Source organism: Mesoplodon mirus (genome assembly GCF_964341445.2).
Source record: "Mesoplodon mirus genome assembly, chromosome: 20".
Taxonomy (NCBI): Eukaryota; Metazoa; Chordata; class Mammalia; order Artiodactyla; family Ziphiidae; genus Mesoplodon; species Mesoplodon mirus.
Window position 1 is genome coordinate 17,858,360 of NC_138996.1, and position 288,358 is coordinate 18,146,717.

Here is a 288,358-nt window from a genome sequence, read left to right on the forward strand (position 1 = left end):
ACCAGGGAGGCCCTATCTGTGCTTGTTTTATGGTCTGTGGTGGCCCTTTGGGGTGATTGTTATGGTTCTCATATCACATTGTAGTAGATTATAAAAGCAAGGTTTGGTGTTCTCAAAGAAGGTATGATGATAGCCCGAAGCAGTAAGTACTTTGTGCAGATGACAAGGAGCCTTTTTGCTGTTTTAGTTTTTATCCTTTCTGTTTACTTCTCATCCATTTTCAGTGTCATCCTATTTCAGTGTCATCTTACCTCTTTCTTATATCCAAGCCCCAAAATATGGCATGAGAAGATGTAAAACTGAGACTCCTCAGGATAATTCAGAAAATGGGAAACTCAATCTGTCTTGCTTTGTAGAGGATTTTTGCTAGTAAGGAAGAGCTTTAATATTTTATGGCATAAATTAGTTCTCTTTTTTAAAAAAAAAAAATCTGGAGCTGGCTTATCTCCCAAGTATACCTACTTTTTCTGGTCTATACATACCCACCCCTGCCAGTTTTATTGAGATACAGTTGACATACAGCACTGTGTAAGTTTAAGATGCACAGCATAAGATTTGACTTACATACATCATAAATTGATTACCACAGTAAGTTTAATGTACCTCATTTCATATAGATACCAGAAACAAGTGATGAGAACTCCTTAGGATTTACTTTGAACAATTTTCACATGTATCATACAGCAGTGCTATCTGTAGTCCTTACATCCCTAGTGCTTATTTATCTTAACACTGGAAGTTTGTACCTTTTGACCACCTTTGTCCAATTTCCCCTCACCCTGGACCACACCTCTGGCAACCACAAATCTGATCTTTTTCTGTGAGGTTTTTTTTTTAAGAATCTACATATAAATGAGATCTTTTGGTATTTGCTTACTCTGTATGACTTATTCACTTAGGATAATGCCATTAAGGTCCATCCAGGTTGTTGCAAGTGACAGGATTTCCTCCTTTTTTATGGCTCAATAAGGTTCGTGTGTTTGTGTGTGTGTGTGTGTGTGTGTGTGTGTCTGCGTGTATGGGGAACACGTCTTGGTTATTGTAAATAATGCTGTGAACATGGGGGTTCAGATATCTCTTTTTTGACTTAGTGTTTTTGTTTCCTTTGGATATATTCCCAGAAGTAAAATTGCAATATCATATGGTAGTTTCTGTTAACTTTTGGAGGAACTTCTGCCCACAGTGGCTGTACCAGTTTACAACCCCATCAACAGTGCGCAAGGATTCCGTTTTCTCTACATCTTCACCAGCACTTGTTATCTCTTGTCTTTTTGATACTAGCCATTCTGACAGTTGTGAGGTGATAGCTTATTGTGCTTTTGATTTGCATCACTAATGATTAGTGATGTTGAGCATTTTTTTCAGGTACCTGTTGGTCATTTGTATATCTTACTTGGATGAAGGTCTATTCGGGTCCTTTGTCTATCTTTTAATTGGATTATTTATTATTTTTTTTTGTTATTGAGTTGTATGAGTTCTTTATATATTTTGGATAGTAACCCTCTTATCCTAAGATAAATGGTTTGCAAATATTTTCTCCAATTCCATAGATTGTCTTTTCATTTTATTGATTATTTCTTTTGAATATAGTCCTACTTGTCTACTTGCGATTTTGTTGCTTGTGCTTTAGTTGTATCCAAAAGTTTATTGTGAAGACTCATGTCAAGGAGCTTTTTTCCTGTGTTTTCTTCTAGGAGTTATATGCATTTTAGTCTTACATTTAAGTCTTTAATCCACTCTGATTTAATTTTTGTGAGTGGTGTAAGTTAGGGGTCTAGTTTCATACTTGTACATGTGAATGTCCAGTTTTCCCATCACCATTTAGCTGTGGGCTTATCATATATGTCCTTTATTATGTTAATATATGTTCCTTCTGTACCTAATTTGTTAAGAGTGTTTTATCATGAATGGATGTTGAATTTTTTGGAAAGGTTTTTCTGCATCTTTTGAGATGATCATATGATTTTTTTCTTTCATTCTATTAATGTGACATACCAAATTGATTTATGTATGTTGAACCATTCTTGCATCCCAAGGATAAATCTTACTTGATGATGGTGAATGATCTTTTTAATGTACTGCTGAATTCAGTTTGCTAGTATTTTATTGAGAAGTTTTGCATCTATATTCATCAGGGATACGGACCTTTAGTTTTCTCTTCTGGTAGTGTCCTTTTTTGGCTTTGATATTAGGGTAATGCTAGCCTTATAAAATGAGTTTAGGAATGTTCCCTCCTCTTCAGTTTTTTGGAAGAGTTTGAGAAGGATTGGCATGAACTCTTCTTCAAATGTTTGGTGAAGTTCCCCTGTGAAGCCATCTGGGCCTGGGCTTTTCTTGGAAGATTTTTTTTTTTAATTTATTTATTTGGCTACACCGGGTCTTAGTTGCAGTGTGTGGGATCTTTAATTGCAGCATGTGGGATCTAGTTCTCTGACCAGGGATCAAACCTGGGCCCCCTGCATTGGGAGCACAGAGTCTTAGCCACTGGACCACCAGGGAAGTCCCTGTTGGAAGATTTTTGATTACTGATTGTTTCTAGCAATTAGTATTTTCAGAATTTCTGTTTCTTCTGATTTGGTCTTGGTAGGTTATATGTTTAATAATTTTTCCATTTCTTCTAGGTTGTCTGGTTTGTTGTATATAGTTGTTCATAGTAGCTGTTTATGATTCTTTGTGTATCACTTGTAATGTCTCCTTTTTCGTTTATAGTTTTGTTGATTTGGATCCTCTCTTTTCCTTAGTGTAGCTAGAGGTTTATCAGTTTTGTTTATCTCTTCAAAAAACCAACTGTTAGTTTGGTTAATCCTTTCTACTGTTTTTCTGTTTTATTTATTTCTGTTCTAGTCTTTTTTATTTCCTTCCTTCTGCTAACTTTGGGCTCAGTTTGTTCTTTTTCTGTTTCCTAAAGGTGTAGAGTTAAGTTAAACAACGAGATTTTTCTTGTTTCCTAATGTAGGTGTTTATTGCTATGAACTTCCTTCTTTGAACTGCTTTTGCTGTATTCCATAAGTTTTGGTGTGTTGTGTTTCCATTTTCATTTGTCTCAAGATACTTTAAAATTTCTCCTTTAATTTCACTTTTGATCCACTGGTTGTTCAGATGAGCATTATTTAATTTTCATATGTTCAAGAATTTTCCAGTTTTCCTCCTTTTATTATTTCTAGTTTCATCCCATCTGGCTGGAGAAGATACTTGGTATGATTTCAGTCTTTTTGAATTTGCTAATAAGACTTGTTTTGTGGCCTGACATATGGTCTATCATAGAATATATTCCATGTGTGCTTGAGAAGAATGCCTATTCTGTTGTTGGTTAGAATGTTCTGTACAGTTGACCTTTGAAAAACATGGGGGATAGCGGTGTGGAAGCCCCACACAGTCAAAATTCTGCATGTAACTTTACAGTTGGCCCTTGTATCTGTGGTTTCAACCAACCATGAATTGTGTAGTACTGTAGTGTGTATTTATTGAAAAAAAAATCCACATATACGTGGACCCATGCAGTTCAAGAGTCAACTGTATATGTCTATTAGGTACATTTAGTCTCTAGTGTTGTTCAAATCCTGTTTCCTTACTGATCCTCTGTCTGGATGATCTGTCTATTGTAGAGAGTGGGATATTAAAGTCCCCAACTATTATTTTATTGCAGGTTATTTCTCCTTTTAGCTCTATTAGTTTTTGCTTATATATTTGGGTGCTCTGATTGGGTGCATAAATATTTACAATTGTTATGTATTCTTTTTTGTTGTTGTTTTTTGGCTGTGCCGCATGGCTTGCAGGATCTTAGGTCCCTGACCAGGGATTGAATCTGGGTCCTGGCAGTGAAAGCACCAGGTCCTAACCACAGGACTGCCAGGGAATTTCCAACAATTGTTATATATTCTTGATTGATTGATCCTTTTATCATTATATAATGACCTTCTTTGTCTCTTTTTACCATTCTTAAAGTCTATTTTGTCTTACGTAAGTATAGCTATGCCTGCTTTTCTGTTGAATACCATTTGCCTGAAATATCTTATTCCCTTGGCTCTCAGTCTGTGTCTTTAAAGCTAAAGTGAGTCTCCAGTAGGCAGCATATCATTGGATCTTGTTTTTTTAATCCATTCACCAGTTCTGGGTATTTTGATTGGAGGGTTTAATCCACTTATGTTTAAAGTAATTATTGTTAGGTGAGGACTTTACTGTTTCCATTTTGTTAATTGTTTTCTGGCTGTTTTGACATGTGGGGAGGGATATAGTCTTTGTGGAAAATTGTGATAGGAACCCAGTTGTGTTTGAGGGTTGTAATAAAAAGAAAGAAGTTCTTTACTAGTTCTTCTGGGCACCTAGAAATATATCCATCAGAAATTCAAGTTAAAGTCAAAGTCATGTTCTCACCTCTGCCTGTTTCTGCTGGGTCTGTGGCCTGTTTAACAGAAGGAAGTTGGAGTGGGCGTGTCTGGGTGTGTTAAAAGTTTAAGACGGTCTGTAGTGCATTTGATCTATAATTCATCACCATAAGCCGAGGCTTTTAGGGGATAGCTAAAAGAAATATATTTGAGCCCAAAAGTGTAAAAACTGACATTTGACTGTTGCTGTTACATCCTGTAAGTGTGGCGAGATGATGGTGGGACTCGGGGGACGGAGCAGTACTTGATACGTGTGGAGCAGTCTCAGCGAGAAGGCAGTGCAGCCACTTCCCGTTCCACTGTTCGTAGCAAGGGCACTGCAGACATGCAGCCCTTGGTTCTCTTGTGAGCTGACTGAAATCACTAGCAGAAAAAACGTTTTGGATGTGGGAATAGGGCATTTGGCTTTATGAGTTCCCCAGTTCATATCGGTTAATAATGGTTTTCTGAGGCATAGAAAATGAGACTTGGTTCCCCTCTTCCTCCTAGCTACTGCTTTTACTTGCAAAAATGATTTATTTATGGGGAAGATGATTTTGTTTTTTTTAAGGTTTTATTGACTGTTCTTAACAAGCTGGGTCCAGCACTGTTGCTGTGTAGCGAAGCTGGGGTGCTGTGTGTGGACAGTGTGATGACCTGTATCATGTGTTGCTGCCCTCGGGGCTTCACGTAGGACAGTCCATCCTCTCCTCGGGTGTATTTTTTGGGCTTGTTCTGAGAGACTAGATGTTCTGTGGGGAGCAGAGGGTGGGGGAGGCCCAAGGACCTCTTGGAAACCACTTCTCAGATGAACCGGACTTTGGAACCCCTGTCCCTGTCCTGTGAGCGTCAGGTTGAACGAGCACTTGGGAAACACAGCTAGAATAGGCCCTGGCATTGTGCTGTCGACCTTCCTCCTGGCCATAGTTCAGAAAGCAAAAGCATATTTTCCTTCACAATGGGATTTCCATTAGAGACATGCTGGTGCTCTCGGGCGAAGTGGCAAGGCTGCTGCCATGGGCCCTTTGGACAGTTAGGCCTGTAGCACTTGTCCAGCTCTCCTGGTTTGGAGATGGGCCAGCACGTTCCTGTGACTCAAACCATGTGATCTCAAGACCCTGTGAGAACCCAGTGACTTTCAGCCACCCAGAACTTTGCAGGGGTTAAAGGACGTTCAGTGCAGACTTACCTTAATTTTTTAAAAAAATAAGTGAAAACACGGAAGGACGCTAATAGGAGAGTCTGCTGTAAATCATAGCCTGACCTTGGCAGGATCAGCTTCAGAAACACCAAAGTCAGGTTTACCTTGCACTTGACTGTCACGAGATTTTGAACTTTCCTGTGCTCTAGTTTTAGGGAAAAAGTGCTCTTCTGTCCAGGTAAATATTTTAACCTGAGCATCATTTCCTGTTCCATGTAGGTGTATCCTTTTGCTCAGAAGAGAAGTTTGGGTTTAATTTAATCTAGCCTAATTAAATTTCTAATGTATTGTTAATTAGCATGGTGAGAGCGTTTCACTTCAAATGAGAGATCGGTGTGAGCAGTGGGGAGTGGAAGGCTTCCCTGGGTCTTGATTTATGGGCATGTTGTTACGGTTTGTGGGCACAGGGCCCTTTCCCCTCATAAAGCAGGGAAGTGTGGTTTGTACTGTGGAAGCCCTGGTGAAGCAGCACCTGAGGAAGGTGAGGAAGGTTTCTCACGGCATATTGGCATCTGGGGGCTTGGGGTGGTTAGAGCCAGGCCAGTCTAGGGGAGTTGGGTACCATCCGGGACGCTCTGCAGCAGCAGACAGAGCTTCACTGTGGCAGTTAAATGTTTTCCTGTTTAGAGGGCCGTATCAAGTTAGCTGACTCCGCATGGCTTTTCAGCATCACAGTCATGAGTTTTGGTGTAGGCGTTTTGAGGACCAACATTTCAGATAACACATCACTAGTAACACACTCTTCTGCCTTCTCAGAATGTTGTCGTTATTTGATGTCATGAGGAGGTGTGATAGAACAGGGATGACAGTGGAAGAGTGAGAGAGCGCCTGCGTGCTGAAAATTCTCTTCACACTGGGTAAGAATGCACTTTCCACCTAACAGTTGGACGTCCCAGTGATAGATGGGGGATACAGTAGGAAGTCTGCTTGTACTCCTTGAGCTAAGCATGCCTTGCCCAAAGCACTCAGAAATAACTAGTTGATTCCTATATGTCACCGTGACACAGACACCGAGAGTTCTTGGGGTGTCTAGCCATGCTTCCTCTCCTATGAAAGTAGGTCTGGACATATATTCAGGTACTGGGAATTTGAAGCCTTTATGTATGATTGTACTGTAACTTTCATTTTGCAAGTTTTAATTTGTAATTTTGTTATAGAGGTAGAAGGCATAGTACTTAATTTCAGTACTTAATGCCAGTTTTATGACATTAGTCCTGTGTTCTAAGCAGCACATCTCCCCTCCCAATGGAGGGTTTACTTGGTAACAACGGATGGCTTAGTTATCATCTTGCTGGATTCTGCAGACTGGGACGTTATGCACAGAAGTAAGAGGGAACAGACAGGCCTGCCCTTATCGCAAATTCCCATTCCAGTGTTTGTGCTCAGTGGAGTGACACAAGATGAAGCTCGTGTTCAAGTGGGGTTGTGTCTGGAGCTCACGCTAGACAGGTAGGTACTGTCCAGACTTGTCACTTGCACAGCGGTGGTGACCCAGGCACTCACTCATCCACCCCAAGGCCCCTTGTGCAAAAACCCATGGCAGTGACCGTGTTCAGCCCTTCCGGGGGAGGCGCCCTCAGTTTCTAGGCTGTGTGGCTCGTCTCTGGTGCCTTGGAGTTGGGAGGTCCCAGATGGGCCGAAGGCAAAGCACATCATCAAGCCTGTTCCAAAGCCATGATCCCAGAGCCACGTCAGATGTGGCCTGCAGAGCCCGGGCAGGGCGGCAGAGCTGTGTGGTCGTTTTCCGCCTTCATCCCTGGCTCCAGGGTACTGGAAGGCTGTGACTGCGACCCACGTTTGGTGGCTGGTCTTCTCAAAGGAACGTGAGATCCAAACCACAGAACCAATAACGTCAGTGCCCAGTGAGACTAATAGTTGCTCGTGGTGGTTGCTGTTAGTTGGAATTGAGTGCTATGGCCCCGTCCCCCTTTTGGGGGAAGAGGAGTTGGTGAGAATGTGTTTATATAAAGCACTTTATGGTCTTGGCTATCAAGGCCTGGCTTCTCACTTAATAGAATATATTTTCTTACTCTAGGTCCGTAGAAAACCACAAATACAGATTTCAGATAGGCCTGAGCTAAAGCTTTGTAGCCTGAGGAGGATGTGGGGTCTGCTGAGTGCAGTAAAAGGCATCAGGAAAAGTGTGTGAATCTCCCTGGCGACCCTCCTGTGGGTCGGGAGGCTCTGCTCAAGGCCGCTGCGTCTGTCAGTTAGCAGGCGCCCCCAGTAGAGCCTTTGCATGGGTGGTCCAGGCTCTCCCATCCCTGCCCCTTTCTTCTCTTAGCCCCTCTGTCCTGGGCTCAAGGGCCAATGCTTAGCTCTGTCCAGACCTGAAAATGGGAGCAAAAACGCCGCTCCCTGGTCTGCAGTGTGGAGGCGCTGGGTTGGTCTTACAAAAAGGAATATGGCAAGCAGTGGTGTGATAGCTGGAAGTAGCACTTTATTCTTAAAAATGACAATAGAAAAGTACCTTTAAACAGTTTATAAAAGCATAATAGACTGTGTGGAAGTTGCTGTTTTCCTTAGAAACAAGAGTACAGAACTGTCACCACGAACCAGGTGGCGATGAAGGCCTAAGCAGGGTGTGGCAGGGACGTTCCTTCCTGTCATTTATTGTGAGGGTGAGCGCCCCTCACCCCTGGCTCCTTTCGTTTTTTTTTTTTTTTGTGATGACCTTTTAAAAGCTTCTTGATCTCTTTACTTCTGATGGAAAATAATGAAACTAGAAAACCTGACACCAACAATGTATATAGTCATTAAAACATCGAAATCTTCAGCACAACGTGAGCAGATCAGTAAGAAAGCTTGTGGTCATGTTTAGCTATATCAGCAGTTAAAAATTCTTAGGTCAATATATTTTTACACCCGGCTTTTCTCCAAGGGGGAGAGTGAGCTGTCACAGACTCTGGAAGTGTCTGCTTACCACGCAAGACTGACCCGGGATTTGGCGTAGTCTTGAAGCAAGCTGACGAGTACTCATTCCAGACGCCACTGGTTGCGCACCTCTCCCTGGGCCGATGGGGCAGGTAGTGTCACGGTGAGCACACGGGGTTCAAGATCATGTTTTAAGTGGTGTGTCTGGCCTGCTGCTGCCAAGGCTCAGGAACACCAGCTCAGTTCAACCCATGTTTTTTGCAAAATCACTTGGGAGATGGGAGCTGCCCACTGCAGCCAGGTGGGCTGGGCAAAGGCAGCTGCCTGCTGGGCCAGGGCTGGCCTCCCCAGCCAAGGCTTCCCCTTAGACTCAGCACGTTCACTGGGGGAGTCGCGCGTCAGCTGGGTGCACACAGGAGCGTGCTGGAGAAAAACATAAGAATTTTGGCAAAACCCACCACTCGGCCCACAGTTTGTATGGTTACCTCGGGAGCTGCCGGGCTTTTCTAAGGGTGCACTCTGGTAAGGAATAGGCACCAAGTAAAGGCTGCTTTGCCCAGCTGGGAACCTGCCGCCGTTAAGATCGAATCTCCTGGAGGCTTTGATTGTCTTGCAGGGTGTCCTACTAGACCTGGGAGTAAACCCCGAGCACTGCGCTAGCGGTTTTAACATCTAATGCTGCGTTACACATGGACCCTGGACTCAGGCCAGGGAAACAGATTTCTATACATTCACCATATGATTCTGGAAATTCTGATAATATTTTAAAACATGCCTTAAACATGCAGCTTCTTTTAGAGGAAGAAAATAGATATTATAAATTACAAGCATTCAAAAGTCAAGCATAAAATCTGTGATCCAACCCAGTGTAAGATCATCCATCCTGTCATACTTAAAATGTTTGGTATAAAAATACTCACTCTTTTGATTTTATCGTTGACATCTTTTATGTTTCATTCGAAAATATCTCCAAACTGTACAGAAATGGCAGACCATGCGTTCACAAATAACACACTATTTCTTACAATTATACAGTGTAAAAGAGTAAAACATTTTTATTGTATTTTTTTCTTCGAGAAAAACAGATGTGTGATAGAGGCTGTGGCAGAGTCTTGAAGGGACCAAAACTGGGCGGGTTCCAGCCTGAAACAGAAAGAAAGCGTGTAAGGGCAGTGGGTCTCACAAGCGCGCGGTCCTCCTCTGAGCCGCGCGGCTGTCTGGGGACACCAGTGTGTAGAAGCCACGGCTCAGAGACTCCTGGTGATTCCCTACAACGGCGCATGTGTACACCTTTCTGTAAACACGGAATACCCTCACTGACCCTCCAGGTGAAGGCCACTCACAGACGCTCAGTGGTCTCGCTTTACAAACACGGGGAGTGAGTATTTAATTTCTGTTTATCTTTCTCTTACTAGAATCTTTTCAAGCCCTCCCTCCCCTGCAAGGAACACTCATATTTGTTTTGCTTCGTGGCAGAATAAAGGGCCTTCGGACGATCATCTAGACTTTGTCCCTGGCAGACCCCCGCCCTGGTGCCAGGAGTTTCTTAAACACGTCTCGGCTCCTTTGTGGTCTGGATTTACTCACTTACGTGAAGGCTGCATTGGAGGTGTTCTGCTCTTACTTTGTCACTCATTTTACTTTCATCTCTCCAACCCCTTGTTTTCTTGCCATCTTACCAACAGGTCAGACTCACATAAACCTGTGATTGCCGGAAAGGTAGACGTAATCAGCATATACTACTAGAATTTTGTAGGCGGGAGGAGGCCGTCCTTGCTGTTAACAACTCCTGTCCTGCCTTGAGTTAAACTCTCTCAGACACAGCTAATTGGACGATCCTCATGAACACTCCTCTCCCACCCAGATCCGTCCAGTGCCAGCTGGATCTAAACTATGTCCCAGTAAATATTGTCAGAGCCTAGTTTTTGGATGACAGTACAAATGGGTAAAACTAATGAGCCACAAGTCAGAAGACCAAATACAATAACCACAAACCTGTGGCTCATGGAAAACTCCATGGGGAGAAGCTAGGACGCTTCTGTCAGGCGTAGGGATCGGGACGTCCAGAACCTCTTCTCTGAAGTTAGGTTAACACTTACCTGTCTCTTCAGCTTGTTGTAACTATTAGTCCTCACCTATCATTTAGTTATGATTATAGAGAGGATAACGAGTGTCCCCTTCAGTTTAGAAATGTTCCCAACTCGAGCTCTGGGAGCCAGGTCCCCACGTCCTCCCTTCAGTTTCTCCGAGTTCTCTGCAACAGGATTTGTCCAGCAGGAGACGGTCACCTCCTTTAGGAAGATTCCTTTGCTTCCCCTGGTGCCCAGCACAGTAGCGGGGATCAGCGCCCCCCAGACTCACTCAGTGCCGGAGGAACCGAAGTGGGCCAGGACCCTTCACTCCCCATCTTTGGTGCGGGTCACATGTACTGTGACACCCAGCAGAAGGACCCCCCCCCCCGTCGTGAAAGCTACATCTCTTCTCCCGCCTGATTCCTACCCAGCAGGGGGTGGGGCACCAGGACCCCCGATCCAGCCCAGGTGTGCATGGCCTGAAGCAGGCCCGGGTGGGTGGCAGGAATGCACGTGCCCAGGGTTATGGGGGTCACAGGGCCAGGCCTGGTCTTTGGTGCTGTAGCAGCTGACGTTCTGTAATGAACTCACGAGCCTCAGTCCCCACGAGCGTCTGATCTGCGGCCCTCTGGCTGCCAAAGGGGCCTCCCCCACCTGCCAGTCTCTGTCCGTCCACGGAGGAGGGAAACAGGCTTTGGGGACCCGGGGACAAGGCCAGCTTCCTTTCTCCACAGTCTTGGCTTGTCAGGCCTGGAATGACAAGTCCCACGTCATTCCAAACTTGACTCCATGCCAGCAACCCAAGCCATGGATGCCGTCGATTCCAGGAAACCAGTGCCGAGGAACAGCAGTTCCCACTTCGGAACAACTCACAGGGGACAGCAGCGGGCAGCCCGTAGGCTCTGGGAACTTGAGGGGCCTCTCACAGAGCACAGGCTTGGAGAGGGCGGCCGATGGCCTTCAGGGACTGTGCGAGCAGGGGAACCTTCCAGGGGCGCCCACTAGTTTAGGAAGGACGAAGCCGCTGCAGTCTCTTACAGCCCCTGGCTCGGTGGGGCAGGGCCTGCCTGCCTCGTCTAGGTCTGCTCGCTTCTCGGGAGCTCAAAGGCCACCTTCAGGCAAGTGCACGTCGCCAGCTCTGGCCCCTTTCCAGTTCCACCGCCAGCTCCCGGGCAGTTCTCCCCACTCCCATCAGCTCTGCCCTGGGCGTTTCTGCCACGACCTCAAAGGCAACGCATCTCTACCGAGACTCACCACTTGGCCTTCACACGGCTGCGTCCCAGACACGCCCTGCTCTCTCAGGTCACTCTGACACCACCATCACCGGGACGTGTTTCCACTAGACTCTTCATTTTGCTTTGGGCAGTAAGGTGACAATTCCTAAAGCACCTCCCGCTACCTCGCTCAGATCTCCGCTGCCTCCCCAAGACCCTCAAAACCTCGATCAAAATCCATTTTCCACAAGACCACACAGTCATTCTTACGTCCCCCGCTTCTGTTACTGTATGTTCCGCATATACAAACCCTACTATCTTTCAAAAATCAGTTTAAGCACCACTTCCTCCAGCCTTTCCTGATCCCTTCAGGCTACAGGGCTTTCTCATCTCCTGGCTGGAGCTCTCACTGGCCAGGCCACTTACTTCCACAAGGATTACTTCCCTCCCTGAGACCATCTCCACCATCCTCTACGCCAGACACAGTCACTTGCATGTAGCAAAAATGCAGACACCTGGACTCCAGGACAAATGAAACGGGAACGATGGGCTATTAATGCCCAGGCTAGGCTGAGAGCCAGAACACTGTGCCTGGGGCCCACGTGGGGCTCCACACACCGGCCCTAACAGGGCCTCTACAGAAAGCTGACGCGGGGACTGGGAAGGCGCCCCCAGCTTTCCGAGGCGATAAGCAACACACCCGACTTCAGGGTCCCCTTCCTGGGCCCCTGAGCAGGAAGAAAGATGGACGGGGCTGGTTAATCTAAGGCTGCGTAGAAAGTCGGGTCTTTTGAAGTGAAAGAGAACAGGGAGGGAAGAAACAAAGAAAGGGGTGAGAGTCGATAATTTCCTGCGCTTTTCCGCTTTTCCATAACTGTGTTGGGTAAATGCAATTCTCACATGGGAAAAGAATGCGTCCGCATTGCCATAGATGTTCCAGACTGAATAGAAGGTCAAAATGTGGCTATTTCAATCCCTGTAAACAAGGAAAGGGGTTTAGCTAGGAACGGAGTTCAAACCTTGGAATGTATTAACAAGGACATTTTAAACAGAAAGCAAAGACATCCGGGAACACAGAGCACCATGGGGGGTGGGAGAGAGTCAGGCTCTGTTTACAGAGCAGACTCTCCTCACAGAACCTTTCCGGAAAGGGGGTCAACTATGACATGCATGTGATGGGATAAACAAGGGAAGAAAATGTATATAGAATCTTGTCTGAAGCGGGTCACAACTGTCTGAATTTGAAGACAATGGAGAATGTCTCCCTGTGTCTTAAGGAATATTACACAATTCTAAACCAGTTCGTTTCAGCTGTCCTTGATGGAGAAGATCACGGCGTGTCCCTCAGTGCTTGGGGACAGCTGCCGATGGGTATGGGTCATGGTGCCGGCTGCCCTGTGGGGCTGCGGGTGGCCAACGCCGAGACCCACAGGAGAGGCTGCTCTTCCCTGAGGCAGCTTGGCAGGTTGGTAAGTTAGTGTTGATCCAAGCGCCTTGTGAGTGTCTTCTCCCAGCAAGAAGAAAATCCTCTTTCTGTTTTCCCCCAATCCATTTGTATCTATACTTGACCTATTTACTAATGATTTCTTCCCCAAGAGTTTTTCTAACATTTATTCATTTTTACTAAAAGTCAGGTAAGAGGTATTCCCTTCCATACTAATCCCAACATCATATGACTAAGGTTTTTAATAAGAGTGGTTTAGTTTTCATTTTATACCTGTCAGCTTGACTTTTAAAAAATCAAATGCTGGTACTAATTTGTAACACAAAGACTAACATTTTAAAAGGTTCACAGTCTATAGAGTCTCCAGGGAACAGTCATCTGTGGTCAGAAACTCCTCCCTATTCTAAAGATACATGCCCTGCACCAGCGCACCACTGGCCATGGACACGAGCTCACGCTGGCTGCCCCCGCTGTGGCCCTGGGTGGACGCCAGCCCTCACCCTCAGGAGGCCCGCCCCTGGGGCCAGAGATCCTCCCTGCTCACAGGCCAGGCCTACGTCTGCAGCGCTGTCTGACTTCAGAGCCGGGGAGGGGAAAGCCTCCTCCACACACTTGTAACCGATGGTGGCCTGGGACTGGTAAGCCCCACTGTGAACACGGCTGGCGCTGAAGACGCTGTCCACGCGGGCCACCCAGCACCGAGCCCCGGTCCTCCTCCCCCTTGTCACCAGGCCCTTCTGCTGTCTGCAGAGTCACCACACGCTCCAGCTGCTGCTGCTGCTTCCTGACGGGGCTCATCTGCTTGTGCCCAAATTACTGAGATCTGGGCTGATTTACTGCACTAAAACAAATGAAAAAACAAAAAAAGCTAAACCTGCTTCTAAAAAAATTGTATGGGTGGCTTCTAATTGGTCCTTAAATTTCCCCAGAGGAAGAGAGAAAGCAAAGCAAGAGCTTGTCTTTTTAAACAGTTTTACTGAGTGGTAATATCCATAAGAATACTGTGGGCACTTCTGTTAAGGACCATGAGAAAAGGAAAACCTGATCGATTAGAAGACTGTAGAACTAGTGAGATATCTCTTGGCTGCCCTGTGTGATGTGGAAAACTCTCTACCTGTTGGTCAGTTTCGTTAGTGTGAGAAACAGACGTCAGTGGGAAAAAAAGACCCCAAGCACCTGATGCTGGCTTCCCAACCAGGCAGGGTGGGCAGGCTGCACGCGCCCACTACGCGCGCCTCGGGGGGGCACTGAGCACGAGATTACTTATGCCCCAAATGTGGTAATGACCTCCTAGGCCCAACTGCCTGGTTCTCTGCCCTTAGCAGGAATCTTGTTCTCTTTATGACTCATCTTTTCTTTATAGGCCCCTCGCAGGGATGAAATCTGCCACCTTATTTGGGCTGGGACATAACTGCTGCTGGCCTGCCCCTGGCATTCCTGCTGTTCTAGGTCAAGCTTTCCAAAGAGACTGGAAGCCCCACATGTGCCCAGCAGGCAGGTCGCCTCCTAGAACCCTGCTGCACAACTGTTCTGAGACCACACTTACTGCTAGAAGTGAAAGAACTGAGCAGTGACAGCTGGTAGCGACAGAGAAGACGGACACATCACCAAAATCTTCACCACTAGGAAAGCCCCGCAGTTTAGAGGAGTCCAGTTAGACTCCATTATAATTCAGTCATGCCCAGGGGCAGTCGCCCTGTTTCTGAAGAGGCTCATCAGAATGTCTCCAAGTCATCAAGAAAGGGCTGCACTATATATTCAGTGTAACTGGATTAATAGATCAAAAGGAATATACATACTACATCTGAAGATTTCCACCAAAATGGTTAATTAAAAAAGAAAAGGCTTAGAGCTTCAAGGGAAAAACTTCATTCATATATATGTTCCCTTTGATGGAATATCTCATACCCGTTTGCTGCTGGATGAGAGGTGTTGACAGCCTCACCCAGCAAGGCTGTGAGGACCCAGCTCCGGGTGACGCGCTCTGAGAGCCCGCAGAGCTCACCTGCTACCCTGGGACGACTTCCCCTCAGCAGGCGGCAGCTGGAGGAGACGAGTGCACGCCGATCCCGAGCACCCACGCCAGCAGGTCTCAACCCAGAGCGCCCAGCACAGCCCCCGGAGGGGCCCCACCCACAGGGGATGCTGGTGGGATGGTCCTGACCACACCACTCCACGCGGTCGTGCCCTGCCCAGGACACGCTGCTTCTTGAGAGGAACCGTTCAGCCTCTGAGCTTGGAACTCACCAGCGCGCTCCAGTTTTGTAGAACAGCTCGAGAACAGTAGCCACTTGAAGATTGCGTTAATACCCACAAGACACATTGCAGCCACCATCACACACCTGGAACCTGGGGTGGAGAAAGAGATCGGCCATTAACACCCACAGTGACAGCAAGCCCGGCTGCCGGCTTCCCCGGGCCTGTTCCGAGGGCCAAGAGCTGCGAGGCAAAGGCACCAGCACCCAAGGCCTCCACTGCTGAGCTTGAGGACAAGCTCCAACTAGGCGTGCCACGAAGAGCTCTCACTGGGACGTGGTGCAGCCAGTGGGAGGCGGCTCTCGGGGGCCGGGGTGCCCGGCAGCAGAGGGTGGCTCCCAGGGACTCCCTGGCAGCAAGCCCAGTGGGGAGGGCACCTGGAGAAAAGCGTGCGCCTTCAGGAGCACCAGGGCATAAGCCCCCCGGGGGCAGACAGGCAGGGCCTCTGCACACACGTCCCCCGGGACTAGACAGGAAAGGCACGGGATCTGAGGGCCCCCCAAGAGGAGCCCGAAACCTAACCAACTCCAGGGGCCGCCCCAGACCCCAGGGACAACTCTGGTCAGCCCAAGGCCACAGAAGCAACTCTCCAGGAGAACCCTGTGCTGTGATGTGCACCAATGAACTCGACTTTGCTCCGAGCACCTACTAGGAAACAAAAACCAAAAGCTAACGCTTGTGAACACACCCTGCTATTCCCAGTGTCTGAGAATTCTGAGACAGGAAGAGGCAGACACTCAGTGAGCAACACATTTTAAATATTCTTCCCGCAGGCATGGCTGCCTCCGAGCTGCCTGGTTTCATCAAGAATTCCTGGGGCTTCCCTGGTGGTGCAGTGGTTGAGAGTCCGCCTGCTGATGCAGGGGACACGGGTTCGTGCCCCTATCCCGGAAGATCCCACATGCCGCGCAGCGGCTGGGCCCGCGAGCCATGGCCGCGGAGCCTGTGTGTCTGGAGCCTGTGCTCCGCAACGGGAGAGGCCACGACAGTGAGAGGCCCACGTACCGCAAAAAAAAAAAAAAAAAAAAAAAGAATTCCTGGCGCTGAGGAAGGAAGGCCTTCGCCCAGCACATGGACACCGGTGCCCGATTCCCCGCTAACGTTCCTCAAGTCTTAAGCACCGCTCTCCTTCCCGGGACAGAGAGCCTGCTTCTGGCGCACAGGGCTTTGTGGACAGGCGCGCACGATGTGCTGTGGAAAGCTGCCCCGGGATGCTGCGGGGAGACCATGCCCTGCGCTCAGACGGCCTCCGGGGTGATGCGGCAGGCTGAAGGAAAAGATTGCCTTCCCAGGGCATCTCTCTTCCCAGAGTCAGGAAAAAAAAAAAAGTTTTCCCCAGAATTTCACTATAAAAACATTGAAAGATGAGTAGATGTGATTCTAGTCTCCTGGTAGAAGTTGGGTTGAGGACAGAAAAATAAATGTTCACCCCTGGAAACAAAGCCTATCATCTGACCCAAGTTTCCCCGGCCGTGTCCACACTTGCCGGGCACAGGCAAGGCGGGAGGGAGGGCCTGCCTGCAGACCCAGGGTGCCTCCCGGGGCGGCCAGACCAAGGCTGCCTTTTTAGGATGCCTGTCGTTTAGGAAATCACACTGATGACCAGATTCCCCTCAGCCTCTGGGCTGAAGCTAGCCGGGAGGACTGAGGACTGGTGGGTTAGGAGGCCTGGGACCCTGGCTTCTCGGCCCGGGTTCTGGGAGCCCAGGGATTTATCAGCAAAGCCGCTCTTTGCAGTTACTGTATCAACAACACTTGTCCGCACACCGGGCTCACCGGGTGGGCAGAGAGAACACGTGGGCCAGAGTCTGCTTTGCAGAGACCCCGGGAGAGGACTCCCCAAAGAACACAAAACACCAAGGGGAGCCCCAACGCGTTCACTTTAACTTTACAGCGAGCACGCCGGCCTTCTGAACCTCTCCTCTCAGCCACGCAGAGAGCTGATGGCAATGGACGGTTGGCTCCTGCAGGTGGCCCTGCCCTGCAGTCCCTGCCCTGCGACTGTGCAAATGCCAAGGCTCAATGTCCTGATCTTAACATGCGGCCGCGATCTGTGACCCTCCTCCAGGGGCCGGGCAGGCAGCTCCCTGGTGCACGTGCTCGGGGGCCTCCATGCCTCAGCCCGACTCGCAGAACAGACCGTGGGTGAGGGGGGGCCACAGCTGACTGCACTGGGCTTGTGGTACGGCAAGTGCTAGGAGGTGGTTAGCAGAAAGCTGGAAGGGACGCCACCACCCCAGTGCTCGGCAGGAGGCAGGTTCTCAGGCCCATCCCTACTTTCTGACTCACACAGGAAGCAAAACAGACCCCAGGGCTCAGGGTGAGGGAATCAGAAGCAGGGCACGCGGAGACCCCTCTCAGGGAAGGGCTCATCCACTCGGGCCGCCGGGCACCTTCTGCCAGCGCTGCCTTCAAGCCCCACCCAGCTCAAGCCTGTTCACTTGGATGTAGCAAAAGGGAGGCAAGAAGAAGAGGAACAGAGACGTTAACCTGTTCCCTAAGCTTGAGTAACGTGAGGTCTGTTCTGGAAAAAGAACCCCATATAAATCTGGGAGAGCTTTCATCTCTGCTCCCGTGTGTAAAGGAAGCCCCTGCTGACCCCTCGCATTTGCCCTCTTTCCTTGATTTGCGTTTTTCCATTAGCCCGTCTCACCACCTGGCCTCCTGTTTATTTTAGTATTTTATTACTCTTCTTTCTCCCTGTTACAGAATGTCAGCTCCACCAAGTCAAGGGTTTTGTCTGCTTCTGTCCACTGTTGCATATGCAACACCCAGAACAGTACCTTATATCCCGCAGATGGTCACTGAATCTGTATTGTGTCAACGGACTTACGTGTGACTGAAAGACCTTGGTTCACAGAAGAAAAGGGAAGGACCCTGGGGCCTCTTCTAGGCAGAAGGCAGAGGTGACCGCATGAAGCCACAGCAGCTGTCTGGGCTTCCATGAAGACTCTGCCCTTGCCTCCCTGCTAAGCTCTTAAGTTTTGCCTGGACATCCAGCAGCTGGGGCTCTCCGGATCGTGGCCGCATCCCCAAGGCACTTGTGCTCACAGCCAAAGACAGACTGGGCCATTCCTCCCCAAAACTAAACAAAAGGAACAAACAGGTTCAAATTCTTATCCCTTGCCATGTTCTCCTTTAATTCGGTGAGGTTGTACCTACATGTGCTTATAATTTCTGTGCTGTGGTCTTGATCCCCGGCCCAGGAAATGTCATGAGTTCTTTAAGCACACCCTCCCAGATCCACTCCAACTCTCATTCTTTCTCCCCTCTTTTTTCTGATTTAACTACATTTGGATACCCAACCAGGAAAACTGCATAACCCTTACTCCTTGTAAGGAGAGACTACAGAGTTGCTCATGCTTTTCTATCCTCAACCCATCTGGGAAATTGATCACTGCCGATCGTTATTGTGTTTTCTGGGGTTCTCGGCCACATGGCTGAACCATTAGCAAAACTCTGTAGTGATGTGCACACGTTGTAACCAGACTGAATGCCATCTGTCAAGCAAGATGCTGAACAAATTAAAACGTAACACCCACCCCTCTGAAGACCACCCTTCTGGTGGTCTTACTTATGCCGCTGATGGCAGTCCACACACACATCCACCTCCTTTGGAGCATCCTGGACAATAATTCTCCTTTCTCTTTAAAATGTGTGTCCATGGCTCTTGCCCCTTAGAACTGAAGCTCTTCGGGGGCACAGGCCTAGTTTCACACTTTTTTTTTGTGGTACGTGGGCCTCTCACTGTTGTGGCCTCCCCCGTTGCGGAGCACAGGCTCCAGACGCACAGGCTCAGTGGCCATGGTTCACGGGCCCAGCCGCTCCGCGGTGTGTGGGATCTTCCCAGACCGGGACACGAACCTGTGTCCCCTGCATCGGCAGGCGGACTCTCAACCACTGCGCCACCAGGGAAGCCCTCACATTTTTATGTCTACCATATAGTAGATAAATAACACATTTATTTAAAGAATAAGGAGCTTGTTTACTTTTCTAGTCACTGATTTCCCTTTAGAAACAAGCGCTCAGAGTGGGTCAATTAAAAATCCCTGAAGGCCCTCTGGGAGAACAGGCCTGGAATGTTCAGGATCCAGAAGGAGGCAGCCCTGACGTTCCACACATCAGAAGTGACGCCGGTCTGCATACAGGTCCTTATGTCTGTATACCAGATGTCACTCCTGCTCCTATTCTGGTGCCATCTTTCCAGGGGGGAAGAAAGCCCCTTCCAATGAGTACAGGAAGGCCATGTGGGCCAGTGGTTCCATTGGTGGCACGTACCCTTCACTTGCCCTTTTCTGGAGACTCATCTTGCTCTAAAGTGTTTGTTATTTCATCAGCACCACTGTTTTCAGTTCTAACTTACGTTTCCTTAAGATTACTCAGCCTGGATTATTAGCTGCCTTGGAAAGGACTTGATCCAAGAGACGAGAAGGAGCCTGGGTAATGGAGCCATACTGAGCTGGTCTAACTTCAGGCGGGATGGGAGACCGCAGTCCCGACCCCAAGTGCAGTGTAATGAGTTCAGTGATCAAACTACCTCCTCTCCCCCACTCCCTTCAGACCCCAAGGAAGGGGCCTGGCCCACGGCCCAAGTTTATCTCAGAACAGTGATGCACCCACAGGAGACATTACATCTTTACGCAGATCCTACAGTGTTTCAGAAGCCATACTTCCAGGGCAGTGGGGAGCCACTGCCGGCCCTTCTCTGGTAGCCACGCCGCCTCTAGATCTCTGGGGAATGGAGCTAGATCTCTTCGACTGCTTACCAATCCTGCCTTCTCTTTCCTTGGGCCCTAGGCCACCACCATCTTCTGCCAACAGGAACTGCCAAAATCTTACTCAGCTTTCCTACAGCATCGGACGCTGCAGACCAGGCAGCTCAACACTGCCCTCCCCGGGTGCCGTGCCGCCCGTCCCTGGTCACTCGTCACTCTCAACAAGCTGACCCCTTGCATCCAGGAGAGCCCCCAGGTTCTGTGTCCCACCGACCTCACCTCCGATTTCATTCATTTCCTCAACTATCAGCTTCTGCGAAAAACGCCAGATCTACATTTCACCCCATGAACTCTTTCATGAGCTTCAGAATTTCTGGTTTTCTTATCCTAGACACCTCTAGGTGAATACCCACCAGCCTCCGAAAATTAAGAGATAAACAGTGTCACAGAGAGGTACCTGGGAACAGTGCCTTTTGGAGCTGTATAACGTGACAGCGCTAGACCAGTGTCATCCAGTAACGGAGAAGGTTCCCACACAACAAATGCCTAAGGCTTTTCGGAACAAAGAAACAATGGCTGGGGATATATAAATTAAATTTAAAAAATAATTATGGGCATATGGATAAGGAGCATGGACTTAAAGGGACTCCAGAATATACCTCAAAAGCTTAAAATTTATATTTTCAGGGAGAAAAAAGTCACCCTTAAATAGCAAACTAAGATTTCACAAAATAGTAAAACATTTAAAGAACATTTTAGGTGTCTATCACGGACGGCTGACTTCATCCTTCTAAGAAAGGACATTTAAAACACAACTCACTAATATTACCATTTCATTTTAAAAGAGGAGAACAATTTCAGAATAAGGGACAAATACAAGTAGCTTTAAGGTGACTACTGGTCCAAGGGTTATACATATGGGTGCCCCTGGTTTAGGTTCTGGATTAGAGGTGAAGGCACGGTTTCCCAAGGTGTGTGCTATGTAAAACATTAGTCTCCTAAGATTGGGTGAGAAAAGGGTTTCCTGGTCTCAGATAAGTTTGAGAAATACTGCATCCTAGAGTTTCCTAATCTTCAAGATTCACGATGCTCATATTGTTATAAAGGCCCTGAGAATCGTTTGGTAAAAAATCTTTTTAACTCCGACCTGTAAGTCTCTGTCCACGGTTACAACCAAGGACAAGTGCTCTCTGACCACACTTAGAAATATGTCAGCTTAGGGGAAGAAAAGGTACAATCCTAACTTATTGAAGTTGATGTGTTTTTTTTTTTTTTTTGCTGTACGCGGGCCTCCCCCATTGCGGAGCACAGGCTCCGGACGCGCAGGCTCAGCGGCCATGGCTCACGGGCCCAGCCGCTCCATGGCATGTGGGATCTTCCCGGACCGGGGCACGAACCCGTGTCCCCTGCATCGGCAGGCGGACTCTCAACCAGTGCGCCACCAGGGAAGCCCTGAAGTTGATGTCTTAAAGCACAAAAGTGTCATCCCTTGACTTACTTATTGCCAGGGCCAGAGAAAGAATCCTGACTGGTCGGGGTGTGGGTTGACTGGCCCCTCCGGCGCTCCTGTGTGGGATTTCTGATACTCTGACACCCAACACTAACCCTTCTGTTTGGTAAGGCCCTTCCTTCTGACCTAGGACCGGAGCCCTCTGGAAGTGCTGACCTTTTACGGTGCTAAGGACTTCAGTAACTGAAATCTGCACTCAGCAGCTCCCCTGGTAATTGCAATGAAGGTGACATGAGCCACCAACTGAGCCTTCAGGTCAACAGGGCAACTTGCCTGTGCAAAGTAAACCCCGGAACTCTCTGGGCCACAGGGAGTTTGTCGGGTGACTGTTAACGAGCATGGACAAGCCCAGGAGGAGGCGCTGAGGCCGGATGACGGCCGCCCGGTTATCAAACGTCTGCTCTGGCCTGGGCTCGTCCAGGCACTGGACACAGTTCCCATTGAAACCAAGTACTTACATGGGATTCAGCAGAACTGACGGGACTTCCAGCCCTGAGAAGTAGCCTCGGAGGGAGGGAGCCAGCGCATCTGGAAAGACACGAGGGGAGAAGGTGTGAACCCGGGCTCCCCCCGCCCGCCCGTACGTCCACAGTCCTCACAGGGCGTCCTGCTGGGCTGCTGCCCCCTTCACTGTCCCCAGGCAGCACCCACTCCTCCTTGCCCACGGGCAGCTCTCCCCCCAGGGGCTGGAAAGCATCGAAGCCGCATCCTGAGAAATCCTCCACGGGACCAAGCTCTCACAGAGCAGACGGGGTCCAGCAGCTGCCCCGCTCCCAGCTTCCTTCTCAGCTAACAGCCACTGCTGGGCCAAAATCTGGCCCAGCAAGCCCCCTTGTCCATGCTCACTCAGCAGCACCTAGGCTGGGGGCCAGGCTGCCTCATGGCTTTCTGAGTAGCACGTGGCAACACGTATCAGCTTTGATAAGGAAGAGATGCTTCCCGACACCATCCACGCCAGCGGTCTGGCCAGGAAGCCTTTTGAGATTCTGCTCCTATTCTTTTAGAAAGGGTCCTGGCCTCTCGGCCCTGCGGGGTGTCTGGTACCCCGTACTGTCTCCTCACTCTGCTGAGCCCCACCTCCCCCATTAGGTTTCCAAAGTGAAAGGCCAGCCCCAAACACAAATGGCTGGTGATGCTCTGTGCACCAGCAGAATGTTCCCGTCCTGTAATGAGGAGAATGTGAAAAAACAAACCAAAGGGCGAGTGCACTGTGGCTCTGACAGATGTCCATCTACTGGCACCGTCAGTTTTGACCCTAAGCCTTTGGACAGAGGCGAGAGATGCCCGTTTACCGCTGCGTCTGTTTACACCGAGGAGGGACGACCTTCCCACCAGCCTGTGAGCAACACAGGAAGCAGTGCTGGGCGTGGTGGCGGGAGAGCAAATTACAGCGAAGAGGGAGGCTGCCGGCACAGGGAGGTGGCACACTCCCAAGCATGGCAGGAGGAAGACTGCTCTTTATTTGGGTCTGGCCCAAACCGGTTCACGTGAGAACATTTCTAGGGTGGAATGTGATGCTGGGAGGAATTTTACCCTGGCACATCAACTTCCGTAGTTTAATGAAATAAAATCTGCAGCAGAACCCCTTTTTCATATGGCATCGTATTCACATCTCCAAAGCATAAACAGATGAAGCAGCAATCTGGCTGACACACAGGTGCAGGGGGCCTAAGGCACTGATGGAGAACTTCTGCCTCATCTTACCTGACTTGTACAGGTGGGGAAATCAGCTGAGGCCTGGGTTTTCTGAATGATGTCCACCATGGTCACAGAGCCCAGTGGGCTCGGGGCTGGGTCAGAATCCAGGGCTCAGGCTCCACCAGCTCTAACTTGATTCCAAAACCTGGGCTGTCTAGGAACGGGCCCGAGGGAGCCCACGTAGTACCCCTGGCTTCTCCCCCTGGTCCACGTGCACAAGTGCGCAGAGTTCCCTTTGACCCCATGGGCCTCCTTCACAGAGTGGCTATTTCCCTCTGGCTGTCACGGCAGGGTGAGGGGCCACACTGGGGCACTCAGTCCCAGCTGGTAGTAGAGGTGTCTGGCCTCACTTACTCAGGGGGCTTCAAAGGACCAGTGTGCAGCTTCTGCCTACACGAGGACTCCATTTCGGGGAAACCGCTGGGCCGGCTGGGCCTTAGAGACCCGCCGGGGCAGCACATCGGATACGACTGGAAATCAGTTTACCAGCCAAAGTGGGCCCCCGCGATGGGAGAGGGCAGAGGTGTATTCCTTGGGGGCCACCAGCTGGTACTGAAGCTCACTTAAGACAGAGCCACAGTCCTTTCAACACTCATAGCAATTAAGGGGACGGGGACCAAAAACACTGCATGCAGGTGGGCGAAATACATGTCACGGGGGGAACTTAGGGGGTTAGGCAGGACAAAGGGAGAGAAAGAAAGGGGACGTGTGGAGGCAGGAGGCCGGGAAGGGAGGGAGGGTAGAGTACAGGGGAGGAGGGGGAGAGGAGATGGGAGGAAGAGACTCAAAGAAAAAACTCATACCTACCCATGGCTTACGGCTTTGGGCATCTGAATCCACTTGCTCACTAAGCAAAGGGCAGACAGAGGTGGAGCTGCCTTCCGAGACAGGTGGTAAAGGATGGGGTGGGGACTTGGAACCTAAGCACACACTGGAGGGGGCGGGTCCGTGCGCACCGGGGTCGGGGGAGCGCGGTGGTGACGGCTGGTGCTGTGCGGGGTCGGAGCGCTGAGCCCAAGGAGGCCAAGACGCGTTGGTGGTCCACGGAGGAGACACGGGACGGGGGCTGCCCGGGGAGGGGAGAGCCGCAGAGTGGCTGGCAGGAGCCTGGCTTCGATGCAGGTGAAGCCCCTCCCGCCCCTCCCGCCCGCTCCAGCCTCTCTGAGCGCCTCTGCACGCACACACGGCCTCGCACTCTCCCCCGCTGCGGGCGTCGGGCAGGCTGATGCTGAGCCCCGGGCTCCAGGGTAAGGTGCGCTCAGCCGAGCGGAGGTGACGTTGGCCCACTGGCTGATTCTCAGGGAGGGTGTGGCGGCCACGCAGTAGACGGGCCCCGAGATCCATCCCTCTTGTGCCCCACGGCTGGACACCACCGCGCCTGCCTGTGTCGGCTCTGTGAGGCCACTTCTTCAGAAGGCAGGTGGCCGAGCCCGCACTTCTCATCAGCACTGTCCCTGGGCCCGCAGAGCACAGAGCAGCAGAGCTCACCGGGCAAAACCCGAGCTCAGGCAGCCAGCCCCGGGGAACAAGCTGTTCTGTGCTAATCACCGCTGTCTGGGAAAACACAGTTCATCCTTACACCCACTCAGGCTGCTCTTCTGCTGTGGTTTTTGGCCCCAGGTCTCTCGTGGCCACTCCTGCCCATTGCCTAGGGGCTACTTAGATGTGTCACAAACACCGGGGAGACCCATGATTCCCCGACTCCAGCTCCAGGGACAATCCAGCAGGGATGAAGTCTACGCAGCTGACCATCCTTGTAAGGCAATGGTCTGTCTGCAGAAAAATGCACGTGTGCTCGATCACACAAACACAACTGCACGCTCACAACCTTGTATGCAATTCCAGGGGCCTCGGAAATCCCTGCAAGAGCCTCTAACATCATTCCTAGGATCCAAAAGCTAACACTGACCTTTACTCTGTGCCAGAGACTGCGAAGCACCTCACAGAAACGGTGACACATAAATGAATAAGCAACACAGAAGACGCTGGGACCCCTCCCCTGGAGCTTCATAACACTGACAGCTATGACCGTCACGATTCACTATCCAGGGCCCACACTGGGACGCCACCACGACACTTCTGCAAGAACGCTCCTCTCAAATGCAGTGGCCCCGCAAGGGTAACACTGAAGTCCCCATCACCTTAGCCTCGTACCAGCTCCTGTGACTGGGGACAGACAGGAGGGCACCCAGAAAAAGAAATGACTCGGAGCAAAGATAAAGTGGAGCGCTAGAGAGAGGAGAAGGAACCCATAGAGCTAATTTCCATCGTCTTCCATGTGTAGATGAGGAAACTAAGGCCTAGAGGATTAAAATACATCAACTTCACGTCCCCAGTAGTGTTGCCAAGGACAGAAAACCCTGACTGGGGTCCAGGGTGGGAGCCCTGCCTGATGCACTGGCTCCCGTACAGCAGTTTGTGGGGAGTACAGTGTAAAGTACCGAAAGGGTAATCACCTGCATTGTACTATCCCCGACTAGTGATGACTCCCATCATCCCGCGGGCCTTTAGAAACAGCCATGAGAAGTGCTTACCAGGCGGCTGGCTCAACTCACAGCAACTACCATTAACAGATACCCCTTGGTTTAGCAATGTTCTCTGTGGAATAAAGGGATAAGTCTAGACCAGTGGTTCGCAGAGTGTGGTCCCGACCACCAGCATCACCTGGGACATATATCAGAGATGCAGAAACTGCAGGGGTAGGGCCCAAGCACCTGCATTTAACAAGTCCTCCAGGAGATGACGATGCATATGTATGCTCCAGTTTGAGAGACACTGCTCATGAACAGGTTTCCAAAAGTGTGTCCAGAAGAAGTGAGACGCTCTGCAGTCAAGTACATTTGAGAGGAGAATGCACAGTCTCAGCAGATTCTAGATACACATGAGCACATTAAAGGCTCTGAGAAGTTGAAACAAACCTGTTTGACCTGATTTAACCCTGGGTTTCTCAAGTTTATCTGATAATGTAATCTTCTGAATTACACGGAAGTGTTGAGAAACGCTGGTCTGGAAGGCCCCCTTCCAGTGGTGACATATGGTGGATCCAGGAGGCTGAGGCATGCTGACACAGCATCCAAGTTCCCAGCTCTTAACAAAACTGATTAGGGCTGGAAGATCACCAGACCAGCTGGTACCCTGGATGTCTGATCTATCAGGAGCAGTGAAGATATTCTTACCTCTCCTAATGCAGGTGCTGTACCTGAATGCAGATTTCCCAGCACCACGGTCAGAACGAAGCTTCCTCTCCTTTTTAAGGCATGGATATTCTTAGGCCGGTTTCCACCACTGTCCCCAAGAAGGAGCCCTGAATGCCCTGCCAGGGCCTTCCCAGCACTGAGCCATTGGCCGCCAGCCACTCACACAGTTTAATTATAAGCAACTCTGCCCCACTGACTCCCAGCTCTAAGGATCCGCTCTTACGCAGCATCACCAAATAAAGCATGTCAGGGCCCACGGCAAACTTCGTTGCAGGCTGCCAGGCTGAGGAGAGGCTGCCAAGCCAGAAGCACACTCTGGTCCAAGCAACTCCAAACTCACCAAATAGACTGGAGTGGTAATTGCAATACAAAAAAGATGATCCTCTTTATGGGACTCATTATAGGGTTCTTTTAAATAGCAACCCTCCCCATTTCTAATAAAGCATTCACCCAAGCTGGAAGAACGCTCTCCAGGAATTCCCCTACTTCATGAAATGAGGCCCGGGAAGATCACCCTCTAAAGGAACATCCACACCCACCGGTCCCCTGTGCCCCCTCACACTCTTTCCCCTCAAGGAGGACAACCTAATACTCCTTGCCTAGGGCAATTAAACAAGTTGCCATCACCTAGACAAAATGTCAAGATTTACAGGAACCGGTTCAAAGGTTTAAGTTTGCCATCTGACCCACCCGGAGAGCTGGGGAGAAGGCCACGCCCCAGCCCAACCCCGTGACCCCGCCGGATCTCCCAGTCTGAATGGTGGGACGGTGCTGAGGTCTGAGCCCAGGCAGCGACAAGGTCTAGACCTCAAAAGCAAGGCCCTGGGCCTGTGAGTACCTCCTGCTAAGACCAATCAAGGCTGGGCTTAATTAAACATAAGCCTTCAGGGTTAATTTCCTCTCTTGGGCTTTTAGACTCTTTCCTCCATCTGCCCCAAGCACAAACCAGGCTCTTGCTTCCAAGCAGGCAGGTGAAATGTGCTCAGACATCCCAGAAATTCACTCAAGACGCCATTCAGGTCGAGGGCACCCAAGCATGTAACACCCTGTGTCAGATTAAGTCCACAGTGGTTGCTTGTCATCCATATTTAATTTTGTCAGACTGTTAATTTTTAACGATGTTTGCTATCAAGGGCCATTAGCGAGCCCCAGGAGCCGAGCTCGGCGAAGCGAGAAGCCCTTCGTGGCCGAGTGGATGAGTCTTGAAGTTGGGTTGTCCCACTTTGCCATCCTGTCACCGAGTTCTGGCCTTGCCCACTGGCAGCACACATCTTGCATAAAACATGATCCCATTTGGAGCTGATTTTCCTTTTTACCCCTGTCACAATTGGTTTTCTTCACGGAGTTCACTTTCTTTTTATGGAGGCTACATTTTACGTTTCCAAAGTTTCTTTGTGGCCTTGGTTTTGTTTCCGAAGCAGTTAGAATTCACGTGCTTTCAGATGGTATCTGGGTGACTACGCCCACCAAAGGAGGCCAGGCACCCTGGGTGGACGGCCAGCTGACCCCACCTGAGCCTCCCCTCAGCTCACACCACAGCGACAGGCTGCCCTCCTGGCCCGGCGCCAGCTGCTTCTCTTCTTTACCAAAGAGTAAATAAAGCCTGGATGCTTAGGTTTCTGCTGGCGGGGCACCAGTGCCGAGTCCCTGCAGCCTAACTGCTTCTTAAGCTACAAAGGTGCTCAGGAGCCTCTGGGCCACGGCTGAAGTTCTGACCCCCACCCCCAAAAAAAAGAAAAAGAAAAGAAAAAAAAATGAAAGAGCTATTTTAACAGTAATGACTACTCTATGCCAAGCGCTTTAGTCTTTCTCTCAAAAGAACCCCAGAGAACAAGTGTTCATTCTTCCTACTTATAGATGAGGAAACTGAGGCTCAAGGGAGGTTACAAACAAACAAACAAACAAACAAACTTGCCTAAAATCCCAAAGTTAGCAGAACGGATGGAAATTGTCATTAAAATTCGACCTGCTGGATTTTAAACACTGAGGGCCCGATTACATGCCAGGCCCTTGGCACATCCCGTTGTATGGGTGGACTGCTCAGCAGTTAAGAATCCCAAAGGGGAGGCAGGCTCACAAACAGCACTTACAGGGGAGACTCGCTGAGACTCGGGGACGGGCTCCCCCTGCTCATGAGGTCAGGGAGAACACACACAGAGCATCTAGGGAGCGTAGCTTCACAGAGGAGCAAGCGGCACACACTTAAGAAACCTGGAAAACACAGCTCACCAAATGAAGGCAATCCTGCTGCCGCCCCCCAGGCAGGAAAGCCGCCCAGTACGGGCAAGGCTGGGCCTCAGTGGCATAGAAGCAGCTCTGGCCAAAGGAACAACCTGACCCAACAACTCTGGAAGAATGGTTCTGGACTGCTTCTGAGAGGCCAGTGAGGACGGGGTCAAGGTTTGTGTCGCTGCTTTACTAAGAGGATCCTTAGTTCTTCAAGTACCAGACAGCAGAGGAGGGGAGGGGAGGGATGGACGGGACGGAGAGGGTAAAAAGGGACAGAGAATTTGCTTGGCCAGGAGTTGGCCCCCGTGGGGGTTGGTTCAGCCACAGGACTATGACGAGAATCATCTCCCCCCGAGGCACAAAACGTAACCCCATCGCCTGGAAATGAGGCTGGGCAGAACCCTAGAGGAAGGACGGTAGGAAGAATGAGCTAGAAAGCCCAGGGACGAACAGACCGGGTGACCAGCAGCTGAAGAGTTCAGGGGCAACAGCTCTGAGTGAAGCAACACACGAACCGCTCGGTCTCTCTGGGAATCCAGCTGTTTCCCACTCTTGATCTATTTCCTGTCAGGGACAGGTTTTCTTCCGACAGGCGTGTCCGGGCCTGGCTGTAGGGGCTTCCTCCGGGGGCCAAGTTCTCCCAGTGCTGGCACAAGCTGCAGAGACCACACACTGCTGGACGCAGGGCAGGTGCCGCCGCTCGGTGATGTCGGTGGCTCGATGCCTCCTCTCGCTCACCTATTCCTCATTCACTCCTTCCAGCCTCTGGCCTTTCACTTGGCTGCAGCCCTGAGGACCCTGCGGCCCCATGAGTGTCAAGACATGCTAGATGTCCTTAGTGTTTGAACTAGCACAGCTTCGTGGGTAGCCAGTCCTCGGCTTTCTTCTCCTTGAAGGTTCAAATGCTCCTTAAAAGGCTAACGCTTTCTAAGCCCTTACTGTGCGCCAGGCACCCTGTGAAGTGCTTTAACACGAGGGTCGATTGGCCCCACTTTAGGTTGAGGAGCTTGTTCAGGAGATCGCGTAAATGGCAGCGCCTGTGTCTGACCAGGTAGCCCCAGCAGAGGCCAGGCCTCGAGGGGCAGGCAGAGAAAGAGGCCCCCCTTGGGGGGAGGAGAGGGGCTGGGAGAAGAAAGGGGGGGCCCTGTGCTCCCTGGAGGCTGACGCTGGGAGCACCACGCCCGCCCCGCCTGCCTTCAGGCTCCTATGGGAGTTAGGCCAGATGCTCCTAGGTGACCAGAAAGCCAAACAAAACAGGGAACTAGACAAGGCTGGTGCACGCAGGAGACGGAACACCAAGCAGTGGTTTCTCCCCACCCGCTGACCTTCACGGAGCTGCAGGTTTAGAGAGAAAAGTAAATGTCAGAGGATTAATAGTTTCATTTATGGCTGAAAACAATTCAAAGCCTTGGAGCTGAACGGCCTCAAAGTCAGCGCCGCGGTCCTTCGAAGCTGTGGTCTCTGTGCCGGTCGCCAGCCCCGGGCTGCAGGCAGACGATACCCGTTTGGGAAGGCCGGGCCTCCAGAACGAGGACGTCCGGGTTGAGCGTGGATGCCGCGCGGGAGGCGCACAAGCGGGGCGCGCAACTCCTGCCCCCCGACGGGCCGGCCGTCTGGTGAGGGGCTCGAGCTGCCTCCCGCGGGCTCTGTTCACAGGCCCACCCCTGCAGCTCTGGCTACTGCCTTCTGAACAGGAGGGAGAAGCTGAGAAATCAAAGTCCTTCCCACACGCGCCTGGGTGGGAAGCACGGCCGCCCTGCCGCCGGGGCTGTGCTCCCCCGAGTCCGCACTCACGCCCGCCCTGTTCCCTGCGCCCTCGAGACGCCACCTCTCACCGGCTCCGTACTTAAATCAGACTGAAGCCGGCTGGGACCTCCTTCTTTTTCATCTCAGTATTCGCTATGGGACGCAGGGACAGAGGAGATGCCTAATGAGAGGTGCTTTAAAGACAAGTTCACAAACGCAGTTCTTAGACGCTGCACAGTGAACGCCCGGCCGGGGGCCCCGCACTCAGGCCACCCATACACCACCCTAGGCTTCTCTCTCCTCCACGATCTCGCTTCCCTATCTGCCTGTGTCTCCTCCCATGGTTCATTCTGGTATTTGTTTTAGATTTAGCCTTTAAATTTTTTCCAGTGTGTCACAAGGGACCTCCCTAGGGGTATGTCTTGCCCCGGGAAGTCCGTGGTATGATTTTAAAACCTTTTGTTTACGTGCAGGTGATGCGTGCCAGTCACAAGCTGCACAGCAGCCCTGGGAGAAGGTCTGCTGTTCCTCAGGGCCACTGAGGCCTCTGAGGAAGGAACAGGCAGTCAGGACTTGCTCTCTCGGTCCCACTTACCTGCAAAAGTTTCAGGCCCAACAGTATGATGCTGGTCAAGGGAAATAGTATTGTTCCTAGAGTGTCGTGAGGACAGTGCATTTTACTGGTTTCCTCTCAGCCCCAGCAGCAACAAGACTAAAAGCAAAAATGAACCCAGACTTAAAAGCTGAGATGTGTGACTATGAGGTGAGAGGAACTGTCTGGACGGTCTCTTCGGAGCATAACTTTCCTAAAAGTCGCGAATGAAACCTTCCTCTGCTGTTCACAGTGACTCACATAATATATTTAATCAACTTCGAATACCCATGACAGTGAAAGTGAGCAGGATGATCATTTCTTACAGTGTTAACCACCTTCTTAGAAATCGGATGCTCTTAGAAATAGATGTTCTTTCATCCCTACAAGTAAAAAGGCAGTACTGAAGCTTACAGGCCGATTACGTTATCCAATAATTCTTTAAAAAAATGGGATCTGATGTCACCTAAGCATCTTCAATTTAGAGATGGAGGCACACGACCACAGATGGAGGCTGGGCAGAAGTAGAAATACGACGCAACTCCTTTTCGATGACAATCTCTGTCTCTCCTAGGGCCTCCTTCTGGATCAGACAGACTGAAAACACTTCCACCCTTGTTGAAGCGAGATCTCCTGGCAGATGTGACACACGGATGCTAGAATGAGAATCTTCCAATACACAGCTCTTGAGGGTTCAGGAGCCCAAGAAGATATATGAGCAGCAGTGAGGCCTCGGCTCTGGACCAAGTCTCCCTGGGATGCTGAGTCCTTCTCGCATATAAGGTACACTGAGTGTCATGGGCCCAGCTCTCCCAAAATCTGAGATAACATCTTAGCGCCAAAATCGCATCAGCATGAAAACAAAACGCTGCAGTCTACTTGAGATCGTTTTTTCTCTCATTAAAATTTTTATTGAAATCTCAAATGTTACCAAGAAATAGTTTTTGCAAAAGGGGGAAGAAATAGCTAACAAGCATATTCAACATGGGAGCTCCCTCTGCTGGTCTGCAGTAGGTTGATATGTTACAAACACATTCCCAGAGACAAATCTAATTTGCTGGAGAAGTGGACAAAAGACAGGTGTGTTGGGCTTTGCCTCAGGAGAGAAACACTAGAAGAAAAAAAAAATCCACGTCTCAAAACAGGGCACAACATCACTAAGAAAAGCAAAATCATTTAAAAGCTGATCTCCAAAGACATCATACGATTTCCAGAACAAAAATGGAATGAGCCACTACAAGGACGCTCCATTTTGGTCTCCCTTCTGCGCTACCTCCAGTTAATAAAAATGCTCTCAGGCCCTGTGGGTGAAGGTTAAGTTCTGATTCCCTCGTCTCTGTCTCCAAGTCTCTTCTTACAGGCTTCTCATCTAGTTAGAGAAGAAAGATCCAAGGAGTCACTGGAGCAAGGCCTTTCCAAAATTCCATCAAAGAATTAAGTCTTTGGTGAGCCAGCAGTGAGGTGTGGAAAGAGCTGGGAGTCAGGTGACCTGGCTCTGGTCACGGCAGAGCCACTTGCGACTCTGGACAGCTCTCTCCTCTTCTCCGGTCTGCTTCCTCATCTGTAAAATGGGTCAGACCAGCTGATCGGTCAAGCCTCTCCCAGTTCATTCTAAGATCCACACTGGACAAAGACTTTTAAATGACCATAGCTGTTCATCAGTCTTTAGGATACGGTACCCAAGCTTGCACTGGGAATGACCCCAAACAAGAAGTGCGGTTGAGCACAAGGATCTCACTGGTATCAGAAGAGAGTCCCACCACCTGTAGGACTGATGTGGCAGTGCCAGGTGGACTCCTGGCTGGGAAAGCCTCAAGGTCAAGGAAGAGCTCACGGGGAAGGTGCCACCATGGGCGACACATCCCAGTAAAGCATTAACGGTTGAGTCCATGGAATCTTGGCACTCTCTCCCCTCATCCTTTCTCACAATGGCCTGGGCTTTCTGATCTCTTAAGACTTTTTACCTGCTTCTCCCACCGTATCCCCAGCATGACTTTTGATTTCATCCGTTATGTGAATGAAGCAAGGGCAAATTACCCAGACATCACGGCCCAAAGCCACCCTTCGCAGTCCTTTTTGGCCACTGTCAACTCCTGCTTTTCCGGGACAGTGGTGAAAGGCTTTGGTGCTGATTAACCAAAGCCATGGATATTTAGAAGACTAGGCAAACTTGGCACCATTTCATGGTATTATTAACATGTGCCTCAGTTGTCAATTGATCTGTATCTAGGCAGTCCAGGAAGAGGAAGAGGTGGATCACATATCCCTAGATGGCAGGGGTGGGCCACAAACAGAGGGGACTTTTTGAGTTGCTCCACGGAAATCTACAAAATAATCTAAGGTCACTACGAGCATTCTGGTAAATCAGCAGAAGGTATCAGCCCGTTTCCTTTCCCTCTGCCCTCCCCTGCTACCTGCCGTTGCACGGGTGACCAAGCACTGACACAGACAGAGGTGGAAAAAGCAACAGGGAAGGAAAAGCAGAAAGCACAGCGAATCCAGAAACTGGGTCGTCAGTCTCGGAAGAACCCCCGTTACTTTGTTTTCGGTGTCAAATACTCTCACCACCACCACCTTTTCCCTCACTACTTGTACTACTTTCTACCCCCTTCTTCCAACACAAAGGGTGACCACTTCCGAGGCCCAGGCACCAAGGCCTTCTCTTCGTAGTTTGCCTGCACGGTCCCTGGGAAGCTGGGTCGTCCATGCACATACGAAGCATCAACAACTCAGCTGAGAGAGAATGGAAGGAGGTCCAGCTAAGAACACTCCCGACCCCATGGCCTGCCTGGGAGACCCTCGCTGGGGCCTCTTGTAGGTGTCTTTCACAACACAGTAAGTTGTGTACAACCTAAGACTTTTAACTCAGAAGGGTTTTCTGGGAAGCTGTTCATTTCATCCAGCCTGGTACACAAACACTAAGCAAAACAAACAAAAACCCCACCTGTTCAGGCTGGTAATTTTTTTAAAAACAGGCTTTCCTGCTTTTAGAGGAGTTACACATGCAGTAAGACAAAGGAAAGCTATATTCTTTCTATCTTATTTGTTATTATTGATCATCACGCTGAATCCTAACCTTGATGACTACTACTTGTACTAAAAGCAAAGCTAAGACAAACATCGTTTCCAAGGGAAGAGAAAGCGTTGGTATGTAGACAGTAATCTTTGTGAAGAAACAGCGGAGTTTGTTTATAAAGCTCAGGCTATGCTTAACTAAGAAAGAAAGCTGGTCAGAAGAGATACCTCTACCTTGACCTATAATTACATTGAAGACACTATATTGTACCTCCTTTTCTACAGGGTCTCTTAAAAATGGAAAAAAGGAACCCTTAATCCCTTCTTTAACATGTGTATGATAGCACATAACCTTCCTCCTGGAAGCTCCCAGCTTGCTCCTTCGTCCCTAGAGCTCCCAGAACACAAGAGAAGAGATCTGAGCACACAGGAGCACACGCAGACAGGTAGCTCTTGTAACAAGCGCACGCCTTCCTCTGCAGCCCTTCCCCCCACGGCAAGGCACACACATCTCTGCTCTCGTGACACCCTCTAGCTGGCTGGGGAGGTGACCTGGGCCCAGTCTCTCGTGTGTGATATGAGGGTGAGATCATTCAGGAAGAGAGAGGTGTTGTTTGGGGCAAACATCAGGCAGTGGGTGATATGATTGCTGTCAGACGGTCCTCGGAAGTCCTGGAGGAGTGTCAGCTTGATTCAGAGGGGATCAGTAATCTCTTGAAGGCGGATCTGTTAGCTGGATAGGGGTTAGTTGTATGGTGTGCCCCGGGGAACCAGGTTTGAAAGGGCTGCTGGTGGAGTGCGGTCGTGGCCGATGGGTATGAATTACCTGGGCATGCAGTGAGGCGGGGTAGGTGAAAGCAGGAGGTAGGGCAGGCGCGAGCTCCGCTGGGTACAGAGGGTACGGGGCCCACACTTCAGGGCTACTGGGGTAAAGTGCAGGCACTGTGAGCTCATCTGCAAGAAAAGAATAAGGCAAGAGTTAGTGGTTACCAAACAGCTGGCTTCAAATCAGAAACAAAACACCCAGTGGAGCCCCGAGCCCCGATCAACGTCAGAAGTCAAGTCGCTCTCATTCTTTCAATAACCGGTTGGCTTCGGTCCCCCAAAACACTGAGCAGGAGAATGGTAAATACAAAATGGACCAAAAAAAAAAAAAAGATCAAGAAATCTGCTTCCTGTCTGGCCTGCTGAGATCTCAGGCCCGGGCTCCACCCTGGACACTCTGATGTCTTTCCAACTGTAGCTCGGGGGAACCCACGAACAGTGGGGACTTCCTGCACCAAACAGCAAGTGGGGTTCTCCGAGGAAAAGAAGGAAGAAAGAGAACTGGTAGGCGATCTCCCATGAAGACTCACTGCAGAGCCTTTGGGAGAACAGTGGCAGGACAGCGACAGACCAGAAGGACTGGAGGACTTTCCTGTGAATCAGCATAATTACTATTGACAAGTATCAGGATCATCAAGTATTTTCTGTTTAGAAGCACAAGGCCAGACACTGTGCCTATAGGGCATTTAAGGTGTTAAAACTTCAGAGAATGGAAGTGCAGAGCCTGGGGTATGCTGATCAAAGTTAAGCTCCACAAAGATCCAAATAAGGACGTTCACAATTGCTGTTTATGCGGATTTTATTTTCTAGGGGAAAAAAGATGAGTCATGTTGCCAACTGACTGGTCTAAATGGTCCTCGTGGACCTCCGATTCCACTCGGGTCAAGCTGCAGTTTGCCAGGTTGAAGGGTAAGTGCCGGGCCTCAGAATGGACCAGGAAGCAACCCATTAAAGTAACAGCAAACACACAAGGGAGCGTCTCGGCAAACGCAAAAATAACCTCAGTCAATAGTTCTGAATCTGGAACCTGTGAAGCAGCCATCTCAATACGTGCTTTTATCACCTGTCAAAGTCTGACATCAAGTAGGCCCGGGATGCTCCCCAGGGCCACCGAGGAAGTCAGGAAAAGGTGACCCGGTAAAGCCATCAGTGCCCGTGCCATTCAGGACGTCCCAAAAGTGTACAGTGCACGTGGCCCAAGGTCAAGAGAGTCCCTTCACTCCCTCCCACCATCTAAAGTCAGCACAGGGGGCTTCCCTGGTGGCGCAGTCGTTGAGTCCGCCTGCCGATGCAGGGGACGCGGGTTCGTGCCCCGGTCCGGGAAGGTCCCACATGCCGCGGAGCGGCTGGGCCCGTGAGCCATGGCCGCTGAGCCTGCACATCCGGAGCCTGTGCTCCGCAACAGGAGAGGCCGCAACAGTGAGAGGCCCGCGTACCGCAAAAAAATAAATAAATAAAAAAATAAAGTCAGCGCAGGCCTGCATTCTAGGTCTCCCCCATCTCCCCCAATTCTGACCCCGGGCAGGGTTTTCAGCGTGGGAAGGGGGTTAGACACACAAAACCGCTTTGCTGAGTGTGACGTGGGGACTGCTCTACAGAACCAGCGGAAGGCAGCTGAGGCCGTGTGCACGCCTGCGCCAGCGGGCAGGGTGTGCGCACGGCTCCTGTCGCCAGCCCGCGTGCAAGAGCTTCCAACAGGCTGAGAGACGGTCCAGAGCTGACCGATGAGGACGCGTCAGGGGGCGGCCGGGGATGCCCACAAGGTGGGGTTACACATGTGGCCGCCCCGACTCCCTCTCTCAACAAGGCAGTTGAAACGACCTCCTCAAGACATGGTGATGGGAACACAGATGGCCTGTGTATCGAGGCTGGGGAGCCTAGGCCAGAAGAGCAGACTAATAGTAATTGTCTGGAGAGGGAAATACAAGCATCATAGCCCTCTTTAAACTGATCAGGTCTACACCACCTGCTTCCAGCTCTAGGGTGTGCAGGTGTCTGCAGTTTCTGTAAGGAAACTCCTTACAGAGGGGTTAAGAGAACGCTTCACAGACCCCCGTGTTTCCTGTCGTGATGAGACCACATCATGTCCATAGAGCAACAACTCTTGGGAGAGCCCAGCTCGTGGAAACCAACGGCCGCCAGAACCAATGCCTCAGGTTTCATTTTAAACAAACAACCATTCTCAGGAATAGCAAGCCATTACTGTTGCTGTTATTTCAGCTACCACGCTATTTTAAGACACTGAGCCTTTTTTTTTTTTTTTTAAAGGCAAGCGTCTCAAGACCTAGCACACACTCATTTCTTAGCCCACGCTTGTCCAGCCCCACTGTGACGGCCGAAGACTATCAACAGCATCAGAGGGGCTGTGCTTGGCCTGCAGCCTGGCTGGCTAAAGGTGAGGCTGACTACAGGGCACCCTGGGGCTTCCTTTGGAAAGGCTTTAAAATGTGTGTCTTTTAAGATATCTGGTCCTAAAGAGACAGAGTCTGGGTTTCAATCTCAGCCTGATGGAATTTATGTTTTCCATACATTTCCACATTTTATCCGAAAGCATGACTTCACACCGGGCCTATACAGATGCTTGGAGACAACTCACTGATTGATATTTGCATAAAACCTAGCCCAGCTGAATGGGGGGCCTGCTTCCAAATCCTCTAAACCCAAAGCTGCAGAGTAATAGTATATAGTCAGGTAGTGAAGCAGAGGCCTAAAAGAGACGAGGGGAAACGCACACGGGATAAATCCCTTCTTCCATCTCCTCTCAGGATGGAATCTGGAGTTACGGTCCGGAGGAGGATGCACTCAAAATATGTCAGTGGTGATGCTCTGTGTTGCTGAGAACTGGGAGAGGACGGCAGGGAGGGGGTTACCGACGACACATTCTGCGGGCAGGAGCCAGGTCTTACTCAAGTCTGCACCCCTGGGCCTGCTCTGACCCTGGCATTTAGCCTGCAGTAATGCTTGTTGTACTGAATAGTCGCCGACAGAAAATTCTACAAGTGTTTAAAGATACACCACTGTTTTCTTTGTTAAAGAAACTGAGGGAATATTCATAGGAACTAGATCTAAGATTTCTCAATCCTTGCAGTATTTGTCATATCCACCAAAAAAAAAAGGAGCAAAGGCAGGCTCAAACAAGAGCAAGTGTTTTTGAGCAAGAATCTTCAAAGTGAAAAATAAAAGCGATGGAACTTTTCTTCAAACGTGTTTCCCAGAAACTCCTGTTTACTAAAAGTGCAGCGGTTTGGTTTGACTTGCTGGTGGTCATGAGGATGGCTGGAGGACCTCCACCCGTTGAGTCCCCAAAAAGTACACCAGGGTTGGGGCTTCCCTGGTGGCGCAGTGGTTGAGAGTCCACCTGCCGATGCAGGGGACACGGGTTCGTGCCCCGGTCCGGGAAGATCCCACATGCCGCGGAGCGGCTGGGCCCGTGAGCCATGGCCGCTGAGCCTGCGCGTCCGGAGCCTGTGCTCCGCAACAGGAGAGGCCACAGCAGTGAGAGGCCCGCATACCGCAAAAAAAAAAAAAGTGCACCAGGGTTCCTGAGAAAACAGCTTGAAAACAGCTCCTAAAGCCGCTCTCACCCAGGGACCGGTTTTTAAAGTAAGCTCCTCTTCAAAATCTCGAAGTCTGAATTCATTCCTGTAGGTCCTGGAAACCCAGCTGAGAGAGGACGGGCAGGTGGGCAATGAGTAGCCAGAGCGGGGTGGGGAAGAAAGAAGGAACAAGGAAACACCTGGGAGGGAACGAAATAGGCTCTCTTGACCAACTTCAGTGGCCAAGGTACCCTGAGCTCCTGGAGGGCCCAGCGGGAACTTGAGAGAGCTTTAATGGCCTTGCAAACTGAGGTGTTGATAAATCTGACCCAAGCAATACAGCAGGTAAAATAACAGGAAGAAAGGTAAACAACCCAGGTGGAGCTATTCACTCCCTCCCCCAGGTTCCCAAGCCACAGCTTCCCATCAGCACTGCAGCACCCACACGTGCTCCCTGGACCAGCAGAGTCAGCAGCGGCTGGGGGCCGGGGGGAAATGCAAATTCTCGGCTCACCCCAGACCTACTCAACCAGAAATTCTGCCCTCCAGGTGATTCCGATGCATGCCTAAGTCTGAGAACCACTGTTATCTTCCTACTTGTCTTTCCTATTCTATTATTAGCTGCTTGAGTAAAGTGTTAGTAAAGTTTTGCTTTCAAAGTGCTCAGTATAGTACCTGTTACATAGTTATCTGTTGAATAAATGAATGAAACACTCCAGGAGAGAAAATGCAAATGACGGCGATAATCCTGGACTTGTTTTGTGAGTGAAACTGGAGGGTTAAAGCAGACCCAGCCTGACATCCCTTGCTTGGCTCAGGGCCACCCACGAGTGACAGAACCGCACAGGCACAGCAGAGGCAGCCGGCCCCGGTCAGGATCACACCGGTGGGAAAGCAGCCCTCACGGACGCCTGCATTTCACCCCGAGGCTGCAGACTCCCCGAAATGGCACACACTCTCCTTTGATGGAAGAGGGTAGTGAGCTGCATAAGCTTTTTGCATCTGTATGCTGTTTTTTGTTGCTAATGTGGTCTTGAGAAAATTACAGCAGCTAGAGACAGGTTTTCCACAGCACAAGCCTTTTGTACGACTCCCCAGTGGAAGGAGAGGCGCCAGCGCCGCTCAGGTGGGCTTCACCTTCTGGAGTCACTGCGCAGCCTGCTCTGACTTAATAGGATGGGAAGGCTGAAAAAAGAAGAGAAAGTTTGCCGCCCTAGGTCCATTGGGATGAACTGGAGTCAGGGAGGGGGTTAAGGTCCCCTAACAAAAGAGGCTCTTGACCACCCAGAGTGAGCCAGGCCCCAGCGAGCAGAAAGAGATCAGAAGGCCAGGGCTTTTGTCTGGGCCTAATCTGACCCTCCTGAGAGGCTGGGTCAATCCCTTTCCCTTGGCGCCAGATCTGGCTACATGCTTTTCTCCTTTTGCACCTCTGAGGGTAATGTTGTTGAGGGCTCACAATATACATCTGAATAGGCCTTTTTCTTAGCATAAGAGTATGCAACCAGGAGAGTTCAAACTGAATTCTAACCAACAAAGACTAGAAACTTCCCCAATTCCAACCTCCAATCCCTTTGAAAAGAAAGAATTGCAAAGTCTGATGAATGTTTAAACCAAAAGAGCTCATGAAGCTCACCTAGTCTGCCTTTTCATCTGGATGAGGAAACAAAGATGCAGACAGGCGGGGCTTCCAGTCTAAGGTCACATTGAAACAGATAAAGATGAATGACCCTTAGAAACCACTGAGATAAAGAGGAACAAGGAGAATCTTTAATGGACGTAACCTTTAGGATAGCTGCGAACACAAGGTCCAAGAACTTTTAAGTCAGTATTTACTTTGTCTCTTGGCTATTTCTATTTGGCAATATTCCACAGCGATCTCACGCTCAACATGACCGAAATGAAACACTCCCTCCAACGGCCTGTCTTCCTTGGTTCCAGATTTCAGTACAAGATGCTGCTTAGTTGCCCAAGCCAGGGTGACCTGGAAGTCACCCCACCTTCCCTCACATTGTCTTTCCCCAAGGTCCTATTGAATCTATCCTATCATCACTTTGATCCTAACTCCCATCACTGGATGACCGAAAAGGTCCTCCTGGCCGCCACACTGCACCTGGGTCAACTTTTAAAATACACAATTTAGGGCTTCCCTGGTGGCGCAGTCATTGAGAGTCCTCCTGCCAATGTAGGAGACACGGGTTCGTGCCCTGGTCCGGGAAGATCCCACATGCCGCGGAGCGGCTGGGCCCGTGAGCCATGGCCGCTGAGCCTGCGGGTCCAGAGCCTGTGCTCCACAATGGGAGAGGCCACAGCAGTGAGAGGCCCGCGTACCGCAAAAAACAAAAAAATAAAAATACACAATTTAGTAATGTCCCTCTCCTGCTTAAATCACCTTTCTCTGATTTCTCTTTGCTCTCTGGACAGGATGTGACCACGGCCTAGAAGACCCCGCATGACCTTGCCATCACCGCCCACCTCTCCAGCCCGGCTCTCACCTGGTTTTCCCTCCCGGTCTACGATCCATCAGCCATTGTCCTGGCTTGACCATACATGGTTCCCTTCCCACTTCTAGGTCTAGTACACTTTTTCCCTCTGCTGGGAGTGTTCTTTCCTTTCACCTGGCTTAACTCTTATTCATTCTTCAAAGGATTCCACTTAGATGTCACTTCCCTGGGGGTGGAGGGGAGGTGATGCTGGACTTCTTGGGAGCAATCAGTACCCTCCGTGTTCTGCTGCGTTCTGCACCTCCCGTCACCGTCGTTACTTCCAGGGCTCTAAGTGCTCACTCTTTGCTTACCCTGGTGCCTACCACCAGAAAGTAACAATTCTTGTCAACCATTTGCTCATACTTGATAAAATGAATGGAGAAAAAAAAATACCTTGCCCTTAAGGAGGAAATGAACAAATTCTATGTTAATTCAATTCCGTGTGGGAGAGAAATAGGTACTGAAAGAGGATGAATGTGAGACCATGTCAATGCTACTTTTTTTTTTTTTTTTTTTTTTTTTTGCGGTACGCGGGCCTCTCACCGTTGTGGCCTCTCCCATCGCAGAGCACAGGCTCCGGACGTGCAGGCTCAGTGGCCATGGCTCACGGGCCCAGCTGGTCCGCGGCATGCGGGATCTTCCCGGACTGGGGCACGAACCCGTGTCCCCTGCATCGGCAGGCGGACTCTCAACCACTGCGCCACCAGGGAGGCCCCTCAATCCTGTTTTAATAACGCCTATTTTCATACTTTTTATATACAGCTGCTGAGAGCTTGTACGTCATTATTCCGGATCCTCATTAAAATCTCTGGAGAAAGGGGCAGGAATGGGTGTCTCATTTTAATGATGAGAAAAGATCTATCCAAGGTCTCATAGCTAACTCATAGTGTCTGAACTGGGATTAGAATCCAGGTCTCATGTCTCATGGTTCAGGCTCCCTGTCACATACCATCCTGTCCTCCCTGACATAAGGATGTCCCCGCTACTGGTGGTGGGGACAGGCCCCTGGAGAGCAGGTGGTCTTCATCTCTAGCTTTTAGCATACTCAGTTTACTAGAACAAACTCAGGGACAGAGTCCTCCAGGAGAGCTTGCCTGAGAGACGAAGAATTTGGCCAGAAAAAACAGCAGCCATGACACAGAAGACTCAAGATTGATGAAAAATTCCAAAGAAAAATAAATCAAGGATTCTGTTAAGCAATCAACTCCTACTCACATACCTCTGCAAGTAGTTGATCCAAACATCGTTAAGTAAACCCTTGAAAAACCAGCCTTAAGAGGCCCACTCTTTGGAGGACTATCCCATTAGGACATGCTCTTCTGGTGTGAGGGCTAAGAATATAGCCCATTCCCCGTTTCTGTGCCAGAGCAAAGTGCACACAGCTCCTGCAGAGGTTTGAACAGTGTCCCCCCTAAAATTCACATCTGCCCAGAACCTCAGAATGTAACTTTCTGAAAACAGAAATTTTGGAAATGTAATTATTTAAGGATCTCAAGATGAAATCATCCTAGATTGGGGGGTCGGGTAAATCCAATGACTGATGTCCCTATAAGAAGAGGAGAGGGGAATTCTCTGGTGGTCCAGTGGTTAGGACTCTGCACTTTTACTGCCAAGGGCCCGGGTTCGATCCTTGGTCGGGGAACTAAGATCCCACAAGCCACGCAACGGGGGAAGAAGAGGAGAGGACATAGGGAAGAAGGTGAGGTGAAGATGGAGACAGAGGTTGGAGTGATACATCCACAAGCCAAGGAACGCCAAGGACTGCCGGCACCACCAGAGCTTAGGAGAGAGGCATGGGACGGTTTCTCTCTCAGAGCCTCTATAAGGAACCAACGCTGCGGATGCCTTGATTTCAGACTCCTGTCCTCCTAGACTGTGAGAGAATACATTTCTGTTGTTTTCAGCCACCCAATTGCTGGGAATTTGTTGTCACAGCCCTAGAAAACTTTCGGTTCCCACAAAAGGTCACATACTTCATTAGCTCTCCAAGAAGGTAAGTGTAGGGGGAAGAATCAAAAGATTTGGTGAACGCAGAGAATGGACTTGAGGACACGGGGAGGGGGAAGGGTAAGCTGGGACGAAGTGAGAGAGTGGCATGGACATATATACACTACCAAATGTAAAACAGATAGCTAGTGGGAAGCATCCGCATAGCATAGGGAGATCAGCTTGGTGCTTTGTGACCACCTAGAGGGGTGGGATAGGGAGGGTGGGAGGAAGGGAGATGCAAGAGGGAGGGGATATGGGGACATATATATAACTGATTCACTTTGTTATAAAGCAGAAACTAACACACCATTGTAAAGCAATTACACTCCAATAAAGATGTTTTTAAAAAAAGATTCGGTGAAAATCTCAAAGGATGTGTTCAGGACCACTCAGCACAAATCACGACTGTAGTTTTTGTGTCCTGCACCGGGAACCAACCGTACTAAGTGCGGGAGACACCAGGAGGAATCAAGTCTGTGTTCAGTCCTCTTCCACACTACCTGTTCTTTAATCCCATCCTTGGCCACTTTCTTTGCTTCAATTACTAATTCTGTTTAGGATAATTCATAAATCTACAGCTTTGATTTCCACTCCAACGCAGACATCCTAAATACATCCAAGTCAACGCATACAAAAATGCACTCACGGACTTCCCTGGTGGCGCAGTGGTTGAGAGTCCGCCTGCCGATGCAGGGGACACGGGTTCGTGCCCCGGTCCGGGAGGATCCCACATGCCGCAGAACGGCTGGGCCCGTGAGCCATGGCCGCTGAGCCTTTGTGTCCGGAGCCTGTGCTCCGCAACGGGAGAGGCCACAACAGTGAGAGGCCCGCGTACCGCAAAAAACAAACAAACAAACAAAAAAATGCACTCACAGATCAATTCCTCTTCTTACCTGCCCACATCCCTTTATCCCATTCATTCAGGTCCAAAGCCTCCTTCATTTCCCATATCCAAACCACTGCTAAGTGCTAACACAATAAAGGATAACAGGAGTAGTAAAGTAGCTAATGTTTACGGAGCACATCTCATATGTCACACACAGTGCTCGTGCCCCTTGTGGAAGATACTAACACCAGCCCCTTTACATCCTGAGGAAAGAGATGCACACAGGTTCAACACCGAGCCCACTGGCTCACGGCAACCGACAGACCCAGGGCGTGGATCCAAGTCGTCTCGGTCCAGGATCCAGACCCTGCACTTCTCTGCCTCTCCACACTGACTACATTCCCTCTGTGCCTTTCTCACTATCTCTTCCCTTCCAACCCTACCTTCTACCACCCAAATGCGTGTTCCCACCTGGACTTCTAAACTGCCTTCCTAATCACTTCCGCTATCTCTCCACTCACATTTTTCTCTCGTAACACACATTCCTAGAGCAACCCTTGAAACCTGCCGGCAAACCCAGACCAACAAAATATGCCAAGGAAATTCCAGGAGCAAGCTGGTCTTTATTCAGCTGGCCCGGAGTCCCCTCCCCCCCAGTTAATGCTATTCTGCCATGCCTCGGAGCGGTCACTGCTCTCAAGGTCCTGTTCCTGCCTCACTGTGCAGCTGGCCCCATGCCAAAATACCTTCCAACCCGCGGTTTTAAAAGGATCTGACTCTTGATCTGAGAGTTGAAGGGAACCCAGAGAATAATAAGCTGGAAGAAAACTGCTCCTCTGGAGACTTGACTGAAGTCACCACGATTATCTACTCTTGCTCATCACAATGGGGCATTTTCATAGCTCTTCCTTCCTGAGACCTGCAACTGCAGGGTTGAGGGTCAACCCAGAGCTTCCCCAGGCAATTCCCTTCCCAGACACGGCAACTGAACTTTGAGGGTATCTCTCTGAAAGCCGGTCGTTAAGAAATTGACTGCAATCAAACCTGGATGTTTCACAGGAGCTCTATTTCCAGGAAACATTGGTTTCCTATTATATAAACCACATAAAAACACTCACCCAGCTCCACTCTGCTAGAGACCTAGGTAAGCTTCATGAGGGTAGAATACTCTCATGTATTCCCTACTAGTGAACACTACTAGCTATATTCACTAATGTGCCCTTTCACACTGTCTGGAGCAAAGGAGACACTCAGTAAATATTCCCTGAAGGAATAAACCCTCCCCTTTACACAGCACACCCCCGTCTTCCTCTTTTCTAGTCCAGAACTGCACTGTCAGTTAAAATGCTTCTTCTGCCTCTTTTGCTGCCCAAAGAGCCTTTTCCATCTGTGGTAGGTAATTTAATTATAAAGGGATTTCAGAATTGTACATAAGAGTGGCTGTGTGGCCATCTATGGGACTAGTCACATAACAAATGGTCATAATAAGGATATTTGTACAGTGCATACTTCGTGCAAAATACTTCTCAGACTTTAACCTATTTATTCGCCAGAACATCCTTATGAGGTACTGCTAGTCTACTACTCTAGTCACAAAAGCAGGATGCTACCTAAGGGCTTGGAGGTGAAGTGACAGGCCCAAGGCCACGCAGCTGGGGGGACTGGAGCCATGATCTGAACACAAGCAGTGTGGCTCCAGAGCTCATGCTCTTACCCACTGTTAAGATGGTGGTTTTTCTACCCAAACATCTTCTCCACAAACCGTAAAGGTTAACTTTCTAAGTTAGAAAAGACAGGTCACCACCTTCAAAAACAAAAAAGAAACAAAACACTACTTTAGGGCAGATGAATAACACAAGAGGTTATTTTGAGAACATGACGATTCTGGTCTGCTTCTCTGGCACTGATGATATGTAATGAATACTTAATTTGGTAAATTTATAATAAAAAGAAAAGCATATCCATAAGGTAATTTTGACATGAGTTTTACAAAACTAGTTAGGAGACATACTATGTATATATAAACACTAAGTAAGGGCAAAAGAAGACACGAGAAATTACAGGTTTGGATCACAGAGATGGCAGATGAGAAATGTCAACAACTTGTGCTTGACTGAGAATACTGGCGGGAGTAGAAAGAAAGGAAAATAAATTTCTTCCTCCATTTAAAAAACATTTAAGGGGCTTCCCTGGTGGCGCAGTGGTTGAGAGTCCGCCTGCCGATGCAGGGGACACGGGTTCGTGCCCCGGTCTGGAAGGATCCCACATGCCGCGGAGCGGCTGGGCCCGTGAGCCATGGCCGCTGAGCCTGCATGTCCGGAGCCTGTGCTCCGCAACGGGAGAGGCCACAACAGTGAGAGGCCCGCGTACCGCAAAATAAAATAAAATAAAATAAAATAAAAAACATTTAAGGAAAAAAAACATTTAGTGGGAATTCCCTGGTTGTCCAGTGGTTAGGACTCTGTGCTTTCACTGCAGAGGGCTCGGGTTTGATCCCCGGTTGGGAAACTAAGATCCCACAAGCTGTGCTGCGCGGCCAAAAAAAAAGATATTTTAGCATAACATCCACTTGCCACTCACCTTTTTGGGGGCATACGTGTATTATCTGTTGAGGGAAGAAAGTGAGGAAGGGAGAGGTATGTTTACGAGAACACAGCCAGGCATAGGTGTCTTTTTAATGAAACTGCTGCTTGGATACATCTCTATTTAGTCTATAAAAATAATCTACAGAACTATTTTATTAAACGATAAGCTCCTTGAGTGCAGGGCCTGTGTCTGTTTTGCTCACCGTGGTATCGCCAGTGGCTAGTCTAGTACATTTATCTAGCAGACCATCATTTTTGATAAATGCTGTGTTAGGCATAAATCTTTGCAAACGTTGATTTTCTTTAAGATAAATCCTAAGAGTGGAACAACTATGTCTAAGGTGATGGGCATTTTTAAAGACCTTGATACATCTTGCTGTGCTGAAATGTTTCAATATACATTCCCAATAGATACAGAAACATTTTCACCAACTTTTAATATGACAGTATAGGGAGTTATTATTAAAAACAAAACTAAATAAAAAAAGGCAATTTTATAAACAAAAACATCTCTCTATTATTTTAATGTACACTTCACTGACAGTTAGTAATGCTGAACTAACGTACTTCCAGATTCTTATTTGGAGCAGGTACTGCCAAGAGAAGTCTCCATTAAGGCATGCTGCTCTCTTAAGCCAGGACGGGGACTTCCCTGGTGGCACAGTGGATAACGCTCTGTGCTCCCAACACAGGGGCCCTGGGTTCGATCCCTGGTCAGGGAACTAGATCCCACATGCATGCCACAACTGAGTTCACAGGCCACAACTAAGGAGCCCACGTGCTGCAACTAAGGAGCTGGTGAGCTGCAACTAAGACCTGGTGCAACCAAATAAATAAATAAACAATATTAAAAAAAAAATCCAGGATGGACCAAATACCCTTCCCCACCCCTCCCATAACAGCATTTGTACCTGATTACTGCACCTGTCACTTACATTGAAAATGATCTATTTCTGTAGCTTTCTCCTTCCCCAAGTTGTAATCTCCTTCTCCCAGCACTTATGTCTGGCACACACAAGACATTCATTCAAAGTTTGTTAAATTTAATTGATATTTCCAAGTGCCTGCAACTTATTAGCTATCAAGAGCATGTAGGGACTTCCCTGGGGTCTAGTGGCTAAGACTCTGCACTCCCAACACAGGGGGCCCGGGTTCTATCCTTGGTCAGGGAACTAGATGCCACATGCCGCAGCTAAGAGTTCGCCTGCTGCAACTAAAAAGATTCTGCATGCCGCAACTAAAAGAGCCGGTGTGCCACAAACTAAGACCCAGCCACATAAATAAATAAATAAATATTGATATTAAAAATAAATTAAAGGACTTCCCTGATGGTTCAGTGATTAAGAATCTGCCTGCCAACGCAGGGGACATGGGTTCGAGCCCTGGTCCGGGAAGATCCCACATGCCGTGGAGCAACTAAGCCCACGTGCCACAACTACGGAGCCCGAGTGCCACAACTACTGAAGCCCATGCACCTACAGCCCGCGCTCCGCAACAAGAGAAGCCACCACAATGAGAAGCCCGTGCACTGCAAGGAAGAGTAGCCCCCGCTCGCCACAACTAGAGAAAGCCCAGGCGCAGCAACAGAGACCCGATGCAGCCAAAAATAAATAAATATATTAAAAATAAAAGTTAAAAAATAATAAATAAATTTTACAACAGAGCATTTAAAATTGAGAAATAACCCAAATGGTTTAAAATTTAGCACATTCCCTCGACTTTTAAGAAAATATCAGTCTAACTCTGCACAGGCTCCGCTCCCGGGCAAAAAGGTAGAAACTTTAATAACTTGTCAGTTTTCAAGAGACTGCAGCTGACTTAGGGAACTGATAAAGCAGAACCTCAAAATATACCTTAAAGTACAGATAACACAAATCCACACACATACAATAGCACGCTGGCTTCTGGGCCGCGTAAGGAATTTCTGAATGAAGCTGTGTGTCTGAGCTGAGCTCCTGCTCTCATCCGTTCCTGCTCCATGAGCTCAGCAGCCCTACCCGGCCCCCACCCACCCTTTTGGTTCCCCATCTATGTTCATGGGCTGACCCTGGGCTATTTGCCCTTGATTTATCCACAGGGAATGTTGAGAATATTCACAAGCCATGGGCAGAGCATGATATCCTGGCTGCACAGATGAGAGGTGGGTGTGGGCCACACTGGTAAAACCTATGTCACCCCTGCTTCCTCCTTCTCTGGTTTTCTCTCATGTCAGATCAATCCTAGTCTGTAGTTTGCTATCTTGAAAATAATTCTGAGTTAAATATGCATGGCTATGTCAAAAGTTCCAAGCATACTTCCTAGAACTCAAGAAAATATATCCAATCTTTTGGGAAAAAAATATGGCACTAGCTTATGCTAACATGGTGTTTCTCAAGGGGCCTTTCCGATCACTGGCAAGGTACAGCCCAAAGACTAAAACAGAAATGATAAAGACCTACTGAAGTAAAATGGCATCATCTCTAGAGATAAACAGATAGAAATTTTATAGTTTCTCAGGTGATACTATAATCTGGGCTCCTAGAAATTCAAGTTCAAATTGCAATTATAAAATTGAACACATTGATTGCCTTAGAGGGAGCTGTGTGTATCATTTATCACCTTCCTGACTGAGGTGGCTTGGGCACTCGACTACTACCCCCTCCTGACTGTCAAAGCCCAGGGGCTATGGTAGCGGAATCGCAGGTGTGGTAAATGCCATAAAAGCCCCTACGTGGGGCCTCCCTGGTGGCGCAGTGGTTGAGAGTCCGCCTGCCGATGCAGGGGATACGGGTTCGTGCCCCGGTCTGGGAGGATCCCATATGCCGCGGAGCGGCTGGGCCCGTGAGCCATGGCCGCTGGGCCTGCGCATCCGGAGCCTGTGCTCCGCAACGGGAGAGGCCACAACAGTGAGAGGCCCGCATATCGCAAAAAGAAAAAAAAAAAAAAAAAAAAAAAAAAGCCCCTACGTGAACATACTTTCCCAAACTATTCCTGCTCCAGCCTCTGAATGGTACTTGGAAAATAAGGAGGAAGACACAAAGGAGTAAGGACATCTATCCCTCGTGGCACTGTGGTGGTCATCACTTCACAGTATTAAAAAGTGAACGGAATGCCTGAAATACCACTATCACTGTCTTTACTTAGTATCGGTATCTCAGCACCACAATGCTGATGGATATGGCCAAGGCTCCTTCAACATTTCTCTGTGCTGAGGTGTTTTAACATTTCTTCCAGGAGGCTAGAAATCAATCACTTAAACATGAAAAGCCTCATACCGCCAATTACTGTGAACTGTGAAAAACCTATTGGAACAAAGCCATCAGGACACTCAGAACTTCTGGTCCATGGGTAACAAAGTTGATAGCACACAGAAAACTCAGAAAGTTGCGTTCCTGTTCCGTCTTCTCTAAACTTGCCTTCCTTGATTCATCCAGCTTTTTTTTTTTTTTTTTTTTTTTTTTTTTTTTTGCTGTACGCGGGCCTCTCACTGTTGTGGCCTCTCCCCCTGCGGAGCACAGGCTCCGGACGCACAGGCTCAGCGGCCATGGCTCACGGGCCCAGCCGCTCCGCGGCATATGGGATCCTCCCAGACCGGGGCACGAACCCGTATCCCCTGCATCGGCAGGCGGACTCTCAACCACTGCGCCACCAGGGAGGCCCTCATCCAGCTTTATAATCTAGTGACCTCAGAGTAAAACTTGTGTCAACAGAACTCTCCTTCTAGAAACTTTTGTTGCAAGAACTGCTTTCCTTGGTCCCTCTGTGCTCTCAGAGGTGACACAGGTCCCACATTACCACTGAAGGACAATTCCACTTGCACACTCTAGGATGGCACTGAGTAAAATCTTTTCTAAGAGGGTTGAACCATGAGGCCACAAGCTGGATGAAATAATTGAGCAGCGTCCAGTTAATAACAACAGCAAGAGACTAAACTAGTTTTTTGTTTGTCTGTTTCTTCTGGTACGCGGGCCTCTCACTGTTGTAGCCTCTCCCGTTGCGGAGCACAGGCTCTGGACGCGCAGGTTCAGTGGCCATGGCTCACGGACCAAGCCGCTCCGCGGCATGTGGGATCTTCCTGGACCGGGGTATGAACCCGTGTCCCCTGCATCGGCAGGTGGACTCTCAACCACTGCGCCACCAGGGAAGCCCTAAACTAGTTCTTAAATACAGTTCAGGGCCAGCATGAATGAATAAAGCCCACAGGATGCAAAAATGTCAATTTAGTCAGGGCTACTTTCTCTCAAATTTTATCACATCTCTGTCAATGTCTTCAACAAATATTTTCTAAGTACCTAACTGTGGGCCAGATGCTAGGTGAATGCCATCATTTGAGATTTCTCCAGCCCAAATTTGGGACAGTAATGCTGAGCCCCAGGGGGAGGCCTCATTATCTATCAACGTGAAGGGTAATTCCTATTTAATTGAATGTATCTTGGTGATCCTGGGTGGGGAGAAGCATGCACTCGAAAACAACTCTTTGGAAATGGAAGTCCTTATTAATTTCAAGATGGCAGGCTGTTAGGAGGATGCGATTTGTCATCTGGAAAGTGCTGGAAGAGCTGTAAACTCTCCGGGGAGTCCGCAAATGGTGACTGAAAAGGACCGGACAAGAGAAGAACAAATGACCTTCTTGGATCAGTATTACACATGATGTAATTCCAGAAATGCGGTGAGAGGTGACTCAATACGTTCCACCTGAAAGTCAAACTAGCGTTTCTCCTCTTTAAGTCTTAGCTGTAAACGTTCCTAGCTGTGCAATCTTGGGACAGTTTATCTAATTTCTCGGAGCCTCCGTTTCCTCAGAGAAAAATACAGGCTATCACATAGGTTCATTAGAAAAAGGAACTGAGGGCTCGAGACGCGTATAGTAAGTGCGCTGCATCGCGCACAGTGTGACGTAACAACAGCAACGACTGACGCTGATATGGGACAGGAGGTGAGGACACAAGCTGGGGGTGTAAGCAATGTGTCTGCTATAGGAACTCTATCCTATTTACAAGAAAATTCCTTGGTTCGTCAAATTGCCTGGGGCCGTAGCTGCTGGGAGGAGGCAGTGGTGCACTGGAATGCGTGCCCTCAGCCACTTTTCATGTGTCTTCCTCATTCTTTTGTGCCCCATACTACCGTTCAGCTCTTTTTACCAGGAATACGTTGATGACCGCTAGAGGATAAAGCTTTGTTAACTACATGGCGTTCACTCGTTTATTTCTGAAACAACAGTGCTCGTTCTTAAATAGCACAAGGCTTCCTTTAAAAGAAGTCTCACTGCCCTTCAGCTTCTCTGAGAGAATCTGATCTGCTCAAAGGTCCACTTAATCTCATAAATAAGAGTGGCCAAGTACCTTTGGAAACTGTGATCTACAGCCCCCCGGTCACCCAGTTCCACCGGCTACAACAGGACTAAGTTACGACAGCAGCTCTAGGAGTCGATGCTCCTCAGCCCCTGACTGGCCAGACTGTATTTCCCCTTTTTTCTCCATCTCTCTGCCTCATAAAAATCAGAAAGATTTAAGCACAAAGTTTAAGAACAACCATAACAAAAAGCCTAGATCTTAATTGTTAACCGTCACACTGTTGACTTTGCAGTAAGACAAACAGTAAAAACTTGGCAAGCCCTACTGTATACTATCCCCCCTCCTCCACTCATTCCTGAAGACTGTACTCATTCTTGGGATGTGAATGACAGGAAGAGTTCATCTGAGAGAACAGGGCATCCTAACCTGGTGAGAAGCCCTGAAATACCAAGAGAGAACTGGAGGGGTTAGGCTAACTGAGCTTCTTCATTTGAGGGAAAAAGTAACTCTATCTCCTGAGGATCTCAGGTCTGTGATGACCAGATTACCTTCAAACTCTGAAAGGTTGCTTGTTAGTGTTAAGCCTTTTGCAGTTTTACGCTGATACACAAAACCAGGGAAACATGAGAGGGTCAGCAGGAAGGCTGGCTGGCTGGCTACGGCATGACTCCTGAGCCTTGGTGCGCAATCCACACAGCGGGAGCTGGGGAGTTTGCGGGCTTGCTTCACCTCTTCAGAGTCAGGTACCAGAGCACCTTAACAGTGGAAAGGACGCGCCCGAAGCCATCCCAGTGCCAGTGAGATCGTTCACAAATCTAGAACTGGCAGCTGGTTGAGCATTATGAAGCAGGTCATATGAGGTTTGTTTTGCTTCTCTGTAATTGAGGGGGAGGACCTTAATGTTCAAATCTAGAGTCTGGTTAAATAACCATAAAACGGCATATTATTATAGCCACTGAAAACGATGTGATAAATCTGCGTTTATAAATACGGAAAAATGTTAACAAAACACTCAGTGAAAAAGAAAACAGGGTACAGAACAACATGGATAGTATAATCTCCTTAATAACGCACACATACATGCTTTGCATGAGGGATTGGCACAGTTCTTCGGTTAGCGGTCCAGGATTTGAGCTACTTATTAGCTATGTGACCTGGGGTAAGTTAGTTACTTCTTTAAGGCCAAACTTCCTCATCTGAAAATTATTAAAGAGAAAGACGGGGAAGAGAAGCAGGGCGAGCACCTGTTCTCATAGGCTATCAGGAGAATTGAATGAGATATGTAAAGGATTTAGAAAACTCCTTGTGAATATAACACATATTCATTGATATTATTGTGATTATCTCTGGATAGTGGATTTTACATATTCTTAATTTTATACTTGTTAAATTTTATACAGAAGAAAAATATCTAAACCCCAGCAAATGACCCATTTAAAAAACTACTAAAAAAATAAAGAGGGGATATATGTATAACTGATTCACTTTGCTGTACACCTGAAACGAACACAGCCTTGTAAATCAACTATACATCAATAAAAATTAAAAACAAACAAACAAGCAAACACAGCTACTAGGTATTATGTGTCTTAAAATAACCTTGAAGGGCAGGTATTACTGCTTCTACCTTAGAGACTGAGAAAACTCAGGCGAAGAGAAGCTGAGTAACTGGTCCTTGTTCCCACAGCTGACACGTGACAGACCTGTAGTTCAGAAACCAAATCTGCCTGACTCTTGTAAATACTACTAGAAAAAGCTGGTGCAATGCAGAGTTCGCTGCAACAAGGTGTGACGCCCAGGGCTGAAGACAGGAGATTCCACCCTGGGGTGATCCTCAGCTTAGGCTGTAATGTATACATGCCAGTTAAAACTTGGGCTCTGCACAACAACCAAAAGGTGGAAACAACTCTAGGGTCCGTCGACTGATGAATGGCTAAACAAAATGTGGTATATGCATACAATGGCATATTATTCAGCCATTAAAAAGGAATGAAATTCTAACACATGCTACAACATGAACGAACTTTGAAACATTAAGAGAAAGTGGCCAGACATCAATGGCAAACATTACATGATTCCACTTACATGAATGATCTAGAATAGGCAAATTCAGAGACAGAAAGATTAGAGACTCCTGGGGGGCTGTGGGGACGGGGGAATAAGGAGTTACTGCTTTATGGTTAGTTTCTGTTTTGGGTGATAAAAAAGTTTCAGAAACAGATATTGGTAATGGTTGCAAAACACTGTGAATACAATTACTACTACCGAATTGTACACTTAAAAATGGTTAGGGCTTCCCTGGTGGCGCAGTGGTTGACAGTCCGCCTGCCAATGCAGGGGACACGGGTTCGTGCCCCGGTCTGGGAGGATCCCACATGCTGTGGAGCGGCTGGGCCCGTGAGCCATGGCCGCTGAGCCTGCGCGGACGTCTGGAGCCTGTGCTCCGCAACGGGAGAGGCCACAAACAGTGAGAGGCCCACGTACCGCAGGAAAAAAAAAAAAAAGAACAACCAAAAAAAGGTTAAAACGGCAAATTTTATGTCCTATATATTTTACCACAACTTAAAAAATTAGTAATATACAAAAAACACATTGAATTGTACACTTTAAATGGGTGAATTGTATGGTATGCAAATTGTATATCAATAAAGCTGTTTAAATAAACACAAATACCTTGTGCTCTGTAGCCCGCCAGACCTGGTTTTGAACCCCAGACGGGCAGTCTGCCAACTGTGACACCTTGGACATATTTCTAAAACTCTCTTGAGTTTGATTCCTCATTTGAGGATAACAACTGTATTTGTGTGACAGGTTGTTGTGAAGAGTAAATGAAATAAGGAATATAAAGAGCTTAACAAAATGCCTTGAGTAACAATGCCTGTTATTATAATCGCTATTCTTCTCAAACTTCTCCCACCTGAAGATTCCCAAAGGTCACACGCGCTCCACCTACTGACTCCAGGTTTTAACAGCTCTCACAACTGTGCAAGACCTAAGACCCACCTCGACAGTAAGGAAAGATAATGCCCAAGCTCTCCACAACCGGAGTTCATTAGGCCAACAGGCTCGCAGGAGCTCCACCCTTCCTCATGCAACCATCAGCTCACCTCTCTTCGCCACCAAAATTTCGTAGCAGATCAGAGGAGGGACAGGAACACAGGCAGCTTAAGATCCCATTGAAGAGTCTGTGTGGGCAGCTCAGACCACTTTGTCCTAAGTAATGTAACATTCTATATAAAGAGTCCATCACTAAACAAGGAATACAATTTTTTTTTTTTTTTTTTTTTTTTTGCGGTACGTGGGCCTCTCACCGCTGTGGCCTCTCCCGTTGCGGAGCACAGGCTCCGGAAGCACAGGCCCAGCGGCCATGGCTCACGGGCCCAGCTGCTCCGCGGCACGTGGGATCTTCCCGGACTGGGGCACGAACGCGTGTCCCCTGCATCGGCCGGCGGACTCTCAACCACTGCGCCACCAGGGAAGCCCAAGGAATACACTTTTTTAAAGTACCTTTATGGACAGTATTGTAACTATGATGAAAATGAAGCAAGCAAAGGGACTGCTGACTATTCTTTCTCAACCTCTCTCTCTAACTCCTTCTCAGAGCGAAACCCACCCAGTTCCTTCATCGTTTTCACTTAGCAACTCCTCTTTCCAATCTTTCAATCATTTGCTTTGTGCTGGATCCCCTCCAAGTTTTTCTCTTCTCAAACAGTGCTGAGGTCCAGCGTGGGATGCAGAGGCTGGGAACAAACTGGTAAACAAATCATAAAGCCCACGGCACATACTGTGCGGGACTTGGATGGTAGAATATGAAAAGACTAGGCTGTGAATGTAACCAATGGCCGCAGGCCAGCTAGTGGGTGACAGGACAGTAGTTTACAAACGTTTCACAGACAGAAAAGGACTGTTTGAAGAGTTGTCTCTGGACCTTTCGTGAGAATTGATGAAAAGAGAAGAGAATGGGAAGTTTAGCTCAGAGACCTGTAGAATTAGTGGTTGGGGGAACAACCTCATCCAGAGTGAGGCTGGGAGCCCCAGAAGAGGCCTCTTAGGGCAGCTGTGAGATCACGGCTAGGGCCAGGCTTCCATGGTGTGGAGACTTCACACCAGCTCGCAGAACCGTTCCATCTGTTAATTCCTCTGTCCTTGCTGCAAACATAGAGCGAGAAGCTGGCCTGAGGGTTTACAATAATTTATCTCAAGGTTCTGTTGGAAAAGTTACTTTTTCCCACACTCGGAATATCTTTAGATGAGAATCAGGTCCAAAGGGGAAAATGGTGCTGGAAATAAATAGAGGTGGGGGGAGCACTGGGAAAGTTTCTTGAGAGCATGTGTCAGAAAAACAGGCTAACATGCCCTTTTTAGGATGGAGCCACAGAGCATTATCTGAATCATCACCCTGGCACTTTTGATGATGCATTTTAAATCATTATGCTTAATCTGGGGAGATGAGAAAGTACCTAAAACAAAGCTACCTCCTTCAAAACCTAATGCTGAGTAATTACCCTTTTTACACATTTCCAATAGCTCCCAATTCTTTTTTTTTTTTTTTTTTTTTTTGCCGTACGCGGGCCTCTCGCTGTTGTGGCCTCTCCCATTGCTGAGCACAGGCTCCAGACACGCAGGCTCGGTGGCCATGGCTCACGGGCCCAGCCGCTCTGTGGCATGTGGGATCTTCCCGGACCGGGGCACGAACCCGTGTCCCCTGCATAGGCAGGCGGACTCTCAACCACTGCGCCACCAGGGAAGCCCTCCCAATTCCTTTTGAATCAAAGGTAACTAACTCCGAACTGTAGTAAGGATTTCCCTTTGCTCCTTCCTTCCCTCTTCCCATGCCCCCCACACAACTCACCTCTAGCTGGGCAAAGTTAGTTATGATTTCTTGAAAAAAGTTATTCTTGTCACTGAACTTTAAAACCAGTTGTTCCTCTTGCCGGGAATGTAATTCGTCTAAATCGGGGGTAGCCACCCAGCTCAGAATGGATTGCCCAAGGCTGTGTGTGCTTCCAGAGCCAACTTCAGGGCTTCCCAGTTATTAAAATAAAATTGAGCTTGAAAATTTGATCTCAGTGGAACGTCTTTGCTTTTAAGAACTTATACCTATCATCCAACTTAAATGTAGTCAGTATTTACACGATCACCTTTGTCTTCCTTCCTTCATTAGAAGGAAAACTCTAAGATCTTTGCTTACGCTTCTTCAGAAGGAAAGCCAGACTTTAGTCTCCTCCCAGTGACAGCTCTTCTACAAGCAAGGAAGTATGTTCTGCTCATGTACAAGAAATCACTCTTTCTGGAATATCTCATTCTTTCTGGAGAACCATCTGCCAGAAATCTAGACTCTGAAGGACTATCATGTAAAAAAGTGGGATTAGACTTGTACCATGAAGCCCAGGGGTTAAAAATAGGTTGCTGGGTGGAAGTTTCAAGGTATACAAATTTTGGCCAGTTAGAAGCAGAACTGGAGCAAGAATTAATTTAGCAAGTATTTATTAAATACTACTGCATCTACCACAACATCCAGTCTTATTACTCAAGAAACTTCGAGACTACAGATGGGGAGATGGAGAGAAATCAGTGATTTCAATACATTATACAGTATTGAAAATAGTATGACGAGTTTTCTCTGAAGGAATAAACACAGTTCTATAGCAGCGACTAATCTAGTAGGGCAGTTAATCCAGAAGGACAGTTAATTCCTCCTTTGAATAGTCAGACAGGCTTTCCAGAGGAGGAGACTGTTAAGGTGACTTCTACAGGACAAGTAGCTAATGTGCAAAAGGACTGAATTTATGGCCGGGAATGGGCGCTCTAAGCAAAGAGCCCAGAGGCAAAGAGGGGACATGATTTGCCAGTGCAGACTCCCAGAGGCTGTGTATTGCTGAGGCACAGATCACAAAGGGCTGGGGCACCGTGGTAAAGAGGTGAGACTCTACCCAGAGGGCAATGGAGCTCTTCTCAGATCACTACAGAGATCTATTAAAAACAGCTTTCCATCAAAAAGCTATTTTAACTGCTAACATAACTGCTGCTAGGGACTTCCCTGGTGGCGCAGTGGTTAAGAATCCGCCTGCCAATGCAGGGGACACGGGTTCCAGCCCTGGTCCGGGTAGATCCCACGTGCCATGGAGCACCTAAGCCTGTGCACCACAACTACTGAGCCTGAGCTCTACAGCCCGCGAGCCACAACTACTGAAGCCCAAGCGCCTAGAGCCTGTGCTCCACAACAAGTAGAAGCCACCGCAATGAGAAGCCCGCGCACCTCAACAAAGAGTAGCCCCAAGCCCGCGCGCAGCAACAAAGACCCAACACAGCAAAAAAATAATAATAATAAACAAAATTAAAAAAAATAAAATAACTGCTGCTAATCTGGGATCTAAATACATCAAATATTTTAAACAAATCAATACATTTCACCTGAGGGTTGAGGAACTCTGACACACTGTATGGTATTCAGGACAGAATTCAACGGAGAAGTAGCGAGAGGCTGGGAAGGCCAGCTAGAGGGGCGGTCACCAGTGGCAGAGGTGGAAGCTCTATTTGGCTTCATCCTGAGATCAGCAACCTACCTACTCTTAGAAGGGTCTGTGCGCCAAATACCTTCCTCTGTACCAGGATGTACCTACCTACAGTCTACTCAGGGAGCGTCCATTCTCTGGAACTAAAATCTCATTACTCATTTGCTTAAAGGAGTAACACAATCCCTTCTAGAAACTGAAAAAAAAAAAAATGCTTCTGTGGTTCCACTTAACCATTTTAAGGCACTTAATATTTCCCAAAACTCTCACACTTTTATCTGATGGTTTGTATTATGGCTGCAGAATTTTAGATGACTTCAGAGGGGAAGCCAGTGAACTATGAAAGGACATCATTTACATTTGTTTGCCATATCAGGTGGCACTTAAAATATATAAATAGGGAGATGTGGGGAAGAAAAACAAAAAGATTTCTAAAGTTTCCACAGATTTACTGTAGATCCTTTTTATTTGGGGGTGAGGTGGGGGTCAAGTGGAAAAATGATTATATGATTTAAAACATTTAAAAAAAGAATCACATAGTTTCCTGTTTGCACGTCTCTTTTGGCATTTGTTAATATCAGAGTCTAGGTCTTCAGAGAGGCCCGTATATTTTAGACTTTTAAAAGTTCACTTAGATTTGAACTAGAAGTGGAAGACTGCTAATTTCTAAATTTAGCTTCTATGCAAAATCCCTACATTCAAAACTCAGCTCAACCTCTGAGGAGTAAGTGTTTGCCAGAAGTCAAATTAAATTGCTATTTTAGTAAAAGAACTTAAGTGGAACAAGTTTAAGAAACATTTACTATATAACAAAATGGCTTTTGAAATACCTTTAAATGACAAGGTTTATTCTTGTTTATTAAATTTCCTCATGAATATATCTAGATTAAATTACTTCGTAAATACACCCACTGATAAACTAAGAGAGAAGTGTTAGGAAAAGTGGTATGTTAAGGTGAAATGATGGACTAAACTTGTCATGTTCCCATAGGATTCCAGCTTTGGTATTTATTATCGTGTTAAGAATGGTCTTTAAAGGGCGTGGGAAAAGGTGCTACAAAAATGTAGTTTTTCTGGCAAAGTTTAAGATTCTAAAGCCACTAATGTTTGGTTAAATGTATATTTTGAAACATACACAGGATCAGGCAATAAATGAGACCTAAGTAATGACAATCAATGGCCGGATAAGCAACAGAGAGTCAAAATGACAGGATAAATGGGGGAAGGCTCTGGAAGTCAGTTTTGTATCTTTAACTCTCCTGTGTTAACTGTTCAGTTCCTTTCTATTAATCTCTCACCTTACCTTCTTTATCCTTTCCATCATTTCTCCTAAATGAAGATGAGCTGTGGTTAAAGAAGAGAAGAAGGAAGCTGGCGCGTCATGTATGAGACTGAGGCAAGACCCATATGTTGAACCCTCGATACCATACTTTGTGACCCTGGGGAAAACTGTAACTCCCTTAAGCCTTAGATACATCATCTATAAAGAGAATTAAAGTTTATGTATTCTGATACATGGCTGTACACTACGTAAATGTTTATAATCTTTATACAGGGCTATCTGGCAAATACAAAAAATGTTTTTAAAATTTCATGAAATACATTAAAATAACCAAGGTAAGTAAATAATTAAATATAAAAGGAATGGGCTATTAGGTAAAGTTCATCAATGGCTGTTAACATTACAAAAAAGAGATCAGGATACAACTAATCATTAGGTACAAGTACAAACTGCTAGTACGTATAAGGTATTCTTGCCCTCCTACTACAAATTCAAACCTTAATCTGATCAAGCCTTCCATAACTAAACTACTAATTTACGGAAAATTCAGAAATAGGAACATCCTAAACCATAACACAGAGATGCAATCAGCAACATCCATGCTATAGGAAATTATGGGACAAATTATCTGAGTTCTTCAGTAACTACACCGTGAGGAAAAAGGAGAATGAGAAAGGAACAGAGATTACCACATTGGAAGTGATTTCAGAGACCAACCCAATGTAAAGATTGTATAGATTTGTATCTTGATTTAAACTGTTAAAAACATCAAAACATTATATGCAAACAATTTCTCTACTTTTGTGTATGTTTGAAAATTTCCATAACAAAAAGTTAAAAATAAAAAACTAGGAGATTGCCATTAAAAATGGTGACCCTGAAAGCAAGATAACAATTTGTAGATGTAAACTCTTTCTTGTCTATCCTCTGGGTTATTTGATTATTCCCCCAGTCACCAGAGTGTAACATACCAAGAGACCATTATAATAACACAATTTGTGTCTATATTAAGTATAATGAAACTTAGGGACTTTGTAAGAGCCCAGGAATTAAGAAAAAGGTATTTCTAGAGGAACTAACTGCATTCTAAATGACACTGTGTTTAAGCCGAGTTTCAGGTCCTCCTGGTGAAGCAGTACCCTTTGCAATGTGCCATTATGTAGTGCTTAATATATCTCAAAGCACATTATCTCATTTTATCCCCACTATAGCTCAGTGAGGCCAACCAGAACACGGAGTTCATCGCTACTTTAAGGGGAAACCACTAGCTGTGATGGGTGCTCATGTTATCATTTTTTCTGAGGGAAGAAAAAAGAAAACACAAAACTACCAGCTTCTTCTTCAACCAAATGATAAAGAAATTATCCACTGAAAATCAACCACACTAGTGAAGAAAGCACTGTTTTTCTAACATAGACATCAGTAAGGGAAACAAGGAACAGATAAATAGAAAAATACCACTCTTAAATTAAATGGCCAATGAGCGTATGACAAGATATTAAGTTTATTAATAAACAATTAAATGCCATGTCATTTTGGCCTATCAGACAGAATGGATCAGTTTATATACGATAATAGCCCCAGTTGAGGGGCACAGTCAGGGAACTATGCATTTTTAAACCAAGTGCCTACTAAGTTTCCATCTTTGTGCCAGGAACCATATTTGTTGATGGAATCAATCTACTATTCATAAACATAAAATGAAAAATCAAGTAAGTTCAACCTCAGACGCAAGTGTCTAGTCTTTCTGGGGGAAAAGTCAGTGAACCCAAACAGATCATTATGGAATGACAGATCTACACTGACTTGATTCTAGAAAGCCACCAAATTTTCAATGGTACTAAAGAGAGTGCAAAGAAACAACTAAAGGGCTTATACAAACAAAGAGAAAATGTCAAACAAACCCAACCACATCACTGAGTGTCTTCCCGTCTATACATTCCATTTCAGAGACCAAGGTCAGGTGTTAAAACAAGCAGAGAAGACATGTTCCAGGAATACTCCATCAATGGCACACTGCTACAAAGCTAACATTTCACACTAATCTAAATATTTAACTTTTTGCCCCCAAGCTTATTTTAAAGTATCTAGTCAATATCATTGCTCAGTCTGTTTTACGTTTATTTTACATGCATAATTCAAAGACACTCTTTTTATGAGATACATTTCATTTCTTTTTGAGGATGATTCTGGCTGTTAAATGCCCCACGTTTCCATTTTTAGTTTAATTTCATGGGGGAAAATGGAAAACTACTTTTCATTACTCTTCTGCTCACATATTTTTTAAATTAAGAAGAAAATAACCAATCCTATATAATGACTAGTAATCCCAGCGCTCTACTGCAGTTCCTAATTAAGTAATCTGAAGAATTTAAAAAACAACAATCTCTTTTTCTAAAAATCTTATCTTCAGTGAGGTCGTATAAGTGGCCTTTTTTTGTGTGGATTAAAAAAACTGACTTGACCAAATACATGACCAAAGAAACTCTTTATACTCCAACAATGACAGGTCCTACTGAGCACTTGGGGAAGTATATGAACAAAAGTGCACTGTTCCATTCCTGAACCACCAGGCAGGGAGAGCCCATCGCTCTCAAGAATAATGGACATACCAAAGCTCTGCACAGTGAGGCAGTCTTGGAATTTCTTTCCATCAAAAAGATGCTGCCCCACACTGAAAACAATCTTGAGAAAGAAGAATGGAGCTCGAAGAATCAGGCTCCCTGACTTCAGACCATACTACAGTATAGACAAAGCTACAGTAATCAAAACAGTATGGTACCGGCACAAAAACTGACATAGAGATCAATGCAACATGACAGAAAGCCCAGAAATAAACCCACACATTTATGGTCAATTAATCTACAACAAAGGAGACAAGAATATACAATGGAGAAAGACAGTTTCTTCAATACGTGGCCCATGGACAGCTACATGTATAAAAATGAAATTAGAACATTCTCTAATGCTGTATATAAAAATGAACTCAAAATGGATTAACAACCTAAATGTAAGACCAGATACTATAAAACTCCTAAAAGAAAACAAAAGCAGAACACTGTTTGACATAAATTGCAGCAATATTTTTTTGGATCGGCTCCTAGAGTAATGGAAATAAAAACAAAAATAAACAAATGGGACCTAATTAAAAGCTTCTGCACAGCAAAGGAAAGCATTAACAAAATGAAAAGACAACCTATGGACTGGGAGAAAATATTTGCAAACAATGCTACCGACAAGGGATAAATCGCAAAAATATACAAACAGATCATGCAGCTTAATGTCAAAAAACAAACAACCCAATCAAAAAACAGGCAGGAAATCTAAATAAATATTTCTCCAAAGAAGAATACAGATGGTCAAGAGGCACATAAAAAGATGTTCAATATCACAAATTATTAGAGAAATGCAAATCAGAACTACAATGAGGTATCAACTCATACCAGTCAGAATGGCCATTGCTTAAAAGTCTACGAATAATAAATGCTGGAGAGGGTGTGGAGAAAAGGGAACCCTCTGACACTGCTGGTGGGAAGGTAAACTGATATAGCCACTATGGAGAACACGATGGCGGTTCCTTAAAAACTAAAAACAGAGCTCCTGGAGGCAGAGTCAAGATGGCGGTGTGGGAAGACGCGGAGTTAGCACCTCCCCACAGCTAGAGCACCTGCCAGCCGCTGGTGGGGTACACGGATGCCCAAGGAGACAGGAGGAACCCCAAAGTGAACCGGCAGGACGTAGGGGAGCTGAGAGGGGGAGGAGAAGTGGAGGCCAGACAGGATCGGCGTCCCTGAGGCTGGGGAGATCAGGAGAGGCAGGCAGGAGGGACCCTCCAGGAGGAGCAGGAGAGGAGTGGAGGGTGGATCGCCTGGCCCACTCGGGCCCAGGGAGGCTGCTGAGCTCCCAGGCTGGTCCCCTGCCCTCCAAAGCCCCCTCCACGCCACATGGCTCCTTGGGGACATAGGAGGGAGGCCTCAGATCAGGAGAGGCAGGCAGGAGGGGCCCTCCCAGACCAGAGAAGCAGGAGAGGAGTGGAGAGCATTTGCCCTGCCCACTTGAGCCCAGGAAGCCTGCTGGGCTCCCAGGTGAGGTCCCCCGCCCTCTGAGACCAGGGGTGGGGGGCACGCCTGGGCCCCTTCTGTTCCTTGAGCCTAAGCCCCACCCCCGACAGTCCCCAGGGCCTTTTCCAGCCCTGTGGGTCCTAAGCATAGGCCCCACCCACCACCCAAACCACACCCTTGCTTAGGCCCCGCCCTCCACAGCCAAGGCCTTTCCCCCCACCACCACCCAAACCGCACCCTTGCTTAGGCCCCGCCCTCCACAGCCAAGGCCTTTCCCACTACCACCAGCCCCCTGCCTTTTCTTCTTTTCCCTCCCCCTCTTTTTCACTATTGTGTTACTGATGTACCTTCAAGTTGTTGAGTCATCTATATTTTTATTTTTGTATTCTTTCCAACATATCTCTTAGTTTTCTAGTCTAATTTTATTTTTTACTTTGTTATTGTTTTTTTCTCTTTTTTTGCCACCCCACGTGGCTTGTGGGATCTTGGTTCACAAGCCAGAGGTTGGGCCAAAGCTGCTGCGGTGGGAGCTCCAAGTTCGAACCACTGGACTAACAGAGAACCTCAGACCCCAGGGAATATTCATCAGAATGAGGTCTCACGGACTTCCTTATTTCAGCACCATGACCCAGCTCTACCCAATAGCCTACAAAACTTTCAGTGTTGGAAGCCTCAGGCCAAACAACCAATAAGACAGGAACACAATCGCACTCATTAAAAAAAAAACGAGAGACAGCAAAAAAAATATGTCACAGATGAAGAAGCAAGGTAAAAACCTACAAGCCCAAATAAATGAAAGGAAATAGGCAATCTAGCTGAAAAAGAATTCAGAGTAATGATAGTAAAGATGATCTAGAGTCTCGGAAATAGAATGGAGGCATGGAATGAGAAAATACAAGAAATGTTTAACAAAGATCAAGAAGAACTAAAGAACAAACAAACAAAGATGAACAACACAATAACTGAAATGATAAATACACTACTAGGAATCAGTAACAGAATAACTGAGGCAGAAGAACGAACAAGTGAGCTGGAAGACAAAAGGGTGGATATAACTGCTGAGGAGCAGAATAAAGAAAAAAGAATGAAAAGAATTGAAGACAATCTCAGAGACCACTGGGACAACACTAAACGCACCAGCATTTGAATAGGGGTCCCAGAAGAAGAAAATAAAAAGTCTGAGAAAATATTTAAAGAGATTATAGTCAAAAACTTTGCTAACATGGGAAAGGAAATAGTCACCCAAGTACAGGAAGCACAGAGAGTCCCATACGATACAGGACAAACCCTAGGAAAAACACACCAAGACACATATTAATCAAACTAACATAAATTAAATTCAAAGAAAATATATTAAAAGCAGCAAGGAAAAAAAAATAACATACAAAGGAATCCCCATAAGGTTATAAGCTGATTTTTCAGCAGGAACTCTGCAGGCCAGAAAGGAGTGGCAGGATATACTTAAAGTGATGAAAGAGAAAAACCTACAACCAAGATTACTCTACCCAGCAAGGATCTCATTCAGATTCCATGGAGAAGTCAAAAGCTTTTCAGACAAGCAAAAGCTAAGAGAATTCAGCTCCACCAAACCAGCTTTACAACAAATGCTAAAGAAACTTTTCTAGGTGGGAAACACAAGAGAAGAAAAAGACCCAGAAAAACCAACCCAAAACAATTAAGAAAATGATAATAGGAACATACATATTGATAATAACTTTGAATGTAAATGCATTAAATGCCCCAACCAAAAGACACAGACTGGCTGAATGGATAGAAAAACAAAACTCATATATATGCTGTCTAAAAGAGACCCACTTCAGACCTAGAGACACATACAGACTGAAAGTGAAGGGACGGAAAAAGATATTCCATGCAAACGGAAATCAAAAGAAAGCTGGAGTAGCTATACTCATAGCAGATAAAATAGACTTTAAAATAAAGAATGTTACAAGAGACAAGGAAGGACATTACATAATGATCAAGGGATAAATCCGAGAAGAAGATATAACAATTATAAATGTTTAGGCACCCAACATAGGAGCACCTCAATACATAAGGCAAATGGTAACAACCACGAAAGGAGAAATCAACAGTAACACAATAATAGTAGGGGACTTTAACACCCCACTTACACCAATGGACAGATCATCCAAACAGAAAATAAATAAGGAAAGAGAAGCTTTAAATGATACAACAAGAGCAGATAGATTTAGTTGACATTTATAGGACATTCTACCCAAACGTGGCAGAATACACTTTCTTCTTAAGTGCACACGGAACACACTCCAGGATAGATCACATCTTGAGTCACAAATCAAGCCTCGGAAAATTTAAGAAAACTGAAATCATATCAAGCATCTTTTCTGACCACAACGCTATGAGACAGGAAATCAATTACAGGAAAAAAAAAAACTGTAAAAAAAACCCACAAACACATGGAGTCTAAACAGTGTGCTACTAAATAACCAAGAGATCACTGAAGAAATCAAAGAAGAAATAAAAAAATACATAGAAAAAATGACAATGAAAACATGATGACGGAAAACCTATGGTATGCAGCAAAAGCAGTTCTAGGAGGGAAGTTTATAGCAATTCAATCTCACCTCAAGAAACAAGAAAAATCTCAAATAAACAATCTAACCCTACACTTAAAACAAGTAGAGAAAGAAGAACAAAGAAAACCCAAAGTCAGTAGAAGGACAGAAATCATATATATCAGAGAAGAAGTAAATGAAATACCAATGAAGAAAACAATAGCAAAGATCAATAAAACTAAAAGCTGGTTCTTTGAGAAGATAAACAAAATTGATAAACCCTTAGCCAGACTCCAAGAAAAAAAGGGAGAGGGTGCAAATCAAAAAAATTAGAAATGAAAAAGGAGAAATCACAACTGACACTGCAGAAATACAAAGGATTATAAGAGACTACTACAAACAACTATATGCCAATAAAATGGACAACCACGAAAAAATGGACAAATTCTTGGACAGGGACAATTTTCCAAGAATGAACCAGGAAGAATTAGAAAATATAAGCAGACCTATCACCAGTAATGAAATTGAAACCGTAATTAAAAATCTTCCAACAAACAAAAGTCCAGGACTAGATGGCTTCACAGGCGAATTCTATCAAACATTTAGAGAAGAGCTAACACCAATTCCTCTCAAACTCTTCCAAAAAATTGCAGAGGGAGAAACACTCCCAAATTCATTCTACGAAGCCACCATCACCCTGATACCAAAACCAGAAAAAGATATCACAAAAAAAGAAAATTATAGACCATCATCACTGATGAAAATAGATGCAAAAATTCTGAACAAAATACTAGCAAACAGAATCCAACAGCACATTAAAAGGATCATACACCATGATCAAGTGGGATTTATCCCAGGGATGCAAGGATTCTTCAATGTATGCAAATCAATCAACGTGATACACCACATTAACAAATTAAGGAGTAAAAACCATATGATCATCTCAATAGATGCAGAAAAAGCTTTTGACAAAATTCAACACCTTATGATAAAAACTCTCCAGAAAGCGGGCATAGAGGGAACCTACCTCAACATAATAAAGGCCATATATGACAAACTCACAGCAAGCATCATTCTCAGTAGTGAAAAACTGAAAGCATTTCCACTAAGATCAGTAACAAGACAAGGATGTCCACTCTCTTATTCAACAGTTTTGGAAGTCCTAGCCACAGCAGTCAGAGAAGAAAAGAAATAAAAGGAATACAAACTGGAAAAGAAGAAGTAAAACTGTCACTGTTTGCCGATGACATGATACTATACATAGAAAATCCTAAAGGTGCCACCAGAAGACTACTAGAACTAATCAATGAATTTGGTAAGGTTGCAGGATACAAAATTAATGCACAGAAATCTCGGCATTCCAATACACCAACAACGAAAAATCAGAAAGAGAAATTAAGGAAACACTCCCATTTGCCGCTGCAACAAAAAGAATAAAATACCTTTGTTCCTTAGGCAGGAACAAACCTGCCTAAGGAGGCGAAAGACTTGTACTCAGAAAACTACAAAACACTGATGAAAGAAATCAAAGATGACATAAACAGATGGAAAAATATACCATGTTCTTGGATTGGAAGAATCAATATTGTGAAAATGACTACACTACCCAAAGCAATCTACAGATTCAATGCAATCCCTATCAAACTACCAATGGCATTCTTCACAGAATTAGAACAAAAAATTTTACAATTTGTATGGAAACACAAAAGACCCCGAATAGCCAAAGCAATCTTGAGGGAGAAAAACGGAGTTGGAGAAATCAGGCTCCCCAACTTCAAACTATACCACAAAGCTACAGTAATCAAGACTGTATGGTACTGGCACAAAAAGAGAAATAGAGATCAATGGAACAAGATAGAAAGCCCAGAGATAAACCCATGCATATATGGTAACCTTATCTTTGATAAAGGAGGCAAGAACATACAATGGAGAAAGGACAGCCTCTTCAATAAGTGGTGCTGGGGAAACTGGACAGTTACATGTCAAAGAATAAAATTAGAACACTACCTAATACCATACACAAAAATAAACTCCAAATGGATTAAAGACTTAAAGGTAAGACCAGACACTATAAAACTCTTAGAGGAAAACATAGGAAAAACACACTTTGACATAAACCACAGCAAGATTCTTTTTTGAACCACCTCCTAGAGGAACAGAAATAAAAACAAAAATAAACAAATGAGACTTAATTAAACTTAAAAGCTTTTGCACAGCAAAGGAAACCATAAACAAGACAAAAAGACAACCCTAAGAATGGGAGAAAATATTTGGAAATGAAACAACAGACAAAGGATTAATCTCCAAAATATACAAACAGCTCATGGAGCTCAATATTAAAAAAACACACAATCCAGTTAAAAAACGGGTGGAAGACCTAAATAGACATTTATCCAAGGAAGACATACTGGTGGCCAAGAGGTACATGAAAAGATGCTCAACATCACTAATTATTAGAGAAATGCAATTCAAAACTACAATGAGGTATCATGTCATGCTGTTCAGAATGGCCATTATCAAAAAATCTAGAAACAGTAAGTGCTAGAAAGGGTGTGGAGAAAAGGGAACCCTCTTGCCCTGTTGGTGGGAATGTAAATTGATGTAGCCACTATGGAGAACAGTACGGAAGTTCCTTTAAAAACTAAAAACAGAACTACCATATGACCCAGCAATCCCACTACTGGGCATATACCCTGAGAAAACCATAATTCAAACAGAGTCATGTACCACAATGTTCACTGCAGCTCTATTTACAACAGCCAGGACATGGAACCAACCTAAATGTCCATCGACAGATGAATGGATAAAGAAGATGTGCCACATATATACAATGGAATATTACCCAGCCATAAAAAGAAACGAAGTTTGAGTTATCTGTAGCGAGGTGGATGGACCTGGAGTCTGTCATAGAGTGAATAAGTCAGAAAGAGAAAAACAAATACCATATGATAATGCACATATATGGAATCTAAAAAGAAAAAAGGTACTGATAAACCTAGTTGCAGGGCAGGTATAAAGAGGTAGACATAGAGAAAGGACTTGAGGACATGGGTGGGAGGGGGAAGCTGGGGCAAAGTGAGAGTGGCATCGACATATATACACTACTGAATGTCAAATAGTAGGATGGTGGGAAGCAGCTGCATAGCACAGGGAGATCGGCTCGGTGCTTTGCGATGACCTAGAGGGGTGGGATAGGGAGGGTTAAGAGGGAGGGGATATGGGGACATGTGTATGAATATGGCCGATTCGCTTTGTTGTGCAACAGAAACTAACACAGTATTGTGAAGCAATTAACCTCTAATAAAGATTAAAAAAAAAAATTATAGACTTTCCATCAGAACTTGGAAATGACCTGGCAAATTTTCGTGTAGTGTACAATAAAAAATGTTCTTCTAATCCTCGGAATGAGCTTCCCCCAAGGGCGATCCAGTGAAGTGTTCTGCATGCAGAGTATCTCATTGCCTGACACAAACAAGTAGGGTACAGCTGACGTCAGTGTTTAGTGGTCCTAGGAAATAAACTGCTGTTTCTGGTAAAAAAATAAAATAAAATAAAATAAAAATAGAGCTATCATATGATCCTGCAATCCCATTCCTGGGCATGTATCTGGAGAAAACTCTAACTCAAAAAGATACATACACCCCAATGTTCATAGCAGCACTATTTACAATAGCCAAGGCATGGAAGCAACCTCGGTGTCCACTGACAGATGACAGATAAAGAAGATGTGGTATGTAATATATACAATGGAATATTACTCAGCCATAAAAAAAGAACAAAATAATTCCATTGGCAGCAACATGGATGGACCTAGAGATTAACATATTAAGTGAAGTAAGTCAAAGAAAGACAAATATCATGATACCACTTATACGTGGAATCTAAAAACGACATAAATGAATTTATTTATAAAACAGAAATAGACTTACAGACATAGAAATCAAACTTATGGTTACCAAAGGGGATGGGGGGGTGGATAAATTAGGAGTTTGGAATTAACATATACACACTACTATATATAAAATCGATAAACAACAAGAACTTACTGTATAGAATAGCTAACTATATTCAATATCTTGAAATAACCTATAATGGAAAAGAATCTAAAAAATAATATATAACTGACTCACTTTGCTGTACACCTGAAACTAACACAACAATGTAAATTAACTATACTTCAATTAAAAAAAATTTTTTTAAAAAGATGCTGCCCCTTTGCTGCCCTCAGGTATCAGAATTACTGAAATAAACTGCAACACCTTGAAAATATAAAAACATGAGTTCATTATGATGCTGAAAAATATGGAAAGTGAAAGGAAAAAAAAGTGACAAAACCCCCCTCAAAACAGTGATCATCAATACAGACAACCAGGTACCAATCTCTTAGGCTCAAAATTGGCAATGAAAGGGAAATAATCCACATTTATTCTGCATTTTTTCTGCCTTGGATGAACTAACTGTATTTCACAGTAAACATATATAATTAGTAAACTCACCATTTTTCAACCCCGAATGAAGTAGTGAGGTAAAGATCAGTACATGAAACCAGAGAAATGAAGTTGAGAGACCTTTACAATGAATAGATTATGCCACTGCTACCCAAATTCACAGGTCCATCTTAGCATCACCAAATGCAGAACAGCCCATGTTAGTTACTTCATAACGCAATGCCATATGAAGCACACGGCACCACCTATGATGGTGACACTTGACAAAAAAAGGTGAACATGGGGGCTTCCCTGGTGGCACAGTGGTTAAGAATCCGCCTGCCAATGCAGGGGACACAGGTTCGAGCCCTGGTCCGGGAAGATCCCACATGCCGTGGAGCAACTAAGCTTGTGCGCCACAACTACTGAGCCTGTGCTCTAGAGCCCGTGAGCCACAACTACTGAGCCCGCATGCCTGGAGCCCGTGCTCCGCAGCAAGAGAAGCCACCGCAATAAGAAGCCCGCGCACCGCACCCAAGAGTAGCCCCCGCCCACCGCAACTAGAGAAAGCCGGCGCACAGCAATGAAGACCCAACACAGCCAAAAATAAATAGAAGAAATAAGTTAAAAAAAAAAAAAAAAAAAGGTGAACCTGAATTTAACCATACCTTTCAAATCTAATGAAGCCTTTCAGTTTGCAGCAAGTAGAAGGAACAGAGGAAAAAGTAAAAGTACACAAAGAAATAAAGAGAAAAGCCCAGCAGGATGGTTTTTTCTCAGGAAGGCTGACACTTTTTTCAACAAGTTAATGGCATAAAAAAGAGAGTGGGGTCTTTTCATCTATAGCTTTAAAACAATATTACTGCACCAGCAATTTTCATGTGCTGTGATAGGCAGGATGCTTAGGGAATAAGCCCTCCTGTGATTTCTGCTCTGGCAGAAGGATCTAGAAGAATGAGCTATTGGCCTGGGTTACATCATCAAGCTTTCTGATTGTGAACATTAATAATAATTATAAACATCTTAGATTGTTGTTGGATAATTTAAGAATACATAAGTACTGGAATACTGAGTCTCTGTCTTGACTGTTTCTTGAGAATACTTATGTCATTGTTGGTGATTCATGTTTATTATTAACTAGGTAATAAAAAATTAAAAGCATTTTATAATAAAAAAAAAGAGAGAGTGGGGTAAGGGGACTGTTCTAGATTAAAAGACACTTAAGAGACTTAACTATGCAAAATACATTGACCTGGTATGAACACTTCAACTGTAAAAAGACTTGATTTACATATTTTAACATCTGTGATGAAAAGCCATACAAATATACACATATTGATATAAATGGGATTATCTATTACATGATGCTCTGATACCTGCTTTCATTCTCAGCTCTAGGCCTCACTTCTGCATATCAATAAATATACAGCTGATCTGTAACAATGGATTACCATGTATCAAGGCTCTTTTCCTTGGGGAAAAAACTAGAAGTGGTGGGTGCTTGGAGCGTAAATGAAATGAAAAACGTCAGGCGCAAAGTGTAACGTAGTCCGTGCTTTGTCATCCTCCCCTCATTCCACACTGTGTGCAGCGACGAGGATTTTAGCTGTCCTGAGAAGCAACAGAGCTGGAGCCAGAAGAATCTTCTCTACTTGAACAGAACAATCTAATCAGTGGCTGAGGGTGGAGAAGTGTCTTTCTGTCTTTTAATTAAGTATCTCTCAGGAGGTCAAGGAGCTCACCCTGGCCAAACATTAACAGCTCTGTGCAGGAAATTATGGTGTGTTCCTGTGCCGATTTTCTCACTTGAGTTGAGCAAACATTTGAGGGGAGGTGAGATAAAAAGTGGAATAAGGTCCAGTTCTGCTCTTGAGATGTTTACACTTTAGCAGGAGCAACAGGCCTGTAAGTGACTGAGATAGAAAGAAGGTAGAGCAAAACTGAATGTATGAAGCTGAGCATTATGCATCGAATGCAGAAAAGACCTCCTGGAAGCCGGCTGACCTAGTAGATGAAGGTGAGAAAGATTTCAGGAAGCAGAAAATGTGCACAGCGATCTAAAGACTGAAGGGGTGGTTGACGTGATGATGAAGACGGTGAAGGAACAGTATGGCAGGAATCACAGAGGAGCTCGAGACCTGCTGAGGAAGAAGAGAGCACAGAAGAAAACAGAGGGCGACAACGCTGGACGGGGGTTTGGGCCAATTCAAGGAAATCCAGATGAAAGGTTTTGTTCTGTGAACAGGAAGAAACCGTTTTAGGTTTTTTTTTTTTTTTTTTTAAAAACTCCATCACAGAATACATCTCTCCAGCATCTCAGATAAGCGTTTACAGAAAAAGCAAACTGATAAAGAAGTATGGATTAGGGGACTGAGGTTTAAAACCCCATTTCACAGATTCTATCGGTCAGAATTTCAAGCGCAGGTCCTCTGCCTCTGGTCTCACAAGCCTGAGATAAATGTGTTGAGTGAGCTGTCATCTCCATGCCCACACATTTGTGGTAGATTTAAGGATCTAGAGGTGTAGGCAACCGAGTATGACTTTTTTTAAAGCTCTCATTTAATTGAGCCACTACCATGTGCCCAATACAGGCAAATAAGTACACAATCACTGACCTTTCATCACAACTGTGCATGTCACTATTATCCCCATTTGATAGATGGAGAAAAGGGTGCAGAGATAAGTAGAATACTGTTTTGTTTTGTTTTTTTCTTCCTGATAAGCAGAGGAAGATTCTCTCTGGTGGTTCTGCCTACCTTTTGTCCATTATCCAGAAGCCTGAATTTAACTGGAAATGAAAGCTTTATTAAAAAGTCTCATTACCCACAAACAAAGAAAACAAACTGATGGTTACCAAAGGGGAAAGGGGGTGGGGGAGGGATAAATTAGGAGTTTGGGATTAGCAGATACACATGACTATATGTAAAGTAGATAAACAACAAGAACCTATCTTGTAATAACCTATAATGAAAAAGAATATATATATGCCTATACATATGTGTATATATGTATACACATACATATACACACACCCCCAATCACTTTGCTGTACACCAGAAACTAATAAAACGTTGTAAATTAACTATACCTCCCTCCCCTCCCCCACACCCCACCAAAGTCTCATTACCCTGTGACTCGAAGGACTGGGGTGAGGCATGTTTGTATAAAGAAAACGCTGTGATGAAAACATTCTCTGGATAATTTAAATCACCTGCAGCTTAGGAACCCACCTCACAGGGTTAGTGTCTCCTTGGCAATTTTACAAAAGAGATAATTTGCTGCATTTAATTTCTAAGATATACAGATAGTATGTTAAATAAAAATAGTTATATTAGTAAAAACCAATGAACATGAGGAAAATACATGTATATTTTTAAAGCTGTTAAAATGCCTTGAGCCTTTGTACTTAAAAATTTTGTAAAGTTGTATGTTAAAAAATACAAAGGAGGGCTTCCCTGGTGATGCAGTGGTTGAGAGTTCGCCTGCCGATGCAGGGGACATGGGTTCATGCCCCAGTCTGGGAAGATCCCACATGCCACGGAGTGGCTGGGCCCGTGGGCCATGGCCGCTGAGCCTGCACGTCTGGAGCCCGTGCTCCACAGCGGGAGAGTCCACAACAGTGAGAGGCCCATGTACCGCAAAAAAAAAAAAAAAAAAAAGGAAATATAGAAGAGTTTAATAGCATGTATCTTTAGGTTTAGGAACTCAAAAACATTAACTTTTAAAAACTCCCTTTCTATCTTTTACAAGTTTCTTGAAATGAGCTTGTATTGCATTTGGTAAAGAGAGTCTGCAGGGGGAGGAATAAGCATTTCTGAAAGGTACTCAGTCCAGGCCCAGGCCTGTATGAGGTTCTCTGAGAATGAATGGGTGGCATATCATCCAGCTGTTCAAACTACCACTTAACGCAGTTATTCTTGGGCTGGTCTCTAGACAATAAGCAGCAGAAGTAGAAGGTCCTCTCACAGCTGAGGCTGGCATAGGAGCCTGCAAGGTCCCAGGCACTGCAGGGGCAATGTTTCCCTCCAGTCTAGCTCTGAATGGCTTTAGCTGCTGAAGCCAAACAATCACCTGCCCCAAATCTACAAGAGTCTTCTGGTAACTGCAGCTCTCCATGCCCACTCTATCCAATCAGGAATAAAATATTAACTTTAAATGTTTAAGACCAGTGTTTTCTAAACTTTAGCTTCAATACCCCTTTACGCTGGTAAAAACTACTGAAGACACCAAAGAACTTTTGTTGCTGTGGGTTATATCAATTGATATTCACGATACTAAAAATTAAAACTTAAAAAAAATAAAACCAAACCATTACATATTAAAATAAATAAGATATATTTTGTGAAAAACATATTTCAAAACAAACAAGGAAAAACTTAAATTCTACATTTTTGCAAACCTCTTTAGTATCTGGTTTAGTAGAAGACAATTTGCAGATAACATGATGCTATACATAGAAAATCATAAAGATGCTACCAGAAAACTATTAGAGCTCACCAGTGAACTCGGTAAAGTTGCAGGATACAAAATAAATACACAGAAATCTGTTGCATTTCTATACACTAACAACAAAAGACCAGAGAGAGAAATCAAGGAAACAATCCCATTTACCACTGCATCAAAAAGAGTAAAATACGTAGGAATAAACCTACCTAAGGAGGCAAAAGACCTGTACTCCGGAAACTATAGGATGCTGATGAAAGAAATCGAAGATGACACAAACAGATGGAAAAATATACCATATTCTTGGATTGGAAGAATCAATATTGTCAAAATCACTATACCACCCAAGGCAATCTACAGATTCAATGCAATCTCTATCGAACTACCAATGGCATTTTTCACAAAACTAGAACAAAAAAATCTTAAAATTTGTATGGAGACACAAAAGACCCCGAATAGCCAAAGCAATCTTGAGAAAGAAAAATGGAGGACTTCCCTGGTGGCACAGTGGTTAAGAATCTACCTGCCAATGCAGGGGACATGGGTTTGAGCCCTGGTCCGGGAAGATCTCACATGCCATGGAGCAACTAAGCCCGCGAGCCACAGCTACTGAGCCCGCGAGCCACAACTACTGAAGCCTGCGCACCTAGAGCCTGTGCTCCGCAACAAGAGAAGCCACCGCAATGACAAGCCCGCGCATGGTAACAAAGAGTAGCCCCCCCCTAACCGCAACTAGAGAAAGCCCGCACGCAGCAACGAAGACCCAACACAGCCAAAAATAAAATGTAAATAAATAAATAAATTTATTAAAAAGTGCAGAATACAGTGATTTCTGGTACAGTTTGGTGCCACTGTCTTGACATGTACTAAGGTGCCAGTAGTTGTGTCTACCACTACACAGTGAGAAAAACAAACTCTTCTCATGAGAATAGTTTAGACCTTGTGAACTCCCTGAATGGGTCTTGGAGACCAACCAGGGGTTGGCAGGCCAATACTTTTGAGAATTGTTGTACAGGAAAAAGTGTCTCTGTATTTGAGGATTACAAGTGTATGAAAAAGCAGAAGAGAGAAACAGGGAGCCTGCATCAAACTTTAACGAAGAAAGAGATGCCTTCCTTTTAATGAGCAGGTAAAGAGGGTACGGGGCCTTGAAAGAATGAAGTCTGTGGTGTCTGTTTCTTCTGGACTGTACCAGTAAGTTAACTCCCTTTATTCTCTCATTTCTCTGCAGAGGTAATATATGAGTTTACAAAACACTAAAGTTGGGTCAGTTATTTGCATTATGAAAGAATTCTGTGGTTTCCAAGGAGATGTGACTTCCTGAGTTCTTAAGGCATTTGTTTATAGCTGATCAATGAACAGATAAACGAGAAACAGGAATTCAAAGCAAAATCTTAGCCACTGCTAATCAAAGATAGGCTCTTCATTAAATCATAATGTAAATAAACTGGATCAAATTAGCTGATCTACTGATATTGTAATTAAATACCTCCCATATAAGATAAGATATATCTATATGGAAACCACTCTTACCAAATCCATTGCCTGATATTTTAATGTTACTGTTACATTTAATTATTAAAATTATTGCAGTTATACACGTTAAACAAAAACTAGGAATATGTGCAGGTCTGAAGAGAAGAAAGAGATGGAAGTGGGCTGTAAATCTTGGTGTGGCTCAGTAAGTGTTTGACTCTTCTTTTTAAAAGGAAAACAATACTTTTGCTTTTTCAGAGTGGGACATGCGTGGAAATAAATATTAGTTTAGGTCTCTGGTTTCTAAGAGTACTTTGCTGTCCTTATTCACTGTAGTTTTGTTCCATGGTTTTATTTCTCAGAATGTCCAGGGGCCTAGGTGCTCTTATATATCCTGACAGCCGAATACATGTCCTGACTCATAACAACCGGGAGTACAAACATGCCTGCTGGTACTGTCGGGGGGAGGCTGTTCAGAGAGCGCTCAGTGGGTTACTCCAACAGTGTGGAGTCTCAGTACACAGGATGGAAGTCACTGGCATGTTTCATTGAACGTCACCTCTGACAGCTTCAGACTGGTCCAGAGCAAGGACAGAAAGCCTTGATGGTCCCCACTGCAGAGCTGCCTCAGAGGCAATGGGTGCTTGAGTCAAGTAAGCACAGTCCTGCAAGCTCAGCTTCTATACTCTGACGTCCTCACCTCCTCTCCTCTCAGCAGCCGCTGCCTCCCGTTTCCTCCCTGTGTCCATCTCCTGACCTTTACTACTTTCCTTTACTGCTACTTCCCGACGCCTCCGACTGCCCAAAGACTTCTCACTACTGCTGTCTTTCTCCAGAACTTCCTCTTCACCCTCGGGCTCCCGCCCATCAAAACCCTTACCAGCAAGGACTGGGTTAAGCAAAACAGACGGAACAATGATTTGTGTCCTCACCATCACCAATTCCTCTTCCGTAATCTTGGTGGAAGGGCTGAATGGACAGGAGCACGGCTTCAGTCCTAAACACGCCACCTCCCTAAGGTGTTTCCAGTGGCATTCTGAGTCAAATGTGGCAAAAATCGGGGCAAGTGCCTCCTTCCCACTACCCATTTTCCTTCTCTACATAAAAGATTTTATGGCGTTCTGCTCCCTTTCCTGTCTTCCCAATGCAGCTTCCTAGAGCTTAAAGAAGGAGAGTCTGCCTTGGTCAAGTGTGAGAGTGTTGTGTTCAATAATCTCCATTCTCTCCCTACAAGTTAATTTAGAAAAAACTCCTTAGCCTGGCACTAAAGGCCCTCACCACCACGCCCATACCCTTCACTTACAAAGAGTCTTTAAAAATAATGCTCTGGTTTTACAATCCTGGATGGAAGGATGTTAGGAGGTAAGTGAGAAATGATAAAGACAGCATGATCATAGGTTGTAACCAAACGAAACCAAACAACAACAACCTGCCACACTCCGTATTTTTTTATGCATATATATAGAGAGAAATGTATATAGAAAGATACACAACAAAATGTTAACAGTGGTTATTTCTGGGCGGGAGGAACATCTACAATTTTAACCCTTCAAATTTCATTTATGGTCTCCTTACTTTTATAACGAATAACAAAATGGGTCAGGCATTATCATTTTACAAAATGAAATAAAAACACAATTTTATAAGTTTAAGTGTAACGAGAAGATTCAAGAAAAAAGGATGGGCCGATTTCTCAAATGCAGATGGGCTCAGATTGTTATCATACGATCATCATACTTCTGTCTCCAGGGATGGTCCCTAAAATAGACTGAAACCTTTGATCTCCCCAAATAACAGATCCAATATCCAGCTAGACAGTCCCTCAGTTCTGTGTTAGTTTTACTTTAAAAAAAATACTGCAGGACTGGGTCTCTCACTTTTATCTTTTACATAAAGAGCAGGCAAGGTTTCTTGCTGATCTGTTCAATCGCTTTGAAAATTAAAAGTGAAAAATTTCCTGCAGATTGTGTATCAGCCTCTTGGAACTTTACAAAGAGGCACCACCTATAGAGCACACTATCTACTTAACCATAAACCGGTGAGTATTTATGCTGGTTTCGTACTATCAGTTTGAAGGAGTGGGCAGGTGAAGTCTTAGGACCCCAGACAATGTAAATAAAACAGGGCTGTATCACACGCCTTTCCACCCATGCTCTTTGCCATCTCTATCTGAATGATCTGAAAAACCTCCTAAGCGACCTGTGTGCATGTCCTCCACGTATAAACAAAGAAGTCAAATATCCTGGCTGATGATGCCATTATTTATTGAACTAAAATACATAAACTGTTAAAAGTGGTCACTCTTATTTTCTGAAATAATGACTTAGAATTAACTACACCAAAACTAAATAAAACTGTCCAGTAGTTCAAGTTGGTCAACTACTTAAGAATACATTTTAGAGTTAATGGACCCTGGCCATCCAAATCTGATACTTTAAAGAGTTACAGTGAAGCCTGATTTTCACTAAGTAGTGACCTGCCCTGAAATCTTGATGCGGGCCTCTGGGGTCTTTAATAGACCTTCAGAGGTTTGATTTTAAAGTACCTCCTAAGGAATATCTTAACAACAGTGATAGCCAAAAGCACCTGTGGGCCGTAAGTTAGGTAGTATGGTATGGTGAGACCAGCAGTGGATTTAGAGCCAATTAGGTTAAAAATGAGCCATGTGACTTTGGGAAGGAAAGTTAAGTATTTTACACACAGTTCTTAAGGGAATAGCATAGTTGCTCAATAAATGTTTGTTTCCTCTCTTCCCATGCATTTAATAAAAGCCTATGGATCATTCAATCAACCACCTGAATTCCAGCAGCTCAGGAGCTTGCTGGACTCACTTGAGACCTCAGATAGTTAAGAAAGACAGCCCAATAGACATGTCTACCACCACTCCTCTGGTTTCTAGCAAGGTATCTGTGCCACCTGAATACATAGCGCCCTCCATTAAGTGCAACACAGAGAGACCGTGTGAAGGGTTGTGAGAGCCAGATATTACTTCTGCCCGTTCAATCTCAGTGGGCATCAGAACTTTGTCCCAAAGACAAAGAGGTGAATGAACGATTCTGAAATTCAAAAATCAGAGATACACTTTCATTCTATGCATGCTAAAGTCATGGAAGGATAGACACCAAAACGTTCACGGTGATTGTCTTGGGGTGGTAGAATTTTAGTGACTTATTTTCTTCTTTATATTTTCCTGGACTGCCTAAAAATGTTTTTCCTCTCAGAAGCATGTACTTTTACCATCAGAAAAAACTACAACTATTTGCATCATGAAACATAAAACACAAAAATGCAAGGGAGCTGCTTTTCGGAGGAAAAACAAGTCTTGCCCTCCTCCCCATAGAACACCCGCAACTTTGTCTTTCCCTTGCCTCCCTCTGCCCAGCTTGGTTAGGTCTTCCTCAGGCCCAGTCGCCATCTTTCTAGATGACCCCGCTCGAGGACAGCAGGTGTGGGATACACAGCCCCCGGTCCTGGTGGCACTCAGTGCACTTTCAGAGCAGGGGCGGGGACTATAAAGACACCCTTGGTTTTCCAAGCAGTACATGCTGTGCACGCTACCCTGGAAAATGCAGGCATGCTGGCTCTGTTCCCTGGGCACAGGGAGCTTCAGTCCAGGCCCTGGAAGGCCCCTATGCCACAGAGGTGATGGCTAAGAGATTTCATATTTGCTGAGTGTTGTCCCTGGGAGGGCACTTGCCAGGTACTTTAAAGGCTTATCTGAACTTTCACAGGATCTCTTCAGACGTAAGTCAGAAAGTTCACTTCCCGAAGGCTGGGGTCAGTACTGGGCAAATGGGAAATTCCAGTGGTGTGGCAGGAAAACTAGGAAGTGGTCTGATGATTCACCAAAGGCTTATGTGCTTACTAGGTGTTTAAAAGTATCACTCTTATAAAATTTAAAAAAAAAAGAAGCCATTAAGACAATCCAAATATAAAAAATAAAAAGTATCATCGTAGAGAGCACTGGCTTTCTTTGCGGGGAGGAGATGCGTGTGAGGCTAGGGTCAGGGAGGAGAGTGAGTCGTAAGGAGAACTTAACTTTACAATTCCTTGCTCTGCTGGTGATTCTCAAAAATGACTGCGTATCAGAATCACCCAAAGAGCTTTTAAAAATACAGAGTGTAAGTCCTAGAACGGACCCACAGAATCAGAATCCTCAAGGCTGGACTACAGGAATCTGAATTCTGCGAAGTTCTATAGAGCCTTTTGATATTTGCTCCGTAAATCTGAATTGAAAGGGGAGGATCTGTCTGACCTAAGGGCTCTGTTAAGCATTGGCTGCTTCCACCTTCTAATGGCATTAGAATATGGGATGCTGCAATGTAAACAGATCAAGAGCATTTAATTAAATTCAACATTATGACAAAACTTACCAAATTAGACACCTGAAGTATGTGCATTTTATCATATCCCAATCCTACTAATGAATGCTGTGAATTTTAAAAGTTCCAAATTTAAAAGCAGAAAATGAAATCTGTGGCATCTTAAAAAATTCCACGTATTTTTCTAGGTGCTAGGATATCGAGTATACAAAAAGCAGAAAAACTATAGGTCTCACAACAAGAGACAAACATACATTCTTCTATGCACATAGTAACAATCACTGAGTACTCACTATGTGGCCCCTCTTCCAACTTTTACATGTCAATTAATTAATCCTCACAACCGTACGGGTATGTTCAATTATTGCCATTTTATAGTTGAGAAAATTAAGGCACAGAGAGGTTAAGTCATTAGACCAAAGTTACAAAACTAGTAAGTGACTGGTCAGAATTTATTAAATCCAGGCTCTATCGCTTGATGCATTAGACTGCTCAGGCTGCTGTAACAAAATACCACAGACTGGGTGGCTTAAACAATAGAAATTAATTTCCTCATAGTTCTTGAGACTAGAAGGCCAAGGTCAAGGTGTTGGTAGGTTTGGCTTCTCCTGAGGCCTCTGTCCTTGGCTTGCACTGTCCTCACATGGGCCTTTCCTCTGTGTGAGCACACCCCTTATGTCTCTTTTTCTTCTTATAAGGTCACCAGTCATATGATTAGGGTCCCCCCTAATGGGCTCATTTTAATTTAATCACCTCTTTAAAGACCTTATTTCCTAATATGGTTACATTTGGAGGCAACGCCCAACTGGGGGGTTGGGACTTCAACACATGAATTTGGGTGGGAGGGACACAATTCAACCCCAAACACCTGATGACTGTGAAACCTCAAGAAAGTTACTGAAACTTCCTAGGCCTCAGCTTCTTCACCTGTAAAACAGTGCTACTGAGAATCAAAGGAGAGAATTCATGTAAAATGCTTATTAGCAGAGTGGTCTGACACACAGTATCATCATTTTAAAGATGAAGAAAACGAAACTCAGAGACGGTGACTTGCCCTGCGTTCATCTCTAAAGCGGAGTTCTTATACTTCAGCACACTATTTTCCTGTATAACCAAATGTATAATCCAGCACAATTTTATATAATTTATAAATTTTATACATCGCTTAACGTCCTGCTTTTTGACAGTATTTTTCTTTATTACATAAAAGGGAGTAAGAGAAGGAGAAGTTCAAATTAATAAGAATTCAGTTAGGGAGGTATACTACTTTCATGGGATTGTATATGAATGTCATTCATCTTTTCTCCTAATTTGTAAAGACAACTGGCTATAGCCACCCAGTGATGACACCTCAGAAGATCAAACCCTACTTTTAACTATCAGGAATGAAAAGCAACTCAGTTTTTTGTAAAAAATTAAGATTGTCCTTCACATTTGCCTAGTACTCTACGTATATTAACCCCCATTTAATCTTCAACACAATCTTATAATATCGTATCTAGCTCTCATAACAATCATGTGAGGAAGGTATTATTCCCATTTTTCAGCAAGGGAACAAGAGCACAGCAAGGTCAAAGGTTTTTCTTTAAGTTGCAATATCTGGTTTCCTCACTTTTCATGCTTGGCACAGAGCAGGTGTTCAGCAAATAAGGCAGACGGCTTGCGGCAATCTAGACTAAGCTGCAAGGCATCTCTTTTATATCCTTTATATGGGCCAAGTTTGAGAAGTGAGTTCAAGTAAATATTTGTTTGTATAATAGACTCCTAGCACATCCCTCCTTTAGTGATGGCAATGAGTACTTTTCAGTCACCATGATATAAAAAACATCAACAAAAAGAAGCATTTATAAAACCTCTCTCTCATGGCCTGAAACAGAGAAGCCTACAGGCCTTTTCCAACCCCCAAATCCTATGATTCCATCACAGTCTACTCCTGATAGGTAGTTAAACTCACCACCTCTAGTACCAATTATGGGCACAATGCAATTGGATTCACCAGTACTGAACCACTACAATGTTCTTTCTTAGTTTGTGGTGTGCTTCAGGGAAAACAACAATTTTGCATATGTGACAGAAAAGTTCACCATTTCCAGAGGTAATTGTAATGGATGATAAGGTCGATCTCAGTGGATGGTGTAATTGCTGTCCGTCAAGGTCCCTATGTCATAAAAAGGAGCTATATTAAGAGAAACCAGGCCAACTTATTTTCTCAGGAATACACTGGTGTTTGCGTTTTTTTTTTTTTAAACCTTCAAAGTCTGTTTGGCCATGAGCAGTCAGGCAAGTTTTGACCCTGACATGGAAACTATCTGACCACTTCTGAGCGGTTCAGTACACAGGGAAGGGTGGTAGGCGGAGCCGGCCAGAGCAGTGCTCTAAACTCTGCTCGAAGCTCTCCTGCAACTTCAGGGACTTGTGGGTGTCCAGTTTGTTCATCTATCTTGCTTTCATGTACCCTACTGTGAACTGGCCATCACCTCTCTGGCTAACTACTTCACAGAGCTGTTGTAGCAAATTTAGGGGGGAAAAAAAAAAACAAACCCAAACTCTCAGAAAAGAATTCAATAAAAAACTGAAAGGATACAAGTATTGCATTACACTTCCTGTCTGAATTAATTTTTTCAAAATACTCTTGAGATGTGAAGCAGGCAAATTCACTAAGTAAAGAGTTACTCTAGGTTGTCTTTTCTAAGTGAAAGTATCCTACAAGTACTATTTTCTGATGCCTTAAAGAGAGAAGAAATTTCAGAAAGAAATGAAGAGGCATACAAATGGCATAATTCTGCACATAGCCAAATTAAAATACTCAATTTATCGACTTATCATCACTAATAAATATTTACTAAATATATGCAATGTACACAGCACTGGGCTAGATGCTGTTTAGAATACAGAATTAGTAAGAAATGTCCATACATCCTCCTGTAGTACAACTGTACCATAAGATGAAACTTTTGTTTAGATTTCCCAAATAAACAAAGGTTTTAAGTTTCCCTAGGAAGAACAAAATTTTTTTTTTCTCTATTATGATTTCCTGGCTTCATAGAAAAACTATAGAACACACCGAGGGAGAAACTCTTCTTTTATTTATTAGTTTCCACTGATAAGCAACAGCTTTTCAAGAGTGACTGAGCTAGAGAATGACTGTAATTTCCACAACAACCCAATTAAATCTGACACGCACATGACACGGGGGAGAAAGGAACCCATGTGCCCTTCGATTTCAATAAGAAAAGTTGAAGCATATTGTCAGGGAAAGCAGGAGGAAGATCAAGATCATGTGGCTTAGAAAGAAGATCAAGAATGATAGGACGGAAATATTCCAAGTAACAGCAAGGCACTTGGGATTCCTTGAATGCCCTGCCGTATTCAATCACATACGGCCATGCACTGAAGGAAAAGCTAGAGCCTATCTCACGCCTCACTTCTGCTGCTGACTGAGCTTGAGAAAGAAAATTAAGACAACATTTTCAAGTTACTCAGTCAAAGGCAGAAATTGTAGCCTGGACATTTAAGGGAATAAGCTCATTAGGTGGGGTAAAAGACTTGTTTTGCAATTAGTCAGTGTCTTTACCCAATTAATTTAAAACGGGAAGCCCCGAATTTTCTTAAAGCTTTACTGGTATTAGTTTGTTAGAACTGACCGTTCTACTATATAAATTCTTTGTGTATGTTTACTTTCCCTCCTAGATTTATGGCCAAACTGTTCTCAAAAACAGAACAAACTTCTTGTTATCTGCTTCTTTCATATTTAATATTCTATTTCCCTGAAGCCACAGAACTGATATTCTTCAACAGATGAAGTCAAGTGAATGCTGAGAACCAGCACTCATGGTCCAAGGATGGGGAAACGAATAAGGATTTAAACCCCAAGGCAAACAGGGCACACTCACGATAAGGTCAAGATCACATTAAGGAAATCTACAGCACTTAAAACGAAATCTTGTAGTTATAGTTCTGATCAAGCTGAACCATCTTTTGGGACAGCCAATCATGAACAAGATTGCTGTATTTGGAATTCAGACAGCAAGAAAAGGCAGTCTCTTCTCAGAAATGGAAAATGACACTCAGCCAGCTCTATGTCCCATGGTGTAATCTCACATAAAGTACTTGAACAATTCTTAGTTATTATTTTTTTTTCCCAAAATGAAAAGTAGATCAACTTACATGGCTCTCTGGCAATGAACTGAGGTACAGTGTTGGGCAGAGGAGTACTAGGGTTTGGAGTCCCTACTAGTTTGTTCTTGGCCATCTTCGTGTTTGCCTTAGCAAACTCTAGTCGTAGTGTTTGTGGAATTTCAGGATCGAAGCGGATGCCCTTTGGAAATAAAGAACAAATGGAAGATGTTTTCATTTCCTTAGAGTCAAACCGGAATGGTGACAAAATAAACACACCAGTAAACCCGGCCAATCAGAAAAAAAAAGTTAGTAAGAGCTCTCATTCTCACTACTCACACAGAATACACGAAAACCCATAACACAGCATGTCCACCAAGTCAAGGAGATTTAGTCTACTGTATTAAAAATTTAGTTGCATGGTTTTTCATCTATTCCTTTTCTTTTTGGACTAAAACTTTCGGGTTCAAATTTTAAATGTGGACCAGCAAATGCCTAGCATAGTTAAAAACGAATTAATGGCTACCAATAAGAATGAATTAACGTAAAGCCCTGTGTAATACTGAAAAACTAATTAATGGCTACCAATAAGAATGAATTAACATAAAGCCCTGTGTAATACTGGAAAAGTCTAACACCTGAAATCGTAAGAGGCAAGGCTTTGGCCAGGGTTTAAAACAATGTTAATTCTTCAATGCCTTAGTTTCATCACCTCTAGAGGGGGAAAATTCCCATCCCTTTCTAACTGGAGAGCTTTCATACTGGTGATACACGTACTCTGAGTTACTAAGTAGACAGGAACTAAACAGTTTTAAGATTTCAATATAACTAGTATTACTTAACTCCAGTTAGCTTATAAATTTATAGGAATGTCTTGATGTGGTATGGTCCTGATTTTGATTATAGCTGGCTTACTAGATACATGGAGAGACAGACAACAGATTATATGGGCCAAAGAGAGGGTAGTAATTTCAATTACCTTTAACCCTATTATTGCAGTTTACCTAAACCAAATATATTCAATAAAATAAATCACAAACACTATAAAATACAACATTTAGGGCAAGATAAATGTATTCTGAAACCCTCCCACCATTTAAGAATGCCTCTATTACTGAGCATAATGAATAATCTCATGATATTTATGTCCAATGCTATGATTCTGGACCCCAACAATAGTATCAAAGACACCCCAGTATAATAGTATGGTGCATAAATGTGCATTCAGAACAGACTTAGGTACCATGTTTGTTTGTATGGCGTGTTCTGAAAAAGGAGTGAAGTTCTGAAAATGAGGATCTTAAGAACACAGGTTCTCAGTTTAGCACCCACATGGGCCTGGGCGCCCCAAGCCCCTTTCTTCTTTTTATTAGCTTGAAGACAAGAGCAATTTCTACAAGAAATTAGTAAGAGTCTCTGACTCTGTAGACCATGATGAACAACTCTGAACTTCTCAGGCTCAACTCCAAGGATGGGAGGAAGAGCCTGTGACTTGATGGGAGCAGCAATAAGAGAAATAAGGGGGTTGGGGGCGGGGAGCGCAAGGAAAGCGAGGCCCTCAGGGAGGCACAACTACAGCCACGGAGCCGTGACCCACAGATGTCCTGGAGTGGGTGAAATTTCCAACTGAAGGTGCAAACAGGTGCGGGTGGACAAGAAGAAAAGGAATCCTCTCGTGCAGCCCTAACCAATGACGAAAAGTGAAAAGGGGGCGCCAGCTATATGAAATATAAAAAGAAATTCTTTCTTTAACTGGTCTCAGTTTTCGTTTTAATTTGAGAAACCTCAGTATTATCTTGAGATCAATGTACATAAGGGGAAAAAGACAAAGCAGCGTCCTGAAGCAGTGTTTGCTTCCATTCTCTTCCACTACGAGCATTTCACTCTACCTAAGCTGACAGCAACAACAGAGTAAATATTTCCAAATACGGATCTGAAGAGCTGTGGCCTTTGCTGGGAGACGAGCACAGTCCCCACTGTCATTTAAAGGTCTGCTGTGGAAGGGCTTGCATATTCTTGTCACACCCCATCCAACTACACATAGAAGCAACTTGCCATCCATTTCCAAGTGTCCTCCTTGGCACTTAACTCCCCCATCCTTCCTGTGAAGCAGCAGCTTTCCTAATAACCCTGAGCCCCCATCCACGTGAGCAGCATGGGTAACATGAGAAGAGCATCCTGGGACCTGTCAGGGGTCCTCTGGAGTTTCTAGTCTCAGAGAATGGGGCTGGACATCTGCATTCTATGCCTCAGCTCTTTCACTGACGTGCCAGAGCTGTTCACCGAGGCTCCATACAATGTGCCGGCCTCTTACACAACCTGGTCTCGTGACTCAGGTCCTAAAACATGCTTAACTGAGTCTCCCCTACTCCCCATCCCCGTCTTCATACCCCTCCTCCCTGTGTGAGCTAAAATAACACCACCATCATGTTCCAAATCAAAGTTCCAGCTCTTTATTAAAAAAAAAAAAAAGCTCAGAAGTTAAAGTGACCTAATTTGTTTGGCAGCTTATTCAGAGGCCGGAGGCTTAGAACACAAGTCACATTCCTCTAACATCTTTAGCAGCAACACCATATTTGGTAATCAATATCCTGCTCAGCTCAGTTTCTATCCAGAGGGACTAGCCAAGCCAAAAACATTTTAAATGTTAAAGGATGAAGAAGAGGAGGCAGAGTGGGGCAGGGGTAGGGACAACATGGAAGTGAAGAGGAAGAATGAGGGGGGAAAGAGGAAAAAGAGGAAGACAGATAGGAAGGAGACAGGAAAACAAAACAAACAAATCCCCTTGTGCTTTTAATTAAAGCCCAATAAGATTATTCTCCGGCCACAGTGACTTCTCATTAAATGCTGTCAGGATAAGAGTACTACTAAATCCAAGGGGGAATCTGCGCCTTTCAAAATCAACTTTTTCCTCTCTTGCCTATAATGCACCAAAACCCTTCTGATAAGTGAATAAAAACGTTTCTCTTCCAATTGCAAATGGTGTCTTATTTCCTTGGTGTCCAAAAAGGTCAGTTTCTAGATATCAGTATGATATCAGTTTGAGAAGTTACTTAGAAGCAGCCCAATCTGACTGGCTATAGGAACAGCCAATAGTCTCTCCAAGATGGCCTAGAACACTGTGACCAAAGCAACACAGGTTTACTGTGACCTACAAAGGCTAAACTCCCTACCCAGGGCAAACTCTGGGAGATAGAAAGTATCCTCAGTAGCCTACTATACCTAAGAGTATATCAGGGCAGTAGCAAACCCATATGCCTATGTGTCATAGACTGAATGTTGGTGTCCTCCCCAAATCCATGCTGAAACCCTAACTCTCAATGTGATGGCATTCGGAGGTAGGGCCCCTACAAAGGGGGATTAGTGCCCTTGGGAGAAGAGGAAGGGACTCTAGAGACCTCTCTCTCCAGGAGCACACACCAAGGAAAGGCCACGTGAGAACACAGTGAGAAGGTGGAATCTGCACAAACCAGAAAGAGGGTCCTCAACCAGATACTGAATCTGCTGGCAACTTGATCTTGGACTTTCTAGCCTCCAGAACTGAGAGAATTAATGTTGTTGACGCCACTCTATCTGCGGTATTTTGTTATGGCAGCCAGAGCTGAGATACCTTAATAACACGGTTTTCTTTCCTGAACCGTAGTTCCTAAAATACCTCACAGTACCTCTTTCTGAACTTTCTACGGTCTCATCAGGTAACTCTCCTCTTCCCCACCAGCCTCATCCCCAGCCCCACCTTTTCCCTAACTGCAAGTGACTCAGCCCATAGGAACACTTTTCTTCAACCACCTTGGTTGATACATGTGATTACTGGAAGTCCTAACAGTTCAATCTCAAAAGCTACAGAGAGCAATTGGAGGCTTGAAGGACAATTCAAACCCTGCATTTGCATACTGTAATGCTCTAAACTCAAACAGAGTATATTACTGCATTTAGGACTCTGTTGAGGGAATTTTTAAAAACCCTCTTTTTTCCTCCTCCTCTGTCTCCTAAAATTAAAGCTTAAGAACTCTCTGTAAATAGAAAATCTTGAAAAAGAGAAATTTCTGAATTGTAGACCTAGACCCCTCAATGCAAATTTGTGCTTCCTATTTAAATTGAATTAAGATTCTCAGCAAGTTACAGAGCTTTAAAATGCCATTTTACTGCTCTACAAACTATATCAAAGGGCGGAGTCCCAGAAGGATAAGGGAAGAGCTAGTATATAATAAAACACAAGGAAATGGGCAAGGTAAGAGGAAATCACCAAATCCTGGAGACCCAAGCCTACAGGAATGTAGAGAGTCACTGTAAATGAACTGCAGCTCTTTCAGTGACTTTCTGGAAGACAAAATGGAGAAGCTATTAATTAAATGTGCTGCAAAGCTCAGATCCCAAGTAGCTCTCCTGTTTCTCTAGCTGTGGTGATACTGGCTTTTTATACACATAGGCTGTGTTGGAAAAGATTTATTGGCTGCAAATCGTGGATTTGGAGTCGTATGATTATTCTGAACATAAAGGCTCAACACCATTTCAACCCCTTAGTAGTGTCACTGGTATTAATGTCATGCCACAAGAGTGGGATAAATATTAGTCAGGAGTTTATTCATTGAATAATGGGGAAAAAAAGAGAGGGAAGGGCTATACTAGAATGATTAAAATACCCTTAGAGGCCTACCCTCATATGCAATGTGTGGTCCTTGATTGAACAACCAGATATAAAAGACCTCTCATGGGAAAGTGAAGAAAGCTGAATACAGAATGGGCATTAGGTGATATCTGGGAATTGTCCATTTTATTAGGTGTGATAAAATGGTAATGTAGGAAAATGTCTTTAGTTTTTGTACTGAAATACAAAGAAGATATAATGACAAAATGTCCTAACATCAGGTATTTACTTTAGAATACTTAGAAAAAATGGAAGCAAATGCAGCAATATGTTAAGTTGGTAAATTCTGATGGATTAATGGATGTTCATTACTATGCTCTCTACCTTTTGGTATGCTTGAAATTTCATAATAAAAAGTAAAAACAGAACAGATTCAACCAAGCACATAACGTTTGTCATGTACTAGAGACACAAGGATCAGTGAAAATAAGCCCCTGCCTTGAGGAGTTCAGATCTCAGGCTCTGGTGAGGGAGCTGTACAGGTAAACTGACGGTTAGATAAACAGACAAACGCAATGTCTAGGACTCCATGGGAAACAGAGCCATGGCCCTGAGTGACTGGGGACCAGGAAGGCAACACAGAGGAAGTGCCAAAAGAGCAGAAATTTACCAGGTGGTAGTCCAGGAAAGAGCTCAGCAAAGTTCTGTATGACAGGATGTGAAGAGGGTGTGGATGTGGAGATGTGTGGATGTGTGTGTGTGTGTGTGTGTGTGTAAAAGACTGCACAAGCACTGGGATGAGATCACGAGGAACTTTCAGGTCATGAGGACTCTGGAGTATCTGCATGGCTGAGCCGCTAACATTTTTTAAACTGGGGAAATATGATGATCAGATTTATGTAGTAGAGCGTGATCCTCAAATGTTAGCACGTATCAGAATCATCTGGAAGACTTCCTAGACACAGAGTACCGAACCCGCGCCTCCAGTTTCTGATTAAGGAGATCTGGGATGGGACTTGAGAATCTGCATTCGTAACAAGTTTCCAGGCTGATGCTGATACTGCTTGTGCGGGGACCACATCTGAGAATCACTGCAGTGGAGGGTAACTCTAGTGGGGGGGGGCAGCTGGACTTAAACGGAAGACTGGAACACACCAGACGCGAAGCCGTTCAAACAGCCCTGGAAAGAGGTTGACTGGGGTAACTGCTCTGCTGGCTCTTCTTCTCTGGGAAGCACCCAGAGGCCAACATCCAGGTTCTGTGCCCTCACGCCCCTAGTGACAGCTGCCTAGTTAAGGTACAGATAGATGCGGCCCACAGAGACCAAATGTGTTTTATCTTCCGAGGATTTCAACCTTGAGTATAAAAATACAGAAAATGGAGGTGGCTGGAGCTGAGTTACCCTAACAGTCTCCCACTAGAGAAAAGGCCTCTAAACTCCTGTCACTGAGGTCTTCAGCACTGTCCTAATGCCGGATGGAGTCTTGTTTATTTGGTACATCCTTCAAATCTGTGAGCTATAGCCCAGTGTCTTTACAAATGGTTCTACCATTAAAGTAAGTGGGTTTATCAGCCCTTGACAACTAGTTTTAGAGACAAAGGAAGCATTCATTTAGAGGGGGAAAAAAGGGAAAGAATGAGGCAAAATATATATATATTTACTGAGAAAGATGTCATGGCAATATGAGGTTTAAAAAAGAAAAAGATACTTAACAATGTTTAGTAGCCTTAGAAGGAGGGGCCTTTCTGTTTGTACGAGTGTGTGAACCCAGGAATGTTTATAATGGGACAACCACCCCGTTAACAGTGGTAACTTTGGTGGCAATGTCAGGGTGGGGAGGGGATTTCTAGTCTGTGTGATTTTGTATCGTTTGAATTTATTACAAATATGTATAATTTATAAAGTTATAATTTACAGGATCTGACACAGGTTAAAAGAAGAAAGAAGAGGGAGAGAGCGGGAATAAAAGGGCTCCTGTGGAGCGTTAGCAGAGCCAGAGCAGAACTAACAGTAACAGATATCCTGGCAGACAGCACTCAACCAGGTATGTTGGTGCTTGCTGCTTAGTTCTTAAAAACTACTTACTTTGAAATAATTTCAGATTTATGGAAAAGTCGCACACATGGTACAAAGAATTCCTGTGTACCCTTTGCCTAGATTTCCCCATACACCTTTGCCCTCCCTGAGCTGTTTAAGAATATGTTGAAAGCACGATACCCTTTACCCTTTACAGTTTGGCTTCCTAAAAGCAAGGACATCTCTGTGCTGCTGACCCAGGATCTAATCCAGAATCATACATGGCATTTAGCTGTCATCTCTTTAGCCTCCCAGAATATTTCCCTCAGTCCTTGTTTTCCGTGACCTTGACATTTTGGAAAAGTACAGGCTATTTTTTCTGTAGACTGTCCCTCAATTTGGGTTTATCTGATTTGTTTCTTGATTAGATTAAGGTTATAAATTTTTGGCAGGAATATCACAGAAGTGTCATTCTCAGTGCATCCTATCAGGAGACACATGATGTCGTTTTTGTCTCTTTACTCGTGATAATAACTTTGATCACTTGCCAAGTTTCTCCACTGTGAGGTTACTATTTTTTGTCTTTTTAACTAGTAAGTATCTCATAGGGAAATAACTTTGAGACTAAATATATTGTTTCTCAAATTTTAACATCTATTGATCTATTGTTTTAACATCTATTGATAATTCTTACCTGAGGCAATCTTCACTGTTGTGATGGCCAAATAGTGATTCTTCTAATCCTATCGTTCCTTTCATCTTCACTAGCCTTCTACTCTAAGGAAAAGCTTACCCTTTGGCCCTGTTTATTATTTATTCCTTTCTACATTCGTTTGTTCATTCACTCACACATCAGTACGATTCATACCTTATTTTATGATTTATAATTTATTACTATTATTTGTTTCGGTGCTCAAATTGTCCCAGATTTATACGGAAACACACACATGCTTTCACATCCATATCTATTTCTCCACATCTATTTAGATATATTAAAAACATAAATTAGTACTGATACCTCCAATTCCAATCCAACACCATTAGGTTAATCCTAGCCTTCCCTCTCCACATTTGTATCAATAACTCCGTCTCTGAATCCTAGCTCTGATTATCCACTATACATTTACTTATTCGCTCAACACGGGAATGAAGTCTCAGAATCGCTGAACAATATCAACATAAAAAGGAAACCTATTAACTACAGTTCAGTATATATAGTTCTTTTTGTCTTAGGCCTAAAAGTATATAGCCAATATGTACAGTCAAGAATTATTTGGGCGGGCTTCCCCACTGGCGCAGTGGTTGAGAGCCCGCCTGCCGATGCAGGGGACACGGGTTCGTGCCCCGGTCCGGGAAGATCCCACATGCCGTGGAGCGGCTGGGCCCGTGAGCCATGGCCGCTGAGCCTGCACGTCCGGAGCCTGTGCTCCACAACGGGAGAGACCACGACAGTGAGAGGCCCACGTACCGAAAAAAAAAAAAAAAAAAGAATTATTTGGGTCAGCTCTCTCCATTCTTCCCAACTTCACTGTGGTTGTATTATTCACTTGAAATAGATTCATTTGTTTGTGTCTGCATTGTTTGGAGTCCCCCGCATTCTGTTGTCTTTACTTTCTCTGTATATTCATAACAGGTAAAACTGTTTTACCACTTGAAAAGTTAAAGTTGATTCATCAACCCATTCATCTTTTACCCATTTCTGAATTTCTGGTTATGAATTTATGAATAATTTTACGTATGTTGACTGAAAAGCTGAGGACTCAGAATTTTAACATCCCCTCAACCTGCTGTGACTTCCTGAGACTCCTAATCTTTTGAAGGAAGTTTCTAAATAACCAAGGTTTTCGATATTGTTTATTGAACTTAATTTTTAAATTAATTTTCAATTTCTAATTGAAATATGTCGAAATGTTAAAAAAAGTGGGGGGGGGAAGGGGTAAAGACAATTGGGGCTAAAATTGCTGTAATAAATATTGCTATAAAGGTTCAGTTAAGTTCGAGGCCTGAATGAACCTGGGTTGATGCCCAGGCTTCTCCTGTTGAGTCCTGGGCCAAAAGCCTTTACAGTGTCCCGATATGCGCAAATTCAAATGTTTAGAATACTATTCCATTCGGGTGAACTACATGAAACTCTACTGGAAAGCAACAGGTTGCCCCTACTGTTCACTCCACCGCCAGTGGACTCTGCTCTCCTCTGAGACACAGCCGCAAGTGACCCATTTCTCCTAGAGCTAAGGTCATTTCCTATCAGAATCTCCTGGTGTTTCACACACACCCCATTCTGACCCAATAATCCAGTGGATCTGAGGCTTTGGTATTGAACCAGATAAAACTACCTTCTTGTGTGTAGAATAAAAATAGTAAAGTAGCAGCAATCTCATAAGAGTCAACTTAATATGATGGCTGAGATGCCTGGTTGATTCTAATAAGCTTCTTACTGCCCTTTTCTCTATACCCCACTCCAAACGAATATCCACTGCTGCTGTAAGGAATGTGGAACATCCAGAAAGCCCTGCCTAGCCAGGTGTCTATGCTGAAGGGGAGAAATAATGTTCCTCGTTCAGGTTATAGGTTTTAACCAATTCATTCGGACTTTCTAATACAGAATGAGAAGAATCTGTCACCAGAAATTGTATGCTGTATAATAATATCCTGGTGTAGGAAAATCCTAGTATTTCTTTTGTAATAATCTGCTCGGTTGTTCCCTAGCCTTCAGGACTTCCTTTAACCTTTACAGATGAGATTAATGAAACCCCCATCTTGTGTCCAGGAACTAAGGAGCTCAAATCAAGGTCAAACTTAGTACTAATACCTCTCTGATCTTGTAATAATCTCAGTACCTGGATCCTATCTCCCTGCTCCACACCACCCGCCTTATCTCGGTTTCTGGTACTAAAGCCCAGGTCATCTGAGGGCTGGAGTTCTGATATGCCTCTCCAGGTTTACTCAAACAGAGACCCCGGTAATAAATCTCCAGGGCTGCTTCAAAAACTGCTGTCAAAACCACCAAGACTCGGACCTCCACCAGGTGGTAGCTGATATACCTGGTGCCCACTGACCTTTCTATTACTGAGGCATGATTATCATCCTACAAGGCAGAAGAAATCAGAGAGCATAGTGGGATTAGGGGGTGGGGTGGTAAAGTGATTTCCTTCTAAATTATCAGAATTATCAAGCATTCAACAGAAAAGTTGAACCAACACTGCTGATTTCTGTAAACAGTAGTACATAAAACAAGATCCATAGGGAGGGAAGAACTAAATCAGTTCTCAGGAGTAACTAAAAGACATACTCTGCTGAGGTTGTGGGGATTTTGCAAAGCACTTATATTCCAACTCACTGAGATTATGACTTGGTTGAGCTTTAGTAAACAACTACCCAGTTTCTCAGCAACCAAGAAACCAAGATGGCATCCTCAATAAACTAACCCTTAGCGCTCCAACACCACCTCCCTCCACTTCAGTTGACTAGAACAAGCTAATAAATTACCTCCTTCCCCTACTGCTGACTAGAACAAGCTAATAAATAAATGAGAGAAAATGATTCTTATTACTTATTCTTGTATGCATTGTACTCAAAAGATTTCCAGTCCTAATAGTATGTGGGGGAGGATACAGGCAAGGTATTCAGAGGTTGGAGATGGCTTAATTACACTATGCTACATTCAAAAGATTTTTCATCCAAGCACAAAAATGTATTTAAGTCCTTTCTTGCTAAGTGACCAAACACTGAGGTCTCTTATTTATTATGACTTAAGTTTCTATTTAACGTTGACTTAACGAAAAATTCAGCGTTCTTATGTTTAAAGTTTCTGGAATCGTTTCTGCTATTATAGATATACTTCATACAGCTGTTACTAAAAATAGTTCACATACCATAAAATTCACTCTGTTGCATGAAATGTAATGATTTTTAGTACAGTCGCAGAGTTGTGCAACCATCACCACAACACATCTTTGGCACGTTCTCATCACCCCAAAAGGCAACTGCACCCATTCGCACTTAACCGCTCATTCCTCCCTCTCCCTCTCCACTCACTCCCCTCCCCCAACCACTAATCTACTTTCAGTCTCTGAGAAAGTACCTATTCATATTGGATATTTCCTATAAATGGAATCATACCACATGAGGTCTTTTGTCACACTGGTTTCTTTTAATCAGAATGTTTCCAAGGTTCATCCACTGTTTATTGCTGAATACTATTCTACTGTACAAACATTCCACATTGTGTTTATCCCTTCATCAGTTGGACATTGGGTTGTTATCACTTTTTTGGCTGCTATGAACACTGTGTACACGTATTTGTGTGGATATATGTTTTCAATTCTCTAGAAGAACTGCTGGAGCATATAGTAACTCTATGTTAACTTTTTTTTTTTTTTTTTTTTTTTTTTTTGCGGTACGCGGGCCTCTCACTGTTGTGGCCTCTCCCGCTGCGGAGCACAGGCTCTGGACGCGCAGGCTCAGCGGCCATGGCTCATGGGCCCAGCCGCTCCGCGGCATGTGGGATCTTCCCGGACCGGGGCATGAACCCGTGTCTCCTGCATCAGCAGGCGGACTCTCAACCACTGCGCCACCAGGGAGGCCCCTATGTTAACTTTTTTGAAGAACTGTGAAACTGCTTTCTGAAGTAGCCATACCATTTCAATCCGACTATCAATGTATGAAGATCCCAATTTTCTCACATCCTCACCAACGCCTGTTATTGCCTGTCTTTATCTTCGCCATCCTAGCAGGTGTGAAGTGGTGTCTCAACATGGCTTTGATATCCATTTTTCTATGCTTGTTAAATTTTAAAACATTTTGTAAAGAGGATTGAAACTAAAAGCCTTCTATTTTCAAACAGCATTTGGGTCACAAGGAAAGGAAATAACCTGGGGACCACAAATCATTCAACATATAAAAGGGAATGAAGCTGAAAGAATGAACATTTACCTTTTAGAGTTAAAAAGAAGTTGGAAATATTAACTGTTTTCTGAAAATTATTGATAGACATGTCACTCCCATCAGAAACTCAGAGGAGGTAAATACGTACTTCAGAGATATTCTGACATCTCAAGGGACCAAAAAATGTATTTACAGTTTTCTGAATACATTCAGCTTTCTCTTCTAAAGGCAGCATAAAACATTCAACAGAATTAGAAACAGACTCTAGGCGAGGTACATGCAGAAGTTTCCCCAGGATTCTGAAAACAATTGTTACATTCAGTCAGAGCCTTAAAATGGCTCAATGACAGGCCAAATAGAAACACACACCTGGGTAACCTGTTACTATGGAGTGGATGGGGCTCATTCAGAGACAACAGTGTGGAGGGAAGTTAAGGGAAGAGCTGTATGTTATACATAAAGAGAAGATGATTGAAGAAAAGGAAATTGGGGCGGGGGGGGGGGAGGATCAGTCCCACAATTTCAAAACTTTCTCCTAATTCAATACTGTTTCCGAAAATGAATGAGTAGAATTTTTCTACCATTTATAAAATGTCATTGTACTGCAAGTGGAAACTTGTGATGCCCAAACGTTAAAAAAAAAAAAAAAAAAAAAGGGCCTCCCTGGTGGCGCAGTGGTTGAGAGTCTGCCTGCCAAAGCGGGGGACATGGGTTCGAGCCCTGGTCTGGGAGGATCCCACATGCCGCAGAGCAACTAAGTCCTCGTGCACCACAACTGCTGAAGCCCATGAGCCTGGAGCCCGTGCTCCGCAACGGGAGAGGCCACTGTACTGAGAGGCCTGTGCACCGCAACAAAGAGCCCCCGCTCTCTGCAACTAGAGAAAGCCCGTGTGCAGCGACGGGGACTCAACACAGCCAAAAATAAAATAAATAAATTTATTTTTAAAAAAAATCTGAATAAAAGAGCACAGAAGGGGGGGAACTGGTGGCAAATTGGGTTAGGTTTTCTGATACTAAATATTGAGTACACAAAGCATGAAATTCACAGAATTCAGTATTACATTTTGGGTACCTTATAACCTAGGAGTTTTCAACCACGGGTAGTGTTCCTCACTGCACCTGTCTCCCACCCCCACTATCCTGCACACTCCTTAGGGATATTTGGAAATGTATGAGAGCATTCAGTGGGCAGAAAATCATAAGGATGTTAAACTCCTACAATGGGCAGGACAGTCCCATACAATATAAGGACTGCCTTATCCAAAGTGCCATACGCTCTCCAACATACATGAAGAAATGAACATGCAGAAGAGTCAAGTAATCTGCCTAAATTCCCAGTTAACTATTGGTAGAATAAAGATCGGAATTTAATTTTGATTCCTGTTGATTGTGTGCGTGTGTGTACATTACAGCTCTGTGAAGTTCCTTATATTCCAAAGACTACATTATTTTCACATAATAATGGAGGCTGCTGTTCAGTTTCCACTGTGCTAAAATTTAGATAGACGTGAGTTCCAACAGAAAATGAACAAGTGAGGAGAAGAATCCATCAGATGTAAACCATATTTCATGCTTCTCCTAAATAAGGGCATTGCTTGCAGAAATATCAGTACTGTTAATAAAACAGCTTGTGCTACTTACTGGGTCATTGTCCATTGAGAAACTATCAGACCAATTACGCCTTGTTCTTTTTCTTAATCCAACTACCTCAGAATGCTTGCCCTGGATTTACCTAGAATAATTTGATTCACTACTCACTCCTCCTCGCCTAAGCAGAGTCATTTGGAAAGAATGTGTCCCTCTCCATTGGTACATATCTAGATCACACTTTAACAAAGAGACCCCTTTCCAAAGGGCTCTCTGGGCTTATGTGGCTATGTGAGTTGGAGCTGGGCTATAAGTCCAGGTACAATTCCTGCTCCACTGACTAATTTAAAAGTCTTCCAATAAGTATTAGGTTTCTAGATGTCTTATAGCCCCTCGTTTTTAACCCCTTGAATTAAAAAAAAATTCATAGAATTTTGTTTTTAAACCAGATGTTCCATAAAATACAATGAAACTTTATCTTGTTTGGAAATTTTTAGTGAAAGGAATATCCACGTCTACCCTAAAATGTCTCCAGAGGCTTACCCTTGATTTGAAGCCTATGTAATTCCTCCTCCGATAATACTGTGGAACAAGCTCAGGTCTCTGAGTGTTATAATGGAATCAGCTTGGCTGTGATAGAGAAACCCATTCTCATTCCTCACTAGCCAACCTGAGACTGGAATAAAAGAATTTTTATATTTCTTAGTAACTCGGCCACTTTTAAAATACACTTCATCCTTGGCTTCATTTTCATGTGAACAAACTGTAGAACTCAAATTCATACCCTCGCAACACTAAACCACACTCTTAAGGTAAAACCTACAAAGTGGTTACCGTTAGGACAGATCTGACCCAAGAACAAAATGAGGGAAACTTTGTTTCTGACCACCCCACTCCCCTAATCCAGAAGGACTAGAAAAAAACAAAAAGAAAATGGTCTTGGTGGATCCCCTTCCAATTACTGGTGAAAGAAGCAAGAAAACAGGTTCTCCAGAGGTACCATCAGTGGCAGTGAATTATAGTGACAATTATAAAGGAGATATCCCACTCAAGGACACAACCAATTTTGGGTAGAACCTCTCCCCAAAAAAGAGGCTTAAAATGTGGCAATTGTGTGGGCATTCATATCTACCTCCACTACCGATCCTGGGTATGTTTATTTAATTAACCTTTTTCTGTGCCTCAGTTTCCTCATCTGTAAACTGGGAATAACAGTCCATACCTCATAGGGTTGATTGTAAGAAAAAATGGTTAGATTAACGCTGGCCTATGAAACACTCCTGTGGCCAACTAAAGAGCTATTCCTCCTAACATGGACTCATAGGGGTTTCTTCGCCTTTGGACTTTCTGGAAAGGTGCTTCTACCACTTGTAAAAGAGAAGGATGTGATTCATGCTCAACTATGAGATCTCCTCCAACTGCAGAAAGCGGGATACCTGAGCTGCTGCTTTGAGGAGATGGTGCTGTACAGGTTCAAAGAATTCTTTTCTTCTACCTGGTTTCATTTCCCCCACAGGGAACAGATGTGTGTCCTGCTTCTCTTGCCCATTTCTATTGGTTCTCACAGTCTGAGTAGCTCTTGGGAGACTGGCTGGTAACTCCAGAGACGGGATCCACTATGGAGGAGAATTAGGTAAAAGTACCTAATTCGGAGGTCTCCGTATCTGGTGACTTGACCATTCACCACAGCTCAATTTCTTTCTTTTCCACTAAAGCACACTTTTTGTTAGGCAGCCACCCCCTGTGTACATAACCATGCCCGGGAAGAATCTGCTTTGTATAGGACAACTATAAAGTCATGACAGGGCCTTTGAAGAAGCTATAAACTCAATCTTTAACATGTCAAGAGAATCAGAGTCAAACGGAGTTTATTTTCCACAGGGTCGAGAGGGCATGATCGTTTGAACTTCTGCCACTATGTTCTCAAACTGTCCTGAAAAGGATGACTGAGTGAGCTGGGCCCTGACAATGTTAGGAAGAGGATGTCTCCACTTCACGCACAGTCAGCTACCCGTTAAAGCAGTATTTTACAGCGACACTTTGAAATAGGTAATATTACACGGAAAGAAACATAGGCCAGAGTGCACATAGTATTCTTTCATTCAAGAATCCTGATGTTAACGCTTTTACCCTGAGGGCTCTGAAGGTAAACAGGGGGTCAACTGTTCTGGGAGGGACAAAGGCATCTCTTGGAATCCTTAATCCACAAAGGCCAAAAGTGACTTGTGCTGCCAGCAGTCCCTTTTATTGTCTAGTCCTCAAGCCTCTTTCTCTCCTACCTCATTGTTGGGACAGTGACTACAACCATGAGCATCTCCTCTTTCCCCTGGGGTTAAAGGTAAGAGCTGAATGACTGCCTTTTACTCCTGCTATCTGCCGAATGACAGCACTCAAACAGCACTCACAATGAAAGCTTAAAAGAAAGCAGATTCCAGGCAATGGTTTTCATTTAAGTGTCTGAGAAGATCTGGAGGTGATATGGGGCAAACCTACAGACAAACTTTTGATGGGCCACATCTGCTTAATGTTGGTCTGTGACATCTAGTCTGATGTCTATTGCCCGACTGAACACCAGAGGAACCTCAGAATTCTGAGGTTAACTTATTTGAGAAATCAACAAAGACGTTCTGCCTCAACCAAGTACTTCCCTGTACTTGTCCACAACCTTCTGGCTGTCACAGCAAAAATTTCAGGGATTAAAGAGACAGCCTAAAGAAATGTAAGGGATAAACCATGCTGCGCCGGTGTAAATGATTTCTAGGGTATGTAGTTTGTCTCTGTAAGGCCCAGATCGTGAGCTTAAATCAGCAAGTGTGGCACTGAAGAAAAAAGAAAACTAAACAATAAAACTAACAAAAGAAAGCACACCCTATTCCTAGCCATAGTCTATATTTCTACACCAGCCAGTCTGGAAAATATACACAGTTGGTCAGATAGTATATTTGATGAAAAAGCAAGGGTGTTTATGTTCAAATTCCTATCAATTACAACCATTAAAATAAAAGCTTAAATCTCTTTTCCTAGTGATGGCCATACATGTGTTCATACAGCTTGAGGAAATCACAAAACCCAGAATTAAACTGGGAAAGGATGTGTCTCTAAATGCTTACTAATTCCACATCCAATGTATCATTAATAGATGACTTAGTCCTTTAAAGATAAAAAGGTTACTGGTGTTGAGACCAGAGTTTAGTGGTAGTCTTAGCTCTTCAAGGCAAAGAATAAGCATACTAATTACACACTAATTTTCTAATTAATGAAAAGAAGGAAAACAACCTGCTTCTGCACCTAACACGTATTAGGTGCATGCCAGGAAAAATAAGACAGTGGATATATGTGTGTTTGTGTGTTATTAAAGTACTTTCTGAACTCTGAGATACCCTGGATGATTAACACTCTGCAAAGTAAACAGTCTCAGAATTAAAAAAACCCAACTATTTCTGTGCCTACGTAGAAAAGCATATGAAGAATAAGTCCTACTTGTGAGGTAGGCAGGAAAAGAGAATGTATTTAACACACTCTTCTTTCAGGTTCACCTAAAGTGTGTGTTAGATCATTTGAGCACCCACCTTAACTTTCTGTATATGCTTTAAGCATCATTCTGCAAAGTTTCCTTTGAGTCTTTATTAGTGGCTGGTGTAGGAGAAAAAGAGGGAAGAGGGGAGAACAGTGCTGATATAAACAAACCCTATAACTGAAAAAAGACAGTTGCCTAAACATTCCAAAATCATTTTGAAAAGACTTCCATTTAAAGATCAGACACAGGGCTTCCCTGGTGGTGCAGTGGTTAAGAATCCACCTGCTAATGCAGGGGACACGGGTTCAAGCCCTGTAAGTAAGATCCCACATGCCGTGAAGCAACTAAGCCCATGAGCCACAACTACTGAACCCGCACGCCTAGAGCCTGTGCTCCGAAACAAGAGAAGCCACTGCAATGAGAAGCCCATGCAACGCAACAAAGAGTAGCCCCTGCTCGCTGCAACTAGAGAAAGCCCCCGCAGCTACGAAGACCCAAAGCAGCCAAAAAAAAAAAAAAAAAATCAGACACAGCCCACAATAGACCCCAAGGATATTTTTACAGCCCTGTTTCTGCTTTCCAGTTTGTAGCAGTGAACATCCCTCATCCCAATAGGATCCAGAGGACTCTCCCACACTGCGAGTGTATAACCATATTTAGGGTAATCAAAGTTAAATACCGAGAGGAGGCAAAACATGTATGTACATCCTAGCTATTGATTTTTAAGCTACACATCAGGATAATGACAAGTCCTTAGAGAGGAAAGGTTTCATTATATTTAAAGATTAAAAGTATTTTAAAAAGTCAACGATGTTATATCCTCAACTTTACTGAGGATAAAAGTGAGTGCCAACTTTACCAATAAGTTACTTATTTGGTCCTCAAAGTCACTTATTAACACCATTACAGATAAATCGATCTGTGGGTGGGAAATCTGTTCTCTGATGTATATACAGCAAAAATATAGAAATTTTAAAAGGACGGTAGCATTTGCTCCTTAAACCTGTTTTTTAAAAATACTGTTGCTTAGATCATCAAATGGCTTGTAAACTCTTTCCAACCAAGAATTTGGGGGCTTAAGCAAGACTTGGTTGAAAAGAATGTAAACAGTGAAGTCCAAACTTCGGAAGTTCACTGCAAAGTACTTCCTGTGCTGCACGGGGATCCAAACTAAAGCGTCAAAACAGATCTCGCCTCTGAGCAACTTTAATCCGCACTCTTCCTCCGCTTTAATGCATCACCTCAAGGCCACTTACTGTTGATCTGGCAAGGCAGAGGCTGAATTTCTCCCTAATAGGCTGCCTAGACAAAAAAACTTTAAAGAATCTCACTGGCTGTTAAATAAATTAGTTTATACAGAACTGATGTGGGGTTCTTTGGTTTGCAATAGATTCAACTGGAACCGGAAATGGAGAAAGACATGCATGGTTAGCTTAATAGGATAAAAGGGAGATGAGAGTGTGCTTGTTGGGCTCATAATATTTTAAAGACTTGAGAACGTTAAGGACAACACTGTTACTCTGCACTCTGCTTCCCTAAAAAACCCCAAGGAAGGGGCTTCCCTGGTGGCGCAGTGGTTGAAAGTCCGCCTGCCGATGCAGGGGACACGGGTTCGTGCCCCGGTCTGGGAAGATCCCACATGCCGTGGAGCAGCTGGGCCCGTGAGCCATGGCCGCTGAGCCTGCGCGTCCGGAGCCTGTGCTCCGCAACGGGAGAGGCCACAGCAGTGAGAGGCCCGCGTACCGCAAAAAAAACCAAAAACAAAAAACTGCAAGGAAGGACTGATGAATCAACTTCATTAATCATACTATAATACAAATCGATGTTTAAAAGTACTCTGGGGCTTCCCTGGTGGCGCAGTGGTTGAGAGTCCACCTGCCGATGCAGGGCACACGGGTTCGTGCCCCGGTCTGGGAAGATCCCGTGTGCCGCGGAGCAGCTGGGCCCGTGAGCCATGGACACTGAGCCTGCGCGTCCGGAGCCTGTGTTCCGCAACGGGAGAGGCCACAACAGTGAGAGGCCCGCGTACCGCAAAAAAAAAAAAAAAAAGTACTCTGAACCCAGGAGAATTTGGGATTCCACAGAAATTATTTTTAAATCAGTCTGTAGAAAGGGGGACCTAAGGAATTAAAACCAGTTCCTTGTGTAAGTTATCATCACCATCAATTATCAGAATTTTTACCATTTACTGAGTTCTAGTGGCTTTAAAAATACCTATTTCATTTAATTTGATCCTCCCACCTTTTGTGATAGGTACTGTCAGCCATAACAGGAGAAAACAACTTTGGATTAGTAAGTGGCAAAGTCTGGATTTGAGCCAGCTCAGTCTGACACCTTTATTTATTATACTGCCTTTGACCAGAAAGCCCCTCAGACATGGTAAGTGGTTACCAAGAAGACACACTTTCCTTGCCCTCCTCTCAGCTGCAATTCAGAGATTCAGTACCTTTTCACAGGTATACACTTAATGTTATGCATAAATACAAAAAAACATCCTAATAAATCAAATTCACACCATACTTTTAATATCAGTGAATTAGAATTCATTCTTAGGGTTGTGTTAAGTATGTTTTTAAAATTTGGTGAAAGACCCCACAGATAAACCAAGAAGATAGAGTGGAGGTTGGCAAAAATCAACATCTTACCGTGGACTTTTCTAAGCCTATATAAAAGACTTTCCGTTTCTCCTTTATTCAGCATTCTAAGATGTGTAAAACAGGCAGATTCTCTTTCATAATGTGGCTGTTTGCTTTTTTCATTGAGGTGTATCTATGACCTGTAACCGTGAACAGTCTCTTTCCTCCTTCTATTCAATTTTCCTTTATTTGCACATTACATTGGCCTTCTAAATGAACACCAAAATTCTATGAAAAATTATAGTGTAGCAATCCCATTTACCGTCGCATCAAAAAAGAAAAAAAAAATATCTAGGAATAAACCTACCTAAGGAGGCAAAAGACCTGTACTCAGAAAACTGTAAGATACTGGTGAAAGAAATCAAAGATGACACAAAAAGATGGAGAGGTATACCATGTTCTTGGATTGGAAGAATCAATATTGTCAAAATGACCATAGCACCCAAGGCAATCTACAGATTCAATGCAATCCCTATCAAATTACCAATAGCATTTTCCACAAAATTAGAGCAAAAAATTTTACAATTTGTATGGAAACACAAAAGACCCTGAATAGCCAAAGCAATCTTAAGACAGAAAAATGGAGCTGGAGGAATCAGGCTCCCTGACTTCAGACTATACTACAAAGCTACAGTAGTCAAAACAGTATGGGACTGGCACAAAACCAGAAATATAGATCAATGGAACAGGATAGAAAGTCCAGAGATCAACCCATGCACCTATGGTCACCTAATCTATGACAAAGAAGGCAAGAATATACAATGGAGAAAAGACAGTCTCTTCAATAAGTGGTGCTGGGAAAACTGGACAGCTACACATAAACGAATGAAATTAGAACATTCTCTGACACCACACACAAAAATAAACTCAAAGTGGATTAAAGACCTAAATGTAAGACCAATACTATAAAATTCTTAGAGGAAAACATAGGCAGAACATTCTCTGACATAAACTGCAGCAAGATCTTTTTTGATCCACCTCCTGGAGTAATTAAAATAAAAACAAAAATAAACAAATGAGACCTAATGAAACTTAAAAGCTTTTGCACAGCAAAGGAAACCATAAACAAAAGGAAAAGACAACCCACAGAATGGGAGAAAATATTTGCAAACGAAGCAACCAACAAGGGATTAACCTCCAAAATATACAAAGAGCTCATGCAGCTCAATATCAAAAAAACAAACACCCCAATCAAAAAATGGGCGGAAGATCTAAACAGATATTTCTCCAAAGAAGACATACTGATGGCTGAGAGGCACATGAAAAGATGCTCAGCATCGCTAAGAATTAAAGAAATGAAAAACAAAACTACAATGAGGTATCACCTCACACTGGTCAGAAAGGCCATCGTCAAAAAAGTCTACAAACAATAAATGCAGGAGAGGGTGTGGAGAAAAGGGAACCCTCCTACACTATTGGTGGGAATGTACATTAGTACCAGCCACTATGGAGAACAGTATGGAGGTTCCTTAAAAAACTAAAAATAGAGCTACCATATGATCCAGCAATCCCACTCCTGGGCATATATCTGAATAAAACCATAATTTGAAAAGATACACGTACCCCAATGTTCACTGCAGCACTATTTATAATACCCAAGACATGGAGGCAAGCTAAATATCCAGCAACGGAGGAGTGGATAAAGAAGATGTGGTACATATAGACAATGGAATATTACTCAGCCATTAAAAAGAATGAAACAATGCTGTCTGCAATGACATGGATGGAACTAGAGATGGTCATACTGAGTGAAGTAAGTCAGACAAAGACAAGTATCATATGATATTGCTTATATGTGGAATCTTAAAAAATGGTACAAATGAACCTTTTTACAAAACAGAAATAGTCACAGATGTAGAGAACAAAGTTTTAGTTACCAGGGGGGAGGGGGGAGGGATAAATTGGGAGATTGGGGTTGACATGAACACTACGATATATAAAACAGATAACTAATAAGGACCTACTGTACAGCACAGGAAACTCTACTCAATACTCTGTAATGACCTATTTGGGAAAAGAATCAAAAAAAGAGTGGATATATGTATATGTGTAACTGATTCACTTTGCTTTACAGCAGAAACTAACACAACATTGTAAATCAACTATACTCCAATAAAAATTTAAAAATTATACTATAATAATGTGTGAATTCTAATTTTTATTCCTACTTTTGAAAGTGCAGAAATGCTTTTATACTTTGCCTGTTTTTGCTCCCTTGTTATAAACTTTCTGCTTGAGTGAATTCTTTTTCATCTAAACTTATTTTCATTTCCCATAATACATTTCTAACTTTACTCTTTAAGTTCTGTGTATTTATTCATCCATTCACTTTTGAGTGATATCTTGTGTCAGGCAAATAAAGAATAAAATAGATTAAAATGGTTTACACTAGGAATTTTCTACCCAACTGTATTTTCCAGGGAAATTAACTGGATCTTTTAATTTTAAAACATTAATCTTTAGGGACTTCCCTGGTGGTCCAGTGGGTAAGACTCTATGCTCCCAACGCAGGGGGCCCAGGTTCGATCCCCTGCCAGGGAACTAGATCCTGCACGCCACAACTAAAGATCCTGCAAGCCACAACTAAAGATCCCATGTGCTGCAACGAAGACCTGGTGTAGGTAGGTAGGTAGATAGATAGATAAACAAATAAATAAATAACTTGCCCACTATGGCTAGAAAACAAAAACTTACATCCTTTTATGCAATGTCTGGGTTACTCAAGGTACCCCTTAATTTTTTCAAATTGTTTTCTGCTGAAATGTATCACTACATTTTTAGAAGAGAAATTCTAGTCTTAAAAATATAGTTCATGGGATGGCGCATTTTCTTGCACCGAGTAACGCGGAGTTGCTGCCAGGTGAGGAGGGCTGAGAGTTCTATGGTGAAGTGAGGGGAGGGATTCATGCAGGCGTCCGGGGGAGCCTTGTTCTGACCTATAAGGTGGGAAGTTGATGCTGGGTACCGCTACTCCCGGACCCCCAGCATGAAAGTTGTGATATCATCCTCAAACCATCAGCTTTGAAATTAAAAAACAATGGAGAAGACTCAAGAAACAGACCGAAGAATTCTTCCAGAACCTTACAAGTACTTACTTCAGTTACCAGGTAAACAAGTGAAAACCAAACTTTCACAGGCGTTTAAAAAAAAAATCATTGGCTAAAAGTTCCAGAAGACATGCTACAGATTATCCCTGAAGTGACGGAAATGTTGCATAATGCCAGTTTACTCATCGATGATATTGAAGACAACTCAAAACTCCGACGTGGCTTTCCAGTGGCACACGGCATCTATGGAATTCCATCTGTCATCAATTCTGCCAATTATGTATATCTTCTTGGCTTAGAGAAAGTCTTAACCCTTGATCACCCAGATGCAGTAAAGCTTTTTACCCGCCGGCTTTTAGAACTCCATCAGGGACAAGGCCTAGATTTCTATTGGAGGGATGATTATACTTCTCCCACTGAAGAAGAATGTAAAGCAACGGTGCTGCAAGACAGGTGGACTATTTGGATTAGCAGTAGGTCTCATGCAGTTGTTCTCTGATTACAAAGAAGATTTAAAGCCACTACTGAATTCACTTGGGCTCTTTTTCCAAATCAGGGATGATTACACTCATCTACACTGCAAAGAATATAGTGAAAACAAAGCTTTTGTGAAGATCTAACAGAGGGAAAGTTCTCATTCCCTACTATTCATGCTATTTGTTCGAGGCTTGAAAAGCACCCAGGTGCACAGTATCTTGCGCCAGAGAACCGAAAACGTAGATCTTTAAAAATACTGTGTACGTTATCTTTCTCTGAGAACGAAGGTTCTTTTGATTACACTCGGAATACCCTTAAAGAGCTTGAATCTAAAGCCTATAAACAAACTGATGCATGTGGTGGGAACCCTGAGCTAGCAGGTCTAGTAAAACACTTCAGTAAAATGTTCAAAGAAGAGAATGAATAATATTAAGTCAGTCTTGATTAGGCCTGATAGGTTAGTTGACTTTTCTTTTTTTGTCTTTTAGCCTATTACCTTTTTTAAAATTTGGACCAAGCTGTTAGTCTCCAAAAACTGAGTGATAGTGGTGATGTGAGTGAGGCTGTTTCAATATAGAATCCCTGTGTACAGATAATCATCATAGTACCAAGTTGAAGGAATCAAAAGGAGCCACATTTAAATAAGTCTAATTTGAATGTTAGAATGTGCTGTGTCGGGACGTTGTGGCCAACTCTGCCATGCGTGTTCTGTTGATTCTGTCAATAAAGACTTCAGCTTCAGCGGGGGGGTGGGGGTGGTGTGTGTGTGTGTATATATGTATAGTTCATGGTTTATTTTTATAAATATTAGCCTTTTTAGACAGATTTTATTATTTTTAAGATTCTAGACTAGCCTAATGTTCACTAGAATTCTGTTTTATTTCTTATCCTATTCCCATGTTTATAATGCATTAGATATATTTTCCATATCCTAGAAGGATTTACTCTATTTCCTTGCCTCTTCTTATTTTTACGTACAAAAAAAAAATCCTTGACTATTTGTGGTTCTCTCATTTTAAAAAATGTTTCCATGTAATAAGTATTAAAGTCTACTGAAACAGCAAGAAAAGTTTGCATTTAATTAAAAAGAAAGAATTGCTGTATATATGTGTAAGGAAATAAGAATAGAATAATTAACGAATGCCCTGTCAAGATAACCTATTCCACTTTAAGGGGGTTAAGTCCTACCCTACTCCCCAAGGCTTTAAAATGTTCTAATGCATTCTAATTACAGAGTAAGACAAAGGGTTTCAGTTTTGTGGACCAATAGTTCAAATCTGTGTAGATAATCAGAAACATAAAAGCCAATGCTGAAGGGAGATCCATAGCCACTTGTCATTATGATGGTTTGATCATTCACTAAGGAGTACAAGAGTAACTTTACAACAAAGACAGTGATTTAAGGCACCAAAATGTGCTGCACTGCAGAACGATCAGTAATGTACACGGCCTAGGGAGTCAAGATCTTTGGTTCTAAAACTAGCTTGGCTTCCTTACGGACAGGAATCCTAGCAAAATAACTCATTCTTTGCACTTCAGGTTCCCCGAACACTAACTGTATTTTCTACTTTCATTGACAACAGGGGCAAATACCTTCTCAGCATTTCGAAATGCCTGAAGGACCATGGAGTAAGGGCAAGGTCAATACAAGATAGCATTTTAAAAAGAGAGTCTAGATAAGTTTGAACAAGCAGATCCTTGAAGAAAGGCCACAATGCAAAGTCTGAGGGCAGTTTCACACAGCCACATATCTGATGAACTATTTTACCTAGGGAAAAGCTGGCCAACTTGAGATCTCCACATATACTTGTCATTAGAATACAGACCGGTTTATGTGTGAGAACCTGTGCTTCTTCCCAAGAATTTCCTCGGGGAAAGGATGATGCTAACACTTCCAGCTACTTTTCCTTCTTCAAACTTCCTTAGGATTTCTTTTACCAGCATTTTATTTCCTACTTTCCTATGTGAATGTTTAATAGATCTAAATAACCTACTTTTCTTCAGGCAAAGACTCTAATTGGGAATTCGGCAAATTCCTCACGTTCACCTTCATTTGCTCTTTCAAAACCACTTTTAATTTATGTGCTGCACCATCCTAGAGAGATTTTATAACAACCCTAAATTGCAAGAAAGAGCAGAGTACAGCACTCCCTCCCCTGCAAAAAAAGGGGGCTATTTCAAATTTCTTGGAGGGGGGCTAGCCAGATGAAGCTGTCAAGCCCCAACGTGCACGCAGTCGTTGAGAAAAAGGGGAGAGTCCAACAACCCTGCATTATGGCGGCTCTAGACTGACACGGGCATAGTCCCCAACCCAGTGACATTAAATGGCTGCTTTAAAACTGCAAGTCAAGAGTAAGCAATTATAAACAGATTTAACAGATAAACACTAGATCAGACTCATGATCTCATCTGGCAGCCCTGCATATTTCCCATCCAGAAGTCCCAGCTGGGATCACAGTAATTGGGCCTCTTCAACCCCTTTGAGCTAAGAGAAATTTAGGGAGAAATTTTTAAAACTGATAAGAAACATATTGACATGGTGCCTGGTGAACAGGGAGCTGAGACAAGCCATCTGGATGCTTGTGTATGTGAAAAGTTTTGTTTAGTGGAAATAATTCATCTAATCCCACAAGCTGTACAAATATTACAATAAAAAGTCTTGACTTGCACAAACTGTCAGAAGAACCTGTGCTACAGGAACCAGAGACTGTAGTCCAGACTTCTGTTTCTGTGTGGCCAATACCTGTTCTCGAGTACCCTGGTATTCCTCTGTACTCAAGAGTTTGTACCAGGACTTTATGGCTACATCTTTTCACTGAGAAAGTATATTCATGGTATGGGTTCACATTTAGAACATTTGAAAGTGTTTTTCCTTGGTGATTTCCCTTTAACACTCTTGGGAGTAACACCCCTAATTTCACAGATGAGAAACCTGGTATAGGAATAATGAATTTATTATATACAAGTGTTTTAAAACTCAGTATTTGGAGAGGTCAAGCTAGTCAACAAAACAAATTATGCACAAGGCTGAATCACTGTGATATAAATAACTACACTGTTTATTTACTTCAATGCCAGGAATTTATGGAGATGGAGAAAACTATATTTTTCTAATTATGTTAGTTTTTTCAACATGTGACACTACCAAGTACCTTTTCAGCATGCTTTCTTACAAACTACTAAAGATTTTTTTTAAATTCTTTTTACCTCATACTATTGAATAAATCTCCTCAGTAACCAAGAAATAATTTAGTACTATATATCCTCAAGACCTCTTCATTTTCTGCTTATTAAGATGACTGCCACCTTTTTCCTCTTCAAAACCAAACTGCTTTTTTCTCTTTAATTCAAAGTATATTCAGACCTTAAGAAAACACCTTTCCTTCATGCCTGGCATAATGTATAAGAGAATACAAAGCCCAAGTCTTATCTTATTAAATCAATCATCCAAGGGTTGGGTTTTTCCCGCCTTTCTTTTATGAACAGGTAAACTATTTAAAGGTAACACAATTCTATTACACAGAACTGCCATCACAGAAAAGAAACGTTACTAATCCCCATTAAAAGAAACAATATTTTAAGTCATATGGGGTTTCAAGAGAAATCAGATCTACTACTGAAATTAGTCAAAAAGTATTTATCAAGAAACCAATTACCACTTCACACCTAGTAGGACTTCTATAATTTAAAACAACAAGTATTAGTGAGCACAGGGAAAACTGGAATTCCCATACATTGCTGGTGGGAATGTAAAATGGTACAGCCAATATGGAAAAGTTTGGAGGCTCCTCAGAAAGCTAAAAACATAAATACCGTATGACTTAGCAATTCCATTCCTAGCTTTATGCCCAAAGGAATTGAAAACCAGGGACTCACGCATATTTGTACACCAGTGTTCACTGAAGCATTATTCTCAACGGCCAAAAGGTGGAAACAACCCTAGTGCCCACCAATAAGATGAATAGATAAACAAAATGTGGAATATCCATACAATGGAATATTATTCAGCCATTAAAAGGAACGATGTTTTGATATCTGCTACAACATGGATTAATCATGAAAACATCATGCTAAGTGAAAGAAGCCAGACACAAAAGGACAAATATTTCAATAGCTAAAGTAGGCAAATTAATAGAGAGAGAATATAGATTAGAGGTTACCAGGGGTTAGAGGAAAGGAATAATAGGGAGGTATTGCTTAATGGTTACAAAGTTTCTGTTTGGATGATGAAAAAATAGAAATTGACAGTGGGGATGATTGCACAACATGGTAAATGTATTAATGCCACTGAAATGTATGTACACTTAAAAAAATCATTAAAATGACAAATTGTTGTATATATTTTATATACTCAAAAATAGCAATATACCCCAAATCATTGAATTAAATACCTTAAATGGGTGAGTTATAGCTCAATAAAGCTACTTATAAAAGAACCCAATAGGGCTTCCCTGGTGGCGCAGTAGTTGAGAGTCCGCCTAACGATGCAGGGGACATGGGTTCGTGCCCCGGTCCGGGAAGATCCCACATGCCGCGGAGCGGCTGGGCCCATGAGCCATGGCCGCTGAGCCTGCGCTCCGCAACGGGAGAGGCCACAACAGAGAGAGGCCCGAGTACCGCCAAAAAAAAACAAAAAACAAAAAAAAAGAACCCAATAGACTTGAGGGTGCCATGATAACTGGAGATCACTAACATCAGTGAGTCTAGATTGAGAGTAAAGCAAATTACTGTGACAGCCTAAGCAATGTTTAGTTGTGAAGGCAATTTGTAGTAATGCACATAGTTTGCATCAGACTTCTTTAGTTCTGATAAATTTATAATAAAGCCTATGATAAAACCTAGGCCAATAACAACTATTTAAAATTAGGGAAGGAGGCCTATCAATCAGAATGGCACATATACTCAAGAGGCCACACATAACCTTTTTAAATACTTTACATGAGTGAATCTCAAACACCAACGTAAGACAAAGCCTGCCATGGAAGTGTACACAATCAGGCCTGCAGATATCATGTGTTAACTACAGTCGTTCTTACTTATGAAAACACAATTTCAGCCACACAACAATGGCAACACTGGGGTTTTCATAGTTGGCAGGAAGAGCCAGAGATGGTTTATTCCCACCTCTGCTCAGGGTCCTTACTGCCAGGCCTGCTTTGCTTCCTGTGTGTGTTTCTTCTTAAAATTTCCACAAATCAAATTTTTACTAAACCAGACTATAACTGTCAATATCACTGTAACTTGATTTACATTCCAAAATTATAAACAAATCCTAAAAATAATTTGATAGTTGGGATTATCATCCCCCCCTTCCATTAGCATGGAGAATGGAAAACTACTGGTATAGAAATTATAACTGTGTGTGAAGGGTAAAGGATAGGTTAGATATTTTGCTGGCGGGTTAAAGAATGGATGGGGTTTCTAGTCATATGGATTAATGGGACCACAGATAACCTGAAGGGAAGTCTGGGTTTGGGTTATTTTTAGCTTAATTTGAGAGTTTTTGCTATAAAACCAAAATATACTGTATTTACTTTAGAAGATTTAACGAACACCCTGATAAAAGTTCAATGTTACCACTTAATTCAATCTGAGCATGTTTTTCCATAAAATTATCAAACTGACTAAAGCATACTCCAAAAATTGAAGAAAATAAATGGATTTAAAAATCATTTAAAGTCATTTTGGGAAAAGACTTAATACTAATAACTGAACCAGACAGGAACCAAGACAGGGAAACAATAAGAAGAGAAGCTCTAAACATGGACAAGTGGTTTATAACATTGTGAACTACTCTATATAAAGGAACTTACTGGATTGACGCTTACGTTTCTCAATAGTGGAACAAAACAAAACATTACAACATGGAACTTTCCCCCAAAGGAATGTGAGGAAAAGCTTTTAAGAGAAGCTGGACAAATGACACGAGGAAAAAATTTTGTAATGGCTATGAGCATCGGATGTTTTTAATTCACCAGGTTAGAAAAAATGATCGTGAAAAGAGCATGTCAGGTCACAGAGATGTGTCAGTTTCATGATTAAATGCATTACCCTGAATGGGCCCATTTTCTCTGCAGAGACAAGAAACCCTGCTCCACGGTCATGTACCAAACTTTACTGTGGGCATTTGTCCTAGACAATGTGATTTAAATAGTCTGTCATTGCAGCAACATTCCATGGAACAAGCAAACAGCAAGAAGTTACATAAAGTAGACAGAACTAAGACACAGGAGGCTTCCTTCTAGTTGTAGCTCTAAGGCTGTACTTTCTGACTGAGCCATCCATCCTCTCTGGTCTCAGTTCTCTTAACTGAAAGAGGACAGTTTCTAAGGTACAAAAACCTCTAATACTTTTATATAAAAGTTACAAATATCGAGAAAGAGATGACCCAGGACCTTAATAGATGCTCTAAACTCACAAGTCAACCTCTGAGCAGAAGAAAGCTCAGGTATAATATGCCACAGGTAAATCTTAAGAGTTACTCTTCTTAGGTCCACAGAATAGAAAAGAACGAGACCTGTTTCACTTGGAGTTCTTCCCAAGTTATTAATATATGAGCAACAAACACTGAGCCTAAAACCAGACCTTAGGACAAGAGAGCATAATGATCTGGGGCCAGTTGGCACAGGAATGGGCTTAAACACCTCTATCACAATGTTACTGCATGTCTCAATACCGGTTATGTGTAATGATACAACCCTCAGTACTAAGAAAAAGTGAAATGATATTAGCTATACTCTGCCTAGTAAGGCAAGGAAACACAGTTTGACTATGACCATTTAAACATCTAAAAAATAAACTTCTGTTAAAAAAGATCAAGCTATAAACAACCCACCGTAAAAACCTACTGTTTTTCAGACAGTGGGTCAGTGACATGTTTCTACACAGAGCAGAGACAATGAAAGGCAATGGAAAGCCCATTCTGTGAATAAGCTTCAGCTGTTGTTATTTCCTTTATAAGAACAAGAAAAAGAAGCTGGTGAAAACTTCAATTTGGAAGGACCCAGAATATTTCTGCATTTAGAAAGATGCCTCCTGGGGAAATGCAAATTGGTGCAGCCACTATGAAAAACAGTACGGAGGTTCCTCAAAAAACTAAAAACAGAGCTACCATATGACCCAGCAATCCCACTCCTGGGCATATATCTAGACAAAACTATAATTCAAAAAGATACATGTACCCCCATGTTCATAGAAGCGCTATTCATAATAGTCAAGACATGGAAATAACCTAAATGTCCACTGACAGATGAATGGATAAAAAGATGTGACACACATATACAACGGAATAGTACTCAGCTATAAAAAAGAATGAAATAATGCCATTTGCAGCAACATGGGTGGACCTAGAGAATATCATACTAAGTGAAGTAAGTCAAACAGAGAAAGACAAATATATGATACTGCTTATAAGCAGAACCTAAAAAAAATGAACCTACTTACAAAATGCTTACAAACCAAATACAGGTATCTCTATTCAATTATAGTTGACTATCTTTTATTATACCACAATGCAGAATGTCTTCTGGGAAAGCAGTATATGCAAGTTTTTAATCAATCAGAATAAAGACTACAACTGGTAAATTTGTTTGTTTTTTTAAGCCACATACCTTATACAAAAAACCTCATGTGTTAAGGAAAGCCAAGATTTTGATCTGTTCTTGACTTAGGCTTAGCCACTGAGAGTATAATGATGGCCAAACTAAACCGTACATCACCATGGGATGTGACTGGGCTGAATAAAGACCCACATCGTCAGGTATTTTGAGCATTACAGTCAAAGCTAGAGAAGAGCAAAGTGGTATTTAATAGTTTGCACATCTAACCACAATTTTAGGAAAAATCTCTTTAGAGGGCTAATTAATTAATCCCTTGCTATTAGATCGAGCAGTCATATTCCTTCCATTTGATTTCCTGTCCAAATAGGTTCTATTACTTCCTACCACCTCATAAGGAAGCCCCCAAAGATTAACATCATTAGTACTTACATTCAAAGCATTCTTTGCAGCTTCTGCTTCTGAGCGACTGTCAAAACTGACAAAACCTACGGGCTAAGGAAAGAAAAAGAAATATGAAAAAAACAGTATCAGGGGATGTCTATTTTTCTGGGTCAAAGGTGATATCAAACTGAAGAGCTAAGATACAGAAATCACCACAGGCAATGGGCAGAAACAAGAAAGCCAGTCCAGAAGAATCATGACTCAGTGGCTTAGCCAAATTTCTAACATGAATCAAAGGGATTGTGAGGGTGGTTCTTCAAGGGCACAGCTGGAGATTTAGAGAATCATAAAAAAAAAAATCTAGAAGGGGCTGGAAGGTGAGCAGCAGTGAACAAGGGAACAGAGGAAAACTTGGGTGGAAAGGTTCTACTTTCCTAAATTGAATTCACTGTACCTCAGTTTCTTCATCTTTTAAAATGGAAAGAGAACCGAATCACCTTTTGTTACACTGTAAGTGCAAGGAATATAATGACACAATGATAAAAGCCCTGTATTCTCACTGCATGATCAAAATTATATCGTGAACATTTTAATCTCAAATCCCAAGGGATGCCTTTACAAAGCTGTGTGTTTAATTAGGTGTATAAACCATACTGTTCCAACTAAAGAGAGGGGTCACAATTCCTTTGGACTTAGTATCTTTCAGTTCAGAAGGATGGTTGCAACATAGCTTATTCTCTGACGAACCAGAGAATACCTTATTGAGAGATGAAAAGTGACCCAGAGGGAGGATGCTGGTTGCTCAGCATTTGGGGGGAAAAAAAAAAAAGCACATAGCTACAAATTTTCAAGACACTTGCAGAAACTATCAGGGTCATTGGTTACTACCTCCATTCTGTACCTTTTATGCTCCATTCTAGACCTGAGACTCTGCCTGTGGTTATTAAGGATTTAAGAGACAGGCTGATTCTTCGTCATCAAATTCCCATACCAATTGTGAATGAAAAGTTTGCCTGTTTAACTTTATTAAAACCAAAAAAACAAAAAAAAACACCCAGGAAAATATTGGCAATAAAAGTGAATTTGGATAATAATCAATAATTTCTTTTGAATATACGGATCAATCCCAATATAACTATGCTGGATGCATTATATTTACCTTCCTTGAGGATAGTCTCAGACACTCCAGCTGGAGGCTATGGAATTAGGAATCACTTTCCTGTGCTAATTCTTAATCAATCTCACCCTTAATTTTAGAGCAACAACAACAACAAAAAATAAAATCTTAATGGAAAAAAGGAAAAAAAAAGAATGTCGAGGGCTTCCCTGGTGGCGCAGTGGTTGAGAGTCCACCTGCCGATGCAGGGGACACTGGTTCGTGCCCCGGTCCAGGAGGATCTGGCATGCCGCGGAGCGGCTGTGCCCGTGAGCCATGGCCGCTGAGCCTGCGCGTCCAGAGCCTGTGCTCCGCGACGGGAGGGGCCACAACAGTGAGAGGCCCGCGTACCACAAAAAAAAAAAAAAAAAAAAAAAAGTCAAGCCCTAGTAACATTCCGGAAGAAAGCCAATCCAAACTTACTGGGGACGTGATCATTTATGTGCAAGTCTGAAATTCTTACCTGCTTAGATGTGAGCTTTATAAGAGAACCCTCGTAGCCCTGAAAATAAAGAACCAAATTTAGACCAGAAATAAAGAGTAATAGGAGAAAAGAGCAATTGTAATAGGATCCTGCTCAAGTGAAAATGAGTCCTTTATGACCACTGACCAACTCTTCTCACAAATGCCTGTTAACTGGGAAGACAAATTTTATACACACATGCACGCAGGATGTATACGCCAATCTTGGCATACTTGGGCCTAAAAGAAATCAAGCCCTGAAATTCATGCACTTATGTTTCTTATCTCTCTATATCTTCATGAAATTCAGAAAAGAAACATAAGTGCATGAATTCATGAAAATATATAGAGAAAAGAAACGTAAGTGCATGAATGCACTTATGCATAGGAAAATGGTGTCTATGTCAACAGCAGGTCTTTTTCATTTTATAGAACTAGGAGAGGGAAGGGGATAAATTAAGTTAGGAAGGTCTGAGTGTGTGACGACTTGGTCATATATTTGCTATAAAACAATAAAACATTAAGATCGTACTTGGTAGAACTTAATGAAAATTTCAAAACTTCCAGGAAAGGTTAAATAGGCAGTGATGCTAAAATCTGTGGAGTTCTTTTGCTTATTTATTGCCGCCATCAGTTTTCGCATTGGTATTCTGATTGGGAGATGCGAAAACTCCCTGTTGGGTTTTTACTCCAGCTCATCCTCAAGGAAGATGGAAACACTCCTTTCACTCCCTCCCTTAAGCCCTCCCGGCTCCCCAGGATAAGGATAACAAAGTCTGTTTATTTCTGAAAATAATCAATGACTGTTAGCTTGCACTGATGGATGACACAGGAGGGGAAAAAACAACACTTGACATGATTGACCACCACACGTATCACTGTAGAGACAGATCTGCAGACGAGGGTCACTCTGGGGACTTTAATTAAAAGAGGGTTAGCAGGAATGTACCAGGGTCCTGACTTCAGCGTTCGGGTTTCTGGGCAGGATGTTGGGATTGATTCATCCTCCTATTTTCCCAGCAGAGAACTATGTTACTAATTAGCTACTGTAAACATTTTACCTCAAAGGCCTTGAGCTCTTCTAGCCAGAGAGGCCGTGATTCACAACCCTGCCTCTTCCTTTTTCAAGGTGCTCTCACTCTCTGAAAATCCTGAAGGTTTAAACACCCCGAAGCCCTCAGAGGCAAAGGACAAATGGGTATTTCACTCAAGTAAAAGAGTAGGGATATACTGTCCTCTCGAGTCACAAAAAGAGAAGTAGTATCAAATAATAGGTCAGGGCTTCCCTGGTAGCGCAGTGGTTGAGAGTCCACCTGCCGATGCAGGGGACACAGGTTCGTGCCCCGGTCCGGGAAGATCCCACGTGCTACGGGGCGGCTGGGCCCGTGAGCCATGGCCACTGAGCCTGTGCGTCCGGAGCCTGTGCTCCGCAACGGGAGAGGCCACAACAGTGAGAGGCCCGCGTACAGAAAAAAAAAAAAAAAATAGGTCAGATGAGGGATGACGGCTTGGGTTTGAATCCTGGCCGTGCCATTTATGATGTGTGTAAACTCGAGCAAAATGTATTCAACTGCTCCAAGTTTCATTTTCCTTATTTGAAAAAAATGAGGCTAACCCACTTTAAAGGGCTGTGATGAGAATTAAATGAGGTAATTCTTAAGGGGCTTGTTGGCTCAATCTCTCTGTGTGTATACAAAAACATAACTATTGTGTCCTTTACGAGGATCCGTTAGCTTTAAAAAGTCCTCATCCTACAGAAGAGACAGACAGTAAAAACTACAACCCTGCAGAAGAAACTCGGGAAATTCTATAAAGCTGGCACTCTCCCCACAATACCTTCTCTTTCTTTCCCACTTCCCCTAGCTAACCTCATGGCTAACCTTTCTGCTTCCCTCTGTAATGTCATCATTACTGTTGCATTAAAAGCAGAGCTGTCAGAATGGAGTTATGTCCATTATTACAGGCCGCCTTTGGGGCACATAAACTAGACTGTTTTATCTTTGTTGGTTCTAACTGGCTGCCCACTCAACCGCCCTTCTCGTTCTACTACCCAACTGTTTTCAGCTGTCACATCCCACTCTCTGCCCCTAAGAAGCTAGATACTGTCCCTCAACCTGTCTTGCCTCTTGCTGGGGTCCTGCTTCAAATCAGGATGGATCTTTAACCATCAATCAAGATGGCCCATCACGTGATCCTAAGTGTGGCCCTGGCCAGGCACTGTCGCTGACATGTCCTCAGCTGACGTGACCAGGCCAGACACAGGCCCTGAATCTGTCATGACTTCCAGGTTCACTCCTTGAGAGCCAAGGCCTTTGGCTCACATCATGCCCAGTCCCAGCTGTCTTCTACCCTCCAAAGGCTAACCTTCAAGGTTTCTCCTTGGAGCATGGTTATTTCAGCTTTAGTTCAATTTCCTGTTAAATTTTCAATCCCAGCTACGTCAATTATCTCTAAAGTAGTTTTATCTTGATAGTCACAGTGGACAGACAACTTGCATTAAATATTTCACTTAGCAACAGGAAAGATTTCCCTCAACTCATACCAAGCAATTCTTTAAAATTTTGTTTTACTGTTTTTGCAACTTTGGACATTTTGCCCATGGAAAAAATAATGGTGTGAGGTTCCCAGTCTAGTTCATAAAAGCCTACTTAACCTATTATGTCTCCAAACAATAGTATTAACATCAGTATTTCAACTGATAAGGAACCTCCTAGGGATAGGGCTTGACTTTTACTGCATTTGAAATATAAATACAGAATAAGTCATTGATGGTATTTTTGGTGATCTGTACTCAGAAGAACACCCCTAACTGGCAAGAGGATAAACGGGGAGGACACTAAAGCTGTTCGGTAGAACAGAAACAGATGCATGTCCACGTCGGTCAGAGACTTCTCCAGATTAGCTACTGGGAGGACAAAAGGCAGTTTCAGTCTTTCCAAAGTGAAAATGTACATTAGGACGGAGTTGTCAAATCTCCTTTACTCACTAACCTTTTAAAAACAGTGGTTTCACAAACATTTCATTTCTTTCTCCAAAAAGCCCCATGAAGCTTATACACACACTCTTTGTCTCCTTTTACAATTTCTGACAGATAGAAAAGGTACCTTAAATGGTCTGAAAAGCAGATACAGCTCCCGAGGTTTGATATCCAGAGGGAGACCACTGACAAAGAGAGTCCGGACCTGGAAGATAAATACAAGAAGTGATCAAGGGAGTGGACAGTCATAGCACAGCTCACCCGAAATCCCCAAAACACATTTCTTCAAATATTCCTCAACTCCCACCTAATTCGTGCTCTCTCCATGACACAATGACTACTCTAATGTTAAGATGCCATTAAGCCAACTCTTGAGTAGCTCTGCGTGAATTATCAGAGTGAATCACTTCTAGCTGATTTAAATTTACAAACTGACTTCTCCTTTCCTAGCCATTGCCTGGTTCTAAAAATGTGAGGGGAAAAGAGGGTCCATAATTAAAACATTAGCTTAAGGAAAACAAAAATGTCACGAGGACAGTAAATCTACCACTCCCCTCCGCTCTAATCAAATGAACACAGAATGTGATTCAAAAATACAACTGAACCAATTTTTTTCTCCTACTTGTCTCGTCATTGCTTCCCTCATTGGTATTGATAATTACAGTAATTTTAATAAATGTAGAAGTTTATTAAACAATTGAAATGTGTCTAAATAGTAGCTAAATGCATAACCCTGTGTCTGTTCAGTTCTGAAACAGCAGGGCAGACTTGGCTGCACCGTTAAGGGCTACGGTACAAAATATGTACTTAATGTGTACTAAAATACAGAACACAGATGACATTTCCAGCTGGGAGGATCAGAGTAAACGTGTGGGCATCTGAATGGAAACTTCAAGGATAGGTAGGATTTTACCACATAGATATAAAAAGGTGAGGTGGGGACGAGGCACAGGCAGAAAAAAAAGCATTAACCAAGGCAATGATGAGGGGGATGAGAGTGCAGTGTATTCTGGGAGAAGGGGAGCCAAAAGTGAACAGGGAGCGGAGGATCAAACCGAGGGGGGATGACGTCATTGGCTCAGGAATATGGTCTTGATTCAATAGGCAAGGAGTAAACGCTGAACCATCATCACTACCACATTATTTTAGTGAGTCTTTAGTCAGACCCACCCACCCCCAGCTTTGAGATATAGTTGACACATAATATTAAGTTTCAAATGTACTTTTTGATCTCATAAACTTTTATGTACATTTCAAAATGATTACCGCTACAGCATTAGCTAACACCTCCAACATACCACAAAATTACCATTTCTCTTTTTGTGATGACAACATCTAAGACCTCTCTCAGCAACTTTCAAGTACATCTATATTACAGTACCTTAAATATACTCACAATACTGTGCATTAGATTCCCCAAAACTTGCTCAGCTTCTAACTGGAAGTCTGTATCCTTAGGTCAACATCTGCCCATTTTCCTCACCCTCCAGATCCAGGGAACTAACTATTCTACTCTGTTTTTATGAGTTCGGGTTCACCCCCACGTTTTCTATTCCTCTTCTGTACTCAAGCTGATACAACATGATCGAGTTCCTCACTAGAAATCACGTTACTACTCAAAGGGAAAAAAAAAAATCAATGCTCAGTTGTAAACCATGTATAATTATGGAAGATTTTTCCTTGGTGAGAAATACGGAGAATATTTTCTAGACTCCTAATACTTTCCATTGATTCTGGCTTGAAGAAGCACAAGCTTCTTGGCAAGCAAGACCCTTTGGTTGATCCAGCACAGTATATGGTAAAACGTCATGCCATTTGCATGTAGGTGTACAATAAACACTACGATCAAGTAAACAGCCCCAGAATCATGAGTGCCTTTCTATTATTTGCTTCTCTTTATATTTTAGACAGCTTTGTTGAGGTATAATTGACATATAAACTACATCTTGCTTTACAATAAGTTTTGACATATGTATAACCTGTGAAACCATCACAGCAATCAAGATAATGAACATATCCATCACTGCCCCCAAAAAGTTTCCTTATCTCCTGCTCCTTTAATCTTCCTTCTACCTTGTCCTACTATCCTCATCCCCACGCAATCACTCATCGGCATTCTGTCACTACAGATTAGTATGTATGTTCTAAAGTTTCATACAAATGGAGCCATAAAGTAGGTATCCTTTTTCGTCCGACTTCTTTCACTTTAGCATAATTATTTTGAGATTCATCCACGGTGCTGCATATAACAATAGTCTATTTTTATTTCTGAGTAGTATTCTGTGGTATGAACACTCACAGTTCATTTATCCATTCACTTGTTTATGAGACATCAGGGTTATCTCTCGTTTTGGGCTTTTACAAATAAAATGACTATGAACGTTCATGTATCGATTTGTACAGGTCTTTGTGTGGACATATGTTTTCTTTCTTCTCGGATAAATAGCTGAAAATGGAATAGCTGGAGGATATATGGTAGGTATATGCTTAAACTTTTAAAAATCTGCCCTTCAATTCCTTGTTTTATAGCCTAGAACATGATAAATGTTCTGTGTGTATGTAAAATAAATGTATATTCTGTTGCTGTTGGGTACAGTGTTTTATAAATTTCAATGAAGGTCAAGTTTGTTGTTCAGTATACCTTTTGCCTCCCCCCCATTCTCTCTCAACTTTGCCAGTGATAAACACTCTTTCCACAGAACTTTCTTTATCAAAGCTGCTAAGGCTGAATTACTGACAGCTGCCGAAGACATACACAAGGGACTTCTGCTATCCTGTGTGCCCTCTCTGCTATCCACATCCCTCTTCCCACATTCCAGAAGGTGAACACCATGTGTTCTACTTGGCTGCTCCGGCCACGACAACCTGGACAGAGAGGGAATCCCAGCTTCCACTCATTCAGATTCTGTTGAGTGCCCATTGTATCTGGCACTATGCCAGGGGCTGAATGGATTACACAGAGTTCCATGGAAATAGTGATAAGCAGATCCTGTGTTTTAATCACTGTAGTACCATTTGTCCAGCAGGGAAGCTTAGCCATGTGACAGGTATCAATTAGGATCTGGGGAGTTAACTCAGGAAATTAACTACCATTTATAGCACTATCCTAAAGAAAAAGGCTTTAGAAACTTGCAAGTCAAACAATTTATTTAAAAAAAAAGAAAACCCAGTAGAAATCTGGGAGTTAAACGAAAATTACTTGATATAAATTAAGGTTCATCTACATCCATAAAATGTATTATGCAACCAATAAAAATTATGTTCAAGGAAAAAGTACATTCAGTTTTATTCTATAAAACAAAAAGCCAACACATGTATGTATATGGAAAGGGGGAAAAATACGCTGTAGGATATATATGCCAAAAGGTTTATATCTACATTACTTAGTACTGAATGGTGGAATAATAAGTGATTTTTCTTTTTTTTTTTGGCTGTGCCGTGTGGCACGAGGGATCTTGGTTCCCCGACCAGGGATTGAACCCATGCCCCCTGCAATGCAAGCACAGAGTCTTAACCACTGGACCTCCAGCGAAGTCCTAATAAGTGATTCTGATGTTTTTTATTAGCTTATTTGTATTTTCTATCTTTCTATAATTGTTTTAGAGACTATAAATGTATTGTTAGGTTGAGAACAGCCTACATTTTTTTATTACTTTATTTAGGAAACCATAAATAATGTCAATATTTGTATCAATAAAAATTGTGAAGTTTATAGAGAAAACTTTTTTATATATTTCAGAATTAGAAGATTCTTATCTCAGTATCTCAACAAAAAAAAACTGTTAAACATTAAAAAAAAACAAAAACAAAACCCAAAAAAAACACTGAACTGATAGGCCTAAATTTGCCTCTCGCCCATGGATTAAAAAGAGACTCAAGGCCACTCTGTTTTGTTCATCAAATTAGAGGCAACTAAGATGTCTGACACTTTATTTATACATGGACATGAATTACATTTCTTAGACTCTAGTGAAGCCCATTATTGTCTCAGAAACCTGCCAAGACATCTTATCTCTCAATGAAGAGCTATTCTCTCCTCTGACAGAACAGATAGACTGGCTAGGAGAAACAACTCTTAAATACTTACATTATGAAGTTATGAGGACAACTAAAGGTCTCTGAAATCCAAATGCTTGGAATCTATGTGTTCTGAATCCTTTCTAGACCTCCTCAGACTGGGAAACTTCATTAAGTTAAAAAAAAAAATCACAGATAATGAATGGGAAAAAAAAAACCTCTTCCTGAATATCTAATTCATGCTTTTCTATGGTAACTGGGACCTAAAATCACGGGGATGTTTTAAAACATTTTAGTTTCCCTACTCTTCTCACCACCACTCGTTTTATCTGAGCCATTAAATAATAAAGCACTTCTGGGTTTTGCCTTTGCTATGTCTATGGAAATCGCAAAGGTTAGACATGATTTTTTTTTTTTTTTTTTTTTTTTGGCCTTGCCGTGCGGCATGGGGGACCTTAGTTTCCCAACCAGGAATCGAAACTGCGCCCCTGGCAGTGGAAGCGTGGAGTCCTAGCCACTGGACCACCAGGGAAGTCCCTAGACATGATTTTTTTTTTTTTGAGAATCGATTGTTTAATCCACATTGATTGGGCCTCCCTGGTGGCGCAGTGGTTGAGAGTCCGCCTGCCGATGCAGGGGATATGGGTTCGTGCCCCGGTCTGGGAGGATCCCATATGCCGCGGAGCGGCTGGGCCCGTGAGCCATGGCCGCTGGGCCTGCGCATCTGGAGCCTGTGCTCCGCAACGGGAGAGGCCACAACAGTGAGAGGCCCGCATACCGCAAAAAGAAAAAAAAAAAAAAAAAAAAAAAATCCACATTGATTGATAGTAAATCAAATAGATGAGAGGAAAAAGGCAATCTAATTCTGAATTTAATTGGCCATTCGGTTAGTCAAATACCATGTGACTGCACGTGTGGACATGTAAAAGACATCTGCTCTGTCTGCTGGATTCCCTGATTGCCAGCAGTGCCGGGCCAACAGCCTCTGCCTGAGGGCAGAAATACGTGCAAAGAGCCCCGAGTATATGCCCATCAACAGTGCAGGAGGGTTCCCTTTCCTAGACACGATTCTTGCTTGCAGGGAGCCTACTGTCACTGAAGGAATATGCAGCTTTCTGTGACAAGAGAAAGCTTAGCTCATTCACAGAGTAAACAATTAGAACCCAAACAATGAGATAAACGTTTAAGAGACATGTAAGACCCATGATCAAATACTCAGAAAAAAGCGCCCCAAAACAAATGAATGACGCCGAATGAACTTTGTCGCAGGTCAATCGTTTTCCAGGGCAACCCTTAATTTAACAGCATTGTCTATGGACACAGATGTGCCTGGCACTACGCCTTTAGCGTTGCAGATGTTTACTTTATCAGACACATGGGGAAACACATTTCTTAGTCAAGGACACAACATGCCTCATAGAAGTTCAAGATGTGAAGCTGCTGACAAGCTCTGTCCCAAAGGGACGCTAATGGATTCTGTGGATGTACCTCCAACTTCATTTCTACCCCAACAGGATTGAAAGAATAAATGCTAGGAGAAATCGTCCTGTGCGGGTCAGTTAGAGCAAAGGCCTTCTTGGCTCAGCCGTTATCAACCATTCCTGCAGAGGCCACAGTTACATTTTGGATAACACCAGCTGAGTGTTCTTAAATGGCAGTGCTAGCTCCCATGGGGAAAGACAAGCCACACTTCAGTGACTGACTTCTAAACTCTAATTCAGTAAGTAAAGTCACTGTGTCAGTCTTGGGCTTTCCTGGACAGAAAGGCCAAAACAGGCCCTGAAATGGAAACGCCCTCCCTTTAACAAAGAACATGCATGATCTTGTAGGTAATCTAGACATTAAAATAAAAACCAATAGACAAATGCTTGTTCATTTCAGTATACAGTAGAGAATAATCATGCACACTTTTCAGCAAGCAGCCAGATCCAGTAAACACACAGTGTCCCAAGACTATGGGCATTTTCTGTGGACATTTTAATCATTTATAAAAAGGTCTTAAACATCATCTCTAGCTGCTATGAGCTGACCTCTTGAGGTTCCTCTTAAATTCTAGGATTGGGAAAGGCAACTTCACATTTTCTAATGACTCAAGAATAACTGTATAATCATTTATTTGAAATATCCTAAAACCCATGGGGGCGCTTCTATGATCATCTATCCTCTGCAAACTTTCTCTCCACCTATCCACATTCTCACACATACACAATGTAGACTCCAAAAGCAGCTTTCAAATGCGTTGTATATCTAAATCATTCTTTTGGTGTAACTTTTTTTTGAAACATGCAAGTGGGTTCCCAGGTAAGACCTTGCAGTGGGCATTTTAGAGGGTGAAAGTGCTTTTCTGGGTAGCGTGTAGCACAGTCCTAAGCACACAGTATACAATTTTCCCTTGATTTTAGAAATCTACAGAGTAACATTGTATTCATGGGAAACAGTAAGTGTTTGCTTGTCAGCGCCTCTGGTGATGACACGGCAACAAAATGAGGTGATAATACTTCCCAGTCACAATCATATCAGTACCGTTACAACATCAAATGATAAACACCCATGTGACAAAAAGGCAGAAAAAATTAACGTTGTAAGAGGCAAATTTAGATGAAAAAGAGAAATGAGACAAAAAAACAACGAGAAAAATGAAAAACAGACGGAAATCGCATAAAAATCGCAGGCATAAAAAGTCATAAACGGACCACAGAAAATTCAGGACTGTGCACCTATGAACAAGGAGAGAACGATCAGTACATGGGAAACAGTAAAATCACTCACGTTTCTACTAATGACGACTGAAACATACTTTTTGTTTGCTTAAGTAAGTCCAATTTCAAAGGTAAATGAGTAACTCACAAAAAGTTTGAGAAAATGCTCAAACTCGTGCACATTTAAAATGGTGAGGAGAGGGCTTCCCTGGTGGCGCAGTGGTTGAGAGTCCGCCTGCTGGTGCAGGGGACACGGGTTCGTGCCCCAGTCTGAGAAGATCCCATATGCCACAGAGCGGCTGGGCCCGTGAGCCATGGCTGCTGAGCCTGTGCGTCCGGAGCCTGTGCTCCGCAACGGGAGAGGCCACAACAGTGAGAGGCCCGTGTACCGCAAAAAAAAAAAAAAAAAAACAAGAAAAATAAAATGGTGAGGAGATATCCTTATCTACTGATATGGAACATGGTTTCTGATTATTAAGTAAAAAAGCAAACACCAGAAATTGCCCATAATCCCACTAATTCTTTTAGTGTTTTTAAGTACATACGCAGGTAAAAAAGGTGCTAAAAGCATATATACCGCATTAACTATTAAGTTAATAGTGGGGAGGGAAGGTGGGATTACAAAGAACTTTCATTTTTATGTTTATGCCCTCTGGCATTTAAATATTTATAAGCACAAACTATTTCTTAAAAAAAAAAAAAAGAACAAACACAAGCCCAAATAGATCTCCTTTCTTTGAAAATATAAACCTTGGGTCCTTCCCATCCACTTTTGTCCTTAGAAATTCTCATCTTCTGCCTGTCCTTGCTCCAAAGGGACAAACTCGATTCTAGTAGAAATATACATTTACGTAACTTGCTTCACATTTCAATTCTGTCCATCAGTGAGTGTTTCTTTGTACTTACTCTAAAAATAAAATCTAACCCAAAAAAGGGCACTAGTGACTCTAAGCTAAGGCCCTAGGCGCAGGAGCATCCATCCTAGCTTCAGTCAAAGGGATGTTCTTGCTTTGTGATCAACCTACTTCTCACTAGGACAAGAACAGAGGAATCACTCACTTTCCAACATCCAAGAAGTGCCTTATCTCTTCTGAGACCATGAAATAAACGTGGTTTCAGGGGCAGAGAAGTTAAAAAGAGCTCCATGTATGTGCGGCAGTATAAGTCCCATAGAGCTGGGTTGTTTAAACACACGAGGCTGGGGCAGGGGATCTGTGTGTTCCAGAGCCCTGTAAGTTTTACGCTCTGATTAAATAATAATAACAATAAATTATTTTATTCTTTTTAAATAAAGTGTAAGTAGATTTAGTTCTTTGCTTATTCTATAAGTACCAGCTGAAAACCCAAACTGCAAGACTGAACCACGCTGAGGACTGCTGGTCCTCTCAGTTCCAAAGAAGGCTTTGCTGGCCTGCTATGATTTCCCATTCGTATCTTTTTTTAAAAAATACATTTATTTATTTTGTTTATTTTTGGCTGCGTTGGGTCTTCGTTGCTGTGCACGGGCTTTCTCTAGTTGCGGCAAGCAGGGTCTACTCTTCGTTGCGGTGCACAGGCTGCTCATTGCGGTGGCTTCTCTTGTTGCCACCGGGCTCTACGGGCTCTAGCGTGCGGGCTTCAGTAGTTGTGGCGCACGGGCTTAGCTGCTCAGCAGCATGTGGGATCTTCCTGGGCCAGGGCTCAAACCTGTGTCCCCTGCATTAGCGGGCAGATTCTTAACCACTGCGCTTACCAGGGAAGTCCTCCCATTCGTACCTTGCCACCACAGAAATGGATTACCACAATCATTAAAATGGCCTGCCAGGTATTTAATTCTGGTTGCAGCTCAGCAGAAACTGACCAGCCTTTGGTCAAGCTCCAGTTTCTTCTTGGCATTGGCTTCAAATTGAATAGATGGTCAAGCTCCTTTTTCCTGACAATGGCCACCTACTGGACCTAAAGACTTGCTCCTCTTCCAGCCCTGAGAAAGTATGTTTTGGTTCAGGAGGCCAGGTTGCTACAGACACCAAGGACCGACTAACCATAGGATTAAAGGGTCACTATGCTGTTGTTATGGACTCCCAGCTTTGTTTTAGCTTTAAATGGATAACTGTTCTATCCTTTCTAAAGAAAACAGCCACATACTTACCCACAATGCACGACTCCCCAGTTCTGAGGGATCCACTACTGTTTGCCCCGAGTGCTATTCAGGTGGATATCCTGTCTGTATGACCAAATTGATGGCTTTATTTAGGGCCCATGGGAACCAGGGTCCCTTTGCCACGGTGATCAGAAAGTTTCCACTAACTTATGAGGGAAAGGAGGAAGACTCAGGGGAGAACACAGTGAAGAAAGAGGAACACCACGTTTCATAAACTCGTAAGTACAGGGCTCAGAAAATGGACAGGGAACTGGGCCACAAGTTAGCACTAGGTACACCATGCTTCTACTTTCATTCTGGAGGAGCTTATCCCAGTCCAACCCAATATCAATTTAAAATCAGTTGGTCTCAAACTCTCACCTCGATAGGACTTCTTAAAACCAACGTCTAATCTAGGCCATTCCTCACATCTGTTATATATATATATATATATATTTTTTTTTTTTTTTTGCTGTACGCGGGCCTCTCACTGTTGTGGCCTCTCCCGTTGCGGAGCACAGGCTCCGGACGCGCAGGCCCAGCGGCCATGGCTCACGGGCCCAGCCGCTCCGCGGCATATGGGATCCTCCCAGACCGGGGCACGAACCCGCATCCCCTGCATCGGCAGGCGGACTCTCAACCACTGCGCCACCAGGGAGGCCCCGTTATATTTTTAAAAGGATAAGACAAATCAAGAATTTCTAGGGTTTGAAACTGCCCAAGTATAGGCAGATGTGTCTGTACACGTAAGTGCTTGACCTCATTAAGACATTTTCTTAGTGCTGTCAGACACAAAGAGAGGTGGGTACCAGAGACAAATTAGGAATTCAGGGTCTGAATTAGCCTAGATAGGAAACTAGATGTGTGTGTGTGTGTGTGTGTGTGTGTGTGTGTGTGTGTGTGTGTGTGTGTGTGTGTGTGTGTGTGTGTGTGTGTGTGTGTGTGCGCGCGCGCAAGTGAGAACTTAGCCACATTATTAAGAAATTCACTGAGTGCTGTCAAACACAATATGTGGTTGTTAAGTCCTTCGAGTTCAACAAGAAGTTCCTTATAAAGGCAGGAAGCTTTACCCTTTAGCACCCCATCATGCCTTCTCTAAGTTCCTTGAGTCAATTTTTTTTTTTTTTTTTTTTTTTTTTTTTGCAGTACGCGGGCCTCTCACTGTTGTGGCCTCTCCCGTTGTGGAGCACAGGCTCCGGACGCGCAGGCTCAGCGGCCATGGCTCACGGGCCTAGCTGCTCTGCGGTATGTGGGATCTTCCCGGACTGGGGCACGAACCCGTGTCCCCTGCATCGGCAGGCGGACTCTCAACCACTGTGCCACCAGGGAAGCCCTTGAGTCAATTTTTTGATGGCTTATTCTGTTTTAACCCTGGTTAACCCATGGAATCGTACTCTATCCAATTACACTGCACTGCATACACTGTTAAAATGAGAAGATTTTTAATTGGACACGTTATCCAGTACATTATAAACAGAAGTTTGCATTCTGATGCTGCAAAGTGCAGTTACCCTTAGGGTTTTTTAATCCTATAGTGTACCCTAAAATTGTATGTCAGAAAGATTCCTTGGGCTACCCATAATACAGACTATTCCATGGCCTAACAAAATGAAATATAAGACAAGAATATACAGAAATATTATCAAAATTCTAAGACCTCTCTCTCTTTCGGCATAGTTTGGGTGACTGTCATTTTACAAAGCAGATCTCTTGGGGGAAAAAAATTTTTTTACTTCATTTTACTCCTCCCAAACTGCAGAGGAAAACTATCCCAGATAGCGCAGGGTTCTTCATAGTCACTTAAAGTACTGGAAAAAAATTAGCAGGGGCAAGATTATGGTCCTAACACTGCCCAGGGGTCTAATGCATTTATTGCTTTTGATATCAGTAGTGGACAAACTTCATCTGAGGAAGCTGATCCCACTGTCAACTTTAGCTCACAGTGCATTCTAAATAACCACCAACAATGCACCATAGTTCTAACAACTACAGAAGGTGTGAGAACTACAAAACTAAAAGGCTATGGGAAAAATGTTTGCTTCCCAATGTTTAGTCATGGGAAACTACCCAATATACCCCTTGAAATTCTTTGCTGCTAGGTCAGTACACCTTCAAAATCAAAGTTCTTCCCCACACGACAGTGGTGAGCATCCCAGTACTTAGCAGTAGATGCTAAGTATCTACAGAATGAACTAAATGAGTGGATCTAAGTATTAAGTCACAGTACTAGGAGTGAGGCATAAAAGAGGCAAGTAACCCATAAATATCCAGATGTGAATGAGTATGAAGAAGTGTGTATATTTTTAATGTGTACTCAAGGCAGTAAAGCATATGTAGTAAAAACAAAATGAAACCAAAAAAAAAAAAAAAAGGACAAAGAAAAGGAGTCACATGGAGCCAGGCTGCTGAAATTTAAACCCTACTTCTCCAACTAGCTATGCACCTTGGACCAGTCACTTAACTTCTCCATTCACAAGTTTGCTCATCTGGAAAATCGAGACAATACTGGTAACCCAGGTGTGGCAGTTTTAAATTATGTCCACAAAATCTTTGACACTGCTCCATTCATAGCGTAGAACTTAATTCCTTTCCCCTTCAGCACGGGCTTCACTTAGTGACTCACTTCTAATGAACAGAATATGGCTGAAGTGACAGTGTGTGACTTCTAGCAACTGGGTAAAAAAAGGCACTGTGGGCTTCCCTGGTGGCGCAGTGGTTGAGAGTCTGCCTGCCAATGTAGGGGACACGGGTTCGAGCCCTGGTCTGGGAAGATCCCACATGCCGCGGAGCAACTAAGCCAGTGAGCCACAACTGCTGAGCCTGCGCGTCTGGAGCCTATGCTCTGCAACAAGAAAGGCCGCGACAGTGAGAGGCCCGTGCACCACGATGAAGAGTGGCCCCCGCTTGCCGCAACTAGAGAGAGCCCTCGCCCAGAGACGGGGACCCAACACAGCCAAAAATAAATATAAATAAAAAAAGGCACTGTGACTTCTTCAGTAGAAAACTCTCTTGAATCATTCACTATGGGTAAAGCCAGGTACCATGTCATGAGGATATCCAAGAAGCTCTATGGGGAGGGCTACATGATGATGGACCAAAAGCTACACAAGCAAGTCGTCTTGGAAGCAGATTTTCCAGCCCTAACCAAGTCTTCAGATAACTGCAGCCCCAGCTAATAATGTCTTGAAGTTTATCAATTTTGTTTATCTTTTCAAAGAACCAGCTTTTAGTTTCACTGCACTTTTCTATTGTTTCAAATCAATAAAATGAGAAATGAAAAAGGAGAAGTTACAATGGACACCACAGAAATACAAAGGATTATAAGAGACTACTACAAGCAACTATATGCGAATAAAATGGACTACCTAGAAGAAATGGACAAATTCTTAGGAAGGTACAATCTCCCAAGACTGAACCAGGAAGAACTAGAGAATATGAACAGACCAATCACAAATACTAAAATTGAAACTGTGATTGAAAAACTTCCAACAAACAAAAGTCCAGGACCTGATGGTTTCACAGGTGAATTCTATCAAACATTTAGAAAAGAGTTAACACCTATCCTTCTGGAACTCTTCCAAAAACTTGCAGAGGAAGGAACACTCCCAAACTCATTCTATGAGGCCACCATCACCCTGATACCAAAACCAGACAAAGATACCACAAAAAAAGAAAATTACAGGCCAACATCACTGATGAACACAGACCCAAGAATCCTCAACAAAATACTAGCAAACCGAATCCAACGCACACTAAAAGGAGCATACACCACGGTCAAGTAGGATTTATCCCAGTGGTGCAAGCATTTTTCACTGTCTGCAAATCAGTGTGATACACCACATCAACAAATTGAAGACTAAAAACTATATGATCATCTCAATAGATGCAGAAAAGGCTTCTGACAAAATTCAACACCCATTTATGATAAAAATTCTCCAGAAAGTGGGCACAGACGGAACATACCTCAACATAATAAAGGCCATATACGACAAACCCACAGCTAACATCATGCTCAACAGTGAAAAGCTGAAAGTATTTCCTCTAAGATCAGGAACAAGACAAGGATGTCCACTCTTGCCACTTCTATTCAACATAGTTTTGGGAAGTCCTAGCCATGGCAGTCAGAAAAGAAAAAGAAATACAAGGAATCCAAATTGGAAAAGAAGAAGTAAAACTGTCATTGTCTGCAGATGACATGATACTATACATAGAAAATTCTACAGATGCTACCAGAAAGCTACTAGAGCTCATCAATGAATTCAGTAAAGTTGCAGGATACAAAATTAATACACAGAAATCTACTGCATTTTTATATACTAACAATGAAAGTTCAGAAAGAGAAATTAAAGAAACAATTCCCTTTACCAGCACATCAAAAAGAATAAAATACCTAGGAATAAATTTACCTAAGGAGGCAAAAGACCTGTACACTGACAACTATAAGATGCTGATGAAAGAAACAGATGATGATACAAACAGATGGAAAGATATACCATGTTCTTGGATTCGAAGAATCAATATTGTCAAAACGACTATACTACCCAAGGCAATCTACAAAGTCAATGCAACCCCTATCAAATTACTATGGCAGGGCTTCCCTGGTGGCGCAGTGGTTGAGAGTCCGCCTGCCGATGCAGGGGACATGGGTTTGTGCCCCGGTCTGGGAGGATCCCACGTGCTGTGGAGCAGCTGGGCCCGTGAGCCATGGCCGCTGGGCCTGCGTGTCCGGAGCCTGTGCTCCGCAATGGGAGAGGCCACGAGAGTGAGAGGCCCGTGTACCGCAAAAAAAAAAAAAATTACTATGGCATTTTTTTTTTTAACAGAACTAGAACAAAAAAAATCTTAAAATTTGTAATGGAGATATAGAAGACCCCGATTAGGCAAAGCAATCTTGAGAAAGAAAAACGGAGCTGGAGTAATCAGGCTCCCTGACTGCAGACTATACTACAAGGCTACATTCATCAAAAGAGTATGGTACTGGCATAAAAACTGACATATATATCAGTGGAACAGGATAGAAAGCCCAGAAATAAACCCATGCACATAGGGTCAATTAATCTACAACAAAGGAGGCAAGATTATACAATGGAGAAAAGACAGTCTCTTCAATAAATGGTGTGGGAAAACTGGACAGCTACATGTAAAAGAATGAAATTAGAACATTTTTTAACAGCATACACAAAAATAAACTCAAAATGGATTAAAGACCTAAATGTAAGACCAGATCCTATAGAACTCTCAGAAGAAAACATAGGCAGAACGCTCTTTGACATAAATCACAACAAAATCTTTTTTGATCTGTCTCCTAGGGTAATGGAAATAAAGACAAAAATAAACAAATGGGACCTAATTAAACCCAAAAGCTTTTGCACAGCAAAGGAAACCATAAACAAAATGAAAAGACAATCCACAGAATGGGAGAAAATATTTGCAAAGGATGGGACTGACAAGGGATTAATATCAAAAATTTGCAAACAGCTCATGCAGCTCAATATCAAAAAACAAACAAACAAAAAAAGAACCCAATCAAAAAATGGGCAGAAGGCCTAAACAGACATTTCTCCAAAGAAGACATACAGATGGCCAGGAGGCAAGTGAAAAGATGCTCAACATCGCTACGTATTAGAGAAATGCAAATCAAAACTACAATGAGATACCACCTCACACCAGTCAGAATGGCCATCATCAAAAAGTCTACAAACAATAAATGCAGGAGATGCGGAGAAAAGGGAACCCTCCTACACTGTTGGTGGGAACGTAAATTGGTACAACCACTATGGAAACAGTATGGAGGTTCCTTAAAAAACTAAAAAGTGAGCTACCATATGATCCAGCAATCCCACTCCACAGTGTGTGTGTGTGTGTGTGTGTATACACACACACACACACACATATACATATATACATATATACACAGTATATATCCAGAGAAAACCATGGTTCAAAAGGATACATGCACCCCAATGTTCACTGTTCGCTGTTTACAATCACCAAGACATGGAGGCAACCTAAATGTCCGTCGACAGATGAATGGATAAAGAAGATGTGGTACGTATATACAATGGAATATTACTCAGCCATTAAAAAGAATGAAATAATGCCATTTGCAGCAACATGGATGGACCTGGAGATTATCATACTAAGCAAAGTAAGTCAGACAGAAAAAGACAAATATCATATGATACCACTTATATGCAGAACCTAAAAAAAATGATACAAATGAACTTACAAAGCAAACTCACAGACTTAGAGAACGAACTTATGGTTACCAGGGGGAAAGGGTGGTGGTGGTGGGGAATAGATTGGGAGTTTGGGACACATACACACTAGTATATTTAAAATAGATAACCGACAAGGACCTACTGTATAGCACAGGAAAAAAAAAATGTTTCGAGTCCACCCTCATGAGAGATCCTGAACTAGATGCACCTAGCTAAGCATCCTAAATTCCTAACCCTTAGAAACTGAAATAATTAATGTTCATTCTTTAAGCTGCTAAATTTCGGGGTAATTCTTTACACAGAGTTGTCACAATGATTAAATAAGCTAAAGAGTTCAGTGCCTGGTTCACAGTAAGGGCTCAGAAAATGTTACCTATATTAATTAAGGTGGCTTACAACAATCAAAAAGGAAATGTATTTTCATGCTCCAAAGGCAACTCTAAGAGAGGCTGCAACTGACAGTACTATCACACAACTGTTATACACAGGCTTAAAGTGGACAAGAGAGAAAATAAAAATACGTTTACAGAGCAAAAGGAACTAACAAGTTAAACTATAAGTACTGTCCAAATTATGAACCCCAAGAGTGTGGCTCAAAGTCCCTTCACTACCCTCTTTCTCCTCTTTAGAAGGCCATGAGTACATCCCATTCTGACCAGCAGCCCAGCCTCCTGCTATTAAGGCATCCTCCTAGACTCCTTTTCTCCTTCCTTTCTTTCTTTCTTAACTTTCATCACATCAGGAAGTTCTCTTTTCATTCTATTTCTGAGATTTAAAAAAATCAAGTCTGATAGGTTCAAGCATTCCTATCAAAGAAAAGTAGTAAGGAAATGGAAAAGTAATAAGGAAAAAGAATGTTAACAAATTGTGAAGTGGTATTAGGCAAATCATCGGTCTCTAAAATCTTTAAACTTGGACATAGTAACACCTGCCTTCTTCCTACTTACTTTAATGGTAAAAATAAAAGTAGGAGCTAACTTCTTGATTAAGTATTAATATTCAAAGTATATTAGAAGTACATTTTATTCAATTTCACAACATTTGATCTATTTAATTACTACTTTTTATTGGAGATAATGTTAGCTACCTTATACATTGATTAATGTCCATAACTCATTAAATTATCCATTTGATTAATATTCATATCAGACTGTATCATCTCATAGGACATAAAAATAATGACAATGTTGTGCTGGTGAGGATGTGGGGAAACCGAATCTCTCATTCTCACTGCTGGTGGGAATGTAAAAAGGTACAACCACCTTAGAAAATATTATCGTTTGGCAAGTTCTTTCCCAACTAAAGGTGCAATTACCATATAACCTAGTAATTGCATTCTTGGGCAATTATCCCAGAGAAAAACTTATGTTCACACAAAAAAACCTGTACACAAGCATTCATAGATGCTTTATTCATAATAGCCAAGAACTGGAAATAAGCCAGATGTCGTCCAATGGGGGAATGGTTAAACAAACTGTGGTTATACCAGTATCCATGGAATACCACTCAGCAATAAAAAAACTGTTAACACAAATAAGTTGGATGAAACTCAAGGGAATTATGTTTAGTAAAAAAAAAAAAAAAAAAAAAAAAAAAAAGCAATTCCTAAAGGTTACACACTACACAATCCCATTCATTTAACATTCTTGAAATGACAAAATTCTAGAGATGGAAAACCGATGAGTCTGTGGAAGTCAGAGACAAAGAGGGAGTGAGGGGTGAGGAGGAAGGTGTATATTACAAAGGCAATTACAGGGATCCATGTGGTGATGGGACTGTTCTGTATCTTAACTGTGGTGGTGGATACACAAACATATACGTGGGATAAAACTGCACAGAACAAAACACGTACATGTAAAACTGGGGAAATCTAAATAAAATGAGTGGATTGTATCACTGTCAATTTCTTGGTTGTGATATGGTGCTATAGTTTTGTAAGATGTTATAATTAGGGAAAACCAGGCAAAGGGCACACAGGATCTCTCTGTGTTACTTCTTAGAACTGTATGTGAACCTATAATTATCTAAAAGTAAGTTTAAACAAACTTAAGTGTATATTTTTTAAAACTCTGACATAAATTATAAAAACATCAGTCAAGAGACTTACATCAGTTGGTAAAACTAGCCAGTGAAACTATATGGTTATGGATTCACATGCATTTCTATTTTAAAGTATTATCAGAAGAAGACTGGTCTTTTTCCTATTAAATTTTTAATTGATAAGATTCTGTATTGTAAAAGACATTAAAATGAAACAAATGTGACTTTTTTAAAAAAGAGTGTATTTTACTCAATTTATAATGTTCCTGATTTGTTCAATCACTACCTTTTATTGTACTACATATCTTAGTTATATTCTATTTTATTATCCATACCTCATTTAAAATTCATCTCAAATGATATAGAAAATAAAAATTGCAAATATATAAATTTAAAATATTTTAAACTACTACCAGGTGAAAAACTTGAGAGGGTCACAGAGACTTCCACAGAGCACAGATATATATTATATGCAGGCTATATTTTGTATTAACAGGGCTTTAGGTGAACTTACTAAGAACCACCCACTTTTCTAAACCTATTTCTACATGAGAATTTCAGCCAATATTTGTTTGCATTTAAAATGCCACATGACTGAAATACAAATTTTTAAAATACAATCTATTTCAGGTTGGCTACCTCCTCTATTTTATAAACTAGTTAGTTTACTGAAAAGCCCAGTGCTTATAACACATTCTTCCAGTAAAAGACCAAACTTCAGTGTTCAAGTTTGGATCACCTCCTAGCTTTTCCAATGGTAGGAATTTTCAAGTCCAGAATACATTCTATATACTTAGGCTATGACTTATAATCTCCCAGCTTACTGCAGGAACTACCTCTCTAGTGATACATATTTGTTTGATTTGATAACCACCTATAATCATATCTATTTCCCATTTGTGCAGTCATTTCAATCAAGTCAATATTAAGCTTATATATTACTTATGTGTATGTATAATTATGTAAAGGGATGCCGGTCTCAGAACACTTGGCATGACTTACAAGCAGGTCTGTATGTGTTGGCTGGAAGTACTGAAAGATATAACAAATGTCAGAAGAGAAAAGATGAGGTTTGAGGTTGAGAAATAACTGAGATTAATAAAAGTATAATATATGCTTTCCAAATGGATCTAAAATGTTTCGAAGTTTATTAGATATTTTATCTGGGTTCTCAGAGCACTGTAACTTTTCAATTTCTATAATGGAAGGAAAAGACCACTAAATTGAGCCAAGTAATTTAAGTCACATTTCTGCTTCAGAACTAGCTGCTGAGGGCTTGGGCATGAACTCTCTGAGCCTCAGTTTGCTTATTTATAAAAGGAAGGTGTGGAATAGTTCATCTCCAGGTTCCATCCCAACTCCAAAGGTATAGTGAAAGGAAAAGAAAGGTTTTTGGTGAAAGCATACTGGGGTCAAAGGACATCAGTCAAGAAGACCTAGTTCTGGGCTTCCCTGGTGGTGCAGTAGTTGAGAGTCCACCTGCCGATGCAGGGGACACGGGTTCGTGCCCCGGTCCAGGAAGATCCCACATGCCGCGGAGCGGCTGGGCCCGTGAGCCATGGCCGCTGAGCCTGCGCGTCTGGAGCCTGTGCTCCGCAACGGGAGAGGCCACAACAGTGAGAGGCCCGCGTACCGCAAAAAAAAAAAAAAAAAAAAAAAGACCTAGTTCTTGCCACTGAGAACCTCTCAATCAAGCCCTTGGAATATATATTTCACTGTTTTTACAAGTATATTTTTTAAATTGTGTGTTTTCATTTACAGTAATAAAGGAGAATGTCATCTTAAGCCACACATTTAAAGAATTCAGCAGAATTGTTAGCACAAAACAAGGTAAATGGGCTCCCGAGTTACTGATAGATCAAAGAATCTGATGAACTGACAGCAAAACAGTCATGACTCAATCTATCTGTATTGGTTTTTTCCCTCCTGAGAAAGAGTGACTTAGTAGAGCACAGTGTTTAAGCCCACACACTCTGCAGGCAGGCTGCCTGAATTTGAACCCCAGCTGACACACCTATTAGCTAAATGGCCTTGGACAACACAGTAACTAATTGGAGCCTCAGTTTCCTCACTGGTAAAATGGGGGACAGAAAAAAACCTACTCCATAGGGTTGCGAAGAAGACTAAATACGTTAATATTTGTAAAACATATAGAAAAGCACCTGGCACAAAGTAAGCATTATATATGTTTTTGTTAAATAAGTAAATATAACCCTTCAACTGCTATCAGGTAATACTTTTTGCTGGCGGGGCAAAATGAACACTAAAGAATGAAATTATTCAAATCCAAAACTTAGGACTTCACTTAGCCAAAGATACTTAGAAAAATTACCCATAAAGCAGTTTTTCAACAATAGCTATTAAGAAAAAACACAACCACTGAACAAACTGCACACACCACTTAAGACACAAATATTCCATTATTAATACTGAATCTCCAGAGTGAAATGCTGTTGCTCACACTACCCTCACTCCCTTTCAGGAGCTGCTTATAGAGTTCCTTTTCAAGGTTTAATATGTGAATGAAAATATGCATTTATAATATGACATATTTGTAAAGAACACAAAACAGTATTCTTTCCAGAAACCAGCTCTATATTTTCAATTTTGTGAATTTCAAACAGCTCAGGCAGGTTCCAAAACTGTTCTTCTCCAACTGAGGAAGAATTCTCAAAATTGTCAGAACCTGGGGGCATGTGAAGGATCTTTCCTAGTGGACATGACTTGACGTGTCAGTGATCTCCCTGGAACCTGGTGTGCCGTCCAGGCTCTGGGTAGGACACAGGCTGAAATACGCACAGCCAAAACAGTTTTCGCCGTGGCAGAGTCTGTGTTCTAATAAGACCAAATAAAGATACAAGCAACTTTCCAGACTGTGCTGCCCTGTGGTGCCAAAACTTCTCACTCATTCTTCTAAACAGCCACATCTCAGTCATTAAAGGATAACTTATTTGGAACCTTGTGAAAGACACTCCTAATGTATACACTCTATTAAGTAGAATATAAAACGTCATCAGAAAGCTAAAAAACATTGAGCTACAATATGACAATGACTTAAAGCCCTTTCAGTGTAGTTACCACTACACATCACATGCAACGCACTTTTTTGCTAAGTGAAACGTGTCCCAGGTACTAGGAAACCAGGGAACCACATCTCTCTACCACTATCCAAGCATAAGCAGTACTTAGACAATTGGCCCGTAACTCTCAGATGACCCTGCAAGGCTGGCACAAGCATCATTTTTTTTCCTCCAAATGTCTTAATCTGCGCTAGAGAGTGTCCCATTCATCAGAACATAATAAAATTTAAAACTAACAGAAATTTAAAATTTTATTTGCAATGCCACCTTATGGCTCAAAGATGTTAAAAACAGAGTATCAGATACACATACACATGCACACACATTTGGTTTTGGAAATGAATAAAGACACAAACAAAATTACTGTTTTTCTAACCTCACAATCAGCACTGCTAATAACATGCATCAGTTTCTTCCAACTACATGAAAACAAAATTCCCAAGCCTCTGGCCTTCAAATATTCATAATTATGATTCCTTCCTTTTCTGCAACATTTCTTCCCTGGGCTCTACTAAGTCAGTCTTAACATCCATCATACCCTGCTTGTTCCTGACTAAAAGCCTCTTCTTCTTTTACAGTTATTCTTTACTTGGGTAGAAGGCTCACTTCTGGACTTAGAAGCCCAAATCAATCAAGTCTCCTTCCTTCTCCAAAGCAGTAGCATTCCGTGCCTGCTTCATTATTTCCTTCCTTCTTCACTGAACTCCTGCTGCACCGTTGGTAACAAGGTCATATGTCTTATTCTGTCTCAATTTGTTTCACAGGCTTTAGTTAAGTCCTTTCCAATTAAACTATAAATTCCTTGAGAGCAGGCACCTTACCTTATTCACCTATCACTATAGTCTTGAATTAGGGATCTAAATTTCCTAAGGTTAGGGATCAAAGTTTCCTTCTGGATCTGACATTTACAGATGACACACTCACTTGGGGAAAACCACAACTGGATAGTATTTAAATTATTTCACAGAAATGGTCAGGATCCCAACTGTAAGAGAAGAAGACTCCTTTTCTATCTACCCATCAAAAACAATCATTTAAACCCGTGAAGTGATTTATAAAGTATAAGAATTTGAGATCCCAAATTAAGTAACATTATCTAATAGTGGATTTACACAAACCAATAAATTCAGTGACTTCTAAGAGAGTACCATTAAGTATTTGATAATTTATTTTTGTTTTAATGCTCAAGACCCAGAATTACTCTAATCCTAAATTAGAGGTCAACACAATTTGTTCCTTTCCAAGAGGAAAGAACCAGCTTTCTTCTGCAAAATTCAGAAAGGATAGCACATGAACAATTTAATTACAAGAAAAAGAAAGCATAAGTCATTTCTCTAAATAATGTAGTAATAATAACAAAAGTTTATCTTAGGTTAAAGCACATTCAAGGGTTAAATGCAAAGGAGTTCTGAGATAAGAGATGACAAATCACATGTTTAAGCAAGCCCCATGCACACACATCTACCCCTCAAGTATTTTATGGTGCTTCATCATTTCACCATCTTAGATCTTCAGAACACTTGCCATTTTTATAACATTTGCAAAGGGACATAAGTAGTATGAAATAACGTTAATTTTTAAGTCCTTGAAAAACAGTATTATGCAGTACTTAGTTATACATATTTCAGTTCTAAACTGGCAACCCCGAGCTGCCTTCTTTACTGCTCTTGGGGCAATATATGTTCAAGAAAACATAAGGGACAACAAAAAATATAATCAGAAAGGTAATCTGCTGAGGGAAAGATCAGATAATTCAGTGTTTCTCAAATATGCCTGATTACAAAGATGTCCAGGGTGTCTTAAAAAATAGGTTGCTAGGATTCTCCCCCAGAAATTGATTCAGTGGATCGGGAATGAGGCTTAGGTGTCTGAACTTTTAAGAAGCAACACAGATGATTTTCCTGTTCAGACACATTTGGGAACCACTGATATAACACGTTACCACATCCACAGAAAGGTTTTCTAGTTTTAAAAGAACATATAAAGCAATATGCAATTATGCTTCCTCCCACTGAGATGAGGCTGTGGCCTTGAAAGCTCCTCACTGACAAGGGCCAAGGGGGCTGTTGGGAAGAGCTTCACTTGATCTGGCAGCAGAGGCCTCTGAGCCAGGCCCAGAGTGAATCTCACACACGCAGAGAATTAGACCCTTTCCTATGAGAAACAGATCTGTGACTATATCTTATGAGGTGCTTCTGCATTTATTTAGGAGGAGATCACTAAGTCTGGGCTTAAACTAGTGACACAGTGAACTCTCACTATAATTCTTTATTGAAAAGAATAGAATAATTCTCCTGAGACACTCCCTAAAATTTCTGGAAAGCTGAAAGTTGTGGCTGTTTTGTTTTAGAAAAGGAGAATATCTGAGAAGCAGATCGACGAACCAATAGGCAGTGATTAATTACTGAGAGCTTACTACCTGCAAGGAGTTGTAAAGCAGTGTGCTCAAACTGGAGTGTGCATATTATCTCATAGGAATTTATTACAATGTAGATTCTGATTCAGCTAACCTAGTGTAGGGTCGGAGAATCTGCATTTCTAACTAGTTGCCTGGTCCAGAGAACATACTAAAAAGGTTCTACAGGAACGACTGCCCAAACTTTTTTTTTTTTTTGCGGTACGCGGGCCTCTCACTGTTGCAGCCTCTCCTGTTGCAGAGCACAGGCTCCGGACGCGCAGGCCCAGCGGCCATGGCTCACGGGCCCAGCCGCTCCGCGGCATGTGGGATCCTCCCGGACGGGGGCACGAACCCGTGTCCCCTGCACCGGCAGGCGGACTCTCAACCACTGCGGCACCAGGGAAGCCCTGCCCAAACTTTAATGACCATGAGGCTCACAGGGAGGACATGACGGTTTTGTAAAATGAAGATTCTTGGTCTCCATTCCTGGATGTTCTGATTAATTAAGGCTGGGCCTCTGGAATGTGCGTTTTTTTTGTTTTTTTTTTTTGCGGTACGCGGGCCTCTCACTGTCGTGGCCTCTCCCGCCGCGGAGCACAGGCTCCGGACGCGCAGGCCCAGCGGCCACGGCTCACGGGCCCAGCCGCTCCGCGGCATGTGGGATCCTCCCGGACCGGGGCACGAACCCGTGTCCCCTGCATCGGCAAGTGGACTCTCAACCACTGCGCCACCAGGGAAGCCCTGGAATGTGCGTTTTTAAATAGGGTCCCAAATGATACTGATACAGGCAGCCCATAGAACACACACTGAGAAGTACTGCTATAGAGGTCACAAAGATGAATAAAGTTTGGTATGTCCTTCTGAGGAATGTACAGGGTATGGGAAAGAAGATTTCTGTGCCAGGTAGCCATACTTCAAAGCAGTATGAGATACTCGGTAAGAACAGAACTCACAATTTGCTCTAAAGTTCGTAGATATTGATATTTTAGAAAGGAAAAGGTTTTGAAGTTTTGACTAGCTAACAGAAACTATTAAGAATAGTTTTTAGACAAATAGCATAAATATACCTCATAGGACATAAACAAATGTCAGGAATCAGCTCCAAGTCTCTGATAAGAAACGGCTTGACAAATGTAAAACAGATAGCTAGTGGGAAGCAGCCGCACAGCACAGGGAGATCAGCTCGGTGCTCTGTGACCACCTAGAGGGGTGGGATAGGGAGGGTGGGAGGGAGACGCAAGAGGGAGGAGATATGGGGATATATGTATATGTATAGCTGATGCACTTTGTTATAAAGCAGAAACGAACACACCATTGTAAAGCAATTATACTCCAATAAAGATGTTTTTTTAAAAAAATGGTTTGATGCTGAAAGCAAGTTGTCCCAGTATATGTTCCATTACAGAAAATACTACAAACATCTCATTGATAGGCAGGAATTTGAGGCCTAAGAATCACTTGGTACTCTTCACCACCACCCAGGCATCATTACAGAGGTCAAAGATGATAGAACGACGGGTACTAAACCAAAAGAAATGAAAGAAGGACCAATCCTATACACTACAAGAAAAAAAAAATTCTCACGGGAGGGGCAGCAGAGGCGGAGAGAGCTAATCAATCTGGATGCAGCGATCTGTTCATCTAGTGTCTGAACAAATGCCAGTGTGGAATATCTAATTCCAACCTAATGGTTCTTCACCTCTCCTCCTCTAACATCTAACATTTTAAAATTACGGTTTGGAAGCCTTCTCTCTGGGTGGTGATGCCCGGTACAACCAACTCTGCACATCAAACATGAATTACTCATGCCCTCCTGCTTTCCTACAGGCTGGACTTGATGGACCTGGGTTTCTTGGCCACCTCTGAATAGAGATAGATAAAAGGCCGCTGGGATGCCCACATTTTTCATGATAACTAAGCAAAGATGACTGTAAAGTATATTTCTGATTACTGCCTTCCTCTTATTGAAGTTCAACTGACGCTGAACTCAGTGTAATACTACTTGTACCGATGATGTCTTAGAAACAGGAATGCAGCCTCGTTGAGGGAGCCCACAGAGGAGGAGGGCAGAGGGCTATGGAGGAAAAAGCACTTCAGGGAATTATGAGTCCTATATTCGAGTACTAAACACCTCTGACCACTGCTTCATCCCTCAAAATTGTTTTCTAGGGATGTGCCATCTTTGTGAGGGTGCTTGAAATGACACTGTAACTAAAATAATGATGGAGAAGAAACCTGGAAGCAGCCACTTTATAGTGGTTCCAGGCCAATATCAATTCCTGAAACAACACTGCACCTAGCTGCCAACTACTCTGCATTCCCTAGAAGATGGGAACAATTTGTAGTTAATTTGATTTTTAAAGACAAATGGGCTAAATGTCCCCATAAATGAAATCAGCCCCCAACTGCACAAAAATCTCGTTTCTCACTTGTTCTCCATTCTTATCAGTATATCCATCACTAACAGAATGTTTCTTGCTGTAAAACATCAGTAAAATGACAGTTTTCCCTGAGAAAAGGCACTAACCCCATTCATACTTCTAGAGATCCTGAAATAATGGGAGCTACTTCCAAAGAGAAAAAAACTGTTTGGGCGTCGGGGGAAATAATCCGTATCTATCAAAATCTCAACTTAGTTTCTGTGCAAAGCCTTCTTGTTTTGCTTGACAACCTTCACATGACCTATATGAAAACACCCACTAAATAATGAAAGACAGCTCGGTCTTGCCTAATCAACAAAGCCCCATGAGTACAGACCCTGTGTCAATAGCTGCAGTAATACCTGATATACATCATTTTATACAAGAAGTTTATTAGATATTAGCTTAGGGAGGTATGAAAATGAAATCTTCTGAGGCTTAGGGTACTGGGATGGCAGGTGTGAATCTAAAGACCTCAAAAGCCCAGGCCAGTGAAATGTGCTGGTCTGCCTACTTCTGCTACAGAGCAGGCTATGCAAAACAAAAGGACTCCTATATTGCAGCAGCCAGGGCCTGTTCAAGACCCCAGGACTGGAACATTTCAGGGCGTGCAAACGATTAAATATTCTACCTCCAGGGCTTTTAAAGCAGTCTACTTTTTTTTTTCTTTTTTTTTTTTGCAGTACGCGGGCCTCTCACTGCTGTGGCCTCTCCCGTTGCGGAGCACAGGCTCCAGACACGCAGGCTCAGCGGCCATGGCTCACGGGCCCAGCCGCTCCGCGGCATGTGGGATCTTCCCGGACCGGGGCACGAACCCGTGTCCCCTGCATCGGCAGGCGGACTCTCAACCACTGCGCCACCAGAGAAGCCCAAAGCAGTCTACTTTTAAAACAAATATTAAAATGCTGGCTAGTCACCATGCTCACTGTATGTTTTCTACTCATGTCAATATATGTGGTAGGATTTTTACTAAAGAAATACACCTGCCTTTCATCAGTGAGCATCATAAATTGCTAAGGAAAAATAATTTTACTCCAAAGTTTCTCTACTATTAAAGAATGTTCTCTTAAACTGAAGGAAAACCTAACTTTTATAGCTTTCAGTCCATGGGAAACCCAATAAAACCAAAAATGACCGATAAATGAATAGCTACGTTCACCCATGTTGCTATAGGAGACTATGCCAGCTTTCAGAATGCCAGTTATTTTTTCACAGTCATGCTGCTCTGGAAATATTATGCAGTATTTTATGTGCAGGAACTGACACTGAAAGCCTGAGCTGGGTGGAGGGAAACCGTCAAAAGCCGCCTATTAGCTCACCACTTGGGGTTCCCAGCCAACACCACAGGCATGGGCGGGGCGTTCTGCTCACACCCTTCCAGCCCCTACCAGAAGTGACCTCCCATGGTATGTCTGTCTTACCCTTCTCCTCAAAGTCTAGTTCTGGGTATAGGGAATAAAAGCAAACAAACCAGGTTGTAACCATCCAGAGTTTCCATCAGACTGAAAGGAAGTCTACTTGATAGACTTTCCAAAGTAGTCCATCTCCACGTCCATTTCATGCTGAACGGCTTAATTATTAATTCTTAGGAGCTAGCATGCAAGTGATTAAATATTCTACCTCCAGGGCTTTTAAAGCCATCTACTTTTTAAACAAATATTAGAATGTTGGCTAGTCATTGTGCTTCTCGATTGTAAAGTGACTAAACATAGCAATCTAAAGTTTCATCATTTTATTCCATTCTCCCACCCCTCATTTTTAAAGGAAAGTTATTTGGGAGAAGGAAACTATGCATTAATTTATTTTGATGTGGCAACCTGCCTTCCATCTGTGTCCCTTGTAATACCTCCATTTGTTTAAAAGAAAGATAAACTGTTCTTTAAAAAGGCTTGGAGCCCTGCTTCTAACAGGACATCCTAGTTGACTTGGAGTATAACTAAACGTAAAGTGTAATTTTTCACGATTTTCCGTTGAAACTAAACTCTGCCCATAAAACCGTAGACTCTGGTCCTGAAGGAGCGCTTTCCAAAACAATGGAAAAGTACTCTGAAAGACAAAATGCCTAAGAGACTCTCAGAGGGGCAGAAACCCCCTAGAATCTGGTCTCCAGCCTAAGCAGTGATGCTCCTGCAGTCAATCTCCCTGAGGCCCAGTCTCTCCCTGTGTGAGGTGCCGTGACAGTGCTGGCATCTGTCTCCTCCTGAGAGGAGGTGGTATGTGAGGACAGGCTTCGTGACCTGCGGAGAACTAAAGGTGGAGGGGAAAAGGGGACATGATTTAGGTTGCTTCAGGATATGAAAATATGAGACTAAGTCAGAAGAGGACAATCATGTTAGAGAATCCTAGTATTTTAACTAAAAATCCAAGTTTACAAATGCTATGCCTGTCACATTTTCCTTTCTCTTACTTTCTTTTCTTTCATTCAATGAGGCTCAGCAAAGCATTTAAGGAATAGATACCAGAGTGGCAAACTGTTCAAAAGTCTGAGAATGTGGAGTTAGCACTGACCTAAATGCTGTTTCCCCCGTAAAAGGTAACTATCATTCTTCTCCAGTGTTCCTAGCTGAGTGAACAAATATGCCAAACTCCCAGATTTCTAATCCTGACTTCAACTTCAGGGGCAGGGCAGGCTTGATAAACAGAATAGAGAAAAGCTGCTCCAGTGAATATGGCCTCACAAATCTTTGATGAATTGGATAAAGAAAAGAAATAAAGGATATACAGAGTTGTATAATACTTAAAAAATACTCCCAAGCATTTTACCACATGCAGAATTTAATCCCAACTCCAACCAGATCAACTAGGTCCTATTTCTGTCTCCATTTTATAGATGAGAAAACTGAGGCTCAGAAAGCTTAAGTAACTTGTAATAAAACTACAAGGTGATAGAGCCAAGACCTGATTCTCCTGAGTCCAAGGCCTCTAATCCATTATACCCATTTCTACCTACTGTTCTATGTACTTTTCCAAATTCTTACCAATTCCTACCAGTCACCCTTTCTTTTTCATGCACCGCTGCTTCCATTTCAAATAATTCTATACTTGATAGATAAGGTGTCTTGAATTTGAGAGGCAACACGGTAAAGACGGTAAAGAATGGAAAGGGAGCTGGTTTTAAGACTAGTACTGAACACAGTGGTAGAGCTAAGCCTCATGCCAATGGTAAAAGGGGCACAGGGGCCAAACACCAGGCGTGCACCACCTCACAAGTACCCTGCCATCTTCCACCAAGAACATTACACTGAACGTTTTTAAAAAACGCGCAAGTGACTTCACACATCCTTAACGTTACAGCACTAAGATAACGTGAAAAATACCAACTCTTCTAATACTTTACTGACATACAAGCTAATCCATTAATGTCTAATATTCTAATTAACATGAATTATACAAAAATGATCCAGAACTAGAAAACAGATTTTTTTAATGTTTCATTCTGAATTTAACAATGGACACTATAGTTGTAAAAACCATCTCAGGGCTTCCCTGGGGGCGCAGTGGTTGAGAGTCCGCCTGCTGATGCAGGGGACACGGGTTCGTGCCCCGGTCCGGGAAGATCCCACATGCCGCGGAGCGGCTGAGCCCGTGAGCCATGGCCGCTGAGCCTGCGCGTCCGGAGCCTGTGCTCCGCAACGGGAGAGGCCACGACAGTGAGAGGCCAGCGTACCGCCAAAAAAAAAAAAAAAAAAAAATCCCAATTTTTGTTTGTTTGCTTTTCATGCCAACACCCTCTTACTTCTAACAGCGTATGTATTCTCAGAGAAAATCAGGAACACTGAAAGACCAGGCTATAGATTTCTGAGGCAAGAACAAAACGAACTAAGAGGCTTTATAAGTCTACTGTTTTGATCAGGGAACTATCCATAATTAATCAACTAACAAAAAAATGTAATCACAAATGAAGTACATGACAGCTATATTAACAGCATTGTTTTAAAATTCCCTAAATAGATTAACAGATACACACTACTGTATATAAAATAAACAACAAGGACCTACTGTATAACACAGGGTACTATATATTCAATACCTTGTAAAAACCTATAATGGAAAAGAATCTGAAAAAGAATATATACGTATAACTGAATCACTTTGCTATATATCTGAAACTAACACTGTAAATCTCTAATTTAAAATCTTTTTAATTAAAAAAAAATCCCCAAATAAATGCTAAATAACATTTTTTAAAGGGAGGTAGATCTACATTGCTGATACAGAAAGATGTCGAACATACAAAAACATGATGCAGGTGCAATTTTGTATACTGACAAAATAAAGCTCTAAAAGTATTTATTTCAAAGCCAGTTAGATGAAGGACTTTTATACTTTCTAATCTTTACTGAATTTAGTTTTTAAACCATATGCTTTTTTTTTTAATAACAATTTGTCCTTACAAAGTCTTTCCTAAATTAAGAATTAGAGATCCTTCTCTACACGTGAAGATTTGTAAGGAAATGTTTTTCAGGGATACCCAAGACTGGTGATTTATAGATCCCAATGGCTGTATAACAGAGGTGGGTCTTCTTTTTCTTTTTTTGGCTTCGCTGTACGGGGATCTTACTTCCCTGACCTGGGATAGAACCCCGTGCCCTCTGGATCGCCAGGGAATTCCCGGGTCTTTTTTTCTTTTGGTAAATATTGATAATGACGGGTATTCAATGTTAACAAAACACTGCACTTAATATTACACACTTCAGTAGCAATGGCCGGTTTTCTACAGTATCTATTCTTCCCATTTTACAAAGTAATATATTTTTAAAATTTATTTATTTTTGGCTGCGTTGGGTCTTCGTTGCTGCACTCAGGCTTCCTCTGGTTGCGGCGAGCGGGGGCTACTCTTCGTTGCAGTGCTCGGGCTTCTCACTGCAGTGGCTTCTCTTGTTGCAGAGCATGGGCTCTAGAGCGCAGGCTTCAGGAATTGCAGCACACAGGCTCAGTAATTGTGGCTCACGGGCTCTAGAGCGCAGGCTCAGTAGGTGTGGTGCACAGGCTTAGCTGCTCTGCTACATGTGGAATCTTCCGAGACCAGGGCTCGAACTCGTGTCCCCTGCACTGTCAGGTGGATTTTTAACCACTGCGCCACCAGGGAAGTCCCAAAGTAATGTATTTTAGCTCGGTACACCATTTGCCAAACTCCCTTGCTGGTTAAGGTTGTATTTCTAAGGTCTGCGCATGGTGTGGGCAGAAGCAATGCCTGCAGGTTCTAAGTTGTGCCCATAAAGGGAGCATATCGTCCCTCTTTTCTGTTGCAGAGAAGGTATGATGGTGAGAACTGGAGCAGCCATCTTAGACCATAAGATAAAAGCTACCTGTTGAAGATGGCAGAACAACAAAATAGAGTCCCCGATGAATACGGACCAACCACACAGACCATGGACCACTTTTCAGGTTTTCATGTGAGAGAAATAAATGTCTATTATGTTCAAGCCACGTGACTCTGTTTTTCGTTGCTGCAATGTCATACTGTGTGCATGTGGGCATACACACACATCCACTCATGCTATAAATATCTCATGTTAAAAACAAACTTATTAAAAAATAATCTACCTGTGTTAAATCTTAAGATAGAAAACAGAAGCAGAAGAACCTAAGATATCTTGGTTTCTTCCTTAACCTCTTTGATTTTTGAGCAGCAAGTCTGAAACAGAACAGCCTCACCCTCAATGATTGCTGGTCTTGATTCCTACTTGTTAAAGGAGTAAAATATAAGATTTAAAATACTGAGACTACTAAAAATAAAACATACCAAGTGACCTAATGCACCTCACAGATTACACAAAGAAAAGTGAACTAGAAGGAATCACCAAACACAAACTATAAAATCATCTTTAAAATTAATATCCCACCTCACTATGATGTGAAGCAGCAACAGAGATAAATTTATACAAAGAAACAAGGCTTACTTCAAGGTGATTTCTGCCCGTTGAGATCTAACTTTCCAAGTTACTTGTAATGTGCCACATTGGTATGTCTTAAGGAGGCAATGAAATCAGTTAACAAAATCCTCACACAAATATATTTATAGACAGACTAAAAATAAATGATAAACGTTAGAGAAAAAGAAAAATCTAAAAACCCCAATATCAGCTTCACTTCTATAGAAATCAGTTATTTTTAGGAAGTAATGAACTACTGATTTATAAATGAGTAAAAATGAAATTTGTAGTTCTTCAGAGGACATACTTCAGGAAATTAATCTACAAATTATTCTCCTGAAGTGCTTAAATACCTATGTATATAGTTACTTTTGTCAATATGTCTGTTTCTTACAGACACAAGGATAGTAACATTTCCTCTAAAATTTTAAATTTGCCCTTCATAGAGTACATAGTTTCTGCGTACAGTATCTGTCTTATCGTTTCAAAAGCATACATTATTTTTTCAAACATTCCACATTCTCCTTTTGGTCAGGCTCTGACTGGCAAATATATGTACCAGGTGAAAAGAGGATGAAAATCTAGACATCTACTTATTTTCTACTATAAGCGTCAAGAGATTTTTCAATGGATTTTAACAGAATAAGACGTGCCAGACCGCTAGACTTTCAGGCCAATTGTAATACTAACCATGAATTCATACGAGACAACTAACCCCACAGTCCTAAGCTCAGGAGGCTCCCTTCTTCGTAAAAGAAAACTAAAATCTTAGGAACACTTAAGTTACTTAAAATTCAAGATTTTTCTACATCAGATATTCTAGAAATGACTCACTGGCAGCAAACCAGAGCAAAAGATTAAGATTTACAGGGTGGCTTTCTGTTCTTAACGTGTGTTTAACAGTAGAGGCAAGTGAAAGCAGAAGTCACAAACAAAAGAAAATATTTCAGAAATCTGAAATCTTTGAAAGAGATGTTCTTTTAAAAAAACTGTTCAGGGCTTCCCTGGTGGCGCAGTGGTTGAGAGTCCGCCTGCCGATGCAGGGGACACGGGTTCGTGCCCCGGTCCAGGAAGATCCCACATGCCGCGGAGCGGCTAGGCCCGTGAGCCATGGCCACTGAGCCTGCGTGTCTGGAGCCTGTGCTCCGCAACGGGAGAGGCCACAGCAGTGAGAGGCCCGTGTACGGGGGGGGGGACTGTTCAATGAGGAGTCAACTGGTAGGCAAGACAAGATGGCCGTTAAGAACATGGCTATGACCCAGCAATCCCACTCCTGGGCATATACCTGGAGCAAATCATAATTCAAAAATATACATGCACTCCAGGGCTTCCCTGGTGGCGCAGTGGTTACGAATCTGCCTGCCAATGCAGGGGACACGGGTTCGAGCCGTGGTCCGGGAAGATCCCACGTGCTGCAGAGCAACTAAGCCAGTGAGCCACAGCTACTGAGCCTGCACGCCTGGAGCCCACGAGCCACAGGAGAGGCCACGACAATGAGAAGCCCGCACACCGCGACGAAGAGTAGCCCCCGCTCGCCACAACTAGAGAAAGCCTGCACACAGAAACGAGGACCCAACGCAGCCAAAAATACATGGATAAATGGATAATTTTATAAAAAAAGATATATATATACATATAGGCAATCCAGTGTTCATAGCAGCACTATTTACAACAGCCAGGACATGGAAGCAACCTAAATGTCCATCAACAGAGGAGTGGATAAAGAAGATGTGGTGCATATATACAATGGAATATTACTTGGCAATAAAAAGGAACGAAATAGTGCCATTTGCAGAGAAGTGGATAGACCTAGAGACGTCATACAGAGTGAAGTCAGAAAGAGAAAAACAAATATCGTATAATATCGCTTATATGTGGAACCTAGAAAAGTGGGTACAAAGGGAGACACAGGTGTAGAGAACAAACTTATGGATACCAAGTGGGGAAGGTGGTGGGGGTGGGATGAATTGGGAGATTGGGACTGGCATATATACACTACTATGTATATGACAGATAACTAATGAGAACCTACTGTATAGCACAGGGAACTCTACTCAGTTTTCTGTGGTGACCTATATGGGAAGGAAACCTAAAAAAGAGGGGATATATGTATACATATAGCTGATTCACTTTGCTGTACAGCAGAAACTAACACAACATTGTAAAGCAACTATACTCCAATAAAAATTTTTTAAAAAAAGAACATGGCATGTTTCTGCTCCGCCTTGTCCTCTATCTTTCTTATTCTTTTACAATTGGAAAAAGGGGTAGACCTGAAACCCAAATGAAATAGTAATATGTGAAAAATACATATAATTATGCAACCCCCACCATATTCACTTTAAACCACAATGATTCAACTATTCTTATAGTGACAAACCAAAGGTCCTAAAGTATAGAAAGTTCTGCATATAACTAACATTAAAATGGTGCTTACAAATGGCTATGTAGGGATCCACAAACCCTAATCCAATTCCAAAGCCTAAAAGCTCAGAAGGCCTAAAGTTGTGTGCGATGGGGGGAGAAGGGTCGTATATGTAAATGCACTGGGTGGCAAACATGACCTGAAATGACTAATTTTCATTTCTCCCACTTAGTGTAACTATTTGTTTCACTGGAGAAATAGTAGTCTGCTTAATTACTAGGCTCTACCTTAGACCTCACTGGGGGTATTGTGTTCAGTGGGTTATACACTGTGTTATTTTTTTTTTTAACATTAATCCATTCATTTTATATTTAAGTTCACAAGTCACATCCACATTATGTCCCTAGTAAAAATTCTGAAAGGCCACAGTAAAAAGCAGGAAAGTGTCACCTCCATAGGGGTGTCTGTCTATGGGCCCATGTTTGCTTTCCAACCCCCAAAAGAAACACCTGACCCAGCACCCTCTGGGAAAATAGCCTTTGGTTCAAAGAGATGCTTGTTCAGTGATGATTATTACAGCCCTAGCCATACCATCAGCCCCTGGGGAAGTCTATAACGGAGGCAGGCAGCCAGGAGGAGAGAACCTTCCTCTCACCAGGAATTAACTAGCTCCAAGCAAGAGACAGGTGACTTGGTGCCAGGGGGAAAGACAATTTAGCCATTGTGTTCAGGATGAGCATTCCCATTCACTCGTGGAAGCCCTTCAGTGCCACCGGTGCCTGGAACCAAATGTAATCCTCCCAGGCTGTAGGTGGGATGGTGGGTTGGCCACAGGGTAGGGTCACAGCCAATCTGTGGCCCAGGCTGGGCACTCTGTAGTTGAGCTTGGGTCAAAACCAGTCTTCTCCACAGTCGCGGTGACCCTGTGCCATGACGATGGTGCCCATGAGTGGAGGAACCTGCAGCTCACTGAAGGCATCAGCCATGAAAATGGCTCGGAAGAGGCGGCACAAACAAGCTGCTGTGATCAGGCTCGGGTCCACGCTGTGGGGGACCAAGCGGGACAAGTCAAGTTCGTAGAACTCCTCGGGACTGAGGGCATTGCCCCCAAGGAGGATCAGCACCCGTGGTACTAGTGTCCGGGCAAAGAGACCCTCCAGGTGGCTGAGGACGCTCTCCAGTTCTGCCACGGTTTGCTGGCATTTCCTGCTGCTCGCCTCAGCAGTGGCCTGAGGTTTCTTCTCCACCACGTCCTCTGCCAGAGACTGTGGCCAGGGGCTGCACTTCCGGCTCCAGGGCCACCATCACGACCTCCTCCCCACTCTCCACGTGGTTTGAATCTGTGTTACCTTTTAAAAGCTAAAAGATTCTGAAGCACATCTGGTCCCAAGGATTTCAGAGAAGGAAGTGTGGACCTGTATCAACTCAATCATCCTTATCACAACCCTCTTGAGATAGGAGTTAATTTGCAAACGAGGTTAACTAAGGGTTAAGGAACCTACTCAAGGTCAAAAAGTTGGTAAGTGTTAAAGCTGAGATTTCAATTCAAGCCGCTCAGAGCCTGGACTCTTAACATTAATGCTATGCAGTCTTGTCTTTTCTCTTTTACAGCATCCAGATGAATGAGGTTTTGGATTTTCTAGTCATAATTACCAAAGTGATTCATGCAGGACACAAAAAAATCTTAAAAACCATATTGAGGCTTCAGGAAAAGAACAATAAGTACTGCATTTTAGGGAAAAGACTGGGCCTAGATTTATGCCTGTATTTCATAAACCACAGCCACACAGCGCACTGCTCCAGATCAGCGCTGTGGGTACAGGGCAGAGCTCGGACGGGCTGTCACAGCCATCCTCGGTTCTCAAGGAGCCATTGCCAGTGGGTGTGGAGGAAGCTGTCTAAGCACACGCTGTTTTCAATCGCCCCTACTGTCACAAGTGGATGTTTCAGGGGACATTAACATCGACACGATGATTAAAGAAAAATTATTATGGGGGGTTAAAAAAAAAAGGTCACCATTAAGAGTCATCGCATCAGTGGCGACAGCTAATGGCCAAGCTGTTTAGCCTTTCCCTGGACACCTTAATTCAGTGACTAATATCATCCCCAAAGCCATCCTGACCTTCCCTCTTCTCTCCGCAGGAAACGTAATAGTCTCTTACTTGGTGCCCTCCCACTCTTGACAGCACGCTTGGGCTCAGGCCCAGCCAGCGGCCCCGCTACCAAGATGGCAGCCGGAGGGGTGTCCCGCCTCCGGAAGTGCAGCTGCACACCCGACACAGCTTCCGGCGGTGAGGACTGCTCTCCGGTGCCGCATGCATCAGTCGAAGGAAGAGAAAGGCAGACGGCAAACCAAGGGCCTAAGGGGCACCGTCTTTAGCAAAACTGTAAGACTTCAGGGAAGACAGCAGGAGTAGGGAGAATGTAATTAAGATGAGAAGCCTGTGACCAGCCGGGAGGGTTTACAGAAACAAGATAAATGACTGGCCGGGAGGGTTTACGGAAACAACATACAGTGCCACCAAGGCTGCATTTGGGAGCTGCCAGAATCAGAGGAAGCGAGAAGAGGGAAGAAAACCTTCAAGGGACACAGGAGTGCTACACAACGAAGGGCAAAAGGGAAAAAAGCGATGAGGACCTGGAAGTGCAGAGAATGCGAAAACGGAGTGTGAAGAATCTCAAGTGTTTTGTTTCATTTTGGGGCTTAATTATTGCCTATATCACCAGAGGGAATATTTGGCATAGTAAAGGTCCAAAAAAGTATCGCTCAAAATTAAGTCACTACTTGCTCTTAGTTCAGTAACTTCCCACGTTTTTCTATCCAAGTTACTTGTTTCTCTAATATGTGTAGTCTATAGGAGGCTGATCATGTTGTTTCTGATATGATTGTTAAGAGGATACACGAATAAATAAACACTACAGTGGAAAAACTCCCAAAACATTAGATTTTTTTTCTATTTTTGGAGGGTTCATTTTTTCCACATTTAACAGCAAGGAAACAATCTTGATACTACCTAGCGTCTGTAACAGAAAAAGGACAGAAACTAGGCATTATGATGGAAAAAGTGAAATACACCTTATCCATCTTTCTAGACTGTTCAGTCTCTGGAACATTTCCATTAATGGGCAAGAAACATCCTAGTGCACTATATACACCTGTTATTTGTAAACTCTATGACACGAATCATGCTTTCCCCACAATCTGGTCTACTGAACTTGACTTTTTTTCTGTCAGCCTAATACCTGTGCCAAGTTTGAGGTCTGCAATTCTAGCTACACAATGTTCCACTGCTTTTTCTACCCTGGTTAAAAATTTCCCTACTGGTTTTGCTGAAAATCAAGAAGAAACAATATACCAGACCTATGAAAAGCAAGTTAAAGAACAATTTAAAACCCTAGCTTTTTAGACTACACCCGAATCTCCTATTTGTGTACACTCAGGCACTCAAAAATTATTTGATCATTATGGTTAGTGTGAAAAATTGATAATTACTATAGAAAACAAAACAAAACAAAATAACAAGCACTGCCGAAAATGTGAAGAAATTGGAACGCTTCTTCACAGTTAGTGCGAATGCAAATTGGTGTAGCTGCTATGGAAAACAGTATGGCAGTTCCTCAAAAAATTACACATAGAATCACCATATGATTCAACTATCCCACCTCGGGGTATATATCCAAAAGAATCGAAAACAGGATCTTGTAAAGATATTTGCACACCCATGTTCATAGCAGCATAATCCACAATATATCCAGGAGGTGGAAGCCATCCAAATGCCCATCAACAAATGAGTGAACAAGCAAAACAAAATGTGGTCTATACATACAATGGAATATAATTCAGCTTTAAAAAGGAAGGAAATCCTGTCACATGCTACAACATGGATGAACCTGAGGACATTATGCTCAGTGAAATAAGCCAGTCACAAAAAGACATACTGTATGACTCCACTTATACAGGATTACCTAAAGTAGATAAATACACAGAAACAGAAAGTAGAATGGTGGCTGCCAGGGGCTGGAGGGAGAGGGGAAATGGGGAGTTGTTTAACAGGTACAGAGTTTCAGCTTTGTAAGAAAAAAAGTTCTGGAGATCTGTTGCATAACAATGTGAATATACTTAACATTATTGAACTGTACATTTAAAAATGGTTAAGATGCCAAATTTTGTGTTTTAACCACAATTTTAAAAAATTTTAATTATATAAAAGAAGAAACAATTAGCAAGAGAGAAGCAAACTGAAGATTACCTCTACAGAAGAACTTTTTTCTTGTAACTTTCAGAATGTCAAAAGATTTCTAACAACATTCCTTTTTTGAGACGTTCACTGCAAGTCAGCCTATTTAAGGTTCTCTTAGGTTCTATTATAAAAGGTTCCTTGTAAACCATGAATCAGTGCCTCCACATCATTATGCTATCCTGAGAAAGGACTCTCAAAGGAGCAGATAATGCTTGATGAATTATCAAAACTACTTTTAACTTCTTAGAAATTGCCGATTCATGACTCCTCCAACTCGGCTGTAAGATTCGACAGGAAACATAGAAGAACACATCCTTTCCTTCTGGCTTTAGGATTAAAGTGATTTACTTTTAACTTACGCACCCATAAAGTTTATCCTCCAAACATTATTTCACATTAGTGACTGATCACAGCTCACATTAACTTCATCTAAAATTAGGTCAAAATAACCACTAGTATTACAGTATCAGAGTATGTTTGACACTTCCAAGTAAATTCAGATATTCCCCCTCTACAAACAGACATTTCAAATAAGACCGTATCTATTTCTAGCTCTGTATATAAATACAAACTTGACATAAACAGTGGCACATCTAGGCTATTTAATAATACATATCATTAATACAAAGGGAAAGAAAAACATAAAAAGGTAGAGTAGTATAGTCTGTACTTGAAATGCCTCTCCCTTCACCCCGCCATGTGTGTTAGGATAAAGAAGTAAATAATTTAATTCCAACTGCAGAAGTAAATGGTAATTCTTAATCCTCCATGAAAGGTAATCAGCTACACCTTTTTTTTTCCAGCCGCACCATGTGGCTTGTGGGATCTTAGTTCCCCAACCCGGGCCCTTGGCAGTGAGTGCAGAGGCCTAACCACTGGCCTGCCAGGGAATTCCAGTTATACCTTTGCTTGAATAAGTGTTTCCTCTACCAAGTCACTTAGAAGTTTCAGGTAAAATGGCGTTCTTGGCTGCTATCGTCTTCCCTACCCCTTGCAGTAATGACCACCATCAACTTCTGGTTCCACATATTGTCAGTCCACTTCACTGCACAGATAGGACAGATGAGGCAAATCTACTTAGTTATACTCTGTATCTGATAAAGGTTATAATGACCACCCTAAAACTTGGGAAGAAGGGTAAGACGAGCAGTTGGCTCAGAAATTTTACAATTATTTAGAGAACCCTGTTGATTAGTTTTTATTTTACTAAAAGCCACTAGGCTATTTATCGGCAAGGGAAGAGGAAGATGGGAATGAATACTAAGCAAATAAATATCTAAAATTGTGCTCTAAGATAAACTTCCATAATAGATAAATCATTTCCTAAGTAAAAACAACAGTTTTGTTTGTTTTTTTGTTAAAGCACTCAGAGTTCAACACAAAATTCTTCTGAAGTGAACTTGCTTATCCAAATGGCAGGCTTTGATAACATCAATTTTAACGTTTGACCTACAATCCCAACAACTCCAGGTCAAACAGCTACACATATCATGACCGTATAAAGGTTCATTATTTATTCAATTCAAATGTTCTTACTTATTCAAATGTTCAAGAAACCTTAAATCCCATGAGCAAGGATCTCTGCTAGTACAAAATCCAATCGTATGAATTCAACACAATGAATCCATCTTTCTTTTGAAAACAAAAACACAAGCAAACCATAACTGCAGGAAAAAATGTAAGGGCACCAGCAAGCTGTGGCAACCACATATCCCAGCCTTGGAGAAGCAGGGAAGCAGGATGACATGTGCTGAGAAAGCTAATGCAGTCCTAAGTGACAGTAATGTTAGATAAAGGAATGTAATGGTGCCAACATGTTCTGCATAGAAGGGCTGTACTCAGAGCACAAAATCCCATCTGGAGACTTCCCAGAGAAGAGCAATCAGGTCAGGAAATCAACTGGAAACTATGGCATATAAAAATGGTTGAACAAAGTAGAGATGTTTATCCTGAAGGGAAAAATACAAGGCTCAGGAGAAATTCGACAGCACATTTAAAATATTTACAGCTGCCCTGTACAAGGAGTAGGTTAATTATATGTTGTCATCCAACTAGGCAGGAATAGTACTGGGCATGGAAGTCACAGTTCTAGGAGTGTAGAACCACTGAAACTGTCCCTAGTGAAATGGGCTACCTTGGAGAATAGAAAGCTCCTGGCAGCAAGAAATGTTTAAAGTGTTCAGAAAAGTGAAAAGAAAACCTGGAGTAATTACTTCTCCAAACCTCTAAACATCTTCTGGTGCCAGGAGCTTTCTAGTCTCCAAGGTAGTCTGTTTTACTATGAACAGTTATTTTCTTCAAAAGAAAAATGGGGATAATTATTGGAAATAACTAAATTCCAAATAAGGACTTTAGGAAATGTCAGAAAAATTGCTGCTCCTTCCCTATATTTATCCATATTCCAAATGTTTTTTCTATCTTGAATCAATATATTGCTGACTTAAATAATCTAACCAAAGGTTGTTTTTCTCCCAGTCACCAACTTACCTTTGAAACCTCTTCAAGATTATTCCTGATATACAGTCTTCCCTAACGCATCACTCCACCACCACAAACACACAACCACACACACAGACTGTGCACATATCCCCATTGGCTGCTGTCTCTTTAATCTGTGTGTATCATCAACACAGTACTCATTGTCCCATAAGGATTACTGACATGAACAGAATTCCACGTTACAGCAAAGACTCTGAATTTAGAAAGTCATGTACCATAAAGTACTAGTACTACTCAATTAGAAAGGTCTATGAAATTTATGAAAGAATTAAGTAAATCAAAAAGTGATGCACCTTATATCCAGAGAAAACCATAATTCGAAAGGATACACGTGCCCTGCAGATACATGTTCACTGCAGCAGTATTTACAGAAGCCAAGACATGGAAGCAACCTAAATGTCCATCGACAGATGAATGGAAAGAGAAGATGTGGTACGTACACCTACACACACACACACACAAACACACGGATACTACTCAGCCATAAAAAAGAATGGAATAATGCCATTTGCAGCAACATGGATGGATCTAGAGATTATACTAAGTTAAGTTAGTCAGACAGAGAAAGACAAATATCATATGGTATCACTTATATGTGGAATCTAAAAAAAGATACAAATTAACTTATTTACAAAATGACTTACAGACATAGAAAACAAACTTACAGTTACCATAGGGGAAAGGTGGGGGGATGGATAAATTAGGAATTTGGGAGTAACATATACACGCTATTATATATAAAGCAGATAAACAAGGACCTACTATATAGCACAGGGAACTATACTCAATATTTTGCAATAACCTACACGGGGAAAGAATCTGAAAAAGAATACGTGTGTCTATATAATTATATGTATAAAACAATCACTGTGCTGTATACCTGAAGCTAACAGAACATTGCACATCGACTATACTTCAATAAAAAAATTATTTTTAAAAAAGCAATGCACCTAAAAAGACGGCCAGAGAGCATGTGTTCCAACTTGGCACCTTCACAAGGAGTTAGCAACCACTTGGATGGTATGGATATGTGTCTTCTTTGGACATGTGTCCTTTAGAAACATGTTTTAGGATCTTCTTCATTTTCAGCCTTGCTTAGATTGTAAATTCCTTAAGGACAGAGAGGTCTTCCTTTCCCTGTCCCACAAAAGCCCTCCTTAGGAGCTGGTTAAATGAAATTCCATAAACTGCTCACAAATAGAAAGCTTACACTTGGAGAACTAAATTGTGTGATAGTGTGTGTGTGTGTGTGTGTGTGTGTGTGGGTGTGTGTGTGAGAGATGAGGGAGTAATTTTTTTTTTTTTTTGAAAATCTGGTAGAATGAAACACAAAGTTCTTTTTTTCTGTTCTTAGTGGACAGAAGTCAACCACTGATAGTAACTCCCTTACCTCCAACTCTCAGGTAATAATCCCTGATACACCTAATTTCCTAAGAGTTGTGGAAACTAAAAGCTCCCAGACTTCTAGTACTGGGTTTAATACCAATCACAGAATTTCAGAGTTAGAAGGTAACTTAGAGACCGTCCAACGTAACTCCCTCATTTCACTGCTTAGAAAAGTGATGATGCAGGACTCTAAACAGTTTTTTCCCTTCTCCTTTTTAAACCACAAACAAAATATGGGCTCACTCACCTCACAGAAGTCACTGCATTGGTTTAGGACCACCTGAGACTCATGACTGCTCAGTTACTTTATTCTTGAAGTAACCCACACTTGGAGGTCATCTCTTAGATAACATGGGTACAATGACAAGTCTTACGTATACCATGGCAAAAATCAGAACACGGGAGAGCTCTAGGTCAAGTTGATAATTATAATAATAATGACTCCATTATAATAAGAATAGCTATCATTTCATAAACTCTGGCTATACTTAGTTGATTCAACCCTATGCATACAGTATCTCATGTACTCATCCCAATGATCCTGCTACGGCAGAGAGAATCACCCCTGATTTACCCATGAGGCTCCTTCTACTCCAAAGACAACACCTCAAAGTGCAGAGTCTGGATTTAAACCCAGGCCTGTCTGACTTCAAAGCCTGTGCACTCTCTGCTGTGCCACTTTAAGTACTGTCTTGCAGTTCCTCAGAGCTGTTCCAGTTCTCTAGGACGTTTCCACGTGTTCGGAAAGGCATACACAATAAAAAGTGGTCTGGTTCACTGCAGCAAGCAAGGGCTTAGAAGCCAGGCCCACCAGGCTTAAGAGTGCTGACACCATCACTCACTGGCTCTGAATAACCGGGGCACATAGAATAGAGAGGTATTATGAGAAGCTTAACAGGGCAAATTTTAAGAAATGAAGTCTTACTGAATTAAAGTTATTCATAAATCATCGCCCCTAAAATTCACAGGATTGGATGGAACCTGATAAATCATTCCAAACAATGTAGGACAACCTTAGAAAGAACTCCCCCCCACCAAAAAAAAAAAGATATTTTAAAATCCAAACGTAAGAGAACTCTGTAGTTTGCCTCCCTTGTGGGTGTTTATTTTGTTTCACAATTAAGTGGCCATTGGAAGAATAAGTTTTTTCAAAGTTCTGGAAAGTCATCTTAAATTAGGCCCCGGAAAGAAATGGAATCTCTTTTAGTAATGACTCTTGTTTTCTTTGAAAGTTCATGTTTGGGTCAGCCAAGTTTTAAACGGTAAAATTATATTGCTGGGTTGTTATTCAAGTTTGGGGGTTGGGTGGGGATGAGGCCGCTAGCTATTTGGATCACTGTAGGACAGCTTATCTGGTTTCTATACTGAAAGAAGGGTCTATTCTTAGGCAAAAGACATCATCATTTTAGAAGAGCAGAAGCGTGCACTGGATTTCTACTGAACAATCCGCAGGGCAAGACTCCAGAAAAGTCTCTCTCTCTCCAAATAAAAGCTGTCTTCAGGGCTTGTGTGATTTTTCTTGAGTCAATGGAATGTCCAAGCTAAAGGGTTCTTCTTTTGTTGTTTTCCTATGTTGCAATATAGCCAGATAGAAAACAATTGTGTAAGGATTTTTCCCCCCATTTATTTATTCTTTGCCTTGTTATAACAAGAATAAAGCCACGAATAGTAACAAATAACTGAAACTACCGCTATGTTACGAATGAGCCAGAAGCTGTATTTGTTTTTTTTTGTTTTGTTTTTTGCGGTACGCGGGCCTCTCACTGCTGGGGCCCCTCCCGCCGCGGAGCACAGGCTCCGGACGCGCAGGCTCCGCGGCATGTGGGGTCTTCCCGAACCGGGGCACGAACCCACGCCCCCCGCATCGGCAGGCGAAGCCTCAACCACTGCGCCACCAGGGAAGCCCTGTATTTGGTTTTATTACAACAGCTATTACCCTGAACTTAAACTGTTAGTCATATGACTAATATGCAAACCACACTCTCACGCTCTATTAACGAAGCCTGTCTGATTTTAATATTACCCTCTGCTTTTAATATAACTACCTTCATGGACGAAGTCATCGCAGTCATAGGAGCAAAGGAAGTGGTGTGGGTGATAGGAATGCAAAACAGGTAAGCGACACAAGTTAAGGCAACACTCCTCAATGGATAAAAAAACATTTCACTCCAAGGAGGGTTTAAGTAGCCCTTGGCACCAACATCCTCAAGGGACATCAAAAGAAGTCATGAGCACCTCTGTGGTCACTACTGTTGGCACCAGATCAGAGGTCCTGGTGAAGATTTCTTGCTTAAGGGTAAAAATTAATAATAATAATAATGCAAATGAGATGCACGGCTAACTTGTCTACAGTTTTTCATCTAACCAAAGACTCAGGACACCTCATCAAAGGGGTGAAAAATCATTACTTTTTTTTTTTTTTTTTTTTTTTTTTTTTTTTACGTTACGCGGGCCTCTCACTGTTGTGGCCTTCTCCCGTTGCGGAGCACAGGCTCCAGACGCCCAGGCTCAGCGGCCATGGCTCACGGGCCCAGCCGCTCCGCGGCATGTGGGATCTTCCCGGACCGGGGCACGAACCCGTGTCCCCTGCATCGGCAGGCGGACTCTCAACCACTGCGCCACCAGGGAAGCCCAAAAAAATCATTACTTTTTGACCAGAGAGTCAGTTTCAACAACTATAGGCTAATCTGTCAAATTAAAGATTGGTTCTAAAGAAAAGTGATCTTTGGAACATTAAATAAAAAATTTTTAAACTCTTTTCTTGACAATAGAACTGTATGATCAGTAATACGTATACTGATAAGCACCCTTATTGAATGAGAGAAGAGAGATGAGATGAATGGAGTAGGCCTTGCTCATTTTAAAACCACTTTCACTTATATATTAAAAGTAAATCATAGGGACTTCCCTGGTGGCACAGTGGATAAGACTCCACGCCCCCAATGCAGGGGGCCCGTGTACCATCCCTGGTCAGGGAACTAGATCCCAAATGCATGCCACAACTGAGGAGCCTGAGAGCTGCAACTGAGACCCAGTGCAACGGAAAAAAAAAAAAGTGTTCATTAAAAAAAGTAAATCACACCCACAAATAATTACTTTTCCTCCCGCATTGTCATCATCTGCTTTACTTTTCATCATTTTCACTAAGAAAATGGCCTTGTTTTTATTTGTCTTTAAATTTCAGCAGCTTGCACAGTGCCAAGCACATGGTAGACACTTACTATATCTTTTTGGAGTAAGTGAACTATAAGAGATAGGTATTTTTTAAATTCATAGCACTTTCACCCATATCTCAAGAAAAGTAAATGAAGATGAGGCAGAGGCTATAATTTTGGCCTTTAGGAGAAACTACTAAATAGGGTGTTAGTACGTGTCTCTCAAAGATACCCATATATTCTCAGACATGTATAAAAGGATTGTTGCATGATTATTCTAGCTTCTCCAATTAGTAACTGAGATAGCTACCAAGAACTCAAACACTAGTCTCTTCATGTAACACTTAACTACCACTAATTTTTTAAATGCTGTCATTTTGTAGCAGGAGATATTATGGTGATAGAACCGTTTTGTATTCTGACTGTGTTCATACATACCTACACATGTGATAAAATTTAGAAAACTAAATATAAACACACACGTATAACTGGTAAAATCTGAATAAGGTCAGTGGATTAGAGCAATGTCAGTTTTTTGGTTGAGATATTAGATTTCATACTACAGTTATGCAAGATGTATCACTGGGAGAAACTAGGTGTAGGGTACGTGGGGATCTCTCTGTATTATTTCTCACAAGTGCATGTGAATCTACCTAACAGTACATCATGTGCCTTGGAATAACCCTTATGAGGTAACAGTATCAGGCTGCAATCCCAGCATTCATTAATAGAAAAGGAATATCCAGAATAGCAATTTAACAATTGCAGTGAATTAATCCGTCCTTATTAAACTACATCTTGAATACAGTGTCTCCAGGAAAACCAGGAAAAAAAAAAACACAAAACACAAAAAACTTAAATCCATTAGTCAACGAAAAGTACCGCTTTGTTGCTCGTGTTGGGTACCAGAGCACATCAGTGGCGTTACTGTAAGGGCCAAGAATTAGGTCTTGCACCACTAATATGTGTACGGTAAATTATCCAACTGCTGTGTGCCTTGCTGGGCTGAGGTTGAACAGAGTCCCTCTACCTGCTCTTACCTTTATTGACCAAAAAATAAAAGAAAATACGGATTTCTGGTGCTTGGGAAACGTGAGGTGGTTTAAAAGAGTGGGAGAAAATACTGCGTGTGTGGATGGGAATCATTCTGTGTTTTTGTTGTGGTAGTGGTTGTTTCTTTGCTTTTAATTCATTACTTTAAGCTCTATTCAAATAAACTATATTTTTAAAAAATGCTGTCATTATTGCATTTCCGTTCATTGATATGACATACTTTGTAATGTACTTTGGGGGAATGGGTCAAAAGTTATTCAACAACTCACCAAAAGATTAGTTCTCTTTATAACATCTGAAAAATGTGCCAAACAAGTGCATTTCAGGGATATACACCATGAAGCCTCTTCTTTGTTTTCACCTCTCAAATGTCTTATTCCACATAAAACAGAGAATAATCAAGGCATGCAACTTGTTGTTTCTTATAGAAATACTACAGGTATAGAGCAATAAGTATGATTCTCTCTATACTGCCAACAGTGGCAAACGGACTTGTGCGATTTCGTATTTTTTAAATTTGCCGAGTTTATGTGTAGATTATATAACCAAACAGTTACAAACAAAAATACTGTTCTATGAATCGAGTTACTAGGGATAGGGCATTTAATTTACAAATTACTGTGATTCAATTTCTTCTAAAAGCACTTTCCCCTCCCCCTCTTTCACTTTAAAAATAGTTTAAAATTCACAAATTGACCTACATTTTGAAAAAGGAAACAATAGCAAATGTATACCACTTTTTAAAGCATGGAAACCTGGAGATAATAGTACCATTTATTGGGCTGCTAAGGTTAGAAACTATGTAGACACCAAGAAGCCAAAACATGAAGGAAAACAACTGCAAGAAATTAATGAAAGGGATCTTGCTGGGTAACCTGAGGCTCCAGTTGCTAAGGGTGTATTGAGACCAACTGTAATTGATTAAACTTTGACTACGAAATAAGATTATAAACTTTTTATATTTCACTACAAAAACTAGGGGACATGTATATCAATCACTGGATGATGTGGTTATGGCTTGCAACACTGTCATTAGCTTAATTGTTTTTGCTTTTTTAAAAGGGGAAACTAAATACCCTTCCAGGAGGCCTGGATTTCACAGCTTTTAATTTAGGCATAATTTAGTTTTGAAAGCACAGAGAAGATACTGCCTGGGGAGTCCAGGAAGGCTTTCTCGAAGCAAGCTGTGTGCTCGAAGGCAGAAAGGTGGTCCTGCACAGAGAGCATGGGCCCTCCAGCAGCCCCTCACCCCGTGCCAGCCACATGGCCATCCATGTGACTCCACGTGAGGGCTGATGGCATAGACCCATCCCACATCCAGACACAACGTCATATGGCAAATCAAGCCACTTTTCTGGACCTCAGTTTCCTTACTTGTGAAAGGAGAAAAGCCTAGACTAGCAACGTTCCTTCCAGTTCTGAAACAGGATTATTACATTTATGACTTTAGCATGATGTCTCTTCTCCATCCTGCCTACAAATAAAACACACACAGGAAGAAACTCCAATGACATTTTTTTCTCACCACCTTTGACCTGTTTTAGAAGCAGAAGCAAATGCTTTTGTGATTAAGTGTTACTTATGAATTCCCACAGGGCTGAATGTTACTGGTGGGGCTAAACATGGTGGCGACCCCCTCCATTTCCCAAAGCTTACTAGGGCTGCTCTGAAAGTGATGTGAAAAACACAAGGTTGTAACATTTAAACTATATATTAAAAGTGTGCATTTCCTTAAAAAAAAAAAAAGTCATATTCCCACAGTATCTTTTTTTTAATTTTTATTTTATACTGGAGTATAGTTGATTAACAATGATGTGTTCGTTGTAGGTGTACAGCAAAGTGACTCAGTTACACCCATACAAGTAACCATTCTTTTTCAAATTCTTTTCCCATTTAGGTTATTACAGAATATTGAGCCATGTTCCCTGTGCTATACAGTAGGTCCTTGTTGGTTATCTGTTTAAAATGTAGTAGTGTGTACATGTCAATCCCACACTCCCAGTCTATCCCTCCCTCCCCCGCTTTCCCCCTGGTAACCATAAGTTCGTTCTCCGAACTCTCCCACAGTACCTACTTCTAAGTGCTTTAAAGCCCTTTCAGAGATCACAGTTAACATTAATACAAAGAGATGGGTGGTAGACTGAAAGTACAGTGTCCTACCAAGCCTCCTGGGGTGGCCTACAAGTGTTAGATTGATTTATTTGATCTGTGCTGGTATTTAAACTTGGACAATACAGAATTGACTAAATTTCTTGAAATAATGTTATCTCCAATTCTGGCTGGATTACTTAGAGTTTTTCATTCACTCAACAATATTACTGCTTAATGTTATGATTAATCATGGTGTTTAGCACTTGCTGACTATTGTGTGCCAGACACAATACTCACTGATTCACGCCTTTCTGTCCACCCTCCCCCCAGAAGCCTACAGATGTGGAAACAGAGGCACAAAGAGACGGAAGTCATTTCCTCACAAGGTCACAAAGTCAGAATCTGAATTCCGGCATCCTAACCCCACAGCCTACCTGTTTAGACACTGGATGGTAAACATACCTAGCACCGAACACCGTTCGGGGTGATCAAGATAATTAAGACAAGTGCTTGGTTTACAGGCGGTGGAGCCTGCCAAACGTATAAAAAATAATTACAACCTGATATGTGTGCGCTGTAACCCAGGCCTTTAAAAATTGCTGTGGCAACACAGTGGAGAGAGGGGCCTGCTGGGGGAGTTCAGCAAGACTTCCACTTGAGCTGGGCCCTGAAAGATGAGCACGCATTCCAGGTGGAGAACATGTGCCAAGGTACATAAAGGTGAGTGAGCGCAGGGAATCCAGTGTGGCGTGAGGGGACAGGGGGCACGGCAGGAACGGGGAGAGCTTCCAGGCTCGCTCACTGAACCCCTTTCTGCCTCAGTTCCTACAGGGCTAAGGGCGGCTAGAACGCAGGGTCCACTTGACAGTTGTCTCCTACAGGGATAGTATCTGGTGGAGTTTGAAGGAATGCTTTTTCTTCCCTTCTGAGATGCACTTCCCAGAGACAGAAGACTTTAAAAAACAAATGGTCCTGGGGTGCAAGCAAGAATATATGTGTGATAAACTAACCAGTTAGCTGAATTTTAGAGCCAGGAAGGCAGAAGATGGCACACATAAGGGGAGGAGCGGTAAGTGGCTCCTGTGATGTATTTCCAGATACGGTCTGTGGCCTTTAAGGGGTTATGAACAAAGGGGTGTGTGTCTGTGTGTGTGTGTGTGTCTGTGTGTGTGTGTCTGTTTTCTGGGGAGAGTACCCACAGGTTTCACCAGATTCTCAAAGGGATCAATGACCCCCAAAATCAACAATCACTGCTTTCAAGCAGGCCAGACCTCCCTGCAACTTATAACACCTGGGGCAACCCTAAGACACCTAAGTTAAAAAAGAAAATCAGGGCTTCCCTGGTGGCGCAGTGGTTGAGAGTCCGCCTGCCGATGCAAGGGACACAGGTTCGGGACACAGGTTCATGCCCCGGTCCGGGAAGATCCCACATGCCATGGAGTGGTTGGGCCCGTGAGCCATGGCCGCTGAGCCTGCGCGTCCAGAGCCTGTGCTCCGCAACGGGAGAGGCCACAACAGTGAGAAGCCCGCGTACCACACACACACACAAAAAAATCAGTGCAAGCAAAATGAGAAAGTACCCCTGGCCTCTTGGGTCTTACTTGAAACGCTGACAAACACTTTAGCTTAAGGCTCTGTTCAAAAGGCCTTTAAGATCTGAGATAGTTATGTTTGCCTAACTTTATTCAGGTCCTATTATGCAAGCCTGCCACCTATTCAGGACCCCAAATGTTCATGATTTACCGATAAGGTAAAAACTCTCCAATTTGTAATCTAATTCTCCTAAGAAAACCTGCTCTCTGAAGAAATCCAAGAAGCTGGATTCACAGGCCAGGTACTTAATTAACTTCTCTAAACTAATATTTAAAAGAAAACTTAAAAATAAACCACACCTCAGTGAGACTTGCTCTTAATTTTCTACCACAAGATTAAAAGGATGACTGCCCCCTGAGGGATAATCATCACCAAGGAATCTGAACACAAGAAAGCTTATTTGCAGACTGGCGACTGGGTCCCCTGGTGGAACGTGAACATTGCTAACCCAGCGTGTGTCATCATGGTCACATCTTACATCACCAGCATTTCAACATATCACGATTCTTCCACTGTCAGCATTTTTTCTATTTCTGTTCAGCTCCATGCTGCTTTCTTTAAAGCAGTACACAGGCCAAGGGAGAATATAAGCAACTTTTCATGAAAGACACAGAAAGAGAGACACGCCTTTGGGCACTCAGATGCTGGGCAGCAAGGAGCAGAACGGTGGTTAAGAAGAGCGGTGCTGGAGTCAACAGCTCCCTGGGTTCGATGCCAGCCTTCTCACGAAGCTGTGCAAGCTCGGGCAAGTTACCTGCCCTCTCTGGGGTTTCTTCACCTATAAAATGGGGATCATAGTTGTATTTCCTCATAGGATTGTCATGAGAACTCAGTAAGTTAACGTCCGTAAGACGTTTAGAACAGCGTCTGGCAACTAGTGTTTGATGAATACGCTAAATCTTACCAAAATTCCTTGGTTAAGGAAACTAGCTGTTTCAACAAAACTGCGAAAGAAAAGCCATGTTTGGTAACATGCCAATATCCAGGTTGACGTGCCCACTGTTCACTGTGAAATAAAACACCAAGATAGGGGCCTCCCTGGTGGCGCAGTGGTTGAGAGTCCGCCTGCCGATGCAGGGGATACGGGTTCGTGCCCCGGTCTGGGAGGATCCCATATGCCGCGGAGCGGCTGGGCCCGTGAGCCATGGCCGCTGAGCCTGCACGTCCGGAGCCTGTGCTCCGCAATGGGAGAGGCCACAGCAGGGAGAGGCCCGCGTACCGCAAAAAAAAAAAAAAAAAACATACTTAAAAATCGGAAAATCAATCTAAGTTAGAGACACTTATTGAGCTACTACCACACGTTAATCACTGTGCTAGATGTTGGTGATAAAGAAATTAAAATTACTCTACATAGACGTCTTTAAATCCCAGGAGCAGAGACTACTGAGAGAGTAGGATTCATGCTTTTATCCACTGCAGTATGCTGAGGAGTAAGCCTTAACTTTTGAAGGAAAACAAATTTCTACCCAAGTAATAATAAAGTAGTAGTATTATTTAACACTACTTATTATTATTACTACTACTTATTATTATTAACACTTTAATAACGGGCTAATGCTCTTGTTGGGTATGTATGTTTTCTCCAGAAATATATTGCAGGAGTGTCAAAAATTTTGGAAACAACCATGTTTCCAGGGACAGAGAGTACGATGATGTAATTGTTACTGTAGCATTAACTGCTCTTTTACCTTAAAGTTTACTAAGAATTAAAAATAAGATCCTGGGCCTCCCTGGTGGCGCAGTGGTTGAGAGTCCGCCTGCCGATGCAGGGGATACGGGTTCGTGCCCCGGTCCGGGAAGATCCCATATGCCGCGGAGCGGCTGGGCCCGTGAGCCATGGCCGCTGAGCCTGCGCGTCCGGAGCCTGTGCTCCGCAACGGGAGAGGCCACAACAGTGAGAGGCCCGCATACTGCAAAAAGAAAAAAAAAAAAAAAAAAAAATAAGATCCTTTCTAGGACAAGCTCTGTGCCAGACACTCTGCCACGTTTTACACACAAGATCACCTTACAGTTCCATGAAGTAGATATTACCAGTATTTTCTTAAAAATAGATGAAGAAACTATGGTTTAGAAAGGTTAAAGGTCACCCAGCCAACAGGAGAAACACACCATGAACCTAGTTATGCATCTAACCTAACTGCACCCGAAGTAAGTGATTTTTAATGAAATTTTCTGTGTCACAAAAGCTGGGCTTATTGGCTGATTTCTCCATAACCTGTCCTCATCCCACTTCTCAATAACCCCCTTCCAAATAAATAATAATAGCAGCAGCTTTGAACTTGTTGAGCACATATTTACATTCTAATGAGGCGTACTCTCTATTACTATTGCTACAATTTGTATTATGCAACCCCATGGGGCAGATTTTGTTATTCCCAATTTACACAGGAAGACATAGCCTCAGAGAAATCAAGTAACTTGCCCAAGGTAACACAGCTAATAAGTGACGAGGCCAGGATAAGAAACGAGGATTCAAAACCTACACTGGCCCACTCCAAATCTCAAGGCACTCTGAAGAAGTGGAAAGCTCATCTAAATTTTCTGAATGTAGACCCAGAGTAAACCTCTCCACCAGGACGACCTTCCTCTCAACTGCCCCATGAGGCTGGTCTCTGAAGAGCGAAGATATTCTTCCAGGAAGTTCCCACCCCTCGACCCGATGGGCTCCGCAGATTCTTTGGTCCCGGTGAGCACCCGTGGGCCTGAGCTAGAAGCTGAAATGAAGAACTAAAAAGAGAAGAAAGAAATAGAGGGAAAGAGAGTAAAGAAGAAATGGAAGGGAAGTGGCTGTTTCCCAGCAATAGATTTTCCCTGGGCCCCTTGGAGCTCCGCCCACACTGGAAAACAAGCAGAGTGAGTCTAACTCAGACCTCTCCAGGCTTCCCCTTCCAGACCCTTCCTCACTCGGTCCTCCGAGGTAGCTAGGCAACCAGAACCTACATACACAAAGAGGAAAGCGATGCCCAGCCCTGCCACACAAGTCTTCCAACAAAAGCAGAACTGGTGACTTACAAATACCCGCAAGGTGACGGAAACACAGAACAAAAAGATAAGGGACAAACAGTACAGATGTTTGAGGGTCTGGATCTCTAGTCCGGGTAAGCATTTAAAAAGCCCTGGTAAGACACTGGTGGACAGAAAGTTGGAGCGCTCGGCTGGGACACCAGATAGCAAAGCCCATGGCGATTCAGTTCAAGAGCAAAGAGACTGGAAGTGAGGTTGAACAGCTCTGATATTAACACAGCAATGAAGCTCTGGGGCATGGACACTGTAATATACATTTATTTCAACTGCTCTGAGGCCTTTGGGCCAGGTCCTGGTTCTCATGCCTACTTTGGATAGTGGAAATCAATGGATACACGAACGCAGTCAAATGATTCCCTATTTAACGAGTTCCTCTAGCATAAAGAGTAGACACACAGAAATTGAAAATGGGATTTTGTTTCAGTAAAACACATCCATTCAATACCTCTAAGAATATGATCTTTCCACTTTAAGAAGGTGCATTTTTGATGTACTTCTTCTGCAACTTCTTGTGTGTTAGCTTACATAATAAAAAATTATGGCAATGAGCCCAAGTGGAAGGATTTCCAAATCTACCCTCAGATAGTCTAAATGTGTCAGAAACAGACATTTGGTTTTCTCTTGTACATTAAGTTCCTACAAAAGGAAGTGCCGTGGAACTCTCATGCCTCAACAAAGCCCAGGTTTGTGTATAAAATAACAGTAGATAATCCGACACATCCCAGCCCAAATGCTACTGCTTCTAAGCAGCTTTCCTCAATATCCTACCCAGTGATCACTCTTATCTGTTACGGCAATTAACCTTTTCTAACCTCGGTTTACTACTTTCCACCTAGTAGCCCACAAGCCACCCGAGGGCACTGCAATGCTTGGCACAGAGTAGGTACATAGAAAACTTCTAAAAATCATCTATTGATGTTGTATATTCAAATTTAAGAATACTAAATATAGTATTTGCATATGACATTTGTACTTTAAAGAGTTTCTAATGGGAAAGACATATATGCGCACACCAACGACAAAAACACCGTAGAGGATTCATGAAAACATCGCCAGAAAGAGGAAGCCAAGTAATGCCTACATGTGCTTGAAGAACTTTTACTTCAGTAATGATTACTGCAGATGTGCCTGTCCAGAACTAAAGTTAAATTAGCCTGGTAGCTGCTGCCTGGTGATAATTCTCTTAGTGTCAGGAAGTTGGTCAGTATGTGATTCAACATGATTCTGCTCTGAGCCCCACCCTAGATGCTATCAGTTCCATAAACGGAAGGTTCTGCAGCTGACCAGCCACACTCAAAAAAATAAAACAAAAAAACAAATCATGCCCAATTTTCATACAAGTAACTACAAATTCTAAACACCCCCTTCCCATCCATGCACCTTTTACTCGTCTTTACAGCTCAGCACACATTTAAAGCATAGGGCGGAATAAATTAATATCGGCCATTCTCATGACTCACAACAGATCAATATTTTAAATTTTTAACTTACAAGGTCAATAAAATACTAACCAGCCCATCAACGGATTCCAAGTTTCTAAACCATTCCTACTTCCTGTTCCTAGATATGCCCCAGGACTCTCCTCACCTTCCACCACCACCCTTCACCCCTAAACTATTCAGCCACGTCCACTGGGAAAAACACCAGAACATGAAACACACATGGACTTGGCTGGCATGTATGAGCATCTTCCTTTTCTAACCCCTATTCAAGCTTTGTGAAATGTCCAGCAAGTAGATTCTTTGAGTGCATATTTTCCTTAAAATACTTTTTTAAATGACAAAACAAGAAATCCCCAAATGGAGCTTTGCTCAAAGTTAGAACAGCATGCAATCAGTTCAAAAACTGAGAAATACTTTTAGACTTCATGAAAAAATGTCCCTAGCGACCGCTGTGACTTTTAGCTGGTCATTTCACCTTTCTGGACTTCAGTGTCCTCATTTAGTGATTTGTCTCTTTCAACTAAAATGCTGCACTATTTAAAGATTTTTTTTAAACCATTTTGAAATGGATTTTGACATCTGGTGAGGAAAATCCCCCTTCATAGTTCTTCTTTTTCAAAATTTTCTTGGCTGTCCATACATTTATAAGTCCAATTGAACTTTAGAACCAGTTTGTCAAATTGTTTTGAAATTTTTATTGGAATTGTATTTAATTTATAAATTAATTTGGAGGAAACTGGTAACTTTATGATACCCATTCAGGAATACAGTCTTTATCTCCATTTATTCAGGTTTTTATGTCCTTTAGAATACAGTATTCTTCAGGTAGTTCTTTCAAATTTGTTTTTACTGTTGCCAAGAATGTAGTTTTTAAATTTCGTTTTCTAGTTTGATTAGTACTGCTTTCCTATGCTGGTAGGTTAAAAAAAAAAGCCTTGCGATTTTGTGTTTATCTTGTCTGGCCAACTTATGGAAGTTTGTTATTCTAGGCTTTGTTTCAAATAATAACAGTTTGGGCCTATCCTTAAAAGACAAACAAAAAACTAGGGAAAATATTTCCAAAATACTTTAGAAAGTACATACATGAAACAATGTTTATGATATATAAAGAGTGCCTAGGAATCAATACCTTAATAGAAAAATTAAGAATATAAATACAATAGTCCCTGCATTATCTGCAGGGAATATGATCTATGCCCCCCAGTGGATGCCTGAAATCATGGATAATACTATGTATGTTTCTTCCTATCCTAACTGGTGGGTACATGTACAACATGGATATACTGGACAAAGGAATGATTCACATTCTGGGCAGGACAGAGTGGGATGGCACACGATTTCATCACACTACTCAGAACAGTGTGCGATTTAAAACTGATGAGTTGTTTATTTCTGGAATTTTCCATTTAACGTTTGGTCCACAGTTGACCGTAACAAACCACAGAAAGCAAAACCATGGATAAGAGAGGACTACTAACCAAGCTGTTTAAAAGCTGAAAACCAGTGAACATATGAAAATGTTCAACTTCATTAATAAAAATACAAATTAAAATGATGAAATGCCTTTTTCCCAGCCAATGATTGCAAAGGAAGAAAGTCAATTATCTGATGTTAGAAAAGAGGTGAAGAAACGAACAGTATATTAAAAAGTCTTTTTAGAGAGAAATTCAGCATTATCTATCAAAAAGATAAGTGCACATAACCTTTTCTTCCAGAAATTCCAATTCTAGTAATCTCTACATTATACTCGTGTTCCAGAGTTAATCTTTTTTTTTTTTTTTTTTTTTGCGGTACGCGGGCCTCTCCCGTTGCGGAGCACAGGCTCTGGACGCGCAGGCTCAGCGGCCATGGCTCACGGGCCCAGCCGCTCCGTGGCATGTGGGATATTCCCGGACCGGGGCACGAACCCGTGTCCCCTGCATCGGCAGGTGGACTCTCAACCACTGCGCCACCAGGGAAGCCCTAGAGTAAATGTTTAAATGGCATATGGAAAAAAAAAAATCCTTAAATATCCCTTAAATTGTTCAAGTGTATGTAACTCATTAATTCAAACATGCCTAATAGTATACATAAATATAAATTTATTTATCGAGGTACATATATCATAAAGAACACATAGACAAAATAAAATTTTACATTTTTAATTATGTAAGAGCATATTATGATTGAGTTCTACTAAGTTAAATGCATAAAATGCAACGCTGTTACTGTTAGAAATAAAATACCAGCACACCTGTGTCTGAAGATGTATACATAAAGATGCTTCCTGCAGTAGCATTAGTAACAGCAAAAAATACTGAAAAATAACTCAAATGTCAGCAGAAAGTGGTAAGACATATTAGTGTGCCTCCTTACAAAAGATACTATATAACTATTAAGAAGAATGAGGTACGGCTACACATTCTGATACACAAGATCTAAGATTTATTGTCAGGTTAAAATAAAGAGAGGGAGTAAATCATATGTATTGCATGTAAAAAAACATTTTTATCTGCATCTAAGTGCATAGAAAGATGCTTATTATACCATTAACTGTAATTACACTTTTGGAACAGAATGGGGTGGGAGACTGAAGGGAAAATTACATTTTTACTGCATGTACTTCTGTATTTTTACATTTTAAAAAATCACAAGCCTTATTACTTTGTACGTTTTTTTTTTTAAACAACGGAAAAATGAGGAACATGGTATTTATGGTCCTTTGCAACTCTCCAAAAGTTTATGAAAAACAGGTTTTCTGAGGAGTCTCCATGTTGATTTCAGTCACTGATAATGTCAGTTATCTGGTACTGGGTAGTAGTGATGATTGCCTGGGAGGTGCAGACAGTGAGAAAGAAAACAGAGAAGGCATCCAACAATTCCAAACATTCTGTAAACGCTTAAATATCCAGTCAATGTGATCTATTCTGTTTCTATATGAAAGTAAACCATCTGAACATTTCAACAAACTTTTCAGAAATCACAAACACCACCAAAAGATTTTATTGTATTCTGAGATGAGGTAACAAGATGTATCTGTCTCTTTGAAGCACAGGCTTCCCCCATGAAAAGGAAAAATATATGAAAAACATCAAGGCGGTAGAATGAGGGTCAAAAAGTGGATCTGTACGACTGAGGAGTGAAGAACATTCTATTTCCTAGGGATTAACATTTACACAAACATTGACTTCACTAATGGAGCGCCGGTTTTCTACCCTTTATCATCTTGTTTAGTTTATCTGGCCAGTATGATGCAAAACAAACCCAAGATGAAGCAGGGGGCATGGCTACTATATATGCAACTCTTCTAACTCATAAGTCACTAGTATATCCAGAAACAACACTCTACGTCCTGGCTCCACAGGGACTTCCCAACTCTGAAAATCCCAAATTGTGGTGGAATGTCACAAAAGGGATTTATTGGATTACATTAAAATTTAGCCCTATCCACAGTCATTTTAAGTATAAAGCTAACACAAAACCAAACTGACAAACCTCAGACACACTTAATTTTTGATGAAGAAATCAGATGTCCTCTGCACAAAGTGCTTCCCACATAGTCCTTCCAAGGAGTCATCATCCTTCAAAGCCCTGCAGAAATGCATGCCGTAGTACTTACTGCATGCCTCACATGCACTGTGCTAGGCACAGTATATACTAGTCCTGCCATCTAGCACACAAAGTAATGAACTGCATGATCCTGGCCCAGGTTTTCCCAAAGACAGAGCCATTACAGCCTTCCAGGGGAGCCCAGTCCCAGGTGTATCTTGACCCCTTCCCCATTCTCCTTGGAGCATGTTGCCAGAACCTAGCATTTGCCATGGTAGATATTCAATAAAAATGCTTACTGAATAAATGGACAAGATGGTGAATTACTAGAGAACTGAATGAAGCTCAGTATGATTAAAAGCAGAATCTGCAGGAAAAGTGTCACAGATGAGACTATCTGATGAAGGGCTATGATCAAAGGTTTTAAGCAGGAGAATGGCAGAGCATATTTCCATTTTTTGAAAGGTAACCCTGGCTGCCCCGAAGATCGAGAACTGTGGAGAGGCAAGGCTGGAGAGAGAAAGGTGTTTCAAAGCTGGCCCAGCAGCGCAGAAAGTTTTGATGGTGGCCCTGCTCTGATGGTAGCAGGGAAGATGGAGAGAAGGCAAGAGATTTAAGAGATACATGGGAGGATGAATTGCTGGATTTGGCAATAGACTAGGTAGGGAGGGAGAGGGAAGAAAGAGTTGGGCACCCTGGTAAAGGGTGACTCAGATGTGTAATACAGGGGAGCAAGTTTGCGGGGGAGGATAATGAAATCAGTTACTGGACATGTTAACTTGAAGGTTTTTGAGAGCCATTCAACTAGAGGTGGTGTGGACACTTGGATATTTGAATCTGGATCTTAGGACAGAAGTCTGGCACAAAAGACATCATCCATGGGACAGTCGGATAATGAGAATGAGAACTGAATACACAGGACAGATGGCTAAGGAATACTATCACTTAAGAGCCACACCAAGGAAAAAAGATGAAATGGAGAATGTAGGAGTGAGGTCAGAGGTGGGAAGGGGGGGAAGAGGCGGGGGAGCCCACGGTATCATGAAAACCAAGGAAAGAAACTGTCAAGGAAGGGAAAAATCCAAAACGTAAAATGTGTCAGTAGTGGGATACTGGTTTTTGTTTCCTCCTTGATAAATATGTACACTTTGTTATTCACCAGAAAACTTTAACTCTGTAACATGTCTAACTGTTATGATATCCCCATAAATTAAAGAGCCACAAACAGTCTTCTATCCTCAGGGCATGTGTTTTGAATTCATTCTCTGGGTCTGGTGATCTATCTGCTCCAGCTTCATGACCAGTGACACACATGGCCCAGCCTCCCGGCCAGGGTCTGGAATCCCAACAGACCAGAGCTGGCTGGCCTATACACAGATGGTCCAGTGACCCTGGGGTCATAAGCATACTGTTCCAATCAAATGGCTAACCAGCAACAGACCCAGCCTACTGTGTCCCACTTCCCACCACTAAGGCCAAAGTTCCCCAACTCTGCACCATTTCTTATAAACAAGATAGCCTATAAACATTCACACAGATACAGGAGGTCCAAGGCTCACCAAAAATATTTGTTCATTGCCTCTAAAAAGGACTTATGTTTACTTACAAGGTACTGCCCTGGCGAGCAGAAGTGTATCATTAATGAAAATGATGGTAACCCACTGAGCCAGCATAGATAGTTACCAATGACTCGATACCTATTGTTCTGATGATACTTTAAAAAAAAAAAAAAAAAAAAAAAAGGAGGGGAGGTTTTAACCAAGATACTTCTAGAGGTCAACAAGGATATAAGAAATAATATTCTAACCTTCTACCCATCTCTTGACCCCAAAACAACGTTTTGGCATATTTACACCATTCACCTTAATAGCACCCTCTTGGAGTAGGTTGAGAGTAGCTACCATCCTCTTTACTTTATAAATTAACAAACTCAAAATATAGGAGTTATTTTACTTGACATAAAGGGATCCAGAGAGAGATGACAGCTCTTCTTCCAGAGAGAGACATAGGGATCAATTAGAACAGCATGGTCTACTTTAAAAAGGGAATGGGCTCCAGACCCAAACTTGGGCTTCAGCTGACTCACTGCTCAAGGGAGTGTGTTGAACACAAAAGCACTTCCTGGGTCCCTTCCAGCTCCAAAAAGCTCTGATAAGCATAAATGGGTATGTTATAACACTGACAGCCAGAGTGAGAGGGGAAGATCTTTAAAACCGGATCTTAAACATGTAAGTTTCCATGTTTACATCCCACTGTTTGAAAAGCAGTCTCTGCTTCATGAAAGAAAAATGAACAAACGTTTGTAGTCCTCTAGATTGAGCATCTGTGCATTTTCATTCACTGATTTAAAAAGAAGGAGCACTATTAGAATGGTGTATCTGCTACTTCTTTTTTAAATAGAGCATCTTAAAAAAAGAATGCATTTACTTCAAAATAATTCTTGGGATGAGTAGCCTTTCCCTTCCAAAAAAAGAAAATTTAAAAACTGCCTGGATTATTTTGTTCAAATGGATTTTACTATACTTGGTTTTCACAGGGAAAGAATCACGGACATGGGGTGCTAAAAATAGATGCAATAAAGCTGAGGGAAAGCAAAGTGCTCGTGAGACTGACACTAACAATTAGCGCAAAAAAAAAAAAAAAGTGGTATCACCAGCATTAAAATAAGAAATCTGAGCCCATTCTGGGAACACTGTCACAGACTGCCACAGCCATCTAGCTTCACAGGCTGGCCCAGCTCCCCAGCAGAAGTCCCTCGGCCCAGGGGACAGCCTTATAAGGCAACTATGCCCAGAAAGGAGATAAGAACACCAGGCACTTAACATTTCCAGAGGCCTCTACAAATGTTAACTCGTTAATACTCAGGGTGCTCTGGGAAAGCCATGCTACTACCATTTCCAAAAGACACTGGGGAAGCAAGACACCTGACATCACGTGTAATTATGGCCAAGTGGGTAAGGAGCTGGCAGCCCTTCTTGGGCGCCTGGTTCAGGGCGTGACATGCCTCAGTTTTGTCAGAAACTGAGTAAACGCTTTCCTACTCATGAACAGAAAGGGGGAGGAAAATTTCTCAACTCTGACAGCAAGTGAAGAGTGGCCTCCTCCCTCCCTCCTCTTTCTCCCACAGATTCCAGTCCTTGGAATAATTAAGACTCCAACTTGAACAGCCTAGGAAAGGAGCAAGACGCAGGCGAGGGTCTGGAGGGAAGACACGGCACACAGGAGGATGTGAGGAGACTTGTTCTCTCCAAGTTGGTTTCTAGTCTCCAAGGGGACACTTCACACACATCCTTTCACCTTCAGGAATAAACTCGGCCACTGTGATTACAGTGCCAGTAAGAAATAAGACAGCAACCTATACCTTTGGAGAGGATTAAGTGGCCTCATTCTGTTTTTAAAAGTTAAGAAAAGTTCAGTGCAATAAGTTTCAAATAATGTTTACTGAGAATCTACACTGTATGACAGCTTGTAGCCAGGTGAAAATATAAAATAGCAGTAAATTATATATATGTGTTTGAAAGTCACCTAAAATATAAGGTCTGCTAGAATCTTAAGTCTCCACAAAGGCCAAGGCTCTTAGCCTTGTTCATTGATTCACCCTAAACTCTACATTTGTTGAATGAATTGTCTTTAAAACTAACAAGCAAAGGAGCTCGAGGTCCAAATACAAACGTGTGGATACGCATGAAAGGACAGAATTTAAAATACTAGGTAGCATATTCAGTGTGCTAAGTCAGAGACTGATTTAATAGTTCTATGAGGGGGAAGCCACTTAGGCTAATACTAGGAAAGCCCAGAGGGTAAGCCTGGGGGAAACATGTAAATGCATGGTGAGGATGAAAGAAGACATTCTAGGCACAAGCAGGTCAGGAACCTGGAGGTGGAATCACCTTTGTAAGATCAGGGTGCCCAAAAAGTGGCAACAACTCAAATGTTCAACAACTGATGAACAGATAAACAAAACACAGTATATGCATACAATGGGAATATTATTCAGCCATAAAAAGGAACAAAGCACCAATTCATGCTACAACATGGATGAACCTTGAAAACAGTATGCTCAGGGAAGTAAGCCAGACACAAAAGGCCACATTTTGTACTATTCCATTTGGATGAAATGTCCCTAAAAGGCAAATCCATGAAGACAAGAAGATTATTATAGTTGCCAAGGGCTGGGAGGAGGCGTTGACGAACACAGGTTTTATTTTAGGGGGGAGAGAGGGGGCTAGCAAAAAGTGTTCTAAAATTAGAGTTGTGATGCTTGCACAACTCTAAATATGCCCCCAAGAAGACTGAATTGTATGCTTTAGAAGGGTGAATTTTAAGTTTTGTGAATTATACCTCCATAAAGTTATTAAAAAAGAAAGAACAGGACACCACCACCCCCCGACTAGACACTGGGATGGAGTTAAAGGAGAGAGTGCACATGCGCAGACAGCAGACACCAAGTCAGGAAATGCAGGGAAGAGCCTGATCACAGGCAGCTTTAAATGTCAGCTACCGAAATCTGCATCTTACCCACTAACTACAACCAAAACATGGTGGTGGACAGTGCTCTCCAGTTTTCAGAGGACTTTCCTAGACGTCAGATCCTTTGACCAAGGAGCGTCCAACTGTTTTCAGGTGCTAGCTGATTTATGGGGAGTAACACCTTTGGAAGAGGTACCTCATCTGCCCTTTGTGTGAATGGACCAAGAGTGAGAGAAAGCCAGTTGAGGCTCTGAGGGTCTAAATTTAGAGTCCAGACAGGTAAGATGGTGAAGGTGGGACAGATTAGACTGTGGCAGGTCGTCACAGGCCACCCAGATTTTCTGAAACGAGAGATGCTATATGTAACTGGGTGACTCACATCCTTGAAAAGAAGTTGCCACATTACTCACCACCCAGGACTTAGGCAGGTACCATATCTCAAATTTCTCTACGAAGGCAGGATCCTAAGGGGTACTAGGCCCCAAAGATCGCTTGATCTCCTTGGTACAAATTTTTCGAAAGAAAGTGTACTCCAGACTGACAGTGACGTTTAGTGTAAGACAACAGATTCTGAACTAACTGTGCAGGTCAAATCCAGACTTTGCAGTTCATCAGCTGTGACCTAGAGCAAGTTATTCACCTCTCACCTCCTCACCTGTGCATTACAAATAATGATGGTTGGTACCCACCTGATATAGTGTTAAGAGGACTAAAAGAGTTAACATACACGAAATGATGTGAACGGTGCCTGTAACAAACTAAACAAGGCCCCCTCGTTACCCATCAACTATGCTTTTCCCTCACAGCACTTATCACACTTTATAATTTTATATTTACAGGTGCTTTTATTTAATATACACTCCCCCACTACACTGCAAGTTCCAGGAAGGTCAAGGACAAGGTCTGCTTGCTGCCCATTGTATCACTAGGGCCTAATACATTAGGAGTTGAATAACTCTGGAATGCCTACATCACCTGGGAATTACATATTCTGTTTCTAAGGCTGAGAGCCACCGTGACTGATCAACAGCCAGGCTACACTGCAGAATGAAGACGAAAAGAAACAAATGCAGTCAAGGAGTAAAGGGCTCCATCCAGTAAGTTGAGGGGAAGAATCAAAGAGGAAAATGTTTTATTTTTCCAGTATGCTAACCTGATTGGCGAGTGTGGCTCTGCAAGCCTAGTTTAAAAAAAAAAAAAGAAGAAGAAGAAGAAAAACGCTTAGCATACCGGCATCGCGTTCTGCAGGTGGTACCTCTGTCACCTATGGAACAGGCCTGGTTGGGGAACCAAGGACCGAGGACAACTGATAAAAATTCTTTAAAATATCCTCCAATCTTTATCAGTACTCATTCACTCACTCAAAATTAACAGCCAGATAAGGCTCCTCTTTGCCACAGAAATATGCCACATTCATTTCTACTCCCCAAACCTTTAAGATGGTGAAACCCTGCTATCGCAGCGCACATCTCTCTCTACCTATTTAAATCTGCCCAGTTCATTAAAACCCATCTCTTTCTTCCACTTTCTAAAAAGCCTGTCCCCTCTCATCCACACAGATCTCTCTGAATTCCTAAGCCCTCTGTCTATATTACACAATAGTGTCAATTTACATAGGAACTCATAGTATTTTCCCATTGCTTTCTGTGTTGACAGAGCCTTTCCAAGTAGGCAGGAAAACTGCTTCTCTGTAAGCACTTCCACATCCCACCTAAATGGCCAAGACAACAAGGACCAGTGAGGGCACCCCAGCGAGTTGTACCTCTTCACCACCAATCAACGTTCTCTCCACCAACTCCTTCCCCATCTGCCAACCACAATCAAGGACTCAAGGAAAAGGCATGTTTTTATTTGCAAAAGAGCTTCCAGTTCCTTGGAGAAAGGTGCTGCGTGCACAGAAATTCAGTATTTCATAACCTTAGTGGGAATTTACCCTGAAATACTTGGAGTAAACGCTAAATGAGATGCAACTTCCATTCATATGGGACAGTCAGGATGAGTCAAGACTGAGGTCTCCAATACACCTGCTCATTTCCTAGAGTCTCACTCTAAGAACATCTATGTAGGCTTTGTGGAGAGCGTGTGCTCTGCAGGAATGTTCTGGTAACAATTAAGGAGGTCTTGTGGGCTGGGGTTAATGGTGATTGCCCGGTCCACATGGGGAGACCTGAGCCCCACTCCTGAGCTGTATGTGGCTCTTGGGAGGTTGTGGGCATTGATCACAGTGAAAACAGCCCCTCTGGGGTGGATGAGAAAGTCCTAATGGTACCTTGTTCAGACTGAGGAATACTCGTGACAGCTTCTACACTGGAGTCCAGGCCCCCAGGGGAGGAAAAGGACCACTGCAGGGTCCACACCTAATGAAAGGCATTACTGGTTTTAACTGTGTCTATAAAATTTCCTTCCAGGAATGTAACTGGCTAGCTGTCCACCAAAACTTATGTCAAATTGACCAACGTCTCTCTGAGTGTCTCTGTCCCCACCTCAAGAGCAAACTAACCATGTGACCAGAAAACTAGAGCTACAAGGTTCTGACACACGTTTCCAACAAGTAACATCTCTGAGATGGGGATGCATCTTACAATAGAGTTTAAGCAGCAGTATTATTGGTTCACTTGACGTTGCAACCGATTCAATGAAATTCTGTACGTGCACACAGAACACCCAAAGTATTGGCTTCATCACCCAGTTATGACGTTTATAGTCGGCAAAACATATCAAGGACCTATTGCATAAGATCACAAAAATCAACACTTTTCATTGTGTTCAAGGAACTTGAGAGTAACAGCTCCAGAAATTATCTAAGCATTTTAGTGCCTACAAGCAATACTCAAAATAACTAGATGTCTTGAAGGGGGGTTTAAAGAAGTCAATATGGGGAAGTCCCCTGGTGGCACAGTGGTCAAGAATATGGCTGCCAATGCAGGGGAAACGGGTTCCAGCCCTGGTCCGGGAAGATCCCACATGCCGCGGAGCAACTAAGCCCGTGCGCCACAACTACTGAGCCCACGTGCCACAACTACTGAAGCCCGTGCGCCTAGAGCCCATGCTCCGCAACAAGAGAAGCCACCGCAATGAGAAGCCTGTGCACCGCAACGAAGAGTGGCCACCACTCGCCCAACTAGAGAAAGCCCACGTGCAACAAAGACCCAACGCAGCCAAAACTAATAAATTAAATCAATAAATCAATAATAAATAAAAAGGGAATGTAAGCCCTTTGACCCAGAAATTCCACTTCTGAGAGTCTAGGCTAAGGAAATCACTAAGGATGTATACTCCAATTTAGCTAGGAGGATATACAGCACTATTTATATCCCAAAGCTGGAAACAAGCTCCTGGCTCGATAATAAGGAATGGGTTAAATGCGTTAAGGCAAATCCTTACTACGGCATAGTATAAAGAGTTAAAGATGGGGCTGCGGAATGTATCCACTGGCATGCAAAGATATTCATAACATAATGTCAAGTGAAAAGAAAATCAAATGTAAGGAAACACTATTATGGTATGATCTCATTTTTGTAAAAATAGAGGGGAGTGAGTGTGTGTGTTTACACTCGTACACACAGAAAAGGACATAAGATAGATACTAAAATGTTAACATTAGCTGTACAGAAAGGAATTGTTAAAATTTTAATAAATTTTATAGCTTCTGTTTTTTGTGGGGTTTTTTGCTTACTTTTATTTTTGGAGTGGGGGGAAGGGAAAGGAGGGGATAACATAGGTGAATTTATTTGCCAATAAAAAAAAAAAGATGTTATTTCGAGGTGAAAAGAAATTTGGACCCAACGTCATCCAATTAGGTAAACAAGTGGCTTATGCATCTTGGTAGTCTCAATAATAAAAACCAGATAAAATAAAAATCCAGTGGAGTTAGTTTTTTAGTGTTGGGAGAAATGACTGCAGAGTTAAGTGCATAACACGATTTAAAATACGCAACAATATCCCAGAAGATAATCTCGGCTGTACACTGAAGCTACGCTGTGGCCCACTGCTGTTGGAGTGGGTACCACATATGTCCAACACAACAACAAAAAATGGCATTAATATCCTAGAGCTTTCGATAAAGGGAAATCATCTCAGGACTTTACTATGAACAACATGCTTACTCTTTATCCCAACCCTATATGAAAAATGTCCTAATTTGTATGACTGCAAATTAACCCATTTGGGGTGGGGGAGGACAGTGACGTACGTATTCATGGTACATTTTCCGAGGAATATGACTGCAATTTCATTTTGGACAATATAATGCTTATTAGTTTTGTGGAGAGATTTCGGAGAGCACTGGGATGAGGTGGAGGACCAAGGTCACATTGCTGGATTTCTGTGCCTGGGTCTCCTGCTCTGAGCAGCACCCAAGCTTTCCTGGGCAGACTTCATTAGTGAATAAGGAAACACAACACTGTTTCGTGGAGTTCAGAATAAGCTCATACCAAAAGGATTTTTCTGTATAATCATGACCCATGATTTATAGTAATAGTAATAAGAGCAATTTTCATGTTGATTAATTCTTAATTAAAAATGGGGGGCTTTGGGAAGGCGGAGGAAGGGACAACTGAATGGTTAAAACTTCTCAAATGATCATCTGCCCAAATCAGGAACTCAGCATAGTCCAAAGCCCCACAGGTATTTTTGAGTCTTTGCTCCCTCCCTACTGGCTTTTGTTTTTGTTTTTAAGATACAGAGTCAGCAGGCTGGGTGCACTATGACCAAACGGCAACAGATGCTAGTCTTGCAAAGGGCAAGACTCTTCCCTTTGATCATCCAAGAACATTCCTGATCAGGAAATTCTCACTTTGATTCAAGGTTTACCAGTAGTTGCTCGAATGGAAAGAGCTACAGAAGAAGCTGTTCCTCCACCCAATACAATCAGACACACTTCATTCCCAAATCCATCTAAACCACAAAGTAACCTACGTAAAGCATGCAGGTTGGGAATATTTGGTCCTAGTCACCAAAGCTGATGCAGAAACGGTTCTCAATGCAAAGAATTCTACCGCCAGACATTATAGTTATAAGTGCTTAAATGTAGAGGGCAGATCATCACTGGTATTTTAATCTTTTCTTTGTAAAAATATGTGACGTTACACAGATAATAACCGAAAAATAACTGATCTTTTACAAATGAAAAACAAATGCCAGATGTATACCATATAAGCCTCCAAATGGATGTAAGTCAATGTATATTTTCAAATCTGTAAATTACTAACACTACAACATTAATCTTTCTCTCAAATTTACTTTTTAGGAAAATGAGAAAACCTACCAACACATGAGACACTGGAATTTAACAATTTTTCCCTGTAAACCTTTACAGCAATTCTACACTCCTCGATTCCTATTTAAGATACAGAGTCTTTCAACACATGTAATATCCAAATAAAACACTTTCATACTGGGATCTGAGCATCCGCTTTAATCTTATCTCTGCAATTCTGTTAAGTGTCTGGTGCCTGTGATGTAATCCACCTCTCTACCCCCAACACACCACACTGTATCCACCAAACACATCAGCAGGCCTTTCTAAAAATATAGTTACAATATAAAGCCTAAAATAGGAGGCTAGCAATATTTCTTTGAGATGTTTGTCGTTTTCTGAAAATGAAGCCACAAAACCACTTTCAACAAAAATGTGTTTCTAATTATTAGTGGGAAGATTTATATTCCTAAAAAAAAAGAAAAAGAAAAAAAGGTGTGCCTGGAAGAAGTTCATTGCTGCAAGTCAGCAAGAATCTGTAAAGGCAAAATAATTTTGATAAGACAGAGCTACTTTCCTAGCAATATAAATTCAGGATCCTGCTGTATAAATACTGATATAATGAATGGTCACTTTAGAGTGAAGAGAAAGAGCATTCCAAAGCAGGGGCAAGGCCCGACATTTCTTCACATGGGCCTGCTATCTAACACAGAAACGATTACAAATGCCTTCTGTTAGTCAACCGACAGAAGTCACTGGCTCTTATCAGTTAAGATTTAGAAAAAATGAAGACAGTAGTTAACTCAGTATTCAAATCTTTGATTTATTTATAGGGTCTTCATTAGCAAATCACAGCACCCCAACTAATAGATCATACAAAAATATCCCTTTCTTCTCCTTTCCCCGTTCTGTATTTCTGCATCCTGCTGGTGATGGGTTTTTCAAGCAGTAGCTGAAAGCCAAGGTTAAAGCTGAAGGTCACAGAGGGTAAAATTCTGCCCAACTTGGTTCCTTTTTGCGTGTTGGGGTTATGAAGCCATATTGTCCCAAAAAGTGTGTCCCACCTTACTTTAAACCTCTCAGGCACTCACAGTGGGTACTGCCTGGCACTTTAGACATTTGGGAGGGTGATCAGGGAAGGAATTTTCTCCTTTCTCCCTTCCCTCCCTTAGCATGGCTAAAGCAGAGATTAATTTCCTAGCTCTGGTTTTCTGTATAACCCCTCCTCAAAACACAAAGACTCAGGATGGGCCTTAAAGAGTCCTTTTGTTTAGAGAGGGTCATTTCCTGTCGTTAGCTCACACCCAGAAACTCCCACCCATTTCTCCAGGAGGGGCACGGATTTTCTCAGTAGAAAACAAAAACAAAACAATCTCAGGCTTAAAAGCATTCCTTGCAAACAGCCTATCCCCCTCCACCCCGATGTATCTGGGCCGGCGTGCCAGCACAGGGGAGAGGAAAAGTGGGATGAAGCAGAAAAACGGCAGAGGAGTTACAGTTCTCTTAACCCATAGCAGGTGTTGTCTGTCCACCCCTATGTTTTAGTTCGGGAAAGGGACACTTAAATGAGTTGTCCTACGTCCCTTAGGAAACAAAAAAGGGTGTAGTAATTTTAAAAAGAGTACTGATGATTTGGTCAAGAACCGACTAATACAAGGATTTATATACCACACTGGTTGGTTATAAGACTATCAGACAGTGGATGATGGTAAAGTTTAAAAAGTTTGCTCAAGGTCAAGTATTATGACATAAATGCCATAAATGAGGATATTCCAATGGCCTGCACTTTCATGAGTGCCTCAGGGAGCTCAATTAACAGGCAGTCTGATGACCAAAGTAAGGATGACTTAGATGTCTACATCCTGACACATCACCTGTTGTGCTTTACAAAGTGAGGAAACACAGCTCCTGCGTCTGTGAGGCTGACCAGTGGGTATAATCTGTGGCTGTGAGGTGCCGGCCTAAGGGTTCACAGGGCTCAGGTCAGCCGCTGCCTGGTAGCTACCACACAGGTGCTTACAGGCTGGATTCGGCTAGCTAAAGCCCGCCTTATCCTGAGCTGCGTGCCTTTTCTACTTTGTAGGCAGAGGAAGGAGAGCACATTGAGCTGGAGGCTAGACTAACTCAAAGGGCTGAGAGTGCTAAGTCTATCTCCAAATCAATTCCACCTGGGTTACTAACATTAACTCTTTGCAACCCAACAACACACCTGCAAAACAGTAATCAAAGTCATCTTGCCCTACTTTTACTTGTCACTCCATGGGCGGCCCACATGTCACTCTTGCTTCTGTGGAAATACGTACTTGGTTTCCATTCTAACTGGACAAAGGAAAGGATTCCTTGATGTATGAAAACCTGTTTTTCCCTCCCCAGCCCCCATCTCCATGGGATCAATCACTTACCATCCAAAATTTCTGGCTTAACAGCAGGCGGTAATTGTACTTTCTGAAGTACAGGGGGATGGGGATCCAGAAATGCTCATCTTGAAGGCAGCATTAAAATGTAATCTAAAAGCTGCTGGAAAAGACTTAGGACCATGTGGTGTATTGTACAGGCCTCAGAATTTGACAGGCTGGTTTGTATTCCAGTCATTTAATAACTAACAAACGTTGGGCAGTTCTAGGCATTGTTCTAGGCATTGGAGTTACAGCCTGAAACAAGACAGGAGTCACGTTCTAGGAGTGCAAGACAAGTACTCAAGGTAAAGTCAGTGAGTAAAAAGTACTCTCTGGGAAATAAGAGGGATGGGACAGTGGTTGGGACTGTGGGGATACTCTGAACTTGGAGGTCAAAGGTCTCCCTGGGTGATATCTGAACTGACATCTGAATGAATGCCAAGGACGAGGCTGCCATAGGAACATCTGGGTGTACAGTTTCCCAGGCAGACAGAAGAGCACACACAAAGGCCCTGAGGCAGGATCGCGTTTGGCAAGCTAGAGATACCTAAGTAAGATCCAAGCAGCTGAAGCATAATGAAGGAAGCTGTGATTCTTGGTGGATGAGGTCAGGAAGACCAGCAGGGCCCAGATCACGTGAACCTTGCACACTGCTGGAGAGAGTTTATGCCTCTACCACTAGTTGCAAATAAAACCTCAGACAAATTCATCTCTCAGAGCCTCAATTTCCTTATCCCTCAACATGGGATGAGAACACTTCATTGGGTTTGTTAAAGTGCAGTGCTTAATGTAAAATGTGCTATATTTAAAACATATAACCAACAAGGACCTACTGTATAATGCAGGGAACTCTGCTCAATACTCTGTAATAACCTAAATGGGAAAAGAATTTGAAAAAGAATCAATACATGTATAGGGATAACTGAATCACTTTGCTGTACACCGGAAACTAAAACAACACTGTTAATCAACTATACTCCAAAATAAAGTAGAAATTAAACAAATAATGTGCAATGCTTAAAACAGTAGACACTACTCAGTAGATGCTTAGTGAATTAATATGCCAAAAATCCATACATGCTTTTACAAGTTTGATTATATTTGGACATGCACCTGATCTTCAATTCTCCCTCCAATTTTCTTACACATATGCAGTAAGACTGAAAAAAATTTTTGTAACAAAAATGGTCTCAGCACTAGCTCTAACCATTTTTTTTTTTTTTGCTCATTGCTGGGAAAATGCTTGGAGGTCTTGGTAAAGAAGGAAACAGGCTTAGAAGGGTAGAGAGGAGAGGAGAGAAGGCAAAATCAGAACACGGCGACTGGACTTCAGGACTCCTTCTAAGGATAAGCCAGGCCCGGAGGAGAAGCAATGACCGAGAGAGAGAGAGAGAGAGAGAGAGAGAGAGAGAGAGAGAGAGAGAGAGAGAGGGAGAGGGAGGGAGGGAGGGAGGGAGGGAGAGAGTGTGTGTGTGTGTGTCCCTACCCTGCCCCAAAAACACAACCTGCCGGCTTAGAGGGATACTGTATTTAAAAACAGGTGCCGCTCTGGAAACTCACACATTTTAAGTGCTGTAAATTGCACATGCTGGGTAAAGTAATTACACTTTTGTAGCACTTCCCCTCCCAGCACAAAGGAAATTCTGCTACTTCTGTAAAGAGATAACACTTTCTGTGCTGTCCCTCCTCTCATGAGGCCAAAACTATCTATCCTATAGGTGGGCGCAAGAGAAAAGTTCACAAAACAGGATCCTGGGGATTCGAGGAAAAAAATGGTTTTATCTCTAGGATTTCTTAGAATAATGTTGGCCTTCTGCCAGCATATCTACCTGATGACATAAGAATTTAGGAAGAGCAGAGAGAGGAACGTCATTTTTAAAAAATCAACTCACGAGAAGTAAAGGCTAACTGAAAGTAGAAATTAGTCTCTAACTTCTTTTCATGGGTTGGTGAGATGTACCTCAATTGTGAGACTCCTAGGTTTCTCTGTACCTTTGCAAAATCCTAGGGGCTGACATGATTGAGCTAGGCTGCTTTGGCATTCCCTCAGCGTTTTAAATTTGTGTAACAATACTGTATTACAGCCTGGAATTTGGAACCATCTTCCTGGTGTGATTAGTATTTATGACTGCCATTTCCGGTTTTTTTCTCCAGTATTCTACATAATGTGCATCATAATGGTTGCAGCAGGGTTAAAACTTATGAGAAATACAAACGCATTGTTGTTTTCCTTAAATTCCTGGACCGTTTTTCTTTATTCACGAGTTGACACTTAGCTGTGAGCAGAAAAAGTAGCAAACTTTTAAGAAAGCACGAAATGAATAAATTGAAAATATGACCCACGGAAGAGATGACTTTGGGCTCTAGCCAAAGGCTCATTCTAACTCCCCCCACCCCCATAAAATGAAAAAAATAACAAAGCAACGCGGGGAAATTTTTTCTTATAAAAATACTCAAGCCTCTCCAGGTCTTCCATCTTTACCTCCCAAACCCATCTACAAATTTTATGTCCCTTCTAGGTGCAGGGTTGGGAAAAGAAAAGTTTGTAAAAGCCTGAGAATTAACTGCAAATTTTAGAGGAAAACAATTTGCAAAGACTGTTGATGAAAGCAAAAAAAAAAAAAAAAAAAGTAAAAGTATATGAAATACACTATATGTACACAGAGTTTTTTAAGCTCCCCCGAATCGGGCTTTCAAATGGTTAAGTATCCTGAACACTATTATAACTAGGCAGATATATGCAAAACATTCTTATGTTCCTAAATTAAAAGAGGGCTTTAAAAAATTTGCTTCAGTTTTTCCTGAGAATTTCCAGTTCTCCACCCAACCCCCCTTGTTTTTTAAACACAGCTTCAAATTTTAAGTCAATTGTCCATCTTTTGTTGCCTACCCTCACAAGGTCTCCTAGGAACAGGGGTCCCACACCCTCTCTAATTTTCTGGGCACTCAGCTCATATCATACAGCTTTTCGATTGCTAGCTATATAATCTTCAATTGTTCTGAAAGACCTCTCTTCTGCACCTCAAACCCAACCCTCTCAGTTCCCTCTTTCCCTTCCAGGTATTTTCTGCTTCTACAAATACAACCACTATTTAGCCAGTCATCCAAAAGAGAAACCCAAGAGGCTCCACGGATGGAACTCCTAGTCTTGTCTCCTGAGCATGTGACAGTTCCTACAGCCCCTGAACACCTCTCCCGCCCGGCTCAGTCACCACCGCCAGCCACTGCCTAATTTTGAGACCAGGACTCCTGCCGTGTTAGCCTCCAAATCCACTGCATCGCCTTTGCCACGGAACATCTCAGAACGCCAAGTCGCCGCTGCACAGAAGCCCAGCTCCCATCACAGGAAGTGTTTCCTGGTCCCTGGCCTGGAAGGAGAGCTCCTCTAACCCTCCCCCGCCAATGCTTCCATCCCCCTCCCATGTCTCCCTCCCCACCCAGGTCTCCCTCCCCCTCGTATCCTGACTTCCCTTCCTCTCCTGCTTGTTTTCCCTTTTAAGCGTCTATCTTCATTGAAGGCCAGTCCCTTTGACTAGACAATCTTTCCCCTCCTGTCTCAACCCTTCTTCAACTGGAAAAAAAAATCTCAACTATCACCTCTTCTTTTAAAGCTTTCTTTGATGTATAGCTCCGTCACCCTCTCCTTGTGTGGCTGACCGGTTCCCAACTCAAACTACCGCGCCTCACTTAATTCAACACAGTGCTTGACTGTACCTGTTGACACAGGGCCATCGCCACTAAACCTGGGCGCAACTTGGAGTAAGAGCTTTGTCCCAGATCTTGGGCCCCCCAGAATCTGAACGTGAAGGCCCCAGTCACTCAGCCTCTCAGTGCCTGAGTCGCCTCCCCATATAATGAGGGTCCTCATCACCGTAATACCTACATTAGCTCATTGTGAGGACGAGTCACGTGATACATATAAAGTGCTTGGCCAGTACTTGACACAGAATACTCAGCAATTAACAATTCTTACCTGAGTGAACAGCTAAAAAGATGTCTGAAAATTTCCCAGGATCAAGTATTTCAGTCTTTTCTTTTTCCGGCACTCAGCAAAGACGACTAGGCAACAAACTAGGCAACTCTGTTCTGATAAGCTCCGCAGTCGAGCGCTCCCCGCTCGCTCCAACACACAGAATGCACTGAAGTGGTTTGCAATAACCTCCCCGTACACTTAGAGGTAGGGACGTGAGTTCAAGGAATCATACCCAAGTCATCCCCATGGACAGATAAGCTCATCCCCCATGACGCCCTCCTATCAACATAGCATCAATTTAAAGACCTGGTCCCTGCTGGCCTCAAGCCCAGAGAGCCAGGCCGCCACTTTTGCCCCAGCTATTACTAAGGTTCATTCTCTTCATTCCTTCCTACATTTTTTCTTTGACTAAAGCAAGCACTGTTCAAGAGGAACATTTGCATTCCCTTTCCCCTACCCCCAAGGCAGACACTAAGGTGCCAAATGAAACTGAACACAAACATTCCAAAGTGGCCATCACACAGGGCAGCCTCGTTTGGGAATGCTGTTCTAGTACCACTGAACCAGAGCTTCCAGAAGCCCCTGTCCAAAAGGTCAAAGTGAATCCCACAGCAGAAACCAAATTCGAATAGTGAAAACCCAACTGCACCTCGAAATGAGCGGGCCCACATTGGCAGTGGCTGGCGGATGAACCAAGCACACTGGCCCGTGGGCACAAATGGAGGCTGCAGGTGACAGGTGGGGGAGGTCATTACCCAGAGGATCCATCCATCCATAACCGGCTCTAAATCCCACATTAAGGAAGTGGCTGCTTTGTGACAGCTTACCTATTCAAGGTCATCACCACCATCCCCACCAGTAAGGGTATTTCATGTCTCTATATTATAAAGAATTATATGTGCATACATGTGTAAGTGTGTGGTACGTACCTTGTGCTGGAGTACCAACTTTGGGTAGGTGTTGGGGATTGGAAACACTGTGATAAGACGGCATAGATCTTAAAGGAAAAAAAAAAAAAAACCCAAAAATGAAATGTAATGATCCAGGAGTTAAATGGAGATAATATATGTATCTTCTGGAATTCTGAGAAAAAGTCTCTCTTTGGGATAGGGCATTCAGGTGATGAGATCTTGCAAAATGTAGGCTGAAACTTGACTTTTGCCTGGAAAGCAGTTCAAGCTAGACCAAGAGGGAAAGGGTGGCTGAAATAAATGGTGTGCAGAGTATGTACGGAGGTAGGTACCTTAGGAGCAATCTTGAGTGTCATATTTGGACTTCACTGAATGCTGAAGGAGCTGGGGTACCAGAGGACCCAGCAGTGTGTGTTAGGATGGATTGAGAAAGCATGTTAGAACAAGGAGAGCAGCTGAAGATCACTAGGAAGAGACAAGATAAGGGAATGAGATAAACATTATGAGGAAAGGCTGTGAGGATCAGAGGCCTGATTCCCCAGGCCAGGCTTGGCAGCAAAACGAAATGTGACCAACCCAATGGTTTTGTGACACCTACAGATATTTCAAGGGAATTTATTGAATTGAAATCTAAGAGAAAAGACATAAAATTGCTTTTGTTCCTATGTTCATTATAGAAAATTTAGAAAACACAGAAAAGCACCAGAAAGTAAATAAAAATGATCTGTAATCCACCAGATAGTTTTTTTTATTAATGTTTGGTTATTTTTTAAAATTGGCGTCACATAATATAAAACTTTTATTTTTGCTCTTTTCACTTTATGTCATGAGAATTAACCCCTCAATTAAAACGTAGAAGCTGGAAGAGAAAGTCAGATTCTCTCCTACAGCATTCTGAGGGTGGCAATACCAACACCTTGACTCCAGATTTCTAGCCTCCAAAACTGAGAGAATAGATTTCTGTTGTTTTAAGCCACCAAAAAAAAATTTACACGCCCGCACGCACACACGTACGTTCTTTAAAAATGTGGCTTTTAATGGCTACCTAATATTCTCTTTGAGGAATTACACCTTGATTTACTTAGCAATTTCGCTGTTAGGCATAGAGTCTCTGTGAATTTTCCCTATCATAAATAACTCTAATCATCATCCCTTTAAATAAATCTTTGTGCATGCTTATTATTTCCTTAGGGTAAATTTCTAAAAATAAAAGCACGGAATCAAAAGGCTTGAAATTTTCATATACGGTGCCAAGTCCTTCCGAAAGCTGCCTCATTCATATCCCCATCGCAGTGCACAATTCCCACTTTACCGCCCCATCACAAACGTCAAAGGCTCCGGTCCTCAAATAAGAGCATCCAATCTATCTATCCAACAAACAAATGCCGTTAGAAACAGATGACAAGTGAGCATAAGGATTTATCAGGGAAATTTTAAAACCACTACTGGAAAAATAACTCAGAAATGCATGCCATATTGGCAGTGGTCTTGCAGCATCATTTTACTATGAAGTCACCACATTTTCATCCAAAACACTGTCACCAAATCCTATTTATGATTGAAATATAAGTTTATTGCATTTGATCTGATTTGGAGTAACAGACTCCAAACTTGGTTAAACTGTACAAAACCCTTTTGTATTTTCCCCAGGTCATAATGTAGATTAATCTTAAGGCTCAGTGAAAACCCGCTGTTGCCGCAAACTACCATGGTACCCCCTTCTCTGTGACAATTACATGAGAAAAAACTTCTTCATGACCCCAATATTTGGGCAAAATTACTAAGTACTTTAAAAGGCGGAACGCGAGGTAAAAGATTTGTATTAACTTCTGAAGACCTGACTTTGTGTGATTTCTGCCCTACATGTGACAAACACCTTTTTGATCAATAGTCCAACAAGGCCAAGTTTTTCTGTTTTAGTTTTAAGTACAAGAATGTTCAAAGCATTTTAAGGAGAAATTACTCTAATACCAGTGCTTCAACATAATAAAACATCTTTTAGAAATGATTTGTAATCAGCCTGAAAAGTACCCAATGACACAGATAACATAAAAGTAAAAATAAGACCAGATTACTGTTTATCTGATTTCCATTTGGAAAATTCAGTGACCAAAAATAATTTCTATCTTCTACTAGAATGTCTCAATATACGAAACTTAAATGATAAGACAAATAATTATGTCTGTTACTTATATATTTATTAACTTTAGTAAAGTCGGTCAAGTGAGAACTGCCAAGTGTTTTAAGAGAATACCATCTAGTCCAAAATTAGAGGCAAATTCTAGGAATTATTTTATTAATTGTAAAGTTATGTAAGAAATTATCTACTGCCCTATACATACATATACAGAAGCCTCGTAAATCTCAGATCCCAGGAAGATTTTGACAACTGGTTTTTCTTTACAGGGACAACTTGCATGGGAACACATATGTATAGAATACTAGAAGCCAGAAAACCAGATGTATTCTTACAGTTGGCTAGCCAAATCTTAAAATTATTTTTCCTCAAAGTTTTAAATACTACCCAGAAGAGAAGACTACTTCCTGCCCAAGTTCTCAAAAACTTCCAACCCTAAAAAGCTGCAAAAATTCTCCTAAGTCCTAGACTGTTCCTTCTATTCAATTGGAACCAAAGTAAGTGTTTCAAGCATCTCTGTTTCAGAGTGAGCTTTAGAAGCTCTCAATCAGGGCTGAAATGTACTGGAAAATAAAAGGAACTCACTTTTTTTAAAAAAGTAGAAAAAAAACAACAACCCTGGATTTTATAAAGTGATAAAGTCTAAATTACCCTATGAAACTATTTTCTCTTAATAATGACTGGACTCACTCTTCCTCATCAGCTCAATGGCTATCAGAAACTACAACGAAACACATTTTTCCTCGCTTGTCATCACGTGTATATACATTGTATATGTGTGTGTTCTGTTTACTGGAATCCTGGGCCACGGCTTTTAAATTGTGTTTGAGAACAAATTGCTGATCCCTGGGTGGGCAGGGAAAGGGTCCAGGGCGGTGGTTTTGTATATTGCTGAGCACATTAATGGGACTCACCAAATACCAGATTTATTTTACTTGTGGCTTTCAGGGTTAGGAAAAAGAGGTTAGGAGTTTTTCAAAAACAAAGTATAAACCCCAAACGGGGAATTAGGGCAAAATTACCTAGATCATTCAGGCCAACTTACTTTCTTTTCCTGAATTTTTAACATTATAAAACTTCTCTCTTCATGGTGTGTCTGTTTTGTCTGCTCCACCTCTTACACAACTTGGGTTCTGAAATCTTTTTAAATGTCCCCTTATTTTTAAAATAACAATTATCTTGCTAAAACTGATACTTTCTAGAGCCACATGCCATTCCCACTGGTTAAGAAGCAGTAATTGTTACTGGGATCATCTGATTCTATTATACTAGTACCCAAGCCTCACACATTAAGACGCCCACGATCAGGACAGACAACACGCCAGTGCTGTCAGCAGTTAAGCTGTATGGGTCAAGCAGAAAAATGTGACTTTTCTCTACCTAATTTTGTCAAGTAGGTTATGGTTTGGGGTCACTCAAACCAAAAAAACCTTTGGTTTAACCTGATTAACTTTCCAAGTTCTCAATCAAGTGAAGAGAGAAAGACGGTCTCATGTAATATATTCTTACCCTTAGAAGTCAACAGACCGCCAATCTAAGCGACACAGAAAGGTTTCTGAAGCTATTATTATCTTGGTATGTTAGCTGAATTAGTTAAAACACAGCAACTCCTTAAAAAAGCAAACTTATTTTTAAAATTTTATTTCAGTGGTAGGGAAAACAAATAGCAAAGCAGCAGGTAAGTTTCAAGAAAAAAGCGAAGAAACATGCAATTCAAGGCTCCATCTCTTTGAAAAAGAAGGAATGTCAGTAGTACTCCACTTGCAGTTAAAAAACCAGCATGTAAGCAACGCTTTCTAAAATAAGTTTATAATAATAAAGGCAATTTCCCTCAGGTGAGAAGGCAAACTTCTGGCTCACAGCAATTCACCTGGGGCTCACAGCAATTCACCTGGGTTGCACTACCTTACAACCACGTTAAGAGTAAAATCTTGTTTATTTTGCATTGTTTTGCATGGGCTTAGGGCTCCCCTCCGTCTTCCCCATTTAAACGGTTCCTATTTTACAAGGGCACAAAGTGCTGAGGGCTTGTATGTTTTGGTTAAATCCTCCGCAACCTTTGGTTTCACTATCAGAATTTTAGTTTACACACAACACAGTATCTCCATAATAATCTCAACATCCTAATCGCTTTAGAATCAGTTAACCTTTCGGTTAACCTCATACACCAGTATGCAATACCTGTAAGAACGCTTTTAACAAGACTGCATACTTCCTCGCATCTAAACATAAAGTTCCTTTTAGAATGTTTAAAGTCGGTTTCGTGGGCTTCTTAAAAAGTAGGCGGAAAGTATTGTTTACTGGGCTCCAGATAATGTACCTGCAGGAACTGAGCCATTTAACAGGATATTAACAAATATCCCAACTACAAAATTCTGAAACTTTTGTTCAGGAGTTCCCCCCACGTTTATCGAATTTTGTTTCCACCAAAGGAACGCTCTGCAGCCGTTAACATATTTACGGTTGTTACGGACGCACCACATGAAATTGACGCTCAGACATCAAAGTCCTACTAAAATAGCCTGGATCTTCACTTGGTGAATTGCAAAGTTTGAAACTCTTGTAGTCAACGTCTGCTCCCCACAACCGCAAAGCCCCTAAACTTACAAAACCTAATCATCCAGGTTCGGGGTCTTTGACTCATCAGAGAAGAATGCGGCTGAAGAGTTATCTATTAATCCAAAACGCCTCAGCTGGGAAGATATTTCACCAAGAACTTTTCACATTGAAAGGGAGGGGGCAGGGAACCGAAGGTGTCTTTTAACGAGAAACTACCCGATTTTCTTCCTTAAGCCACACAAACACACCCCACAACATCCAGCTCCAGACGCAGAGCTAAGTGCTGACCCTACCGGTCCCAATCAACTGAGGTCACCCAGGAGTCAGCTCTCGATTCCGCTTTTAAAATCCAGGGCAAACAAAGCTGAGCATTATACTTACAAAGGTCTCAGCAAAGTCCTCAAAGTTACGCAATTTTAAGCACGCAGACGCTCGTGAACCCACAAAAACACACTCTCCGACGATACAGCCTCCCGGGGCCACAGTTTGGGGCGGCGTCTCGGGGCCAGGACGATTCCCAAACCCTCGACCGCGGCGCTCCCTCCCCGGCGCAGCCCGGCGCCCCGGGACCCGCGCCCCGCCGGCCGACCGCCCGCACTTTGCAGAAAGCCCACGGCCGCCGTCCCAGGTCGTACCCGCCACCGCACCGAGCCACTCCGTACCTCTTCCTCCTGAAGGTTGGCCTCGTTCGGGGTGTTCTCCTTCTCGGCTTTGCTGCCGTTGTTCATCTTCCCGGTCCTCCCTCGCCGGGCAGGGCTGGGGCGCGGGGCTGGGCGAGGGCGCGCTCGCCCACTTTTCCCTTCCCCGGGCGCCGCGGGCTGCGGGGATTGGAGCCGGGGCCGCGGCGGCTCGGCTCGGCTCGGGCTCGGGCTCCCGCGGCGCGGCGAGACAGCGGCGGCGGGCGACTCAGGAAGTGCGAGGGAGAGACGGGGCAGGGCGAGGCGCCGGCGGACCGAGAAGGGAACGGAGACAATCGGGACCCGAGAGGGAGACCTGGAGAAGGCGGGCGGGAGCGAGGGAAGGAAGGAAGAAAGGATGGGGCGAGGACGCGCGTCCCAGGAGTGAGCCCAGAGAGTTGGGGATGTGGCCGAGTAGGGGCCGGGGGCGGCCGCTGCCCGAGCGTAGCAGCTGCTGGAGGGAGGGGGCGAGGGGTACCCGGAGAGGAGGAGGAGGAGGAGGAGGTGCGGGGCAGCGGGGCGCGGCTGGGACCCGGAGAGCCGCTGAGTGCGCGCTCCTGCCTGGCTCTGGGAAGTACGGGCTCCAAGCAGCTCCCCTTCTCTCGCCTGCCTCCCTCCCTTCCTCCCTCCCCTCTCTCCTCCGTCCCCTCCTCCTCCTCCTCCTCTCTCCGCCCTCCCTGGACGTGGGCTGCCGGCTGGAGCCGGGAGGAACGGGACGCGGGACGGCAAGCCCCCCGCGGGAGGAGGGGCTGCGCCGAGGGCGGCTGCCCCGCGGCCGGATGGCGCGCGCCGGGGAGGGGCGGCGGGCGGCGGGCGGAAGCAGCGGACCCCAGCCCCCGACGCCGCGGTAGGTCGGAGGGCGAGGGCCAAGGAGGGGGGGAGGGAAGAAGGTCAGGTCCTACCGCTTGCACGGTCCCTGGGGGTCGCCGGGCGTTGCGCGCAGCTTGGAGAGGGGCTTCGGGGAGTCAGGCCCTGCCAGCGCGAGGACCGGGAAGTGTGATGTGCTACTTTTGTTTGCTTGCTCTTCACGAGGGATTCGCACCCCAATCCCTACCCCTCCTTTTCAGTACCGGCCTAGACCTATTTCTTCCCTTCCTAGTCGGCAGCTTGAAATGACAGGATGCGAGAACTCAAGTGACATCCGGGGGCAGCCCGCTCCGGGCCGGCGTTTTCAGGGCGCAGCTTCAAACCCACCTCCGACGCCGGGCCCTCGGAAACCTCTCCAGCGTCTCCGCACCCGCCGCCCCTGTTCAGACTCCTCTACAGCCCTTTTCAGACTGTCCTGGAATTATTTGTTTACCTGGCTGCTTCTCTTTATTCTTCTGGGAGATCCTTTTTGGAAGACGAGACCGGGCCCTGTTTATCTTTTGAATCCCATGGCTATCTGAGTAGGCTATCTGGTATACAGTAGGCGCTCAATAAATATTTGTTGGCTGAGGGAATATTTCTCACTGCCAGGCGAACTGGAGGCCAAGACAGATGATATTCAGAGGGTCAAAGCCGCTGAAAGAAGGGAGACTCAGCGTTCGGGACGTCCGCGCACTATGCTTGTTTACGCACCAACCTCAGAAGGAAGAACTGCCTGTTTCTGTTTCCTCCTCTGTGAAATGGAAGTAGTTCTATTTATCTACCAGGAGTTTGCTATTAGAGGAAATTATACGTTGATAGATAAAACTATAGCACCTGGCACCCATTCGGACCCAGTTAAGTCTACCATACTTGGGAGCTGACATGATTAATTTCCACTTTCCCTGAGCCATCGAGAACTTTCCAATATTGTATCATTTAAGCTTTCATACTTAGTGACTGCTACAAACACATAATTTAAAACTCCAAACATCGGTAGATTTCTCCCTCACTTCTCACTCCCAGGAATTCTCTCTCACAGCACGCTGTTCCCTTCCAGCACGGCGACAATCACAACTTCTAATTATTATTTGCTTGCTTCACTGTTTGTCTCCTCCCCCAACCCCCCGACCTCCTCCCCCCGCTAAACATTCTTTACCCCGGACTGGTTTAAGTGCTCCTGGGAATGGGATGGGGGTGGCGGCAGAGTTGAAGATAAGGCTTCTGCTTTTAGGGAATTGAAAGTGGTGCTGTGGAGACAAGATACCCCAAACAACTCCGCGGCAACGTCACCGCCGATCCTGGTTCAGATGGTAGAAAGCAAAGAAAATATTTGCTTTAAGAGCATTTTGAAGAGAAAAAAAGAAAAAAAAAAACAGTACTGATACTTGGATTTACCTATTGGATTTTTCTGGTGTTGGGGGGCGTCTGGAGATTTTGATAAAGAGATTATATTGCTGTCATGTTGTCATTTCTCTCTACGGGGAAAAAAAATGTCCCCCGGATGAAAATAAACCAAGAGTCTATTGAAATTGCAACTGAAGTTCAGAAGAGGCAAGGGTAGTTATTCTTCCCTCAGTTATATAAGGAACCACGAGGGGGCAATGTCTTTCTGAGCAACGGCCGAGTGGTGGTCTTGGGCCCCTGTGCTGACCAATAATGCCGGCACTTTGCCCTCCTTGGCCATTCTTGCCTGTTCCTGAATACACTCCACAGAAAGGCATTGTCTTCATGGAGCCTGGCAGAGGACCAAGAAAAATAACAATTGACCTAGTCCTTGATAGTCCCCGTCAGACTCCACTTACAAGTAGGTGGATGTTGGGTGGTCCTAGTGTGCTTGGAGAACCTCCCCTACCCCCATCCAAGGAAATGTGGCTTAATCTCAAGCAGAGAACCTGATTCCTTTGTCTTGAAGCCAAGTTGGCACCTTGTCCATTGTTAAAAGTCAAAACCCTCTGGAATAAAAAATGAGAATAAGTTCCATGAGAGGATCCTGGTCTGGCTTGTTTATTCTTGTGTTCATAACATTGAGACAGTGCCTAACACATAGTAGGCACTCAATAATTATTTTTGAATGAATGAACACATTCTCATCAGGTATTGATTCTAGGGCTTGAATGATATGAACAGATCCTTCCAAGACCTTGCAGAAGGGACTGAATTAGCCGAGGCGTCTCGGCATGGAGAGCACCACAAAGTCACTAGGCAGATTCATGGAAGAGGTCTTCAGTCGTTAATTTGCTGCGGGAGACCCTACATAGAGAGCTTGTGCAGAATGGGACAACTGATGAGATTTCAAAAAGTAAAAAAATCACACCACTCAGCACAGGGGCCCAAGACCACCACTCAGCCAGTCAACTGACAGACACATCAGGCAGTTTACAATAAAGCAGGGAAATCTATAACATATAGTCAATGGTGAGTGTGAAATTCAGCATATTTTCAGAAAACACCCTGGGGATGGGGTAATATACCAGGAAAAGAGGGACTCCTATTTTGCCCTTTTTACGAAGAATGGTTTAGACTTATTTGGAAGAACAATCGAGTTAAGTTGCCAGCAAAACTCAATGAAAATCTATAAATAGACTGGGTATTTATACAACTTTGCGAGTGAGGCAAAAGAGTTGGGGGAGGGGATGTACATTCATTCAGGATATAAATTATCTTTATGATCTGTTTACTACTTCAAAAAAAGAAAGTTTCAACATGAGATCTCCTCGGTAGCAATAGTTTCTAGACATACTAAGACAACAAAGGGATTTTATATCCTAGAAAAACAGGGCTAATGACCAAGAAACACCTGCCTTTCCCCCTGCCCGCCATTTTACTTCATTGCTTCTGGCCTGGAAGGTTACTTGCTAGATTGATAGGGACATATTCTATGCACCTGTAGTTTTTATTCCTCATCTCTGTTTCTCTAGCACTGTTCATTTTGAAGTTTGCTTTAAGAAATCCAAACCTATAATTATGTCTTAAATGTTCGTCTCTGGGAATTGCAGGCGTTAAAGGTCTATTTTGAGGCAATTTGCATGGCATGGGCTTTGTACCTCTGTTAGCACTGTGGCAGAAAGCTGCAGTATCTAGCACATGTGTTGTGATTTTCTGTTAACTCTTCTACATCCTCTGCGGGATCAAAAATGTTTTTGAAGCCAGAGGCTGTGTTTGATTAGTTTTTGCCTTTTTTTTTTTTTTTTTTTTTTTAGTTTTTGTCATTCTTAATGCATCTCTCTCCCTCACCCCTGCCCCCACCCACCTCCAGGCCATCACCACCTTCCCCTGATTTTACCTATTAATTTTTAATTGTGGCTAAACACACACACATTGTATTTACCGTCTTAACCACTTTTAAGTGTATGGTTTAGTGGTGTGAAGTATATTCATGTTGTTGTGCAACATCCTGATCTTTACCTCCTAAAATAGTTCTGAGATTCAATCACTTCCCTCCAACATCTATGGAAGCCCATGCAGCCACGTGGAGAGGCCCACTGGAAGAGAATTAGGTCCCCAGCTTACAGCTGAGCTCTCAGCAGACAACTGTGACCAATTGCCAGCCTTGTGAGTGAGTTATCTTAGAAGTGGATACTCCAGCCCTAGTTGATCTGCCCCAGCTGACACCACATGGAAGAGACGTGAGCTGTCTTCACTGAGTCGCCCAGATTGCAAAATTGTTAGCAAAAAAAGTGAATGCTTTTGTTTTAAAACACTAAGGGTTTTTTTTTGGAGTATAATTGCTTTACAATGTTGTGTTAGTTTCTGTTGTACAATGAACTGAATCAACGATATGTATACCTATATCCCCTCCCTCTTGGACCTTCCTCCCACCCCCCGCATCCCACCCATCTAGGTAGTCACAGAACACTGAGCTGAGCTTCCTGTGCTTTATAGCATGTTCCCACTAGCTAGCTATTCTAGACATGGTAGAGTATATACATCAGTCCTAATCTTCCAATTCTCCCTCCCTCCTTCCCCACCTTGTGTCCACATGTCCATTCTCTATGTCTATGTCTCTATGTCTATTCCTGTCCTGCAAATAGGTTCATTTTTCTAGATTCTACATATATGCATTAATATGTGAAACTTAAAACACTAAGTTTTAGGGTGGTTTGTTATACAGCAGTAGATAAACTGAGACATAATTCGCATACCTAGAAATGGGATCCTGCCATCACAAAAACGCAAAACATGTGGCAGTGGCTTTGGGATCGGGTGGAAGATGGAAGCTGGAAGAACTTTGAGGAGTCTGCTAGCGAAGAGCATTGGGGTTTTTTTCTTTCTTTCTTTCCTTCTTTCTTTCTTTCTTGGCTGCACTGACCAGGGATCAAACCCGTGCCCCCTGCAGTGGAAGTGCAAAGTTTTAACCACTGGACTGCCGGGGAGGTCCTGGAGAGCATTGTTAAAGGACAGTGAGAGTATTGTCACTGCAGGCAGGAGAAAAGGAGACCCCATTTATGTACTGGAAGAACAATTAGCCAAACTAGCCTGCTATTACATGAAAGAAGAGATACCTAATGAACATGTGGATCTAGCTAGATCTGGATAGAATGTCAAAACGGTTGGATGGTTTCTTGTAGATGCTTATGATTTAGCACAGGAGAAGTGAGGTGAGCTAAAGAAAAAAGGAAGTGTTCCGTTTTCAGTCAGAATCTGGAGGAAACCTAAAGAAGCCAGGACTTGCTGGATTTGAAATTAAACTTCTTCATTCCTAGATTCTCCAGAAGACAAAACTCTCAAAATAAAAAATGGCCTAGGGGCAAAGGTTAAATCCAGGTTGCTACCAGGAAAACCTGGCCTTAGGTAAAGTTCAAGACAAGGATGTAGGCAGCCTCTACGGTGGCCCCCCAGTGATCCCCAACCTCCTGGTGTTCAAGCCCTTGTGTAATCCCTTCCCTGTGAGTGTGGGCTGGACATAGTGACTTGCTTCTAATGAAAAGAGCATGACAAAAGTGATAGATATCACTTCCAAGGTCAGATTTTAAAGAGACCACAGCTCCCATTTTACATACCCTCTCTTGCTGCCTTTGATGGAAGCCAGCTGCTATGATGTGAGCTGCCTGATAGAGAGGCACATATGTCAAGGAATGGTGGAGACCTCCATCCAAGGGCCAGCAAGGAACTGGATCTTTCAGTCCAATGACGCACAAGGTGCTGAATCCTGCCAACAACTATGCGAGTAAGCCTGGAGGCAGATCTTCCCCTAAGTGCAGCCTTAGATGAAACCTGTTATGGACTGAATGTTTGTATCCTCCCCAAATTCATATTGTGAAGCCTTAATCCCCAATGTGATGGTATCAGGATGTACAACAATTGAGAGGTAATTAGGTTTAGATGAGATCATGAGGGTGGAGCCTCCATGATGGGATTAGTGCCCTTGTAAGAAGAGACACTAGAGTTTCTGCTCTCTCTGCCATGTGAGGTTACAGATGGCCATCTGCAAGCCAGGAAGAGGGCCCTCACCAAATACCAGTGGCTGGCACCTTGATCTTGGACTTCCCAACCTCCAAAACTGTGAGAAAAAAAATGTCTATTGTTTAAGCCACCAATCTGTGATATCTTGTTATGGTAAACTGACATAAATTAGGTTGACAAGATCATAGCCCTGGCTGACATCTTGGTTTATAACCTTTGAGAGACCCTGAGGCAGAGGGACCCAGCTAAGCAGAGCCTGGATTCCTTACCAACAGAAACTGTGAGATAACAGTTTGTTGTTTTAAACCATTAAGTGTTGGGGTAACTTGTTATGCAATAATAGATAAGTTAATATCTCAGAAAATTTTAAGGTAGTACCTCATAGATCCTTTCAACTAGACAGCAGGGCTTCTGGGGATCTAAATGACATTGTCCTACAATAGTGTCAAAAGGTAGAGAAGGGACTGTCTTGGCAAGAAATATGAGTACAGCTTTTGCCTAAGGGAGATGATTATAACTTTAAGTATGAGAAACCTCTGGGGGCTTCCCTGGTGGCTCAGTGGATGGGAGTCCGCCTGCTAGTGCAGGGGACACGGGTTCGAGCCCTGGCCTGGGAGGATCCCACATGCCGTGGAGCAAATGGGCCCATGTGCCACAACTACTGAGCCTGCGCTCTGGAGCCCAGGAGCCACAGCTGCTGAGCCGACGTGCCACAACTACTGAAGCCCACGAGCCTGGAGCCCGTGCTCCACAATGAGAGAAGCCACTGCAATGAGAAGTCCGCACACTGCAACGAGGAGTAGCCCCCATTCGCCCGCACTAGAGAAAGCCCACACACAGCAACAAAGACCCAACACAGCCAAAAATTAAAAAAAAGAAAAAAAAAAAAGAAACCTCTGGCTTTTTAAGGATCTCTACTAGCTTGCTCTGAAATAGACAGAGACTATTCATAATGAAAAGAGGCCTCTGGACCTTTGATGTTATAGGCAGGAAGCAGGCTGAGGAAGCTACCCATTTGCAATTATGAGCTGTTTCCAAAAGGGAAGATAACTCAAGAAGGATGAAAGAGCCACTGAGAATTATTCCCAAAGAGCAGGAGTGAGCATACGTAAGGAAGTGATATCATTTGACAAGCTGGGTTTCAGAATTGCTATGGACCAGCTTCCATGTCCCTCTCCTATGCTCCCCTTTTTAAATGGGAGTATCTATTATAGGGTTTCTGTCCCTACCTTACCATTAGATATTGGGTATGTGAGAGACAGATATTTTGTCCCCTTAGTCCACTGGTCTTCAGATCAAGAGGAGCCATGTCTGAGGAGCCATAGTCAAGGAACCACACCCAAGAAGCCACATCTACACTTGGATCTGGCTTAGATGCTGATATCCTAGACCAGGGGTTGGCAAACTTTTCCTGTATAGGGCCAGATAGTAAATATTTTAGGCTTTGCAGGTCACATGTGTGATCCCTGTCACTTATTACTCTTTGTTTTTGTTTTTTATAATCCTGTCAAAAATCTAAAAGCCATTCTTATCTCAGGGGCTGTACAAAAACAGCCCACAGGTTAGATTTGGCCCTCAGGCTGTGATTTGTTCATCCCTGTCCTGGACTATGAACTGATGTATAATGGGATGAGATATTTTGATATCTTAGGGAAGGAGATAAGTATATTTTTCATATGGGAAGGAAATGTATTACGGCCAAAAGGTGGGTGGTAGTAGCTAGTCTTCAAACACGGCCCCAAAAAACTTCCCTTTTTTGGTACATGCACACCACTCCTGCCATCAAGAGTTAGAGCTTATGTGCCCTCTCTTTGAATCTGAGCTAGGCCTGTTTCTGCTTTGGGCAATAGAATGTGGAGGAAATGGCATTCTGGGAATTCTGAGTCCAGGCATTAAAAATTTATGGCAGCTTCTGTTTCCTCCCTTTTGGAACCCAGCTTCCATGTAATGAGAAAGCCCAAGCAGTCACCTGGAGAGGCCCACGTGGAGGAAATTCAAGCCCTAGCCATGCTCCCTCAACCTCCAAGGCTTTATCTGAACTCCTGGCAACATCCAGCATGAGCAACCAGCCTTCTGAGTGAGCCGTCTTGGAGGCAGATGCTCTACCTTGAGCTCCCCCAGATGACACCATATGGAACAGAGACAAACTATCTTAGAATATTGCCCCAATTGTAAATACACTTGTGAGCAGATAAATGATTATTGTTCTAAGCCACTAGGTTTGGGGGTGGTTTTTTATGTAGCAATAGACAATGAAAACACTGGGGGAGGGAACAGTGGGAGCAAAGCTCTGGAAACCAGGAAGCACTGGGCATTTTTAAGGATTAGCCAGTATGGTAACCCTTGACCCAAGAGTTAGATTTGTAAAACAACAAAAATTACAACTGCCATTTCTAGCATGTACTTTTCATTCTAAAAGACAGTAAAATGGAATTGAAAAATATATGTGCTCCCTTCAGAACCTCAATAAAAATTGCTAAATACATGATGATACATAGAAAACAACAAAGCCAGATTGCCGTGTGGTGGTGGGATAGTTGGAAGCACGCTTATAATTAAGTGACTTTTTGTCACTGACTTTATAGCTGTGAATTGAACTTGTGCTTCAGGAAAATAGTAAATTAACAAATGTCTCTGGCCTTTTAGAGACTCACTTATAAACAGGCAAACGTCAAATGCTAAATTAAATGCTTGTAGATGTCTACTGTACTCTACCCTTGTCTAGAATAGAGAACCTCTACATGAGAGTTAAGGATAAGGCTGAATATGTAGTTCATTTAGTCATTATCAAGAACTGCCCTTTAGGAAGAAATCTTCAGTGGCTAGTAAGGTAGATTTGAGTGAGGTGAGATGGGAGATGGAAAACAGGGATGTTGAATGGTCCACGGACGACAGAGAAAAAAGGATGGAAATGAAAGCCATTTCCAAGGGGGAAGCTACGTGGTTTGACAAATGATTGAACGGAGGGGCTAAGGGAGAATAAGGCATTTGACCTAAAAGCCAGGTTTCAAGGCTTCAAGGATTCAGTGATGCCAACTCCAGAAAGAAAAAAGAAAAAGAAAAGAAATAGATGTCTGGAGGAAAAGAGTTGGTTGTATGGATAGATGAGCATCAAGTTCAGCATCAAGCTTCTAAGGTTCGCAAGTGTTGGGATCATGCTAATGGTTGAAAAGTGGATCTCTAGCCCAGAAGAGATAGGAGTTCATATGTATATTTCGATGCCCTCTGTATTGGAATCATAGGTGAGCTTAAAAAATAAGAGGTTGGAGAACAGAATCTTAGGAAGTATCTATGCTTAGACAGGTCAAGGAGAAAGACTAGCCAGAAAAGAGGCAGACCAAGCAGTCTGATTTAAAAAGGGAACAAGCACACTAATAAAAATAATAGCAGCTATCAGCACTGACCAGGGAACCGTGCTTCAAATTTATGTGGATTGTCCCATTTTATTGTTTGAGGATGGCAGGTGAAACATACACATTTCTATTCACTCTGTTCCAAAACCTCCAATAAAAACACAGAAAAGATTTCTTGCTGTTGTTGTTATTATTTTAAGACATACATTTACAAGGATAAAGAGAATGAAAGAAAACAACAGCAATAAAATTAGGGGAGCTGAGAAAACTAAATCCTAAGCCTGATGGGAGAAAATTGAGAAGCAACCTTACGCTGAAGAATCCCCCGAAGCCTTGACAGCAGCTGGCAGCGCGGAAGTGAGAGTGAAAATGGGGCTGTAACCTGGACGACTGATCGAAAGGAAAGTGGTTTGTACCCAGATTCCTCTTTCTTTTTTTTGTACATTTTATTGTTAACATTTTAAATCTCTCTCCTCTTTCTAGGAATATCCAGCAGAAAAAAGAAGAACAGGCATTTTTTCCTTTTCATCAGAAGTTTATTTCTCTTCCTATGAAAAAAACCTCATCAAATCAACTTAAGAATAAAATAAGTATATAAATCTCTAAGAGGCAAAAAAACAGGACTAATTAGGTAAGATAAACATCAGTGGCTGAAAAGATACAAAACTAAATCTTTCTCTGTGTGTGTAACTTTAGGGTCCCAGTAATCCTAAGCATTACTGTAATTTTCACCCTAAGTGACCCACTTTAAAATGTATGTATGACTAATCTTTGTAAATGTAAACTGGACATTCTCCAACTGAAAAGGTTCAAAACTAGTGGCTGGATATATCCATCTTGGTCCAACATGATTTTTGAACAGTTTGTTTCAACAACTTAATTGGCTTAATTGTTTTAAATTTGTTTTTTTAATCAATTTTAACATGCATTTTAAATGGCATTATTATATATTAATGTTCTATATCTGTTTTTTAAATTAATCTTGTCATAAATGTTTGTCCATATGAAGACATCTTGGTTTTTCCTATCTCATCTTTTTCAAAGCTTTGAAGAATGCCACTATGTGTGAACAACTTCTATATGGATGGGCATTTAAGTTGTTTACAGTTTTTTAATTATCCATGGACAAATGTCTTTGTACATTGCCTGATTATTTCCTTAGGATACATTCTAAAGAAATTGCTTGGTCAGACGGTAGGCACATTTTAAATGTTGATATTTATGGCTAGAAAGTTTATACAATTTATACTCACTCCTACAGTGTGCATGAGATTGTCCATTTCATTACAACATTCCCAGTATTGAAAAGTTCTTTTTCATTTTGCCAATCTGTTGGTGAAAAGTATCATTCTTTTTATTTGCATTTCTTGATTGTTACAGGGGTTGACCATCTTTTCATCTGTTTCTAACCATTTGGAAATCGTCTCTCATGTCTTTGTGCATTTCTCTAGTGAGGTGTTTGCCTTTTCCTAGTTGATCTTGAAATTATTTTGTTTCCAATATCCTACAACTCCTTCGTGTGTTCCATAGATATGACTGCTAGGTACCATCTAGGTTCTTAGGATACAGTGATGAACAAGAGAGACACAAGCCTGACTTGCATGGGCTAACTGTTTGAAACAGTTACAATAGAGTAGAAAATATGCTCTAACTATGGAAGTTCACATTTCTAGGGACTTCATAAATGTGTCAAATACATACTCTGGGTGGTCAGTAGTGGCTTCTAGGAGGATGTGACATTTCACCAAGTCCTAAAGAATGAGCAGTAGTGGCCAGGTCAAGCAGAAGTGGTAGGAGTGGAGAAGGTTCCAGTTAGAAACTAGGGAAGGAGAAGACTTTGGGCTAGAGCACTGAAAAAACTGAAGAATGCAAAAAGTGGTCAGAGATTAGCTTAGAGAGGTAAATGAGGGCTAGATAATTAAGAGTTTAAGAACTTTATAAGTTATAGAAAGTAATTTCGCCTTTATCCTAAGGCAATAATAAAAATGTATTCATTAGAATGTTTTCAGCTGCAAGTAGCAACAACAAAAAATTTGATGGGGGACTTCCATGGTGGTCCAGTGGTTAAGACTCCACACTTCCACTGCAGGGGCACAGGTTCGATCCCTGGTCAGGGAACTAGGATCCCGCATGCCACATAGTGTGGCAAAAAAAAAAAAAAAAGGATGGAAAGTGACTTAAACAACAAAAACTTTTAAAATTTCACGTAATGAGAAGTGTAGTCCCTGAGTTGGTTCATCTTTTTACTCTGCCATTGTCAATGCATGTGGTATGTCTTCTTATGACCCCATGATGTCTTCCTTTATAGTCCCCAAACAGCTGCAGCAATTCCAAGCATCACATCCTTACACAGTTATGTTCAATGGCGTGGAAAAGGTAGGCAGAGTCTGTGTTAATAAGGAGGAAGGTCTTCCCCACCTCTCATTGGCCAGAACCAGATTACACGGGAACCTCTAGCTGCACTGAATGCTGAGAAAGTATCTGGCTTGTTCACCCTTTGTGATGGGAAGTGGCTTCTGTCTGCAAGGAAGAAAGGGAAGGGTAAGAGCTATTGGGTAGGAAACCAACAGTGTTATCCTCAGCTTCTCAGGTTTACATTAGTTCTCTATTCCCCTGGGTCTTCTTGCTTCTTTCACTCTACTATCCGGTACCTCCATCCTCTACTCTCAGCTACCACTTTTCCATCTAGTTCCCCTACTTTTTTTCCCAAGCATATTAATCCCATTCTTTACAACATCTCTAAACATTCAACATGACACTGTTTGATTTAATCCTGATATAATTCCCTAAGACAATCATATCTTTGACATGAATACTTTAGAAAGTGCCTTAGTTGATCCAAAACAATATTCTAAAAGAACTAGTATTTGGGGTTTCAAGTATGCTCAGGGATGCCTGGTATTGCCAGTGGTATGTGAACTAAAACTTACTTAATTTTCATTATTAACATGAGAAAACGGTACATTCACTTAGACTGTGTGACTGGAACATAGTTGATAAATATTTGTAGAATGAATAGCTTTTATTTATTTTTTAAAAGATTTTTTTGATGTGGGCCATTTTTAAAGTCTTTATTGAATTTGTTACAATATTGCTTCTGTTTTATGCTTTGGTTTTTTAGCCGTAAGGCATGTGGGATCTTAGCTCCCCGACCAGGGATTGAACCTGCACTCCGTGCATTGGAAGGCGAAGTCTCAACCACTGGACTGCCAGGGAAGTCCCTGAATAGCTTTTAAATAAATAGTAGTCCCTTACTTTACTTTACAGGTCTTTACTTCACCACCTTTTAAAAAATGAGAGCAAGCATATGAATTATGCTGGGATATTCATTGATATTCATTGACTTTTAAAGATGAAATAGTGACATAATCTCATCTGACACTTCCATTATATCTACTTATGCCATATTTAAAACATGTGAAAAACATTACAGGCAGACTTGGGTAAATGGTTCTTTTTCTTTTTTTTTAACCATGATGCAAATCCACTGACTTGTCTTTCAAGTCTGATGCCACATCAGTTAAGCATTCTAGAAAATGTTTGTTCTAAAACTGTCTGGAACTTATTTTACAAGTGCTGATCTTGATTTCTAGCTGACCATAGATAATCAGACTTGCTGGCACAGATTCTGGGCTGTAACCTATAACCTGGTCTGATTCAACATATTTTGTGTGTATCTTGAATATCAATCTGAACAGAACATCATCCAATCAAGAAATCTGGAGGAGTGTACATGAGGAGATTATGGGAAAGGCTTTATTGTTCAGCTTCTGTCATATAATCACTAACAAACATTTTAAGTACTTGTTGATACTTCCAATAAATATTAGATGTTTAGCAATGAGTTACTGAATGAATGTGCTTTCTGAGCTACAGATCATAACATATGAACAATGGTTTGAGATCACAGAGTTACTGCTTACTGCTGATTTGTGGTTTTTTTGAGTGAGTCTGGTATCATGGAAATTGCAGCAAATTTAGAGATGGTGCATCTATGTTGAGCCCAAGCTCCGCCACCTATCAGAATCAACTTTGGGAAAGGCGCTTCATCTTGTTTAGATGTGGTTTCCTGATTTGTAAAATTGGATTAGCGATAATGGCTCACGTCCTCCTCAAAGCTGCTGTCAAGACCAAATGAAAGAACATATATTTTATTTTAACAGAAGTACAAACGCAGTTAGGACATGCACTGCCAGTCCATAAGCTCCTTGATTGATATGCTTGTACATGACCACATGAAATAAATTTGCCATGAGCAATGTCTCTGCAATATGCTGTGCAATGCTACAATAGAGCCTGCTTTCTGGAGATTAACTCAGCTAAGGACTTGGTGCGCTTCTTCCACATTTATGAGGAAATACAGACTTCCTCTTAAAAGGTTTATCCTTTTTGAAAAGGTTGACTAGGATGGTTCTTAAAAAAAAAAAATCCAGATGATGAAATTTAGGTCTGAAGGCCATTCTGAGAATATCCTCTGGCTCTGGGCCCACAGTACTATATATATCTTTTTTTTCCAGTACTGTATTTTTTATTGGATTTTGAACTTCATGATATTTCTTTACTTTAAACTCTTGCTTTTCACTATGTAGTTGTTTGTGAGATAGTGGTAATAATCACATTGACCTATGCAGGTCTGCCTCCTTTTTTTTTTTTTTTTTTAAATATTTATTTATTTGGCTGTGCCGGGTCTTAGCTGTGGCATGTGGGATCTTTTGTTGCCACACGTGGGATCTTTTAGTTGCGGCATGCGGGCTCTTTTAGTTGTGGCATGTGGGCTCTGGTCCCCTGACCAGGAATTGAACCTGGGCCCCCTGCTTTGGGGAGGGCGGAGCCTTAACCACTGGACCCCCAAGGAAGTCTCTGCCTCCTTTTTTGATTGATCTATTTTCTGTTATATGTTTTGCTAATTAATACAAATGTCACTTGCTGAGGTAAGGTACTTTCACTAAAGGCCTGTGCAAGAAATATTGATATTTTACAGCCACATGAGCATTTTTGTTTCTCCTTTCATTTAAAGGCTTTTCTTTCATCCATTTACCACAAAGAAGTGTCTGAGTATTTGAGTGTTCCACCCTCTTCCCACATCTGACTATAAATCTGTCACTCTTCTGGCTTTGCCTGTTTATGATTTTTTTTTTTTTTACTTTTTAGTTTGAAATAATTTCAAACTTACAGAAAAATGACAAGAACTGTACAAGGAATTCCCATATACTGTTCACCCAGAGACACCATCAGGTTTCATTAACTGTCTCAATAATGTCCTTTAAAGCAAAAGTATGCAATCCAGGGTCACACATTGTCACGTGTATATATGTCTTGTTATGTCTCTTCAGTTTTCTCTGACCTGGAATAGGTCCTCAGTTATTTTGTAGAATATCCCTCAGCTGGGTTTGTCTGGTGTTTCTTTTCTCAGGATTAGATTAAGTTACCCGTGTTTGCCAGGGACATCAGAGAAGTGATGCTGTGCTTTTCTTACTGTACATCAGGTAGCTCATGTTGTCAGCTGGTCTGAAAATAATGATAATAGTGTCTGATGGTAAGGTTACTCTTTTTCCTCTCATAATTAATCACTATTTTGTGGGAAGGAACTTTGAGGCTGTGTAAATATCCTGTTCTCATCCAACTTTCACCTTCCAGTTTTAGCATCAACTGATGTTTCCTGCCTGAATAATAACTAGCATAATGATTGACAAGGGGTAATTTTCTAATTCCTTCACTCCTTTTACACTTATTAGTTGGCCTTCTCCCCATGTATTTACTCATTTGTCTATTTATATCAATGTGGATTCGTGGATTCCTTTTCTATCCAGTGGAATGTAATGTCACTATCATTATTTATTTTGATGCTCAAATTGTCCCAGGTTTGTCCCAGATTTGGGCCCCATTCAAGGTGACTCCTGTGTCCTTTTGACATGGCACATCAGTCTATAAGCACTTCCTTACTTCCTGGTACAAAACGTTGCAGACTCAGTTTGCACTTTCCATGCCCCAGACCTGGAATCAGCCATTTCTACAAGGAGTCCTTTTAGTGGAGAAAAGGAATTTAGAAACCAAGATCTGGGCTTTAGGTGTGCTCATTGCTACAGGTCCTCTTAGTGAGCAGAGCAAGGGGATATATAAATGTGTACACACTCACACTTGTATTTTCTGCACACGCACACACACACACACACACACACATATATATACAAACATATATATTTGTTTCTACATCTCTATATTCCGTACCATTAGTTCACATCAATCCCTGTAACCCCAATGCAATACACAATGCTCATTCTAGTTTTTTCCTTTCTTTATTTGTAATTCCCTTCTCCGACAGCGAGAAACCTGCCTCTCATTATGCTCAGTATATTTACTTATTGCTCAGTTCCACTGTATGTGCTCTTCTAATGCCTGCCAGGCTGTCACCCTGCTTGGCTGCCTTCCTTATGTGAACTCCAACCACCTTCCATGCTAGGACCTGCATAATGTTTTGCTTTGTTTTGTTTTAATTAATTGATTGATTGATTGATTTTTGGCTGCGTTAGGTCTTTGTTGCTGTGCGTGGGCTTTCTCTAGTTGCAGCAAGCGGGGGCTACTCTTCATTGCGGTGTGCGGGCTTCTCATTGCAGTGGCTTCTCTTGTTGTGGAGCATGGGCTCTAGAGCACAGGCTCAGTAGTTGTGGCACACGGGCTTAGTTGCTCCACGGCATGTGGGATCTTCCCGGACCAGGGCTCGAACCCGTGTCCCCTGTATTGGTAGGTGGATTCTTAACCACTGCACAGGGAGGTCCTGCATAATGTTTTTGTTTTTGTTTTTTTGCGGTACGCGGGCCTCTCACTGTTATGACCTCTCCCGTTGCGGAGCACAGGCTCCGGGCGCGCAGGCCCAGCGGCCATGGCTCACGGGCCCAGCTACTCCGCGGCATGTGGGATCTCCCCAGACTGGGGCACGAACCCGTGTCCCCTGCATCGGCAGGCAGACTCTTAACCACTGCACCACCAGGGAAGCCCCATGCATCTCTTTTTGACGCTAAAGTAGAGGTGTGTGACAAGAATATTCCAGGTGTGGATCAGGGCATCTGGTGCCCTTAAGGAACGTTATTACCACTTGGGACAACCTCAAATGTAAACATTTCTCCATATTCCTGTTACTCTGGTTTGATGATATTTCCACAGGGAAAAGAGTAGACAGATAGCAGGTGGACTCGCTAGGTTGCAGGTGACAGACAGTCTAGGGTACCTGACTCAAGATGACATTTATTGCATCTTGGAATCCAAGAAAGGTTTGATACATCAAGATGAGGAAGCATTAAGAGACATGTAGGTCTCAGGAACAACAGGAAGCAGTCCTAAATGTCCCTGCTTCTCTGTGTCAACTGAATCTCTTATAAACCAGCTTTCTCCTCCTATCTGGACATGACTGCTGACAGCTCCCAGTTTTATCCTAGGACTCTGGTCACTAGAAAAGTTGAGCTGACTTGTTTTGCTTCCAAGGAAAAAATAATTGGGAGGACCTCAATGGCCCAGCTTATGTCAGGTGTGCTGGTGCGGTCAACTGTGGGCTGTAAGAACAAGTCACTCACTTAGGGATCGTGCCTCTGGAATAGGAGGTATTTTTTCAAAGTATGGGGTGGTGAGGCTTGGTTCCCAAAATAATGAGTAAGAGAAAGAAAAATAACGTCAGAGTCAAGAAACAGTGCACTTTTATGTTGTCCAAATGAAAAGAGGATAGGCTACTACTGAAGCCCGCGAGCCACAACTACTGAAGCCTGCGCGCCTAGAGCCTGTCCTCCACAACAAGAGAAGCCACTGCAATGAGAAGCCCGCGCACCGTAACAAAGAATGGCAAGCCCGTGCGCAGCAACTAAGACCCAGTGCAGCCAAAAAAATAATAAATAAATAAAATAAATAAATTTAAAAAAAAGAGGATAGGCTAGTCAATGCTGCAATAACAAATCAACTCTCAAAGTTCCATTGTTTATTACTCATCCCCACAGAGTTCAATGGTAGTAGGATGGTTCTCCTCAATATTGTAGCAACACCATCTAGAACACAGGATCGCCACAGTAGTGGAATCAAGGGTGGGGGGGAAATGCATCAGTTCTTAACTGCCTTGGTCCTATTCACACATGTGACTTTCTCATAGTCCTCTGATCAGAACTAGTCTCATGGCCCCAACCCAACTGCAAAGGGGGCTGGGAAAAGTGGGGAGCATTTGGGTGTTTGGTGAACACTAACTGTCAAAAATCATTGTTTCTACTCAACGATCAAATAGTTCACAAGGGTGGATTGAACAGGGGATGCTTCAGAGAGAAGAGAGACTTGGGTTTGTACCTTAGAAGAGACTGCTGACTTGGATAATTGGAGAGAAGAAGGAAAGCAGGAGAATTCTGTGGTGCTCTTAAAGGACAATTATGAGTCCAGTTTAGTGGGGTGGAAATTTGTGTAAAGGTGAGGTCAGAGAAATGAATTGGGACAAGATGGCAGAAGGCCTTGAATATCCAGCTGAGGAATATGGCCATTAATATTTAGGAAATGGGGTACTACTGAAAGCTTCTGATCCAGAGACTGACATGAACAAGGCAAAATTTCCAGGAAGGTTAATCTGGCAGTGATGTGTAGCTTGGCTTGTATTATTCTGGGCACAGTCTAATTGCAAGCATTCGGTTGACCTCAAAAACATTTTTTGGAGGACTTCCCTTTCTGGTAAAATGGGAGGCTAGATAATCTGAAAAGCTACTCCACTATAGAACACCTCAGATACAAGGAGAGACAGATCAAGATGGCTCTGGAGGTTCATTTCCTCTCCCATTTCTGTAGCTTAGGAAGAAGCTGCTTCAGCAGGTCTGTACCAGTTCAGCAAAAGGACAGCTTTACCAGAAAATGAGCTTTAGAAGTTCCTCTTTGGAATAAGCTAGTTTCCTTAATAAGGAAGCTTTTATTCTCATGGTCTAATTTCTCTATAAATGAGCTATACCTTGCCCAAGCACACTTATCCGTAGAATAGAGAGAGGATGGGGGGAGGGGGACATGCAGTCTGCTGATTCTCTGCCTAAGAACGTCAAGATTTGAGAACTGTACAGTATAACCCTTGCTCAGAAGACAGTCACATTATAGTTATACCACATGTCGCTAGTGGTATATGTATCTGTGCCCTTTACATGGCAAAATGAACATCTTTTAATGCATTTCCAAGCTGGTAACAAAACAAGGGAAAGCTCAGAGGCCAAAAGTAGAATGCCACAAACCAGAAGAAGATATTTGCAACCAACAAAGAATTAGTATCCAGAATATGTGAACAACTCAAAAACCAGTAAGAAGACATATAGTACGTATAGTACAATGGGAGGAAATGGACAAAAGGCAAGAACGGGCAATTGACAGAAGAAAAAACATGGAACTTAGGAAAATCTCATTAGTAACTAGGGAAATAGAAAATTTAAACCACAATATTATTTTATATTGGTAGAAAATTTAAAGTCTGGCAATTTCTCATACAAAATGCATCTCAGGGTAACCAAATAATTGATGAGCAGAAGTTGCTCTTTAGAGAAATATCCTAGCTAATAAATGAAAAGGGAATGATAGCATCTTACAAGTTGGCAACCTGAATTAACGAACTAAGCAATGATCATCAATGATTGTTGCCTTTCCAAACAAAACAGATACAACCTCCTGATGGAAGAACACAGCACCACTTATAAAGTGTTCTTGCCAGAAATTTGATCCTGAATCTGATCCAGTCTCTGGATTTAACAAACACATGACTGGAAATGAGGAAGAGAGGAACATGTGAAACAGCACCAGGAGAATACCTCCAACAAAACTCAGACAGTGGGAAGCTTCAGGACAAACCACTTGCTTTGTTCATCAAATAAACTGCAAGGACTGGAAAAGGGTGGCTTTTACTTGGACCTCGGTTTGAGCAGAAAGCAAAACTAATGAAACAAAAACAAAAGCAGAAGAAATTTGAACATTGACTGGATATTTCATGCTATTAAAGATTTGTTATTCAATTTTAGGTGTGATAGTAGTCTTGCTCTTATGTTTTTATAAGGTCCTACAAGAAGGACCAGAAGGTTTTCTGGGTGAACCGGAAGCCTTCTAGATCTGGGTGGTAGTTTCCCAGCTGTGGGTACATGTGAAAGTTCACCATTCACTGAGCTGTAATCTTGAGATTTGTGTACTTTACTGTATGTAAGTCTTACCTCAATTTTTAAAAGGTAGGGTCCTCATTTTTTTAGGATACATTCTGAAATTTTTACAGGTGAAGTGATATTATGTCTGGAATTAGCTTTAAAATACTCCAAGATGACCCATGGAAGATTGGCCATGGGTTGGTAAGTGTTGAAGCTGAAGAATGCTCATAATATAATTCTTGTATATGTTGGAACTTTTCCATAATATAAAGTTTAAAAATGTCTGGCAAGATAATGTTGCCAAGGGTGTGGAACAGTGGAAGTCCTCATACACTGCTGGTGAGAATGTAAATTGAACAACTATTTCATGTTATGTAGAAAAAGTGAAGGTTGGTATATCTTACAGCTCTAGCAGTTTCTCACTAGAGATACTGGCACATGTGCTCACACTTATGTAAGACGATTCACACAACATTGCTTATGATACACCAAAATACAAAGGGAAGGAAACAACTCACATATCAATTGACAGGAGAATGAACAAATAAATTATGATATATACACACAAAGGATTTCCAGCTATACTTATGAACATGGATGAATCTCACAAAATTAATGAGCAAAAACTTTACAAGTTGCAAAAGAATAGTACAAGAGTACTACTAATTAAATGTTCAAAATATGCAAAATAGAACAATGTCTTTTAGGGGTATATTTATATATATGCAGAAAACTATAAAGAAAAGCAAGTGACTGATAAATACAGGATAGGACAATTAGGTAGAGGCTTCTAAGGGCTTCAAAGTTTCTGATAATATTCTACTTTTTCAGCTGGGTGATGGGTGTTTAATATCTTTTTTACCCCACATATATGTTATAAAAAACTTATATGTGTAGAAATATTTTACAACATTAAAAAAAAATTTCCTGGTGTTTTTCAGCAGTCTTAAGACCTGACTCATAGGTGGTGGTGTAGTATGATGCTAAGAACACTGGGCCATCAGGAATTTGGGAAACCTGGGTTTTAGTCCCAGCTGTACTACTAAGTAGTCCTGTGACCTTGTACAGTTGATAAACTTCCCTTAACCCAAGTTCCCTCATCTAGAAAATGGGCTGATCAGCACTTCCCCATGTTCTTCAGAACATTAGTTCAAGATATGTTATTGATATTTTGTGGCAACAACAATAAAAAATCTTCGTGGTCAAATTAGTTTGAGGAACTCTGGATTAAACAATAAACAAGACTTCTCAGAGCCTTTTTCACCCCACATATATGTTATAAAAAAGTATATTGTAGAAATATTTTATAATATTTAAAAAACCATTTCCTGTTGTTTTTTGACAGTCTTAAGACCTGACTCATAGGTGGTGATGAAGTATGACGCAAAGAACCCGCTTGAATATACAAGCATGAGTTGTAAATCTCTGAGAGGAATACAGAATTTTCAAAAGTAGTTTACCACAAAATCAGGTTTATCTGTGTGTGCATAACCACTATTAAAAAAAAAACACAGTTTGGAAAATCCTGGAATAGTTGTTTTCTAAGGTTTCCTTCAACCTAACCTTCAATAAATCTACATAACAGTATGGATGTTCCTCAAAAAACTAAAAATAGAGTTGCCATATGATCCAGCAATCCCACTCCTTGGCATATATCCAGACAAAACTATAATTCAAAAACATACATGCACCCCTATGTTTATAGCAGCACTATTTACAATAGCCAAGACAAGGAAGCAACCTGAATGTCCATCAACAGATGAATGGATAAAGAAGATGTGGTACATATATACAATGGAATACTACTCAGCCATCAAAAATAATGAAACAGGGCTTCCCTGGTGGCGCAGTGGTTGAGAGTCTGCTTGCCGATGCAGGGGATACGGGTTCGTGTCCCGGTCCGGGAAGATCCCACATGCCGCGGAGCGGCTGGGCTCGTGAGCCATGGCCGCTGAGCCTGCGTGTCTGGAGCCTGTGCTCCGCAACGGGAGAGGCCACAGCAGTGAGAGGCCCGCGTACCGCAAAAAATAAAAATAAAAAATAAAAAATAAAATAATAATAATGAAACATTATCATTTGCAGCAACATGGAGGGACCTGGAGATTATTATACTAAGTGAAGTAAGTCAGACAGAGAAACAAAAATACCATATGATATCACTTATATGTGGAATCTAAACTACGATACAAATCAACATATGTACGACACAAAAACAGACTCACAGATATAGAGAACAGACATGTGGTTGCCAAGGAGGAGGGGAGCCAGGGAAGGGAAGGGCTGGGAGTTTTGGATTAGCAGAGGCAAACTATTATATAGAGGATGGTAAACGACAAGGTCACACTGTATAGCACAGGGAACTGTATTCAGTATCTCGTGATAAACCATCATGGAAAAGAATATGAAAAAGAACATATAATATATATATATATATATGTATAGCTGAGTCACTTTGCTGTACAGAAGAAATTAACACAACATTGTAAATCCACTACAGTTCAATAAGAAAAGAAAAAAGTGTAGTAATAGGGACAGAAAGGGAGGGACATAGAAAACATCGCTAAGTAACCATGAAGCTGGGCAGAGCCAAGGCCACCCCCTGCCTGGTTAAACTCTACACACCAGTGCTGGTCAGGCAAAACTGCAGTGTTTGCTCCTACAGTGATCAGTTAACCCCTCTGAACCTAGCTGTGGCTTTGCAACACGTGGATATTTTTCGTATAGAAAGGGCTCATCAGGTTCAATTCTTGTGATTGCATGTGAACGTATTGTGCTCCAGAGTTTGACTTCCCCAAGGTCCCATAGCTCATTAGAGTCAAGAGCAGTGCAGCTCCAGCCTCCTGATTCCCAGGCCAGCCTCTGCACCATGACACCCTGACATCCGAATATGTGTGTGGGGTGTGAGTGTCTCACCAAGGACTCAACCTAGTTTGTATCCACTTCAATTTCAGTAATGATCCTGTGCCGTACAGCACCTATAAAGTGAGGTGGTTGTTATGAATTCAAGTGTCCCAGAACCAAGAGAGGATAATGGCTGCTTTCACCCTGCATCGTCATCTCATATCTGGTATTAATGACATTTGAGAATGTATTAAGGAAAATCTGACACAGGTTGAATAAATAAATAAAAAGGGGAGAAGAGACAAATATCCCATGTATAATTCCGAATAATTTATACAGATACTCTGCCTGCAAGGGAGGGGGGAGCATAACTCCTCTTTCAGTGTGGGCTACACGTAGTAAATTCTTTCCAAAAAGTAGTATGGAAAGTGAGGGAGTATATTTACAGTGGAAAAGGCTGACAAACAATACCTCAGCCAGGTGATCAAGGTCAATAACAACAGTGATAAATCATGTGGATAATATGTATCTTTGATACGATGTGATAAAAATGGCACTTTACCTCTGTGTTCTTCCTCTCCCAAACCCATAATCTCACTCTAATGTGACATGAGAAAAACATGAGACAAATTCCAATGGAGGCAAATCCTACAAAACACCTGGTCAGTACTCCTCAAAACTTTTAAACTCATCAAAAATAAGGAAATTCTGGGACTTCCCTGGAGGTCCAGTGGTTAAGACTTCGCCTTCCAATGCAGGGGGTGTGGGTTTGATCCCTGGCTGGAGAGCTAAGATCCCACATGTCTTGTGGCCAAAAAACCAAAACTGAAAACAAAAGCAATATTGTAACAAATTCAATAAAGACTTAACAAAAAAATAAATGGTCCAGATCAAAAACAAATCTTAAAAAAAAAAAGGAAAGTCTGAGAAACTGTCCCAGTCAAGAGAAGCCTAATGGGGCTTCCCTGATGGTGCAGTGGATAAGAATCTGCCTGCCAATGCAGGGGACACAGATTCAATTCCTGGTCCAGGAAGATCCCACATGCTGTGGACCAACTAAGCCCGTGTGTCACAACTACTGAGCCTGTGCTCTAGAGCCTGCAAGCCACAACTACTGAGCCCACATGCCACAAGTACTGAAGCCCGCAGCCTAGAACCCATGCTCCACAACAAGAGAAGCCACTGCAGTGAGAAGCCCGTGCACTGCAACGAAGAGTAGCCCCCACTCGCTGAAGCTAGAGAAAGCCTCCGTGCAGCAACGAAGAGCCAACACAGCCAAAAATAAATAAATAAAATAAGAATTTTAAAAATAATAATAAATAAATAAATAATTTTTTTTTAAAAAGAGAGAAGCCTAAGGATACATGACAAATAATCATAATGTGGTGATCCCTGGGTTACCTTTTCTGTCCTGGAACAGGAAGGGGACATTAGGTCAAAACTAAGGAAATTTGAATAAAGTATAGACTTTAATTAACAATAATGTATCAATATTGTTCATTAATTATAACAAATGTACCATGCTAATTTAAGATATTAATAGTAGAGATATATGGGAACTCTCTGTACTGTCTTCTCAATTTTCCTGTAAGTCTAAACCATTCTAAAAAATGAAATTTTTTTTTTTTAAACTGCCCTTCTCCTCCCCCACCTCACACCCCAAAAATCTTCAGAATCAGGTAGTTTAATGGGAGATTTCTACTAAACACTTAAAGAAGAATTAACACCAATTTTATATAATCTCTTCCTTCCTAACTAACTTTATGAAGCCAGTATTACCCTGGTAACAAAACCAGACAAAGTCAGTACAAAAAAAATAACAGAACAACATCTCTCATAAAAAGAATTATGAACCATGACCAAGTGGGATTTATTCTAGGTATACAAGGCTGGTTCAACATTCAAAAATAAATCAACATAATTGATTCAACAAGCTGAAGAGGAAAAATCATATGACCATATCAATTTGATGTAGAAAAAACATTTGGTAAATCCTAGCATTGATTCATGATAAAACTCTCAGAAAGTTAGAAATAGAGGGGAAATACCTAAACTTAATAAATAGCATCTACCAAAATAACCCCAGAGCTAACAGTATACTCAATGATGAAAGAATGAATGTTTTCTCCCTAAGATCCCAAACGAGGCAAATAAATCTACTCTCACTCTTATCAACATAGTCCTGGAAGTTGTAGTCATCGCAATAGGCAAGAAAAATAAATTTTTTAAAAAGGTAGATGGATTAGAAAGGAAATAAAACTACCTCTATTTGCAGATAACATGATTGTCTATGTAGAAAACCCCAATAAGTCTACCAAAAAATCTCGTAAAACTAGTAAGTGAGTTCAGCAAGGGTTTAGGATATAAGACCAACACAAAAAAACTACTGCATTTCTGTTTGACAATGAACATACAGAAACAAACGTAAAACATGATGCTACTTATAACCACTCAAATAAAGCAAAATATTTAAATATACTTAAAACATGATCTGTATGCTGAAAATTACAAAACCTCAATGCAAGAAATCAAAGGAGACCTAAATAAATGCAGACACATATTGTGGTCATGGATTAGAAGGTCCAACATAATTAAAATATCAATTCTCCCAAACTGATGTATAGATTTGATACAATTCCTCTCAAAATTCCAGCAAGGTTTTTTGCACACATGGAAAGCTTATTCTAAAATTTATATAGAAAGTCATGGGCCTAGAACTGCTAAAACAATCTTTACAAAGAATAAAGTGGGAGGAATCACTCATCCAATATTAAGGCTTACTACATAGCTACAATAATCAAGAAAGTGAGGTATTGGCAGAGAGATACACAGCAATGGAACAGAATAAAGATTCCAGAAATAGATCTACAGAAATATGGTCAATAATGTTTGATAAAGTGAAAAAGCAATTCAATGGAAGAAGGATAGCCTTTTCAACAAATGGCACTGGAACAATTGGTCATCCACAGGTAAAAAAACAAAGTTTGACCTAAAGTTTACATCTATACAAAAATTAACTAAAAATGGATCACTGATTTATTTATTTATTTTTAGTTTTATTTATTTTTGGCCACGTTGGGTCTTCGTTGCTGCGCACAGGCTTTCTCTAGTTTCAGTGAGCGGGGGCTACTCTTCGTTGTGGTGCTCAGGCTTCTCATTGCGGTGGCTTCTCTTGTTGCGGAGCACAGGTTCTAGGCGCGCGGGCTCAGTAGTTGCGGCACGCAGGCCCTAGAGTGTGTGGGCTTCAGTAGTTGTGGCTTGCAGGCTCTAGAGTGCAGGCTCAGTAGTTGTGGCACATGGGCTTAGTTAGTCTGCAGCATGTGGGATCTTCCCGGACCAGGGATCGAACCCATGTCCCCAGCATTGGCAGACAGATTCTTAACCACTGCGCCACCAGGGAAGTCCCATGGATCACTGATTTAATGTAAAATATAACTATAAATTTTTAGATATAAACATTGGAGAAAATCTTCTTGGTCTAGGGCTAGGCAAAGAGTTCTTAGATTTGACACAAAAGCGCAATCCATAAAAGTAAAACCTGATAACTTGGACTTCATCAAAGTTGAAAACATTTCCTCTGCAAAAGACCTTATTGAGAGGATGAAAAGAATAGCTCCAGACTGGGAATGAGTATTTGAAAATCACATGTCCGACAAAGGACATGTGATTTGCAAATACTGGAACACAGGAAAACCACACACACACACACACACACACGCACACAGAACTTGCAAAGTTCAATAGTAAAAAAACAAAGTAAGTTAGAAAATAGACAAAAGAGGGACTTTCCTGGTGGTCCAGCAGGTAAGACTCCATGTTCCTAATGCAGGAGGCCCAGGTTCGATCCCTGGTCAGGGAACTAGATCCCGCATGCATGCCACAACTAAGAATCCCGCATACCGCAATGAAGGTCCCGTGTGTCACAACCAAGACCCGGTGCAGCCAAATAAATTAAATAAAATTTTTTTTAAAAAAGAAAAGAAAATGGGCAAAGGACATGAACAGACGTTTCAATGATGAGGATATACAGATGGCAAATAAACACATGAAAAGATATTCAACATCATTAGCCCTCAGGGAAATGCAAATTAAAACCACAATGAGATATCACTACACATCTACCAGAAAGGCTAAAATTAAGAAGTCTCAACACTAAATGCTTGTGAGGATATAGAGAAACGGGATCACTCATATATTGCTGGCGGGAATGTAAAAAGTACAGCCAGTCTGGAAAACATTTTGGCAATTTCTCATAAAACTAAACATGCAATTACCATATGACCCAGCAATTGTACTCCTGGGCATTTATCCCAGAGAAATGAAAACTTATATTCACTCAAAAACTTGTACATGATCCTTCATGGAAGTCTTATTTATAATAGACAAAAACTAAAATCAGCCTAGATGTCCTCCCACAGGTTAATGGTCAGATAAACTGTGGAACATCCCTACTGTAGAGTACCAGTCAGCAATAAAAAGGAATGAACTATTGATACCCAGGACACCTTGGATGAATCTCCAGGGAATTATAAATTATACTAAGTGAAAAAAGCCATTCCCCAAAGGTTGCAATACTATATGATTCCATTTATGTAACATTTTTTAAATGACAAAATTTTAGAAATGGGGGAAAGATGGATGTCAGAGTAAGGAACTTGGGGCTGGGGGTGGGGTAGGGCGGGAAGGAGGTGGATGTGGTGTATAGGGTCTGCACAAGGGGCATCCTTGTGGTGTTGGAATATTCGGCACCTTGACTCTGGTAGCGAATACATGAGACTACACAGGTGATAAGATTGTGTAGAACTTAATAAACACACAGACATGCAAACAAATGAGTATCAGTAAAGCTAGGGAAATTTGAATAAGATCAGTGGATTGTAGCCATGTCTATTACCTGATGGTAATATCATACTATAATTTTGCAAATTATTGCCATTAGGGGAAACTGGCAAAGGATAAAGAGACTCTCTGTACTATTTCTTACAACTTCATGTAAATCTACAATTATCACAGCAAAAAATTTCAATTAAAATATGTTGTGTAAATACCTAGATGCCATGGTTTTTGATTTTATCAATACAAGAGCTTAGAAGAGTAAATGATGGTATGCAAGAGGAAGAGAAAAGAATTTGGAAAAGGCAATTGAGAAAAACAAAGAAGAGAGAAGCTATAAGAAATGCCCGACAGCGTCGCTGAATTTTGGAAGTATAGATAACATACTAAGTTGCTTAAAGTACTGAAAATTCCTCTTCATGTATTGCCTACTTTTGATTTCCAACACTTAGAGCAGCTGGTCTATTTGTAATATACAGGTATGAAGCTCTAAATGCATCTGGATCTAATTTGATGGAATTCTCTCCATTTTAAGATGGGTATATCTTATTCCCCTGACTTTCAGTATCCAACTCAAGCAGTTTTAAACATTTCTGGCACTGATTCATTTACTTTTGATTTGTCATGTGCAATCCTGTAATTATCGGTTTTCCTTCCAATCTTTTGACTTTGTGATTCTTGACATAAATGGTTTACCTTGAAAATTGTCCAGTGTTTCGTAAAAGTATCCATATAAGGCATGATCAAACAATGATGCCTCCTCATTTTTATCTTCCTTGTCAGTGATCAGTCACTTGCCAAAAATTATTCTTTGATGTCCCTGAATCTCCTGTTTCTCCTTCTGAAATTACATTAAGGACCAATGGTTGGGAGCTAATTAAAAAGAGCTTTGTAACAAAGTGGTTTTAGCTCAGATGCATCTCATGATCTACAGCCTCTTTTAAAACTATCAGATGCTAGGCCCTGTCCCATGCTTACTAATTTTATCCCATTAACAATTACTTGAGGTAGGTTACTGTTATTATCCTAATTTTATAGATGAAGAGGCTGAGGTACAGAAAAGATGGATGACTTGTTCACAGACACACATTGTAGGCCAGCGAGCTGGAATGTGAACCCAGGCAGTCTGATTCCAGAATCTATACTTTCTTCTTTTTTAAAAAATTTTTATTGGAGTAAAGTTGATTTACAATGTTGTGTTAGTTTCTGTTGTACAGCAAAGTGAATTGGTTATATATATATATATATATATATATATATATATATATATATATATATATATATATAGCTATCCACTCTTTTTTAGATTCATTCCCCACATAGGTCATTATAGAGTACTGAGTAGAGTTCCCTGTGCTATACAGTAGTTCCTTATTAGTTATCTATTTTATATATAGCAATGTATATATGTCAATCCCAATCTCCCAGTTTATCCACTCCCCCCCTGCTTTCCCCACCCCTGTAACCATAAGTTTGTTTTCTACATCTGTGACTGTTTCTGTTTTCTAAATAAGTTCATTTGTACCATTTTTTTTTAGATTCCACATATAAGCGATATCACATGATATTTGTCTGTGGTACATATATACAATGGAATATTACTCAGCCATAAAAAAAGAACGAAATAATGCCATTTGCAGCAACATAGATGGACCTAGAGATTGTCATACGGAGTGAAGTAAGTCAGAATCTATGCTCTTGGGGCTTCCCTGGTGGCGCAGTGGTTGAGAGTCCGCCTGCCGATGCAGGGGACACGGGTTCGTGCCCTGGTCTGGGAGGATCCCACATACCGCGGAGCAGCTCGGTCCGTGAGCCATGGCTGCTGAGCCTGCACGTCCGGAGCCTGTGCTCCACAATGGGAGAGGCCGCAACAGTGAGAGGCCCGCATACCGAAAAAAAAAAAAAAAGAATCTATGCTCTTTACCTCTAAGCCTCTTATACTTCCTGAATCAGAGTCTCTAAAGTGTTGGTGTCTGACTATCTCTTATTTTATAAAACAAACAAATCTCCACAGTGCCAGGTTTGGGGACCTCTAGGTTAAAAGCTATTCTATTGGAGACGCTCATGAGCTGAGGGAGGTGCTTACACTCAGTCAGGAGCTAAGAGCTTCCCGCTGACCCACCTGGTTGTCTGAAATAGGTACCATCTGCTGTGGTTAAGAGTTTGACCTCCATTTTCTCCTTACAACTGCCCTTCAAAGTAAGTATTGTTTATCCTTATTTTATAGAGGAAGAAACTGAGTTTTCAGAAGATAACCCACCCCAGGTCATTCTCAGTAAGTGGCGAGGCAGAATTCAGGCTCTTAACATCAATCCTGCCTCTTACATTAAGGTCCACCAGTCAATCTCGATCAACTGGTTAGGGCACCTGCTCTGAGGTATTAGGGAACAAGTCGTCCCAGAGCTGCTCTGCAATCTTCAAAGCAGAACCATAAACATGATTAGCTTTCAAGACTCCAGAGGAAAATTGCAATGGTAGAACCTCAGGCATTGTGATAAATGTATAGGAAAGACATATGGGGACCAGGAGGTCTGCTCCGCACCTTCTAGGATTACAGCACCTCTGTGGAAGTGCAGCCTGTGGGTACCCACGCACACCTCCCACAGAGCTTCCCTCCAGGGCAATAGTAAGCCAAGGAGTGGGCTCTTTCTGACTCCCGCACTGTGAATTCTCTCTTCCTTTTCCTTTTTTCGGATCAACCATGAAACTTCGCCATGTGCCATAGAGTGTGGAGAAGGTTTTAAAAAAATGCTCTGTGTATGATTGTTAATGTTTGCCCAATTTAAATAAACCACTGTTCATTGTATTGTACATAATGATGAAACTCAACTGCAAAATGGCTTTATGCTCTCTGGTCTAAAATATAGAATATGCTCAATATTAAAAATTAAAATTGATCCATCAAAATCTAATGGCTAAATAGGGATATTAAAAAGTCAGAGGCGAGCTTCCCTGGTGGCGCAGTGGTTGAGAGTCCGCCTGTCGATGCAGGGGACATGGGTTCGTGCCCCGGTCCAGGAAGATCCCACGTGCTGTGGAGCGGCTGGGCCCGTGAGCCATGGCTACTGAGCCTGCGAGTCCGGAGCCTGTGCTCCGCAACGGAAGAGGCCACAACAGTGAGAGGCCCACGTACCGCAAAAAAACAAAACAAAACTCAGGCATTATTTGAATCCATGTAAAATTGTCATGGGATTCATGAAAATCATTGGCAAATTTTGACACAGGACAGAGCCTGAGGTAAAAATAATATCTCAGACTGAATCACAGATTTGTGATGTCCATTTAGTATAAGGGTTCATCTAATTATACCCTGGTCTCAGCTTGATGGAGTCATTAGCTCCATCCCACCTCTCAGCCAGCTCTCTCCCAGGGTCACCTGAGGTACATGTGCTAACCGGAAGAGGGGGTGATCCCAACTGTAAATCAGCCAAGGGCTTCCCTGTGCTGGCATTGTCTTCAGCTCTTTGTAGTATCTTAATCATTTCAAAGTCTTTCTGGTTGGGTCTCTGCCTAACTAAGTGAAGCCTCTGTTGCTATTTGTTATTAAAACTTGTTTCAATTTCACTGCATTTGTATTGAGTCTTTACATAACTAAGCAATAAATAAAGCACTGCATATTTAGTTTGGGTAGATTTATATGACTAATTTTTTATATTAGTTTAATACTAACTTCAAGACTTGGGGTTTTCTCCTCATTCTTCAGGGAGTTACAGTTGATGACCCATGAATTCTTGGTCATTTATCAGTCATTTTTTTTTTTTGCGGTACGCGGGCCTCTCACTGTTGTGGCCTCTCCCCCTGCGGAGCACAGGCTCCGGACGCACAGGCTCAGCGGCCATGGCTCACGGGCCCAGCCGCTTCGTGGCATGTGGGATCTTCCCGGACCGGGGCACGAACCCGTGTCCCCTGCATCGGCAGACAGACTCTCAACCACTGCGCCACCAGGGAAGCCCTATCAGTCTTTTTAATCACACCGGTGCTCTCAAGATGTAACAGAAAGAACATACCAAGTTTGAAAATGGAAAAAGAAAATCTTTTATTTTACTCACTAATCCAAAAGAGAAATATGGATTTGGTCTTTTTGAACTATACTTTTTGTAAAGTTTATTTTACAATTATAATGTAATACAATATATGTTCATTTTAGAATGTATAAGAAATAGATAAAAGTGAAAAGAAATACCACATAGAATTCCACTGGCCAAAGATTATCTCATTTGAAATTTTTTGTTTATTTATTTAAAGTGATTTTTCTCTTCTGCACACGATTTTTCTGAACTATACTCATAACAGACATCCAATTTTGAATCTAGTTTTTTAAACTTAACATTGTAAAAAAGTATTTTCTCATATTACATGAGTAATATTTTAAGAAATATAATATCCTGTTGAATATATATAATAATTTGCATAAGCATTCAAAAACTATTGGACAGTTTAGCCTGTTTTCAAGTTTTTACCATTTTATAAACAATTCTTCAATTAACACCTTTGCATAGAAATCTTTCTCTCTATATGCAGAATCTCATTTAGGATCCATTTCCAGAAGTAGAACTTTCTCGAAAATGAGTGTTCAATATTCTGGTGTATCTTATGAAATGGCTTTCTAAAAGGATTGTACTGATTTACATTGCCAGATTGCTGTTCAAACGTTTCTAATTCACTACATCCTCAAAAATATTGGTTACTACACAGGTTAAAATCCTCTCTAGGAATCTCAGGTGCTCATTGCCCTGGGTAGACTGGGTTCCAAGTATTTTACAAGCCAAGCCAAGCTAAAGAATAGAACTTTCAGCTTTCAAGTCAATCATTAAAAACTTGAGAGTTCCTGACACATATTAGGCACTGGGAATTCAGATTTAAAAAGAGACATTGCTGAGGAATTTGCCTCTTCTGCCCACAGTGAAGGGGCATTTCCCCACAATTGTAAATCCACATCTGCATGTCCAAAAACTTACTGGGGACTTCCCTGGTGGTCCAGTGGTTAACACTCTGTGCTCCCAATGCAGGGTGCATGGGTTCGATCCCTGGTCAGGGAACTAAGGTCCTCATGCCATTTGGCGCGGACAAAAACAAAACAAAACAAAACCCCAAAAAACTTACTGGACATTTCCACCTGGATATCCCTCTTGTTTCTTTTTACGTTTCTTCTCATCTTTCCTAGTTAACTCCTACACATTTACAGATCTCAGCTATCACATCCCTTCTACAGCGAAGTCTTCCCTGACGCCCTCCTTTGGGCCCTCATAGCTCCCTCTACTTCCTTCCTTCAACTTACCATGAGTTATTATTATATATTGTGTGATCATTTGATTAGGATCTATTTCCCTTCTAAGCTGTCATGGGAGCCACGGGGCCATGTCTGTTTTCCCCACTCTTGTGTTCCCCGACAATTAGCACAGTCCCCAGCCCTCAGAGACATCCGGTTAATATTTATTGAATAAGCAAAAGGCAAGCTCAACTTGAACTTCCTCTGTTAAGCCAGAAATGCTCTCTCCCTCCTCTGAAATCCTATGGCTCTTGAGTCCCCCCTCGCTCACTCCGATGGCCTTTACGGAACACTGCCTGGTAGTGTGGCTAACTGTACATGTCTTGTCTCCCCAGCTAGATCGTGAATGCCTGTGGGCCGGAGATCAGAGCTTCCATGCAACTGTATCTCTCACAGTGCTTAGCCCAATTTCCAGCATTTGACATGTGCACAGTAACAATTTATTCAGAGAACTAATAAAGATGTTGGCTTTTCTTTTTCTGTCCCTAGCAATGTTGGTGGTGACGGGAGGAAGTTATAATTCCCTGATGTTTGGAAATACAATAGAGACCACATTTTATAGGTTACAGCTAGGAAAAGATATTAGGATGTTGTCCTTTTATTGCAAGAACATCTCTGCCAATTTGCTTGGCAAAGCAAAGACTTTTCTGTAAGCACAGCAACTGGTTCTAATTTTATGCAAGAAAAGGAAAACATAACCCCAAAGCTGTATCTCCACACAAAGGTGAGCTGTGTTTATTCATTCATTTGAGTTACATTATATTTATTTGCTAATGATCATATATGTTCTCATCACAACTGTAACTATTTCAACCTTCAGCTTTTCACTCACCTTCACAGTGGAAGATGTTGGACAAGGGTGTCAGAAACGTGGGATGAGCAGGTCAGAACCAAGAGTGTGGACAAACATGAGGAGGACCAGATCTCTTCTGGGGACGCATTGGCCAGGGCCTGCCTGCAGAGAAGTGCAGAGATTCTCAGCGGCTGGGCCAAGCATTCACCCTGAGGCATGGTTTTCAGAGACAGTGCTGTGTCAGAGAAAGATGCAAACCCAGCCCGAGGAGCCCTGGACTGTGAGGGCTGGGGCGTGAGAAGGTTGCCTGGTGGAATGAAGAGAATCATGCAGGGAACAAGGTACAGCGAGGGTGAGGCCCTTGCTTTAGTAAGACGAGTCCTTGACTTTGGGAGCATCCAGCGGACACCTCTTTCATTCAGACCCAGGTTGCAGGAGGGCTGGGGCAGTTCCTCAAGGGGTCCAGGGTAGACCATGAAGAGGGGGCAGGGGCGCTTCTGACACATCCCTGTGTTTGAGATGCTTACAGTTTGATTCTTCACAGATGGTCAAAACCACACCTGACTTTAAGGAAAGACACTAAATTACACATGGGAAGGTACACGCCTGGATGCATACTCCAAAGCCCAAGATGCTGGGTGAACTATGACAAGAGTGTGTCAGAGCTTCTGGAGTTATACATTCAGGAATGGATCGCTGGAGGAGGAGGTTAGAAAAAACCATCCCGTTATGTATTTCCTCCTTACACATTAAACCTCCTGCCCTCACCTTCTAACTTGCTCTGTTTGCCCTCTGATGGTCTTCTGCCTGGACTCTACCTCCTCATAGGACCTTCACAACGGCGCTGCCTTTTGAGTGGGTTTTTTTATTCTCAGCCCTGTCTCTCTACTCACACTTAACTCCATGGTCTGTGTCCTGCAGCCGGGTCCTCCCCTCCCCAAGCCCATGTCAAACCAACGCAGATCTGGATGAGAAATGTGCACATTAATAGCCTGCTTGCCAATGATACTGAGTTGCATATTGTTCAAAGTGAGTTAGACACGTTCTTACCTTCTGGGAGCACATAAGCTAAAGCAAAATAGACGGACACAGAAGAGACATAATAACTGACAACACACCAGAGGAAAAGGCAATGAAAAATTTATATTGTGAAAATCAAAGGGATTGTCATCATTCTCCCTTATCTACTGGAAGCCTCAAGCATCACCCCTATGTGGAGGACTACTAAATCTCTGTCTCCAGACTTACTGCCTTACTCAACTTCCAACTGGAAATCTGCAGTTGTGTCTGGTACCTCTCTGCTCAAATATCTCATTCTCCAAGATGGGAATTTCCCACCTTAATGCATCATTCTTTGTCCCTTTCCCAGTATTTCTCTTCTCAGCTGGTTTGTCTGTACCTATACCAACCACGGACATTCTGTTAGCATTTTACAGATTATAAAACCTGTCCTCAACTTGAATTTAGTAATTTCCCCAGTTACCTAGGTTTGGAGCCTGAAACATCAACATTAACTCCTGTTTCTCTTTCATCACATTTTCTACCCATGTACTTAGTTCAATCTATAAATAGTGTGATTATCATAACTCTTTTTTTTCCCTTGAGGAAAAAGAATGATCTCATTTATTTATACGGAGAGAGCCAAAGGGTTTTTGCAAACTGAGATATCTGCCATTGAGCTTAGGCAGTGCTGCAAATTTGAAACTAGGCCCCAGTGCAACGCAAGGCCTACTAACATAATGGACTATCAGCGGGCTATTTGAAGCTGTTCTTGATTATCGATTTGATGCATATACAACATTCACATAGTAAAATACCACTTGATTGTTTTAATAGAAAATTGTGTTTTACCCCAATGCTCATAGCAGCACTATTCACAATAGCCAAGACATAGAAACAATCTAAATGTCCATCAGCAGATGAATGGATAAAGAAGATGTGGTACATATACACAATGGAATACTACTCAGCCATGAAAAAAGAATGAAATAATGCCACTTGCAGCAACATGGATGGACCTAGAGATTATCATACTAAGTGAAGTAAGTCAGAAAGAGAAAGACAAATACCATATGATATCATTATTTGTAGAATCTAAAAATATGACAGAGGGGACTTCCCTGGCAGTCCAGTGGCTAAGACTTTGCCTTCCAATGCAGGGGTTGTGGGTTCGACCCCTGACAGGGAGCTAAGATCCCGCATGCCTGGGGGCCAAAAAATAAAAACATAAAGCAGAAGCAATATTGTAACAAATTCAATAAAGACTTTTAAAATGGTCCACATCAAAAACAATCTTAAAAAAAAAGTAAAATAAAAATATGACACAAATGAACCTATCTACAAAAGAGAAACAGACTCACAGACACAGAGGACAGACTTATGGTTGCTGGGGGGATGGATTGGGAGTTTGGGATTAGCAGATGCAAACTGCTATATAGAGAATGGATAAACAACAGGCCCTATTTTATAGCACAGGGAACTATATTCAACATCCCGTGATGAATCATAATGGAAAAGAATGTATATATATAAATATATATATATATATATAAAACTGCATCACTTTGCTGTACAGTAGAAATTAACACAACATTGTAAATCAACTATAGTTCAATAAAATAAAACTTTTTTACAAAGTAAAGAAAAGAAAAAGAAAATTGTGTTTTAGTAGACCCTTCTACAAGTTAAATGACATCTCTCATATATTTACCCTCATAGCAACAGGTATATCCACCCCAGATGAATTCTCTGTACTATTCCCCCACCATAAACTGCACCCCCACCCCGTTTTTTCTTTTTTTGGTTGGGGGATATTTTGCCACTTAGAACGCTTCCAAACAGCACCAAGAAGGCATGTTAAATTCAACATTTACTTTTTCTATCAGAAAGCTAACTGGAGGAGGAGAAAGACTTCAGGCAATAGATTTCTGGGGAAAGGAAGGAAGACCCCCAGGTAAACAGGATTTTGAGAGAAAGGCAATCCAGTGGACTAGAAGTTAGATTCATTCATAGACAATTTCCCATGGAGGGAGATGACTTGAACTGAAAAAAGCCAGCGCGGTGAAGTGTAGTGAAGACAGTGGCTACCTCCACAGATACGTCAACTATTCGGTGAGGATATTTGGGTGACTTTCTACCTTTCTGAACCCTAAGGTTGGCACTGCTAGCCAGTGGAAACATGAGTGTCAGCAGCACTAAGTAGCTTTAATTCGTTCAAGGAGTCTCGTGTTAAAAACAACTCAAGGGCTTCCCTGGTGGTGCAGTGGTTGAGAATCCGCCTGCAGATGCAGGGGACATGGGTTCGTGCCCCGGTCTGGGAAGATCCCACATGCCATGGAGCGGCTGGGCCCGTGAGCCATGGCCGCTGAGCCTGCGTGTCCGGAGCCTGTGCTCTGCAACGGGAGAGGCCACAACAGTGAGAGGCCTGCGTACCGCAAAAAAAAAAAAAAAAAAAAAGCAACTCAAGAAAGTGTTCCAAATATTTTCTTAATTTGGAAGCTCTGCTTAGTGTAAAGCTTGACAAGAGAAGGGCTGAGATTCAAAATTACTGATAACAACTTCTAACAATAGAAAATTATAACATACTCATTTACAAAGCTTATATTCTTAATATGCCTTAACACCAGATTCACATGTATATCACATTTATAAGAATATAAATTGTATAACAAATGATACATTTATCCAGACATTTCAGGAGCAATTCTGAGCCCATGAGACACACTGTACTTTAATTTTTGCTAAACTAATCTTTTATATATGTGGAAAAAATTCATTCAGGTACCAGATTCTTTCATATTTAACTTCCCCCTTTGTTTTGCTTTTGGAAAACTCCCTAAAAGTCCATTTGGCTGTTTTTGATCTCTTTAAAAATGGTGAAAATGTTTGTTTGTGGGGAAAAAAAGACACATGAATTTTTATACTCATAAGTAAAAATTGCTTTGTTTTTAATAACGTTCGCATGTACTAAATTTGGTTGTGGATGAGGAATAAGACATTATTTAAGGAAAGTCAATTTTGAGTACCTGTATTTGTAAATGTTAAAAAAATTTATTTCTGTACAGACCCAATGCAGTGTGCTACCTTTATTTAAGTACATTACTGTCCTTTTGCCTGTGTTTACTGTAAGCATGACTCAGTGATGACTTGCTTCTGTAAACCACAAAATTTGAAAAGTACATTATCTGAGTCAATATGAAGTTTTAAAAATAATTAGATATGACTTTATGAGACTAGGTTGTAGATCTTCACAATACTTCTGGCTAATGGAGAAGCAAGAAAAGGGTCACATAAATGATCAAATTTGAATTACAGAATTCTTCATTATTAAGAGATCATCAGTTTTATCCCTTAATAAATATACAGTAGCTTGAACCGATGACTATCAGCGTGCTGTCGCATACAGGACTGCTATTTGGTAAGTGCAGACAACACTGAGTACTTGTTATCATCCCCAGTGGCTTGAAGGTGACTGGAAATTGAGACATGCCTGTCTTTCCAGAACTGGGACTTTCTTTTTATTTTATTACTGCCTGACCTTGGTGGGAAACAGTATCGTACAGTTACTTGGTGATGATGGCAGGCAAAGCCCAGGCATACCTCTCTCCCAGAGGACCAGAGCCCATAGGACAGAAGCCCAGAAATGAGGGCCCCCAGTGTTGATGAGAGAGACCTTGAAAGACCTGGTACCCAAGAGTACCCTCTCCCTGGACAGCCTGACGGAGGTGCCACAGTCTCATTTGGAAAATAATTTCATTCGCAAATAGCTTTTGCTTTTAGAAAATGCATCATTTTATTGAGCGAATTTTTGCTTCGTTGCAACATCCAGCCTTCAGCCCTATTCCACAGCACACCACCCCTACTGTATCTTCAGATCGTGTCTCCTTTAAAATATATATATATATATATTTATTTATTTGGTTGCGCCGGGTATTAGTTGCAGCATGCGGGACCCAGCTCCCTGACCAGGGATGGAACCCAGGCCTCCTGCACCGGGAGCACTGAGTCTCAACCACTAGACCACCAGGGAAATCCCCAGATTTTGTATCTTTTTAAAAGCTACCTCTGGGAATTGTGCTTTCACCGCTGTGGGCCTGGTTCAATTCCTGGTCAGGAACTAGGATCCCGCAGGCCCTGTGGCGCCGCGAAAAAAAAAAATTCCAGGATCAGACACACTAAAACAAAAAGCCTAAAGGCTACCTCTTTAACCATGAACTTGTAGCACCCTAAAACATTCCCAGAGTTTCTATCTTTGTAATCAAAGTTGATATTATGTTCATTCTCCCATAGCCTACCCTTTGTCTGTTTTAAGATAAGGTGTACATTTGTTCTATTATATTTTATGTTTTGGATTTTTAATCTGTCAATCTCAGCTATCAAGATAACATTGAATCCTAGTACCTTCTAAGATTAGAAAGAAATCCACATTTATTGAAGCTCTCTCCTGGGTGTTTCACTTCTGCTGTGTAGTTTAATTCTTGCAAAGCCTCTAGAAGGTATTCTCACATTACTGAGACCCAGAGAAGGAAATCGAAGCTCACAGAAGCTCCCACAGCTGGTGAGTGGGTGCGTGGACGCCTGGGTGGCACCCTCCAATGGGTTAGCAGTCCCTTGGAATGTGGGTCAATCATAAACATGATAAAGTGGTCTTCCAGGCTAACAAAAACAATTCAATGGACAGGACTAAGGAACAGAAACTTCACAGTGGGGATCCCTCTTCAGGCTCATACAGGGCCAACAGCCCACTCAGGTTGTTCAGTCATCCATGGAGCCCACCACCTCCACGCGGAGCCCACATATCTCCTCTGACCGAGAGACCCTGAGAGATTTTGTTATACATCTATCACAAATCATGGTAACACAGTACACAGCCTTCCCTTATTTTTAAAAATTAACCTCATTTATTTATTTATTTATTTATTTATTTATTTATTTATTTATTTATTTATTGCGGTACGCGGGCCTCTCACTGTTGTGGCCTCTCCCGTTGCGGAGCACAGTCTCTGGACGCGCAGGCTCAGCGGCCATGGCTCACGCGCCCAGCCGCTCTGCGGCATGTGGGATCTTCCTGGACCGGGGCACAAACCCGTGTCCCCTGCATCGGCAGGCGGACTCTCAACCACTGCACCACCAGGGAAACCCTATTTATTTATTTTTGGGGCACGGCATGTGGGATCTTTGTTCCCAGACCAGGGATCGAACCCGGCTCCTTGGCAATGAGAGTACGGTGTCCTAACCACTGGACCACCAGGGAATTCCCTAAAATAAATCTTAAAAAAAATCTTTTTGAATAACTGGAGTTAGTTTGGTTGTATCTTTCACTTGTTCCTTTTCTCAGTGTTTACTTACCATCTGTTTTTCATCAATTTTCAGGGTTTGCTGGGAAATCAAACAAATTCTGGTCTACATTCTCTGGAATACATTTTTCTTCCCTTGTTGAATTTTTGCACATTTGGTTGCTATCTGTTTTAAGTGTGTAAACGATTACTGAGAATGGCTCAGATTACATTTTTATACAACCATTGGATGTACTTCATGTTGTGTTTTTTTAAATTGAGGTATAATTGACATATAACATTATATTAGTTTCAGGTGTACAATATAATGATTTGATATTTGTATATATTATGAAATGACCAGCACAATGAGGCTTGTTAACATCTGTCACTATACACAGTTTCAGAATTCTTTTTCTTGCGATGAGTAATTTTGAGGTCTACTCTCTTAGCAACTTTCAAATATGCAGTACTGTATTATTTTTTTTAATACATTTATTTATTTTATCTTTGGCTGCATTGGGTCTTTGTTGCTGTGCATGGGCTTTTCTCTGGTTGTGGCGAGCGGGGCCTACTCTTTGTTGTGGTGCGCGGGCTTCTCACTGCGGTGGCTTCTCTTGTTGCAGAACACAGGCTCTAGGCGCACGGGCTCAGTAGTTGTGGCACGTGGGCTCAGTAGTTGTGGCTCGTGGGCTCTAGAGAGCAGGCTCAGTAGTTGTGGCACACGGGCTTAGTTGCCCCACAACATGTGGGATCTTCCTGGGCCAGGGCTCAAACCCATGTCCCCTGCATTGGCAGGTGGATTCTTAACCACTGGGCCACCAGGGAAGCTCAGTAATGTATTATTATCTATGGTAATTATCAGAAGTTGTACATTACCTCCCCAGGACGTATTTATTTTATAACTGGAAGTTTGTACCTTTTGACTCCATTTCCCCATTTTACCCACCCCCAGCCCCTATCTCAGGCAACCACCAATCTGTTCTCTGTATCTGTAAGTTTGGGTTTTAAAATTTTTTTAATTTATTTTTATTTTTATTTTATTTTTTAAACTTTATTTATTTATTTATTTTTGGCTGCACTGTGTCTTTGTTGCTACGCACAGGCTTTCTTTAGTTGTGTCGAGTGGGGGCAACTCTTCACTGAGGCACATGGGCTTCTCATTGTGGTGGCTTTTCTTGTTGCACAGCATGGGCCCTAGGTGCACGGGCTTCAGTAGTTGTGGCAGACAGGCTCAGTAGTTGTGGCTCGCAGGCTCTAGAGTGCAGGCTCAGTAGTTGTGGCGCACAGGTTTACTTGCTCCGTGGCATGTGGGATCTTCCTGGACCAGGGCTCGAACCCGTGTTCCCTGCATTGGCAGGTGGATTCTTAACCACTGCACCACCATGGAAGTCCCTGGGGATTTTTTTTTAGATTCCACAGGTAAGTGACATCATACGGTATTTGTCTTTCTCTGTCTGACTTATTTCACTTAGCGTAATAGCCTCTAGGTCCATCCTTGTTGTCACAAATGGCAAGATCTCATTGTGTTTTATGGCTGAGTGGTATTCCATTGTATTTATATACCACATCTTCTTTATCCTTTCCTCTGTTGATGGGCACTTAGGTTGTTTCTATATCTTGGTGATTTTAAATAATGCTTCAGTGAACGTGGGGGTACATATATCTTTTCAAATTTGTGTTTTTGTTTTCTTTGGAAAAATACCCAGGTGCTGGATCATATGGTAGTTCTATTTTTAGTTTTTTGAGGAACCTCCATACAGTTCTCCATAGTGGCTGCACCAATTTACATTCCCACCAACAGTGCATGAGGGTTTCCATTTCTTATGTTGCTTTGATCTTAAAGTGACAAAGTTTTCATATTAGAAGTGTCTCTGCTATTCCTGGTCCCATTAGAAAGCCATCTTTCTCTTGTAATACTATTTTAATGCCCAGGGTTTTTTGTTTTCTGTTTTTTGTGTTTTTTTAGTGACTTCAGGGTTATCTCTCTATAAACAGAGTCCAGGACGTTCCTCTTACTCTTCTTTTTTTTTTAAATTTATTTAATTTATTTATTTTTGGCTACATTGGGTCTTCGTTGCTGTGCGCGGCCTTTCTCTAGTTGCGGAGAGTGGGGGCCACTCTTCGTTGCAGTGCGCGGGCCTCTTATTGCGGCGGCCTCTCTTGCTGTGGAGCGTGGGATCTAGGCACACAGGCTTCAGTAGTTGTGGCACACAGGCTCAGCAGCTGCGGCTCACGGGCTCTAGAGCGCAGGCTCAGTAGTTGTGGTGCACGGGCTTAGTTGCTCCGTGGCACATGGTATCTTCCTGGACCAGGGGCTCAAACCCGTGCCCTCTGCATTGGCAGGCAGACTCTTAACCACTGCGCCACCTGGGAAGCCCCCTCTTACTCTTTCATGTCATGGCTGTTGTGCTCAGTCTTCCAGAAAACCCTAGAGTGTGAGTCAAGTTCAAATTCAAGGGCAGATTTACCATTCTTCTTTGCAATCTCAAGTACGTGGGTGATTTCTCTTCCAACTTTCTTGTCATGTAAGTGCCCCCAAAGCCAGTGAGACGAAACAGCAAAGGACTGGCGTTTTGCTTTCCAAACATCCGAGGGTTAGGTGAGTCTGTAGACTGCTCAGCCAGGTTGCGCAGAGTGGTGCGGCCACCCAAGGACCTGCTGGTCCAGATGCATTCACTTAAGGCGCCGTAATCACTTATCTGCTCCCTCGTTTCAGCACGGCTCTTCCTGCTTTCCTGACAGCACTTAGCTCTACCTAATGGACAGAATGGGATTCCCCGATGATGCCGCCCCATAAATCCAACCTAAAGACCATACATTAACGTCTTCAGCGGGCACAGAACCTATGGCGTGCTCACTCCAGGAGTCTTACATTTTAAGATAAAGCAGTTGCCCTTGCAGGGAATTTGAACAACTTTAGAGTAAATCCAGTTTCCTTTACTATTTCCACAGGTGTGGGTAGGGGTGACCCTGCTCAACTAAGAGAACTCCCCATTGGCAGGACCAGTGGGAGGCTTGTCTGTAGCCGTGAAGTCGGCTTGCCTCTGTGTCATCTGGAAAGGTTGCCAGAAAGCCTTGACCAAGGAAAGGAGAGTGTACATGCTGCCCTGAATGAGGACAGAAATAGCCCAATTATAGGAAAGTTCTTAGAGCCAGATACCTGTTCACTCAGTGCATTGAGCACCTAAAATAAATAGTTCTGTTCTAAGCTCCAGAGAGGGCGTTAAAATATACATGATGGGGAACTTCCCTGGCGGTAAAGTGGTTAAGACTCCAAGCTGCCACTGCAGGGGGCACAGGTTCAGTCTCTGGTCAGGGAACTAAGGTCCTGCAGGCCATGTGGCATGGCCAAAAATAAGATAATAATTAAAAAATAAATAAGTAAAAAAAAAATAAATAAAATATACGTGATGGGCTCCGACTGAAGACAAGTTTAAGTTTGCCCTTTGGTTTTGGAGTTATGCTTTGAGTTTGGCAGTGTGCTATGTATGTCTTTACCCTCTTCCATGTGGTGGTCTCTCCTCAGCCTTCAGCTCTTGGGATAGATATAGTTTCCCTGAGAAGCCCACCCTGAGCACCTTATCTGAAGTAGTCTCCTCCCTCCTTCCACCCCTGTGTATCACATCACTTTGCTTATTTACTCTATGGCACAGACCACAATTTATGTTATTTCATTATTTTTTAAAATAAATTTATTTATTTTTATTTATTTATTTTTGGCTGCGTTGGGTCTTCGCTTTTGCATGCGGGCTTTCTCTAGTTGCAGTGACCGGGGGCTACTGTTTGTTGCGGTGCATGGGCTTCTCGTTGTGGTGCCTTCTCTTGTTGTGGAGCACGGGCTCTAGGCATGCGGGCTTCAGTAGTTGTGGCTCGCAGGCTCTAGAGCGCAGGCTCAGTAGTTGTGGCTCACAGGCTTAGTTGCTCCACGGCATGTGGCATCTTCCTGGACCAGGGCTCAAACCCATGTCCCCTGCATTGGCAGGTGGATTCTTAACCACTGCACCACCAGGGAAGTCCCAGACCACAATTTGTAATCTGATATTTATTTACCTGCATGTGTAGTTTCTGTCTCATATACTTGTTTATTATCTCACAATCTCAGGGACCCTCTGTTTTTTTCTTTCTACAGTATCCTCAATACGTAGCACACAATGCCTAATTGGTACTTAGTAGGTTCTTAATAAATACTGAATTAATAAGTGAATCCATCCATTCAGTAGCTAGCACTACTGAAATTCAATGATGAGATCCCTTATTTTTTTAAAGCTTTCATTTAGTTGTTATAAAGTTACATATATATATATATATATATATATATATATATATATATATATATATAGTTTTTTTTTTTTTTTTTTTTGGCCGTACACGGGCCTCTCACTGCTGTGGCCTCTCCCGTTGCGGAGCACAGGCTCCGGACGCGCAGGCTCAGCGGCCATGGCTCACGGGCTCAGCCGCTCCGCGGCATGTGGGATCCTCCCGGACCGGGGCACGAACCCGTGTCCCCTGCTTCGGCAGGCGGACTCTCAACCACTGCGCCACCAGGGAAGCCCCATAAAGTTGCATATATTTTATTATAAGATTTTATTCGTCATACTTGTAGACTGGTTTGGGACAAGTTGCTCAAACCACAACTCCAATGCCTACCAATAGACCTAAATGTTTTTCAGACGTGGCGGTATTATATTTATTAGCTATCCCGATTCTCTTAAATCCCGATGTGTTTGCTCCTACTACAGCTGCGCCAATGTTATCAGACTGACCTCTCCATTGGCAAGAGCTATGGTGTCTCCAGTGAGTATTCACACTGAGGCCAGGGAGGGAGGGGAGAGTAAAATGATCCAAGGAGTTTGGGGAGAAAATACTAGAACTTTTGTTTATGTACTTTTACTTACAGATAAGAAAGATATTAAGCTTTATGAATATTTAATATGTTTTGACAGTAGTTCATGTATAGATCTGTACATTAACAAACAGATGTTAGGGGTCCATGTTCAATTTTTTTTACTGATGAGGTTCTCAATTTGAAAAGTGTAGGGACTTCACTGTTGGTCCAGTGGTTAAGACACCACACTTCCACTGCAGGGGGGCACGCAGGTTCGATCCCCAGTCGGGGAACTAAGATTCCACATGCCGTACAGCACTGCCAAAAGATAAAATAAAATAAGAAGTGTAGAAGCCACTAGACCACAATATCATGTTAATGTAAGTTTCTTAAAGGCACAATTGTTTGTTTGATTAACGAGGTCAAAAATCACGGATGCTGCTCGGTTCAGGATAATTCACTTTCCATTGGAAAAAATGAAAGCATTAGGTTGCGCCTCTGGCCTGTCTGTAGTTCTCCACAGCATCCCTTTGTAAACACTTAGGATCAGTCGTAGGAAAACAACTCAAAATGGAAGCCTCACTGACAGTGGGTCAGTAGAATTATCTTAGTTTATGAAGGGTAGAATATTCTATTTTTACCATAGGCTTTTCCCTCAGGGCTTCATGAGTCAGAGAAACTATGTCTGTTCCCGAGTTGATGCGTAATCCTGCTTGAGTTGATGAAGGTCAAGCTGGAGGGTCATTTATGTGATGGGAACTCACATGCTTCGCTTGCATACTTCTGGTGGCGTGGGACTCACTGCCTCTTGAATGACTCTATTCCTCGCATTGACTTGAACTCTGCCCTTCCATAACTTCTGTCCATAGGTCTTCCCAGCCCTCCAAACAAGCCCGACCCTCCACAGGAATGCTTCCCAAGGTCTGGAAGAGAGCTTCTTGGGTCTCTCATAGGTTTTTCTGCTTCAGGCCAGATATTCCTAGGCTTTTCAAGTTTTCCCCAAATTCCATGGTCTTTAGAAACCACACACCCTAATTATCCTCCTTGAAATGAGCTCTGGTTTTTCCGCCTCCCCTGCAGTGCGGTGCCCAGAACTAGATGTAATCACAGAGAGATGGCCTGGTGAGTGTAGGCCAAGCACCCTCCCCCGCATCGCTCTGATCACTGTGTTTGTATCGCGTACATGAGCGTACATGAGCGCAGGGCTGGCTCTTCTTGCAGACACGTTATGTTGCAGACACACACTGAGCCTTGGGATTAGGAAATCCCCTCTGTCCTCACCAGGAGCGAAAGTGAATGATGGATCTTTGTTTCATGGTTCTCTGGACTTCAGAGGGGAAAATATGCTATAAATTTAGAGCGCTAGCGATTTGCAACATTCTGCTGGCTTCTGATCCTTATCGATGAGCACGCAGACTGATTTATGTCGGCAGCCAGAGTGTACATACTCCTTTGCATTCTTCTCTTTTCTCTTGCGATTCTCTTACGTGTGCCTTTCGATCTATCAACAGAATCTGTAAACTCGATTCCCTTTAAGAGCAACGTAACATCCCATTGTCTTAATGTACCACAGTTCATAACCTTTTCTCAGTTTGGGGCATTGGGTCACACCCCATTTTTCCACTGCTGTGAATGGTGTTACCGTAAACCTCTCTGTGCAATTGGCTTTCTTTTCGCTTTTGCATATTACCCTGAGGTATATTCCACAGTGGGATGATTGGGTCAAAGTGTATGAACACTTTTATAGCTCTCTTTCTATATTGCCAGGCTGATCTCCAGAGGGGATGGATATTTTTCAAAAGTGCCAACTAAGACAATGGGGCCTGCAGAGATTGTAGCTTAACTGGAAAGGTTGGTCCTGCATGTTGTCTCAAGTCCCCTTTCCAGCACCGGTGATTGAAACGTGAGGGAGGGGACTCTAGGAAGACCAGCACCCTTTGTACCCAGAAGTGTTTACCCAGAAGTGCATTTGCTTCTTTTCTCTGAGGCGATTTGTGTCTTCTGAGAGGAGGTTGCACAGCCTGACCTAGGCTCTAATCCCAGTTTTACCACCCCTCACTGTGTGCTCTTAGACAAGTCCCCTAACCTCTCTGAGCCTGATTCCTTCCTCCTCTGTGCAGAGATTAAATGATAGTCCTTACTCAGAGGGCTTTGAGAAGGTCTGGGCTCTTGTTATTACCTATGACTCGCTTGGTGTGAAGGCTCTATGTGTTTCCTCCTTCTTTGTACTGCTAGGGGCCAGCTCTGTGTTTGTCCTGTGCTTGAGGGCAGTAAACGTCTATTGTGGAATGCATGGATTGTCTTCACCCATGATCTCGTTTCTAGGTGTTTAGAAACTGGAAAAACGTAATGGGAAATTTTATGAGGTATTATGTCTTTAACATGTAAAGAAAGGCCTGCACTTGAATGTTTGTAGGATGTGCCGGGTTTGGGGCCTGTGATTTGGTTTTGTCACCAATTTTAATATGTTGCTGCAGGAAGAGCATCTCCAGTTTTTCAAGACCTCCAGAGGTATAAGAGTTTGTAGATGGGATGGGCTGAAAGCTTAGGGAGAGAGGTCAGAGACAGCTCTTCATTTTAGAGAAAGGTACTCACAGGGAAGGGCCTGGGTCTCTGGGTCTCCGGGGCTGTTTGCAGCACCCCTGAGTCTCTGAGAGGGGTTGGGAGGATTACAACCTGCCTTGCATCTCTTCAGTCTTCTTCCTGTTCCTGCTGAGAAGTGAAAAGATGCTTCTGCAGGTTGCCCGCCTCCACTGGGTAGACATTTCTTCCATTCTCCCACGGTCTACGTTACTGGTGACCACAAATGCTTGCTACCTCTCCCACTGAGAGGCGGCATCTCGTGCCTCTAACCTTGGAGCTGGCCTGGCCTTAGTGACTTGCTCGACTAGTAGAATGCTACACAAGTGACGTTCTAGAACTCCTGGGGTAAAGACATAAGAAGTTTTACAGCTTCCACCCAGGTCTCTTGGAATGCTTTCTCTGGGAGCCCTGAGCCACCGTGTAAGAGGTTGACTGCCCGGGGACTTCCATGCCAGGAGGCCTCATGACCATGCCCTGCTCAGCAGTTCCAGCCAAGCCCACCAGGCTCTAGGCATGTGAGTGGAGGAGTGAAGCCATGGCCCCTCCAGATGAGGCCTCCGCCAGCTGACTCCTGAGTTGATGCCACATGAAGCAGGAAAATTGTCCAGTTGACCTTTCCCGAATTCCTGACCCACAGAGTCATGAGACAGACTGTTCTTTTAACCTGCTAAGTCCTGGGAAATTTTATTATGCAGCAATGGATAAGAGAACCCCAGGGCTACCTGGGCTGGGCGGAGCCTCAGCTCTGCTTCATTCCCTTCCCTCAGCTCCACGCAGCAGAAGCAACACTGGGATCTGGGATCTCGCTTCTCCCTCTTTAGACTAAATATCAGAGGCCGTGCAGAAGTCACTGACGTCAGCCTTTCTATCTGACAGGATTCCCCCAATGTATGTTTGGCCTAGAGTCTATTATTTATGATCCCTTGTTGAATTTTACAGTCACATAGGACAGGAAGAGTAGGCAGTGTTCCAGAATCCCAGCTAAATGGACTTTTCTGTTGTATTTAAAGAGGAAATGACAAGGCAAAAATCTCTAGAGCGCTTCCTGTTATACTAGTCCCCCCTGTTTTATGTGGGGTGACTCGGTTCTCTGGCAGCCCCGTTCTCAGGGTCTCAAATCCTAAACAAGGACCTGTTTAGAGCACCCAGATGTTCAAGGAAGTCAGTACACATTCTTCTTTTCTTTTAACTTTTTAATTTTTAATTTTTTGGGCCTCACCACGAGGCACACGGGGTCTTAGTTCCCCAACCAGGGATCGAACCCCTGCCCCCTGCAGTGGAAGAGCAGAGTCCTAACCACTGAACCACCAGGGAAGTCCCCAATATACCTTCTGGACTATGCTCATCCCTCTTCTGGTAACTCAGGAGATTTCATTTACATTTATTTTATTTGAATTTATTTAAACACTTCAGAAGGTTAAAAATGCACCTTCCCTTGCTGATGTTTCCACATATTCCATGGTGACGATTAGCAGGACCCAGACACGCAGGAGAATCCAAAGTAATGAAACAGTTGCCACTTCAGTGTTCAGGCTTCTCTGCTATGACACGTCAATTATTAACTAAGAAATTAATCATTAAGGGCATTCATGAAATTGGCCCAACTATCTCATGAGGCCACATTGCTCCTTACACAATGGAGCTGGTTAACTTCTGGCCTTCCATCCCTTTCCTAGCAACGCTGCTTCTCTGTGCTGTGTATTCTGAAGGGAGCCAACTCTTTTATCTCCATCTACTTCCGTGGCTGTACTAGTGACTGCTAGAGGCATCAAAACCAGCACTTCCTCTAACCTTTGACCCTTCTAAGCACATTCTCAAAGGCCAGTATTTCTATAGTGATTCATTTTTTCTTCATTCAATTATGTTTTGCCATCCAGACATTTATTTACTTATTCAGTAAGAATTGATTTTATGCTTGAAATGTGCCAGATACTGTGCTAGCCATCTGGGGTGGAAGAGGAAGAACACGTGGCTCTCCTTTACAGGGGCTCACTGTGCTTAATAGATGCTCAATAAACAGGTGCTGGATAAGTAACCCCTCTTTGAGAGCCCATGCTGGGAATGCTCGTTGGGGAAACTGAAGCTCTGAGTAAATAATGAGCGCAAAGCTGGACAATAACAAGGCGGGAGGAACCAAGGCACATCTGACTGCCTACTGACCACGTCACTGTATTCCTTTCCTCTCCTGCTCTGTTCTTCCTGGTCCTTCCACTGCAGTTAGTTATACACTGATTCAAAGTCTGAGTCTTCGATCCCCTGGATTCTACCACACTGTCTCCTGGCTTCAAGGCAATGGTTATGAGAGGATCCTACTGCCAGTTAGAGAGCATTCTCTACTAAGCTGTTATGGGAAAGCAACAACTGTATTTCAGTGAAAACAAAAGATGGCTCAGGGGCTACCGTGGTGGTGCAGTGGTTGAGAGTCCGCCTGCCGATGCAGGGGACACGGGTTCGTGCCCCGGTCCGGGAAGATCCCACATGCAGCGGGGCGGCTGGGCCCGTGAGCCATGGCCACTAGGCCTGCGCGTCTGGAGCCTGTGCTCCGCAATGGAAGAAGCCACAGCAGTGAGAGGCCCGCATACCACACACACACACACACGAAAGATGGCTCAGAAGCAATTTTAGCCCAGGAAAGATGCAAAAGGCCCTCTCAGAGGGCAAGATAAAGCCAACTCTTATCTTTGGAGCTAGTGAGTTGGTTGGCACTGAAAGCTTGCTCACAGTTACTGTCACGTGAGGAGGCTGGAAGTACTGAAGCCCGGGGCATGACTGTACTGAGCATAGACCTTGGAGACCTTAAAACTGCGAACAGTCTGAAACCCAGCTGATTCAATAGCATTAAGGGCATTGCTGTTAACTCTACACCTCACCCAATCTATTTTAACATCACTCAATCCTTTCTTTACAGCCTTTTTTCCTTCTTCCATTCTGATCATAGACATGGCCAATCAAGGCCAAGGTTTCAGAAGACAGGTGAATAGAAGGGGGCAGTAACCGAAGCAATTCCCCAGGCAGTTACTAAAGAGGGTTCGCATGTCAAACATCTGTCATGGCTCACTTTCAAACTGTGGTTTGGCTGCCTGGGAGGCAGGAAGTCATACACAACTCCAAGGTGGCAGATGAGAAAGTTGCCTGAGTTTCAGAATAGAGACTGGAGACCCCATCTAGCAGACCTGCTGGACACTCAGCCTTGGTGAGTGGTGTTGACCCTGGTGTCTACTCTACATGGGCTCTGAACCTTGCCCTGCCCTTTGGCCATATCTTTGGTTTCCCTCTCAAGAAGCACCCAGCTGCTTTCTACTTTGGATTCCTGGTCTTAACTCTGTACCAACAGGCAGGTATTAGAATGGAAGGAGCTTCACTGGTCCAGTCTATGCTGATGCTGACCTGCTCTCTCACCCAATAACTGAAACTTTTGCCTGTTCTTCTTCCATCTCTCTTGCTGATGATGGCTACCAGTTGTCAAGAGCTCCCTCTCAACCTGTTCTCCATCTGATGTCTTGTACCCCACCCAACAACTCCCCAGGGCACATGAATAACATCTTGCTGTGGCAATATGGTGAATCATCACAAATTGGTCTGAACCAAGTTGATTAAGACATATTAGACTTATGGAGTAAAAAGAGCTTGTGCCTAGGAACAAAATCATGTTTTTAATGAGAAAAAAATAGGACATAAAATTGTACCACGTAGCATAGACTTAAGTTATTATGCTTAGTAACTTAGACTTAAGAAGTTACTTAGAAGAAATAACAATCTTTAATGCATATGTGCCTAACATCAGAACACCAAAATACGTGAAACAAAACTGATAGAATGTAAGGAGAAATTGTAAGGAGATGAATCCACTATCATAGCTGGAGGATTAAACAACCCTCTATCAGAAATGGACAAATCCATGAAGCAAAAAAATCAGTAAAGACATAGTTGAACTCAATAGCACCATCAATCAACTGGATATAATAGACATCTATAGACTACTTCATCCAAGTACAATGGAATATACATTCTTCTCAAGCTCACATGGAACCTTTACCAAAATAGACCAGCTTCTGGGCCATAAAACACACTTTAACAGCTGTAAAAGAAGAGAAATCATACAATGTCTGCTTTCAGACCACACTGGAATTAAACTAGAAATAAGAACAAAAAGATAGCTGGAAAATCCCAAATACTTGAACATTAAGTACACATTTAAACAACACATGGGTCAAAGAAGAAATCTGGGCCCCGGAGCCCAAGGGGAGGGCGGCCTCACTGAGGCTGCCGGCTCTGGAGGGGTCCCAGCAGCTGAAGCCGCGACAGTCCTGGGGACCGCGGGCCGGTTGTTTCAACAAGTAACTTAAAGACAAAATGGAAAAACAAGGAGGTTTGTGCCTGAGATCATGTTGATGCGAAACCAGGGATGGCCACCTTGTCCCAGATCACTCATCCTGGGGTAAGCCAGCTGCCATGTCATGAGGACACTCAGGCAGCCCTAAGGAGAGATCCATGTGGCAAGGAACTGAGGCCTCCTACTTACAGCCACATACTTCTAAATATTTTCAAACCATTTGTATGAATTTTCATCCTCAGCAGCAGTGAATGAGACTCAAGGATTATACACATTCTTGTCAAACTTGATAATACCTGTCATTTTCATTTGAACTTTGTGGTTGTATTGGTGATGATGGGGTGCCATGTGAGATATGACATCATTAAACAGAATAGGTCAGGAGGCTTGGTCTCAATATCCCTGTTTAAAAAGCGTTATCACATGTCTGCCAGAAAGAATTGCTGATGACGCTGGAAAAAATTGAGAGTTATCCTTAACAATTAAGGGTTTTTCAGCAACATGGATGGACTTAGAGATTGTTAGGCTGAATGAAGCAAGTCAGACACAGAAAGACAGATATCATGTGATATTGCTTATATGTGGAATCTAAAAAAAAAAATGGTAGAAAAGAACTTATTTACAAAACAGAAATAGAGTCATGGATATAGAAAACAAACTTATGGTTACCAGGGGATAAGTGGGGGAGGGATAGTTTGGGAGAATGGGACTGACATATATACACTACTATATATAAAATAGATAAGTATTGGTATGGACCTGCTGTATAGCACAGGGAACTCTACTCAATGCTCTGTACTAGCCTATATGGGAAAAGAATCTTAAAAAAAAACAAGCGTTTGAGGATTATATAATAAATATATATGTGCAAAACTTTTAACATGAAAGGAAAAATAAATTAACCCTGTGGTCCCTGTTATGGTATAAACATTTTGTACATCTAATTTTCAAATTTTGAAACCCAGCTCCCTTGTTGATGGTATTAGGAGGTGGGGCTTTAAGGAGGTGATTAGGTCATGAGTCCAGAGACCTCAAATATGGGATTAGTGACCTAATAAATGTAGCATACAAAAGATCTTATGCCCATTACATCAGTTAATTACAAAACCAGAAGACCCACATTATGAACCAGAAATTTGGCCCTCACCAGACACTGTCAGCTGGCAACTTGTTTTTTTTAAAATAAATTAATTAACTTTTTTTTTAAAAAGAGGAAATCTGAAGACCAATTTTAAAATACTTTGAACTAAATGAAAATGAAAATACAATTTAAACTATGTGGGATGCAGAAAAAGCAGTGTTTAGAGGGAAAGGTTTAGCATTAAATGAATATATTAGAAAAGAAGAAAAATCTAAAATCAATAATGTAAGCCTTAGGAAACTTAGGAAACTAGTGAAAGGAGAGCAAATTAAATCCAAAGCAAGCAGAAGAAAATAAATAAAAATTAGAGCAGAAATCAATGATATTGAAAACAAGGAATCAACAGAGAAAACTGACAAGACCAAAAGCTTGTTTTTTGAAAAGATCAGTAAATTGATAAGCCACTAACCAGGCTAACTAAGAAAACAAGAAAGACACAAATGACTAACATCAGAAATGAAAAAAAAAGGATGCCATGGACATAAAAAGGCTAATAATTGAATATTATGAACAACTCTATGCCCACAAACTTGATAACCTAGATGAAATAGATCTACTCCTTGAAAGACACAATCTGCCAAAACTCACAGTAGAAGAAATAGACAATTGGAATAGACCTATATCTAATTTTAAAAATGAGTCAACAATTAATAACTTTCCAAATCAGAAAGCACTAGGCCCATATTCACTGGGGCAATTCTACCAAACATTTAAGGAAGAATCTATACTCATTCTCTACCATCTCTTCTAGAAGATAGAAGCAAAGGCTATACTTCCTAACTTACACTATGATCCCAGCATTACTCTAATACCAAAACCAGACAAAGACATTACAAGGAAAGAAAACTACAGATCAAGACCTCTCATGAACATAGATGGAAAAAATCCTCAGCAAAATATTAGCTAGTCAAATCCAGCAATGTATAGTAAGAATTATACACCATAACCAAGGGAGATTTATTCTAACTATGCAAGGCTCATTCAATTAATGTAATCCATCACATCAACAGGCTAAAGGAGAAAAATCACGTGATCATATCGATAGATGCAGAAAAAAATATTTGACAAAATCCAACACCCATGCGTGGTAAAAACTTTCAGCAAGTTAGGAATAGAGCAGGAACTTCCGCAATTTGATAAAGAACACCTATAGAAAAACTATGGCTAATATATATATATATATATATATATATTTTTTTTTTTTTTTTTTTTTTTTTTTGCGGTACATGGGCCTCTCACTGTTGTGGTCTCTCCCATTGTGGAGCACAGCCTCTGGACGCGTAGGCTCAGCGGCCATGGCTCATGGGCCCAGCTGCTCCGTGACATGTGGGCTCTTCCCGAACCGGGGTACGAACCCGTGCTCCCTGCATCAGCAGGCCGACTCTCAACCACTGCGCCACCAGGGAAGCCCTATGGCTAATATAACAAATGGTGAGAAACTACATTCTTTCCTGCTAAGATCAGAAACAAGGCAAGGATATTTTCTCCCACCATTCCTTTTAAACACTGTATTGCAAGTCCTAGCTAATGCAACAAGACAAGAAAGGGATATAAAAGAGATGCAGGTTGGAGTGCTCACTTCAGCAGCACGTATACTAAAATTGGAATGATACAGAGAAGATTAGCATGGCCCCTGCACAAGATGGGCACGCAAATTCGTGAAGCGTTCCATATTTAAAAAAAAAAAAAGGTGTACAGGTTGGGAAGAAATAAATAAAACTGTCTTTGTTTGAAGATGACATGACTGTCTATGTAGAAAATCTGAAAGAATCGACCAAAAAAACCCTGGAACTAAAGTTGGGTGATTATAGCAAGGTTGCAGGATACAAGGTTAAAATACAAAAGTCAATCACTTTCCTATATATCAGTAATTTGAAATAAAAAACAATACCATTTAAATTAGCACCCCCAATAATGACATATTTTGGTATAAATCTCAAATAACATGAACAAGATCTATGTGAGGAAAACTACAAAACTCTGATAAAAGAACTGAATAAATGAAGAGCTATTCCATATTCACAGATAGGAAGACTCAACATTGTCAAGACGTCAGTTCTTTCCAACTTGATCTATAGATTCAATGCAATCCCAGTCAAAATCCCAGCAATTTGTTTTGTGGATACTGACAAACTGATTCTAAAGTTAATATGGTGAGGCAAAAGATCCAGAATAGCCAACACAATATTGAAGGAGAAGAACAAAGTCAGAGGACTGACAGGAACTGACTTCAAGACAGTAATCAAGATAGTCTTTTATTGGCAAAAAAAAAAAATAGACTAATAGATCAATAGAACAGAACAGAGAACCCGGAAATAGACCCACATACACATAGTCAGCTCATCTTTGACAGAGCAGTAAAGGCAATACAATGGAGAAACGACAGTCTTTTCAACAAATGGTGCTGCAACAACAGACATCCACATAAAAACAAAAAACAAACAAGCAGAAAACCAAAAAAAAGAAAAGAAAGAAAGGAAAAAAAAAGAATCTGCACACAGACCTTACACCCATCACAAAATTAACTCACAATGGAACATAAACCTAAATGTGAATGCAAAACTATAAAACTCTCCTACAAGATAACAGAGGGGAAAATCTAGATGACCTTTGTTATGGCAATAACTTTTTAAATACAACACCAAATGTATGTTCCATGAAATAAGTAACTGATAATCTGGATTTCATTAAAATTTAAAAAAAACTTCTGCTCTGCAAAAGACTCAGTCAAGAAAATGAGAAACCAAGCCACAGAACGTTATAAAGTATTTGCAAAAGACATCTCATAAAAGGATCGTTACCCAGAATATACAAAGAACACTTAAAACTCAACAATATGGGGCTTACCTGGTGGCGCAGTGGTTGAGAGTCCACCTGCCGATGCAGGGGACACGGGTTCGTGTCCCAGCACGGGAAGATCCCACATGCCGTGGAGCAGTTGGGCCCGTGAGCCATGGCCGTTGAGCCTGTGCATCCGGAGCCTGTGCTCCGCAACGGGAGGGGCCACAACAGTGAGAGGCCCGCGTACTGCAAAAAAAAAAAAAAAAAAAAAAATCTCAACAATAAGAAAATGAACAACCTAATTTTAAAATGGGCAAAATATCTGAACAGACACATCACCAAAGAAGGTATAAAGATGGAAAATGAGCATGTAAAAGGATGCTCAATATCATATGTCATTAGGGAAATGCAAATTAGAACAACAATGAGATATCACTACACACCTATTCGAATGAAAAAAATCCCAAACTCTGACAACATCACCTATTGGTAAGGATGTGGAGCAACAGGAGCTCACGTTCATTGCTGGTGGGAATACAAAATGGTATAGCCACTTTGGAAGACCGTTTGGCAGTTTCATACAAAACCAAATATACTCGTACCACACAATCCAGCAGTCATGCTCCTTGGTATTTACCCAAATGAGTTGAAAACTTCTGTCCACACAAAAACCTGCACACAGATGTTTATAGCATCTTTGTTCATAACTGCAAAAACTAGAAGCAATCAAGATGTCCTTCAATGGGTGAATGGTTCAAAAAACTACGGTACATTACACAGTGGAATATTATTCACTACTAAAAAAGAAATGAGTTACCAAGCCATGAAAAGGTATGGAGGAAACTTAAGCGCATATTACTAAACGAAAGAAGCCAATCTCTAAAAGCTATATACTTTATGATTCCAACTATATGACATTCTGGAAAAGTCAAAACCATGGAGACAGTAGAATGTTCAGGGGTTAGAGGAGGAAGGGATGAATAGACGGAGCACAGAGGATTTTTAGGACAGTGAAACTATTCTGTTTAACACTATAAAAGTGGGTATGTGTCATTATACGTTTGTGAAAACTTGTAGAATGTACAACACCAAGGGTGAACCCTAATGTAAACTGTGGACTTTAGGGGATAATGATGTCAGTATAGGTTCATCAGTTGTATCAAATACACCAATGTGGTGTGGGATGTCAACAGTGCGGGAGCCTGTGCGTATATGGGGGTAGGGGAGTAAGGGAACTCTCTGTACCTCCCTGTTGGTTTTGCTGTGAATCTAAAACTGCTCTGAAATAAAGACTATTTAGAAACAAACAAGAAAACCCAAAACATCAAAAGAAGCAGGACATAAAATAGGATAGCATAACATAAACTCAGACTGGAGAAAAGGAGACTAAAATGTTAATAGTGACTACTATCTCTGGAGAGTGGAATTACAGATTTTTTAAATTTTATATTTTATTTTGTCTTCCAAATTCTCTTTAAAGAATATGTACTACTTAGATAATCATAGAGATTAGAGGACCTAGAGATGATCATACTAAGTGAAGTAAGTCAGACAAAGACAAATATCATATGCTATCACTTGTATGTGGAATCTAAAAAAATGATGCAAATGAGCTTATTTACAAAACAGAAACAGACTCACAGACATAGAAAACAAATTATGGTTACCAAAGGGGAAAGGGGGGAGGGATAAATTAGGAGTATGGGATTAACAGATACACATTTCTATATATAAAATAAACAACAAGGACCTACTGTATAGCACAGGGAACTATAATCAATATCCTATAATAAAGCATAAGGGAAAAGAATCTAAAAGAGAATATGTATATATTGATACATATATGTATAACTGAATCACTTTGCTCTATACCAGAAACTAACACAACACTGTAAATCAACTATACTTCAATAGAAAAATAAATTTAGAAAAAGAATATGTAACACTTAGATAATCAGAAAAACAACAATATTTATTTTTAAATAACAGGAAGTGAGAGAGTACAGACTTTGAACTCGGGACTGAATTCGATCTGGGCTTCACCTCATACTAGCTCTGTGACCCACAGACCTTTAGCATTGCAAACCTCAGTTTCTGCATCTGTAAAATGAGGATAATAAAACCTACCCCACAGTGGTTTGCGTGTGTGCATCTGTGTGTGAGTGAAGCTAAAACTATACTAGGAAAATGAATGTGTAAGGCGCCTGAGGGATGCTCCATGCGGATTCATTTCTGAGCCCTTTAAGGATACTTGGGAGTTTATAGGTTCCAAGGAGATTTTGCTGGGCCTACACAGGGCCTGTGGTTCACCCTTCCCCCTTTCCCACCCCAACATTCCTGATGAAACAAACAACCAGCCTGGGCAGCCCACTGCCCCAGGCGCTAAGCGTCTCCATTTTGGAGGAGAGAGGGGAGCCCTGGAAAGGAAGCTGGAGGAAACCTTTCTACTTCGAAAACCCCAGAAAGCGCAAGGCTCTGGAACGGGCTGACGTTTGTTCTTTTTATCCCTTTGCCATCCTTTAAACAAGATTCTGTGCTTCCTGTTCCAGCCTGAGGGGGAAGCCAAGGGTACACGTCACCAGAAAATAGCTGCAGGCCAAAGTCTTACATGAGGATTTGGATACGGAGTGGGCTTTTGACAGTCAGGGAGGGGACCGTTGCAGACCTGGGACGGCGAGGAAGGGCGCCCAGGGCCCCAAGGACGACAGGAACAAAGGACTTAGTCTCCCAACAAGCCTGGGCCACGGCAGGCGGAATTGGGCGAGTCGTGATCGGAAGACGACCCGACCCCCTCCAGCTAAGAGTGAGGTGTGGAATGTGAGAGGAAGGTGAATGGAATGGAATGAAGCGACTTCGGTTCTTATTCACATTCAGTTTGACTTTGAAGCATTCCAAACACGGTGGGAACAAAGCCTGTTTGGAGAGGATTGTTATCAGAGGACCGGGCGGGATGGAAGGGAAGGGGCGGGGTGATGGCTGACAGCTCCGGAGAGCATTCCAACTTGCAGATAAGGGAAGCCAGAAGGTTAGGAGTGATTCAATGGACGTCTACAGAGCTGCTCGTTCCACTCCTGAAGAAATGAGACAAATCAGAACTTTCAATGCTCCGTGGGTCCTTCTGTAATGCTGGAATTGATCAGTGGCTGTCAGATTTCAATTAAAGACGGTTCCTCTTACTCCAAATTTGAATTTCAGAAAACTTGCCTATTCTCTTTCACTTCTCTCATTTTCATTGGTAGGATAGGATTTTAAAAGCTAAGAAAATTCGAATTAAAGCTACCAGTGATGGTGGCAATAGATGACGATAAGATTCCATAGGCACCTTTCAGTAATACACTTGACTCTCTTGTCTTTGTCGCCTTACCTGCCTCCAGCCAAATTCCCTTTTGTCCCGTGGGTTCTTCCTGTGCTAACAGGGACAAGCCATTTCTTAGAGTGGAAATGAAAGAAGATAGTGGCTAATGTACCCTCAGCATCACACATGTTCACTGAGCACCACGAGGGTATAAAGAGGTAGGGGACTCATTCCCTGCGTTCAGTGACCTTATACTGTGCTTTCGGGAGATGGAAGAATCTCCAGCACTTTAAATGGATGGACCATGAGGTTCTGCAGGACACCCACGAGAGGCGATGGGTCATTTCTGACCCTACTGTGCCATTCTGCCGCTGACTCTCTCTCCTTGACCTCCCCGGCTCACTATATTAACCCCCCAAAATGTTATGCTGGAGGAGAAAGCAGGGCCTTTGCACTTGCTGTTCTCTCTGCTGTAAAGCCCTTCCCCCAGATCTCAGCATGGCTCACCCCCTTACCCCTCACCTTCAGGCTTTTGCTCAAATGTCATCTTCACAATAAAGCTTTCTGATGTGGGTTGAATTGTGTCCCTTTGAAAGATGTTGAAGTCCTAATCCCTAGTGCCTGTGAATATGACCTTATTTTGAAGTAAGGTCTTTGCAGACGATCCAGATAAAATGAAGTCATTCAGGGCTTCCCTGGTGGCGCAGTGGTTGAGAGTCCGCCTGCCGGTGCAGGGGACGCGGGTTCGTGCCCCGGTCCGGGAAGATCCCACATGCTGCGGAGCGGCTGGGCCCGTGAGCCATGGCCGCTGAGCCTGCGTGTCCAGAGCCTGTGCTCCACAACTGAAGAGGCCACAACAGTGAGAGGCCCGCGTAGCGCAAAAAAAAAAAAAAAATGAAGTCATTCATTAGGGTGAAATCCTAAGCCAACATGACAGGTGTTCTTATAGAAAGGGGAAATTTACAAACAGAGACAGACACATACAAAGGGAAGGTGGTGTGAAGTCACAAGGAGAAGATAGCCATCTACCAGCCAAGGAACACCTGAGGTTACCAGAAGCCAGGAGAGAGACATGGAACTAATTCTCCCTCACAGCCTCAGAAGGAACCCTGAGGTTCCTTAGAGACCCTACCAATACCTTGGTTTCAGAGGTCTGTGAGACAATATGTTTCTCTTATTTAAGGCATTTACTTTGTGGTCCTTTATTAGAGCAGCCCCGAGGAGCTAATATACCTTCCTTGACCCACACTATTTAAAATTGCACTGTCTGCACCTCTGGTTTTCTCCAGAGTACTTATTACTGTCAAATACCCTCTATATGTAGCTGTTTACTTGTTCACTCGGGTATTTGTTTATAGTCTGTCTCCCTCCACTGGAATGTAGTACCATGAAGGCAGAGATTTTTGCACGTTTTCTTCATGGATTCCCTGTACCTAAAATGAGTACTGCCCTTACACACCGTAAGCTGCAGGAGGCCCTCTCTGGCCCTCCTGTGGTCCTCCCTCCCTCCCCCCTCCCCCCTGCAGAGTCTGTGTGGCCAAGTGGATGTGCCACACGGAGCCTCCACCCCTCCTTCCAGAACATGTACCAAGAGCCCACACTTTGGCCCCAAGCCTACTTCCAGAGTCTGCATAGGCCTCTTCCTGGGGTCCAGCCTCCTTTGACTCTAGCCAGATGGGTGTGGACGGAGCTTAGACAAGCTGACTGGAGCATCCACACGGTTTGCACAGGGCCCTTCCTGGTGTGGGGTAAACTCTCGGGGAGATGAGAAGAAGAGGGGGACACAGGCCAGGGTCTAACTTTGTCCCCTGCCTCATGCCCCACAAAAGGTAGGGGATTAGGGGTGATTCTGCCTTGAATAATGCTGGAACGTAGCAGGCACTCAGTGAATATGAATAAGTGAATAAATGAATGTGGGAGTTACTCTTAAAAGCTGTTTTTTTCCCTCTGACTCACACAGTCCTTTAAAGAGAACATCAAAACTTCAGTGATTCAAATGGAACGCAGGGTGTATTCCTTGCTTTCAAACCCAACCCAGCCTCCTACAACAGTGAAATTGACAAGACACTCCCATCACCCAGGGCCCTTCATCTTTGCTTATGATGGGTTTATTGGGATGTAACCACAACATAAGTCGAGGAAGATCTCTAATTGTTAAACAAATCCATCCATTTATAGATTTATATTTATTAGGGGCCTACTCTTTGCCAGGCACTGTTCAAAGTGCTGAACACAAAGAAAAATAAGACACTCTCCATTTCTCTAAGGACTCTCAGTCACGTGAACCCTCAGAGGACAGTTGGGAAGATGTGCCCCTGGAACCCCATGGAGAACAGGCTAGTCTGAAGGACATTTGTGGCTAGAGAGAAGGAAGGAATGTAGCCTGTAGCTCGGCAGAATTTCTATGGTGGTCTCAAGTTTTGGATATATGATCAATTTTTTTTTTTTTTTTTTTTTTTGCGGTACGCGGGCCTCTCACTGTTGTGGCCTCTCCCGTTGCGGAGCACAGGCTCCGGAAGCGCAGGCTCAGCGGCCATGGGTCACGGGCCCAGCCGCTCCGCGGCATGTGGGACCGTCCCGGACCAGGGCACGAACCCGTGTCCCCTGCATCAGCAGGCGGACTCTCAACCACTGTGCCACCAGGGAAGCCCTATGATCAACTTTTTTGATGTATGTGGTCCAACTTGGTTGCTCACATTTCATAGCAAAAATGGTTCACTTTTCTGGTTGAGTTCTTAACAGAAGCATTGAATGTTAAAATGTTCCCTTGATCGTCACATTGAAACCCCAGTTGTATTAGTTAGGAATCTTTTGGTTGCAGGTAACACAAAATTCAACCCAACCAGTGTACACAATAAATGGAATTTGCTGGCTCATATAACTGTGAAGTCCAGATATATGGTGGTTTTCAGGCAAACCTTGATCCCAGGCTCAATAATTTCAAAACTGGTCCAGTTTATTTTCATGCCTTTCTCTGCCTGTTATGTCTCCAGGCTGGCTTTTCCATCATCACAAGATGACTACTAACACCTTTTCTGGACTGAATCTTTTTTAAAATATTTATTTATTTGTTTGTTTGTTTATTTGACTGCGCCAGGTCTTAGTTGTGGCATGCAGGATCTTCGTTGCAGCATTCGGGATTTTTAGTTGCGGCATGAAGGCTCTTAGCTGAGGCATGTGAGGTCTAGTTCCCTGAACAGGGATTGAAGCCGGCCCCCCTGCATTGGGAGTGCAGAGTCTTAACCACTGGAGCACCAGGGAAGTCCCCGGACTGAATCTTTTTCGTTCTTGTCCAGGTGGAAAAGAGCATCTTTGGAGGTCACTTCCATAGAAAAGTAAGAAAGTTTCTATCCTTGCAATCCCCAGCAAATGTCATCTCATCTTGCATTTCATTGGCCTGGAGTGGAGTATTTGCCCATCTTGGACCAATCACTGTGGCCAGCAGCATGGCAGGATGTGATGACTGGCTTAAACCAAATAGAGCTTGCCCTTTGTGGTGGTTGATTTGCTGTGTCAACTTGATGGGCATGGGGTTTCTGATATTGGTCAAACATTTTTTCTGAGTGGTCTGTGAGGGTGTTTCTGAATAAGATGAACATCTGAATCTGTAGACTAAGTAAAGCAGATTGCCCTCCCCAGTGTGGGTGAGCCTCTTCTAATCCGTTGGAGGCCTGAATAGAACAAAGGGCTGAGGGGGAAGGAAGAATTTGCTCTCTACCTCTTTTTGAACAATGACATCAGTTTCCTCCTGTCCTTGGACTTGAACTCAATTCATTGGCTCTCCTGCGTCTCCAGCTTGCAGGTGGCAGATTGTGGGGCTTCTCAGCCCCACATGAGCCAATTCTTTATAATTAATCTCCATATATATGGGTTCTGTTTCTCTGGAAAAGCCTGACTAATACACCCCTGGAGCCAGGAGTGGGATCAGATTTTTCCCAAAGGGCATTGACTGCATGAGTGAGGAATGGATAAATGATGAAAATTGGGATTCTGTTATTGAATGAAAGGAAGGAAGAAAAAAAATTGGTGAGAGAAAAAGAACAAGCATCTGTGACACTTGCATCTCTCCTGTCTTTAGTGGCAGAGCCCTAGTACTTACTTCTCTATGCCCATGCTGCCTCTTATTATTTATTGCCTGTCCTGGGTAACTCACCGTTCTAGGTGCTGTGGGAAAATAAGGCCTCCAAATGTCCAAGAAACTAGAGTTTAATATGATATAGAAGGCATCCACAAATAGCTACAGTGGAAGGTAATGTAATAATACATGTTATCAACGAAAAATAAGTAGAGTGCTCCCTGTAGAAAAACTTTGCCCTATAGACACATGGTACTCCCCTCCTTAGTAGGTTTGCACACCACTTTTTGCACTGTGTGCTGAGAATCCTTACCCCATGGACAGTGGGTTTCACAGAAACAGCACATTGCACAATCTTTCCTAAAAAGTAACATGTAAGATGAACAAATATGGAGAAAATGTAAATCTCTCATGTCCAGGACCCTTACCACGTCCTTTAGAGGAACTGGAGGCTTAATTGAGTGGTATATTATGAAAACGTGAGCTTTAAAATGTGCCCTTGAGCCTCCAGATATATTCCTGAAATATGTTTCCCTACATGAGAGAGTATCTAGTGAGAACCTTCCTTCCTTCCCTAATTCTAAAACAGTTGTTTTTTTCCCCACATTTCCCTGCTCAACACTAGAAAGAGGGCACAATTTTTTGCTCTGAATTTAATGGATTATGTGTTTAAAAATGCCTAGCCTAGTGCTTTGTGCATAACAGGTCCTTGATCAATGCTGGCTGAACCTGAGTCTACAGCTACAAATGATTATCATGTCTGTCTTCTCCTTAAGATATTCTGCTTACTCATGCAGCTCAATACCAAAAAAATAAACAGCCCAATCAAAAAATGGGCAAAAAACCTAAAGAGGCATTTCTCCAAAGAAGACATACAGACGGCCAAGAGGCACATGAAAAGATGATCAACATCGCTAATTATTAGACAAAATGCAAATCAAAACTACAATGAGATATCACCTCACACTGGTCAGAATGTCCATCACCAAAAAGTTGGCAAACAATAAATGCTGGAGAGGGTGTGGAGAAAAGGGAACCCTCCTATACTGTTGGTGGGAATGTAAATTGATACAGCCATTATGGAGAACAGTGTGGAGGTTCCTTAAAAAACTAAAAATAGAACTACCATATGATCCAGCAATCCCACTACTGGGCATATATCCAGAGAAAACCATGGTGCAGAAGGATACATGCACCCCAGTGTTCATTGCAGCATTGTTTACAGTAGCCAAGACATGGAAGCAACTTAAATGTTCATCGACAGATGAATGGATAAAGAAGATGTGTCACATATATACAATGGAATATTACTCAGCCATTAAAAAGAATGAAATAATGCCATTTGCAGCAACATGGATGGACCTAGAGATTATCATACTAAATGAAGTAAGTCAGGCACAGAAAGACAAATACCATATGATATTGCTTATATGCGGAATCTTAAAAAATGATACAAATGAACTTATTTACAAAACAGAAACAGACTCACAGACTTAGAGAAGGAACTTATGGTTACCAAGGAGGAAGGGTGGGGAGGAGGGATAGATTGGAAGTTTGAGATTGATATGTACACACTGCTATATTTAAAATAAAATGCCTTTCCATGAAAAGAAAAAGATATTCTGCTTAAGCAACACCTGACTTCCAAGTCTTCCCAGCTAAAGGTTTCATTCCCCTGTGCTATGTACATGGAAGTTACCCATCTCCTCATTGGGCTCATTCTCTTGGGTACCTAATATTATTATCCTCATCAAGGGCTGCAAGCTCAAATGGCTACAAGGGCAGAGCAGGTAAACAAAATAGTGAAGCAATTATGGTCGGCTTTCCATAAGTAGTCTGATACCAATCTTGACATTGCGTTCTTTATTTTTTTATATCCCCCTCAAACAGAGACATTGAACACAATAACGAGAAATCATTCGTTAACAGGAAATTTTATGGAGAGAAGGGCAAAGCCTTTGAGTGCCAAGAGAAGAGATAATCAAACTCTCCATCTTTCCCCAGAAGATCTTCCCTGCCAGCTACCTTCCCTCTCTGCCTCGTCTTTCCCACATAACCTTCTATGTAGAGGTAGCAGAATCTGAAATAAAACAAGGACAGAACCTGACTCAGTCAGGTGCAGATGCCCATGTCTCTTGAGGCAGATTCCCCCCATGAGGAATAAAGTGTGGTGAATACTCTGTATATCTGCCATGATGGAAGTGGGACCACAGGGGAAAGGTCACCCATCAGATGTTTCCTCTTTCCAAGTGTGGAGCTCAGATATGGACTGAACCTTTTCGGTACAGGACGGAAGAAGTATTTAAGAGACTCCAGACTGGAAATTCTGCTCACTTCCAAGTCCTTTTAGAATTGTTTGCCTTGGGACAGTTATAAACCTCTAGTCCTCCCAAAATCATTAAACATTTGACTGACACAGGGCAGATGCCCTTGTCTCACAGCAGAGGATGCTGTGTTGACTTCCCCTGAGAAAGATGACACTAGCTGGAGGCCTGAGGAGCAAGCGTTCACTCTATGTGGCTAGACCTTGTTCTTCGTGGTGAGTTAGGTTATTCAGAGATACCCTTTGGCTAAGAGCATCTAAAAACGATGAGGAAAAAAAATTTTTCAAATTCTTCATAAAAGCATCAAATTACTGATCAAATAAAAATGAAAAATCTGGCCAAAAGCTAAGAGAAAGCAAAAATCCAGAGGTAAACAGAGAACTCTGAACTACTTTTGTCCTCACAGTGTTTGCCAGATTGGTCAGAGGAACTGAGCAAATGGTTTTCACATGCTCTCAGTGTGAGAGGGACAGAAACTAAAGTTGAAGACTGTCTAAAGGCAAAGGTTTTTTTTGTTTTTTTTGGGGGGGGGTACCAAATTACTTTATTTGAAGGAATGGTACTAAGGAAAAGACTTGTAGATATTTTGGTACAACTTACAGAAAAGGTAAAGGTAACCCAAACGTGCATGCACGGCCTTGGTGACCAGGGAAGTCACCCCTGTGGCTACGGGAAGCCAGTCTAAGGCTTAGCTCTCATTATCACTATTTCCCAGGGTGTGCTTGTCAAAGAGATACAGTGCCATGCCAGATTCGGGGGCCCCCATCGTGCGCAAGTTGGTTACGTGGTCACCCAATTCTTAAAGGCAAAGTTTTAATGGAAGCCTCCACAAGAAGTGGCACTTTCAAAGGTGAAGCCACCTTCCTGCTTCCACCTCCATGGGGTTGGAGGAGATTTCACTTGGACAGAAGGAGCAAAGGAGAAAAACAAATGCATAGAAGTTGTAATTATAGGTAGTTACTACCATGAATTCAAAAGACTTGGATGGTCTGAGAAATCTCAAACCCTGAATGAAGTTCAAAGTGGTGCAAGACAGAAGGATACATATGTGCCCGAAAGAAGCAAAGACAAATTCAAATTCTGCTGAAGAAGGGTACCTTCATCTTAGGCCACAGAGCATCTCCACAAATCATTTTCTAAGGGCAGTGAGCAGCATATAATTTAAAATATCCAAGCACACAAGGAAACCAACAGAAACAACAGAGGACCATAAAAAGACACATGTAGATTTTCAATTATTAAATTAGTGGTTATAGGGACTTCCCTGGTGGTGCAGTGGTTAAGAATCTGCCTGCCAATGCAGGGGACGCGGGTTCGAGCCCTGGTCTGGGAAGATTCCACATGCCACGGAGCAACTAAGCCCGTGCACCACAACTACTGAGCCTGTGCTCTAGAGTCCATGAGCCACAACTACTGAAGCCCGCATGCCTAGAGCACGTGCTCTGCAGCAAGAGAAGCCACCACAATGAGAAGCCCGCGCACCACAACGAAGAGTAGCCTCCGCTCGCCGCAACTAGAGAAAAGCCCACATGCAGCAACGAAGGCCCAACGCAGCCAAAAATAATAAATAAATAAGTGGTTATAAATTATAAAACATCCATGCTTAGTGTTTAAAGTCTATATTTAGTAATATCTGCAGAGATCGGTAAACTATAAAAAGTGTCACTGGATTTTTAAAATAAAGTTTAAGTTTTAACCAAAATGAAAAATTCAGGGGATAGATTAAGACCAATTGAAGAAACAATTCGTGAAAGAGCCATGAATTGTTCTGAATGAAACACAGAATCAAAAAGCTGGAAAATATGAAATAGGGGTTAAGAGACGCAAGTGATGTTAAAGAGGAATTCCAGAAGGAGGGAGAAAAGAATTGGGCAAAGGCAATATTTGAAGACCTAAGGCCCAAACCTCTTCAGAACTGCTCCAGATATTTATCCAGAAATTTAGGAAACCCATTGAATCCCAAGCAAGATAACATTCTTGGATACACTTAGATACATCATAGCAAAATTGCAGAAAACTAAAAATAAAGAAACTCTTAGGACTTTCCTGGTGGCACAGTGATTAAGAATCTGCCTGCCAATGCAGGAGACATGGGTTCGATCCCTGGTCCGGGAAGCTCCCACATGCCACGGAGCAAAAAAGCCTGTGCACCACAACTACTGAGCCTGTGCTCTGGAGCCCATGAGCCACAACTACCGAGGCTGCATGCCACAACTACTGAAGCCCGCATGCCCTAGGGCCCATGTGCCGCAACTACTGAGCCTGTGTGCTGCAACTACTGAAGTTCGCGCCCCTAAAGCCCGTGCTCCACTACAAGAGAAGTCACTGCAATGAGAAGCCCGCGCACTACAACGAAGAGTAGCCCCCGCTCGCCGCAACTAGAGAAAGCCCGTGCGCAGCTACAAAGACCCAACACAGCCAAAAATAAATAAAATTTAAAAAAAAAGAGACTCTTTAAAACGGTCAGGAACAAAAGAGAGAAAAGACTGCCTTTAAGGAAGCAGTAGCTACACTGGCAGTAAATTTTCAACAGCAAACAATGGAAGCTAGATAAATAGCGCTATATCTTCAGCGTATTGAAAAAATAATTTGCCAACCTACAATTGTATATCCAGTGGAAAAGAAAATCTTTCAAGAATAAGGACAAAGTAAATAAATAGTACCGAGAAATGAAGATTGTTCACTCATCACTAACAAAAGCTCCTAAAGGAAATGCTAAAAGATATACCTGAGACAGAAAAAAAAGTGATCTTATATGGAATGTACAACAAAAAGAGTGAAAAGCGAAGAAAATGGTAAATGCAAATGAACATTGATGATGTAAAATTGTAATTAATAACTTTTGTTTGTGTTTTATAAGTTGAATTAAAATGTATGAAAAAATCAGTTTATAAGCATGTAAGGGGGAACGGACTTTAAGGTCCTTATATTGCCTGGAAGTAGAGTAAAGATACTGATTAACTTAGATTTTGTAAGTTCAGTATGCAAGTTGGAATTTCTAGGGTAACCACCAGAAGAATAGCAATCAAGTATATAACTTCCAAATTAGTGTGTGTGAGAGAGATAGAATAATTTAAAATTCTCAGTTAAACTAAAAGAAGGGACACCACAGGATAAGCATCCAAGATTGCACCATTGCCATCTAGTTTTGAGATATATCGGAGGCCTGGAAAGAGGAGGCTGCCCAACTCAAGTGATTCTGCCGTGGGCCACATCTGTACTGTCTGGCTGTCCACAATGGGTAGAGACACCTGACTCCAGCTGTGCTAATAAGATTCTCTCACAGGAACTTGAAAACATGACCAGGATGATAAGTAGGGCTGAAACACATGATAGCAGCAGCTCAGAAAAAATATCTATGAGCTTTGGCCCCTGAGGTCCCTGGAGGAGCCCTGGTCCCTGTCCCCCTGTCCTTTCCAAGGCCTAGCTGGTCGGCTCTTCCTTTGAGTCGGTGAGCTCTCCCATGTGCTTCCAATACAGTCTCCCATCAATCCCTTCCCCCACATCCTCCTTTTTTGTCTTGCTTAATCGGCCTTGATTTGCTTAAAACAAAAGAAACTTAACTGATGCCAAGAACCATTGCGGCTTATGCCAGAAGTATCTTCGCTCTCTTACATAAAAATCCAAATGTTTGGCATGGATGGTGGGGTTGTCTTCTTAGCAACAACTTAATCTGAACTGCAGCTGGGTTCTTTAACTTATATCAAACATGTAAGATGAACATTCCCAAGATGTAACCCAGATGGGTGGGCCTCCCACGGGGGCCTATGGCTCTTACTTTACACTCACTTTGAGGCCATACTCACCACTTTGTCATATCCTCCAAAACACATCCAATACAACAACATACTAATGAGAAAACTGATGCTTTATTGAAGATTCTTTGAAGCCTGTGAAAGAGAGATCACATCCCACACATATCACTGGGCAGAAAATGAATCCATTACGCCAGTGGACATCTTTTCTCTTCCCACCAAAGAGCCCAGCTCTGCCGGTTGCCTCTTCCCTCTTCTTTCTTTTCTCCCACTAAACTTTAGAATTTCTCTTCGTTATCCTAAGAAAGTCAGTCTTTGACCTCAGCTTGTATACTCCACTCAGCAAAACAGAAACCCTGGTATTTAGCAGACCACATATCCCTTGGGACTGAGGATCTTGGTTTCTTTTACCACCTTATCAAACATGTTCTTCCTCAAGAAACTTAGTCCCTCTATAGCAGTCCTAGCACCTTTTTTTTTCCTCTTTTAAAATTTTTATTTATTAAACATTTTTTATCGGAGTATAGTTGAGTTACAACTAGTTTCTGCTGTGCAGCAAAGTGAGTCAGTTATACATACACACATATCCACTCTTTTTTAGATTCTATTCCCATATAGGTCATTACAGAGTATTGAAGAGAGTTCCCCATGCTAGTCAGTAGGTTCTTATTAGTTATCCTATATACAGTAGTGTGTATATGTCAATCCCAATCTCCCGGTTTACCCCTCCCCCCTTCACCCCTAGTGACCACAAGTTTGTTTTCTACAGCTGTGCTCCTGCACTTTGAATAGTGTCTGGCACAACAGGCTTTTCAGAGAGTCACTGAATGAATTTATACATCTTTGTAAATCTCATAGAGCTCAGAAAGGTGCATCACAGGGACTATGTGCTTGACAATTGGTCCTTGAATAGATGACTGCATCACCACTATTTAGGAGATTGTAAAAGGACTAAAGGTTGTGACACTTGCCTAAGCACTACAATGTATTCAAAGTTAGAGGCAATCAAATTAACAATGGGCATACTAACAGAATAGAATATTAACTCAATTTATCTATTGATTAAACTGTGATGCTTTAGGGTTCCACCTAAGGATGTGAGCCATAGAGAATAAAATTTGGAATTGAGAAGAGCAGTTGAAATTTCCATTTCAACGATAATGGAAAGGTAAATAAACCATGGGAAAGGCTTCTTTTCAATGGATATATATCTTTTTAAAAAAACTATGGGGGGCTTCCCTGGTGGCGCGGTGGTTGAGAGTCCACCTGCCAATGCAGGGGACACGGGTTCGTGCCCCGGTCTGGGAAGATCCCACATGCCGTGTAGCGGCTGGGCCCGTGAGCCATGGCCCCTGAGCCTGCGCATCCGGAGCCTGTGCTCCGCAACGGGAGAGGCCACAACAGTGAGAGGCCTGCGTACCGCAAAAAAAAAAAAAAAAAAAAGTTCACTTTCTCCCATCCTTACATCTCTTTGCTCCTTTCTTCTCTTAACCGTAAGTGTTGGTTGAAACAAAAGATTTTTCTTGCCATTCCCCCAACTTTCAAGGACTCAAGGAACAGAGGTTCTGGGTAATTCAGTTATTGTTGACTATCAGTGGAGGTGACATTGATAAAAGGGGTCAAAATGACTACTCTGGATATTAAAGATCTCAAAGTGTGAAAAAGCTCAAAGTGAGAAAACCAACTCATCCTTGATGTACCTTCTAATCTGAGTCTCACAGCCTTGCCATAGGGACCATGCCAGAAAAGCCAATCTAAATAAATATGTTCATAATTTTTCATAATGAATAATGATCAATATGGGCAAAAGAAACAAAGACGCCTTCCACATAGCAAATCCACAAGTGCTGGGATTCAAGGTACAGGATGTTGATGAAAGCGGAAGAGAGGAAATTGGTCAAAATACAAGGAATCTGTACAACTGAAAGCTATAATGGGGCTTGATGCCGTTTTTTCACTGGGGGCCAGATATATACACATGGAAATTTCATCAACCAATTTTAGTTGGAGGTAATGTTTATCTAGATTAGGGGAAAGTTTGATTTTAAGGGTCCTTTAAGAAACAATCAATTTTCTTCCCTTCAAGTACATATTCTCATCGGAATGAGGTTGACCACGTGGAATTATTAAAAGTCCTACTTTGATGAACTGGTAAGAAAAAGGTACATGGTTAAAATGACAAAGAACCACCCTAAGTGGTGATTGACTTCTATGGCACTACTACATAATTCTTTTTGATTAACAAAAATATTAATAACACAGGTTTGTTATAAATTTATTGGATACAAGAGTGTTATACTCCTCAGCCATAAAGATGAATGAAATAATGCCATATGCAGCAACATGGTTGGACTTAGAGATTATCATAAATCAGACAGAGAAAGACAAATATCATATATTATTTATATGTGGAATCTAAAATATGATACAAATGGACTTATTTACAAAACAGAAACAGACTCACAGACATAGAAAATAAACTTATGGTTACCAAAGGAGAAAGCTGGAGGAGGGATAAATTAGCAGTTTAGGATTGACATATACACACTACTATATATAAAATAGGTAAACAACGAGGTCCTACTGTACAGCACAGGGAACTATATTCAAAATCTTGTAATAACCTATAATGAAAATGAAGATGAAAAAGAATATATATGTAACTATATGTATAACTGAATCACTTTGCTGTACACCAGACTCTAACACAACATTGTAAATCAATTATACTTCAATTAAAAAAAAAAGTGCTATAATTCTTGGGCTCCCTGCCTGGCTCATGAAGATTCCTCTTTTCTAAAAACGGCTCCAGAACTCAGGGGTGAGCTCCTAATAGAGTCATCCAATTCCCTGGCCAAGCTGATTGGTCCAGGGCAGACCCCTGACCTAGGCTGTACCAATCAGAGTACTTCTCTAAGACTTTTTTCAAACTGCAACTTGGAATCCAGCCCTCTTTGGAGGTGGAAGCTTGGTGCGTGAGTATTGGGAGCTAAGTGCCATGCAGAAGGATCTTGACTGCAGCAGGAGAATTAATGTAGAGAGAAGCAAATTTATAGAGCTTGTGTCCTGCTGAGTTCTAGTCCCTGGTTCCAACTGTCCCCGAGGCCCAGCTGTTCTCCGGTACCTCCCACTGCTGTGTGACCTGCTGTGTTTGTTTATCTAATACATTCTCTCTCTTTTTTTTTGCCTGTTAGCTATGTTCCTGTCATTTGTAATAAAAGCAGCCCTAATAGTCCAGCATTGTGTGTCATGAGCTGTGCTGCTCCTAGGGGGCATGCAGAGGTGTGTAGACTAGGACCTGTACCCTTCAAAGAACTTACAGTTTTGTGTGTCAACTACAATACAGGGTGGAAAGTTATAAATGTTGCGAGAGGCCTCAAAAGCTGTAAGAAAGCAAAGGTGGGAGAAATCACTTCTATTGGGAGGGCTTAGGGATAACTTCTTGTCTGAGATGGCTTTGAACTTGCCTCTAAGGTAAGATTAAGATTTGCTTATGTGTTGGGCTTCCCTGGTGGCGCAGTGGTTGAGAGTCCGCCTGCCAATGCAGCGGACACGGGTTCGTGCCCTGGTCTGGGAAGATCCCACATGCCGTGGAGCGGCTGGGCCCATGAGCCATGGCCGCTGAGCCTGCGTGACCGGAGCCTGTGCTCTGCAAAGGGAGAGGCCACAACAGTGAGAGGCCTGCGTACCGCAAAAAAAAAACAAAAAAAAAAACAAAAAAAAACCGCTTTGCTCATGTGGCCATGAAGGAGAGAAGGCCCTCAAGACAGAGAAAAGAACATGAGCAAAGATTTAGCAGCAGCCAACGTGGGGTATGTGTGGGAAACAGCCATGCCTAGCAGGTCAAAGCATTTAGCGGCAGTGGGGAAACATGAAGATTTTAAAGCAAGACAGGAATGTGGTCTTTGGAATAATAAATCCAACAGTGGGTTGGAATGGAAGAGATGATGGGCTCATGCAGCCAGGAGGTTATTTCAGTGTGCCAAGTGGAAAATAATAAACGTTCTTTAAAAATTTTTTTTTAATTTATTTATTTAGCTGCTCCGGGTCTTTAGTTGCAGGACGTGGGATCTGCGTTGCACCATGCTGGATCTAGTTCCCTGACCAGGGATCGAACCCGGGCCCCCTGTATTGGGAGCCTGGAGTCTTATCTACTGGACCACCAGGGAAGTCCCTAATAAATGTTCTAACGAGGAGAAGGCCAATAGGGAGTGGGGGACAATGAGGAATCTCCTCACTTCAGATAATCACAATACTTTCAGTCCAGAAGGACATCTGAAGAGCAGGGGACAGGTATGGGCCGGTGGCTCATGGAGTGAAGTAAAGGTATGAGGAGTGAATAAGGGTTGCAAAGGGTCACTGACATCTTCCTCCAGGCTAAGAATAAGAAGTAGAAGAAAAACCAGGAACCAGCCTCCTTGGTGGTGGCCTCACAGCACAGGAGAGAAAGTGGAAGGTGCAGGCTCCCCATAGCAGGGACCTCGCGAGGTTTGTGAAAGAGAAGCACAAAAGAATCAAAGAACAGGAACGCGGAGGGAGAACCTTGTAGAAATGGTGGAGGCTGGGAACGGCTCACCCGGGGGATCCCGTAGCTCAGAAGTGGGAAGTCTCCAGCCTGGGTGAGGATGCAAGGAAAGCCAGCAGGACACTCAGAAGACAGTGAGAAGGGTTCAGTAGGACGGAGGGAATGTAAGATCCTGCCAAGCCGAAAGGAGAATGTCAGGACTCCAGGATGGGCCGGGAGCGATCCTGTATGATTGTCTGCTTGTGTCTTGATGGCATAAAAGCGGTGGAGATAAAGGTCTCTAGCCCCAAGGAGGCTGAAGAACAGTAAGAAAAGCAGATCTAAAAGAAAAAAAAGAAAAAAGAAAAAGATATCTATGGATGTTTCCAGAATGGGGAGAAACAAGAGACAACTCCCTACAGAGTGGGAGGCAGGAAGAAGGATTGGGAAAGGTGAGGAAACGGAACGGCGTGGACTTCCTTAGAGGCTGCTGAGAGTTCGCGATGCACAAAATAGTCAGGAAAAGGAACTGGGGATTGAGGAATCAGGAGACGCATGTCAGTTTGGAATGGGGAGGGTGGGGAAGGGAGGTATGTGTGTGGAATGCTGTGCAAAGAGAGGAGGAAAGTATCCTCCTGCAGATAAAGTCAGATGTTGATGAAAGTGAGGGGATGAAACGAGCATTCGAAGCAAAGATTAAGGATATCGGATGGTTTACTTCCAAGAGATGACTGGTTGCCCCAGGGGCCCAGAGGAGAGCTCAGACTGAGCAGCAGAGAACCAAGAATGCAGGAAAAAAGATGAGCGCGGCTGATAATTTTTTATAGTAAGTTTAATGAAGTGAGAGGTAGCTCAAGACACGTTAATGATAAAGAAGCAGACATAGGAAGGAGTGGGGGAGGGGAGCTGGATGAAGAGGGTCAAAAGGTACAAACTTTTAGTTATAAGGTAAATAAGTACTAGGGATGTGATGCGCAACATGATAAATATAACTAGCCCTGCCGTATGTGATGTGTGAAAGCTAAGGGAGTAAACCCTAAGAGTGCTCATCACAAGGAAAACAAAATTTCTATTTCTTTAATTTCATATCTATATGAGATGATGCATGTTCACTAAATTTATTATGATAATCACTTCATGATGTAAGTCAAATCGGGTATGCTGTACACCTTAAACTTATACAGTGTTGTGTGTCAATTACATCTCAATAAAACTAGAAGTGAAAAAAGAAATCAATTTTTTTAAAACTCATAAAAATCATTTTTTAAAAAAAGAAGCAGATGTGTTCTCCCAAAAATTCTTTTAAAAAGATTGTTTTCACGAGTATGGACACATTCCACCCCCGCCATGCTTGAGCCCTTTATTGGCTTGGAAAATCATGTGTGTGTACATACGCATGTATGTGCATGCATGTGCATACGTGTGTGTGCATGCAAGATAACAAGAGCTCACCGGACCTTTGCTATGTTTGGTGATAAGGGACCTGTGTTCCCCGTTTTTGATCACTGCAGTAGACAGATGAGCATAAAAGATTCCAGAGCAAATAGATGTTTCCCTGACTCTCTTCTTCAGTCTTGTAGCAAAAAAAAAAAAAAAAAAAAAAAAAGGAATGCCAGGGCTGCAAGTGGAAGCAAAGGTTATCTAGGGCCACCTTCTGAGATAAGCCCGTTTTCCCTTAATGGCTTGTCTTTCCCAAAGCCTCATGATCTGAAGATTATCACCCCTTTTGTCTTCTCTCAGCAGCATGGATGTAAGCTAACCCTGCTCCACTCATTTTGAAACCCCCATGGCAATGCTCTGGGGAGGCTCCAGCTCCCGTGTCCCAGATGCAGGGAACCTGCTGGGTGAGGGTGGAGTCCTACATACGGGGAATTAGGTGTGGGTTCCAGAGCTGTGCCCAGGGTCCACAAAGCACTCTTCTGACCCCTCCTAGCATCGGCCACCTGTGTCACTAATGGGGTGGCAACACAGTGCAATGCTTAGGCTCCCCAGCTTCCTCCCCCGTTGACTATGACCTCTGGCAAGGTTTGACTTCTCAGAGCCTTGCCCTCTGCACCTGGACCGCAGTCATCCTGGCCGTCTACCTCATCTGTGGTGACTAATGGGCACGGAATACCTACTTAGCCTAGTGCCTAGGAGGAGTGAGCAGGCTGTTGTTATTATTATTATGGCTGCAATAAACTTTCCGTGGGAAGCAGGAGGCATGGCGAGCGTGGTGTACCCCGTCCTTGAGTAGTACCAGGACAGGCATGTAGACCAGGAGCACCGGGGCGGCCGGAAGAGCCCAAGTCCACGGAGAGGACGAGGAGTCCTACAAACCCAGGGGGCCAGAGGACAAAGTGTTCAGGTGCGCCCTGGGTGGTTCTGTGTTTCTATAACAAGGTCCCCCGGGGCCTCGATACTCAGAGGGTTGTGTGGACCGGAGCACTGGTGTCCCCTGGAAGCTGGTTAGAAATACTGACTCTCAGGCCCCACCCCTGGCCGCAGGAAGCAGCATCTGCATTTTTAACAAGATGTTTGGGTGATTCGTGCGCACTTTGGAGTTCAGAGCTGAGGGAGTCTACTGGCTCCATTTATTAACCACAGCACAACCTTCCCACGAAGGCGGGCGAGCTCACAGCCTCACACTGCTTCTGGGCTGGGGTGACTGAGAGAAGGTGCTGGTCGAAGAAGAAACTAGGCTAGCTGCCCCCTACTCAAATAGCTCTCAGTGGCCCCTCTCCAGGAAGACCATTAATATGGAAAAAGAGTGGGACAGACCCTTTGGAATACTCAGTAGTGCCTGGTGAGCTGAGGCACTGAAATACGTTACAATAGTGTAGTGGAAGATTAAAAGCACCACAGCCTAGGTCAGCCTCCAGAGGCTGTGTTTGCAAAGTGCCTGAAGCCTTATTCCTGTGTGTGTGTGTGTGTGTGTGTGTGTTGTAAACAGTCCCCTCCACTATACGCATGGTGAGAAGAAAGGTGTGCTTTCTTTCATACACAGAAACACTGTGCCTGTGTACAAGGAAATAGCCGTACTATTTGATTAAGACATCTTCTGAGGGTACAGAAACCTCTCTCTCCAAAGTTTTTCTTTGCTGTGAAGTATAACCGCTCTCTGAATCCAGCTTCCTCTTTCTCACTGCCCTGTTCACAGGAGCTATTCTTTCTGTTGTTCTTTTTTAACAGAGAACCTAAGTTTCCAGTTGACAGAGTCTGGGATCAGCCCTTTCACTGAACATTGCACAGGTGACACAGACCTCTGGCTGTCCCCATAAACAAACAGGGCAAGGGGACACCAGAGCGTCCCAGCAGCAGCGCTACCCCAGCCCGGTCCCTCCCCAATGCCCCTGCAAGGCACGAGGCCCTTCCTAAGGGTCCTCCTCCAGGGAGCGGTCCTGGTGGGACCTGGTGGGACCCCTGAGCCCGGGGCCAGCCCTGTGTGCTGTCAGCAGAGGCCCCAACCATCAGCATTCCTCTGGGATCTGTCCTGTTTTAGTCAGGAATGTCCCTCAGATAAAGAACCCAGCGGAATGCAGGCCCTCAATCAAAGTGACCCAAGGACAGCGGGTCTTTATCATGCACTGGGCAAGGGCAGGCAGCCACTCAATGTGAAACCCCGAAACAAGGATGACACTGACTCGGGGAACCGAATCGCAGGAAAAGAGGGTGCCACGGGTGCTTCCTCCAGCACACCTTTGACCTGGAGCTGCAAACACCCACTTCTCTCCCGGCCTAGCTCCTCCCCTGAGCCTGACCCCCGGGACTGCAGATTACTTAACAGTTATATTTAGCAAGCCCATGGAAGGCACTAGCCGTTCCAGCCAACCATTCCTCTTCCTTCAGAGACCAGGATTCTTTTGTCTTCTCCCTTCCCCTCCTCTCCTATTCCTTCCGGAAGCTGACTCTTAACCCCTTCGTGGCTTGAGGGTTCGCCTGCAGGCCTCACCCTTAGGCAGAACAGACTATGAGAGGTGCCACCCAAGTGCCCTGGGGCCCAAACTCCTGCCTCGGCAGCCTGAAACTGTGCTCCACAAACCTCTCTTGGAGCCTGAATATTTTTTATCATCTGGTGTTTCCTCATAAAATTATGCAAGTACCCTTGGGAAGGGAAATGACGTAAGCTTTTCTTGTATCTGCTCACAGACTCTGAAGAATGGGCACAAGTCAAGGCTTTGGAAGAGAGAAGGCGGACTGGAGACCAAGAAAGCCGACTTCTGATGAAAAGAAGATTGATGATTCCCCCAAATTCACTAGCATGGAGCGAAGGAGTGAAAAAAAAAAAAAAGCATAAATCCACAAGGACCAAGTCAGTGGAGGAGAACTCATTGGAGAGGGTACATGACTTTGCCTCAGCTGTGAATAAAATGAAAGGTCATCAGAATGGAAACCCTAAATGTGGATTTAACCAAACTTTGTGAGTGGGCTGAGGGGGCCTGCTGGGTGTGTGGAAGGCAGGGCAGAGGAAGAGCCCTAGATCTTGCTCTTCCGCTTGAAAGGCGATAGGCAATATCTAAAGCGGAAAACTCAATAGCTGGCTAGGCTTAGATTTTAAAAATACGGAGTAAATACCAGAAAAAACAACTGAAAAGTAGAGGCATCAGAAGTACCGAGGACGACAGCAGGGATTCTTGCTTTTCCTTCCGATTCCCTCAGTATTTAGTTTTTCAACAATTGAACGTGTTTTTACAATACACATAACATTCAGTGTTTTTCAACATGAGAGAAATAAGAAGGAATAAAAGAGAAATGCCTCCGATTTCAGGTTTCTCCCCCGGGGCTGGCTCAGCGGGGTTGTTCTGACGCTTGAGCCATTCAGAGGCTGACTTGGTTGAATTCTCTCCACCGCACCCTTGGGAGGGGATCAGGGAGCCCTGCCAGTGTTTTCCTGAAGAAATGTGACGGACAAGACAGAATTCTGCTTTCTTCCTGTTTGGTTTGAAAGGGGGCGAACCAGGGGTGAACTTATAGGCTGCAGATTGGGGGGAGGGGGAAAAGGCTAATTCCGAAGGAAGGATTTGTATCTCCTTTGCTTCCCAGGGGTTTCGGTTTACCGTGTTCGCGGAGTCACACACACACCAGATGGACCTGGCCTTGCTGTCTACACGTGAGGGCTCAGCCGACACCTGGAGCGGGCGCCCGGCCGGCATCGGTGCGGGTACCAGCTCCGTCCGCAGCCCAGCGAGGACCCGACACACCGCTTTCCTTGGCGGCTGCGGATCCCCGGCCTGGGTGGGTGAACCGGCCTTTGACCTGCAAACCCAGCTCCCGCGTTTGACCTGCGCAGTCCCCTTTTACATGCTTAGAAGCGCCATAAAACCGAGGACCTGGCTGCTAGGATCCCCAAACGATAACTCAGAGGCCCCCATCCCTCAGGGTCATCGTACCCATCTGGCTGGTAAGATGCTTAGCTGAGAAACAAATTGAAACACTCTGTGTGGGCAGACCTTGCAAAATGTGTTCAATGAGAATAAAATACGTAAGAGGTATGAACCACTTGGGAAAGCCCCTGACATAGTCAAAGCCCCTGACATACAGTCAAAGCCCCTGACATACAGTCAGCCTTCATAAACAATATCAGTTATTACTCTGATCATAACCGCTATCACCTACTTTGCCCAGGAAATGTGCTAGAAACTGAGATAAATTTACACTGTAGTCTCTTACCACAAAAGGCCTTTCACTTCTTCATTAAAAAATAGTTTAATAAATCCATTGTTTGATGATAAACAAATCCCTGGATTCCAGAGGTTTCAGCTTCGTAATGTTGTATGTAAAGCAAAACAGCCAACCCTGCCCAAGCAAACTGTAACCTTCTCCCACCCTCTCTATCTTTGTCCTAAGAAAGGCAGCTGGGAATTCCCTGGTGGTCCACTGATCAGGACTCCACACTTTCACTGCCGGGGCTTCAGGCCTGAGTTCGATCCCTGGCCTGGGAACTAAGATCCTGCAAGCTGCGGGGCGCAGCCAAAAAAAGAAAGAAAAAAAAGAAAAAAATAACACAGCTAACTAGACTATCTAATATTCTGCTGAGTGAACCTGTCACAATTTTTGTAAACATTCCCCAAGTGCTGGATATTTGTTTCTTACTTTTCATTACTTATGATGCTGGCTGAACATTTTTATTCAAAAGTCTTTTTCCATATTTAAGATTATTTCCTTGCGTTAGCGTCACTATAGGGAAATATTAAAGGGGAATGAAGATTTTTAAAGGCTCTTGAATTTTATTCCCTAGGACTTGTACTAACTTATAGTCTCACTGGGAGTATTCCCATTTTATTGAACTCATTCTAAAACTAATTTTAATTATTTGAAAAATAGGTATGGCATTTTCTTTTAAGTTAGAAGTATTTATTAGGCTAGTAAGATTGAACATTTTCTTATATGTCTGCTAATTAGTTGTATGTCTCTGTGAATTTTGTTTTCATATCTTTAAGGCACTTGTGTCTATGTAGGAACAAATATGATAAATATAAATATTGACTATCCAGATACTAAAACATCGCACTTTTAATTACTTGGGGTTTTTGCATTTTTTGACTCCTGGAAGAAAGTGGTAGATTGTAGACTATACGGATGAAGCTGATAGACATATTGTTGACTCAAAGAAGCCAGACACAAAAGAGTACTACTGTTTGCTTCCATTCATATAAATTTCAAGAGCAGGCAAAACTAATCTCTGGTGACAGAACTCTGAGTCGTAACTCATTGACAGGGGCATTGGTCGGGAGGGGGCAAGTATTTAGGAGGCTGAAAGTATTCTATGTCTTGATCTGTATGATGGATATATATATATATATATATATATATATACACACACACACATATACATATATACATAATATACATATACATATATACATACATATACATATATATATTACCCTAAGATTAGTACATTTTACTGTGTCTATATTCCCCTTCCCCCCAACTCATCTCTCTCTCTCTGTCTTTCTCTGTCTCTCTCTCTCTCTCTCTCTCTCTCTCTATATATATATATATATATATATATATACACACACACATACACATACCTATATGCATGCACTTTTTTTTCCTCATAAACTTACTTTTAGAACTTCCATAAATCATCCTAAGGTCAAAACTCTAAGGATCCTACACTTATGTAGCCCAAGGGCTTGGCTGTGCCATGCAGAGTTTGAGGAAGAGGCAACAGACAGCTTCCTGGGTTTTTCCCCCTGGGTGAGAAACTAAGCAACAAAAGGTCTGTTGTGAACACAGAGGGGAAAAAAAGCTAGATTTTCACGAACCAGGAAATATTATGAGGGCTACAAAGTTCCAGTGCTCACTGACCACAAAGTAGATCTGGAGTAAATGTGAAGTCAGAACAGACTAGAAAGGGCTGGGAAGAGAGTTGTAGAGCTGGGTGTCATAGACCTGGGTGCCTATGGAAGATCTCAGCTTGGTCTTCCAGGACCTCTCCTGAAAGGAAGCATGCAAGATGCAAATACTCCTCTAGGACATGAGAATGAATGTTTAGAATAATGACTCCCTCGACCCTGCAAGATCCTCCATTAGAGGATCAAAGATTCATTTTGTTAGATTTAGGCAAGGAAAGTAATTTAAATACTTTAGGGGTTTTCGTTGATAAATATTGAAGTCAAGTTTTTTGGGGTTTTTAAAGTTATTTAATTTATTTATTTTTGGCTGTGTTGGGTCTTCATTGCTGCACGCGGGTTTTCTCTAGTTGTGGCGATCAGGGGCTATTCTTCGTTGCGGTACGCGGGCTTCTCTTGTTGCAGGGCATGGGCTCTAGGCACGGGCTTCAGTAGTTGTGGCTCACGGGCTCTAGAGCACAGGCTCAGTAATTGTGGCGCACGGGCTTTGTTGCTCCGCAGCATGTGGGATCTTCCTGGACCAGGGCTCGAACCCATGTCTCCTGCATTGGCAGGTGGATTCTTAACCACTGCACTACCAGGGAAGCCCTGAAATCAAGTTTGACCCAAGAGTTCAGTTTGCCAGAGAGCTGGAAGGCACCCTTCCCTAAACGTTTGGATCTGCAGGATCTGGGTCTATGTTCGACCGGCAAGAGTCTAAATTTGAGCAGCTGCTTTACACTTGGGCCTTCTTGCTTTCATGAGTAAAATGAGGGGTTTGGACCAAATGAGCTCTCAGATTTTTCTCCATCTCTTGCCATTCTATGGTTTTATGCAACACATTCTTGGAGAGTATACAGATACAAGGATATGGTGTGTACAAACTTTTTGTCCCAGGAACAGCAGTGTATTTTATAACTGTGATCCAAGTTGTTCTAAAAGTTCTGGGTGGTAAAGGCAGGGATGAAACAGTCCTGGTTTCCAATGAGCTATTTTTCTGATGGCCTCCAGTTTAACTTGTTGTTGTGGTTTAAAAAGAAATGTTGGAAGGGAGGTTGCAGTTCTTGGCTTTGATGAGAACTGTAGATACTCTCCATAAACAAAAGCAAACATTCACATATTCCAAATTTCATATAAAATTTCAGCCATTCATTGATCCCTAGAGGTCTGTCCACGGAGCCAAGTTAAAAAACCCTTTGACTTGGTGACAGGTGTTAGAATTTATTAATCTCAGTTTCTATTTACCTCCATTTCTGCTCTGTGTATCAATTATAGGCCAGAAAACAATATTGTCTCAAGATGCACACTGTCAGGTGAGTCTTTAGAGGTATTATTTTGTATACACAAATTAAACACTGCTGGTTGGGGGATAAATTACCACATTGTTACTGGGTAATATAAGAATAAGGATCAAAATACTTAAAAATCTTTAAGAATTTTGACTTTTGTCCCAATATCCCTTTTTGGGGGAATTTACCTTAAAGATAAACAATTATGGATATGGCCAGTGATTTATCTACAGATAATTTTATTTCTTCTCTAAAATCTTGACAAATTGGAAGTAATATATATGTGTAAAAATAATAGATTGATTAATGAAAGTACGGGATCTTCATTTGAAAGAATATTATGCAGTGGTGAAAAGCCATACCAAAGTCTTTCATATTGCTCTCTTTGGGGTCCCTTTAGTTGGTGACTGGTGGGAAAGGGGGCAAAGGTGGAAGAACTGGAGAACATGTACACAGGGCTCTGGACTCTATAAACCTGCTTTAATAAGATGAGCTTCACTGTTCTGTGCTGTAAATATTGTGAGTGTGCATAAGATTTTATTAGGAAAAAAGAAAGGATTTTGTAGCTTAAAAAGATTTTAAAAATACAAAGTAATAGAATATTTCATGATGTGGATAAAATGATATACTGATGTGGTAAAATGATATACTGATAAGTGAAAAGGCAGCTCGTAAAACAGCATTGTGAAATTCTAGCAAACTGAATTCAGCAGCATATCAAAAGAATTATACATCCTGACCAAATGCAATTTATCCCTGGAATTCAAGGATGGTTCAACATACAAAAAATCAATCAATGTCATATAATACATTAACAAAATGAAGGGGAAAAACCTACATGATCATCTCAATTGATGGAGAAAAAGCATTTGACAAAATTCAACATGCTATCATGATAAAAACACTCCATCAACTAGGAATAAAGGGGAACTTTCTCAACATAATGAAGGCTATGTAGAAAACCCCCACAGCTAACATTATACTTAATGATGAAAGACTGAAATCTTTTCCATGAATATTAGGAATAAACAAGGGTGCCTGCTTTCACCACTTCTTTTTTAACATAGTACTGGAAGTTTTAGCCAGAGCAATTAGGCAAGAAAAAGGAAAAAAGTATTCAAATTGGAAAGGAAGTAGTAAAATTATCTGTGATTGCAGATGATGTGATCTTACATGTAGAAAACCCTAAAGATTCCACCCAAAAAAACCCTATTAGAGCTGATAAACAAATTCAGCAAAGTGGCAGGATACAAGGTCAACATAAAAATCAGTAGCATTTTTATATACTAGCAATGAACAATCTGAAAAGGAAGTTAAAAAAACAATTTCATTTGCAATAGTATCAAAAAGAATAAAATAGTTCAAAATAAATGTAACCATGGAGATGAAAGACTTATACCCTGAAAACCACAAAATGTTGCTGAAAGAAATTAAAGACCTAAATAGAAAGACAGCCATTGTTCATGGGCTGGAAGACTTAATCTTGTTAAGATGACAATACTACCCAAAGCAGTCTACACATTCCCTATCAAAATTCAATAGTTTTTTTTTTGCAGAAATAGAAGAGTTTATTCTAATATTCATACAGAATCTCAAGAGGGACCCTGAGTAGCCAAAACAATCTTAAAAACGAACAAAGTTGGAGGACTCACACTTCCTGATTTCAAAGATTACTGCAGAGCTACTGTAATCAAAACAGTGTGGTACTGGCATGAAGACAGACATATAGATCAATGGACTAGAATAGAGAGTCTAGAAATGAGCCCTCACATCTATGGTTAATTGATTTTCAGCAGAGGTGTCAAGACCATTAAATGGGAAAAGGGCAGTTTTTTCAACAAATAGTGCTGCAAAACTGGCTATCCACATGCAAAAGGATGAAGTGGGACCTTATCTTATACCACATACAAAAATTAACACAAAATGGATCAAAGACATAAACACAAAAGCTAAAACTATAAAGCTCTTAGAAGAAAATATAAGGGAAAATCTTCATAATATTGGATTTGGCCAGTATTTCTTGGATACAACATCAAAAGCACAGGCAACAAAAGAAAAAATTAGATAAATTGGAGTTCAACAAAATTTAAAACTTTTTATTTATTTATTTATTTATTTATTTATTTTTTGTGGTACGCGGGCCTCTCACTGCCGTGGCCCCTCCCGCTGCAGAGCACAGGCTCTGGACACGCAGGCTCAGCAGCCATGGCCCACAGGCCCAGCTGCTCCACAGCACGTGGGATCCTCCCGGACCGGGGCACGAACCCGCGTCCCCTGCATCGGCAGGCGGACGCCCAACCACTGCGCCACCAGGGAAGCCCCAAAATTAAAATCTTTTTTACACTAAAGGACAATACCAAGAGAGTGAAAAGACAACAAACAGAGGGGAAGAAAATACTTGTAAATCATATATCTGCTAATGGATTGATATCCAGAATATATAAAGAACTCCTACAACTCAACGACAACAAAAACTAATAATTCAAAAATGAGCAAAGGGCTAGAATAGATATTTCTCCAAAAAAGATATTCAAATGGGTAATTAGCACATGAAAAGATGTTAAACATCATTAGTCATTAGGGAAATGCAAATCAATACCACAATGAGATACCATGCCACACCCATTAAAATGGCTAGTATCCAAAAAATGGAAAATAAGTGTTGGTGAGAATGTGAAGAAACTGGAATCCTTGATTATTGCTGGCGGGAATGTAAAATGGTATAGCCACTATGGAAAACAGCCTGGCTGTTTCTCAAAAAGTTAAACATAGAACTACCATTTAATCCATCAATTTTATTCCTAGGTATAAACCCAAAATAATTGAAAGCAGGGACGGAAACAGATATCTGTAAACCAGCATTATTCACAATAGCCAAAAAGTGGAAGCAACCCATGTGTCCATCAACAGATGAATGGGTGAACAAAATGTGCTGTATCCATACAATGGAGAATAGTATTCAGCCTTAAAAAGGAATGAAATTCTGACATGTTAGAACGCGGTTGAACCTTGAAAACATTATGGTAAGTGAAATAAGCCATACAGAAAAGGACAAATCTTGTATAATTCCACTTATATGAGGTACTTAAAATAGGCAAATTCATAGAAATAGAAAGTAGAATAAATGTTACTAGGGTTTGGGGTAATGGAGGAATGTGGAGTTAGTGTTTAATGGTCACAGAGCTTCTGTTTGGGATGATGCAAAAGTTCTGGAAATAGATAGTGGTGATAGTTCCACAACATTGTGAATGGACTTAATGCCACTTTATTATATACTTAAGCATGGTTAAAATGGTAAATTTTCTGTTATATATATATATTTCAGCACAACAAATAAGCTTACAAAATAGCTTTGTACAAAATAACTCTAAGTTTAAAAAATATGCTTGGAGAAAAGACTGGAACAATTTGGTACATCAGGATGTTAAAATAATACTAATTTTTTCTGAAGGTCAAACTATAATGATTTTTATTATGCTCTTTTCATTATTTTCCTACTTGACCTCAATGAACCCTTCTGGCTTGATGATTGCAATTTTTAAAATTATGAAATACAGGGCCTCCCTGGTGGCGCAGTGGTTGAGAGTCCGCCTGCCGATGCAGGGCATACGGGTTCGTGCCCCGGTCTGGGAGGATCCCATATGCCGCGGAGCGGCTGGGCCCGTGAGCCATGGCCGCTGAACCTGTGCGTCCGGAGCCTGTGCTCCGCAGCGGGAGAGGCCACAGCAGTGAGAGGCCCGCGTACAGCAAAAAAAAAAAAAAAAAAAAAAAAAAAAAAATTATGAAATACATCATGTATAAAAAAGAATATATTATATGTGTATAAGATATAAAGATTAATTTTAAAATATCACCAGGTTTTCACTTATAGCTATGATGGAGTAGCAGGAACCAGACTACCTTAGACAAGTAAACACCTGGGAAGAAAATATATGGGAAAAAACCCAATCAAACCAGTTTTCAGGCGTTGGCCAACAGACAGTGCATGACAGTGATTGCTGAGAGAATGCAAAGTCCTAAAATTGCCCGCCTTATTACCTGGAGAGAATTTCCAGGCCACAGCATAGAATTGGACACAGCCTGGGTTGAGGAGACAGAATTGAGAATTTGGGGAGGCCAAGGCATCTGGAATGTTCAGAGGGGAGAGCTGAGTACTGTGAGATCGCTCTGAGATTGGCAGATGGTTCTTTTTTAGGTTTCTCCTGTTTGCTAATCATGGGGAAACACTACCTTAGGCTGGGGGCAGGATACGGAGGAGGTCTTTTTATTATTCTTGCAGCTTCTCTGCAAATTTGAAATTGTTTCAAAACCGAAAGGTTTTTTTGTTTGTTTGTTTGTTTTTAAGTAAATTGATGGTAAATGGTATATCATGCTAACATTCAGCAAAAGAAAGCTGGAGTGTCTGTATTAATATCACACAAAGTAGACTTCAGGACAAAGAATATTACCACAGGGCTTCCCTGGTGGCGCAGTGGTTGAGAGTCCACCTACCGATGCAGGGGACATGGGTTCGTGCCCCGGTCCGGAAGGATCCCACATACCACGGAGCGGCTAGGCCTGTGAGCCATGGCCGCTGAGCCTGCGTCCGGAGCCTGTGCTCCGCAATGGGAGAGGCCACAACAGTGAGAGGCCCGCGTACCGCAAAAAAAAAAAAAAAAGAATATTACCAGAGATAGAGAGTCTATTTTTATAATAATAATAATGGGGTAGTTCAATAAGAGCACAAATCTATCCTAATCATTTATGTACCTATAGATACTTAAGTGGTTCCCAATATTCTTATAGCATGTTTCTAGAGGGTACAGAGTTTTTTAGATGACAAAATTCACATGAGCAATAAAAGGCAACTTTATTTTTCTGTAGGTGAATTTTGTGTCTCACTTGTCTCCATTCTCTCAGATGTCGAGTCTGGATGTTTTTAGTCATTTGAGATTTAAACTGAGTCATTTTACAATTTCCCTTCACTCGTCACCTCTACAGGGATGGTTCTAAGTTCTAGGGTGCTTGTGATATTGCCATAAGGTTGATGTGATACTTGCAGCTTGACCTTTGTCATGGGTCCCCCCCGGTCCCTACTGAGGAGGACCATTGCCCAGCTGGTCTTGTTGTCAGCATCTATCTTCCTGGCATGCACTAAGCTGTCCATATCTTATCATGGTCTCTGATTGTTGGTCCACATAGTCTACACCCTCATGGTCATGACCACAGGCCATTGGTGCTGGAGAAAAATTGAAGGGTTACCTCTGACTTTCTCTGCCTAATCCTCCCCCACTGGCTTCCAAGGTTCCAGTAGAAAGTGGGACAAAAGACTTGTCTATTCTTAGAGCCCCATATGTGTGTGTGTGTGTGTGTGTGTGTGTGTGTGTGTGTGTGTGTGTGTGTATGGGATTCTATTGTTGCTTGAGCATAAAAAAGCAACAGAGGGCTTCCCTGGTGGCGCAGTGGTTGGGAGTCCGCCTGCCAATGCAGGGGATACAGGTTCGTGCCCTGGTCCAGGAGGATCCCACATGCTGCGGAGCGGCTGGGCCCGTGAGCCACAGCCGCTGGGCCTGCGCGTCCGGAGCCTGTGCTCCGCAACGGGAGGGGCCACGGCAGTGAGAGGCCCGCGTACCACAAAAAAAAAAAAAAAAAAAGCAACAGAGCACAAGGACCAGTTAAGAGATAAACAGCATCTTATTACCTTGTTGCCTCTCTAACTCTCTTTCCCTCTCCTAGGAAATCCTCATCTGGCCTCCCAGAGGACAAGGCAGTCCAATTCTTTATCTGTTCTCTTTTCACTCTATTGTTTATGACACAAATTTTATCATTCTTTCATAGTTTTGTTTTTGACACTGAAAAACCAAACTTTTGGAACTAAAACCTCCTTTATCTCTCAAAATGCCTGTCATTTAAAATTTTGGGTTTCCAAATTGGGTCATTGATTTAGTTTCCTATGACTGCTATAACAAATGACCACATGCATAGTGGCTTAAAACAATACACATATATTATTTTACAGTTCTAGAGATCAGAAGTCCACCACGGTCTCACTGGACTAAAGTCAAGGTGTTGGCAGGGCTGTGTTTCTTCTGGAGGCTCTAGGGGAGAATCCCTTTCCTGCCTTTTGCAGCTTCTGGAAGCCACCCACACTCCTTGGCTTGTGGCCCCTTCCTCTATCTCCAAAGCCAGTGGCATGGAGCTGAGCCCTGCGCACACTGCCATCTCTCTGGTTCTCTCTTTTGCCTCCCTCTCCCACTTGTAGGGATCCTTGTGATTACATTGGGCCCACCAGGATAATCTCCTCATTCCAAGATCAACTCATCACAAACTTAATTCCATCTGTAACTTTACTTCCCCTTTGCCGTGTAATCTAACATGTTCACAAATTCCAGGAATTGGGATGTGGACATCTCTGGGGGGGGGGCATAATTCTGCCTACCACAGTCACGCCTAGCTTCAGCCAATTAGCACAATCCATTCCCCTTACTACAGTCACAGGCAAATAGCCTAACGCAGTCCAATCATGTCAACTCTAGCCGGAAATGCTGCGACAGAAGGACTCTCCCTCTTCTCTAGATCTGACCTGTCCAGTGCAGGAGCCACTAGGTACATGAGGCTATTGAGCACTTGAAATGTGGTTACTGTGACTTAAGATGTTCTGCAAGCGTAAAACACACACTGAATTTCGAAGACTTAGTACAAAAAAATGAATGCAACATAGGTTATTAAGTTTT

At 42.7% G+C, this 288,358-nt stretch overlaps 1 protein-coding gene and 1 pseudogene across 8 annotated transcripts; one reads left to right on the plus strand and one right to left on the minus strand.

Annotated features, from left to right (window-relative positions):
• Window positions 1-7,983: 7,983 nt before the first annotated feature.
• RBPMS (RNA binding protein, mRNA processing factor) lies at window positions 7,984-200,315 on the minus strand. 7 transcript variants are annotated; one of them, XM_082608852.1, is made up of 10 exons: window positions 199,664-200,311; window positions 120,239-120,316; window positions 117,136-117,174; window positions 115,565-115,627; window positions 84,872-85,022; window positions 34,954-35,081; window positions 24,156-24,226; window positions 22,109-22,178; window positions 15,417-15,518; window positions 7,984-9,582 (listed from the first exon to the last, which is right to left on the minus strand). In XM_082608852.1, exons 1-9 carry the CDS (start codon window positions 199,727-199,729, stop codon window positions 15,504-15,506), a joined length of 681 nt encoding a protein of 226 aa, XP_082464978.1. In that variant the 5' UTR covers window positions 199,730-200,311; the 3' UTR covers window positions 7,984-9,582; window positions 15,417-15,503. The 7 variants fall into 7 exon arrangements, with proteins under 7 accessions (XP_082464978.1, XP_082464974.1, XP_082464977.1 ...); XM_082608848.1 differs by lacking the exon at window positions 24,156-24,226 and having other exon boundaries at window positions 199,664-200,308; XM_082608851.1 differs by lacking the exons at window positions 24,156-24,226; window positions 34,954-35,081 and having other exon boundaries at window positions 199,664-200,315.
• On the plus strand, window positions 106,203-108,828 carry LOC309795940 (geranylgeranyl pyrophosphate synthase-like; annotated as a pseudogene). Its single transcript has one exon. The product of its transcript is annotated as a geranylgeranyl pyrophosphate synthase-like (transcript).
• Window positions 200,316-288,358: the final 88,043 nt, after the last annotated feature.

Coding starts and splice junctions, on each gene's coding strand:
- RBPMS (XM_082608852.1), bottom strand. CDS start 199,729: ATGAACAACGGCAGCAAAGCCGAGAAGGAGAACACCCCGAACGAGGCC. Junction 115,628..117,135: donor TAAAGCTCACATCTAAGCAG/GTAAGAATTTCA, acceptor TTCTTTCCTTAG/CCCGTAGGTTTTGTCAGTTT. Junction 35,082..84,871: donor GTTCATTGCCAGAGAGCCAT/GTAAGTTGATCT, acceptor CTTTTCTTGCAG/ATGAGCTCACAGTGCCTGCA.